Here is a 280,576-nt window from a genome sequence, read left to right as displayed (position 1 = left end):
ACATTTCTTTCTCGAGTTTATGTAGGGGAATAACATTTGAGGATTAGTTTTAATGTTGTTCTGTATATCAAGTAAATATTTGTTATACAATACATTCGACCGCAGTTCTATTCATGCTCTCATTTCTTTAAATGGAACATAGTCTTGTGGATCTCTGGTCTTTTTATAGTTTTTGTGTAATTTTCTTTTATGTTCAATGTCTGCTATTAACGATTTATCAAACCACGGTGGATATTTATGTCTATTATTTTTTTGACTAATGAGTGGTACAGTTTCGTCTAAAATAGTGTATAATTTTTCATAGAATTGCGTACACGCTAAGTTAATGTCGGTACAAGTTCAGGTATGACCAATCTGTTTGTAAGAGATTTTTATATAAAAGAGGGTAGTTTGCTTTTTTAAAGTTATAACGTTTATAATTCGTATATCCGCAATCATTACTATGACGATTTGAAGTAAATGAAAGTTCCATTGATAAAGGTGGATGATACAAATCTTCATTGACAATGGGACACTTCCTTGACACTATATAATTAGTATTAGTGATAATGAGATCTAGAAGTCTACCATAATAGTGTTTGATGTTGTTAACTTGAGTCATATTGAACAGCACTTGATAATTTTTGATTAGTAAAGAGTATTTGTCTTGACGGGAGTTATTTAAGTAGTTCGAAGCCTTGAAGTCACCTATTATTATAACTTGACCATAGTACATTTCTTTCAGTGATGACAGATCATCGAAGAAACATTTAAGGGAATCAATGTTAACGGAAGGAGGAACATATAGACCGAATATGAATAATTTATAATAATTAAAACTTCTACACCTATTAAATCAATAATCGGAACAAGATTCTTAATAAATTCCACATCTACTTTGCGACTGTGAAATCTGTTGCTGATAGTCAACAAAACCCTACCTCCTCTAGAAGCGTGGCAAGCGCCCGCGTTGCCATCGCTTCGATATATATTATAGTTTGAGGGGAAAAAGCTCTGCATCACTGATATCTTCCGTTAATGATGTTTCAGTTAAACCTACAATGTCATAGTTGCTTTGTGAGATATTATTATAGAAATTAATTACTTTAGTGCGTAGTCCTTTTACATTCTGATAATAGAATTCGATGCTAGTATTACTGTATTTGGGCAGGATTAGTTTAACCGTTGAATTTTAGGGACGCCATTGACATATCGCAGTTTAATATTGTTTTCACCTTTATCGATTCTCTCCAATAATTCTTGCCTAACTTGTTTATACTGTGCAAGCTGTCTGGGAGTTCGATCATAAGATACCGAAATATTTTGATATTGTTCAATGGATTTCAGCTTACCAGAATTTCGAATAATGTTAATAACGTCACGTTCTTTCTCCAGTACAACTTTAATAGGTATCGGGCGACTATTGGATGGATTATGACGTCCTAATCTGTGACAAGTAATTTGCATAGGATTTAAATCAGGTTGTAATGCGGTTAAAACGTCCACTAAAATCGAGCGATCAGCTTCCGCACGATCCGAAGAAGGAACTTCTGTATTCTGTTCTGATAAGCCAAAAATAATAATATTAGTTTTCCTTTTCAGACGTGTAGTTACCTCCTGAACAACATCCTCAAAGTCAATAGAAGGCTGAGCCTAAGTTTGCTGTAGTTGTTCAATGGAACCTTTCAAAGAATTAATTTGAGTATCTTCTTTAATATTATTCATATCGGTATTAAATTGCTTCTTCAATGAATCTATCAGTGTTTGAATATTTTTAAACTATGAAATACTGGCGTTCCATGTATTGCAAACCAATTTCAATAACTTTGATTTGGATCTAGTAAGTTTGAACTCATTTTCAGATAGTCCTGCATGAAAAATGTATAAGTCCCTGGCAACAGTAGCAATGAGAATAATTGTTCTTCGGCAGATTACTACAATTTAAACAGTTGTCACTCATGGTAAAAACAAATATGTAAATAAGTGTTATATAATAATAAGACGCCAACCAAAATGGGTGCGACAAAAATAATGAGGGGTGATACAGACAAGGACACTGTTTTCACACCCAGGGGCTTGTCAGGGTGACTAACTTGAAACACACAGGTAAGCCACACAAAAGAAACAAAGGAATCAAAGGTGACTACTCTTATCAGTATGATACAAGAAAAACACTCTAGATTTTTGATACCTAGTATGTTATTCGTGGTTTACTTGGTTATTCAATATATAAGCAAAGTTGCAACATTACCAAAACGCGGGGGCCTTTTAAAGCTCTCCGAAAGTATAAAATTCAACAATTACTTCGAAAAATAAACCACTATAATCTCACTTTTCTACAGAGCACTCAGTTTTATATTATTGTGTGTCGGATTAACACTATGTCTTCTTCAATAAAAATGCATGGCACGTAACTAGCCTTTTATTTTGGAGGGGCCCAGCCCGGGCACTAATTTTAAATAAGGGGACCTTTAAAAAAGTCTTCATTAGTATAAATCAACATTTTACTTGGATCACAGCCAGTATATAAATTGAATGGGGTCCAAATAGTTGAAATTGACTAACACCACGAGAATTCATTTAAAATCTGCGTGCTAATCAGCATAGTGTGTAAAAGGCTAATTGCTTAAAAAAGTTATCGACCAAACTGTTCACAGCAGTATCGCTTTACTCAGAGAGTTACATTACAAGATAAGAACATAAGGTTACTCATAGCTAAAATTTACTGTTGATCTGAAATTTCTAAATTGTTTTACCTTTAAAATATAATATTAATTTAAGGGGGCACCAGGGGTGGCACAGGGTTTTGCTGGGGTGGCCTGTGCCTCCCAGGCCCCCCTTGGGTACGTGCCTGGGTAGAAAAAAAAATAGTATAAATAACTCGTTCATAAGGCCATTGTGGCACTCATTTTTTATATAACTCGCGGCTTCGCCGCTCGTTTTATAATCTTGGATTAGTGCCTCAATATTTGCCTTATAAAACTCGTTCTTTAATATACCATTAAAGGATCTGGGTCAGAGAATTCTCGACCGCTGCGTATGACAAAACCTAGTGTTTTGTAGGCCGAATCTACTATCTGATTTACGTGGTAATTGAAAGAAAGTTTTGAATCAAAGAAAACCCCCAGATCGCAAATAACATCAGGTTTAACAAGAACGATGCCGCGTATGTGGTAGTCACAGGATATAGGTAGTTTTACTTTTGCGGGTGAATGACATCACTTTACATTTTTCAGAATTGAAATAAAAGTTGTTTTTAGAGCACCAGTTATCCACAGCATCTAAGTTTCTTTGTAATTTCAACGAATCAGCATTCGAATGAATTATACTATAGATCTTAAGATCATCTGCAAACAGGAGATAAGAAACGTCCAGAACATCTGAGACATCATCAATAAAGATGTTAAAGAGCAGAGACCCAATATGGATCCCTGAGGGACTACGGTCTCCTTTTTGAAACTTTTGGATTTGAAACCCCTGACATAGACAAATGAGTATCTATCATGTAAACATGACCTAAGTAACTTGCTTATACTGTTTGAAAAACCGAAATGTTCCAGTTTGCTCAACAAGAGGCTATGATCGATACGGTCAAACGGTTTTGAAAAGTCGGTATAGATAACGTCCACCTGCCGACAGTTTATTGCCTCGCAGAGGGTCTGAGTTATTGAAACTAAATTAGTTTCAGTCGATCGTCCTTTCATGAACCCATGCTGATATTGACTCAATGCTTGCATTGTATGGCGGTAAAGAGGAACGTGTAGAAGAATTTCAAAGATCTTAGCAAAGTTGGAAATATGAGCAATGGGACGATAATTTTTCAAATCCGTTTTATTACCTTTTTTATACTCGTATACAAGACAGATCTGAGAATTTTTCCATTGACTGGGAAATACATTAGTTTTTAGGATTAAATTATATATAATGCATAAAGGCTGGCAAAAGATATGTCATAGTCGGTTTTAACTCTTTAATAGCGATTAAAACTTCCGATTCTGACGCAGACTTGATGTAAAGGGTATTCCTGATCAGATCTGGGGTGGAATAGATTCGCTGCCCATTGTTGGGAGTGAAGGATTTTGAAAAGTAGTCAGCGAAACCGTTAACCATAGCCTGTGGTTTATTAAGTTCACAGCCATCGTAAATCATGCCAGAAGGAATCGTACCCGAGTCAGTTTTTGATTTTATTAAAGACCAAAATTTCTTAGGGCCTGATTTTAGATTACTATTGGTGATATTTACCTAGGATTTATAAGCATGATATATTTCTGATTTAGTATGGGCCCGTAAAGATTTAAATAATTCATAATCATCTCTCGATCCAGTCTTAATATAACATTTCCAAGTATTATGTTTCTGCTTTAAATTCTTGATTATACTTCCATTGAACCACGGAGGGTATTGATATTTGGCAGCTTTCTTCTTAGGCACGTACATTTCAAAGGCACGATTCAAGGTTTTATACATAATGGAGACAGCATCATTTATGTCAGAACATTGCGAAAGATAAGCCCAATTAATTTCAGACAGAGCGACATATAAAAGGTGGAAATTACATTTGCGAAAGCTGTATTCTGTATCAATGGCACTTCTAAGAATAAAGAACTCTATGTCGAGGGCAGGATGATAATCATCTTCTGCAACAAGCGGAACTGCAGATCTACTAGTGGAACAATTAAGATTTCTGTTGGTGAAGACAAAATCCAAGAGTCCATTTTTGGAGTTCAATATTTTATTACATTGCTGAAGATTAAACAAGTTCATAAATTGTTTTATTAAAACGCATCGGGAGGAAGATATACTGTTGAAGGAAGAAAGAGCAAATTCTGGGACATTGAAGTCACCCATTACGAGAATATTGGAGTTATATAAAATATCTAATGACAGTAGCCAGTCAAAAAATATGTTAACAGTGTTTAAGTCACAAGATGGTGGTATGTAGTTAATAACAACTATATACGTGGTTCTCAGATTATTGGTAGATATTTTAACAAGCACAACATGGATAAAAGCTTTCCTTATCGCAGTAGTGTCTACAAGTGTCGCATCGACGTTGCTATCAATTGGTAATAAAACTCCACCATCCCTTTTACGTCCAGTAGCCAAATAGTTCCTATTTTTACGGGAAACATTAAACAAAGCTAAATTAAACAATTCGGCGTCATAAATTCCTTTATGTAACATGTAACCATGTTTCAGACAGAGCAATAGAGTAGATATAATTAGAGTCTAAAGCGCATGCCAAGTGAAAATCTTTTAGTTTAATACACAAACCTCGATACCTCGAACATTCTGATAATAGCATAACACTGAAGAATAATTATCTGAAACAGGGCTAGGATCGATAGGCAAAAAATTTGACTGCTATATGGAGATACCAAAAACATCCTGTTTGAGTTGATTGATTATCTGTTGATGAGCTTGACACTTTAGAAAACCCCAAGCAGCATGTTTAACAGCTATAATTGGGTATTTGAATAATGTCTGTACTCCCACAATACCAATAACTTTTTAACAGCTATGTTTTCAAAGTTCTCCTTTGATTTTAAATTCGAACTATTAATACAACAAAGATTTACAGCTTTGCATTCTTTTATAACATGCCTTTCAGCACATCGACGGCACACTAACTCACTCTTACAGGTAGAGGCTGAATGATTAAATCCATTACATTTGAAACATCGTATAATGTCTATGCCGCAATAAATTGAACAAGCATCCAAGCCGACCAAGCAATGCCCAACGTTTACAGCCTTTTTGTATGTCTCTTTAATGTCAACCTCAAGTAACGCAAAGAATAGTTCATCATCTTTCTTCTTTTTCAGGGGAGCAAGTTTTATAAGCTTATACTCGTCCACAGCATTTAAGATATACTCACTGACTAAATAGGTAATAACTAATAACACCGAATAGAACACGTACCGAACTGAAAGTTCAAACAGTTACAAGCCCTCAATGCCAACAAAAATCTTACCAACCCTTCCTGGGGTTAATATTAGGTGACTGGCCAAAATTCAAATATTTTATTTTTTATATGTTTTTATACTAGGAGTACCTATACAGCACAGCACCAGCACCAGATTCCAAATACCGATATATTAGGTCATTATAGTTTTATTTTCATGTATTCAATCAATAAGTGCACTGTTCAGCCGGTTGGTATTAATATTATACTTTCCGAAAGATGCTCTCTGATATTGCCAAGTTGTAGAAACTGCCAAATTCGAAACAATTTACCGGACATTGTTTTAGAACATCATCCGCATCATTATTAGCTGATTCAGGGGCCAATATGACAACCATTAAACGCTACGGCGCGGCGGTTGGAAGTCATCTGCCGTGGCAGAAGACTAGCTCGAAGATTCCGTGGACGGTTAGAATAGAATTGCCTTTCAGATTTTACCATCAAAACTTCGTTAAAATATCTAACAATCGTCTCGGAAATTTCGTTGAGGAAAAGGAAAGGATTATGTCTAAAATTTCGCCTTCATCTTCCGAAGGTTCACTCTTGCCCAATGTGTTAAGCAGTGTCGACTCCGCTGGTTCATCTTTCTTAAATATTTCATGTAATGCCTGGAATAAAGTTTCTGATAACAAGATGTTACGTACACGTTCCCACAACTTTAGTATTAATAACTGCTCAAACTTTATTGTACATGTAAATGCTGGAAAAATATAATTAAGTTATGTTGTATTTTGATAAAAAATAAATATAGTTACAATTGTTGCTGGCCTGTCATTTTTAACACTAGTGTGTAGATTAAATACACTGACCGGCAGAAATAATTAAATAAGAGTTACTATTAGATTTTAACATAAAAGCAAAATATGAAAATGAGGCTGTTTTATTAAATAAAAGCAATTAATCAGTGTTATATTACAGTTCTTCAGTGCACTTTCAAATAGATATGATTTCGAAAACTTGAATATGAAAAGACTATAAAGAAAATAAAAACTACAAATATAACCATTACTAAATTATATCGTTCTAATTAAACGAAAAACAGACACATTATAATGCAACTCACATTTTAAATACAATGTTGGGATTCCTTTATTTTCCTCTAAAAGTTAATTCTTTCAAGAGGGCAATATACGAAAATGCTGTCTTCATGAACTAAAAACGTACATTTTTGTTAACGCGTTAATTCTATCAAAAGTAAAAGAATACCGTTATATAAGTTGGAGCTGAAAGTGAAAAATAAGAACCAGCTTTAGTGCAGATTTCTTGACTAGTTTTCATTTGTACTGTAAGAAAGGTTTTTTTAAATTCCCCATCAGCCAGATACCAAGGGCTTTCATATAAATTCCATAAAATGTCGGTTTTCTATAAAAGCAAACAGAAACAATATTTTACTTTATAAATGTGCCTCGGGAAACCTGTGTCAAAATTTGGCCGCTGTAATTATAAAGTAGCAGCATGTTGCACGCAGCAAAAATGTAAGCACATAAACCCAGAAACATTGCGGGATTTCCAGACTGCAATAAATAAAATTTTACAAATAATTTAAGGTTATTTACTTACAGTTATTAAACTGAATGCGATAAATACAACATTAAACATTTGACCTCCGCACTTTATCAGTAAAAATTTGCTTAATATTTCGTTTACTCTTTCACAGAACTGCAGCAAAATTAGATGATGTTTTACGTTTTTGTGTAGATAAGTGGTATTATTTTCTTGAAATTCTCTTTTACTAATTATCATAAAAATGTCACTAAAGTTTTCACGTAGTGACCAAAAACTGAAAAAAGAACACATTTTAAAGGTTATTATATAGAATATAAGTACAGATTCTTCTCGTACTCTGTGTTTTTCAAGGCTAAGCTGAACTTTATTATTTCCTGCTTAGAAACACCGAGAGACAGAAGGGTATAATAAAAACCATTTTTAAAATTATTTGCTAAAATCTGAAACTGTTCTCCCATTAGAATTACTATACAAGGATAAATTGCATCTGTTGCTCCATAAAAAATTCCTAAACATATTTCACAATAAAACTGCCAGCAAAAAGTAATTTCAAAAACAGGCGACTTTTGGTAATCATATGGAAACCAAGCTAGCAGTGGCAATTTTCTAAAAAAATCTTTGAGTTACTATTTTTGTAAAAAGGGGTTAAATGCCCAACATTTCGCCTGAAAGTAGGGATGTTAATGTAGGTGCTAAGGATGCAAAAATCAGACTAGCTGTCCAAGTAGGTGCCAGTTTATCCGTCATATTTATAGACTGTTCCATTGTAAGTTGCTCAATTCGATTATCAGTTTCAAAAGCAAAATTGTTGTTTATATCTGTCACTAAATTTACGAAATTGGTAGAATTATAGAAAAAGAGGCCAAAATTTATAAATAATGACGCGTGAAATACTGAAAAATGTAACGTCACATTTTACACACACGAGTAAAGTTTTGTGTACATACCAATATTCATGATGATTATAGCTTCTTCAATCAAGTTAAATGGTGTTACATATACGTAAGCAACACACTGAATCATAACCGTAATAAATGACGAGAGATAAAGAAATGCCCAAACAGAGTATAAACATTTTTTTGTGTTTGAATTCTGTGTATCTATTGGATATAAAATGGACATTTTTAACAAAAATATTGCGCTATGAAGATACTTTAGCCTTGTCATTGTACAAGTACACGATAATTAGTTCCAATAACACTAAACGGACCCTTAAATAAGCTCGGTGCCAAAGTTTAAAACGTTATAAAGTAGGTCAGCTATAAGACGTGTAATTAATAACGTTTTAACTTTACAGAAAGTGATTGTATAATTATCTCAAAAATTAATAGGTGGTGTAAAGGATTTTTCAACCAACTTCGAAATTACCGACTCGGTGTAGATTAATAACTAATATCAGGAACTAGCAACTTTAAGTAGCATGTGATAGACACCGTATTTTTAATTGTGAAAGTGAGGAATCCATTAAGAGGTTATCTGTGTAATATTTAGCTCGAACAGTGTAATAACTGTATTTCATGAACTATAGTTCGTTAGTAGTGGAAACATCGTTTTTATTTTTTTCTAGTTGTATTCATGGTATAGCGATTACGATATTTTTTTTATTATTATTTAATTTTAAACAATTGCCGTATGGACCATGGAGGTGACTTGACAAATATCAAGCACATATAGGTACGCATAAAATTAAAACTATAATATAAAATGTGCACATGTGCAATAGTTAAAATATCCATAGTTTATCTATTAAGTTAGGTAATTACCAGTCACATTTGCTTATTATGTAGTAAATTGTTCTGCGATTACATAACCTATGTTACAGCCTTTTGTTGCGATGCAGTTTCTTTTCCATGGAACGACTGTTACCGGTTTTTAGTTTAATTTGGCTAGTAATAATATCGATGATTTAAATCTTTGTTTTAAAACGCAGAATGTTTAACGAATAATAACTTCAGGTAGAATAGGGTTTTTGTTAGATTGGATCCCTGCCTATAGTCTAGGAAATATTTGCATTTCTATTTAGTATGCATAAATAGGTAAAAGTATAGAATCGGTTAAATATATTAACAACTGTTATAGTTTTTTGATACTTTGTTTACTCTTGGCGAATAGTTCTACTCTACCTAGTTTAATATTTCTACCTACATATCTATCATTATTAATAGTTGAATATTATTGTAGCGATAAATCCTAATAAAGTTCAGTTGGCGGGAAGAATATTTATTTTGTTATTACTACTAGTTTTTAAGATACAAAGTTAACTTGACCATTTTCAAAAAACAAAACATAGTTTATATGTCGACAATGCAAGTCGTCATTTTTTTTAAATATTTTATGGTACAATGGTACAATGGTTTGTTGTACATTTGGCAGAAAATCAAATTATATTGATTGATTAGTACAAAACGTTACCCAAATTAAAATATAGTGCATACATATTTTTATTATTCCTTAATTTTTATTTCCCGAACTATGTATTCAGGGGAAGTTTTGTTTGTAACGTGGATAATTCGGATGTTCTGAGTTCATTTGTTCTTGAGTTTTCACACGGTGTGATATATTAACACTTTTTATTGCGTGTGCCGCAATTATTATTTTTTTATTATGAGTACATTTTTTTAAAGTGAGTTCACCGATTTTTTGTATATACCTGGTGTCCCACGTAACACTTTCGGACGCAATTACTCAAGTAAAGATTAGGCTGATAACAAAAATAACTGTTTTATCGTACAAAAAACGAATTTTAACACAGCTTCCTGTTGTTAAAAATTATGCAAAATTACGCTATAACTTTAAGCAACTACAATAACGCCAAAAATTAATTAAATCAGTGTTTTTGTTTAAAAGAATTACGTTAATAAAAACGCAAAAATTAATTAATTTTTTTAAATTGAATAGTGCAAAACAATTGCCTGCGTCGCCGAGTTCAATTTTGTACACCCCTGACATTTTTTTCAAAAACGGACAAGTTATTGAAAATGGTTCGCTTTTCTTTAATTATTAAAACAGAAATCATTTTAGCCTACGGAGAATGCCGTACAGACCTAGATGAAACAATCAGGACTCTTATCGAACGGTATCCCGACGACGAATTTACCAAATTCAAAGTACAGAGAATAATAAACTAATAAACTTATTTGTAGATACGGGAAGTGTACAAGACCTAAAACTAGTGAAAAAAACATGGTGGTAAATACACCTAGCAAAATTATTTCCATTCAAGTTACAATTAATTTTTGAACGTAAACCAATTTTGCACCTTCGAAAAGGTTGTAGTGGAGTAACTGAAAATTAGTATTTTTTTAAAATTAATAAAATAATGCTTGGCAAACAGGTATCACATTCCTGCAGGGCTGTCCAAAATGCGAGGATAGCAGTTTTTTGTTTCATAACTACCGATCCTTTAATACTTTTTGGAATTATTTGCGCAACAATTTATCGTTTTTTGTCTAACCAGACGTATTTTGGAGATGAATTTTTGCATACAGTATATATTTTTCATGTTTAATCAAGTGATGCAAAACATAATTAATTCAAAATTAAATTAAGGCATGGAAAATTTACTTTTTCAAGATAATGATTATTCTCACCAGTTCATATTACCCCTCACCTATCAAAATACCTACATTTCAAATTTCATAACAATTTGTTCAAAAATGCCTGAGTTATTGCGCCCGAAAGTGTTACGTGGGACACCCTATATTTTATCGGTAATGTAATTTTATTATTTATAGGAGTATTATTTTTTCTTTCAATGGAATTCCAACAATTAAAAATTAAGTACGTATTTGATTTATAGATAGCCAATTAATATGGTCACAAAATTCGAAAGCTCTGAGTTGGTTTTTAATAAAAGCATTGCTGAATATCATTAAATTTAATATGAGAAGCAAAATTATTTAGGTCCAATTCATTATGCTTTAACAATAAGTGTTTGATTTGCTTGGTGGTTGGTTTTTAGGTTTTTACAGAAAATCAAAATATGCTAGAGAAATTAGGGCACTTCTAGCAAATTAAAGTTTAGATATACGAGGTGGTTTATTGTGGCAGATTTTAAAGGGTGCAGTATGCTTTTTTTTATTCTAAAAGCTTAATAACATTTTAGTTTAAAACGTATGGTTAAGTCAGAACTTTATGTGCCTCCACCTATGCAATAATAAATTTTACCAAAAAGAGAAAATTAAATACTAGTGTTAGCAATTTTGCCCCATTAATTCTAGCATAAGCATTAATGGCACGACGGATTCATTGCCCCTGCACTCGTTGGAGCATTTCTGGGTCTCCACGAATGATATTAGTGCCTTCATGGATTCCTTATCTAAGGTGATTTTCTATCCTGATCTCTTCTGCACAAATCAACGATTTCATATGGCCTCAAAAGAAAAAATCTAGTGGATTCAAATTTGAGAATCGGGCAGGCAAATGCTGAGCTACACCTCGCCCGAGCCATTTTTCAGGGAATTGAACATTTAAAAATTGCCGTACCATACGGCTAAAATAAGGTGGCGCCCCCCCATGTAGAAACCAAATACTTTCCCGGATATCTAGCGGCAATTCTTCCAACAATTTCTGCAAATTTCTTTTTAAAAGTCATCAATAAACGGCACCCGTTAACCCCGGGGGTAGTTCAAAAGGTCCTATAAGATAATTGTTTACAATACCGGCCCACAGATTAATGAAAACCTCGGCTGAAAACGGGCTTGTCTTATGGCATTTTCATGTGCCCAAACGTGAACGAGTAAATCCTGCCTCGTCTGATGCCAAAATAACACGAGGAAAGTCGGGATTTTGTTTTAGCTGTCGTAGAAACCAACTACAAATGCAAAACGGGGTTGATAATCAGCGGGAGATAAATCTTGTACATGCTGAACGTGGTATGGATGTAATAAGAATAACTGTTCTCGCAATGTTCTCCAAATGGTCCACCGAGACACAATTAAGTCGCTGGGCAAGGCATATCGTATTATTCCAGGAGCATCATGTACAGCATCTACCACTTCTTCTTCAATGTTGACAATTAGTTGAGGACGTTGTAGACCTTGTTCAACTCTTCTAGGTAAGAAGGGACCCGTCTCTTGGAGTCGCTGGTGCAGATCTTGGAACATTCTTCTTGAGGGTAACAGTCTGTGAGGGAAACGTACTGTCACACGGGCTACTCCGCGCGTGTCTCTCTATAAACTAAAATGAATGCTCACTAATTCTCTAATTGAATACCCATTGACATCCATGTTAAATTTCTTGAAACTTGTTGACAGATACTTTGACAAATTGTCAAACAGGAGTATTATTTTTTATTCTTGAATTTATTGTCATGGTTTTTAATATATAATAGTATATTAAGTATTAAGAACGGTAAGGGGTGTTTACTGGTCGAAGACAAAAGTTTGGAGACGGACCGAAGCGACGTCTCCAATTTGTCTGAGACCAGTAAACCCCCTTAACGTTCGTGATGCTTATACTATTTTTTGTACGACCATCAAAAGATTTGCGTCTTTTTATCAAATTCATAAATTGAAAGAATTTATATCAAACATCAACGAGGTCTTTTTTTTTTATTTAAAATTTGTTACTATGGTTTCTTTTAATATAAACAACAATTTTAAAAATCAGTTTCCATTTTGACCGCTGTCGATTTAGATTTGATCTGGCTTGATTTCGAGTTAATTTTCTTTCCGCGACTATTAATGAGTGATTTATTTGCTTAAAATATCAATCATGAGTGATTCTGAAAGTGAAAATATCGAAGTCGAACAAGCATGGAATTTAAAATAAAAAAAATCTTGAATGCCTGATTACTTACCGTTCAGCTGAACAGTAAGTAATTTGCTTACCGTTCTCCTCTTGGTTGTTAGTCGTAGCAACCCGTAAACTGAACTTACTGCTATGGAAACCTGTACGGTAAATGATCGAAAAAGCAATGGTCGTACAAAAAGTTAGTTTATTAGTAGAGCTTTTATAATTACGGCCACCATTGTCAGTTGTCTGGTGAAAATTCAAAAATTTTGTGGTTCTTCTAAATTAACCTTGCATTTTGAAGTAAAAATACACCAGTAAGTTTACAACCATATGCTGTCTGACAAATCGAATAAAATTATACAGTTAAAACAATGCTTACCTAACAAAGATTTATTATTTATTTATGTTAATCTGTAATCGCTTTTCGCCGTACTAAGGGTGGAAATTCTGAAGATGTTTTTCGGAAAATTGCTTCCCAAAAAGTGAATTGCCAGAGTTTTCAAATGGAGCACATTTTAAAATTTAATAAAACAATTCTTTTGCCAAATTTATAAGAAAAAGTAAAATAAAATATTTACTACTTGTACTTATTTTAGCTTAATTTGATGTTTCTACAACAATTTTCTTGAGTCCCATCACTAAGTATACTTGATCTCACTCAGAGGCAGAATGATGATTAGTATCCACTCCTTACACATTGAGCATGTCTGGTTATAAACCTTAAATAATTCTCTAAAATAAATAATAAAAATCGTCGTTTGTTAGAAGGTTTGAGTGTTTTCTCTTTCTTCCGTAACTGTTTTTATATAGTTCTCATATTTTTATTTTTTCTTTTCCAAAACTCTCTAAATATCTCTACACGATGTTGTCTTGTTTAAAATTCCGTTATCCGTTCAACACTTATGCATCATCACATTAAAATTTTTTCTTTGTAAATTGTGTATTTTAAAATTCATGGTGCCCACGATAAACTTACTTCTGATCATATTAAGAAAATATTTATTTACACAACAATATTTTAGTTTTTGTATTTTAATATTTTTACTGACCCATAATATGGTCTATAAGGTTGATACGGATGTACTTATCTTCCTTAAAAAATATATTTCTCTTATTATGTGAAACGTCATTTCAGCTCCCACAGTTTTTAATTATGAATTGTGTCTTGGAAATAATTAACAATAAGCTTTTCAGTTACATTACATGTTTTCTTTGTCAGTAGTTCTTTGTCCTTAAATGAATTATTAATAACACTAAGTTCGTCACTTCAAAGTTAAAAAAAAGAAATAATTTTCATCGTCTATCAATTTTTGGGATAATTATATAATCACTTATTCGAAACATAATAATTACAGGTTGTAGCTGACCTATATAAGAACATTTTAAACTTTGGCAGCGTATCTATTTAAGAGACAGCTTAACATAATTTGAGTTAATTGTCGTTCCATTTTCATAATGGCAAAGCTAAAATTTCTTAATACAGCAGTATTTATGATCAAGTTGTCTATTTTATATCCGATAGATAAAAAAAACTCTTTGTTAAAAAAAGTTTCGTATTATTTCTGGAAACTTATTTACTTTTTAGCTTTTGTCACACCAACGATTCAGTGTGTCGTGTACGTGTACATAACGCCCTTTAATTTAATTGATGAAGCTATGATCATCATGAATATTGGTATGTTGTTATAACGTAAAATAACTATACACATGTTTTTTTAGCCTTTTATTGGTCATTATTTATACACTTCTTTCTTTTCTCGTATAATTCTAACAAATTAGTAAGTTTAGTTGAAGATATTAACAGCAAGTTTGTCTTTAAATCCGACAATAAAACGGAGTTACTAACAATGGAAGATCCTGTGAAATTCACCGATAGAATGGCATTTATTTGGACTATAAATATCATAATTGCAGTACTAACTCCTATACTTAGCACATTGGCCTCAGGACATATGTTCGTACATTTTTATCAAATATATACTATTGTCTGTATACGTTGTTTTCAGACAAATGCCCCTTCCGGCTTGGTTTCCATACGATTATCAAAAATCGCCTATGTTTGAAATTAGTTACATTTGGCAGTTCTATTGTGCAGTATGTTTAGGAATTTGTTATGGAGTGACTGACATGATTTATCCTTGTATTGTGATACTGGTGGGACAACAGTTTCAGATTGTAGGGAGCAACTTGAAAAACGGTTTTTATTATGCGCTCTTAACATGGGGTATTTCCGAAAAAAGAGTAACTCAGTTTCGCCTGACCATGGAGAATGCAGAGTACAATTTCTTTTAAACTGTTCGTATTATTTTTAAAATATGCTTTTAAGTTATTGGTTCCTTCACGAAAGGTTTCATGATATTTTTGTTGCTATAGAAACAGAAGAATTTAGCAGAATCAACACACTGTATTTATCTAAGAATGTTAAGCATCATTTAGATTTACTACAAATTTGCGAAAAGGTGGATGACATATTAAGTGTATTTTTAATGGTGAAATGTGCTGGCCAAATGTTTAACGTGGTATTTATAGCTTTTAGCTTGATAACAGTAAGTTTTTCTTTGAAACTGCAAACATAATGTATATAATTTTACATATTTTAGTCGGGAAATTCATCAGCATTTTTTGGCTTAGGTACTTATATTATTACGGCTAGTATAATGTTGTTACTTTACAATTATAGTGGTGAAATTTTAACCCAGGTTGTTGACGGTATATTTGTCGTTTACTATGAAATTCTTCATTGTGTTACAGAAAGCAGATATTTTGTGGGATTTATATGAAACCCCATGGTACTTGGCAGATATAAAGTTTCAAAAATCTTTCCTTTTGCTTCAGATGAAATTAACCCAAGGTGTCTACACCAAAGCCGGACATTATTTTACTCTCTCTGCTCAAACTTTTATTTCGGTAACTATAATTAATTTATTACAGTTTATAGGTAACAAAAAATGTAATCATTTTTAGTTTATGAGAGCAGCGTTTTCATATATTGCGGTGCTAAAGGAGTTAACATAGTTTCAATGTGCAACGTCTATATTTTGTTACAACTAATCATTAAGTAACTTATGTTTTAGAATTACAGATTGATAGCGTTATGTTTGTTACCGGACACTTAAAATTTATTAATTTCCAAGGAACTTATATGATATGTTTTTATCTGCGCAAGATATACCGATAAAAGTAACAGTGTTGTGGAAAAAAAGTCTAGTATTGGAAGTTTTAGATTCCTGTATTCTTTGCTATGGTAATGAAATGATGATAGAAAACATTACGATGCGGGATTTATAACTATACCAAAACGTTTTTGGCAACATGTTCATGATATGTATATATGTATAAGCTGTCTTCTTTCAACATTTTAAATGTACAGGGTTAGTTTAAAGTCCCGGAACGGTTAAATAACTTTGTTATTTGAAAAGTTTTTTTTTTTTAAATTTACTGTGGAATGTGGATATATTTAATTAAACATGACGACTTGATTAGAATATTTTTCCTTTTTTTATCGCTTTCGGTTTGGCAGATAAGGCCACCTACTTTTTTTTCTAATGGAACACCCAGATTTTTTGACATTTTCTGATGCAGAATAAAAAATGAAGTACTTTAAAAAAATGTTAATATTTTATTTCTATTGATGCAAAAAATACAAAAAATTCACAAAAAAATACCTAATAATGTAAAATCACGAATCATGTATATGTTGTGGAATACGGTTTATTTCTTCAGTTATATTTTCTTTCCGGAGAAGGTTCAGTGTGACCATATTCGCTGTTTCCACTATATCTGGCGGCATAGATGACCAATCTTCTTCGTTAGATTACCCATTCCCAATTACTATTCTATAATGTCACTTGAAAGCCGTTTTTGCAGAATGGCTGCCACTGTTTACATCGTTGCTATCGCAAATTGTTTTATTGATATTACGATTCGTCATAAATAAACTCCAAAACGATTTTTAATTTTTACAATTTTACTGTTCCGTTGGAAAAAGATTTGTATACAGTCTCTGGCGTAAACGGACTTTTCCAGCCCTAGATGATTTGCAGTACGAGCGAATGCGAGAAATTTTATCTGCGGGCTGAAAAATTCTCTTTTGCGCCATTGATATATAAATAGCTTTTTACGGCTTCTTACAGTCGATGTCCAGAAAGAAAAAATGTATGAACCGATTTAAATAAGTCTTCATTTTTTCCAGAAAGTCTATATAAGTATTGCTTCTATTATTGCAAAAATAACCCAGTTAATTTCCTCAAAAATTCGTAGGACAAAGTAAAATCGTAATAAAGTTTGCACGAGTATATAAAGTTATGCTTAATGTACGTACTGAATCTTCGTACAAATACTCTTTAACATTAATGCAGAAAGAATTATGTTTCAGTGACGACGGATGTTCTATCTAAATGATTTTAAACTAATTATGTATTACTTCTGATTTAAACTTGTAATTTTCTATAATTTTTACCGTAAATATTCAGTTTGTGCGAGTACTTAAGTATTTCTTTCTCCTGAACGACGACGTTTACTTAACAAGGGATTTTAGAACAAACATTACCTTCTCACCGAAATTAAATTTCACACAGAACTTCCTTCAGTTTGCTCTTGCTCTAATCCAAAGTTTAAATTGTGCATTTATTAAAGCAACTTAGAGGAATGTAAGTTTATTTTACCACATTAATTCAACTGTCTATAAAACGTGATTCACAATAACAGGGAAAATTCAAGCTTCTAGACACATAACTAAGGGCGGTATTTTACACTCACATTTAACTTTTGTTTTAGTAACTAATGTAACTTTAACTTCTTTTTCAAAACGGTCACCGATTTGTAGAATTTTGTCTCCATATTTACATGTGGCAGAATTAGATTTGTTTCCATCGCTCTTTATAATTTCAGTACCATCATCTGAAGGTATATTTCGTTTTTTTTTTGTTTTTAATTTTTATCATGATACTTACGACAAGTCCACTGTGAAGGACAACATCTTGCTTCTCCTTCGTTGTGTGTCTTAAGGTATACCCCAGCACAAGATTTTTGTATTTGCTCTTGGTGTTTAACTTGCGCATCACAACCACGTCTCTTGCAAAACGGTGCCTCAAATTTACCATTAAATCCTTTTTGACACAAGCATGCGTAGCAGCTGTCTTTGGGGAAGAATTTTTGACCAGCTTTGTATTCAGTTCCATCGATGACACATGTGGTGGTATCGTTGAATGGTGCTGGAAAATGTAAAAATAAATAAAAATACAGGATTTACATTTTATATTTATATATTGCTTGTCAATTTACCGATCTAAAGTACTCTGTGCAATAAATTAATACAAGATAAGCTCAGCAAATAGGTCAAAAAAGACGACATATTTCGGGATATTTAAAAGATATGGGGTGAAAAGAACGATGATAGATTTGGAGACAGATAAATGTTATAAATACTTTGAATATACATTTCAAAATTAATTTTTGAATTTTTATATATTATATAAATATAATATGTATATAACTTTTTGTGAAGCGGAGATGCGTTTTTGCAAAGTTCTATTTTAATTTGCTTTTTTCATTAATAATTTTTCAGAATAATGAGGTTGTTAGTGAAATAAGGAAATAAGTGTTTATAGTTTAGTTTCCCTCTTTTAAAAAATGTGTAAACTGCGGCTTTCATTAACAAAAACTAACAATAACTTTATGACTCTGAGGTTTGACATTGTGTGCGACTTTTGAACATGAGTTTTTCGTGTTCGATTGTCACTGTTAAAACAAAACATCATATAACTCAGAAGTTATTAGCTAAAAAAAGAAGATTATCTCTAGAATGTAGCTCGTACAAAAGCGATCTGTTCGATAAATCGTTTCGTTTTTATTTAAGAATTGATTAAAACCATATTTGTATTATTTTAAAATTTGTGGCTAAAACTTAGGTACATATACAAATAATTTAAAAGTGGTCACTCACATGAAAAGTTCCATATAATTCTTTTTTGGTTAGGTTTAGCGGAACAACTGGTTTGTAAATTCGGTTTTTAAAAACAGACTTAAATGTTAACTGGTGGTAGTTATATTTGTTAAAATTTAGTTACAGTTTACACAGAAGTATGCGTATCTCCTAAATGATTCATTTGTAGATCTGTAGTTTAAAAAAGAAGCCGTGCAGAGAAAAGTGTGTTAAGCAAATTAAGATTTTTTTTTCATGCTATTGTTTACATTTGACAGGACATCTGTACGTATGGATTTCAAAGCTCGTATTTCAAAATAGTATATTATTAGCCAAGGTTGCAGAGCCAAGCATTCTAGACCGAGCGCAAATTAGAACCCGAGACGCGCAGCGTCGAGGGCTCTGAAGCGCGAGGTCTAGAAGTGGCTTTGCAACCGTGGTTAATATACTATTTTTTTCACTAGTAGAAACCATAAGACAATAAACTGAAAAAATAAACGTTAAATTTTTTGACGCAACATGATTTTGTTTTGATTTCTAATCAAACTTAATCTAAATCTTCAACCCAAAGAAAGCCGTTTATACTTGTCGCTGAGTTAATCATTTTATCTTTTACCGTCTACCAACTACCATGCGTATACTCAAGTAATGTTTGTAGCACACATTTGTTCATTTTTTAAGAAATAATCACATCAAACATTGCGTACATAACCTCATTTTTTCTTTTTGAACCGGTGGTCGCAAAAGTTGAATTTCCTACCTCTAAATGAGTCGACATTTGCTTGCGTCATGGCTGCTAGTGAAAAAAGTATTTTTATAATTCAAAATTACTTACGACAACGTATTCCAGTCGAACAGCATTCGTCAAGTTCATATTCTCTATAACAATCTGTAGGTACAGGAGGCACATCTGCCCAGTCCCCACAACCCCATTGTGGACAACCTATTTCTGGGCTAAAAATACATATTTTAATAGTGTAGTTTGATTAGTAAATGTTGTTGAAAATTATGCTAATTACAAATTTATTTTCACAGTTTGTAAGTTAAATTAATTTTTATCTTGTTTAGGATACCGGACCTAAGGAATGTCTAAAAATAATGATGAAACTCACATTGGTTTAAACTAGAACGAAATCAGTGGGTGATATCTATGGCCATGATAGGTCACACAAAACTAAAAAGGAAAAAAAGGACTTGTCTGGATGTGTGTAGTTAAAACTGTTATGCGTACTTATGAATATTTTTATTATTATTTTTAGACCCATCACTGACCTTGAAATGAGCGCCATTCAGGCAAGATTATCATTACGAGTTTTAGGACCAATATGATATTTTTATTGATTAGATTAATAAAGTAACTTTCGAGATCCTAGAATTACAGTATACAAATTCGTCTACTATTATTTTTTAGTCTCATCCTAATCCCAAGAGCCTAGTATAACTACCGATCATTTATCGCGTCACATTTGAAAAGTGACCTACTCTGGCCTACTGGTGCTAATCTATTCTGAGTGACATGATCAGATTGTTTGATAAATTTACGAAGAATATGTAGTCCGAACAAAACGCTTTATATTTTGGCATTTATTGAATCATTTAAGTGTAAAGATTTTAAAACTACTGTCCGATTTCTATTTTTCTTCGAAACGTCTGTCATTTATTCTATTGTTTGTTATTCATATATTTTACGCCCGGTACCTTAAACTTTTGTAGCTTTTCCTTATTCCCAAGTCAGTAAAAGCAAAATGGTGACTTCCATCGGAGGCAAAAAAGGTTTTATGCCTTATTATCTTTCCCAGCGTATAAAAAATACAAACACAAATTATGCTTTTGTCCTTTTTCTTTGGTTTTTGTAGTTCAGCAAATTGTGCACACCACACGTAATTTTAACTGAATTTTTGAATCACTCAACTCGTAAAGATCCCGTAAAATGAGTTTAGTTATCAAGTGATTAAACATACTTACTATACTTGTTAGTGAACCGAACACGACCCGCATTAATCCAGAAAATCAGATTATAGTATGTATACAAAAAATACAGGTACAACTTTGTTTATTTGTTACCTACCGGTTGCAGGAACATCCAAATTCACAAGTATGTCCAGATTTATCTTTTGGGATTGCTTCTCCTGAATTGTAGACTTTTCCGCGGACCATACACTCGTTAGCTGCTGAGGTCAGTTTGCAATTGAAACTAGTAGGGCATGGACCCCCATTATTTTCAGGTGTGCAGGCCATATCCTCATATAATCTGATTCCATATTTGTCGCAGTTTTCGCCTAGAATTAATTATTTGGAAGAACATAATGTGTAAGAAATTAATTATGTAACTCACTGAACGCGAACATAAAACACAGGTGTAGTAAGAAGAAAATGAACTGTTTCATTTTGTCTGCTGAACTGGAAAATGAAGAACCATTGTCCTGCTTATATACGATTTTGTTATTATAATGTAGTTTATCTGTTCAAGGCCAACTGATGAAGTTTACGGTTCTTCTAAAGATACGCTGGGAAAAATTATGTAGGTTTTGCACACATAGCGAGTGCTCGGGTATTTACTTGATAAGTAGGGGCATGGGGATTTACTTGCATTTTATTCTTAATTTATGCGTTTACCAATGAACTGTCTGTATGCAAAACTTTACTGACCCAGGCCAATGCACTCATTAGCATAAGAATGTTAATATGTCAGGTAAAGCTTGAAATGCATTTAGACAGTCCTAATTTTTGTCGCTTTTGCTTTAAAAGGATATTAAAAATATGTGATTCTACAGACTGTGCCTTGAATTTCTTCCGATTTTTCGCTCTTGTCTTTTATTGCTTTAAATTACGTACCTATATACTTACTTATTATTTTAAAATTATTTCACTGACTGCATTTAAAAGCAACAAAACATTTATTTTAAATCGTTATAATTAAAACTAGATTTTAATTGTGCCTTACTGAACTAAGAACGATAAACTTAACCAAAATTTTTAAAAAATTAAATTTCTTTTAATACTTGTAACAAATTTATACATAGTGAAGTTTTTGTTGTGGTGTAGTAAACAGCAACTTTTGTAAACATAATAAATATTTTAAGAACACAAGTAGCCTCGAATATATTATTTAAGTATCAGTGATAATTATTTGTAATCAATTTCTAGCTACTTAATTATAACAAGTGCCAAAAATAGGATATTAACCCCCCCCCCCCCCCAAATTGATAATGTCACCTCAAATTATTGCCTAATAAAAAATCGTACCTAAAATGTGCAAAATATGACGAGTTTTTATTACTTGTTACATTGCATTCACAGTTGTTAGATTTGCTTATACCAGTGGCTCCAAAAATTAATGTGTCAACTTATTTTATTGATTAAATTAGGAACACCTCACTCCATTTTCCCGAAACTTTGCGAATTTTTAGTTATTATTAGTATTACACTACACCAATCTAAGTTGATATACATGCTTTTGCAAAAATGTTGATGAAATCATCACAAAATTTTGTAAAGACAATCCAACTCGAAAATTCTTAACCAATACAATTGCAGAATTGTTTGAAATTTGTCCAATGGCATTCACCGAAAAATTTTTTCAGTGAAAAAACATTTTTCTGTCAGGCAACAACACTGTTTTTCAGCGAAATAAATTATGTCAAATTAATTTGTCAAACTTGTCAAATGAACTTTAATAAAAAAATGATAATACAAATTACTTTTCTGTTGGCGTTAAAGGCATAATCTTCCAAAATACTGGCCACCTCGTTCATTTCGACTGCTTTATTTAGAGAAAACTTGCGTATTTCATAAAATTCTGTACACTGCTTCCAAATTGAATCTTGCGTTCTTGCAGTGTTTCGGTACTGACTTTCTTTCACTGCATTTCGAATTTCAAACAGTCTTGTTACCAAATCTTGCTCCCATAATTAAGAAAATCAACCAGCAGCACACACAAAATTTGATGTTTAGAAATTTATTTACGTTTTGCCTTGTTGTTTTGTTACTATTTAGACTAGGTAGGTATGGTTACTCAACTACTACGCTAACTATAAAATATGTGAATTATTGTCCGTAAAAAAATAAATAAAAATTTTCTCTTTGGATTGTCAAGCCGAATATAACTCGTGATCTGATTTTTTCTTCAAAATTTGTGTGAAAATTAACTCGTATCTGTTGCTTTTGGAAAATCACACTCGTCTCCTTCGTCGACTCGTGTGATTTTCGTTGCAACAGCTACTCGGTAATTTGTGTCACAAATTTTGTCGGAAAAAATCAGACCACTTGTTATATTATATTTGAAAAAACTCAATTCAGGCACACGCGTAGCACGCATCTTTACATTTACTTTAACATTACATACATATCTTTATTTCAACTTAAAAGGGTTCTCTTAAAGAGATAAAATTCGCAAAATCAAGTTTTATAATTTCCAGAAAATACTGAGTATGTTTCATAATACGTCAGGGGCGAGGCAAGTTCTGTCGAAACGACCTTCGACAAATTTTTTTCGGGTAATTTAGAAAATATCGTTGGCTTAATGCAAATTTGTTTCATATAACATTTTTATGGAGATTAAGATCTTTATGCTAGCGAGTTACAATGAAATCATTCCCTTTTTGCTTTTAATACATAAAACTATTTTTTTGATAATATTTAAATGATAGTATTTTTTAGATTGTTCCATATGCAGCATTTATATCATTTTTACTTCCCGAGCGTAAGCAAAGGAAGTATTGTAATCCAGTCCGTCGGCCGACTCTCTACTTTTACGTTTTCTCGATCTTTCATGACCCCTAGAAGACGAAGAAATAGGTCTCCCATTTCCGTCTGTCTGTCCGTCTGTCCGTCTGTCCGTCCGTCTGTCCGTCTGTCCGTCCGTCTGTCCATCTGTCCGTCTGTCCGTCTGTCCGTCTGTTGTCCCGGATTTTTATTAGACAGATAATCTCCGAAAGTACTCGACCGATTGTTGTGAAATTTTGTACTTATATTAAGAATATCATGTAGATGGTAAAACGCTAACCAAAATTTGTCGAATCATCCCCACCACTAAAGCGATGACGTCACTTCAAAATTGTACATAGTAAATGGGTTTTCAATTGTATAAAATAACATAGTCCTACACATGTAGTTTACAACTCTGAATCGACTTTTCACCCGAAACGTCCAGATTTTTGGAAAAAAAATCAAAATTATAAAACAACATTTTGAAATTTAATTTTTAATCTGCTAACCAGAATGCTTTGAAATGTTGCAGATGTTTTAAGGCTATAAAGAGCATCATAAATCTTTAGTCAAAAAATATTTGCTTATCCCCTCCAAAAACTTGATGACGTCAGCTCAAAAGTTTGTGGAATAAATCATATCTAAAATGTACAAAATATGATGAGTCTGTACTTGTGATCTATCACTCCATTCATATTTTTTGGATTTGCATATACAGGGTGACTCAAAAAAATTAATGAATGCGTAAATATATTTTATTGATTTAATCAGGAACTACAAAACCGAATGCTCTGAAATCTTGCAGATGTTTTAAGGTCATAAAGAGCATAATAAATGTTTAGTCAAAATATATTTGCTTATCCCCTCCAAAAACTTGATGACGTCAGCTCGAAAGTTTGCCGAATAAATCATATCTAAAATGTACAAAATATGATGAGCCTGTACTTGTCATTTATCACTCCATTCATATTTTTTGGATTTGCATATACAGAGTGACTCAAAAAAAAAAAATGAATGCGCAAATATATTTTATTGATTTAATCAGGAATTACAAAACGGAATGCTCTGACATCTTGCAGATGTTTTAAGGTTATAAAGAGCATAATAAATGTTTAGTCAAAATATATTTGCTTATCCCCTCCAAAAACTTGACGTCAGCTCGAAAATTTGCCGAATAAATCATATCTAAAATGCACAAAATATGATCAGTCTGTACTTGTGATCTATAACTCCATTCATATTTTTTGGATTTGCATATACAGGGTGATTCAAGAAAATAAATGAAAGCGTAAATTTATTTTACTGATTTACTCAGGAACTACAAAACCGAATGCTTCGAAATCTTGAAGATATTTTAAAATTATCATAAGCATGGTAAATGTTTGATCAAAATGTATTTGGTCGTCCCCCCTAAAAAATTTATGACGTCACCCCAAAATTTTGCTGAAAAAATGCCATCTTCAATGTGTAAAGTATGATGAGTCCATACTTGTGATTTATCACTGCATTAAAATTTTTAATATTTGCTTATACAGGGTGTATGAAAAAAATTAATGACGGAGTGAATTGATTTTGCAAAACTGAATACTTAGAAATCTTGACGTTTTGAAGTTATTGTAAGCGTGGTAACTGTTTAATCAAAATGTATCTCTTTATCAACCCCAAAAAAAATTCATTACGTCTTCTCACAATTTTGCTGAATAAAGTATATGATCTGACTATACTTTTAAAATTTTTAATATTTGCTTATACAGGGTGTCTGAAAAAAATTAATGACGGAGTGAATTGATTTTGCAAAACTGAATACTTAGAAATCTTGACGTTTTGAAGTTATTGTAAGCATGGTAACTGTTTAATCAAAATGTATCTCTTCATCAACCCCAAAAAAAATGCATTACGTCTTCTCAGAATTTTGCTGAATAAAGTATATGATCTGACTATACTTGTAAAATTTTTGATATTTGCTTATACAGGGTGTCTGAAAAAAATTAATGACGGAGTGAATTGATTTTGCAAAACTGAATACTTAGAAATCTTGACGTTTTGAAGTTATTGTAAGCATGGTAACTGTTTAATCAAAATGTATCTCTTTATCAACCCCAAAAAAAATTCATTACGTCTTCTCACAATTTTACTGAATAAAGTATATGACCTGACTACACTTGTAACTAATCATTGCATTGAAATTTTTTAACTTGCTTATACAGGGTGACTCAAAAAAAGAAATGAATCAGTCACTTTATTTTAGTGAATAAATCAAGAATTGCTAAACTGAATATTTTGAAATCTTGCAGATGGTTAAAATTGATTGTGAGCATGGTAAATTGTTAATGAAAATATATCTGTTTATTCCCCCGAAAAAATTCATGACGTCATCTACAATTTTTGCCAAAAAAGTTTAACTCAAAATGTGCAAAATATGATGAGTTTTAACATAAGCAACTGTGGCCTGTGGTTTAGTGGAGGTGGAGTGTGCAGTGCAATTAGAAGTTCCGGTAACAGATCCCGGCACTTCCAACTTTTTTCGCCCATCAAATCAAGAACAGCACTTCCGATTTTCGCAACAATAATGTTATAATATTTATTTATTTGTTATTGTGTGTTCGTGAATAAGCACCATAAATAGCAAATGTTGAAATTTTTTTTTGTGATCGGAAGAATATCTCTTAATCATTTCATATATTGTCAATACATGATTAACTTCGACTGTTAATGTTTATACATCGAGAGAAGCAGAGAAAAAGTACATATGCATTTGCTTCAGTTACGCCACTGACCGTGTCATTTCTTTATCGCACGTTGAGACATAGTTTATATAAACAAACTCCCAGCCATAGCAAAAAGCGGAAGTTGGTAACGACGAGGGGCGCGGGGGGAATCACTTGTTTAGGTGGCGAGACGAAACAGTTGCGATTGCGAAATGCGAAGCCAATTCGAAAAAAACTGTTGAAGAGTGAGTGTCATTGAGGATATATATCTCCAAATTTTAAAAATTGGACCAAGTTACAATAATTGTTGCCAGGTAAGTGCAGATATTTTGGATTTGCATATACGGGGTGATTCAAGAAAATAAATGAAAGCGTAAATTTATTTTACTGATTTACTCAGGAACTACAAAATCGAATGCTTCGAAATCTTGAAGATATTTTAAAATTATCATAAGCATGGTAAATTTTTGATCAAAACGTATTTGGTCGTCCCCCCTAAAAAATTTATGACGTCACCACAAAATTTTGCTGAATAAATCCTATCTAAAATGTACAAAATATGATGAGTCTGTACTTGTGATTTATCATTCCATTCATATTTTTGGATTTGCATATGCAGGGTGACTCAAAAAAATTAATGAAGGCGTGAATTTATTTTATCGATTTAATCAGGAATTACAAAACCGAATACTTTGAAATCTTGGGAATATTCTAAAGTTATTATAAGCATGGTAAACTTTTGTTCAAAATGTATTTGTTCATCCCTCCTAAAAAAATTGATGACGTCACCCTTAAATTTTGCTGAATAAATCCTATCTAAAATGCAAAAAATATGATGAGTTTGTACTTGTGATTTATCATTCCATTCATATTTTTTAGATTTTCTTAAGAGGTGGTTCAAAAAAATTAATGAAGTCAATTTATTTTATTGATTAACTTAAAGGCAACACTTATTATTAGTATTACACCCCAACCAACCCAATTTGGTAGACAAAAAATTTGTTAAAGGAAAAACTCGGTTGAAACATAAGGGTAGCATGCTTATTTACATCGACTTTAACATTACAGACCTGCATTTGTTTTATGCGTTCACTTGGTTCCGCGAATGTGAAATAGACATGTTTATAATCAACCAATTGTGAATTTCACCGTCAAGAATTAAAATAAAACCCAATGTTTTATATAATAAGCGGAAGTCGAAGCAATAAAACCGATGGTCGTTTTGTTTACAGTTTCTCTGTTTGACTCTCAAGTATGCTGTTACGCCTGTCATCTTAAATTAAGAATGTTTATACATACACGATTTTCAGCTGCCTGGGATACGTATACGTGAGTAAATTGTTTCGTTATTTTATTGATTATTACAAATCAATATTCAAAACGACCCAATTCATTTTCCTGAAAATTTGAGAATATAATAATTTTATTCTTAGTATTCCACTACATCTATCCCAAACTGATATACGTGTCGTTGCAAAAATGTTGATGACGTCATCGCAATTTTTTTTTAAATTCCCACTACAAAAATGTAATGAGAAAAAACACAATAGGCATGTTTCGTCAAGTTTCCGACAGCGAGGGAACTACTGTCTAAACTCTTTAGACCAATTTTTGTTCTTATTTTGATCCATATACATTTTCGACTGATTTCTTAAATTTTAAAACAAAAATATTAAGAATAAATACAATTTTAATAAAAATTTGTATGTTTTACTTATCACTTTTTTCTTACAGGGTAGTTCATGCAACTGTTTTACGATACAAAAATTCAACATTATGAACCAGTTTATATGAACAAAAATATAAATATTTCAGAGGTAATTTTTTAGATGAAGTAAAAGTTAGACATCTAAAGTCGATGTTTCCATACATGTCACAAATACATCAGCCCTTTTATAGGACCACAATTGAGTTCACAAAGGAAAGAATTAGATTAAAGGATTACGAGTTAGAATTGAACTATGTGCTGAAAGGGGTGTGGATTAATCGAATAGTAGAAAATGGTTTGAATTAAGGAACATTTTTTTTCCTTTGACACTTTTTTGTAAAATTAAAGTTTCTGAAGTTTTTTAACGATTTTTTTGAATCTACAAACGCTAAAATGTGAAGAATTAACCTAATCGTCTCAATTTGGCAAATTAAGTCGATTCTGCATACCATAAATATGTCGTGTCGATGAGAATAGTCAATAATATGTCGAAATATACCTCAAAACTCATAAAATTCGACCAAAATATGATTTCTAGCTAAAATTTGATGGTTTCCTTGGTAGGGTGTCTGATAGGCTTGAAACCACAAGAAAACGCTTGAAAAGTAAGGTTTCTGAAGCTTTTTGTTACTTTGGGTTTTTTGGATTTGAAGAACACACCGATAATACTAAATTTTTAATTGTAGAGTTCTTTACTTTGAAGTAAGCAAAAAGTATTATTCCATTGTCACCCGAGATTTGTGAAACCGCAAATGAAGTAGTGAATGCTATACTGCCCGAGTAATGAAAAGAACGCTACCAAATGGTATATTTTAAGATTTGGTGCAAAGGCATAAAAGTTCAAAAATCCTCAGAAAATATGCTTTTAGCGTATTTCATGGAAAAATCGAAGGTTAACAAGTTCGCCATCTTGTGGAGTCACATTGAATATAAACGATAATGTCAACACTGACCAAAATTCGAAATTAATTTTCTAAGCATAAAAATGATGGGTTTAGATGTAAAAAATTGGCGAAGGTTATTTTGATAGAACTTCCTTTGTCTTTAAAATATAGTCCAACAAATACTACGCTATTTTAAAAAATTATAAAAATTGATTTGGCCATTTTCGTTTTGTGATAACCTCTATAAAGTAAGAACCAGAAGCTTAATAAGATCCTCGCGGCCCCTGCGTCGCGGAGGTGCAAATTCCAAGGAAGTGCGGTTCGCAGAAGCATGGACAATATGAAATATATTTTAAGTATATAACCAACGGGAAAAAATGTAGACATTTTAAATTTTTCAGTATATACTTGACTTAGACTATGTTTATACCTCGAAAGAATTCGATTATTAACACCTTCAGATTACAAGCATCAGCGGTTAAAAAAATGAAATTTGTTTGAATTTGTCTCCTCATTGCAGAAGAGAAGACTGATCAACACACTTCGGCATCGCGAAAGTGATGTTGATTGCCGTCCGATCGCCAGTGCTATTGCATTCGTGGCCTACAACTTCGGGAATTATTAATAATAGTTACTACTTTTTCTAGATTTTCCTCAGTTCTACGAGTTCTCCTAGATATTAAAATGCTTTTAAAATCAAAAATGACTGTTCAACATCACAATTTTCGTGATGATCTTGATCATATAAACCCTGAATTGCATCAAACGCTACTGAGGCCGTCGTTTTTAATATTTGTCTGAGATTAATTCCTCATCAAATCGGCTTTGCCTAACTCTGGTTATGGCCATCTCTCTCTCCGGACCTTAATCTATGCGAGTTTTTCTTGTGGGAACATTTGAAACAATTGATTTATGAAACTCTCGTAAATAGAGTTTCAGAGCTAATATTGATAGCCCGATTACATCCATCATTAATTCGGCGTGCTGAGGCATGTCTCGCTCGGCTCCCAGCTTGAACAATTGATTTAATTCGTTAATTTTATTTTTATGCTGTTTTCGTGTTGTATTGTATGTATTTTTCAACCGGTCTTTACAAGTTTCCATACTTTTCAACTTTTTTTTTATTCTATATTGCTCTTAATACATATATATATAAAAAAAAAATATTTCTGCCAAAATAAGTTTTGCAATTCATTAGACAAAGCAAATGGGTCTCTTATTTATTATTCCTACGGTTCAATTAACAAAAAAGACTGTTCTTCAGTATTTAACCAGGTAGTACAGTCAAATCAAGAGGGACAATATATTTTAAACACGTAGATTCTGAGTTCATACAGAATTTTCTTTTGATTTCTGAATACATCCTGTTACTTGGATTCTAATGGGTTTCCCAAAAGAATAACCCATTTTCATCTTCTAAATATTGACAAAATTTAAAGCCTAAGCTTTCAGTCACTTAATGGGTTGTTCGTTCTCTCTAAATGATTTCTTAATTTACAGAACCTGAAAAATTTTGCACCTCACCAATTTTCGTTATCCTGAGAATTGGAACATTAGCTTAGTATTCTAGTAATCTGCCCCATTCATTTTTTTGATAATTTGAGATGATTAATAGGCAAGAGGTATTAAAAAAAAAGATCTTTAAATTGTCAACTTTGTTTTCTAGCACCGTGATTGCTGTGATTACTGTTTATGAGTTTTTACTTCTTAGGAAGTAGGTATAGTAATAGAGTCCATCGGTCGAAGTGCCACTTTCATGTTTTCTCGATGTGTTATGACATGACCTCTAGAGTACGAAAAAGTATTTATATTTGTATATTTCACATTACTTATCGCCATTACAATAAATGTAGAGTGAACACGACGAGCCACAACAACTATTAACATATTGCATTGCATTCGAAAATCCATCAAGACTAACCTTGAGACAATACGGTGCACAACAACCCTGCACCACCCACTCAGCTGCTAAAATTAGCTATCTATAGTTCAAGCTTGTAGCGTTACTAAATTTTTAATTTATTTATTCCAGCGTCGACTTAATTTTAATATGTATTTTTGAATATTTTTTGACTTTCACTGATAAATAAAAAATAAAATTTAATACGATAAGAAGGCTGAATTATGTCTCAAAATTTTGGACGAGAAGGACCAGCCTTTATGTTTGATGTATTAAACTGATCATTCAATAGCAAAATTTCTGATTTCTATTTGATATTCTAGGATTCAAGTTTTTATGTTCAAGAAGAGTCATGATGTTAATAGCTATACAGAATTTGTAAGAATGCTAGGTAAATTAAAAAAAAACTTCGTGGTGGGAAACATGTGTCGTTTGTTAAATATGGTTTTCACTATTGATATTTGTAACAAATGCTCCACTCTACTGATACATTTTTGGTTTGGTTTTCTAAAATTTTGGTTGCCCCTGAATTAATTGTGTAACAAATTCATTGTTTAGATTAAGTGTTTATTTACTGTTCGAGTCTGTATTTTTGAACCCTGTAACCCATTGACTAATGTGTCTTAATTGTAGCTGATGGAACTGAAGTTATTCATGGAACACCATTGTCAGGTAAACGTTTCTAACGAATATAGTACACTATCAGTTCTATTTAATCTCATTATTTTATTTTTTATTATAGACAATACTTGCAGATTTGATTTAATGATGTTAAGGGTTGGTCAAAGGTTTGAAAAAATCCGCATTCAAAAATCTCTTTTATTGTGTGAATGTGCAATTCCACCTCTTGTTATGTGCAAAGAAGTAAATTGATTGTTTCTACATGCTATGTTGCACTATAAACTGTAAAAATTGTGTATTATAATTAAGTAAATACTTAGAAAAGTAAATAATGTCTCCAATTTTATATAAGCTTATAATCTGTTTTTAAAAATAAAACGTTTGCTTGATACTAAGGTAAAGGATTGATATTTCCGTGTAAAATGCAAATTGCCCATAACCAAATACGAATTATATAGTGAACAGCAAATTAGGTGATTTATATTCACGATAAAAATTCACACTTGATATATTGTTTCCGGTCCCGACATAACAAAATGCTGCCTATATTATGTGCGAAACGCAAGAGAATAGGTCTTTTTAGTTTATTCAATTTGTACATCTCGGATTAGCATCGTGTCTAAAATATCCAGATTCTAAAACTACTTATTATAGCTTTTCAGAACAAACACATCACCCAAAAGTGTAAAACCTGTGATAAAAGTTAAAACTTTTGTAATGTAGATTGTCAAGCAAATTTAACATAATTTTTGTTGTGTTTTGGAAACTTATTTTGTCAAGTCGCTAGGGAGTTCATGTGATTATTACTTTTCAAAGGCGTTTACATTTTGTTCGATTTTTGTCAGTGCATGAGCTATGTGTTGAATTATTGGAGACTTTTCCAACACAGTGAGAAGAGTGCAATACGCATATATTACATAATTTGTTGTACTTGAACTGACCTGAATTAGAAAGAAAATAAACGCAAAGGAAAAGAAAAAATTCCTGCTGCAAAAGTTTCAAGGCTCCAAAGCTTGGTAGGATTATTATATCAAATAGGAAGAAGAAAAAAAAGAAACAAACGGAAAAAAAATAGAGGTTAAGAAAGAATGCCAAAAAATTGAAAAAGGGAGAAATAAAAGCTAAAAGACGTAAATACAAAATATTGAGCTCTTCTGAAACTGAAGAAGTGTGGGTTGAGAGTGGTCATAGCTTGGACGATAGGTATAGATTTAGAACAAAATTTTAAAACTACGTAAGTAAATTAGTATTTTAAGTAATTCACAATAGAAGATGTTACTGTAGCTGCAAAGACAACTTTTGTCATTACATATTGGTCAAGTTGGAATTTTTTCTTTGATAGCGGTTTAATAGGGTCTGCGGCCTTTACCATAACTGTTTATTTAGAATGAATAATCAATATCGAGTACTTGCTAACGATTACTGTTAGATCCGAAAACAGTCAATAGTAATAAGAGAGTACCAAAAGTTAACAAAACATTATCATGGCACATACTGTCGGTTTACGAGTTTGTAAATAACATGTGGAAATTATTTATTTTATCCAACACATGCATATAAAAATCTATCATAATTGTGTTCATTTTAGACAAGTAAAGTGATAAATAACTCACTAGTAAGTTATAAGTCTATCTCACTAGTCACTAGTGAGTTATTAATATAACTTACGTTCAAATTAATTAATTAATCAAGACTAAACTTGGTTTACGTTGCTAACAAAAAAATTTCGTTGGTTACCAAGCCAATGTTTTTCTTAAATGGAATGTGTTTTTGGAGTTGATTTAGAGATTCAAATTATTATTGTCACTCTTACAATGTACAATCATGTGTTGGATAAAATTTTATGTTGCTCTTGTGTTATGGCTTGAAATCACTTGAGAAAATAAGACACTTGCTCTTTCATTGCTCGGGAGTAAACTTTTTCTAGCGTTATTTATAATACGCTACATAACGCACTTGTATAATAAATAACTATTGATAGATTGTGTATCATAATGTAACGATAATGATAAAGATTTGGTAAGGTTTAAAAATAAGTCATGTAAACTTTACTTGGAAGAATTGTACGTTGGGTTGCCTATATCACTTCATAAATGTGAATATTCTAAAATTAGATGATTGAGGAACCTCTAGTAATTAATAAAAGTAATATTTGACTTGTTAATGTTGAAAACTATAGGAAATAATATTAAGCAACCTATATCATATCTGTGAAGGTATTTGAAAAACAATAATACGAATGCTTATTATTAGCGTAGAAAAAAATCTATTTGTCCAGAATCTAAGTAGTAAAATTCTTTATAAATTATTGTGGTCGTACTCAAGAATGTCACGTGTGGCTTTTTAATTCCTTTTTTCAAAAGTCTACATCGGGTTTCTACAATCGACTCTGACAGCTTGCTAAGTTTGTTATAAAATTTTATTCCGTAGTAGCTAACTCCATCACCTTTAAATTCAGCTTTAATAAATAAGTAAGTAGCTGCTGTTAACGTCAAATGTTTATTTATTTTCATTTCTTACTGTGGTGACGTGATGATCACAGCATTCAAACATGTCTTGATATAGTGTTAAGGGTCCGTCGGAGGGTATCCGAATACGGGCGTAAACGGACATTTTACCGATTCGTTTTTTAAGCTTATTATTAAACTTGAAGACCAGCTTGAGGTGGCAATTAGTAGAAAATATAATATTCTAATGCGCACCGCGAAGAATTTTTTAAAAAAGGCAATAATTTGCCCCAAATTAATTAAAATAATCAAAGCAAAGAAGTCACTTATCTAGGTCCTCAGTTACATTATACGGATCAGCGTTAGCTCATCTTACACAGAGCTGCATGTTAACAGGCGCACCGCGACGTTTTTTTGGGGAAAAATTAATGGTTTATTAATTAACTCAATTAATAAAATCTATCATTTAGGCAACTTGTTATACATTCTTAACACTTTTAAATGCATCGGCCAAACCTTGCAAGTGATTTATGATGGCCCAGCAGGCGGCATAGTGCTTAGTACTATTGCTTGCAAATGGCTTGAAGGAACACAACAGAATGTGTTAATTTTTACTGCGTAGAAAAAATATCTACGTATTTTCATATTTTAATCTGAAAGTGTGATGAACTGAAGATTGATGACTGGTGAAATAGGCATAATAAGTATTAATAGACGCAATGATGTGAAGTGAAAGTCACGTATAAAAAGAGATTGAATAATAGGTACAGTCCATACATCCGGAAAAAACGTTCGGGCAGGTCTAATTTTTTTATCGAAGACATTTCTGACATAATTTCAACATTTTTGAATATATGACGTCAGACTATTGACGTGATATATTTTTTCCTTTTTTCTGACATATTATTGAGGAGAGGGAAAAATTAGACATGAAAAATACCAAATGTTTAGCATTTGTTTATATGCATTGTTACAAATAAAAACTACTACCTAAAATTTGGAACCATTTCGATAAAGATATTAGGAGTAATAAGTGGGAAAAAAAATAAAAGACGAGATTTTGCAGAGCTAGGTCCGACTCTGACAAGCCGACACCACAATAGTAATTTCACTCCAATGAACATACGGCTCCATTATTTCGTACTTCCTTTTTCAATCGTTACCAAGAGTATAGGCGCTATACTTACACCTAATAATGTCTTTCAACGCCTTGATACTGATTGCACAATGGTACACAATACATGTGATTTAGTTCAAACTATTAGATATATGATAAACCCATCAATAAGGTGAAAACCTGAACTCGATTTAACCCACATCTCACTCTGTCTTCGCATACATTTCAAGGGAAAAAAAATGTGTCAGACTAAATCTTTCTGGAAGATAGTTCTTATGGTTCGATTTCTTTTTACTCTAGAATCTATTATTTCCGGTAACAATGCTTTCAAATAAAATTGCGTTAAAACATTGCACATTTTGTATTGCCAAGTATCATCATTTCTTTCGATGATAATGGTGACGAAATTTTTAAATGTATATACGACAAAGTAACAAATGTCTCTTCTTGTAATATGGAGCTGCCCTTGAATTGGTACATATAAATGTGTTCATCTTTCAACTGTACATCTCCATCTGTGTCAAAATAACAATACTGAATTACCTTTTTTTTAATTCCTTCTTCTATTGTCATATCTCTAGCTGAATAAGGACACTTTACCTTAACTAGAGCATGATTACCTACAAATGCATCGGGAGAAGCAGCTAAAAATGTATATTCATTATCAAATTCTTTTATTGCATTACTTTCATGCGTGATACCATGCTGCAAAGGTTTTGGTAATTTTTTTAAAGATACATTACTAATACATTTTGGATATAAAATAGATTTAACGGTGTTTTTCGTGTCAGTTTTTTTTTCTCATATTATAAATCTTTCCAAAATGACTTGCAATCAGTCGAAAAGATTTTTCCTTATACCATTCAGAAGTGGAATGTTGCCCAACTGTTTTTACCTGAATAACATCTATGTCATATGTAGACAGGCTATCCAAACATTTTTTTTCCGCATCGGCAAAATGATCTGCATTCATATCAGGTTTTTCCTCGATTTACTTTCAGGTTATATTAAATTTCTATGTAGGTTTGTATTCTGCATTCAAAAATAAAAATATATACAACCTATTTTGTTTGAAGAAATTAACTTGGGTACATTTACAGCAAAATTGGGAGTCTAAAAAAAATTAAAATGTCATTACTAAATTCCCTAACCTAGAATAACCATATTTAAAAGAATATTAAAAAAAATAAAAAAAAAAAACGCCTTACGAATAACGAAGATACGCTAACGCCGAAAATACACAATATACTTATTTGCCGACGCGTTTCGCTAACCACGTTGGCATTATCTAGATAAAGCTAAAATCGAGTTATCGCATCGGCAACTATTTCTGTGTTTTCGGTGGTGTGGAGATACACGTTATATTATTATAGCCCACCGAGTGATTAAAAATATTCCTGTCCATATGAAACAGAAAAATTTTACAAGTAACATCATATGAAGCTTTCAAATATAGGAAACGTATATACATATAAATACATATCTGTTAAATTTGACCTGGTAGCTGCAGGACTAAAATTTTGAATCTAAATTTAAAATTTTTCAAATATATTTCTTTTAAATATTTATAACATTTGTGCACCGTTATGTAACATTTACTTTTCGTACAAAAACAAATGGAACAGAAAATTTAAAATTTGTTCCCGAGTGTCTTCATGTTCAGTATAGTTTCCATGCACCTATCTTCGTTAACACCTATTAAACCATTGTATTTTATTTAAGAAATGCCCGATATCGGTTTGAAATGACAAATACTGACAAGAATAAATGTAACTATTCAAAACTAGCTCGATTTCAGCAGATTGTTTTTAGCCAAACCGTGTTTAATGAACACAAAAATTGCTCATCGCACTCAAGACGTGATGAATGGGTCCGAACGCATCTTCACTTCGTGTTTAATGATGATTCCAAAGCCACGGATTATGAGAAACTATGATTAAAACATCGTTTAGCGCTGTGCATTTACGTTGTTAATTCAAGTACAGCTGTACATTTTTGTTCCACATTTATTAAAACATGAACTAATGACATAGTTAATATTGAATTTGATTGCAGAAAATAATTTATCAAATGATTAATTAAAAATAATCTCGTATGCCGTCAGTGGCGTTTAGTAAGATCATTCCTCTTGATGAGGTATTTTATTAGATAGTCTCCTAATCCTTTAAATCAATACATGACAGAGTTTAAGTGTTTCACCGCTGCCCGCAAGCCAAAATTTAATTGATCATATTGATTAAATGTCGCAACTATAAAAAATACCTAAATACCTCCACACACGAAATTATAGCACCCTCCTGAGTTGATCGTTACCACAGTCTTGTAGAGACAAAAATAATTTCGCTTATTTCATATTATGCTTGTTGCAAATATTTCTATACAATTTACTCTCCGAGCCAATAGAATGTTATTGTTTGTTTAGTTGGTATGTACTGATTATTATTAAGCAGTTTCTGTTATGATTATAGAGGTTATAAATTACAAAGATTTAATATTTATGAAAATGGGCGGCATATAACTCGGTATCAACATCCGTATTTTAAGCCACACTTTGAGAGTAGCTGATTAATTTCAAAACACTTACAGCATACAGTACGACATTTGTAATAAAAGTGCAACTTGTTTCAAAAACAGGTAATAAGCGACGGATACTCAAGTTTATGAAAAGTTAGGTTTATATCAGATAAATTATTTTTAAAATTCACAATGTGAAAATGTAAAAATAACTTGGATCAGTTGACAAAAAGCCCTAGTTCACTGTTCCTTTTTTCATAGCAAACACATAATCTTGGTGCGTAGTCTTTAAAACGAACATCTTATATATTTGAAAATAATTAAACTGTATACTTAGTGGGTTCCAGTAATTAAACTGATTTAAGATTTTATTAAGCCAGTATTATTTTTCCTTTGAAAAATATAAATGTTGATTAACGCTTGAAGTTTAATTAAATTCTATCAGTTTAACTTTGAAACTGCAAAACCGAACTGTGAAATCTTTTAAACGTTTTAAGGTTATCGCATGCATGGTAAATTGTTGGTTAAAATTTATTTGTTTGTTTCCTTACAAAACATTGATGACGTCATCCCAATATTTTGCCGAACAAATCCTGTCTAAAATATGGAAAATATTATGAGTCTATAGTTCTATACTTGTGGTTCAGCATTACATATTTTTTAGAATTATTGATACAGAGTGAGTAAAAAAATTAATGAATGAGGCAGTTTATTTTGTTGAACAAATCAAGAGCGGCTGACCCAATTTTTTAGAAAATTTGAGTATGCAGAATGTTGTTGCTATATATTATACTACACCTAAATTGATATATGTGTCCTTGCTAACAATATTGATGACGTCATCATAAAATTTTGTTGTGCTACTGTATTTTAGCGATCCACACATATCTTTATTTTACCTAGTGGAGTTATTACAAAAACATAAAATTCGCAAACTTTTTGCTGTCTAAATAACTTTAAACCAATTTTCAAATCTTTAGGTAGACATATTACAGATTGATCCGATAAAATGTATATATCATAAAATGATATGGGGTCTTCCCACAATTTAAGATGTTGTTATATATATACAAACCATAGCTGATGTGTTAATTGATGTAGTTTTTTAGACATTGGCGTCAATTTCTTTTTTCGAATATAGAAATAAATTTTGATATTTTTTTTTGCTTTATCTAATTGTGAATTAAAGGAACTAAAACCGGAATGACAAAAATTACTTTTTTTACCAATAATAGGTAAATAAAATATTGTAATAACTAATTTCAAATAACACTGTTGAATACAAAAACGTAGGTTTATGATTTTCAACAAAACTGAACTGCTTCTTTTAAAAAACGTTGGAAGTAATTTAAGAGTATGACGAAGGTATTCATTAAATTTATCGGAATATGATTGTTTCTCCCAAAAGCTGTTGTTAAAAACTTGACAGTTTTGGTATTTGTATTGTTTTTGCCTTACTCACTACACATTTTGTTACGAATCTTTCAATCTTGTTAAATGGTGTTAAAAATGTAAACCACTAGAGTATTGCAGTGTAATAAAAAAGTTAAATAAGTGCAAGCACATATTTATGTATAATTTTAATTAAATAACCAGCTATGAAGGTCGCAAATTATTTTTTTTATCGAGCTAAGTATTCAGCTGAAGTTATTTTGTCAGCGATATTTTTATAGAATACGAATCGATAAATAAAATCGGTTTATATGATAATGTCTTTCACACATCTTGAAGAAATAACTGCAAAATAATAAGAAAAAGGATTGAAGTACAAGGAATTCAATATATTATAGTAGAGTCTATTTTTCTATGTAGATTTATTTCGTCTTCATATCTACGCTTTTTGAGAAGACGTCATCACTCATCCACTTGTCGGATACCATAAATAGGTAAAAGTAAAGTAACCTCATTTGACATACACCTGTTAAAACTTTTATGACTTAAGCGGCTTAAGCCAAACCACCCTTATAAGTCAAACTGGCTATTGTATTACTTAACTCAGTTCACAGCTACATTATGCCAACAATGGACAGTAATAATTTTGCGGTTCGGGTCCACAAAGTTTACAATAGCCAGTTTGACTTATAAGGGTGCCTGACCTGACCTCGAACAAAAAATATAGCTTTGAAAAATGATAAAATTTAATTTGTTAATTTTATTTTTTCATTCTTTAAAATAAAGATATGAGTGTACTTTAGAAGTACAGTTAAAAACATGCTCTGTTTCAAGTAAGGTTTGTCGTAACAAAATTTTGTGAATTGAATTGGGGCAATACTAATAGAAATAAGAGTACTGGGTACTTAGATTTTGTTTGATTTTTGATTTGAACAATAAAATATATAAACAGATTCTTTCATTAATATTTTTGAGTCACCCTGTATAAAAATTCTAAAAATATGACTTTCTACTATTTTGCATGTTTTAAATAAGATTTATTCGGCAATATTTTGGGACGACGTCTTTAATTTTTTAGGAAGAGATAAAGGGTTAAAGTTTGATTAATAATAACATTTGCAATATTTCAGAGCATTTGTTTTGTAATTTCAAAGTTAAATTGTAAATTTTTGTTACACATTTATGAATTTTTTCAAAAAACCAAGACGTGTAGGTGTATGTTATTTTATACTTACATACGGCTACTACGTACCATTTTGACATGACGTCCTCACAGTGTTGGTCAGCCTAATAAAAACTGGCACAGACGATAGACGGCGACAAACATTGACAGACAGATGGGAAAAGGCGTCGCCTGCGTTGACAGTTGCGCTGATAAAGCCTGCCGAATAGCGAAATTGGACGATATGCAAAATTTGGACACATTTTGCTGAGGGCGCTAGTTATCCTTCGTTGACAGTTGACCAATTTGAATGTACAGAAGAAATTGTTGGTTTATGATGTTCCGTGTAGGTTTAGGATTGTTGGTGAAGTTTTTCATTGATTATTATTGATTGATGAAAATGGTTTCGGTTAATCAGTTACACACCTTCTTACACCTCTCTCTTACACCTTTGTTAAACTGGGGAACTGCATGGCTTTTTAGCCTGCATCTACCCACAGAATCGTAGAAAAAATAACTTTTATTAAAATGAAGAATACAGAATTTTGGCCTCTCCGAAGGAGGTTCAAAGTTTTCTTAAATGAAATTAACGTTCATTATTACGTTATATCAAGAATTTTATTTATTTTTTAATAGTTAAAGAATGCAAACCTTTCAAATTTTCCCCAAGAGTGATACTTTTTATCCACGCAGAAAACCTCTGCTTCTGCGTTGGAAACTCGTGGTAGGTAACATTTGTTTGAACAGGATGGTATACAGCAATGCATTTTTAATCGTATTTTATTAGTTCAAAATTACGAAAATTACATATACAAACTAATGTGTCAAATTCAAATTTGAACTGTCATTCAAGGATAACTAGCGCCCTCAGAAGGAAAATGGCGTCGAAAGTAACTACTGGATTATCTGTCAAAGGTGGCTATTCGGCAGGCTTTATCAGCGCAACTGTCAACGCAGGCAACGGGAAAAGGATACTGAAAAGGAGACCTACGTTTTCGTATTGTAGAGGCCATGAAACGTAGAGTAGCCATTCGCCGGATGGACCCTACTGCTACACTTACGCTTCAGCTCGGGAAGCAAAAATAGAATAAAACAGGTAAAAATATCATGTACCGCCGTGCATTTCTAGTGAATTGATTTAATTATTCTTATTACTAGCTGTTTTACCCCTAGATTACGAAAAGTAGATCTTCCGTTGTCTAGTCATTCCAATCAACAATGTGATGGCATACCCTTAAAATTTTGTGTAATAAACGTAACTTAAATTTCATAAAATAGTATAGTCCTATACTTGTGCTTTATGAATCCTCCCTCTTTTGGTTTATTATTATTATAATTGTTATTGTTTAAATCTTCCTATGGCGAGGATGTCTGGTTTATAGATGAGAAATCTGCGGTTCAATCTTGCAGCGTTTCCATTTTCATTTTCCAAGCGTAAACTAAGGAAGTATTGTAATCGAGTCCATTGGTAGATTGGCCACTTTCACATTTTCTCGATGGGTTATGACCCCTAGAGTACGAAAAAATGTGTCTCCCGTTTCTGTCTGTCTGTCTCTGTCGATTTTTGTTAGACTTTCCGAAACTATCGGACCGAGTGTTCTCAAATTTTATATTTGTATTATGAATATCACGTACCTAGATGGTAAAACGCTAACCAAACTTCGTCTAATTATCTCCACCAACAATGTGATGACGTGACTTCAAAATTGTACATAGGAAATGGGTTTTCAATTGTATAAAATAACATAGTTCTACACGTGTAGTTTATGAATCCGTGTTTAGTTTTACATCTTGCAGATGTTTTAAACTTATCATAAGTGTAGTAAATTTTTAATCAAAATACAGTTGCTTATCCCCTCAAAAATTCATGATGCCATAGTAAAATTTTGCCGAATAAATTCCATCTAAAATGTGGAAAATATGATGAGTCTATACTTGTGATTTCTCACTGCATTCATATTGTTACGATGATCGGTGTTTAAAATCGGCGTGGGTGAAACTCAACAAATTATTTCCCGGTAATACAAATTTACACGACTAACAACATAGGATTACGTACAGAATAATTCCGACTCAACTTACACTCTAATTCTCTCATTGACTGGACTAGACACAGCCGTACGCTTCTTCTGGAAAGATCGCGAACGCCGCCGCCGTACTGTCAGTACATGGTCAGATATATAAGGGCAAATACTCGCTAATACTCACGTAAGTACTTCGTACTTTGAGTATTCTCCAACGCAATGGTGCAGGAATCAATTTTCTTGATGAATTTCAAACTTTTTAAATGTTAATTTTTTTGTCAGGGGTTTTTAAGTACTACTCTTGTTTTATGGATTATATCAGGAATGGCTCACTTCATTTTCCAAAAAATTTAGGAATACAATACTGCTACTATTTACTTTGTATGTACTTATGTACTTCAGGAGCGAGGGAAGTTCTGTCGAAACAATCTTCGACCAATTTTTTTCATCGAATCAATAATAAAATAATAATTATTATAATGATAGCTCCTCACCCAAAATAATATTCGGACTGCTTTGCATCATTGTAGTTTGATTAATTAATCAGTCCTCTTCTCTGTTGTACAGAAAAAAAATCTATCAAATTGCATTCTCCTTTGACACAAATGTATGCGGCCGCTGACGCTTGTAATTCGAATATGCTTATAGTTGAATTTTTTCGAGGTATAAACGTAAACACTTGAAGTTAAGCATGTTACTGTGAGTACATTTTTCCAGTTGGTTAATTGCTTTAAATATGTTATATTGTTCGCACTAGTGCAGACTCCTTTGGAATTTGCGCCCTCGCGGAGCCGTGGCTGCGGAGGTGTTATTTACGCCAGTGGTTTTTACTTTACAGACGTTATCACAAAAGAAAAATTGCAAAATTAATTTTATAATTTATTAAAGCGAGATTTGTTGGACTACTTCAGGGGCGAGGGAAGTTGGGTCGAAATAGAACTTGGTTCAATTGTTTGGAGAGTGTGAACGGACATATTTTGGCGTCAGTAAACTTCACAATAATTTTAAGCTCTATTTCAAACTTCGGGCAATTTCGAAGCTTATCACAGTCACCAACGGACTGACACGTATGTGCTCACAGACGAGCCGATAGACCCTCAGGAACTTTATCGTTCGGAAAATAAAAACCTGAATCTATTTAAAAATCGTTTGTTCAAATTACGATAATAACTTCGTAGTGATGCATAGATGTGATTCTGTCTGAAACTGGTGTGAACAATTGTAATTCATTCTGAAAATAGTACTATATATATGGAATTACAACAGAGTACAGTAGAGTGCGGTTTCTAAAACTTTAAGATATAAAATCACAACACAGGTTAATAAATAAGAGAAAGCGGGATTAAAAAAATTAATTAAGGTGAAGTCTAATGTTTTTAACAGATTTATTTCTTATTACTGATTTTGAATTCGTTCCGCTTGCGAGAAATGGATCCATTAATTTATTACACATTCAACTTTTTTTAATTAGCACCAGCTTTTTAAAAATGAAAGATGATTTTGGTATCTTTTGAGCAACCTGTTACTGCTGTAGATACGTTTGACGGAGTTAATTTACAGGAATTAAAAGAACTTTTAAAAGCGACGGTGAAACTTTAGTTTGCAAACTTTACCTCAAAGAGTTCATCTGGAAAAAATGGACTTCTTATTATTCTTCTCGCAATATCACAATGTCTTTTATTTTATCATCGTGTTATGCTTCCCTTATTTCCCCTTTTATTAACTTTACTGCCAACAGGTATAATTATTAAAATTTATGCAAAGTGTGTCTTTGTTTTTTCCTCATAATAATTTACTTCTTTCTCACGAGGGTAATATCAGATAAACATGAATTATTTTGTGTGTTCTTCGATGTTTGAATGTGAAATAAGTTGCGGAAAACAAACGATAAATTTTAACGGTAAATCGGGCTGCCGACTCGAAGACAAAATATTGCCATTAGGTGTGGGTTTATGATAAATTTTTATTTTGTTAATGCAACATTGTGAAATTTAACTAGATGATGTATGTCATTTTTATACGATAAAGTTTCCACACCCATGCAACACGATAATCCCATAAAAGTACTTGTATAATTTGTCACTTGCAAACATTGCAATATGGTCAATCTAATAAAATATTAATCAATAAGTGGTTAACTGAAACGCAAATGTATAGCAATTGCTGGTAATAAAAATCGAAAGGAACACTACAATGGAAAAGAAATCTCTTTGATAAGATCTATTGGAATTGACAAACATTTTTGTCCAGTAAATTTTTAGTTTATTAATCCACCCCTTATGCATGTTGGTTTATGAAAAAAAAAATTAAAATAAACGTCCAACAGACAGACAGACAGACAGAAATTGGAAAGAAAACTGGTTGTTAGTTATTTTGATTAAACTTCCCTCGTCCCCGAAGCACACTCCACCAAATCCACCTTCTTTGAAAAATTATATAAATTTATTTCCAGACATTCTATTTTTTCTTTTAATAAAGATAATAGTAGTAACACTGTAAGAAAAAAATCTGAATGCGTAGGGTAAAACCTCAACACGGATTCATAAATCACATGCAAGAAAAAATATATTTTTTTTAAATTCAAAAAAAATTTATTTTTGCAAAATTCTAAGATGGCCTCATAATTTTTTGAGAAAACCGTAAACGAATAAATTTTGAATAATGCGAGGGTATAGAGCGAAATTCGACAAGTGACGAAAATTCGAAACCGAGTTACAATTATTTAATCAATTTTTGCGCAATAAGATGTATCCACGAAGTAAAAGACTAATAACAAGGCGATTCAAATCACTAGAAATTTTGGTTGTGGTCTGTAGGTAAGCCCAAATTGATTGTGTTGAGATTTTAAATAATGCTACTGAAAATAAAATTAGTTTTTTTAATTTTCGTGACTTATTATTAGGTTTTCGTTCTATACTCTCCAATGATTTATCATGCTTCTTGTAATCTTCAAACTTTTGCAAGATTTGAGTTTTTTACGTTTTCACCTTATATAGGATGACTCAAAAACAACTCTATGCAAATTAATAAACGGGTCCAAAAATGTTAATGACGTTATCACAAAATTTTGTAATGGGAAAATTCACTTGAAACAAACGCGTAGCACGCTTCTTTGCCTTTATTTTAACATATCTTTATTTTAAGTTACAAGGGTTATCATAAACAAATAAAATTTGTAAAATCAAATTTTGTAGTTTTTCGAAAAAGCTGGATATGATTTCTTGTATCTTATAGGCGAGGAAAGTTCTGTCGAAATAACCTTCGATAAATTTTTGTGTTTATAACAATTTTCCAAAACCCTCATCTTTTTTTCTACAATTAAATATATGTACAATTGCCAAGTTAATTTTTAATTTTTTGTTGTGTTTCTTTGGTTATTTATTTGTAATTTTTTTTTCTCAATTTGTTCTGAATTATTTCTAGTATCGGTTGCCCTTTCTTCTTTTTTTAATTCTTCCTTCTTCAGTTAGTAATAACATAATTTCTAATAAAAGAAACCGAAAATAATTAACAGTTATAAGCATGATATGCTAATGAGTATTTTAGTTTGTTAAAAATTTTTAGAGGTATCCCATAATTTCTAATAAATATTTTTTTCATTAGCAATCAACGAGCAAAATCCATAAATAGTCGTGTATGTTATGTTACCTCAGACTTTACGCAGACAAATTTGTTAATCTCATTACTTAGGTCTGATTAGAGGTAATCTCGCAGGTTCTAAATTACCACACGAAATTGATTTGAGATTAAAATTTTTCAAGTCGCTGCTACCTCTCTTGAGATTGATCCGCTTTAGTTGTAATGAATCGTCTTGAAGGGAGCAATTTGCCTCTAGACATGAACCATGAAGAGAAAAACACATTTAGGATTTCCGTTTAAAATATGTGCCTTTTAAGTTTTAATCTGGATTAACGACTTTCTTATTTTTCATGTAACAAGTCTGCCGCAGTATAATTTCAAAACAAATTCATAGCACGTTACATTCGAGGGTAAGTTTAGTTTCACCTTTTGCAATCTAGACCTGTAAAACTAATTGGAAAATATTATCTTGTGTTTTTTATTCGGTTAAGGAAGTGTTGTAATCGAGTCCATCGGAGGATTGGCTACTTTCGTATTTTTTCGATGTGTCATGATCCCTAGAGTACGAAATAATAATAGGTCTCCAGTTTCCGTCGGTTTGTCTGCCTGTCTGTCTGTCGTCTGTCCATCTTCTTTACTAAAAAAATTGTGTGTGAAACACTTAACCGCTAGAGATAGTTGTTTTAATTGGAAGAAAAAAACTGTTCTAAAGGTATTTCGAAAAACTTTCCTCGCTCCTGAACTACAGTCAGATATTTAAGTCTAGCTCCTTAGATCAATTATAAAAGGTTATTCTGAAATATTATTTTATCGGTGAAAATACACGTACTTTAAAAATAAGAAATTGGTCTAATGCTATTACTTAGAACTTCACTCGCCCTTAAAGTACAATAAAAAAACTCAAATTAAAAAAAATATAGTCACAGTGCAAGAACAAAAAGGCGGCCCATGAGGGGATGGAACTCCAGACCTTCGCGTTATTAACACGCGCTCAACCATCACAGCCATCGACCACTTGCGGAAAATTTCTCTTATATATATAAAATAATCTTTTTTTCGAAAATCTGAATGCCTAAGATAAAATTCCAAGGCGAATTCCTAAACCACAAGTACGTCATTTTATAAAATTTAAATAGGTTTTACTATGAAGTAATTTGAGTTGACAATTTCAGATTGTAAGTGGGGACGACGTCATCTCCAAATTTTACAATAGTAATAATGTTATTTCCATTTTATAAAATACCATACTCCTGCCCTTGTGGGTTCTGTATTGAGTTGTCGCGCCGCAGATATTCAGATTAAAAGAAAATCAACATTATAATAGTAGTTTACGATACAAGTAACGTTATTAGGGTTTTTACAGTACGAGGAATATGTTTGAAGAACGAGGGGCGGTAGCCCCGAGTTCTTTAAAATTTCCGAGTAATGTAAAACCAGATAACGTTACGTGCATCGTAACACGTTTTATTTTATCCTATAATCACAATTTAAAACTATAACAAAAATATTTTTAACGACAAAGTTCAAAGCGCACGAAAAATCAGTCAGCTATGCCTGCGCTGGTAGCCACGGTATTAGTTGTTTACACTGAAAAAACGATTGTTTCTGATTTTGTAAATGCGAGAATGACTTCCAAAATAAAAGGCCGTTGCTGAAAGGCAAAAAACAGCTGGCAGGTATCTCAAAGAGGTAGTAAACTTTAAGACCTGGAGAAAAAAATACACGAAAGATAAATTAATTACTATTAGCAGACGCTTCGGAATTAGTAAGTTTTTAAAATTTTTATGTCAACAGCTCTGAAGGGAAAATGTCAGTGAAGATTATGATTTCACAACAACACTAGTGGTGTTATGAAAATTCATAACAGTACTAGTAATGTAAAGTATGCCTTAACGTAACTCGTTGTCAACGTGTTATCGGTATGGTTACAATATAGGATAAAATAAAATATTTTATCGGTATGGTTACAATATAGGATAAAATAACTGGTTTTACATTACTCGGAAATTTTAAAGAACTCGGGGCTACCGCCCCTCGTTCTTCAAACATATTCCTCGTAATGTAAAAACCCTAATAACGTTACTTGTATCGTAAACTACTATTGTCACGAAACTGCTAGTTGCCCTAGTTATGTAAAGATTGCCTCATGCCATGCTTGTGGGATGTCAGCAAAAACCTCTTTTTGCTGGCATTACGGAAGCTTAGGTGGGGGGAGTGCGGACTGACGAAAGGGGCAGTCGGTACTAACTAGGGACAGGGGGAAGGAGAAAGTGAGAGAAGTGAAGTGACGCATCGTACCCCCTAAGGATGGAATTTGTAATGTAAGTTGAAATATATTTAGTTTATTTAATGTATTTGGGATTTTTATTCTTAACGTCGGATCGGGTAATTATCCTTAGCTCTACCAATCTCTCCCCCGACCCGGTCGTGACATATGGTGGAGGCGCCCAAAATTTCGCGCATATAGTGTTTTTTAAATCTTAAGAAAAAACAAAATCTTATTTTATGAATAATAAAAACCCCGCGGATCCAAAAACCCGTCAGCAATACAAAATCCGTATAGAAAAAGAGTACGGTTCGTTTCAACCAAAAAGCAGAAGTTCTGATATTCACGGAGTCGTTAAATTAGGGGGATGCGGTTGTGACACTACAGAAACAGATCCGGAACCACTTGTACTTAGTCCAATCCCCATCGAATTACCAGAAACCAACCTAAAGCAGTTAACATTGTCCGCACCAACTTCACAAAATTCTGAAACAGTAGACCAAACGTTCGATAAAATACCGGGAACAATCCCCAACAAATCGCCTCACTTCACTGAGCAAAACATCAGAGATACAAACGACCCATCTAACGAAAAAATGGCCAACGTTACAATCACCGAGGCATTCACAAGCCAAAAACATCCATCGATCCCGAGCTTCATTAGTCCAGAAATTTTTGATCCAAAACGTGACGACCCACAGCGGTTTATCCAGAATTATGAGCGGGCAGCAGTGGCCAACGCGTGGAATGACAACTTGAAGATTTCATATTTCGGCTCATTTTTGTCAGGAATAGCGAACAGATGGTACGAAAATTTTGTTACGAATAATGCTACAAAAACCTGGACAGATGTGAAGAAAGAATTCCTAAAAGAATACAGAATGTCGGACTATTCGGAAGACAAGGAAAGAAAATTTGAAAACCGCAGACAGACCCGAGAAGAGTCAGTAAGAGAATACTTTTTTGATTTATCCTTCCTAGCGTATGAACTGGACCCATTAATGGAGGACGAAAAATTTATCAAACAATTCGAGAGAGGCATGCAAGATAAATATTTTAGCAACTACAAGATTCTAAAACCAGATGACGTTACCGTACCAGAACTTAAATCAATTATTGCGAAACTTGACGTTATAGAACAGCGAACAAAAGAAAGCCAAGGGTACTTTCATGACCGACAGGAAGTTGAAGAAGCGAATAAGTATACGAAATTTACCACAAACTCTAGGAAATTTGATAGTAGGCCACCACACTTAAATGGAGGCAATTTCAAGAAAAATGTACCAAACACCCGCAGCTCTAACGGACGACCAAGGTGCTACCATTGCGGAAGAATTGGACATTTTGCAGGCGCATGTTGGCACAATACAAGTGGCAACAATTACAAACAGGATCACCACCCAAACGCCAAGGGACGACGAAACTAAACCTCCCAGTCGTCCTTACGCAAAAAGGGAGAAGCAGCGGCACTTCAACCCTCAACAAACCCCCGCGTCTGCTAACCCTAAATGTACAAGTTAACAAACAACATCTTACCGCAATTGTAGATACAGGCGCCGCAACAAATGTTGTTGTCAGCAAAATAATACCGAAAAACGAAATTCGCAAGCAGCAGCAAATGTCTTTTTTATTAGCGGCGGGCAACGCGAAAGTTCCTATCTTAGGTACAACCTCCCTGACTTTAAGGGTAATGAATCGTACAAAAAACATTTCAGCATACGTCGTGGAGAATTTACCCTATCCAATTATCTTAGGCATGGAATTTTTATGCAACGAAAAATCTATCATTAATTTACAAGATAACACGATTATGCTGACAGGTAAAGTTTTCGAACTGATTAAATCGTTTCATGTTTCACAACATACAAGCTATACGCAACGTAGGTCAGTTAAGGGGTACAACAACACCTTAGTCGACATTCCTAAAATGACTTATTATAAACAATGCGTTGATGACATATCGCAAACATTACGTGCAATCATAAAACGGAATAATAACACGGAAATGACACAAATTCGACAGAAAGAAACTATGACACAAGTCAACACTATACATGATTCACTTCGCGACCACAAATTACTGACACGGCAAGACCTAGACCTTCAAGAACAAGACACATACGAAACCTTCGCAAAAGCGAATTTTGACATTTTTGACACCATCACTAGTTGCAACATCTCCACCATGAAAGTCCAAAGAAACAGTTACCCTTGTGTCACATGGTTGTTCAATGAACAAAATAAATTAAACATACGCAAAATATATTCCACTGATAATAAATTAAATTTTACTCTTAATGTGGCAAGTAACTATCAAATGATATGGCACGTTCTAAAAGAACTAAAACAAATAGTAACGAGGAAGAATATTACACACATGTATTTACAAAAACCAGCTGTGAATAATACCCAAATTAAAGTTGCCGAAATTATCCGTATGATTTATTACATTTTCAAAGACACACCTATTAATATTTATATTTTTGAAAATTCAATTTCCACTTCAGAAATAAATTCACAAGATTACAACACTGTAACTGTACACCAGACATCTCCCCCCTTATGTGATTCAGTTTCTGCCCAAACGAGTGATCAATTGCAGCAAACCGGCGACCGAAACACACACATATTAAAACTATGTCTATCAAAAGATTATAAAATGGACCCACATACGAAAATTACGGTAAAGCTTACCTTAAATGGAGACGTCAGGGACATCACATTACCTCACTTATCAAACAATAACAAATTTTTGGTCAAAAAAGGACTCATTTTAAACGTTGCAGACGACTTTACGTCAGGAACATTAGAATCTCGAGGTCATAATGCATTAAAATTATTTAAGGGTACTGCTGTTGCGTACCTAGAAGAACTTGTGATAGACAAACCCTTATTTTTAATAAATCAACTACAAACGGGCCAAACGAAAAATCGCGAAGTTAAAATTGACTCTAAATTGTCCTCTCAACAAAATGAAGCAATTAAACATTTAATTAACTCATACAGTGATATATTTGCGGACGACCTAACCGAAATAGGCTCTACGCAGCTAGTTGAACATAAAATACAATTAACAGACAGTACTCCCATTAAAAGCAAACCATATAAAGTATCCCCAAAAGAACGCCAAATAATTGAAGAGCAGATCACGGAAATGCTAGAACAAGGTGTAATTAGACCTTCCCAATCTCCGTACTCCTCCCCAATTGTTTTGGTAAAAAAGAAAGGCGAAAAAGAAAAAGTGCGATTTTGCGTGGATTACAGAAAGTTGAATAAGGTGACAAAAAAATCCAATTACCCATTAAGTAATATAGATGAAATTCTTACGTATTTCGGAAAATCTAACTTTTTCAGTACGTTGGATCTTTTTAGCGGTTTTTGGCAAGTTGGAATAGAAGAAAACTCTAAAGAGTACACAGCGTTTGTAACACCAGGTTTCGGACTTTTCGAATTTAACAAATTACCTTTCGGTCTGTGTAACGCCCCGTCGACTTTCCAGGACCTAACGGATAGAGTTTTTCGGGGACTGAAATGGTCGTCCGTTCTAGTGTATCTCGATGACGTGATTGTTTTTTCAGAAACTTTTGAGGAACATTTGGACAAGTTGAAAGAAGTTTTTCAAAGATTAAGAGACGCTAATCTTACATTAAAAACTCAAAAGTGTACGTTTGCAGCTACGCAGGTGAAAGTATTGGGGCACATTGTTAACAACAATAGCATACGACCGGATCCTGAAAAGCTCGGCGCAATTAGAGATTTTCCCAGACCAAAAACTGTTAGGCAATTGCAAAGTTTCTTAGGTTTAGCCAATTATTATTATAGAAAGTTTATCGCAAATTTTTCTAAACTCGCTCATCCCCTGCATAAACTACTATCAAAAAATTTCAAATTCAAATGGGATACGGAACAAGAGGATGCTTTTAATGTTCTAAAAAATAAACTCTGCGAGTCTCCCGTCTTAGTGCATTTCAATCCCCATATCGGTTGCGAACTTCGAGCAGACGCGTGTAAAGATGGTCTAGGGGTGATTATACTTCAGGAATACGAGGGGCAGATGCACCCTATGGCATATGCCAGCAGGTCATTAACAAAAGCCGAGAAAAATTACTCAATCACAGAATTAGAAGCTTTAGCAGTCCTATACGGTTTAGTGCATTTTCGCCACTTTGTTCATGGTCGCCCCGTCACAGTAAAGTCGGATCATCACGCTCTTTGTTATTTGAAAAACGCAGATCAGTCGACAAGCAGGTTAACTCGCTGGGCGATCAAATTACAAGAATTTGATTATCAGGTAATATATAAAAATGGTAAAGCACACACCGATGCCGACTGCCTTTCACGCAATCCAGTACTTCCCGCTCCTGAAGAAGAATCTGACCTTTTCGACGTACCTACCTTCCTGCTGGACAACGTACATATTCGCTTTGAACAACAGAAAGATCCGGGTTTACAACAACTAATACAAATAATTGAGGATCCAGAAAACAACGAATCGACAATAGCTTTGAGGAGAAAATCCAAAAATTTTACACTAATCAACGGCGTCTTATACAAAAAAAATGCAATACCAAGTGGAAATGATAACCTCCTAGTAGTCCCGCATCATCTGAAGCACGAGATCCTTTTTGCACACCATTCCGAACCCTTGGCAGGACATTTAGGGATAGCAAAAACGTTCCATAGAATTAAAGGGCGATTTTACTGGGACGCTATGCAGTCAGATGTGGAAAAGTTTGTAAAAGGGTGTGCAGACTGTCAAGCGCGGAAGGGCGAACAACATAAGAAACCAGCCGGACTACTAAAACCTATTCAAGTGGGGTTGCCATTTGATAGAGTAGCCATAGATATCTTGGGACCATTCCCAAAGAGCAAGAGAGGAAATGTAGTCATAGTTGTAGCCACAGATTATGCAACAAGATGGGCTGAGACTCGGGCGATGGCTAATGCTAAAGCAGAATCAGTGGCCAAGTTTATTTTGGAACAGATACTTACGAGACATGGAAGCCCAAGATACCTTTTGAGTGATAGGGGAACCAACTTTCGGTCGCAAGTGGTACAAGAACTGTTGAAATTGATGGGTGTTTATCACAATTTTACAACAGCTTACCATCCACAGTGTAACGGACTGACAGAGAGGTTCAACAAAACACTCGCCGACATGCTCGCCGTTTTCACAAGCACCAGCCAGAAAGACTGGTGCCAGTATTTAACTCACGTAACGTTCGCCTACAATACAGCTCGTCAAGATACCACTCAGTTTTCTCCATTCATGCTTGTCTATGCAAGAGAAGCAGTCTTACCTACGCAGGCAAATCTTCTGCAGGAACCGCTGTCAAGCTACGTGTTTGATATTAGAGAAAAGGCATTGGCCGTTAGGAACTGGGCTGTCGAAAATATTTATAAAAAACAAAATATTGATAAAGAAAGATTCGACGAAAAACATAGGCACGTTGAGTTCATGCCTGGGGAAAAAATAAAAATATTTACTCCTATTAGAAAAGTGGGAAAGAGTGAAAAATTATTATTAAAATATTTCGGCCCATATACGGTGATAAGAAAAATGGGGGATGTGGATTACGAGATTAGAAAAGGCTCGAAAAAAGAAGTTGTACATGTAAGTCGACTTTTAAAATATAATGATCCATGGAGTCCACAGGTGAGTAGCGACAAATAAACAATGTTTTCATTGATCTACTTTTGCATCCATTATAATGAGATAATTTTGTCGAACTATATAAAAGCGTTGGGTGTTAGTTTTTATTTTAAATGTATGCTTTGTTAACGGGGGTTTACGAGAACTTTTCAAACGTGTGAGCCTGCGTGTCGGAAAAAGACAAACAAATAGTACAATTTTTAAGTTTAAGGTAAAACGAATTCAAAATAAATGTATTAACATGGCTTTCCTACAGGCTGTTCGCTATCTTACTAATCAGTCAAAATTCTTGCGTTGGAGGACAAATAGAAGTGTCGGCAGGAGCATTCTGGAGGCCCCTTGTGGAGACTTTGAATTACGAGGCAACCATACCAATAAAGTATACAATGGCGTGGTTCAAACCACAAACAAACAGTACGGGCACATCAAAACAATGTAGTGGCGATCACAATTGCGAGCTGGCGACCGCTATGCACCAGTTAATGGAAGCGGTTGACGGCGAGCTGGAACCACAAGAGTCGGAAGAAGGATGGCAGCTTTTTGAAGATCAACAGCACAGAGAAAAACGCAGCCTGGATTTTCTAGGAGAGGGACTGGCTTGGTGTTGCGGCGTTGCAACACAACACAAACTAGACTCGCTGCACATGGAAGAAAGGGCTTTACAGAAAAAACTTCGACAATTGGAGGGGGGCCTATCTGAAAATATCAAAACGCTAAGTCAAAATTCTGTGGAATTTAAAAAATATACAGATCAGGTCGGGGAGGCTTTTAAATCCACGGAGAGGAGGATTAAAGAAATGGAAAAAGCCATCACAAATTTTAGGAACAAGACGAATGAATGGGAAGGATTTTTCGGTACTTTAATAGAAAATCAATTTCAGAATACTAGACGTGTCGTAACAATGTGGCGCGCGTTGGAACAAAGGGACGTAAAACTGTCATGTCGACAACACCAAATACCAGAAAAGGTGTTGCGGCCCCAACTTTTTCAAGCGAACTTAATGGAACTTCAAAAGGAATTAATCAAAGCAGGTCACGATTTAGCTATTGCTGTCACGGATATACACAGGTATTATCAGTTACCAATAACAGATTGTGTAATTTCAGGAAATAACATAACACTGGTAGTACGAGTGCCCATCGTACAACAGGGCATTAGGTGGAGTTTGTTTGAGCTCATAACTGCACCCTTCAGTTGGTACAATCAGAGTTGCAGAATAGAGTACAGCACCTTGTTTTTGGCGGTGGCAGAAGCTCCCTACACTAGACACCGGAGGCACAATTTGTACCGACAAATTTCTGGTTTGGGGTTGCATCAGTGCAGGCCGCACTCCGACAAGCTGTGTTTTCTTCCTCGATTCGGAGAGGATAAACTTCATGGGCCTACGTGTGCACGAAAATTATATGAAGGTGCGACAGTGGAGGAATTAAGTTACCACTGCCCCATGAAATGTCACGCATCGACATCGCTTACCATCACAGAAGTCGAGGAGGATTTATTTATAATAACAAATTTAAAGGTAGGCGCTTATATAAGTTGTCCCAGCAGTAATAAAACCCTAACTGAATTCGGAAGCTTATTGGGCGCATTAAAAATAAAACTTCACTGCCAGTGTGCACTTGTTTACCTGCATGATGTAATAATACCTAGACGTTTTCCCTGCTTAGATACTATCCCTCGCATCCACGTAAATCACATAATTCCAGCAGCGTGGTCGAATCTAAAATCTTTCATTCTTAACCCCATTCATACCCACTCGTTACCATCATATAACAACTTTTCGGAATGTATTAATCCAAATTGGTCATTGACTATTCCGCATTTAAATTTAACCTCCCCGAATAAACTTCTCCAAAATTTTGTCGCAAATATTCCAGAATCACCACAAATTTTTTCTTTTGCGGACAGTTATGGTGTACATACATCCGCTACTTTAGTTGTTTGGAATTTAATCTTAACTGTTTTATTAATATATATATTTTGGAAATCCAACCACCCAGCGATAGCCTCCCCCAACCAAACATGTAACCCTACCACCTCCCTTCTACTACAAGGGGGGGAAGCCGTTAGGATAACTGTAGATGACGCGTCGTAAATTATATATATTATCACCCTGTGGATCTTGTCTTAATATTTGGACTCTCGATTAAAAAGATCGTTAGACAAATGCTGAGGCAATATCTGTACAGGTCGATTGAAGCCTGCAGGCATATATGTATTACCCATATATAGGTTATATGTAGATAATAAGTAGTTGTCCACTGTTTTATATTTTAGATCGGAGATTGAACATAGATTTAGAAAGTTATTTAGATATTGTGTACTGGCTTCGCTTTATCTATTTTGTAGGAGTATAAGGTAATTCTAATGAATGAACTTTTTTTTTATGTTCTGGAACCGGGTCTGGCAACGGGAGACACCTACCATACATAAGGCGTTCTTGCTCGAGACAGAACCAGCATGGAAAAAAAAAAGGCCCTGACATCACTCTCGCATACGACGCTCTCGTTCGAGAACCAAGCTTCTACGACGACGAGTTCTCCTTAAAGAAGACTCCAGTTAACAAGACTGGACTCATAGTGGTTGAGTTTTGCCAAAAAGGAAATGGTGGTGAACGGGACTTCGGCCAGTAAGCAGGGACGTTAAAATAGCGCTCATCATCTGCTGCAATTAGTAAGAGAGTGCCGCTTGTCGCGAGAGATTTTAAAACAGTTGCTTCAAAAGATAAATACCTTAAATCAATTTTTGTCTTATTCAAGTGTGTAAAATGTTGGTAGGGTCTTCCTGGGTATGTCGACCAGAAGAATGTAATTTTGTATCGTTGGGTATCTTTGTTATTGTAGTAAAGTAGGAGTGAAGTCTAATATGATTGTATATTTTATAGGGTTGTGTTTGCAAAATGGATAATTTGTGGCTATGTACGTTTTATGCATTGTATTAGTTAAGAGATATCTGTTTGTAAAACACTGGAGGTCCAGTGTTCCTTAAGGAGGGAGATGTGTCACGAAACTGCTAGTTGCCCTAGTTATGTAAAGATTGCCTCATGCCATGCTTGTGGGATGTCAGCAAAAACCTCTTTTTGCTGGCATTACGGAAGCTTAGGTGGGGGGAGTGCGGACTGACGAAAGGGGCAGTCGGTACTAACTAGGGACAGGGGGAAGGAGAAAGTGAGAGAAGTGAAGTGACGCATCGTACCCCCTAAGGATGGAATTTGTAATGTAAGTTGAAATATTTAATTATTATTTAATGTATTTGGGATTTTTATTCTTAACGTCGGATCGGGTAATTATCCTTAGCTCTACCAATCTCTCCCCCGACCCGGTCGTGACACTATTACAATTCAACTTTGAAACTACAAAACCAAATGCTGTCAAATCTCAAACGTTTTAAAGTTCCCCTCAAAAAAAAAATGTCGTTATCTTACAATTTTTTGAATAACAACATTTTACAATTTAACTTCAAAATTGCAAAACCGAATCTTGCAAAAGTCTTAAGGTCATCAGAAATAAGGTAAATTCTTAATCAAAAAATGAAATGTTATCTTAAAATTTTATGGAATAAATTCTATCTAAAATGTTAAAAATATTGTTATTGTAGTTTCTAAATATATTCATAATTTTTAGAATTACCTAAACAGGGTGACTCAACAAAATTTATAAATGTGGAAATTTATTTTACTAATCAAATTAAGAACGGCTCACCCCATTTTCCCTAAAATTTACTAGTACTGTTATATTATTGTACTAAACTGTGTTTAAAGTCTAGAATAATCCCATTACAGAATTGCATTACATAAATTGCTTCTAATTAATCCTATAACGAAATAAAATGCATGGATAAATTTTATTTTTTATTAACTGTTAAAATCAGGAATTACATCGTCTACAAAATCCATGAAATTTTTAACCCTACTAAATACAGTCGTTTTTTTCTTGCCTTTTACTCTAATTCCAAAAGATACCAAACCTATAAGCTTACCATTTACTACAAGAGGACCCCCGGAATCGCCCTGTAATACAAATCAGACAAATAATTAGATTAATTCTAGCAAAAACACAACTTACAACAAGGAAAATTAAATAAAAATTAATAATTATTCAGATAAAAAATTGCTTCTCATGTATTATAAATATAAGAAATAGAACGTATTTGGAGCTTTTAAGACAATGTTTGTTTCTAGAAAAAAAAAAAAGACTGTGCAAGTGGACGAGTAAAGTAATTGAAATTTCTACAACTGTTAAGTGTTGCATTATAAATTCCGTTACACAGCGAAATCGCAATTATTACGAATTAATGTTTTTCAAGACGTTGCGTTGTTCGATTTTAAAAACAGTAAACGCTAAGACCTAAAAAAGAAAATTATGTAATAAGGAAATAATGAGATTCAAATAAATAAAAATAATGTTATGCATCGTCATATTCTCAGAGATGAAAGAAGTTATTACTATTAAATTCAATATTTGCTGATACGGAAAAAGAAATATGTATGTTATTGGTTTTCAAATATTTATTCTGCTTAAGATGTAATAAAGTAGACGCTCAAATACGTTTTCCTCCATTCAATACACTTCTCAGTCGATTTAAAGCTCTGATTTAGTGGCAATGTAAAATTTTTAATAAAATGAATGACATAGATTGAATTTTTCAAGAAATAAAAACATTTTTTTAAATTATGCTTTTATTTATTCTTTTAGTGTTTAAGGTGCATTGCTATTCAACTGCATTATTATTGAAAATATTCAAACCACGAGATTTTGCTTCAATAGTTGGTTTTAGTCTACTTGCATGTATGCGAGTAACCAGCTATATATACACAAATTGACTTTTAGGATTGTTGCATAACATTTTATAGGTCTCTGTCTATTAAAAGAGACATCACTCCTTGGATGTTCTGCCTGATGTAGAATTTTTGTTACGATTCTCATTTTGAATTTGATTGTTACAATTATACAATCTTTTAAATGTAAATATTTGCAACTATAAAAAAATATATACGTGAGAGTTGTGCTGAATTCCCTCAAAATTATGTAATACACATTATTTTTAAACTTAGCTTACTATTACTAGCTCATAAATTTCAGTTTTTAGTTTCGTGCAAAATGAGAATTACTTATCATGTGTAAGACCGAAGACCTATTTCTTTTTTTTATTACCGACAGAGAATAGAAAAACAACTGCAAAAATCTGTAAAGTACATACATTCTGGAATTGAAACGCAAGTAATACACATTCATTTCATGATCTCATTAGTGGAGATAAATAAATTTTGAAAGCTGTAGCTGCTATGTAATACAACATAATAATATGTATGTCACTGACATTTTCGGTGTTTTTTGTAATTTTAGATAAAACGTACGTAATTTTCCCATGTAAAACTTAATCTTGTTAAGCAGAGTAATTATAAATGTTTGCTCATCCAAGTAGTGGGCTGTGTATTTTGCCCCTTGTTCTGATGATGAACTTGATTAGCTACAAATTTGTAAAGTGTCAAATTTGTGCTGGATGACCGGTACAATAAAACATCGAATGCTTTATTTGAGAACTGTAGCAAAGTTCATACATCAAGGCAGCGATATAAAATTAATAATAATGTGAATTACTAATTTCTGTGTAGTATTGTAAATACATTCAGTAAATTCTTGTAAAAGTTCCTAACCGCCAATAAATCATTATAAATAATTAAATTTTTACTTTACTTAAAGTTCCATATACGCATCACAGTGTCTAATTGTCTAATTAGTTTAATTGTAAATGACTCGGTCTTACGTCGTAGAAAGTTCAATAAGTCATAAACGATAAAAGCAAGAAAAACGAGGAAACTCAAATTACCGTCATTTGTAATAATGAAACGGGAATAAAAACTCACAAAATAAGTGGTCGTTCGGCTGGGTTTGACACAGATCATATTCGACGAGATCCTGGGATGAAGAATTCCCGGAAAATAATCCTGACACTTGCCCCACTTTTCCACAGTGAGTTTTGTCGCTCGCAAATACTTGGACGGACGTCCAGACTCCGTCCTACCCCATCCTGAAATTAATGTGGGTAACTTTTAAATTTCGAAAACAAGAACATCGTCTAGTAGCTAGCGATTAAATTTTAAAAGTTTTAATTTACTTTTAACAACCGATATCTTTTTTTTTAATATACGTTTGTAACGAATGAATACTGCTGATTTACCATAAATTCACGTTTATACATTTTACATGCTACAGTCTTTCCAAAAGAAATATTTAGCAACACTCGAATTGTTTCATTATTGGAGAATGCAACTAATTTATTATTGGATATATTGTACTCATGTTTTAAGAAAATATAATAAATGTAAAAGGTCCTCCTAGAAACTAAAGAAATTGCTGTTTTTAGTCTGTCGTAACACTACCAATATGTTTTTGTGTTGTGAAATTTTTTTGCTAGCTTATACTTATATTGAACCGACAGACATTGGTAAAAAAATTTATGAAAAAATCGGATCGGTAATATTTTTATTTCATTGTGTTCCACAAAATATACTTTTGAGGGCGCTGCGTGCTTTTACGTAAACAGTTAAACGTTAAAAAATATAAACACTCATACTACCTATGAGTGCTACATCCACAATGAGTATATTCAGTACAAAATTAAAAATTGAAAAAACATTGTGACCAGCTGAAATTACATTTGAAGAACAAATATGATTTTTTTGCTTAAAGCTGTTGAAATTTAACGTCTTCACCATACTTTCTAAGTAGTAACGAACTTAGAAATATATTTTTTCTAGTTCCGAATTTATTGAATTCATTTTAAGGTGAATTTGGATAGTGTATACGGTGTTATGTCTCAATAACTAACACCCGTACAAGACTCTCTTGCTATTCAACTGTTTACATCTCAAACATCTAATGCGAATAGGTCTACTTACTTATAAATCAAAAATCGGAAAATTGTTAGTGGTATTTATGCTTTCAACACTTAAAAACATAAATATTATATTTTAAAAGATGAGCTGTTGAGGGTAGTTTTAGGAAATAATTTTAAATAGTTAATACCACCTATACCAAAATTTGTAGGGGTAATTATCTCTGGCTAGGGTAAATTTTACAAACTTTTCGTGAAAATTCAATAAGAGAAGCTTCGAGTTATTTAACTTCTTAGATACTAAATGTGTAAAAAAAAGGAACGGATTAGACCAACTGGGGATTTACGTGAATCATTACTTCATTATTGTTAGAGAAAACTAAAATGATGGCATAACCGCCACGTTTTGGTAGAAACAAATTTGTGACCAATCAAGATTGGTATCTGGGTAGCAATTTCCAGAGTTCCTATCTTTTTTTACGAAACAATTAATGCTAATCGCTACCAGCTCATTTACACAATTTTGTCAATCAGTTGGAAAAGAAGAGAGAGAGAGAGAATAGTTTCTTGCAACAAGATTCTGCTACTCCACACGTAGCTGCTGTAATTCTGCAATATTTACAACAAATATTTCGTGGAAGAGTCAGGGACTATGGCCCGCTAGATCACCAGATCTTACGCCCCCAGATTTTTTTTGTTTGCACATTGCTTTCCGTAACAAACTTCACACTTTAAAGGCACTGCAAAATGCCATAATTCAAGAAATTAATAACATCGGTGTTGATGTATTACAGAGAGTTTTTGAAAATTTAGAGTTTATCTGTGTTTAGAAAATAATGAACACCTTTTTCAACATTTGTTGTAACATACCTATTTAAAATAAATAGTTGTAAATATTCCCATAATATAACTGGTTGCACAATTTCAGTGTAGAGCAAGGTATACGACCCTATAAGTACAACTTAAAATTATTTGTCATCAAGCTGATAAATTTGAAAGCAAAAATAGGTGGTACCAACTCTTTCGATCATTCTAGATGGCGCTGTATATATTTTATAAATACTTTTTGTATGTTCACCGATTAATTGGTCAAAGTTCATATTTTCTTAGCAAAATTATTATTATTGTTTAACTATACATTTTACTATTTACTTTGTTGCACATTGATTTGTTAACAAATTTGTTGCTTAACTATCATTTGTATTTTCAAAACACAAAGTGGCATTTAATAAACATTTATCAATTACATTTACAGAAACACTACGTTACCCAGTAATTATAAGGATCTAGCAAATTCTTAAGTTTCTTTTATGCTAACGCCACTTTAATCTATAGATTTTGTTCATTTAAGAAAAAAATCATAAAATGTGAAAATTCGGACCGTATAAACACCATAAAAGTAAAAATATTATTTATCAAGTTTATATAAGCTTTACCTGAACCATTTTGTAAAACTATATTTATACATATTTATTTTATTCATGTTGTTGAATGTTATCCAAATATACAAAAGGAGTACGTACTTATTTTTTTTAGACAACATATGAGTAATCCTACCTGAAATGGTAGCTAACGTTCCACCTTCATGGTCTTCGTCTGAAACTGCAATATCTCTGGCTTTGCTGCTGTACTCCACCGGTTCTTTTAGGACAATCACTGAAAAGTCGTGATCGTAATTGTGAAAACTGAAGTCCGGATGCTTCACTACTCTGTCGATTTCATGAAAACGTCCGTCCGGATCGTCGAGATAATTGGCACCGACTAAGACTGAGAGGGGCTTTCTTTCTTCGTCGAAGTCTTTGGTGTGTGTACAATGAGCTGCTGTAAAAACGACTCTGGGTCTCACCAGGGCGCCTCCGCATATTATACGTTTCCGATTCTTCCGGTGATGAACCAGAGCTACCTGGTAAGGAAAATCCGAGATGTCGACCACCGTGCCGTAGATTATTCGCTCCATTGCCTCATTAAATGGCAGATATTGAGCTTGAAAACGAAGAAAATGAGATAAAGGCGCCGGGGTGTTTTCTAATAAAGTGGTGGAGTGAAACTCGAAATAACACGAAAAGAAGCAAGATAAATCATGCCAGTGGATATAAATTATTACTATTTATGAAATAGGCGTATATTAGCTGTACATGATATTTTGAATAAAGGGTAGCATTCATTCAGTGTTATTCAATTTTATGTTTTCTTGGCATTTTAAGTGCTCCATGCTGTTTCTACTTTCGAATTACTTAACGAACTTAAATAATAAGTTAACAGGTTTATTTCATTGCTTATTTGAGAGTAGGACATTTATAATTACCTGAAATTGAAAAATTCAATAGGATTATGTTTATTTGTTAAAATTAACGTGAACTAAAAATAAAAATCTAAAGGATATTAATTTGAAACATACAGATTTCTTGTTTTAAAAATTGATGTAGGTTACTGCCCTGTACAGTTCTATACACCGTGGCTACACATCGTTTCCTGCATGGAGTATATTGAAAAAATTGAAATAAACCTGTAAACTTTTTTAAATTATTAGCTTCTGACGCTAACCGAGACAAAGTGTATTTTTAAAAGTTAAAATCATTGCGATGAATATACTAATTTGCGTGATGTTACTGCATTCAAAGAATTTCCTAGAAATTAGATGGATGGATAACTTCCGAAATCATTTGTAAAGTGTAACGCTTTATAAAGCCGCGGACAAAACTTGTGATAAACAAATGCCATTGTCAAGATTTTCAAAAGATTTGCAAGTTATAATTTACATTAAGGGATGTGGGTTTAGTCACAATCGGAGCAGAGGGTAGAGCTTTTTAATTAACTTAAATATATCGCCGTATTTGTTATAAATTTATTGAAATTTTACGATAGTGAAACTTGTTTAACAAATATTTAAAGAATCTTTTGATGAAGTTTTTGATCCACTAATCATCTCTCGTTTCTATATCAACATTTAGTCTTGACAAAAGTTTTTTTGTTACAGTTGCTAGGATTTACTAAAATAAATTAATTTTACCTATTTATCTTTCAGTAGCGTCTAAAAAGGTTGGATAAGGGTTAATTTTCCCCTTATAAATTTGATAACACAAAATAAGTTTTTCAGACTTCTTAGACTTCGCGAAGAAGTGTCAATGTTGTTGTACGTACCTTTCAATAACACCCTGTATACATACAAAATTTGGCAACAATTGGTACAGTAATTTAGAAGATTATCTGTCTGGGAAAAAACGACATATACAGACATACAGACAGACGGACAGACGACTGACAGACGAAATGGGAGACAATTTTTTTCGTACTTTAAGAGTCATGAAATGTCGAAAAACATCAAACTGGCAAGTTGCCTGCTGCACTCGATTACTATACTTCATTATCTTACATTCGGGAAATAAAAATAAAGGAGCATTTATAAACCAAAAATACAAGAGTATATTATTTTATAAAATTGAAATGGCATTAACAAAAAAAAAAAGAGGAGAGAGAGAAAGTAGGTCTCGTGTTTCCGTCTGTCTGTCGTCATCTACGTCGATTTTTATTAGACATATAGTCCCCGAAACTACTGGACCGATTGTATATGAAACGCTAACCAAAATTTGTGTGATTATCTCCTCTAGCAATTGTTGCATTGTAATTGTATCGATTTTACAGTTTGTAATTTTTAAATGTACAGTGTGTTTCCGGATTGAGTTTAGAAGAGGAATTTTTCTTTATTCGTTATTTTACTGAAAAAAGTTGAAGGAAAAAGAAATACTTAACTTACGACATATATTTCACCTACAAAAAGTTTTAATGAATCCAGATTTTTTAAAATAAATCAATTTTTATCCATTTTGCATCAATTGCGATAAAAACACAGTTTACAGTTGGCTTTGAAATTCACAAATATTTGATTGCAAACCTCAAAATGGCGAAACGTTAATGTTACAACAAAGTGAATTTGATTGTGAAACAGTGAAACAGTTAACCGGTTTATTTTTTATAAAATAAAAATATATATATATGTATTTATGTCGAAAATAGGGGGTATCAAAACTTGTAAAAAAAAAAGAAAATCATTCAGAACAAGAAAATGCTTTCATCCTATTACGTACAGTCCGCACAAACTGACCTTACGACGCCTTCGCGGAAATCATTTGCGTTAGAAATCAAAAAATCACACATACAACGAATTTGGACAGAACTGAAAATTTATTCTTGTAATAATTTTTTGGAGCCATGAGACGATGTAAAACGTCCTCATTTTGGTTTATGGATGACAAATCAAATTATTATTAGGTATATATTATATTGTCTATTACTCTATATTATACAAGAAACTGCTGTTCAGAGTGTACTGTAAACAATGATGGACTTGAATAACCTACGTTAAGTTGATTTTGTTATTTTAATTAAATTAAATAAAAATTAAACTTAATTTTTGTTGTTTATTTAAACATACGAGTATGTTTATACTTCTGTAGTTTTAATCATTGCAGTATTTATAGTTGTTTTAAGTGAAGCAAAAATGTTAATTCCTTTAATATTTTTTGTAAACTCAATTATACCTACATACCTTGAATTTTGTGTTTAATTAAAAGTGATCATCAGCAAGAACAAATAAAAAATTATTATATGCATTTGTCGACATTTTTGTATAGCGGATTTTTGTGTGTAACATATTTTGCGTTTCAAATATTTGCATTAATAACGTTGTAGTATTTCAGATATCACCATGAATGTTGATAATTTTATTACGTCTCAGTGGATACATTTTAGTCAATTAGAAGTAAGTAAATGTTTCGATTAAGTGTCAACTTATTCTCTTTCTTTTTCAAAATTCAAAATATTTATTGTGCAAATATTAGCGGTATAAATTACATATATATAAAAAAAAACAAATTACTTGCAAGAATAATGCTATATTTTATTTATCCATGTGGTCACATAAGGGACAGTTAAACCTCAATAAAAATTTGTTCTTCTAACCCTCGTTTAAAATTTACGTAACCTATAAAATTTTAGCAGCGTATATGAGGGAGTCATTCCCTTTAAATTGATGTTATACGAGTACCATGCGCACCGTATTATTTGGTATCAACTTCACAGGTAAGAGAAGCCATATGTATTTATTTCCCGTTTTCCATGATAAAATTGCACAACAATCAAACCTATAATGATGATATTAAATTTGTTAATTATAATTAATTATTATTATACCTACTTTGTTAGGTGATCTTTAACTGAAATTAAGTTCTTCACAAATTGTTTTACTACAGATGACACTTAATTCCATTAATTAACTGATAAACAAAATATTTGTTACAGATAATAATTAATTAAATAGAAAATTAAAATAACTTTGAGAAAAATTGAATTACCTAAATTTGTTGACTTAATTTGAGGAAGAGATATTTTTTCTTTATTTGTTGAACTGAAAGACTGTCCTGCAATTTTTGACATTTTATTATGAGTCCGTTCATTTTATTTCTCGAGCGTAAGTTAAGAAAGTATTGCAGTAGGGTCCATCCGACGAATGGCTACTTTTATGTTTTCTCGACGTTTCATAAGCCATAGACTATAAAAAAGAATGCTGCTAAGAATACTAATTTTATATGAATGTTAGGAATATCTCGTAGATGGTAAAACGCTATTTGTCCCCACCAACAATGGTAAAGGGTATTTAAATCTTATGGAGGGTACTCCTGCAACTGTGGTTTAGGGTTTCGTATTAAGTTTTTACCCTAGATGTCTAGAGTTTTGGGGAAAAAAAAATTGAATACGAACGTTTTGCAATTATTTAACTTTGAAACTACAACACCGAATGCTCTGAAATCTGGCAAACGTTTTAAGGTTCTCGTAAGCATGGTAAATCGTTAATTATTTTTTTTTTTGTTTAAACCCCTCTCCTATCATGACGCCATTTTACAATTCTGCCTAATAAAAGCTACTTAAATTTTATAAAATGATATATTTCTGCATGTGTCATTTGTGAATCCTTGTTGAGTTTTTACCGTAGACATGCAGATTTTTTGGAATTGTAAAACTGAAATACTATGAAAGCTTGCAAATGTTTCAAGGTTATAGGAAACATGGTAAATCGTTAACCAAATTTATTCGTTTATGGCCTTCCCAAAAAATGATGAGGTCGTCCTGCAATTTTGACGAATGTTTAATGTTCTTTAAATTTTATAAAATATGTAACATATTCCTGCGTGTGTGATTTATGAATCCGTGTTGAATTGTACCCTAAGGATCCAGATTTTTACGAAGAAAGTCAACATTTTAGAACATTTTACAATTCAACCTTAAAATTACAAAACCTAATTCTAATAATAACAACTACTTATTCAAATTAATATTCCAAAAAGTTTTGCTCCACTGTAGCCTAAGTAAGTAATTAGTCCTGTCCTCCGTTTTGAGGGGACAAAAATCAATCAAATTTTCTTTTCTTTTATACAAATGCATACCGTCGTTGATGCTTGTTATCTGAACGTGCTAATAGTAACTAATAATAGAAGTTAAGCATGTTCTGAAAATATATTTTCTCTATTTGGTTATCTGCTTTAAATATATTTCATGTTGTCTAAATCAGGCCTCTTTGGAATTTGCGCTCCGGCAACACCACTGATTTTTACTTTATAAAGGTAATCACAAACCAAAAATCCCAAAATCAAATTTTATCATTTTTCAAAGAAATGCGATTCGTTGGACTGCATTTCAGAGGCGAGGGGAGTTTCGTCGAAATACTATTCAACCAATTTTTTGTGCTTTTTACTTTGAGCATTCAAAGTCAAGTTAGAGGGTATTATTACGGTACCAATATGTTGAAATACGTCCGAATAAGCTGATAATAATCTGAAGCAGTCTGTAATGAAATGAATGACATTAACTCTGGCAAAAACACCCTTCGGGTTTTTGTTGTTTTTTAACGACATGACAACAAGAATGTGTTATGTCGTTCCTTGGATTGTTGTCCTGAGAGGTTAGAGACAAATCGGATCGTAGCAGTATTTTGGTGTATTTTAAATGAAGATCAAATATCAGTGAAAAAGATACAATTGTAAAATATTTTTGATAAAATTGTTAGGATAATTGCTCAATAACGAAGAATTACGAACACAAGAATGCTGATTTTAAATATTATAATATAAAATGCAATAAAAATATCCAACATGACAACCTGTAATTGTGAAAAATATGACATGTTTTTATCTAACAAAATTAATTACATGTGTTAAAAAGTTTTAAGAATAATGGGTATAGGGTATGATAAATACCGAGTAGGTAGTTGTGTGTGTATGTGTGTTTAAAAAAGTAATGGCAAAAACTGTTTGTTAAGTTGTAAAAGGTGGTAATCTCTTATTTGATGCAATATAGTTTAAGTTGTGCACTACATAATTTTCACGTCACGCTACGCCACTGTCAGAGGAGACGGATTCTTCGTGTTGCCTACTTACGGTTTGCCGATAAAATAACACCGACGAAACACAACAATTGGAACATTGTGAACATTTGAAGAGAATAGAGCTGCTGGCATTTCTTTTATACTTGTTGCGGATGATAAGTTTTCCATTCTTCCTGCATTACACTTGACTGTTTGCTTAGACTCATGCAGGACTGTGCAGAGAGAGAAAGTATGATGTAATCGCTTGTTCAATCGGAGCATAATGTTAATACTGCTCCATTCTTGGAGCAGTATTAACAAATCTGAAGAAAAAATGTGTTACATATTTTAGAATAACGAAGATTTATTGAAATTATGCGGCATTTCAACATGATTGTGGGAACTAAAAAAGAGATTTATAGTAGAAATTAGCCAAAGCACTTCGCAATTGCCGAGAAATAGTTAATTCAAATTTTATTTGTGTTCGCTTTATTTCTTTCTTAATAAACTAACGAAGTATGGAGTGACCAAAATTCACCGTTCCCAGTTTATTTTAGACCAAAAGAAATATCGTACTCGCAAGTACAAAAGATTAGAATGAATTGCGATTTTATTTAAACTCACTCATGCATGATACTACGCGTTATTTCCTGTAAAAGCCAGTAGAAGAAAGCGGAGGTGGTGTAGAGATTTTTTAAAGTCAATATTTTCGTGAATCGAGATGAGGTAAAAATTTGAAACTTTTCATAGTCTTATAAGACATATCATTGCCTTAGTAATTACACACACATTTCAAATTAACACGAAAGTTTTTTTGTTAAAATGAAAGATAAAATAAAACATTACCCTCGTTTCTGGTTATCTCGTGTGACGAGATAAAGTAACTTATTTAAGGATCTGTGACGGTTATCTATTGAAGGTTTAAGTGATTTTACTACGATTCATTTAAAAGAGGCAAATGAATCTTTCTTTGTAAGATGGAAATGTGAATAGGAAAATGTCTTTTATACTTATAAGGGTATTTTGTATTCCTCTAATTTGCTGTTAAATTATTAGATATTTTGACAACTATTAGAGATTAAAAATCTTGTCTAAAATATTCCAGAAAAATCTTAATAAACAGTGTGAAAAACTATGACGGTTGTTATAGTATATTAAGTATTAAGAACGGTAAGAGGGGTTTGCAGGTCGACGACAAAAGTTCGGAGGAGGAGCGAACCGACGAGTCCAATTTGTTGGCGACCTGTAACCCCTCTTACCGTTCGTGATCCTTATACTATTTTTTGCACGTTTAAGATAAATATTAAAAAAAAGAAAAAATTCGGGCAAGCTGCAAAAATGGATGATAATTTCGAGTAGGCAGTCGGTAGTATTGGTGTTAGTAATGCTTTGACAACTTCAAACAAGTAAAATTTATCAAGGCATTTTTGCTGGCGATTTTTCGCACAGGGTTATTCTAGAGAAAACTACACGAAAAGTTTGTTAAGTGTGGAAGTTCGAGGCTAGTAATTTGAACTGCAATATGGATTGTGAGGAATAAGTCGAACATGCGTGTAAAATTGACTGTTCCGCCATAAGTCCTGAGAAGTCCAGACTCATGAACTATTTATTTAAAAAAGGTACTTGCTCTTTTAAATAATATCTAAACCTCAAAAAGAAACTAACTAAACTAAAAATCGTCTAGTTCCTTTTTCATTGCAGTAACTGTAATATTTATCAGAAATAACTTTAATAAAGTGTTATAAAATCGTTGATTTACGGCCGGTTCCTTAAACAGCATCGAAAAGTAGCCTTTACGTAAAGTGTCATTTTCGATAAAGTCGACTTTAAAAGTGGTTCCTGTTCCATAAATAAAGACACGACGTCTTTTAGGTAAAGATCCCTTTAAAGTTCATTTATTAGGTTGGTACTAGACGGCTCCAAGTTCCATGCCGAAATGTGACTTGAGACACCGAGAGCCATCATCGTTTTTAAATCATCCACCAATCAGCGAATCGATATTTGCCGCATTTTGTACGCATCGTCATCTGGTCTGAAATCGCACTTTTAGGTTATGTTATTTTGTAGCGTGACATTAGAGGTTACACTATAAAAATCATAACAGTGCGTTAAAATTGAAATATGAATCATTTAACTGAGAGTTCTACCTCATCGTCTGACGATGAACCATTTCAGATGCCGATCTTAAAATTCGAAACATTGTTGCACGTTGGCCAGGCTCATCCCACGACCAGACCATTTTTAATAATAGTCGTGTAAAAAGAGACTTTGAGGCAGGAAAATACCAACCATATTTTTTAATTGGTGACAGTGGTTATGCCATTGAACCATACCTAATGACAAAACTGCATGACACTGAAACACCTGCAGAAAATTTATATAATGAATCATTGTTGAGAACAAGAAACGTGAAACGACAGTATGGAGTGTGGAAACGACGATTTCCAGTTTTATCAGTCGGTATGAGATTAAAACTTGAAACAATAATGGAAGTTATTGTTGCTACAGCAGTGTTGCACAACATTGCTGTAGAATAGAACGACATTTTTCCAAAAGAATGGTTTGAAAATATCGAACATGAAGACAACATTCAAAATCCCCCTGGACCGGATGAACATATTATTGAGGGTAAAAATCAGAGACGCCTACTGATAGATGAATACTTTGCGAGATTGTAATTTTTTTAATAATAAAAATTTATAAAACAAATATGGAAAAATATATCTCTGTATTGTACTTTTGTTTCATTTCTTGCTCTAATTTTTTGATTTGAAGTTGTAGTGCAAAGAAAATACCACGTGGTTTTAAAACCCGAACGAAATATTCAAAAACAATCGGTTCGAAAAGCGCCTTCTTCCGTTTACACATTTCATTCATTTCAAATACTCCACTACACCATATCCACCCCCACCCCCTTCACACAGTACCTGCTCTGCTATTGGCTGATCGTTAGTTTTAAAGGACCTTTACAGAGTAAAGAGCCGAATTCGGAACTTTCCATTAACAGCGATTTTAAAGTACGCTTTCCTTTTAAATTTGGTTTATGGAACAGGTTTTAGCAGGTAAAGTCTCCTTTTCTATTTAAAGACTACTTTACTTAGTTTATGGAACCGGCCGTTATATTTCTTAACTGCAAAACGTAAGTAAATCACTTAGCATTTTAGAACGGTCAACATAACGTATTGTCGCGGAAAGTCTAATACTAAGTTCATACAAATCACATGATCGTACAAAAAATTATTAAAATGAGACTAACTGTAGGTTATTTAGGGTTATTATACAACTGATTCATTTCAAGCCTACATTTTCAAATAAAAATCTATATCTAAACGTCGTAAAAGCGCAAAAGCGCAAAAGCCAAATCAATTTTTCAAAAGAACACCAGAAAGCGCGTAACATACAAAGAGGTTGACTAATTTAGTGTCATTCTGACTTGTACATAGTCCGTGCGAATACTTGCACTTAAATGCAAAAGTTAAAGATTATTCAGCCGCTCTCTCCGTTATAAAAATTGTAGACCAACAAAGTCGTTGTAAAAAGGGACAAACGTGCATGTCGAGGAGCGATTTTTTTAATGGATATCACAGGATGGTAGGTTGTGAGTGTAAAACATAGTTTTCCGGACTAGAGGTGTTGCCATTCGGCTATCATCTTGAAAAGGAGAAGGGCGCTATTAATTTTTTTATTTATTTCCTTAATCATGAGTCAGACAAAAATCTGTATTCATAATTTTTTGTCTCAACATTAAGAATACAAAAGTTAAGGGCAGAAAAACATGAAAAATTAGAGAATGAAAAACTCTGATGCGATCTTCTCAAATTAACTCTTTGCCTGTGCAAAACCAAATATATGACATGCATACCTGGCCTCTTGAAAAGATAAGTCATGTTATGCATCTAAAACTCTACAATTGAAAATTTTTCATATTTTTCTGTTTGTACGCCGAAAATTTATTAATAAGAGATAATTTGTCAATTTTATAAACATCTTTAAAATAATAAACAGGCAGAAACACAAAATGACACATTTGTAATAAATTCGACAATAGAAAATATAAGGAAATCTTTTTGTCAAATCTACTTGGTGTGGTCGCTGAAAAAGATTGTAGTGAATTTATTATTATTATTATTTTAATACCCACCACTGACTCGGACATGAGCGGCTTTCAGGCAAGACTTATATCATTATGAGTACCAAGACCAAGTAAATAATATACATATTGAACAGATTAAACTTTTGAGATCTTAGAATTACAGCATACAAATTCGTTTGCCATTATTCTCTAATCTCACCCTATTTCAAGAGACTAGCGTAACTACCGATTATTTATCCTCACATCATTTGAAAAGTGATCTACACTATTCTGAGCTGCTAGTGCTAACTTATTTTGACTGACATGATCAGAGTGTTCGAGAAACTTGCGAACAATATGATATGTTCCTAACAAAACAGCTTTTACATTTTGACAAATATTGAATCACATTTACTGGCATCGAAAATATTGGAAAAAACCAATAATGTAACAGTGGCACGATTTATCATTGAGTAATTCTCGTAAGTATTAAAAAAAACATTTTTCGCCGATCGATTTACATTAACTTCGATTTGCATTAGCCTTCAAACTGCATCTAAGTGACGTCAGTCAGATTGGTTATATTTATCAATGCACAATTGCAAAGTTGCATTAACATTGTTGCACAACTAGGCCAAATTTGTAACTTTGTTATGTGGTCCGGTAAGTAATCTGATGTAAGCCGACCTTAAATTTGGTCTGTGATCCCATTTCTGAAATGTTAATTCAAATATAATAATACAGGTATATTATGGCCAACGGGAATCAAAGACGAAATACTAAAACTACTACTACAGGACGGCGCTGCATACAAAATGTGGCAAATATCTGGAAATATTTTATCCCAACTTAATTTATGCAACATGTTTGGCTCACACCCTAAGTTCATTAGCTAAAGTTATCCAGAATCAATATGAAGATGCCAATGGTGTAATTTCTAGCCTAAAGAAAGTATTTCTTAAATCTCATTTGAAGATCTAAGCCTTCCGGGAAGCCTTACTGGATTGTCAATTGCCTCCAGAACTGGTTCGGACAATATGGGGTTCATGGATTGAATCGGCAATATATTGTTGCGATCATTTTGACGATATAAAAAAGGACCGTCATTTTAGGTTATTATGGAATTTGACTCTAAAGTGTCAAAAATGTATCGCCGATACTCAATAATAATATTTATAACAAAAACATCTTAAACATAATTTAGCTTATATAATATTAAGTAGATATACCTAGATTAGGGACTATTGGGCTGACCTTAAGGCAGTCTATAGATATAGTTGAGCAATTGTGTAAACAATTGGACGATACGCCGGGAAGAGTAGGTGAAATGGCATTTAAAAAGCTGTAATAAAGCAATGTATTACAAGGGAAAAATATAGTTAATATTCTCCTTTAACATCGTGATATGTGGAGAGATGCTTCTCTAGATATAGAAATACCCTAACAGAGAAAAGAAAAATATTTAATTTGTTATGCAAGGATCGTTGATTAAGATATGGAAATTAATAAAATAGAAATGTAGATCTCAAATAAAACCACACGTTGCGTACAATTTATTTTTCCTAAAACTCGCCTGCAGCGCCTATTTTGCCATTTTTCGGACCTAAATCCCCCGTTTTTGTCGTCTATTTTAGGGCCTATTTTGGCTTTTTTTTAAGCCTAAAATTCGCTCTTTACATACCATTTATACCGTCCCCCTTCCCTTCCCCAAATAAATGTCATCAGGTTGCAATTTCTTCGTAGAAACGTGCATTCAATTTTATAAAATAACATATTTTTGTACTTGTAGTTTATGAATCCGTGGTGGGTTTTTACCTTAACACTCTGATTTTGCAAAAAAAAAAAAATAAAAATTGTGTGATAACAACATTTTATAATTTAACATTTAAATTGCAAAACTGAATGCTTTGAAATTTTGCGAACGTTTTAACTTTATCGAAAGCGGAACAAATTTTTAATGAAACTTTATCTCCCCCTCCCACAAATTGATGACATCATTGCCAAATTTTGCCTGATACACCCCATCTAAAATGTGCAGAACATCATGAGTCTGTACTTATGGTTTGTGGTTTATCAATGCTTTCATATTTTTTGTACTTTATAGAGGTTATCACACAGCCCCGTAGCTACGGGGGGGGGGGGGGCAAGATGGGGCTGAGCCTCCCCTAGCAGTTGTGGTTGCCCCCCCTGGAAGACTTACACATTAAAAATTTCAATTTAGTAATAAAATTTCAATATAATGCCGATTGCTGAAGCATATTTACTAGCCCCACCCACCCGCCCTTTATTTTTTTACAGAGTATATTATTTGGCAATATTACCCTAACGTTAATGTTGACCGTATAAAAAAAGCAACTGTCATGTCACATTTTATTCCATAGCCTACTACTAACCATGCAAAAAAATAAATATTACGAATAAAGAGGTACGTGCTCGTAGAAGCTTTAATGAACTTTAGGAAATACACCGCAAAAATACAGAATACAAAAAAACGACAGCTCATTACTTTTTTTTACAATCATTCATGTGTTCTTGTTTGTTGTCATGGCAAACCTACAGGGTCGCCCTTTTCTAATATCTAACACTTCCCCTCGACCCGGGGTTGTGCTAGATCTAGCCGCTCCCTGAAGGAACCATGCTTTATACTTGCTAGACCCTTGGTGAAGATGTCACCAACCATATCTTCCGAAGGGACATGTTGTATAGTTAATGAGTCATTCTTCACCACTTCTCTGATGTAGTGATGTCTAAGGTCGATGTGCTTACTCCTCGCATGATAGACCGGATATTGAGCCAGTCTCAATGCGCCTTGGTTGTCACTGAATAGCACCATTTGTGACAACTGTGCGAACCCTACTCCAGCAGGAACTCCTGGATGAAAGTGGTTTCCTTGGCTGCTTCTGTTAATGCCATGTATTCAGCCTCTGTAGATGATAATGCCACAGTTTTTTGTTTCCTGGAGTCCCACGGAATAGGTCCCTCTGCTAACATGAAGACCTATCCAGTATACGATCGTCTGTCAATAGCACAATTTGCCCAGTCGGCATCTGCGTAGCCTCTTACAGGATCGGGGCAGTTTGTATACACAAGACCATAGTTCAGAGTACACCTCAGATATCGAAGCACTCGGTTCGCTGCTGTCCAATGGACCTTGCCATGACAGTTATTGAACTGTCCCAAGGAACTCACTGCGTGACTGATGTCAGGTCTAGTCGTGATGGCCAAATATGTCAAGCCACCTATCAATTCGCGATACGGGAAATTCTTCACTTCTTCAGCAGTCGTTGGTTTGACGAGCTTTGTCTGTGGATCCATGGGAGTTGATATCGGGTTGCAATTCTCCATGCCGAAACGTTTGAGGAGGTCTAAGATGTAGCGTCTTTGGTGCATAGTTATCTTTGACTTCTCAACTTCAAACTCGACTCCCAAACAATAGCCAACATTACCGAGTTTCTTCACTTCGAACTCCTTGCACAATTTTTCTCGAAATTGCTTGATTCTGTTAGAATCTCTTGGCATTATCAGTATGTCATCGACATAAATAACAACCATCGTTGCATCTTCCCCTCGTCCAACACAATATACGCACGGATCGGCGTTGGTTGGAATCGCACCAAGTTTTCGCAATACCTTGTCCAACATCATATGCCAGCTTCTACCGGACTGGCGTAGGTCATACAGGGACTTTTGTAGGTGACAAATTTGCTTGCCATCCCTAAAGTCTTCCAACATTCTTGTGGCTTTCTCGCCGACTACATTTGATAGGCCTCGTTTCTGTATGATAGACTCAAGAATATTAGCTAGATTGGTTGGAGGTCTCATGAAGACCTTCTCCTCGAGGGTACCATTCAAGTAAGCATTCGCTACATCGAGTTGTTCAATCTTCATGTCGTGAATTGCTGCCAAGGATACGAGCAGACGTATAGAGCTCATTCTAGCTGCAGCGGCAAACGTCTCATTAAAATGTACACCTGGCTTCTGGTTAAAAACATTGTGCCACTAATCTGGCTTTTCTTTTATCTAGCATACCATTAGATTTGTATTTATTTCTCAAAATTATGCGACTCCCGATGATCTCTTCTCCATTGGGGTACTGTACCATCTTCCAAGTATCATTTTTAACAATGTTTTCTACTTCTTGGCAGATAGCTTCAAACCATTCGTTCGCATCGGCACCGTCCAACGCTTGATCTAATGGAGTTTCGGAAAGAAAACCAAATACTGGTGCTTCGCTTGCCAACGTGGTTTCTTCGGTTCTGAGGTTGTATCGTTTTCGAGGTCTTCCCTTCAAGCCAATTCTTTCGATTCGCTGACGGCCTGGACCACGTCTAGTTGATGCCGCTTCTTCTTGATCGAAATGTTCATTCTCGGAACTCTCTTCTTCACTTGCTGCTCTCTGGTCGCTATCTTGGATTTCTTGTCGATTGTCTTCGATCATAGGAACTATGGAAACGTCGATCGTGGAAGTTGGAGGTATGACGTCTCCTTCTTCCAGATCTTGAAGAACAAGATCTTCACAGTCATCATTCAACTTTAAATCTATTTTCTCTATAAATTTTACGTCTCGAGCTATGTATACTCTTCTCTCTTCTGGGAACCATACTCTAAATCCCTTGACTTCTTCTGAATATCCGACGAAAACGCCTTCCTTACATCTTGGTCGCAACTTATCTTGATTTGGTTTCTTCTGATGACATAAAACCTTAGATCATATAATAAATAGATACCAATACTCAAACTGAAAGCTGTGACTAGACATGAAGCTATCTGTTGTCGTTTTCTACGTCAAGAGGAGTAGTATAATGCTATCCTTGTGTGATCACCACATCTTCATCTTTGTTATATGCATTTCATCTGTATATGTCTATTCACTTCCATCCTTGTACCGCACCAGCGCAACAAATCGCTTTTGACAGATGTTTCTTCTAACCTCTCTTTCGAGTTGTTGTACAAAAAACAATTTTAGAATTTAGAACAAAGATCCTATTTTAAGTGATGTAATCATAAAGGATCACAATTGCTGCCCAATAATTTACTATTCCTTTCATTATCTACTGTGAATTATTTATAAAATCAAGCTGTCAACATCTTTCGTACGAAGTTAGTTCAGACATACTTCCTAAAATTTAGGCGCGCAAAATTCAAATAGTGATCAGGCAAGGATAGCTTCATTGTAATCCCTCCATGTACGAGAGAGATGCGTGACAGGAGGATGTCGTCACAGGCTCTGCTAGGGAAAGAACACGGCATGGTGGTATCTATTTATTATATGATCTAAGCATAAAACACGACAACCAAAAGTCTTAAAATAGCTAACGTTGGGCTTCTTGCCCGTCCATAACTCAAAAGGAGTCAAGAGGTACGTGCTCGTAGAAGCTTTAATGAACTTTAGGAAATACAACGCAAAAATACAGAATACAAAAAACAACAGCTCATTACTTTTTTTTACAATTATTCATGTGTTCTTGTTTGTTGTCATGACAAACCTACAGGGTCGCCCTTTTCTAATATCTAACAATAAACTCAATCCATGGCCGACTAGTATAAATATTATGGCCTGTCCAAAGGTACCATACGTGCTGCCATCTATTAATAATTCAAAAACGACAAAAGAATTATTAACACTTTTTGAAAGGCACAAAAGCATACATACCGAAACAAACGACCATTACACGTTTTGAAGTCTCATAATGTCAAATCAAATTAAAATTTTGCTAAATTATTAAGTGTAATTATTAATAGATGGCAACACATATGGTACCTCTTGGACAGGCCATAATCTTTATACTAGTCGGCCATGCTCAAACAAATTGGTTGTTACCTAGTGTTTTTGCCCACTGCACGAATTTTTGGATGCAGTACAGCTGCTTGTGAATCTACATTCTCTGTTTTAACCGGAATAAATCGTCCGGCGCGTTCAATGACGCATCAAAGAGTGGCAAACTTGTTTTTTCTGGCTTTTGAAAAGTACCGTACCAATTTTTTGGACTTCGACAGGTTTTTACGAAAATTTAATAGCGTAAAAAATCGACGTTTACAATTACTTTAATGTTCTTTCAAAATGTAAAAACTGAGAAAAAATAAAGTAGTATTATTAAAATATGTATATATATTTACATGAAGCCCCCTCTGTCGACAAACTTGCCCCCGTGAATAAGTTTTCTAGCTACGGGGCTGTTATCACAAAAAAATGCAAAATCACATTTTATAATTTTTCCCAGGAAGTGGGTTTGTTTTACTGTACTCAGAAGTGAGGGAAATATATATATGTATATAGGTATATAATATTGATCCATTGTCTACTATAATCCGACAATGTTTGCAACAACTTGCAACTATACTTTTAGTTGATGAAGATCCTCTTAAATTTCTGGAAAAGGCAAGTAGATAGATTTCGGTTGATTTGTTAATTACCTTACGTACTAAATTATGTTTAATTGTTTAATGTCTTATCAAAATGTCAAAATAGTCCGTTATGTAAGTTTTAGACAAATTGTAGTCTTTTCCTCTAATTCATCCGCGTCTGGTTAAAAAATATATAGTAATTGCGGAGATACCTCTTTAAAATATCTCAACTCCGATCCAGGTCGGGCGTTCATTAATCGAACTCATTAACTCCGGCCCGGCAAATATCTACCTGACTCTAATTACGCTTATTTCGTGCGGGAACATATTTAATTCTTTTTGGATTTGGAAGCGAAGTATCTTCAAAATTATTTTAATAATTGCTTATTTAAACAGTATTAGCATTCATGGAGTTACAAAATTTGTTATAAATAGTATTTGACCTGACTCACAGACTGACTGATTCAATTCACCACAGGATTTGATCATTGTAACTGGTTGAACACTCACAGCATAAATGCTTACAAATTTACTTCATGGGCAATATGTAGGACCAACTTGATCGGCGTCAAACGATCAATAACGCAATGAAAAAAAAAAATTATTCAAGATTTGCAGCAAATACTTCATGAACATCATGCATTGATTCGGTTGTTCAAAACAGCGTTGGATCGTATGCCAAGTGATCTATCTAACTGACTATAAACTCGTGATCAGAGCAGATAAACGACCCGCTGAAACACACGAACGACAATTCAACGCTCCTACAATAGATGAAGTCGCAATTATTGTTCTAAGGTGGTACGAAATTCGCTGGGTCAGCTAGTAATTAATTATTGATAATGTTAACTGAGGAACAATAGTTGCAAATACAGTAATATCTTAGAATGTTCTCGTAATTTCACTTATCCATTTATTATTTTTATTAGTAAACGAAATTCTACATACTAAAATTAGTAATTTCCTTGACTGCAATGGAGACGAAAAAACAAGACATAATAAAGAGAGTTAAACATAACAAGTAAAATTTTCTGTATTTTTTATTAAAGACAAGATCAACAGTCCACCATAACTTGTACATTTCTCTAATCCCAGTTATTCCAGAAAATTAATCTGATTGACCAATTCAAAGAATACAGATTTTTAAATGAAATTATATATAGTAAACTAAGTTGACTTCTACCTAATAAATCTTTTGCAGCCCCATTGACAGACGATAGCAGACAATTGTCTTCTATTGTCTGTTAATGGGGTTGTAAAATTTTACTAGGTACGAGTCAAATGACATACTTTAGTCCTTAGATATCAGTAAAATATTTCCTTCTCTTCCTTTGATTCAGAATTGCCCCTGATAGCCGGACAATTGTCTTCTATTGTCTGTTAATGGGGTAAAGTTTTACTAGGTACGAGTCAACTGATAATAATATACTTAAATGTCAGTAAAATATTTCCTTCCCTTCCCTTGATAAATCAGTGGTCATTAATTAAGTAAATTTATACAAAATTATGCAACAAAAAAAACTACAAAATTACAAACAAATGTGTATGCAAATTGCCGAACGAGTTATTGATGTGTTGCCGAATATTTAATTATTATATGAATTGTAACAAATAATCATTGAATTAATTTATACAAATATGATTGCAATTTTATACCTACCTTTCTAACAAATAAAGTATTTTAGATGTTAGGTCAGTAACAACACTAATACAGACCAAAATAACAGGATTGGTTGACTTCAGGGTAAATGTTTTGATATTCGGCCAATTAGGCATGGAAAACAGACATAATTTAAACGATTGAATTAATGAATTAATAACTAAACATTTCATAACAAAGCACTGTGTAACACGAAATGTGTTCAGCAAATCAGTGCGAAATACCAGTTATATTGTGGGAGTTTCTGAATAACATCTTAACATTAAGGGTGGCAAAATGTCAATTGGGAAATATTGTAAAATTAAAAATTATAATTTTAAATTAACGTTTTACGTTTTTTTTTGGATTTTTAATAAAATAAAATATTATACATACATTTTTTGGAATTTTATAGTTTTCAAATCATTTGAAAGTATGAGACGCTTTTTCACAACAATAATAACTTAATTAACAACAACCGATTCACTATAATTAATAACTATATTAACGACATAAGGCGGATATTAAGCATTTAACGGGCATGGAGAGTAAATAAATAAAACGTCGCTGCGTTCGTTGAATGCAATATTGGCCGTATGTCGTTCAACAGTTTTCATAATACTCTCAAAAGATCCCATTTTAGATTTTTTTTTTATAAATCAAGTAGAGCGCTAGAAACAAACAATTTGTAATTTTTCATAAACAAGTTTGTTTCAGTTTCAAAAGTGTTTTCCAATTCCTTCCAATCATGGAAGGAGAAAGTTGTGCTTGAGTTGTAGTTCCCGACGATATATATGACGAAGCTAAGGTTGGAAGTCAATCTCTATTACCAACAAAGACTGGCCCAAGGTACCAAAAAGAATACAAAGATTTTACTTTATGACGAAAAACAAGAAAGCATACGGTGTAAATGAAAAAATTTTACTAGCATATTGGTCAGATTTGTCCTCTAAATTCGCTCAAATAGTTTGTGGAGCAAACTCTCTATGTTGAAAACATGTCTACAACTAAATGAAAATGTCGATATTTCCGGGTAAGTGTCAAAACGTTACAAATTAACGGTCATGGTTTCAAGTGTTTTTTTTTATATATGGAAAATTATTTACTTTGCTAAGAAGAAAATCTGAAAATTAAAAGGCGAAGAAGGCGGTCGTTTTGACGAAGAACAAGTAACTGGATTTTTTTGGAAGCTTCTGATAATGCGTTCTTATTAGAAAAAGTGATATTACTGTTTGGGATTTATGGAGCATGTCGATGATAAGAGGTCATGCAATCAATGTTTGATGTTTAAAGATTGCCAGTTTAGCTCAAATAACAATATCTAACAAGATTAAAATCAATTTAGAAGACACAGTTAAACGGAAAGAATTTAATAAAAGCAGTAAATACATTCTGTGTTCCACTGCTATATATTCTTTTGGAAAAACTAAATGGTCAAAAACTGTTTTCGAAAATTTAAACATCTCAACAAGATAATCATTCACACAATTTAGAACACATCATCCGAAGTCATCAATTGAGAGATGAGGAAGGTGATTCCAGAATGTAGAAAATTTATACAAAAGACAAGTTTCGGAATTGAAGAAATATTTCCTGAGACGCGTTTGTTGGTTGTGGACCCAATAAACTAGACAACATAATAAGTGGGCTGAAACAAAAAAAACTGCATGGAAATTTCTTCAACAAGCTAGACGAAACTTACATCAACAAGAACATGTTATTGATTTGTCCCAAAAAATCAAATGTATATGCTGAAATAGAAAGTTTTTTGTTAGTTATTCAAGACCATGTAATTAATACCAAAAAATACAGAAAATATATACCTAATCAAAGGTCCAAATGTAAGAAACGATTGTTGTCGACTTTGTAAAGAAAAACCCGAAACCATTCAGCACATAACACGACAACGCAGCCAAAGTCGTTCACAAAGACTAGCAATAAACCTAAATTTAATCCAAGTTACAACATCCTATCACACTTACAATCCATGTCCATTCCTTGAAAACACCAAATACAAGTTATATTGGAATCGCACAATACTTACAGACAGAAAGATTCTCATTGACATTGTTGTTCCTAACACGCACAACATAGTACTAACATACCACATTCAAATTTCAAAATAGCTACAAATATTATCAATAGAAATAAAGGCAATGCTAAGTCTAAGAACATTTCAGTTCTACCTTCGGTTATTTCCAGTGTAGGTGTAGTACCAAATAGTTTTATTGAGAATTTGAAATATTTACACCAGGATCCCAAAAGTTTTTTTTATTAATCTAGTCAATATGCATATTTTTACTTGGTGTTAGTACTCGTAATGACAGAAGTCTTGCCTGAATGCCCGTTATTTCCGGGTCAGTGGTGGGTCCTAATTTTCATTCTTGTTTGTTCCTTTTTTTTTTGATAAAATCATTCATTGCAAATATTATCCAGAATTAACAATAATTAGGTGGTTGTGAGGGAATTAATGGACGTCATTATTGATAGGGCGTGGAAAAACACAATGGTTTGTAAAAATATTTTGCAATTTGACAATATACTTTCAAAAAATATTATCACCTAGTACGTTTGTATATATTTTTTTTATTTGAAAATTTTTCTTATTGTATCATTTTAAAGTTTAACAGTATTATTGAATGCAATTGTTATGATTTTTATGACATTTTTTTGATTATTTTATTCCTTAACTATAAGCACTTGTCAAAAAATGTTTTTTATAGTTGAGTCATTTTTGAATAAAGAGTTTTGTATTATGTGATATAGGCGTGCAGACAATATTTTTTAATCCTTTTAAGTCGAATATAACACTGTTGCGGTGAAAAATGTGTAAATTGCTTATAATAAAACATTTGGAATATACGTATGAGGTCACCACTTTTCTGGTGTATAAAGTTGGAAGATTAAGTACTCACAGACGATCTTTGTTACTCATATAATATTAATTAATTCTGACGAAATTTTTCTCGTTGTTGTACTTGTTTTATGTATTATGTTAATGTCCGTCGTATAATATGGACATCTAATCGATGTGACATGGAGAATTTCAGAACAGATTTCACATATGCTGTAAGCAGTTGTATAGTTGTGGTGGCGGATTTTGAAATGTCCGAAGTGTTAGTGTACCACACAATAATTAGCCGTTCTCACAATAGTGTCCATGTTGTTTTCCCACTTTAACTGATAGGTAATAATTGTTGCTTAGAGATCTCACTGTTTGTCGACAGCAGTTTATACTGCCAAAGAGATAAAGATGCAGGATGGTGTTTACCTCGGTGAAGTATTCTATTTTTTTTTTAAGTAGTTAAGTCAAATATTATTTTGCTAGAAGTTTCGCTATAACATCTTATTCAAGTATATTTAATCAGTTTAGCGTACAATTTTGTGTCATTGTACACATCATTGATATTTTGATCTGAAATTGACGCAGAAGATTTGATATTTTAACGATAAACAGTAGCGGTTCTAGTATCGATTCCTGGGCGGCACTACTTGTTCTTAGTGCTTTATTTTCTTCCCTGGGAGAACAATAACATCACGTGTTCAACAAAAATGCCTAAAATTTTTAATTTCCGTTTTAATGAGTTCTTCATTTAATAATATAATTAACCAGACATGTGTGCAGACATATAAGTATATGCAGTGAAACCGACTACTAAGAAATGTACACAGTCACACCTTTGAGTTTAACAAAATTTTAAGAGGAGACTTTTTAATTATTTGTTTTTCCAAGTTAATCTACTTCTCAGTTGTCGGAAGTTTAGCAAACTAAAAGTCTGTTAGCTTAGCTTATTATAAGCAAAACTTGTTTCTTATTTTTTGGTTTACACGTACCAAACCTTTATAAATTTATTTAAATTTTAATACATGTTTCATATGTAGAATGTGTCAGAGCCTCTGGCGGGGACCTGTTTCACCCCTCCCCACCCGTAAGGGTGGGAGCCAGAGCCACCCCCACCTTGGAACACAGGGTAGCATTCATTCTTAATTCTTAACTCATTCATACACATTCAATTCACAAGTCTCAATTCGTAACTAACATTCAACTATCTCGACCGCACGGTCACATAATATACTATTCTTATTATTCTTATTTATCTAACACTTGTCATTACCAATATACATTTATCTTACTGTTCGCTGGTCTTTATTCATTTATACAAACTTCGACATGGTCCTTCGAGCCGGATTAGCGACAGAATAACAGTGGTAGTGATAAGTGTAATTCTCAACATATCATTCATCGGCTGGAATTCAGCAAAGTAGTTATCAAAACATCACCTAGAAATCATCCGCGCAGTGTTCAACTATCGGTGACGACCGCGAGTGCTGTGCAAACTCCTCAAGTATCATTCAGCGTCAGCCAAGATAATTCTATTCAGGAATCCAGGATTCCAGGTAAGCTTTAATTCTGTTTGGGTTGGTGTAATGCATTATTCTCGTACTCAAGATGGTGGTAATCCAAGACAATACTTTTGTTAAATTTTCAATTCTTCTCAGCGAAATAGATTCACATTCTAATTTTATATCAAATGTTGCAAATCATCAAAAAAGAGGCCACTTAAAGCGTCGATTTGAAGACGTACAGCGAATTTATTCAGAATTACAAATGCTTGTAGTTCAGCAAAAATCCGAAACAATGGTAGTCCCGAATGACACGAGTAACACGGAAACGATCAAACCTATAATTTATAATATCAGAGACGTGCTAAATTATATTCAAAAAATATCCGAATTATCTAATGTTCTCATTGAAAAAACTAATCCATTGTGTACTTTCTCGAATTCATGTAAGATAAACACTAACGTACCAACCACGGATCTGGAAAAAACTTGTCAAAATTTAAAGCCTTTAAAGGTACACAAATTAAGAAATGGAGAACCCATCAAAATTCACAAAACCCATTTCAATGCTCTACGTAAATTGCGGTTCACTATTGGTAAAAAATCCCCTCTTGATTCCGTTATTTCAAAAACTCCTAGTATAATATCAAATCGTTCAAAATTTCCAAATTCAACACCCAATGAAGAGAAAAATCATATTTTTAATGATTGTTACAACTCCGAAGGCGTATCTCAAATTAATTTAGATAAAACTTCTAATGCAGAGTCATCTACCGCAGTAGACAAAGTAAAAAGTCCTCCAGTTAATTCGAAAAACTGTGGCTCATTGTTAGTCTGTAACCAATTTAAAATTAGGTCGCAATATTTATGTGAATCCGTAGACTCAAATATTAAAGACAACACGTCAAACGTAGCAATACTCGACAAGAAAAAACATTCCGAAAATGCTAAACCCAAAATAATAAGTCATTTCAGTAAAAACCCACCGGTGCTTCAAAATACCGCGCTGGGGTTGATTCTTAGCGGCAGTTTTGCATATTTAAAAAATAATACTTCCCATCATCACAAAATTAGTTCAACCCAAATTATTTCTCGGTTCTTGGAAGCTGAAACCGTCAAAACCGGAAGCAGGTCATTAAGCAAAGGGTTTAAAAGCGATCTTTGTGTAACCCCTTTTCAGTATACTACCACAGGCCATTCACCCGATGGCTATTTCATGGTCAAACACCCCTTTTCGGAAAATCAGCCGCGGTTAGAGAATTTTGCACAAATGCACCCAAAGTGGCTATTATCAGTCGACAGGAAGTTGGGGCGTTCCACAGTCCCTTATTTCGAAAATCTACGTAAATTACGAAATTCCCCAGAACTCGCTCTCCAACTATTATTGTTAGCAGAGGGACGTGATCATAAACGTAACGAGGGTTTTATTGTCTCTCAAAGGAAGTACCTAGACCTTGTGCACCTGAAGGTACTTAACGAAAATTCCGCAAATAATTCCGTTTACCTGTCACACAATTGTGTTTTAAATCTTCACATTTCTGCCACTAAACTCTGCGTAGTTGTTGGCCGTTTAAATCTTAGTTCAAAGAGTTTAAATATGAATAGCCGGAAGTATAACGAAATTACTGATAAAAACCATCTTGAGGGCGAGGGCGTGTATGCGCTCATTGTCAGAGTTAAAGCCGTCCTGAATTCGCGCCTTTCGAAGCCTCTGTCCAGCGACCGCAATAATTTGGTCGCATTTATACCTGGCCAGTGCCTCTTTTGGCCAGCCATCAACTGGTCCCTCAGGAAAAGACCACGCCGTCGTTCCCATCAACAGGCCATCCCTTGCCACCTCATCCACGCTTACCGTCAACACTTCTGGAAGTCGTGGTACCTCGAATATTTGACCACACTGAAAGGCAGGTTAGGGTGGCAAAGACCATCTTCTAACGTTCCAGGAATGGCAAGATGGGTCCTCGTGAAAAAGGAGAAATTTCCGCGTCTACAGTGGCGGTTAGGACGCGGCCCTCCAACATCATTTTGGAAAGGAAGTGGTGGTGTGTGTAGTGTCGGTGAAGTGCAAAAGATAATTTCGCAATCGCATGCATTATCATTCTATTTAACCATATTGCATACATCTTGTCAATTTGTTATATACATCTCATTGTTGATTTATTTTACTATGTTCTATATAGTTTATATTTGGTCTTAAAACAATGTAATTGTTTCAAGGCGGGGGGTTATGTTAGAGCCTCTGGCGGGGACCTGTTTCACCCCTCCCCACCCGTAAGGGTGGGAGCCAGAGCCACCCCCACCTTGGAACACAGGGTAGCATTCATTCTTAATTCTTAACTCATTCATACACATTCAATTCACAAGTCTCAATTCGTAACTAACATTCAACTATCTCGACCGCACGGTCACATAATATACTATTCTTATTATTCTTATTTATCTAACACTTGTCATTACCAATATACATTTATCTTACTGTTCGCTGGTCTTATTCATTTATACAAACTTCGACAGAATGTATAACCCTATTTTGTTATAAATGCATCAGTATTATTTAAGTTTTTTATACTTAAACAATAGTATTAAGTAGTTACAGAATTAAAAGTTTACATTTACTTTTAGCAGGTACCTAATTACTAAATTACTACAATAAAATATATTACTCCATTATATTATTTAGTTTTACTATGGAAGGATAGGTAACAAGCTACAAACACCTCATGATTAAATATATGCAAAATAACAGAGTAAAGGATACAAGAACTTATAGAGGGACAAGCATCTCCTACTGTAATAATATTTATATAAATTAAAACAACCACTACCAACAGTATGCTGAAAACCTGTAGCATGTTTGATAGTCTTGACGACTTTAACTCGGACACTTCGCATCAGTTTACAATCCCATCCCTGTTTTAAGAAAGTTTGAGTGCGCAACCACGTGCGAACTTCATATCTTTAGCATTCAAGAAATTGAGAGATATGACTACAATCAGAAGATTTTTGTTTTGATGACTTCTGAGGGAGTATGTCTTCCATATCAAATGTTTGTGTTTTTCTCGCTCACAGCACACATACATTTATACGTGCTGCTACTCTCAATATATCAATAAATGCGACAAATTCTGCCGGTGATATATAAATACATAATATTCACGTTGAGTTACATAAAATTACGCTGAATTTGAATTTTAAATCCTTACTATTTTCTATCAAAATGATAAATTAACGTAGGATTACATTTGCAAGAAAATAGATCCGGATTTGTTCAGCAAAATTTATATATGTACAGGTGAGGTAACTTGACGTAAAATGTTGGGTTGGATTGTTCAGAAAAACTTAGTAAATGAAATAATTTCATGGGCCTCAAAAATGTTTTATTATACGTACATAGAAAGGTGGTGACAAAAAAAGCGCAGAAAATGCTTTAAGAAAATATTATTTTAAGAAAAGCAAATAAAACGTTTCAAAAGTAATAAATATTGAACTTTGCAGAGTTTTTTTTTTCTCAATTTTATAGTAAAATAAAAACTCAGATAAACTATTTTTCTGTTACGATTTTTACTTCCCGAGCGTAAACTATAAGGAAGTATTGTAATCGAGTCCATCATTCGACTGATTACTTTCATATTGTCTCGATGTGTCATGACCCCAACAGAAGGTCTCCTGTTTCCGTCTGTCTGTGTCTGTCTGGCTGCTTGCCCGCCTGCCCATCTGCCCGCCTGCCCGTCTGGCCGCTTGTCCGCATTAAAAAAAACTTCATTGATGAAAAATTTTAAGACACCTATTGTACAGGTAAGAAAGACATTTTTTTAAGCAATTTAAAGACACCACAGAAGATGCTTTGTTAGAATCAGTAGTGTTGGTTAGATTATTGTTAAATAACTAATATAAAATGATGAATAGTTTTTGAAATATGACGTTTTTAAAACCAAAAAATTGGTCGAAGTTTATTTAGACAGAACTTACCTCGTCCTTCAAGTCTAGTCCAACAAATCGCGCTTCTTTGAAATAATATTATGAAATTTGAGAAATAACATAAATTCGATGGGGGTCGGTTCGCACAATTGCGGACAATGTAAAATATATATATTTAACGCAGATAACCAACGAGAAAAAGTATTTTCATATTCTCAGTACATGTTTAACTTCGACTATTTATATTTAGACTTCGAAATTAATGAAGAAAGAATTAGACCATTACCATGTTCAGCTTACAAGAATCAGCGACGACATTCGTGTCAAAAGAAAATGAAATTTGATTTTGTTTCCTCAATTCAGAGAGTAGGATAACTAATTAAGCATTTGCAGATAAGACTTTGTAAAATTTGATTCATATAAATATAACCAATGTTATCTCAACTTACAACAACTTGCCGCTTTTATATTGCACAAGCTGTAATATTTTAATGATTACTAATATTGTTTAAATTATTGAAATCATTTTTACTTCACTTCCTATTCCAAAATGAGTTGAATGTGTTCCCGTACTAAATAAGTATAATTAGAATCAGATACGAGTAGATATTTGTCGGACCGGAGTTAACGTAATCCCTAAATGGCGTTGAGGTTCGTCGGTAACAATATTATTTTGGTCAACGTCTCATGCCATCCTTTCTTCGCTTTGTTTATCGTAGATTAAAATCCGCCCTTACTTTCTGAGCTTAAGTTAAGGAAATATTGTAATAGGGCCGGCGAATGGCTGTTTTCCCTTTTAGTCAGAAAATAGTTCAAATTTCATTCAAACAAATTGGGGACGTATCTGTCGACTTTTCTTTTTTGAAATACATTGACAAACAGAGTTGTATAAATTTTCAAAAATCTGTTAATGCTTTTAAGTGAAAATCAGCCTATATTGACTCAACTTAAAATCTCTTTTATGTGTCCAGCACGTTATGGATTATTGTTAGAACAAATGTAAATTACGTAGCTTGTTCTATAAATCGTTGGACACTGGACAAAAGTTTCAAAATATAATTTTTATTCAGCATTTCTGAAGTTTGCGGAACTAATATTTTGATCTTGTTTGTTTAAATTTGTTTGCCATTCCTATTAATTAAAAAATATACTTAAAAAATAATTAATGATATATCATTTGAATATATTTCAATAAAAACCTTACTCTTACGAAGCACCGACAGAAAATAGGGTGTACAATCTGTTCCATTAATGCAGGACCATTATTTTCTCAAGTGTAACTCATTTCTAGTCCCTTTTTCAGCAAAAATAAAGAACAAGCTAATACAGGCGGTTTGCCACCTACGTATTTTTCATTGATAATACAATGCGTTGCGTCAATGATGACAAAATCCATCCCTGATAGGCCAAAGCAGGAGTCCTGCAAGAAACCCGTCCTGCTATTGGTTAGTTGAACGTGTATTAAGCTCCGCAGCTTTGGCGTGCTTCAGTGCGCCTCAATACCTGTGTATCAGTGCAACGCACTTGTTCCTGCAGCAACACGCGTCCTGCTGGTGCGTTACTTCGCCGGTGCTGCGCTTCTTGTTGGCTCTTGGAAAGTTAGGACTAGGACACGGTAAGTACTTAACAACAATTTCAAATTTTAATTACGAGCGCGGAGTTAATTCATTTTTGTAATTAACTAAACTTCTTGCAAATTGGAAACTTTTCTCTTACCTGGACACGTAGCACGGAGGCCGAAAGTGAAGTTTCAAATTAAAATATTCACTTTGTAAGTGGGAAGACGTTGTTATTATAGTAGTTTCGGATTCTTTCAGATTTGGTTAAATTATTTTCCACCAACATTACTTTTAAAGAACTTTTTATATCCATAACGCATTTTATAAGAGCTGAAAGTTATAATAAAAATTATCGACAAACAAATTTAAAATGTTCAGGTAATAATACAGCGTATGAAGTTTTAACGATTGCTTGTGCGTGTTGTACGTCTATTAAGTGTGAATTTCATAAATAATTTAAATTGCGACAAAGTTATGCATTAACCACGTCTCTTTGAGTGCTTGTGACGTAATAATGTCACACAATTTTATAAAGTTTAAACGTCATTACATTAAATAAATCATAAAGTGTTATTATAACCAAAAAAAGCTAAACAAATTTTGCTATAAATACATATAAAAATTAATGAAGTATTTAACAATTTGTTAGTACGATAGTATCAAATTTTATGGCATCAGTTATTTAACAAAATAGTTAAAATAGTATAAACTAGAGTTAGATTTTGCTTAGTACAATAAATAGCTAATGACCGCGTTTTAGCGGCTGAAATTTACAACAGTGAATAACCCAGTCTAAAGCCAGATTATGCAAAAACTTACAAAGACACGATAACAGAAACGTTGCTCTGAACTTTTTACCGTTACATTTCAAGATATATATTTAATTTATTTATATACACTTTTTAACATTTGATTTATTTTTTAATTTTGCTAAAACTAACAATACTTGACAATTTTTCCGAAAATAATTAATTATTTATTTAGTATACAGTTTATGTACTCTATATTAATATACTGTTAAATTATACTTCTGCGTTTAAATTTAAATATTCTTTTTTCTTCGTGTAGAAAAAAAATGTCTTACCGGAGATCTGTGTTTTTGATTATAGAAATTAAAATACAGCTTTAATAATCGACAACTATCACGGAAGAACATATTATGCCAATATCATTGACATTTTACTTCAAGCTAAGGTAATTTTGGTCAAAATCGCATTCGATATCATGTCACTTCATTATAAAAACTAGCTGTCCATTTATGAGTATATGTACAGCATTGTGAATTTTTATTTATCAGTGGTTTTTTGTATTTACTGTTGGAGTGTTGGAAACAGTAAGAGATTTGAAAAAGTTGCATTACTTTATGGCGCCTATTTTTTTTTTACAAAAATCTGGATAGATGGTATAACAAATTTTCCTATCCCTTGAAGCACAACCATCTATATCATTTCATAGTTCATTTTTAATACAGATTTATTTAGCATTCCTAGTGAGATAATGTTATTGTGTTGCGAGAGTTTCAAGAAAAGTCTATCAGCTTTTTCTGAGACTTTGGATAAAATAAGTCAGTTATTAAGCAAACCTAATTAATAAAAACATATTAGCATATTACTAAAGCATACATATTTTAGAGTGTTTTATCATTTTTGAGATATCTTTAAAATTTAAGAGAAATAGGAAGTGTGCTAAGATAGGCAGATAGATGTGAAGCCTGTATTCGTTTATTTTAGTGACCGTCAAACAAGGTTAAGTGCGGCATTTGTTAAAGTAGCCCTTTTCTATTATCAATTTATCAATTATTATTATTATTATTATTATTATTATGTTAGGCGATCGGGCAGAGGTCTACGCCTGTTATGCCCGCGCCGTCGTGTTAGTGGGAAGTACCCAATATTTCTATTGGGAGCTGTAAATGTCATATTTAATTTTAAAAGCCATTGTTGATTGTGAACTGACTATTTCTTCCGGCAAAGAATTCCATTGCTGAAAAACTCTATTACTCAAGAAGTGCTGCCTTACCGTAGTCTTAAACTTTTCTTTAGCCAATTTAAAAGAATGTCCTCTAGTAAGAGTATGTGCACTAAGTATGAAGAGCTTGTGTATCGGAGACGACTTATTGGACATGGCTTGAAATGTCGTGATAAGATCACCTCTTACGCGTCTATTTGATAAAGTTAGAATTTTCATTATTGCGAGTCTTTCATGGTATTGAGGCCGTACTCTACCAAACGGTATTCTTGTAGCCCTACGTTGGACAGATTCAAGCAAAAGGATGTCTTTCTGTAAAATAGGCGACCATACACTGTTCGCAAATTTTAGTAAGGGTCTTACAAATGTTTTATATAATTTGGCAAAGACAATAGGACTACTTTTTTGGAATGCCCGTCTCAGAAGGAACAGTGTCGAATTGGCTTTTTTACTGACATGTGCGATGTGCTGAGACCAAGACAAGTCACAAGTTACCATTATCATGCGTTTGGAAAAAGCAAAGTTTAAGTATTAGGCATGATAATAAATATCTTTAGTTTTTAAAAACATTCAACCGAAGTGTATGAATTCTCTAATTTCATTCACAACGAATAACTATCTATTAATGGTCGTGATTTTTTTGTCACTGATGTGACACCCGATATTTTATATGTAGTACACCTTTAAAAGATAGTTACTTTACTTGTACATTTTTATGGGCAATATTTTGTTATGTCAATTAAAATAGAACATTAGTTTGTAATGATTATATTTTCACAAGTTATCCATTCGTAATTCTCTGAAACAGAATTAGTTAAGCAAATCCAGTTTCTCAGAAAATTTACAAAATTTTGTTACGGTAAAAATGGGTGGATTATCATCAAACTACAGGCAAAGGAGTAAACTACTCCGCATGTGTCAAGTAAGATTTTTTCTAAAATTTTTAAATAACGTCATCAACTTTTTGGTGGGATAAAATGAGTAAGTAGTTTTGACACGTGCAGTCTATTTCAGGAGATTTAGGTAGGCCTTTTTTGTCTCAATCAATGAAATACATTTTTACAAGAAATAAGCAGATACCATTTTATTCAAAAAATTGCTTGAAGTTTATTTCGACAGAACTTCCCTGGCCCTTGAAACAAATCCCGCTTCTTTGAAAAATTATAAAATTTAATTTAGTGGTTTTTGTTATGTGATAACTTCAATAAAGTTAAAGCCAATGGCATAAATAGCATCCCCCGCCGGGAGGCAGTTACAAGGAACACAAGTGCTTACTATAGAAAATACATTTAAATCAGATAACCAACGGGAAACTGAACTCTTATTAGTAACTTCGAGTATTTATGTTTATACTTCGAACGAATTCACGTACAAGCATCAGCGGCTGCATAAAAGAAAATTAAATTTGATTGATTTTGTCTCTTTAAGACAGAGGAGTGGATTAATTAATGTAGCAAAACGGTCTGAACATTATTTTGGGTGAGTTGTTATTGTAAAAAAAAATATTTGCGGTGTCACATTACCGTAATTTTCGAGTCAACCGTTCTTAAGTAGATTAAAAAAAAGATATAAGAGGATGAGAGTGAGATTCGAACTCGCTACTGCAGACCTTGTGCAAACGCTTAGAAAGCAGAAATTAGTCACCTGCATGCTCAGAAATATCGAAAAATGGTGAAATGTGATATTCAGAAACAAAAAATGAATCATGTTACTTAAAAACGTACATAGTCATTGATGTGTTAGCTCAAAACCTAATCACCAAGAAATGGGTACCCCTTAAAGTGTACAAATAAGCTAATTAGTTTTTCCTTTTTTTTTTTCTTTTTGTTTTTTAGCAGTCCGAGAGGTTTTTAATACGACACTGGTAAGCATCACAGGTATACAAAAGAAAATATATATTTAAAAGTAAGATTTAATGTTTTAGACAAATGAGCATTTAAACGGTATTGGGGTAGGTCAGTAAATAAACAGTTATTTTAAATTGATTTTTAACATGGGTTATTTAGATGTTTATACAACTTTATTTGACAAATTGTTTCAGTTAGCACATATTTAGAGCGTTAAGTATTGATTTTATAAACAGTTTTGTTAATTTAACAGGGGCGAAAATATATTCGTTGTAATAGGTGACCGCAATATTGAAATATGGTGGAATATATGAAATAAAAATAAATAAGTTAATAACATAAATCCCGCTATTAAATAAACTATATGGAAAATGTTAATTAAATATGAAGAAATGGCAAAAGGTAGAGAAAATTAAACGTTTAGACCTTAAGAACAAATTTTTCTTTTCATTTTACTAGTCACAATTTTATTGAAAATAATAATAATGCAGGAACAAAAGTCATATGTAACCAGAAGACTCAATTAAAGATAATAATTTTTAATTTGATAGTCTTTCCAACAGAATAATATCTCATGTGGAACAATTGCAAGAAAATAATCCACTCACCTTCCGTGTATTGCATATTACTGTTTCCACGTTTAATGGAAATTATGATAGTTACTTCATCTTATATTTAGGTCATGTCATGAGTCATCATTAAACAAAAACTAATTAAATGGTAGAACTATAGCTGCTACTCATTAGTTATTAGTTATTACAGAGTATCTATAAATGTTTGTCATAAACAACTATCATCGTAACTTTAATGAAGTATGTCAAAGTATTTATTCGCATTTATAAGACGCGCTTTTGCTGTAATACTGTATATCGATTGTGGAAAAATATTTCATAAAAAAAAAGTATGATTAAAAACATTGTTGTTGACGTTATTTGGTTATTATTTTTAGTAAAATTTTAATGACACATTCAGTGTAGGTATGCTTAATAAATATTTACTGTTTCTTCATAATTAATGTTTCTCTTGTCAGTAGTTAGGATAAATTCAGTGAAATTGAGAATCGATATAAGAATGGTAGATTTGTGTGTTTTTGCTATCTTACTTAGAAGTGTAAGTATTATAATTAATGTAACTGTGACCTGTCGCTTTTTAAACAGAAATACATATCTTAACCTTCGAACACAGAAAATTACGCTTTATAGTAGAAGCTTGTGTAGAGGGCACACAACTACTTTCCTTATTATCAGGAATTACTATTAATCTTTGTCGGATTTGTCTCGTACGTTTACAAACAAGGCTGTATGAACTTACTCCTGAAGTAAATAAACTAGTCCACTTTCTTTGGACATTATAAACGTTGATTCTGTATTTTTTTTAATAATAAAGTCTATATATTAAAAGAAAATATACGGGTGGATTAACAAAACCACACGCATAGGCGCATATTATTTTTCACGATGACAATAGGATTCACTTTTAAATCATTAACTTTAAGAATGACAGACTTAAAGTAGGTACCTCGAAAATTTCACACTAAAAAGTTCAGTTGTATCGGAGGTTACGTGTTTAATTCATTAAATTATAGACAAACCGTAACGGGAGATCGACATTTTCGGATTATACAGCCCGTAAAACGGCGGGCGAAACACATGAATTTAACTATTTTTTACAATACATATTTCATTAGCTTATGGTAGGAGAATTAAAATATTAAAAGGAGAAACCTTATAAACAGACTGAGTCAATTAATCATTATAGATAAAAAAATTCAAAAGACTATGAGTAGCAAAACTAAGATTATTTTGAACTGAAGTGTTTTGTTTTATAAGAATTTATTTTATTTTTTTTTAATAGAGCAGCCTATGTATTTTTACATATTCTGATTGCTGTCTACTTAGGTTTTACAAGCCAATTTTATTTTTGAATTTATATACCAGTTAAAATTCCGCGTCCTTACCTCCTGAAAACGAATAGAACTACAGAATTGAAATTCTGTAAACGCCGTGTTTGTAGTTTAAAGCGGAAAGCTTAATTTAATACATTGCAACGTATATCTGTTACAGCTAATATCCGAAATACGTTATTATGCATAATAACTAGATATTTTAGGAATTATGCGTAATAACTAAACTTGTCAGTTATTATGCATAATAACCGGAAACATTAGGAATTATGCGTAATAACTGAATTTTTCAGTTATTATGCACAATAACGGAAACGTTTAGGTAATATTGATAACAACTAACAGAGGAACAGGAATTATGCATAATACCTGAAACATTAGTCGTCATTAAGCATATTGTCTAATAGGCCAGGGCCGATAATTTTTGAGAACAAAAAAATTTAGAACAGGAGGATACCCATTGGAAAAGGAAGAAAATATAACAAAAATAAAAGGAAAAATAATTTACGGGCGATCTGAGGTCGGGAAGTCGAAGAGGGTGAGCTTTTAAGGGTAGAAAACGGTTTATCACGATTTCCGGCAAAACTACAAGTCCTATCGAAAAAAGCTAAATGGCAAAGTTCTAGGTAATAAAAGGATCTACAACTTTGGTATTTAGACTTTTTTTAAATAACCTCAAAATTTATGCGAAAAATGCAAATAACCGAGTTTTTGGTTTTTTATTTTTATCTCCCACAAAAAAGTTTTTTTTTCACGAAATTTGGTGAAAACTTACCTATTTATGTCCCAAAATCACTGTAATTTTTTTGATTCAAAATATTTATTTTTCTCCCTTATTTTGATTTAATATCGAAAAACCACCCTAATTTTCAATCGAAAATTCTCACGTCAAAATGTTTGTTTTTTAAAAAAAATCGGTGTGCTTTCTATTCGTTGAAATCTATACTTTCTGATGGTGTAAAAAAAGTATGCATTACTATGGCAAATTTTCACAGGAAATCCAAAAAAACGAAAAACTCGAATTTGAATTTTGTTTTAATCATGTAAAATTTGGAGCTATTTATTAAAATTTACACTTTAATTACTCGAAAAAAGTAAGATTCGATGTTACACTGATAAACTCAAAAATTTAAAATCCATGAAACAAACGCCTTCTGTTGGTGGGAGATTTGTCAATATGAAAGATGATTTAATTCTTGCCAATTGATTTTCGAAATCTTAATTGATTCAGTGTTATATTTTCATTTTTACATTTATAAATATATTTGATTAATTGTAATCCATTTTTTGCGATATCTTCTTTGTTTGCATGTTTTTATAAAAAATATTGTCCAAATTTGACAAATTTTTATCATCTGACTAGCAGACCCAGTGAATATGTTAGTAGTTAAATAAAAAATTAAATCAAAATAAATAAATTATAATTAAATTAAATTATAAATTATACATAAAAATTTATCGTACGACAATGATTATTATATTCAACAGCCATCTTGAAACCTGCCTTGCGTATCTGTGGATGAAAGTAAAGATACTAATATCGTTACTACAAAATAGGGGTTGGTGGTAGAAGGGTGAAAATTTAGGGTTAATTGTATTTTTTGAAGCCAAATCTTAAAAAAATAAAAATAACAAATTTTGTCCTACAACTTTAACAAAATATTGTAGATGTCTTATAAAGTATTAAGTGTATTAACTTATTTGGTTGTTAATTATAGTAGTATATTTCGATTTGCAATTTTTTAATTTATCAATGTAACATGAAATATTACGTTTTTCGAGTAACTAACGTGTACATTTTAATAAATAGCTCCAAATTTTACATAATAATTAAAAAACAAATTTTTGAATTCGATTTTTTTCGTTTTTTTTGCATTTCCTGTGAAAATTTGCCATAGTAATGTATAATTTTTTTTACACCTTCAGAAAGTAGAGATTTCAGCGAACAAAAAGCACACCGATTTTTTTAAAAAAGCAAATATTTTGACGTGAGAATTTTCGATTGAAAATTAGGGTAGTTTTTCGATATTAAATCAAAATAAGGGAAAAAAATAAATATTTTGAATCAAAAAAATTACAGTGAGTTATTCATAAATAGGTAAGTTTTCACCAAATTTTGTGAAAAAAAAAAATTTTGTGGGAGATAAAAATAAGAAACCAAAAACTCGGTTATTTGCATTTTTCGCATAGATTTTGAGGAAAGAAAGTGTAAATACAAAAGTTGTAGATCTTTTTATTACTTACAACTTTGCCATTTAACTTTTTGCCGGAAATCGTGATAAACCGTTTTCTACCCTTAAAAGCTCACCCTCTTCCCCTTCCGGACCTCAGATAGCCCGTAAATTATTTTTCCCTTTATTTTTGTTACATTTTCTTCCTTTTCCAGTGGGTATCATCCTGTTTTAATTTTTTTTCCACTTTTTACCATTTTCAAAGGCTTATAACATGTCCAGCTGATTTCAAAAAAACGGGACAAGATGAGCAATTCGGGTTCTCATAGATCAATGAAAAGCAATGGGAATATGGCGTTTATATAACTGTAATTTGTCCATTTTTTTTAAATCAACTGTACATGTGGTATGTAGGAGAAAGCGAGGCAGGGTGGGTAGCTTTTTGGAAAATATGCATAATTCCTGTTTCTGTGTTAGTTATTATCAATATTACCTAAACGTTTCCGTTATTATGCATAATAACTGAAAATTTCAGTTATTACGCATAATTCCTAATGTTTCTGGTTATTATGCATAATAACTGATAAGTTTAGTTATTACGCATAATTCCTAAAATGTCTAGTTATTATGCATAATAACGGATTTCGGATATTAGCTGTAACATATCGACGACCTTCGTATTATTACCACACGCCTAAGTATATGGGCCATTTACCGCCTGCTGATCGTTCCTTCTACATTAGTAAAAAAATGTTGTACAGTTTTGAATTTCTTTTAGAAAATTTGAATGCCTAGGGCAAGGCAAGGAGGATTCATAAACCACAAATATCTATAGAAGTATGTTATTTTATAAAATTATTGGAGACAATGGTTTTCGTTGGCGTGTTATTGTCTGCATGATACACCTAAACTACATCCAAAAGTTAACAACAATCAGTCCGGTAGTTTCAGAAATTATTTATCTAACAAAGATCGACACAGACGATAGACGACAAACGTCAGAGGGCAGACGGCAGATGGCAGACAGATAGACGGAAACGGAAGATCTGTTTTTTCATAATCTAGAGATCATTTGACGTCGAGGAAACATGAAAGTAGCCATTCGACGGATGGACACTACAACAATATTTCCTTAGCTTACGCTCGGGAAGTAAAAAGTCAAAAGAATTTGTATTTTGACAAACAAATATTGTTAAAAAATTACATTTTGTCATAAGAAATTAAGCACTCTAAATAATGGTTTTAAGAAGTTAAGTAGTTATATAACTCCCGTTCAAAATTATCGTATCACTACCAAAATCCATCAGTAACTTGAAGCGTTGTAATTAGTATTCAGCAGTAATTCTCGGACGCAGTGCAAGGCGATTATACTTAGATAATTACAGCAATGTATTCGTTTGTTAAAAAAAAATAACGGAGCCTTGACAATAATGGTAAAACTCAGGAAGATATAAAAAGTATTACGAACAAAAAAAAACTTAAAATTTTCAACAATTTAATGGCGCGTAAGATCACTGTTAAATCTTATTATAGCTTGCAAACTGTATGTTACATCAACAATGCATAATATTAATAACTGCTAAAGTTTATAAACTGTGACAGAAAGCGTCAATAATTTGTAGCACAAATTCGGCATTTTATTAACGATGAAAATATAGCGGGACACCATAAAGTTACGAATTTTTGTATATAATCGTCATTAATATAGGGGTTACAAAATAGCATTAATACTCCTTTTGGGTGTGCTTACTATTATTTTTACAAGTAGTATCTAATTATTACTTTAAGTCTAGCACTTTGTTCAAGCAAAATACTGGCATGAGAGTTACCCCTAACACATATATTCCATTTTTATTAAACAAACATATTATGTTTTTGTTACATCTAACATGGACCGCGCAGACATGACGAAAGCGATCTTTTTTGTTTTTAGTATTCTCAGCTTTATATACAAACGTTTAAAATGCAGTAAATTATAGCAATTTTTTTGAAGGGATTGAAAACAAGCGCAGTTTTGGATTTGGAACATCATGCACTTGTAGAACAGTGTAATTAATGTTTGCTTTAATTATACATGTAGCATTCGGTTAACAGCTGCGATTTTTTGTATGTAGTTACACAGCTTATCTAGAGGTTTCTAACCTGCTTTTCTGTAGTTAAAAACTAGCGGGCACTGGCCTGAAATGAGTTTTTTTTGCAGATAAATTACATTGTGTGGCTTTGTTTCGTAATTGTAATATGTATTTATTTTCTGTTTTTTAGGGATGTAACATAATTCGATTGACCAAGGTGTAACTGAATTCAATTTCACACCGTTGCGTAAAAATAATCAAAAAGTTTTGCTACACAAACGTTTTACTTTTTTACGGAAAAGTTATGCAGTATAATACCTGACAGAAATCATAAAACTGAAACGTAACGTAAGTTTGGCTGCCAATTTAGTTCGGTAATTCTCAGTTTCACAAGGCGATAGAAGTTAACTGCACCTTATTAATGTATAATGTGTGAACATTTATCTTATTGCGTTAGGAAAGAAAATCGCTGTTTAATTACATATTTTTGACTTAATTTTAGTGCACAGATATATGAATGGATAGCTGTGGAAGCGAGTTGAGATACTTTCATCCGCATAACTATTGCGGCAGACTAATTGTACTAAAGTGAACAATAGTTATAGACTTTGTACCACATACAAGTATTTATTGTATGAGGTGTTTTACTTTCCGTGTGTAAACTAAGGAAGTAGTGTAGTGGGGTCCATTCGGCGAATAACTACTTTAATATTTTCTCTCTGTTTCATGGCACCTAGAGTGTTAAGATTATGAAAAAATAGGTTCCCGTTTGCGTTCGTCCATGGTCTGATGGTTTTAAGGTTGTCGTTCGTAACCATGGCAAAGCGCTAATCAAAATTTCTCCCTTTATCGCTTCTTAAAAAATGTGTCAAACGTTACTTCGACAGAAATTCCCTCGCTTCTGAAGTACAATAAATCATATCATTCATACCCAGCTTTTTCGAAAAATTACAAAATTTGATTTTGCAGATTTTATTTTTATGATAAACTTTATTAATTAAACTAAGGATATATGTAGGAAATGTTAAAGTAAAGGCAAAGAAGCGCGCTACGTGGCATCAACATTGTTTTCACGTATATTAATTTGGATAGATGCAGCGTAATACTAATAATAACACATTAGTAATTCTAAAAATTATTAATTCATTCATAACCATACACATCAAACAAAATTAATGTATGAGGCAATTTATTTTATTGCAGATGTTTTAAGATTATCATAATCATGGTAAATTGTAATTCAAAATTTATTTCGTTTATTCCCTTTCAAAAAATTGATGAAGTCATCTTAAAATATTGTGGAATAAATTCTTTCTAAAATATACATAACAGTCTGGAAAGCCGTATTGCGATAATTTTAAAACGTTTGCAAGATTCCAGAGCATTCGGTTTTGCAGTTTCAATGTTAAACTGCAAAATGTTATAAAAGTTATATTTTTTTTTTCAAAAATCTGGATGTCTAAGATGGACACTCAACACGAATTCGTGCACCACAAGAGCAGAAGTATCTTCTTTTATAAAATAATAATAAAAAAATACTATTGTAAACTTTGGACAAGACGTCATCCCATTAGTGGAGGGGATGATTAGCCAAATTTTGGTTAGGATTTTACTATCTACATGATATTTCTAACATACGAACAAAATTTGACAACAACCGGTCTAGTAGTTTCGGATATTATCTGTATAATAAAAATCGACGCAAACAGAGAGACATACAGACAGACAACAGACAGACGGAAACGCGAGACCACTTTTTCGTAGTTCAGGAAGTAAAAGTTTGTAAAATGTAGTATAATGCGTTACTTGGAGAAACTCATATATATAATTAAAAATTCGATGTGAGACGCAATGCGTCTGTGCCACTGCGGTCAAATCTCGTGATAGTTGCGATCGCTGAGGTAGAACAAGAAAAATAATAGTTACGTGTCGAATAAGACCGCTGCAACAGTCAAGTAATTACATATTTAGCTATTGACTTATTATTATTAATAAAATTAAAAGGTCTTCAACAACAACCTTAATTATGTCCAATAAATTTTCGGCCGGTAGATCTTTATAACCCAATTGTTACATTAATGTATTGAGATTTTATCGTTTTGATCGCAGTATTCACATTTGTGTGGGTCTGTAAAGCACTTATTGTACAGTTAGACAAGAAACGCTACAAACAGTGGGCAAAAAGTCAATATTTAGAAAAAATACTTTACGGCACACGTATACAAGGGGCTAAATGTCTGTTAAGTTAATTTGTTGATTATTTCTAACTGCCACAAGTCACACACGCAAACTTGTTTGTTGATTCGTGGCATAACGCAACACCCAATCGATATAAAAAGATTCCCAAATTTGTCACTTAAATCGAGCACATCATTTTGAATAGCACTCGTTTATCATCGACTTGCCATTACAGGGTTTTGGTTGAAAACATATAATAAATACTGTGCTGTAAACACCACTATTTGTGTTTGCTCCGGAAAAATATAGAAAATGTTTTATTCGAATGTTTAGTTACTTGGATGTGTGAATTCATTGGATTTTACAATGTTTTGATAGGAGAGCAAGTTTGAATGTAAAAACTAATATATCCTTTAAAATGTAGTGGGAAAAAGGTTTTTTAAGGAAATTCGCTTAACAAACTATACATGGATTTTACATTACAAATTAAGCTGATTCTCGTTATTATTGTAAATGTTTCATATCGTAGGTTGTGGTTTAAAAAAAGTTTATGATATATTTACGAGTTTTTTAGACATTATTATTTCATTTTTATTTCCCGAGCGTAGTAAGCTAAGGAAGTACTGTAACGACGCCATCGGGTGACTGGCTGCTTTCACTTGTTTATAGCCACTAGATTACATATAGTAGCGACATCGGGTCACTAACTGGTCCCACTAGTGCTGCCAACTTAAAATCCAGGCGAAAAATGGCGCCTCCTTTAAATTAAAAATTGTGTAAAATTAAAATTTGATACACAAAACAGGAAAAATTGTTATTATTAATATATTTATATATATTAATTATTGATTTTAAGGCAAATCTCCACACGAATAACAGAACATACTTACTTGCAATAAACAACAAAATGATGTTTTGAGTTTTGACAACAAAACAGGCTTTGACTCTGTGCTACGTTGTAGTATATGAATCTCTCCAAGAAAATGGGGCAAAAAAAAGCATATGTATCTCCTATTATTTTTATTCATAGACTTTGAACTGTACACTATTGTTCTGTTATTTTGGTTACGTTTTTTTACATAAAAATACACCCTACTTCTTATATATAATTTAACAATACTTTCAATTATGTTATTGCCGCAGGTACAAAACATTGTTTTTTACTTCCCGAGCGTAAGCAAAGGAAGTATTGTAATCGAGTCCGTCGGCCGACTCTCTACTTTTACGTTTTCTCGATCTTTCATGACCCCTAGAAGACGAAGAAATAGGTCTCCCATTTCCGTCTGTCTGTCCGTCTGTCCGTCCGTCTGTCCGTCTGTCCGTCCGTCTGTCCGTCTGTCCGTCCGTCTGTCCGTCTGTCCGTCTGTCCGTCTGTTGTCCCGGATTTTTATTAGACAGATAATCTCCGAAAGTACTCGACCGATTGTTGTGAAATTTTGTACTTATATTAAGAATATCATGTAGATGGTAAAACGCTAACCAAAATTTGTCGAATCATCCCCACCACTAAAGCGATGACGTCACTTCAAAATTGTACATAGTAAATGGGTTTTCAATTGTATAAAATAACATAGTCCTACACATGTAGTTTACAACTCTGAATCGACTTTTCACCCGAAACGTCCAGATTTTTGGAAAAAAAATCAAAATTATAAAACAACATTTTGAAATTTAATTTTTAATCTGCTAACCAGAATGCTTTGAAATGTTGCAGATGTTTTAAGGCTATAAAGAGCATAATAAATTTTTAGTCAAAAAATATTTGCTTATCCCCTCCAAAAACTTGATGACGTCAGCTCAAAAGTTTGTGGAATAAATCATATCTAAAATGTACAAAATATGATGAGTCTGTACTTGTGATCTATCACTCCATTCATATTTTTTGGATTTGCATATACAGGGTGACTCAAAAAAATTAATGAATGCGTAAATATATTTTATTGATTTAATCAGGAACTACAAAACCGAATGCTCTGAAATCTTGCAGATGTTTTAAGGTCATAAAGAGCATAATAAATGTTTAGTCAAAATATATTTGCTTATCCCCTCCAAAAACTTGATGACGTCAGCTCGAAAGTTTGCCGAATAAATCATATCTAAAATGTACAAAATATGATGAGCCTGTACTTGTCATTTATCACTCCATTCATATTTTTTGGATTTGCATATACAGAGTGACTCAAAAAAATTAATGAATGCGTAAATTTATTTTATTGATTTAATCAGGAACTACAAAACCGAATGCTTTGAAATCTTGCAGATGTTTTAAGGTTATAAAGAGCATAATAAATTTTTAGTCAAAATATATTTGGTTATCTTCTACAAAAAACTGATGACGTCAACTCAAAAGTTTTCCGAATAAATCGTATCTAAAATGTACAAAATATGATGAGTCTGTACTTGTGATTTATCATTCCATTCATATTTTTGGATTTGCATATGCAGGGTGACTCAAAAAAATTAATGAAGGCGTGAATTTATTTTATCGATTTAATCAGGAATTACAAAACCGAATGCTTTGAAATCTTGGGAATATTTTAAAGTTATTATAAGCATGGTAAACTTTTGTTCAAAATGTATTTGTTCATCCCTCCTAAAAAAATTGATGACGTCACCCTTAAATTTTGCTGAATAAATCCTATCTAAAATGCAAAAAATATGATCAGTTTGTACTTGTGATTTATCATTCCATTCATATTTTTTAGATTTTCTTAAGAGGTGGTTCAAAAAAATTAATGAAGTCAGTTTATTTTATTGATTAAATTAAAGGCAACACTTATTGTTAGTATTACACCCCAACCAACCCAATTTGGTAGACACAAAATTTGTTAAAGGAAAAACTCGGTTGAAACATAAGGGTAGCACGCTTATTTACATCGACTTTAACATTACAGACCTGCATTTGTTTTATTCGTTCACTTGGTTCCGCGAATGTGAAATAGACATGTTTATAATCAACCAATTGTGAATTTCACCGTCAAGAATTAAAATAAAACCCAATGTTTTATATAATAAGCGGAAGTCGAAGCAATAAAACCGATGGTCGTTTTGTCTACAGTTTCTCTGTTTGACTCTCATGCACGTATGCTGTTACGCTTGTCATCTTAAATTAAGAATGTTTATACATAAACGATTTTCAGTTGCCGTATACGTGAGTAAATTGTTTCGTTATTTTATTGATTATAAAAAATCAATATTCAAAACGACCCAATTCATTTTCCCGAAAATTTGGGAATACAATAATTTTATTCTTAGTATTACACTACATCTATCCCAACTGATATACGTGTCCTTGCAAAAATGTTGATGACGTCACCGCAATTTTTTTTAAATTCCCACTGCAAAAATGTAATGAGAAAAAAACACAATAGGCATGCAGTCGTCAAGTTTCCGACAGCGAGGGAAGTACTGTCTAAACTCTTTAGACCAATTTTTCCAAACTGTTGAGTACCATATTGCATATTTGATCATTTTTAATGTTATTGTTATTTAGAAGATGTAAAGTGTTTCGAAATATTTTTTCCATCTTCACAAATCGGCATTTTTATTGAATTTAACGCAAATCTCCACACGAACAACAAACACACGCACTTGCAATTAACAACAAAATGGTCTTTAGAGTTTTGACAACAAAACATGTTTTGACTTTTTGTGCTACGTTGTTTACACCAGGGTAGACAACACAAAACACAACCAAAACATCTGACATTTAGTTACTTCAGTGCAACCAACACAATTTGGGACCAGCCAGGAGACCCAGGTGACGCTACTATATGTAATCTAGTGGCTATACACTTGTTGATGTGTCACGACCCCTAAAGTATAAAAACGTAGGTCTCCCGTTTCCGTCTGTCTGCCTGTCTGTCTGTCTGTGTCAATTTTTGCTAAGCAGATAATCTCCGAAACTACCTGACCGACTGTTGTCAAATTTCGTATGTGTATTATGTTTATGTATATCACGTAGATAGTAAAACGCTAACCAAACTTTGTCTAATTATCCCCACCTACAACGTGAGGACGTCACATCGAAACTGTACATAGTAAATGGGTTTTAAACTGTAGGAAATAACAGCCCTACACCTGTAGTTTATGAATCCGTGTTGAGTTTTATCCGAGATATCCACCACGGCTGTTGCAAAGTAAAAACTGCTAAATGCGCACGTTAACAATTGGAATATCTAAAGAATAAATTACTATTCATAAAAAAATGTGTAAAAAATACGTCTAAATGATTAAATTTTATTTTATTTTTTCTTTTAATGATATGAATTTTATCAGAAACCTAACCATTATTATTAAACTAATTATTATTTAAATATTCAGAACTTCATAACTTTTACTGAATACTTATACTAAACTTAAACATTATTTTTTTCACTGTGGAGTGAATACTTATATAACCAATCATTTATGGAAGACATACTGCTGGACAATGGATGCTAGGTACATTTCAGTACAAAAAAAAATTGTTGATTGCCGCAGCAGGACAACACAATTTAATTTTTATAATAATAAATTGTTCCATAATTTTCTACTCCTAATATATTTTCACAAGAATCATGATTTTTCCATGGGTGTTCTGCAAGCTTAAGATCTTTTCCGGGTGGTAATTACCTAAAAGTAAATCATATCTATTTTACTTTAATTTTGAAAAAATTGGTCCAAGGTTACTTCGACAGAACTTTCCTGGCCCTTGAAGTGTTTTTGATAACCTGTATATGGTAAAAACCAGTGGTGTGAATGACACCTCGAACCCGCTGCGCCGCGGGGGTGCAAATTCCAAGGAGATGCCGTCCGCAGTCATACAGACAATATGAAATGTCTTCAAAGCAAATAACCAATGGAAAACAGTGTATCATTACACGCTTAACTTCGATTGTTTACATACATACATCGAAAGAATGTCACGTAGAAACTTGTTTAATTTAAATGAGTTGTCTCCTCAAAACAAAAAATTAAAATTATTAATTAAGCCACAATGAAACAAAATGTTTTAAATATGATTATTATTATTATTCTTCTTATTCTAATAAAGACGTGGGTATTCTCACATTTTCTAGAAAAATGAGATTCTTAATTTGATCAATAAAAAAGTGGTCGAAGGCTATAAGTATAATCCGAAAATCCAGCTCTTTCAAAAAATTATAAAATTTGATTTTACGATTTTCATTTTATGAGAACCGCCGTTAAGTAAAAACCAGAGACATAAATTAGTCCTAGTCCTTTAGCACTAGGTAATAGCAATCTCAAGCTCAAGTGTTTATATATCGAGAAAATGTCACGTAGAAATTAATTTGATTTGAATGAGTTTGTCTTCTCAAAATAGGACTAAGATTATTAATTAAACCACAATTGAACAAAATGTTCTGCATATTATAATTCTTATTTTATCATTATTATATAAAGACGTGTGATTCTTCACATTCTCGAGAAAATTCTCTCGTTCGTAATTTGAGCAATAAAAAATTTGTGACGACGTCATCAACATGAATAATTCTAGTCACAGCACAGAAAAGTAGTCATACACCAATCGCAGTACCGCAGGTCACTGTTCTCTCCGATACACCCACTGCGCTACGTAGACGTACAAACCGTCTTGGGAATAAAACGTTATTATACCTTGCAAATGTTTTTGCGAATCCACTTTCAGAAAAACTGAAATTTTTGATTCTAAATCGGATTTTTCAAATGAAATAATGAATTCTCAAACGACCAATTTCCCATGTGTTTCTTCCAATCAGTCGAAATAAGTTTTGTGCAACTTATACTAAAATTTTGCCACATCTCTGAAGTATATTTGAAGAGAGCTTCAACCCATAAATTCTCAAGCTTATTTTTGGACAAAGGCCGAAAATTGATGTGCTTTTATTCAAGGATTTAAAAAATTGGTCTAAAGAGTTTAGATAGTACTTCCCTCGCTGTCGGAAACTTGACGACTGCATGCCTATTGTGTTTTTTTTCTCATTACATTTTTGTAGTGGGAATTTAAAAAAAAATTGCGATGACGTCATCAACATTTTTGCAAGGACACGTATATCAGTTGGGATAGATGTAGTGTAATACTAAGAATAAAATTATTATATTCTCAAATTTTCGGGAAAATGAATTGGGTCGTTTGAATATTGATTTGTAATAATCAATAAAATAACGAAACAATTTACTCACGTATACGTATCAGAGGCAACTGAAAATCGTGTATGTATAAACATTCTTAATTTAAGATGACAGGCGTAACAGCATACGCGAGAGCCAAACAGAGAAACTGTAAACAAAACGACCGTCGGTTTTATTGCTTCGACTTCCGCTTATTATATAAAACATTGGGTTTTATTTTAATTCTTGGCGGTGAAATTCACAATTGGTTGATTATAAACATGTCTATTTCACATTCGCGGAATCAAGTGAACGCATAAAACAAATGCAGGTCTGTAATGTTAAACTCGATGTAAATAAGCGTGCTACCCTTATGTTTCAACCGAGTTTTTCCTTTAACAAATTTTGTGTCTACCAAATTGGGTTGGTTCGGGTGTAATACTAATAATAAGTGTTGCCTTTAATTTAATCAATAAAATAAATTGACTTCATTAATTTTTTTGAACCACCTCTTAAGAAAATCTAAAAAATATGAATGGAATGATAAATCACAAGTACAAACTCATCATATTTTTTGCATTTTAGATAGGATTTATTCAGCAAAATTTAAGGGTGACGTCATCAATTTTTTTAGGAGGGATGAACAAATACATTTTGAACAAAAGTTTACCATGCTTATAATAACTTTAAAATATTCCCAAGATTTCAAAGCATTCGGTTTTGTAATTCCTGATTAAATCGATAAAATAAATTCACGCCTTCATTAATTTTTTTGAGTCACCCTGCATATGCAAATCCAAAAATATGAATGGAATGATAAATCACAAGTACAGACTCATCATATTTTGTACATTTTAGATACGATTTATTCGGCAAACTTTTGAGCTGACGTCATCAGTTTTTTGTAGAAGATAACCAAATATATTTTGACTAAAAATTTATTATGCTCTTTATAACCTTAAAACATCTGCAAGATTTCAAAGCATTCGGTTTTGTAGTTCCTGATTAAATCAATAAAATAAATTTACGCATTCATTAATTTTTTTGAGTCACCCTGTATATGCAAATCGAAAAAAATTTGAATGGAATGATAAATCACAAGAAGAGACTCACCATATTTTGTACATTTTAGATAGGATTTATTCAGCAAAATTTTGTGGTGACGTCATAAATTTTTTAGGGGGGACGACCAAATACGTTTTGATCAAAAATTTACCATGCTTATGATAATTTTAAAATATCTTCAAGATTTCGAAGCATTCGGTTTTGTAGTTCCTGAGTAAATCAGTAAAATAAATTTACGCTTTCATTTATTTTCTTGAATCACCCTGTATATACAAATCCAAAAAATATGAATGGAGTGATAGATCACAAGTACAGACTGATCATATTTTGTACATTTTAGATATGATTTATTCGGCAAATTTTCGAGCTGACGTCATCAAGTTTTTGGAGGGGATAAGCAAATATATTTTGACTAAACATTTATTATGCTCTTTATAACCTTAAAACATGTGCAAGATGTCAGAGCATTCCGTTTTGTAGTTCCTGATTAAATCAATTAAATATATTTACGCATTCATTAATTTTTTTGAGTCACTCTGTATATGCAAATCCAAAAAATATGAATGGAGTGATAAATGACAAGTACAGGCTCATCATATTTTGTACATTTTAGATATGATTTATTCGGCAAACTTTCGAGCTGACGTCATCAAGTTTTTGGAGGGGATAAGCAAATATATTTTGACTAAACATTTATTATGCTCTTTATGACCTTAAAACATCTGCAAGATTTCAGAGCATTCGGTTTTGTAGTTCCTGATTAAATCAATAAAATATATTTACGCATTCATTAATTTTTTTGAGTCACCCTGTATATGCAAATCCAAAAAATATGAATGGAGTGATAGATCACAAGTACAGACTCATCATATTTTGTACATTTTAGATATGATTTATTCCACAAACTTTTGAGCTGACGTCATCAAGTTTTTGGAGGGGATAAGCAAATATTTTTTGACTAAAGATTTATGATGCTCTTTATAGCCTTAAAACATCTGCAACATTTCAAAGCATTCTGGTTAGCAGATTAAAAATTAAATTTCAAAATGTTGTTTTATAATTTTGATTTTTTTTCCAAAAATCTGGACGTTTCGGGTGAAAAGTCGATTCATGTGTAGGACTATGTTATTTTATACAATTGAAAACCCATTTACTATGTACAATTTTGAAGTGACGTCATCGCATTAGTGGTGGGGATGATTAGACAAATTTTGGTTAGCGTTTTACCATCTACATGATATTCTTAATATAAGTACAAAATTTCACAACAATCGGTCGAGTACTTTCGGAGATTATCTGTCTAATAAAAATCCGGGGGCAGACGGACAGACGGACAGACGGACGGACAGACGGACGGACAGACGGACAGACGGACAGACAGACGGAAATGGGAGACCTATTTCTTCGTCTTCTAGGGGTCATGAAAGATCGAGAAAACGTAAAAGTAGAGAGTCGGCCGACGGACTCGATTACAATACTTCCTTTGCTTACGCTCGGGAAGTAAAAATCATTTCATGATATAATTTTGTATCATTTTGACATAAGCAAATGTATTGTAATTGTTACTACAACAGAAATGATTCGTTTACTTGTGTCTTCGAAGCAGAAGAATAATACGATTGTCCAAAATTTGAAAACGTGCTATCAGAATCAGTAATATATAGATATAGTCAGACGGAATTTCCAAATTCAGAGGCATCTTGTCACTGATGTGGTAAATTGACAGTACGTTTAAAGTTTTCGCGTTGTCACAAATTACTCGTTTAAACTATCTTACAACAGACAGGTCACAGACCAGAGACGTCAGAAAAAAATTTTCGTATTCTACCTACTCTGAAATAACCACTTGTACCCACGTAGTACTATTTTGTATAGGTAACGCAGGAGAAACATAACCAATGTGAAATTCCTTGGACACTTTGTAAACAGAAAAGAAAGAATGATTTATGGTTTGAAAATTATTTTGGGATAATATTAAATAAGTCGGGGCGTTTCCATTTTCAGTATAAACTAAGACATTCTTTCTTTTAGGATTAATTATTTTAAACCATTAAAAGTTATTGTTTCTTAAATAACTACATGCCAATAAAAGCAGGGTTATAAAATTCCGTTTCAACAATGCTGAAAAGTATGTTACTTAATGAACTAAGTAAAATATCAAAAACAGTTTAAATAAGTAGCAATCTTATTTAAGAAACTGGAGTGTTTTCATATCTGGCGAATTAATTTTAGGGTGTCTTTAAAAATATGTTTTATTTTGGAATAGTTTTACGACGATATTTATTGTGTAATTGTTATAAATGTTTGCAGTAAAACACTTTGTGTGCATGGGGTGGTGTTTAATTGAAAAAATCATCGAGTTGACAATGATTTTACTTTCTGAGCGTAATTGAAGGAAGTATTGCAACTGGATCCATCCTACGAATCGCTACTTTTAGGTTTTCTCGACGTTTGTCTGTTTATCGTCTGTCCTCTGCGTTGATTTTTATGAAACAGATAATCTCCGAAACTACTTGACCGATTGTTGTCAAATTTTATATATTAGTATGCTAGGTATATCGTGTATATGGTTAAACGCTAACCAAAATTGTCTAATCGTCACCACCAATAATGATAACTTACAATAGTAAATATTATTTAGATTTTATAATACTCCTGCACTTGTGGTTTATGATGCGTGTCGAGTTTTTACCCTAGACATCCAATTATTATTACACTACACTTATTCAAATTCATATACGTGTCCTTAATAAAATGTTAATGACGTCATCACAGAATTTTGTTACGCAGAAACGCACTTGAAACATGTGCATAGCATGCTTCATTACCTACCTATAACAGGCCACACATATCTTTATTTTAACTTCAAAATTTATAAATACTTATGACTTTTTACGTGTATATATTTCATAATTATACAATTAGAAAATAAAATATACTAAATTAAATTTTATAATTTTTCGAAAGAGCCATATTTCTCTATCTGTACTTTAGAAATCAGGGAAGTTCTGTAGAAACAATCTTTGACCATTTTTTTGTAAATATTAAGTATGTAAGTCTAAAATTTAATCGATGGTGATCCAGATTTGTAACAGACGTTTGAAAGGTACTGTTTTTAAGATGAGGCCACAAGAAGAAATCACATGGCGTGCAATCATAAGAGCGAGTAGGCTGAGCAATATTTGTATTTTGACTAACATACAGTTCTAAAAAAAACTGTTTTAAACAATTTAATATTTCTATGCACAAAGAATGGGAGCTCCATCTTGTTGGAAACATCCATTTTGTAGTTCCTTGTCATCTAGCTGATGATCAAATGGCTCTAAAAATACAGTTCTTAGTCTTAAAGTGTAAAAGTCGTTGTAAATATTATTTTAACAAATTATGGTTTACTTTCAAAAAATATCAGTAACACCAACGTTGTAAGGCTTCTTCAATAAATTATGCTTCATGCTTCATCATTAAAAATTACCTTTTACAACGATCCTCTGTTTTGATTCATATTCACAGAGTAGTTGCAAAATTCGTCATGAAAAATCGACTGCTAGGTAACTATCCTGGTACTGCTGTGACACGGTATAGATAAAATTCCAAACCTTTATGTAAGAGTATGGGGTATGGGTTGTTCCAATAGAAAGATTATGTTGCTGGTGTAATGGTGAGTAAAAATAAAGGAGATTTCATAAACTATATATAAGGATAACAATAGTATTTACTATGCAAAATTTCGACGTGACGTCACCAAAGTTTTGGTGGGGATGATTAGACAAATTTTAATTGGCGTTTTACAATCTAGATGATATTCCTAACTTACAACAATCGTTTCGGTAATTTCGGAAATTATCTGTCTGATAAAAATCGATACAAACGGCTGACGATAGTGGATGGAAGGCTGACGACAGCCAAGCAGACAAAAATGGGCCATTCGTCGAATGCACTTTACTACAAATAAATCAAATTTTAATATACAGGCTATACACAATTTTCAAGTATTGATATTTCAGTTTTTACTGTATCTTACTTTGTTTTTCGTCCCCTTCCTCCAATATGTCAATGTGTTTCTTAAAAAGTAAACAATTTCAATGGTTATCAACTTTTAACATGAGAAACTTTAACAAAAAGAAAGATCACAAAAAGTAGTATAAGATATAGTAATAAAATACAGGATATTCTATTTGAAAAAACTGAATATCGATATTTGTAAATTGCGAAAATTAAAAATATTTTAATAAACACTCCGTTCATGAAGATTTAATTTTATTTGTACCACAATAAAGCGCGGACCTTTATTTATCTCGCCACAAAAATTGTAACATTGCATTTAAAAGTAACCCTAATGCGATTTTTTTAAGTCGTTCCGTTGGCATTGCTAACAAATTTCAAGAAAATTGGAGTAAGATGGCAATGTCGCATTGGAATTTCAAAAACGAACTGTGGTTGTAAACCTTAAGAAGAGGTCAAACAAAATATGTAAAAATATATAGGGTGTTTCATTATAAAAACTAAGTTGTGTGTTGTGTCCTAAAAACAGAACACCATGTATAGTTCAAAATTATATTAAACTATAGTTTTCAAAGAACAGTATAATTTTGGTCTTTGAGTTTTTTGTTCTATTTCTAATAAATTAATAGTTAACGAATAATGAGATATCGAGAAAAATACTTGTACATCAAATATAAAACTGTACTTATACCTGTCCGTGATATACATTTTCCGTAACAAAATTTCTTGATGTCATCAACTTTTTACCAAAAGTATATATATATATATCAATCTGACTACGTACAGTGTAATAATAATAACAACAGTATTATACTCCGAAATTTGGTGGAAATCAAGGATGAACCGCGTTTGGCTTGATCAATAAAATAAATTTCTTCTTTCATTAACTTTCTGAGTCGCCCTGTATAAGCAATTTAAATAAATATATAAATACACTAACAGACCACAAGTAGTATACATTCATAGTCATAACATTTTCCACATCTTAAATGGGATTTTAATTAACAAAATTTTGAGATGGCACACACACATGTTTTTATGGAGAAATAAACACATACATTTTCATTAGCGATTTACTATGTTTATAACAATCCCAACACGTTTGTAAGATTAAAAAATCTGGATATCTGAGGTAAAAAATCGATTCGGATTCCAAAAACCACAAGTAGAGGAGCAATTAAAAATTAAAAATAAAAATAATGATAAAAATCAACACTAACAACAGGTAGGAAGACAGACAGAGAAACCGAGTGACAGACAGACTGTAGACAGCTAGAACGGAGAGACCTATTTTTTCGTATTTTAGGGATCATGAAATATATTTCTCTAGCTTACGCTCGAGAAGTAAAAAGAAATTCACGAGACAAATTTTGTCTAGCGTTTTTGTGTTTACACGATGGCCTTAGAGTTTAGGTACAAAAACCACTTCACTAGGTTCGATGAATATTATGATGAAATTTACAGTAGGCAGAGGATAGACGACAGAGAAATGAAAGAGGAGACCAACACTTTTATATTCTGGGAACTATGGAACGTGGAGAAAACATGAAAACCGATATTTGTTACAATGATTTTGTGATAATACTTTCCTAGGTTACTGTAATTTAAATGCTATCGGTTATTAATAATGAAATCTAATTTGGTAGTAGAAATACCGAAAACTTTCTTCATCAGCATTAGCATTAATGCTTAAGCTACAGAAAATTAAATACAACCAGAGATATTCGTTCTCAACTGTCCATCGTTTAATTTTACCGTAGTATACCATATGTAATATACCTAGTAGTTCTCTGCATGTTTTATTTATTACAGAAACCTTGTCGAAAAATGTTAAATTTTTGATAGAATTTTGTTTAGTTATTTGTAAACCCTTCAGCTGTATGTAAGGAAAGGACCCAATTATGAGATCCGTGAAACTTTCCACATTATAAGAAAGTTAAATAAACCCATTGTCGTAAAAATAAAACAAAAAGTTAGGATATCAAACAGACTACCTTTTCTGTTTTAACAAAATGGAAGGCAGTAAAAGTACTATAATCGCTTCTTATACGCTGCACTTGATACTTATATTATTTTACGATACTTGATAAGACTTGATGAAATAAGTGACATCGACACCACTACCGTAAATTGCTATAACATTGAAATGGGGCTAAACCCATACCCTCGAGTGTTGAATATAATACACAAATCCCCTGGTACCTTTGACATAAACTGCCTTTTTTAAATGTACATCTGCGATTTCCCACTACAAGTGTTTTTATATGTTGCAAAATATTTAACCAAGATTCTTGTTAATAAAGAAGTCATGGAAATTTTGTAATGTGTGAAGTTGAAAAATCATATCGTGAACAAAGACTTTTTTGCGCTGAATGCATAGCGTAATCTCGCTGAATTTTTCTGTATTAATCCTACATCAGTACGTAGCATTCATTTTCATTATCGATTCAGTTTGGAATAAAGTGCTGTCAAATTAAAGTTACCATGTTTTATTCATAAGTATGAAATATGAGTTGGTACATTTTATTGCTCCTGAAATTTTCTAAAATATTGTATTTTGTTTTTGATAAATAATAGGTTTGTCGTAACTTAGTTTTTTGATTTGCTGAACATTAATTAATTTTTCCGGTTCTCGCAAATTAAAAATCAATACACTACTTTTAAAGCGCTACAATTCTTATTTCAATTATAATACTCAAAATGTGAATTGAAATGTTCATGTTAGTCGTACAGGTTGCTATAATCTAATGCGGACGCAAAATGTTAGGTGTTCAAAAAAGTCTCATTTTTCCCACGAAAATAAGTACGTAACATGTCATTTTTCGTAGAAGGTGACGGAAAATGATATAAGCATCTGGGGAAAAATTCTTTAACAAGGTTGTGAAGACATTCTAGACCAAGCGCAAATTAGAACACGAAACGCGCAGCGTCGAGGGCTCTAAAGCGCGAGGTCTAGAATTGGCTTCACAAACGTGGTTAATATACAATTTTTTTTCTCTAGTAGACACCGTAAGACAATAAACGGAAAAAATTAACCTTCAATTTTTTGACGCAAAATGATTTTGTTTTGATTTTTAATCAAACCTAACCTAAATTTTCAACACAAAGAAAATTATTTACACTTGTCGCTGAACTAATTTTATCTTCAACCGTCTACCAACTACCATGCGGATACTCAAGCAATGTTAGCTGATATATTTGTTCATTTAAAAAAAAAATATGCAATTTCTGAGGCATAATTTACATCAAGTATTTCATAGATAACCTATATCTTCTTTTCTGACCTTGGTAGTAAAGTTGAACTTCACTACCTCGAAACAAGTCAGTTGCATACTTCAGGGGTACTAGTGAAAAAACTATCTATTTTGCCTCGCCTGGCTAATAGGCACTTTTTCGTCCATGGTACATAAATAACTATTTAGTTGGTAGGACTAAGTTAAAATAAACTGGGAAGCAAGTTTATCTCAGGATAAAACTGACGGTATATGAAATCAGTCCAATTACATTTTAAAGGAAAATATAAAAAGTCTACTTTGCCAAAACAAAAGTACTTTCACTAAATTAATTGTTTCCTAAAATGTTGGTTTCCATTTAAATGAAAATCCGCCTAATTTGGGGAAAAATCTTTGTGTGTATATTAAGCTTCGGATGTTCTTAAAATCGACTAAAGTTTGCTTTCATTTAAGAGTTAATGTCAGTTTCCAGCTTAAAATCTTTAAAGTTATGATAATATAGAGTAGCTTGTTTAACATTTAGAACAAAACGGTTTAACATGTTTTATTGTACTTTTAAGATTTAACTTGCTTTCGCCTTATCTTCGGTAAACTCTGTAGTTTTGGCTTGGAACATGAATCTAAAACAAATTTTGCGGCGAAAATAACTCCCTCCTTTCGGTTGAAAACGCTTATTAAGTTAGAATGTTATTTCAAGTCACTGTTTTAGCTCGTTTTAATTAAAATTTAATCTTTGCATTTAGTTTCTATTGATTGACTGTTAAAGTCTGCCGACAAGTGTTCAAGTTCAACGCGAAAATTTACTTTACGTTTCGAAGAAGTGAATCAAGATCCTTTTTAATTATAAAAAATAGTATCTCATAGATTTTATGATGTTATAAAAAATCGGTGGCTTTGTATAGAGAATTTTTTTTCAAATCCAATTAAAATTAAGTGTTTTGTAGTTTTAAAAATTAAACATAGTAGTGTTACTCCTATTATATTAAACGATTTAATTTTAATTTTTAAAACAAATCTTATATTTTCGTGAAAGTTTGTTGCTTCGATTACGAAGTTTTATGCTTATAATGCTAAAATAAATGTAGTACTGTATACATATTTTAGTAAAAGTTTATCGTCAACAAAAAACATGCACCAACAATGGTGAAACAATAACTTCAACACGCGGACAGCGCGCTAGTTCGCCACAAAGCTGACTCGAATATTTAACATAATTTTAATATAAATATTTAAAAATAAACAAAAAATAATGCTTTTAATTAAGCCTAACGCAATAAATCAAGTAAACACCCACATTTCTATAAGCGATAAAGATAATAATTGAAAAGTGTTTTTACGAAATGCTTGTGCTTAATATAAGATTGCATAGTTTGTGTTTTATATTTATGTCAAAAAAATGTGTGTGCTCGATTTCATCATATTATTACCAGGAAGTAATACCACTAGCCGTTCAATACATAGAGAACTTATTAATGTAGCAGGTCATATTTAAAAAAATCAATCTTACATGAGCAGCTCCGAGCACGAGGTAATTTTTCAATAATTGATAAAGTATTTAGATATATTGCGGTTTACATTAAGAGTCTCTTATCTGGGTTTGTATGTTTTTAAATAAATAGTGTAATGGAGCAAAAGCCATTAAAATCTAATGTATAAATTAAGCAAATAAAGGAAACTCCAACAGGTTGTCCATAACACTCTGTGACCTTATTATCATTGATTTTCAGGATTAGTAAAGGCGATTACAATGAACAAAAGCTACTTACTCAAATTGTCACATATCTGAAGTTTCTCTACCCAGTACCCACACATTTAACTTTAATAATGGATTAGTTACAGTTATGGTTATGCATACATCGTTCGTAAAATAATTACACGTTATTTGTTAATGTAGTTGCACACGAGGGAAACTTGGTTGAGTAACTTTGCGTTTAGTTGCTTGAGGGTTGATAAAATTGAGGATAGGGATCTCGAGTATGTATTTTATGAATGTAGACTATTATTAGGTACTTTTTTCTATTATTATTTATAATAAAAATTATTCTGCTGTAATTTGTATTTAACTTTGTAGATTAATTTCGGAAAACAGACATATAAATATGTCTTATATTAAAACACAGTTAGGGTCAAATTTATTAGTAATTCACAAACTTGATATAACCTGTTCTAAGTATTTTGGATTATTTAAGGTAATTAATGTCCACATACTCAAAAGGGCAAGGGAAATGTAAGCACGCGTTAGTTTCTTACGCTAATTTATTAGTGATCTAAAAATAAATACTAAAGGTAACACTTATAAATATGAGCACAAACGAAAATTTTACAAGTATCAGAAAATTTGCAGTTTAACATCTATAACAATTAAATACTTCAGGATATATTGTTTAAACTGTGTGACGTTATTAATATTCTAAAATTATTTCGCTACTTTTTTCTTTCTAAAGTTTATTTTTATTTCCCGAACATCAGCTAAGGAAGTATCGTAATAGGGTCCATCGAACGAATGGGTACTTTAATGTTTTCTCCACGTTTCATGACCCCTAGAGTGCGAAAAAGTAGGTCTCTCGTTCCCGGCTGTTTGTCGTCTGACGTCTGTCTGTCATGTGTGTCGATTTTTATTAGACAGATAATTTCGGAAACTACTGGATCGATTGTTGTCAAATTTTGTACTTATGTTAGGAATATAGATGGTAAAACGCTAACAAAAATTTGTTCAATTATTCCTACCAACAATGGACTGAATTAACAATTTCATTATTAATTAAATAAGATACTTTTGCATATGTGGTTTATAAATCCGTGTTGAGTTTTTACCCTTGGCATCCAGATTTTTGGGAAAAAATCAAAATTTTATAACGATATGTACACCTTAACTTTGAAATTGCAATAACTCTTACAAGTATTTTAAAATTATTGGAAGCTTGGTACATCGTGAATCAAAATTTGTCCGACCTCTTATAATTTTGTCGAATATACAAAATTCGCTTGACATACACCTTGTAAAACGTTTATGACTTAAGCGGCTTAAGCCAAACCACCCTTATAATATACCCGAACCGCAAGGATTATTACTGTCCATTGTTGCCATGGAGCTGTAAAGTTTTATTAGGTATATGTGAACTGTGTTAAGTTATACAGTAGCCAGTTTGACTTATAAGGGTGTTTTAGCTTAAGCAGCTTAAGCGATAAAAGTTTTTCCAGGTGTATGTCAAGTGAGCGGGATTTTTCGGACTGCACTTCAAGGTTGAGGGAAGTGGTGTCTAAGTAACGTTCAACCAATTGTTTTATTTTTGTGTTATTCTATTATACTCGTACCATATACCATTTAAAACAGATACTAATGCGAAATTATTTTTTATAAGACTGAGAAAGTCGTACGAGAAGCAAAATTTCATTTGATAAATATCTAATTATAGATGTTTACTCGTTTTTTACATATTTATATTTTTGTGTAGCTTAATAACCAGTTTAACCAACGATAAAAAATGAAACACAATTTTTGAGTAGAAAAATTTATTAAAAATTTAAACGTAAGCATATTGTATACATATAGTGTAAATAATAATGGTTATAATTTGTCGAAAATTGCAGCCTGAATTGTATAAATGCACAGTTTGATAATGAAGATGAAGAACAGCGGAAACGTGAGAAACGCTTTTATACATAGTAATGGTATCTGTTTATTTCAAACATTTAGTAAAGGATGAGGATGAGGAATTAACTAGTGTTTAATTAGTTTCACGCTTGGAATTACCTATGCGGTGGCGAATGTATATCACAGTGGACACTCTCTATCAGGTCCACGTGACATTTAAATTGACTTTAAAGTGAGGATGTGCTGTAACACGATATACATTTAAGATTATAGTGTCAAGCCCAAGCATGCTATTTTATGGAATGCGACTATTGTTACAATTTATAACAGTGTGTTGGAAATATTTATGATTTGTTTTTTCCAACAATGCTAATAAAAATTCGACTTACGTATTAAGTAAGAATAGCTAGTGCTAGTTTAACACGCATTTTGAATCAAATACACTACACAGTAAAACAGAAACCGAATTTGGCAACTGCGCTTCTTCACTATCCTTCATTTTACTTGGATCAGGTGTCACTCATTTTAGGAAAAAGCCCCTAAAAATTTCATAGAATAGCCACATCCGTACTCACCGACTACGTATAATTTAATCGTTTATAACTTTTAAACAAAACTTTCCTCGGTGGCTTAATAGACCTCGTTGCCGCGTTCGTATGGATTCTGTGTAGTTATAACATCAATTCCTTTTAACGTTTTTGGATTAGAATGACAGATAACATAAGTTATTCATATATAATAATATTTTTCACACAATGGTATGAAACACACCTTTAATGCTGTTAAAATTTGTAAACTGAATGTACAAAAGTATCGTTAGTTTTAAAAGAGAACAGGATTAGTGAGGGATATTAATTACAATAATACCGATATTAATAACAATTATTATAACACATATACGCGTTCTTTGGTATTACATAATAATATAGTATCTAAAGAATAAATACAAAAATACAAATCGTCAACTACATACTAATAACGTACGAAAGACAATTATACAAAGTATAAGACATTTACAGGTAGAAATAAATATCTCTTACACAGTTTACCGAAAGATCTAAAATTATTTACATAAAAATATCAACTTCATGTTGAATTTGATTTTAAGTAGAACATATATACTGTGATATTCGTCTTCGCACATTATATGCATACACTGCGTTTAAAAAAAGGTACCACCCTAAGGGTGCAGACTAATTAACTTTTGAAAGTGATCTAGCACTTAAAAAAAAATTATATCTCTTTCACTATCTAGTGGCGGTGTTCATTATATTTACCTTGTTTATCGCATCAGCTTGGTATTTTTTTTATTCGAATTGCTAGTACCATAAAGAATGTCACGAATTTCGATGAGTGCGATTTATCACCGAATGTGATCATTTGAATTACGCTCGTATTGTCCTTATTTTCGTCTTCCTCTGACACGACAACATAAAGCTACTAGCTTACAATAGAGTCAATGTAGACAACACTGAGTGGCAAAAAATCGTCTTCAGCGACGAATCCAGATGTTGTTTATGGTATTTTGATGGACGTGTAAGGATTAAACGACCTAGAGGTCAAAGGCAAAATTTACAATTTATGGTTTTAAGCCATTTAGTGTTTACTCCTTTCACATTAAATGATCGTCGTTACGTCGGTGAAGTGCTAGAGACCATTCTCGTTCTGCTACTATAAGACCTCTCAGAAGTAATTTTCCAACAAAATAATGCACTTCTGATCGAAATTAACGTCAATATTTTGCCCTGCTACGGTTACCTGTTTTAAATCCATTCCAACATGATTAGAATACCTCATCCCCTCAACATCTTGGACGAATTACGTCCACAGTAGTTGCAGATAAGCTAGAACATGTTGCCTCAAGATGCAATCGGTAATTTCCAGCATGCTTAGGAGGGTTGCTGAGTGCATTACAGTGCGCGGCGATGCGACATATTATTAGCGGAAAAGTGGTGATTGTGGAATACCCTTTTTGTTCTTGCTTGCAGAAAAAAAATCATGTAATTATGTTAGATGATAAGCACATTATTATTCTATAAACCTCTCAGAAAATTGTTTTCATTTATGGGTTTTTGTTCGGTATATAACAAATTTTGTACTTTTATGTAAATTTCGGGGGTCGAGAAAATGGGTGGCTGTTGTGGAATACCGCAAAAAATCTTACATTACCATACAAAGGTACATCGAAATGATAAAATATTTGGATTGTTTTATTAAAAAATAATAGAAAATTCTAAAATATAATAAAAATAAAATAAACATTATTTTTCTAATTAATAAACATAATTTTTCCAACAGTGTCAGAAATCAGTTTCCAAAAATCACAAAAATAAACGTATTTTTCTACGCCACCACACTCTTCATGAGCCCACATATCCTACATCACGACGCACTGGACCCACATTTCAACTTTCTGGCCATCAAAAAACTTTTGACCGCAAAAAATGCGTTCTACATATTCGTCTGGATCTTCACGGATAGACATTTCTTCATCTGAAGAATCATTGCTGCTGTTGCTATTACTAATTCTGTTGCTGTTGCTGTTATTACTTCTGCTGGGTGAAGGTGCTCGTGGTTTACTTTTACTTTTTCTTCCCTTCTTCGTTGATGTTTTTAAAGAAATTTTGCTCGGTCCAGGTTCTTTAAAAATTCTCTTTTTAACGCTATCCCTTTTTTCCTTTTGGTTCATCGATTTTTCGAGCTCCTCCTTGTTCGGTGTTGAAGTAATTAATTTTTCTTTTCCACTCTTTCGCCTACGAATACCTTGTGTTTTCTTTAACAGGTAAGTTTTTCCAGATATATAGAAATGTATGACTGCACGTTGATGTAAACCTATAAAACATCTTATTTCTTTTTAAAGCTCCCATGACCGTTTTGTCTAGAGGTTGCATTTTGTGGGATGTGTGAGGTGGTAGACATAAAATCGAGACAAAGTTGTGTCTTGCTTCTACAATCACATCAAGGTTTCTTGTGTGAGTGTTATGTCCATTCAGTATCAGAAGTACAGGATTTTCTTTAGTGGGTTTGTCTTTTTTTTCACAAAATGACGGAACCATTCCGTAAAAAGATGAGTTTGGATCCATTCTGATGGATGAAAAGCGAAAGGGTTTCTGGTGGAGCGCCTTTTTTGAGAATTTTACTTGAATTTTTCCTTGGAAATATTAACATTTGTGGGATAAACATGTCACCTGCACTCATGCATAAAACTGCGATTACCAAAGAGCCTCTTTGCGTAGACGTTATTGCTCCTATCTGACGTTTTCCTTTCAATGCAATAATCTCAGCAGTTTTGGACTGCACTATGGAAAGTCCAGTCTCATCCATGTTGAATACTCTATTTGGTGATAAATTAAACTGTTCTATTAACTTTTCTAATTTGTTAAAAAATATATCCACTTGTTCTCTATTATATCCAAGTGACCTGGACATAGAAGTACCCGTAGGTTTTCTTATACTTAAATTCTGATGTCTTTTTAAGAATCGTCGTAACCAATCTTTCCCGGCAGTTGCAGAAAATGCGTTAAATGGATTCTCAATTTTATTTATTTTGGCCAACTGGTGGGCTATTGAACTGGCTGTCCTCGTAAGGCCAAAAAATTTCGACTCCATAGTTAACAGATATTGAACAAGTTCTTCTTCTAATTCAGGAGGTAAGGCAGCTTTATTGCGTAATTTTATTTCTTAATTTCCTTGTTCTTTTTTACATATCTATATGAAGTCGTTCTAGGCACATTGAAATGTTTGGCAGCCTGCAAATAGCCCATTTTTTACTTTTTACAGCTATAGCAGCTTTTTCCATATCGCTTTTGGATGTTCTTTTTTGGCTGACAGTCCTTAAAATACAGGTAATATTACAATTAACTTAAAACTGGTTAACGTGGAATGGTCCACATTAGCGTACTAGTCAGTATTCCACATTAACGCAACGAGTCTACGGACGATTTTTATTAAAAAATAATGACAATACCGCATAAATAACAGTCAAACGAAATGACATTTAATTGTTGATTAGAGACGTATTCTGTATGACAATATCTAGGACTTTTATAACACTTATATGTAAAATATAAAGTAAAATTGAAACTTAGCAAAATTTTTCTGGCGGGCAGAATATACAAATAATTTAATTTTTAGGTTATGTTTACAGTTAAAGCAGGTAACTGTAGCTATGCATTATTGTGCACCAAAGGGTGTCTAAGTTATGCCAGCAGAACACAGATAGTGCTGTCAGTTTCTTCAAAATAGTGATATTCCACATTATCGCCCTATTCCACAGTTACCGCCTTTCCTCTAATATTTTATAAATAAATATAGTCAGTTGTTATTGAAAATTTAATCCACTGTTTGACTTTATGCCTTATTTATTTCCACAAAATTCCAGCGTTCTAAGTCTGGTCCTTCAGGGTGGTACTTTTTTTAACAAATCAGCGTCTATGTATTATATCTATATGTCAGTGTGCGTTTCTAGACGCTCTGTAGTAGGAAATACGAAAGATCTACAAACAAACTTAACATGTGTGAACAAATACTAAAATAATATCGAATGAGGTTAAATGTGGATAATACAAGCGTGATGGAAATAAAAACTGTAATAAATCAAGTATTCGGACAAATTTAATTAGGTACCTAGAAGTTCGAGACAAATGAACCAAAGAAGGAGGATAAAAAATACATAGAACGACTAAATTAGAAACAATTAATTAGTCACTGTACTTATTAAATACAATATTTATTACTTTATTCGGAAAAAAATCAAAAGCGAACTCTTACAAAAAATTGCTGTACAAATTTGTGCTCTATACTTGAAAGTTGTATCTAAAGACAACAATCCTATGCCATCAGAGGTATTACGTGCAAAAATAATAATATCCAAAATAAATTTATAATTATTTTACATACTCAAAATAAAAGCATTTAACTGCAAAAGGGCCATGTCTAATTCTTCCGACCTTTAGGGATCTTTCTGTGAACTGAAAATAAGTATTTGCTTCCAGTACAATGCGTTTTTTTTCTAAATTCCCTTTGATGTCTTCTTAAAATAATTTATTATGTTCTTCTTTGAACTACTTAATAAGTTTTAAAATTGAGGGTGATGATAGTCAATTAGGTTTTGAAATACACTGTGTCGTGCATTTTCGGTCGATCGCTTTTAACTGTTTTAAGTATGTTCTATATTATACAGAAAAACGAGCAATAGTGTTGCACATGTCTTTCGCCATCTAACATCAATATTTCTATAATTCCTTGTGAATACCTGGAATAACTGTTTCGTCTATTCGTTGTATTTTCCGCTCTAAAATCAAACTGAAAACGTAGCATTCTAGAATTGTCCAATATTGTGACTCATGTTATGCGAGGATTTTAAGCTGAAAGTTATCGCGTGAATCTTGTGTTAAGTGAAATACATCCAGCTATTATCATAATATTCATAACGTAACATTGACTGAAGCTTTTTCAAAATCTGCTTAGTTTTAGAAATCAGAATCATATTGGGTTACAGTTTTTTGAGTTACTCTTCAGCAAGTGTTGTATGTTTCTATTTGTTTGTTGCGTAATAAATATATTGTTAATATTGTTTTTATATCTACAAAAATATATATGTCATATATACCTTGTGAAAAAAATTTGAGACAACTTTAAAGGAATTATCCAAGTATACTATTTCCAGCGATAGATTGGAAAATTTTGAATTCACAATAGCCAATCGGAGAATCCAAAATATACTAACATTATACGGTTAAAGCAGTTAAAGAGTTGTAGTTTAATAAGTTGGCAACCAACGTTCCTTTTCCCGCGCAACGAATTTCCTACGCCTCTATGCCTGCGCCAGTCGGCCGGTTTCGTTTAACCTGTGTTTTGGACGCTCAGCTGATTGACGTTAATTTAAAATTTTGGTTGAAAAAGTTAAAAAGTGTGTTTTTTGCGTTTAGTGTTTGTGGTTTTTTACTTACTTTGATTTGTTAGGTATGATATTATAGACCTTTGTGCTGTTTTTTGTATAGTGGCTGAAGTTTGGACATTTTAGGTTAAGTTGTTTGTGTCAAAAAACGTTTCATACGAACCCCATGGAAAACATTACGAATAAAATTCATAATTACGCAAGAGTGAATTGTTGATTTATTCTGTGCAATAATTATATACCATTACATTTTAGCCCTCTTCAACCCGGTGCAATATGACTGTTGTTGACAACATCGCGGCACAGAAAATGATTGCCAATGCGTATTCACTTTTCAAGAAGGAAAATTTTAATTTAAGTTGCCCTACAGAGGTTGTTACTTCAATCTAAAGTACGTAATGTTATTCGAAGTGTATGTTCCAGTGTAGATACTATTGTCTGTTGGAAATAAATTGTGTTATTATTAAAAGTAATTTTACGTAGTTCAACCTTATTTTCAAATCTACTTATATTTCAAATAAAGCGCCTTTGGCACTACTTTTTATAGCGGTCTATTTGGTGACTTTTCTGTCAGCTAATCTATCGGTGGAAATACTATACCAATTTTTAAATATGTTTTTAAATGTAAATTTTGTCTCTTCGTTTGTTTAATTTCAGATGTACTTGAAGCTTCTCGAGTAGATCTAAAATTCTAACCAAAATTTGTTTATGCATTTCTACGAAAAATTTGAAATATCAATACGAATTTGTAAAATATAGAAGTTAATTCATGTTGTTCAATTAATATTGGGCTTAATTTCGTGGTACTGTATTTGGTGTGTAAGATCTTCATCTTGTAAAATGGAATTATAATAATTTTTACTTATTTTTTAATGGATTTAAAGAATTTATTGTTAGTTCTGATAATAACAGTATATGTCATCGTGTAATATAAGTAGTATTACATCTCAATCAGAAAAACTAAAAATGTGAACAGTTGTTGATAGTGTTGTAGATCAGCAAGAGAGTTTTGGTGATTCTGATTTTTTTAAATTGGTGTGACTTTTATTTATTCGCTAAGTTTTTCGTATGTAAACTTGTTCCTACTATTTATTTAGTACTTTTTTAGGAAGTAATCATTAACGTTGATTTCAAATTAATTTTTTAGTCCAACCGTTAAAACAGAAAATCAGTACTAAATTTCCAATTTATGCAACATGTCTTTGGTATTAGAGGAAAAATGTAAGCTGCATGTAACAATTTGTCAACGGAATAACATAAAATAAAGTCGAAAATGAGCTAGTATGGAATGTAATTCTTGCATCCTTAACATAAAACGTGCTATCATTTTGCCATAATTGTATTTTAAATTTTTACATTATTTTAGAAAAGTTTTTTCAAATCTTTATTTTACTGTATGACGTTATTTTCAACTTACTTTTATAATTTTACTAGTCTATCAGAACTTTCAACTTCAAATTAATTATCAGCATAGGCTAAATATTGATTGCTACGAGAAAACTCCTTTCACATACCCACCCAATTAAAATCCTTTATGTATTACAACGTAATCATTATCCAAATAATGTTTTGGGTCTCAGCGTTGAAGCTGGCCATCGATTACGTCACAAATTAGTCTCATCTAGAAGGCTTGTGAAGAAAATTTATTAGGTTAAAACACGTTAATGGATGTAGAGAAATTCAACGCCACATGTCCCTTAAACAATATTTTGTGTGCTGTGTACTTATTTAATAATGAAATTTGAGGTAGTTTTAATTTATTTGGAAAAACAAAATAACACCGCAAAGTCAGGAAACATATTCTATGTTAGGTACATTTCACGTTAAAAGTGTTTCGTATATTATTATTTTATCACAAATAATTGTATAATGTGTATATTATACCATAAATGCCATAAATCAAGACATTTTCTAACAGGGTCACGTCATCTCAAGATACTGTTACTTAAAATGCTCCATTTAAGTATACAACATAAGTGCGTAAATAAAATTCACCTTTTTATGACCACGGTTTATTCATTCACACACAAAATACAAAGTCTCTCGGGTAAGTAGGTGTTCTCCTTCGTGCTGTTTCTCGACGACGACGACGACGACTCATTTTCTCTGTACCCTCTAAAAATTCAAAACAACCCTAAAATAGGAGAGAGACAAGCCGTCCCAGACGGTTTCAGGTAAAATTGAACATTGTCCCCACGTTGAAGTAGGTATTAAGTTCAAGGAAGACTTACTTATTGTTATAATAATATGGTGAACGTACATATTTAACAGACAAAAAGTAATCAAGTTTGATTACGTGTTAATTATGATGGCGATACTGTAAAATAATATTTTGTTTACGATGAACGACAGTAATGGTTGGGTTTTGCAAAACATAGATATCGTATGATTCTTTAAATTTCTGCTCTAATTGCCCAAGACGTGTGCGTTGGAATTGCATTTGAAACGGCTGCCGTAAGCGTCTCTCTTGGCTAACTAGGGCAGAAATTTAAAAAATCTCCCCATATATGCACATACACGTAGTTAGGGTAAATGTGTACAAGAGTACGCACTTAGTGTAAAACTGTCAACAACTTTTTAATTTTTTTGGATAGACAAATTTTATGATATAGGTTCGTTATATACATGTTTAGAGATCAGATATATTTAATTGTACGCCCCAACACCACTATATTTTAAGAGTAATTTCAATTTTTGTCAAGATGTGTAAATGCGCACTCCTAGACAGTTTATTGTACAAGAGTGCGCATTTGAACGCTTATGAGTACGCATTACATTTGATGAAAAAATATTTGTTTCTAAGGTGAAAATAAATGGGAATAAGTGACTACAGACTACACATAAAACGGGAGACCTATTTCTTCGTACTCTAGGGGTCTTGAAAAGACGAGAAAACGTAAAAATAGAGAGTCGGTCGACGGACTCGATTACAACACGCTTAGGAAGTAAAAATAAAAAAAAATTCACCATAACCATCACCACACAACCTGAGAAGCAGTACAAAGTAGTAGAGTTAAATAATTCATTATCGTATGATATGTATCTCCAAGACTATTAGACTACGTATTGCACGCAATGCGCACTCTTATAGAATACCTCGCTGCGCACTCTTGTACATTTGTACATAACCTAATGTTTTCAAAGTTAAAAGCTTTTGATGGACAGAAAGTGTAAAACTGTTAGTGTATAACGACACCTTAAAAGTTACAACTAATGAAAATTATTACTGTAAAATAAAAGAACTGGTACGTACCTTACAAAAAACTAAAACTATGAGCGGTAAAAATTACATCCACACAACGTGTGAACATAAAATCGTCAGTACGACCAAACTATAAACTATATTCAGGTCACTTTTGCACCTTTATCTCAGGTTTAACGTTAAATTCTGAATGGTATAACTTCATTTTACCCAGATGGCACTAATAAGCAGAAATCATCAGTGCGTACTCTTATACATATGCGCACTCTTGTACACATTTACCCTATAGTTATTTTGTATTTTACACAATGTGGATTAAATTGAAATTAATAAGATTACAATTATTCCAATAAGAAATCTTACGGAATATATAGCTACATGTATGTAAGCATGTACATTCAAACTGCGCACTGCACTAGTAACAGGGTACAATTTGCGCACTGATCTTTGCGTTATTCCGTTTCTGGTTTGCACTGACACAGTCCGCACTTTAAAAACGCGACCTGGATGCACCATTTCAGCCCGACCGGAACACCAAACACACGGTGGGAACGTTATCCTCGTGCACGATGACGGTGTCACACACAGTGGCCCCATCGGAAGGAAGTTGCCTACTTCGATCGTTGTTGCAGATACTCCCTGGGCTACCCTCGCCAGAAGTGTAGACATAACTGTTAAGATCTTTTGTCCTTAATCTAGTCGGTGAATTCCTTTGCAATTTGTCAGAAGAATTTGTTTAGGGATTGCAACATGGACTAACATTTAAAAAGTAAAAATTTAAAAGGTTGTCACCAGCTTCCTTGTAGCCAGAATATTTGATGTTACAAGCAGCTCAGAGGGTCAAACAAAATATAAATATTGAAAAGTTTGGTTGTCATTCCTTATTTAAAGAAATTAAATGTTGGTCATCGTTGTAAAAAAGCGAAGGTCCTGTCACGAGAAAAAATAACAACCCTTTTAGAGCAAAGAGATGATGGAGAATGTTTATTTATAAACGTATGTAATAAATAAAAGTAATAAGTATAGAATTGTTTAGGTAGCTTTAATCTTCGGAATTGCTGGGGCTGCAGAAAGGCCGAATTGTGCGCTCTGGAATTCAATAAGATACAGGACTTTGGCAGTGTGCTGAGTGTTATTATTCTTCATAGTAAGACTTATAAGAAAAGAAGATTCAGTATAATATCAATAATAAATGTAGGAATTAACTCCTTCGGAACAATTCCTAGAAAAACTGCAACTTTTCTTAAACTGGACAATCCATCAAGTTACACCGGGCATTCTTTTGTTGCAGTTCGGCAACGTAATACACAATACCTGCAATACAATTTTTTATAAATTATGTTGAACATGCTTTATTGTACAGTGTATTTTTCACTTCTCGCGTTCATGTATTGGTTTTTTTGTAGTGTGTAAGATTAATAATATAATTTTTGATTACATAATAAATAAAATATACTTACATTGTAATCAATGAGTAATATATATATATTCGATTATCATGTTATCATGCCACAGAAAAAAAATGCAAGTCTGTAACAAGAAAGAAGTGTTAACTAATAGAAAACATTTATTTTGCCACGATCACGATCCCAAAGATATTGGCCAGTCCAAAACTCTACGAGTTTATATAAAAGTTCAGGAGAGTGTAGCAGAGCACAAATTGATTCAACAAGCTTTTTTGAATTCTAGTGAAACACATGTAGGATTTTAAAACAAAACTTCAACATATGTGTGCTTTAAAGTTTAACTCTGCTCAAGTGAAAAAGTTTCTTGCGTTTCAGTTGGTTTTCCAGCTAGCTTCGTGCTTTTAAGTACATGTTCTATCCTTGAATATAACTCGGTATGTACATATTTTCGTGACATGCTGAAAGCAAATTCAACTTTACTCAAATTTCTAACTATATTTAATCCAAATGATGTTAGAGCAATCACTGCCGTCCGTTCTATGTGCTTAGTAGCGTAAACTAGTAAGAAGAGAAAATAGAAACTGCAACTGAGTTACTTACACTTGAGGAAATTACTGTTCACGTGGTAGTTTTAGTTCGGACCTAGTGTAAACTACGTAAAATGTATTTTCTTTTGGGAGACTAAATCCATTGCAAATTTCGCGGCAGCATACAAACGAGGTGACAAATCAATTCAATACTTTGCATGTGTTATCCGGAAATCCGAACTGTAAATAACAGCAAACTGACACCTGGAACTTTTATCTTGAAACGTCCGCAAAAATTTGCAACTAAAAATAGGCGATTTATTTCTTTTATTTCACATTCACACTGAATTTACTCGCCGAGAGCTGCTTAATGCTTAGTACAGGCAGCTTTTTAGTGATTTTCGATTTGGGAAATGTTTATATAGCGACTTAAGCAGAGTCGAACAAACACAAACTAATTAATCTCCTTCAAGACGTCAGGATTATGGGAGGGTGCCTAAGACAAATCGCTTAACAATAATTATCAGAATTACTGTTTACATCAAGTTATTACCCTAAACTACACCTTCATAAATTCCAGCTGGCTTGGAAGTAAACACAACAGTTAAAGAAAATTATTTATGGGATCACTTGACTCATTTTTTTAATCAGATTTTAAAAATGATGCACAACGCAGAATTAATAAATGAGGGGGTCAGAGCTAAAGTGGACCAAGTCCCAAAAATAATAATTTTTGAGTTAAACTTATCATTCTCATTATTAAGTACTGGTCGAAAATTTATACTTTTCAATTTTTGTAATTAATCATATCTACATTTAAAATATTAACCCATTTTATGAGAACATTGTCTTTATGCTGTGAAATATTTTTTAGAACCTTCAGTGCAAAAATGAATGAAGATCAAATTGTGATAATTTTTTGTATTTTTGTCGTGGTTCATATTTAGTGATTTTGTTTTTTTAACTTGTTTTTTTTTATTCTTGGTCCTGTAACCCCAGACACGGAAAATAATGTGCAGAACTTACATTCCTCCACCACAATTATTTTAAAAACTTAGTGCAAGCAACTTCCAACAGAAAATCTTTTGGAACTGGCAGACGACGAAATAGTTTATAACGAAACAATACACCAGTAACTGAGGGTACGAGTATATCATAGAACTGATATAAAATTGTGTTGATATTTAAAAATAAAAGGGTTTAATTTTAATTTCTTGGATGTTGCATTAAAATTTGTTCAAAATATCCACTGCAAAAATGTACCAAATCCAATATTGAAACAACACAGACGCGAAAAAAATATGTTGGAGGCAAAGTCAAAAAAATTCTTTTAAAAATGTATAATGATTGAGTAACCCCGTTATGAAAATTATATTTTTGTTACCATAGTTCAATAATTATCATCAATATGTGACTTATTAAGTTATTATATCTGGTTTATGTCTTCGGCTGTTCGTAACAACGTTGGAGTAATTTTGCGGTTTAGTGTTTGCTGTCGGAATATGCGAAATTAAAACAATTACAAAAGCAAAATTTAAAAAAATCTAAAAAAAAATAAAATCGTTTCGAAAACTGAAGACAAACAACGGAAACAATATAAAGAAATTGTGACACATAACGGGCAGTGTAAAACTAATAAAAACGATAATTATGGACTTGAAATATTAGTGACAAAAATTATTTAAGTTACTAATAAATAAGTCTGGTATAAATATGTATGTGATGAGTCGAATTATTTTATTAACTGAATCAGAAACGGCTCACTCCATTTTCCAGAAAATTTAGTAATACAATACTGTCGTTACGAGTATTGCACTGCACCAATCCAAATTGTCCTTACAAAAATGTTGATGGTGTCATTACAAAATCTTGTAATGGAACAACTCTCCTGAAACAAACGCGTAGTACGTTTCTTTACTTTTACTTGAGTATTATACACATATCTTTATTTTAGATTTTGTAAGGGTTATCATATAAAAATAAAATTCGCAAAATCAAATGTCTAAACTTTTTGAAACAGCTGGATTTGATGTACTCTATTTTATTGGCGAGGGAACTACATTCGAAATAATCTTGGACCAATTTTTTTTTTAATTGATCCATCCAGTGCCACCATTAAAGAAAAAAAGAGGCTACTTTTTTTAGTTAAAATTTTTTTTTAATATCTGCAGAGTGGTTCTAGCTATGAGATTAATGGTGCTGGCTGGTGGAAGATTTAAATTATCTGTAACTAATATCTCGCGTGCAATAAATAATGTTGGGGGGCTACTGTTAACTTGTCCCTCCCCCGAAAACAAAAGACTTTAATATTAGTAATTAGATGGTGCTAGCTTTTTGATTGATAGTACTAGCTGGTGCTAGGTTAGAACAACGACGTGCGACTTTTTGAGTAAAATTCATTAACTTGGTGTTGCAAAGTTGACAGATCCTCTCAGATGTGTAGCTGATGTCGTATATCAGATCTATGTATCTTGCTAAGAAGTTTCAAAATACGTAAGAGGTGTGCTGTAGTTCTGTTTCATTATTTACCGTAATACTTAATGAAAACAAATAATTTCTTGGAAACTTTCTCTACATTAATAAGTTCACATATCGAAACGCAATATACGAATTAATTGCCGGTCTATTACAACCACTTCTGGATATAGATAATGTCAAATGAAAATTCTTTACCGGATACATGAAGTAATGAGTTACCGAGGTATTATTTCGTTAAATGCTAGAAACTGTACCGGACCTCAAGTAAGTCGATAAAATTTAAGAGAATGTCTAACAGAATTGCCGCCAGTGGTGAACACAAGTGGTGAAAAACAGATTTTCAAATATACCTTCTAATCTTTATTTTGCTTAGGACATATAAGCATTAAAGTGTTACTGTAATTTGTTTTCACACTTGAAACTTCACGTTATTTTCATTAGTTTATCTTCAAAGAGGAAAGAAACCCCTATGTTATTTTAAAATAGATAGACCTTTTCCCGTGTACAGAAAAGAATTCTCTGGTAACAGAAAAGAAATGTCTTTATACACAACGTGATTGATCTTTAAGGAAATATGCTTAACAAATTGATAACATGATAACTTATTATGCCACTGTTTTGCTAAATACATTGTAAGTGTACATTTAATTTTTTAGCACCCTATTTATTCATTTACTGTTTAAATGTGTGTAGGTAAATGTATAAATAATCGTTGTAGTGAAAACTGTTTTTTTAATGACGATTTTGCCAATGAAAACATTTGCTTTTAAAATTGCGTGTATTACAAAAAAACATTTTTTCGTGTTAATTATTTACTTCCAAAATAAAGAGGAGTAATAATAATAATACGGTTATTCTATGTTTTTTTAACTTTCCAAATAATTCCTGTCAATAAGAATATGTTTATTGTTGCATGTGTATTTTTGATAACTGTAATAAATTGTTGAATAATAATTAATTAAATGTAAATTACACAGTAAGAAAAGTTAAATGTATTGGTTTCGGATGAAACAAAAAAAATGTCCAGGAAAATCGATTACTCGCTGGTTACTGACACGATTTACTAGCAAGGCCATACTGCTGTTAATAAAACCCATTATTATTATACGATGTAACAGAAAGTGAAAAATTCTAAATTTCAATGTTTTAGCCTTGTCACTTATCAAAATTAAAGTGAGTGAATACTTGTGTGTACAAGGAACATTTTACTACATTCATAAAATTAATTTAAAAGTTAATTTCGCATTCTCTTTCTACTGTATTTTGGCACAAAACAATTATAAGGAAACTATAAAGACCACATCAGGACTTTATTAATTAGTCTCTAGCATTGATAAAAAAAATGTTTCTTACCTTTTGTAGAAAATGTTTAGTCTATTGCTGATTGTGTTGGATCGAAGACTAGTGTTTTCTAAACATTTAAATATCCATTATTAAAAACATAATTATAATAAAAAGAACTAAATATTTTTTCATCATTATCCTATTCCTATAGTATGATTAGATTATCTCTGGTCCAGGCTGAGACAAAATGTCTTTCGCTCCTGAAACACAATAACACAAGTTCATTTTCTTTGATAAATTATAATAACATTTGATTTTATTTGTGCATTACTGGACTAATGTTAAAGAAGCATTCTATATATGTCTCAAGTGAGTTCTTTATAAATATTAAGAATTAAGAACCTGCGACAGCCCATCAATTCATTTTTGTAAGATGTGCTGTATATTCTGAAAAATTTGGGTGAATTAATCATTGATCAATCACAGGTATAGACCAATAATACACTCCCCACAAAAATTATTGCACCACCTCCAGTTCTAGTGAACCGGACTACATGTAGCTACCATATACATATATTAGGGTTAATTAATGCAAAACAGTGCCAAATAATGACAATATTCAATGTGATTTGGACTGATATATTTGTTCTACATATATTCAAATTGGAAATATACAAAATTTTTACGGTGGTGCGATAATTTTTGTGTTGACTATATTTTCCGCATTTTAAACATTATTTTTATTAAGTAAAATTATGAGATTTCGAGATTTATCATGTTTGCGGTAAACGTAAAACGTTTGCAAGATTGTAAGCAGTCGGTTTTGTTCGAAAAATTTATATGTGTAAAGTAAAAAATAAGGGCAGATTAATAAACCACAAGTCTAGCAACATGACACGACGGAAATCATCAATAACATGACATTGCTAAAAGAAAAAAACTTTGTGGCATATATGCCTAAAAGTTATTCTGTTTGCCAAAATTGGTATTAGACAAACTTCCCTCGCTTCTAAAGTACAATCAAACAAATCAAACTTTTTACAAAAAAAAAATAACAAAAGGTAATACCAGCCACAGTATAAGAAAAGAAATGTCGCCCACGAGGGATCGAATCTGCGACCTTCACGTTATTAACACGACGCGCTAAGCAGCTGAGCTAATTGACTATGGCAGAGCGTTCTCGTACAAGAGTACCTATTGTATTTTATAAAATTTAAATAGCCGTTGTTATGCAAAATTTTGAGATGATGTCATCAGTTTGTTTGTGAGTATGATCAGAAAAATGGTGGTATTTTTAAAATATCTATAAAATTTGACAAGAATTTTTATTTAATAAAAAATATTGATACACATGACAGAGAATAGGTAGACCGATGACAGACAGACCGAAACGGGAGATCTACTTTTTCATTCGCTAGGGGTAATGAAAAAAACATGAAGGTAGCCGTTCGGGGGAGGAAGTATTACAATACTTTCTTACCTAACGTACCTTACTCACTTTCGGAAGTAGTTGATAAGTATCATTATATTATTTGCAAAAAAGTAAACGTATATTTCAAAATTATCCAATTCGGTGTAAAACAAATTATATTTATACTGGCAATTACACAGATAAATAGGTACGAATATCACTCGACATAAGTTGTGTTTAGTAGTACAAACAATAAAAATGGAACCATCAACTTTAGTTCAGTGTTTACAAACCAAAAAAGTGTTATAATTACCGATAATATCTAACTGCACTCCAAAATTATTTCCGGCTTAAGCTTAAGCTTAAATCCTTCATATGAGAAAATAAGTAAAAATATTTTTTTTGAACTCATTAGAAGTGTTCACGTGTTCTGCGTATACCTAAGGTATATTGTAGTCACACTTGTGTATTTCTTGTGGTATAACATATCTCAATTTGTATATATGTTATTTGTTTTTAAAGTTGATTCATTTAAGGGTTTTTTTAGTTGCTTAATTAAAAATTCAAAAGACTCGGTAATGCACAGGTTTTCTGCGAACAACCACAAAATAAAGTTGTATTTTGGCGATGATGGAAGCTAATAGGTATAGCTAAATGCAAAAAATTTAACATATTTTCTCTCGATTGCTGACTGTGCGTATATTGTGATACTCGTGCGTATATTGGCTCGTTTATTAATTTGCTAACAGGAAGTAATGGGATTGAAACGACAAAATTAGCTGTCATAATTTGTGAAATTAATGCTTATTCATTCATGTGAGTTACAATTAAAGCGGATCCCCATCACCGCTGGCGACTTATTGGCCTTTGTGCTATACAAATATGTAAACAATATTGGTCTGTATTAGATTGATTGGCACTTATATATGCAGAGTAAAAGCAAAATTATGTTGAATGCGACAAGGTAAATAATACAGTATGGATACATATGATAAGCCAATAATTATCAGTTACTTGTTCATACATACGATTATTCACCCGGTGACGTATTAGCCGATTTATTCGCATTTATGAATGACAAGCTGTCCAGGTGTAAACAACTCCAGAGACTCGCGCTCCTAAATGATGAAAATACACCTGAGAATCGCGACATTTTTCATATTTTTCCAAACCTAACAACTTTCAACTCTAACGAGATTACATCAGAATAATTCGTCATGAAAAATAATAATTGTTCAGGGAGGACTTGGAGAAGACGCTGTGACGAAGTCTATTAATTACATTGAAATATTCTGCGGATATGAGGGTAGACTGTGGTGCAAAATAACATAATTACACAAATTTTACGTAAAATGCACAGTAGTTGACTAATAATGTTTACTGTAAATTTTCCTGAAGTTTATAAAATCATAAAAACACTTCAACTAAGTATATTCTTGGCACTGCAAGACATTAGGTGTCCCAAGAAAAAAAGAAATAATTAGCGTATCTTTATCGTGTTCGTATATTTCAGTAATAATATGCATGATTAAAAATTATACCTGGTTAATTAACTGTAGGATTATATCAATGTTATATCTCCGTTTTAAAATCAAACAATTTACATCCATGATGAATAAAATATATCTGCTTTTCTGTTCTGTTAATGACTTACGAGTTGCGCAAACAATTACTACATAAATTAAGTAATAACCAGTATTATCATATGTAAACTAAGCATAAATTTAGTTAATGGTTTAAGCGTCATCATTTATTCAACTATGTGCAACAATTAATTAAAGTGTTCAATTTAAAATGCATGACAAACCCGTTGCCGAATCACTGCGCATCTTTGACAATTAATTAAATTCGCTTTGAATAGTGGACCTCTCATACTGTACCAATTTATATGTGATTTTATCTCCTTTGATGTCTAGATCATGAATAACTATAAGCTCCGTATTAATTACAACATTAAGCCGTCATATGAGTTCTGTACGTGACAGTAAACTCCAAGACGCCGCTGTTAACACGTTTACATCAAAACATTTCTAGCAACGTTTGAGGTTCCCGATTTGCTGAATTTTTAATCAAATCACGAAATGTAAATTGTATCATTTATTTTTAATTAAATACAGACATGCAATAACAACAGTATTTTTCTGTATTTTCTAATGGTTGTTAGGTCGTACATGATTAAAATTCATAAAGTGCGAGAAAAACAGTATAGATTAATCACTAAACGAAATATGTTGTAGCTCCATCTTCGATTTTGAAGTAGTTTTTATTGTTCCAATGTAAACTAAGAAAGTGTTGTAGTTGGGTTAATGCGGCGAATGTCCTAGTCCATGTTTCATAGTTTGTACAACACGAAAATGGCAGGCTCCCGTTCGGTCTAACTGTCATGTATTTAGTTATTTATTTGTCTGTCTGTTTACTTGTAATTTGTCTATTTTCACTTTTAATACTTAATTGCCTGGCAAATATGTTCATTTTAATAATTGAAAGACACTATAGGCTTGTAGAAATTCATTCGGCTATTCAAAGTTATTTTTATTTGGAAGGATTAGGAGTATAATACATAGAGGCATGAAATAGTGAGCTTCAAAGAAAGTGTGATAAAATGAGTGTGAAACATTAAAACTTAAAAATTCAGTACCTACATATTTTATTTTGAAAAATAATCTTTTTACTTCCTGAGCGTAAGCTAGAGACGAAAAAATGGATCTCCCGTTTCCGTCTGTCTGTCCGTCCGCCGGCTGTGTCAATTTTTGTTAGACAAATAAGATTATCTATCTAACTACAGGACCGATTTTTGTCAAAATATGTGTATTACGAATTCATGTAGATGGTAAAACACTAACCAAACTTTGCCAAATCATTCCCGCCAACAATGTGATGACGTCACTTCAAAATTGGACATAGTAAATGTGTTTTAAATTGTATCAAATAACATAGTCCTACGTGTAGTTTATGATTACGTGTTGAGTTTTTATCCGAAACATCCATATTTTTGAAAAAAAAAAACAAAATTATTGAAACATTTTGCAATTTAATTTTGAATCTGCAAAATTGAATGCTTTCAAATTTTGCAAATATTTTAAGTTGTAAATTTTTAATCAAAATATATTTGCTTATCCTCCCTAAAATTTTGCCGAATAAATCCTATTTAAATGTACAAAATATGGTGAGTTTTTACTTGTGATTTATCATTGCATTCATAATTTGCTTATACAGGCGGCTCAAAAAAATTAATTAATAAATCAGTTTATTTTCAAACGTCATATAACTGACCGGGGTTTAAGTGTCATTTCTACGGCACCGTGTTTGAGCGGCGTATAAGTACTACTTATACTCCGCCGGCGTATAAATAAAACATGTATACTCCGCCGGAGTATAAATATGTGAAAATCATAGTGGTTGTCAACCATAGTAATCATGGTAAGTAAAATCAAGGCAATTCCTTAATGAGGCAAGAAGATAGAAAATAATCATTTCAAAAGAAGATTAATCGTTTGAAAATAAAATATTGTATTTCATTCGGAGTTTAAGTGACTTCATGTGACTCGTATGGACTTAATTCGCCTCGCTAGCGCTCGGCGTTTAATCGTCCATACTCGACACATAAAGTATCACTTAAACTCCTAATAAAATAAATATCTATTATTTTATTGATTAAATCAGGAACGGCTCACTCCGTTTTCCCAAAAATTTGGGAATATAATATTGTTATTATTACTATTACACTGCACCGATCCAAGTTGACATGCGTGTCCTTGCAAAAATGTTGATGACATCTTCACAAAATTTTCTAAATTAAAAACTCATTTGAAACATACGTCAAATTTTATTATTTTTGGAAAATGCTGGATATGGTTCACTGTACTTCAGGGGCGAAGGAAGTTCTGTCGAAACAATCTTCTACCAATTTTTATCAATACATTTGGGGACTGAGTTTTTATTCGTCTAGGTGAAATGAGTATACCATTGTAATTGAGGGTAACCAACGGGAATATAGTATTTTTCTAAAGAAGTAATATTTTTACAAAAGTCATTAGTCATTACATTTAGGAATAACTAAAGTGACAATAAAACTCACTCAAGTTAATGCAAATAATAGATTCTGACGTCTGACCTAAAAAAGTTTCTTCCAGTAAAATATTAAATAATACTTTTGTTTTCAAATCTCATATGTTCTTCGGTCTATAATTTAATCTGCTTTACTGTCTGATTTCATTGGATTTTCGTGTTCGTATATTAAATGAAAAAAATGTTCACGCTATTAGGATGTAATTATGTCCGAACTTCTTTCTAATCTGCGTAATGTTTTAATTTAGTGCGCATACAGTATAAACTGTTGAAAATTACAAACAGATATGACCATGCAAGGTGAAAATGATCGTTAATTTCTTGTTTACGAGAAGAGTTGTTTGTGTAGTAACGACATGAAAAATATGTTTGATTGCGTGTAGTATTTGACACGGTATCATTCGTAAAAACACTTATTACATTATGTGTGAGTATCATCATAAAATTTGAATAGAATAACATTTGCCGCATTATTTCTATCAAAAGCGCCTCAACTTTCTCCAAATTCACAGTGATCACTTGTAAATGTCAACAAAGGTTCAATTTTTTTAACCTTCGCAGTATAATTTTAATAATGCGCTGATACGTAAGATATTAAAAAATGTGATGGTTTTAATTTTCTTGCGTTATTAAATGAAATATGCTATGACAATTTTTTAGTGAAATCTCGTCAGAAACGGAGACGAATTTTATTGTGATTTAATATGGTTGTTTTCATTAAAAATAAAACATATAATAATATATTAAAGCAGCTTTTGTAAATAAATAAACTAACGAGTTTTAATACTTCAAAATGAGTAGGCACTCAAGTAGAAGAAAGACATTAGATTCTTTTCAGCTGCCCCGTGTAACAGTCTTCATGTAAAGAAACTCGTTCTACTTTTAATTAATACTTAAGTTTAAGAATAAATACTAGCTCTAGCAAAGCTAGTAAAGCCTGCATACGATCACGATCAGCGATGCAGGCTGCTGCATAAAAATTAAATTACATTAAGTAAATCATTTGTTTAAATTTGGGGATTCTTTTTGTTTTTACGATTGTATTTTTTCTTCAAGTATGAAGAGGACAAACCTATTATTACAATACGATGAAATAATTATGTGATCAAATTCAATCAATGAGATTCTGAAGTTGTTCAGAATTTAGGACGTTCAAATACAGAACAGTAATCCTCACTGATGCAAGCTAAATTTAAATCTATTTTCAACGATTAGTAGATAACAATTTTTTTGTTTGATAAAAAATTCTGAATTTATGCATTCTTCAGTATGCTGACAATTATGAAATAGTTTCTTTATTACTCCGTGAATGCGTGTTGATCTTAAATTTTTTCTTGCGAATACCATTGTATGAATTAAATTGATTTAAACTTTAGAAAAAAAATATATCAGCTTGTTGAATAATAAGCAAATTTGCATTAACTTGAAACTTGCTTGCTAGATGAAAATACCTACATGAAGACAAAAATAAAAATATATAAGCGTGTTAACTCAAAAACTAGTCGAGATGCGAACTTGAAAAAGATGGGTATCTTTAAAGATAAATTGTGTTAATAAAATTTAGTAATGACGTTATTTTTTCTTCTTCGTTTTTCTACAGACTTTGATGCGTACACTGTAAGACTAGTAAATTACTCCATTAAAATTATTCCGTTTCATCTAAGTAAATATATGATATGATTAATAAGTAATAACGCAAAGAAAATTTAGGGATTCTAAAAAAGATCACCACTGTCATGCTGACTACACAAATTTTAGCCTGTTCTTATCGTGATTTACTGTAACAAAGAAACTGATTTTAGTAATAGCAGATGTTGTTATTTCTTAATTGTGGACATTGTAATGAGGAATTATTTTTTTAATAAATGAAATTTGAAAGTTTTCATTCCAATGACAGATATGAGAAAGTTTAAATGAAGTTGTTTTTTTTTTCTGCATACCATGTTGTTAAATAACACAGACACAAAAAATTTCAACATATCTCCGTTGGGAATCGCTAAATATGTATAATTACTAATTAGTTCTTCCTAAATGGATTAATGCCATCGTTATAATTACTTCGATATGTATAGAGATCAAATCTGCGGTAACAAAAAATCCAGATATTAAAAAATATATTTTTTTTTACAATCGGCAATAAAACGTTGAACGCCGGGTAACAGCTAGTTATTAATAGATAATACATTTTCTTACAGTAATGAATAAAGATCGGATTCTAGGGCAAATGCCTTTTCATTTTGGTTGTAGGCAGATGCATGTAAGTTGTATATAAATGTGTATGTGAGAAAATCCTTTTATTTGAGCCCTACTTATTTTTGCCTACTTGCCTCTTTTTGATCATGAGTTTCTTTTTTGCATTTTTTCGACTTATTTTAATTTTTGTCGGCCCTTTTTATATTTTTCAGCCTTTTTTTTTAAATCTGAGTTTTCTATACCCCTAAGCACACGTTTCTTGCTAAGGTCACATTTAATATTTCCGGTACTTTAAAGAAAGACAATCGAACCGGACTTTTGGGTAGAAGAATCGGGGGAATTCCGTTATCAAAATGCCGACAATTCAATAACCCAAATCTAGTTTTCTGCGTAAACCATCAAAGAATAAATTTTATTAGCATTACACAGCTAAGTAAGTTTACAATAATTAAAACACCCATTTACAGATCCCAACGCAAGTTGTCTCTTGCTTTTCTAGGAAGTGCTGTGATGTGTTAAATACACCAAGCCCTCCTACAACTTTCTTTTCGACTTCTCTTCCTGTATCAATTAGTTCTTATTGGAATTTCGTAAAGTGAAGTTCAAAAGTGTAAAAGTGTTTTAAAAATTAATTATCATCTAGTATTTTGTGACATTTTTAAAAATGCTCAAATTCATCTCGTCTTTAAAGCACAAGTTAAGGGAATGGTCAAAAAATAAAGACGTTTTTCAAATAGAAAACGGCGAATTATTCTGTAAACACTGTGGGAAAATTGTAAGTATAAATAATTAATGTTGCACAATTCAAATGGGAATACTAGTTGCGAAATTAATTCCATAAATTCGCATAATATGTTATATATCAATTTCTGAAAAATATATAAATAAAATGTGTTGTTGTAGATTTCACGTCAAAAGAAGTGCCACGTCCTTCAACATGAAAATACTGACATGCAAAAACAAATTTACTAAAGATACCAGGCAAACTTTAATTTCCTCATTTCATAGTGAAGACCATAAAAAAAATTACTATGAATTATGCAGTGCATTTGTTGCGGCAAATATACCATTGAAGAAACTAAACAACAAAACACTGCACTTATGTTTGGCGAGAAACACCAACAATAATATTCCTGAGGAATCACTTTAAGAAAGAATTACTTGTGGCAAGTTTACGATGACGTAAGTTTTGTGTGATTGTATAAAAACTTAAGATTGGGAACATTCTAATTTTTGCTAATTTATTTATTTAGTTAGTTTACATTGTACTTTTGTAGGTGGTTAACAAAGTTAGAACAGTTATTGGGGTTCACGATATTTGGATAGTGCAGTAGATGAAGCTACAAATTCTAATGGGCAATACGTTGCAACCATTATAGTGGGAAAATAATCTGCATTTACTAGTATAGGAAACAATTCTGTGACCCAATTTCTGAAATGATAATGATAATAATTCAAATATAATAATACGGGTATATTATGGCATGGCCAACGGGAATCACATACGAAAAACTAAAAGTGCTACTAACGGACAGCGCTGCATACACGGTTAAATGTGGAAAACATCTGGAAATATCCCAACTTAATTCATGTAACATGTTTGGCTCACACCTTAAGTTTAGTAGCTGAAGTTATCCGGAATCAATGATTTCATTTCCAAAGCAAAAAAAGTATTTCTTAAAGCTCATTTGAGGATCCAAGCCTTCCGGGAAGCCTTAGCGGATTGTCCATTGCCCCCAGAACCTGTTCTGACAAAATAGAGTTCATGGATTGAAGCGGCAATGGATTATTGTAATTATTTTGAATATATAAAAAAGGTTCGTTTACTGCTATTCATAATTTTGTTGGGTAATTCTAAATTAAATGAGGTTATTATCGAATTTGAGTCCACAGTGTCAAAATGGATCGCCGATGCTCAGTACTATATCCAACAAAAACATCTCAAACATAATTTAGCTTATATAAAAACCCATTTTACTATTTTGAAAACAAGTATAACTTGGCAAACCAATGGGCTGACTATAAGTCAGTCTGTGGATATATTACCTCGCGAAGAGAAGGTGAAATGGAATTTAAAACGTTGCAAAATACTTTACAAAAAAATATCGGGTCTTGTCAGGAAAGTACTTATTAAAAGGTAAAGATGTAGAAAAAGATTTAAAAATGAAACCTATTGAAATTTCTAATTTTAAATATTCTCCTTTAATATCGTGTGATGAGAGATCCTTCTGTAGGTATACAAACAGATAAGACTAAAAAATTTTCTGCCAATAATTTAGAAAAATATCTAATTTGTTATGCACATTTTAACGAAGTTCAGTATCGCTGATTATGTAAAATAAAAAAAAATAAAAAATCTCAAAGAAAACCAGACGTTGTGTAAAATTTATTTTTCCTAAAACTTGCCTATTTGTCGTTTTTCGCGCCTAAATCCAACGTTTTTATCACATATTTTTTGCCCTTTTTTCGCTTTAAGTCCGCTCGTTAGTAATGAATTAATATTAAGATGTATTACATCTTACTTCTTACACTTTCCAAGGGCGGGTAGAATAAACGTGACTCTCGCAAGTTGTTACTGGTTACTTTCTTTTCTTCTCGGATAACTGTGATATACACAGTCAAAAAACTTCGCCTAATGAGTAAACGACTTTTCATTACTGGAAACTGGTGTTACTTATTTTTAAAAGTTATCGACACTTGGCGTAAGATTTACGATTATCTACAAAATAATCCACCGAACCAAAGCTTACGATTGTACTATTGTAACATTTATTTAAATTCTGGTTTTAACGAAACCTAATATATCTAATTAAGTATGCATAATCTGTTATTATCGTGTGTGGTCGATACATTTTGATACATGTACCTCAAGAAGACAGGATCCGGCATTCACCCTTCCGTTTATTTTATTGAGTGAAATAATAAAAGTCCTTGTATTTACATTAGACGAGGCATTTGTATCATATGCAGTCGCGATCAGAAAATTTTGGACGTCAATGTCATTTCGTTGTCGCAAAGTGTGAAACACCTTTAAGTATTGTAACCTTATTTTTTTTTGTTTTGTCATTTTTGACAACGCGGATCTGCTGACACTGGTTGCGATGTGACAATCGTTTAGACATCAAACTTCAAAGTGACATCAAGGCGTGGACTACATAAAAATTTTCAAAATGACAGAAAAATGACGTCCAAGAATTTCTGGCCACGATTGTAAATGATAAAAATATTTTTTTACAAGAAAGTTACAATTTATTTAGTCTTCGTATTTGTTAAAAAATAGTAATACTGAATTTTTTTTAACTCTTTTGACTATATAAATGTTATGCAAATTATAGAATTAATTTTACCTTATGAGGTATATACTTTAAGTAACTAATTTGTCAGATTAAAAAAATTGTTTTGCCCATCACGAAGGGAAAATTGAGACTGAGAATAAAGTATACCCAATCTAGTGTTGTAGTCCTATCTAATTGTAAAACAGTAACTCCAAACTGATTTATATGCCACACTGAATAAGCGTTATTTTAATGGAATTATGTCAAAAAGTTGAGGATAGATTCACTACATTCGCCATAATGAACACAATTTAATAAAGCAATGATCAAAATTATGTAAATAAAAGGGAATACTTCGTGTTTGACATGAAAAACAATACAGATCCTCTACGTTACAGCATTAATTCTTCTCATTTCAACGTAAAAGCAACTGTTATTCTTTCCTTACAGCTAGCATTTAATATGTTCATGCTATTATTCACTGTTATTTATTAATTAACAGATTATTTGCGAAAATTAGATTTGTTTAGTCTGGAACAATTTCTTAAATCAGTTTTGTATGTTTAATGCCGAATGCTAACATTTGTTAAGTGAATAACGGAAACGCTTCGATTGTGATGCTTCAAGATACATTTATATTCCAGACCAGACCATAAATTTGAAATGAATAATGCGTTGTAGTGGCTTCCACTAAATCAAATCTGTTTCGACAAGATGTAATAGAGTGAAAAGGAATGTATTAAAAATGTTTGGGGGCAACATGGTCCTCTTTATCCAATAAAACTAATTTTCAATTCACGTCAACTGGCGGGTTTGTTTCGAAAAGCAAATATTGTCACAAATGATTTTGTGTGAACGCAGGAGTTCGAGTTTAGGTATTCTAGACACATTTGCATAGGTTAGCTAAAAAAAACCTCGAAGCTATTAATGGTGTAAACCAACACTAAAAGAAAGGCACAACCGACCCCCGGGTTTGTGAATTGAAATAATAAAACACTGCTTGAGCTGACTGAATAGCGCTTTATATTTACAATATAAATTTATCAAAGAAATTATTTTTATGTTCTGTTTTTAGTTAGTTGCGTGTGTTGGACATGCTAATACAGCAAGAAAAATAACACACTCTTTCTGTATTTTTGGAAGCTCTTTAAATATGTGACATAAAACCTACGTGTTTGAGCAAAGAAGTTTTTGTTCAGGTGTAGTATAATACAGATATAGGTAATTGAGAAGTTGATGATTTTAATATCAAAAATAAACATACAAAGGTTTCTTCAACAAAAGTTATCCATGGTGAGTCATTTTATCGTAACTGTCTACAGCCTTTCACTAAAGTTTAACTTCAGAGACCATCAGCACCAACAAAACGCTGTAAATATGGCAAAGCAAAATTAATGCGGTTGTAAACATTAATTTGTATTATTTCTACGCATTTAATGTTGATTGACAAGAGTTGTTACATTTTTAGAAAAAAATCATGTTACTTTGCTCTATGCTCTGTTTGTTGGCTTATTCTGTCATTGTTGTTATTTCAATAAAATAAAGGTGCGTGCTTTTAGTTCATGCTTTATGTTGATTCTGCAATGTCTTATAAATTATTGTACTATGCTATGACGTGTTTTTTTGTTGTGTAGTTTGGTTCGTTTCTATCAACGTTTACACCTAGCGTTTGTTATGAAAAATTAATACATCCCAGCTTAACTTTATGAACTTTTTTTAGTTTCTAAAGTAGAGCATCGGTGTAAAATTTATATAAATAAAATTTATGTAGTATCCGCAAGAACTCTCTTTAATTCTAAATTTTTTTTTATATAAAAAATAACTAATGACGGCACAAAATTATTAATTTTAGAGTTACGAATTTGCTTCAGAACGTAAAAGATTAGTAAAATTACATATTAGCAAATTTTTACGATAAACTATTTTTTTAATTTTGACATGAAAGGTAACATTTTTCACTACTGATTGACATTTTGAATTTATTAATTTTTCACAATTAGTTATAATAATATATATATATGTATACAGAATATATAGTTTAATAAAGATTAATTTTCCATTTATAGGACAACAATAATAACGAAATTAACGTTGGGTCTTGTAGGTAAGCAGAGAAAAATGTTGTGCCTCGGTGGGATTCGAACCCCACGCCTCTCGCTCTCCGGGCAAGCATCCTAACCACTAGACCACAAGGCCACTTATCTTTCTCTAAACATCACAGTAAATGTTGAAAATCTTCATCATTTGTTCAAGAGACATGTTCACTCTCTTTTTAATTTCAAAAATATTCTGTAACATCCTCATAACTTATACGTCAGATGATGACAGCAAAAATGTGCTGATTTAATTTTTATGGTGTGATATGCCAGACATTGATGGCTTCCTGGGTGTGGTGTTCCTTGTCTGTTAATTTTACTATTTCTTATGACTTCCTCTTATTCTACCTTGAACAACAATGTTCGTAGTGGGTCTTATTATTGCCATAACAATGGGTATTTGATTTTACGATTTTATAAAATTTAAATTAACCTGTCAATACCAACATTATAAAAAATTTTGTACGTAAATGTGAAGGCCTTCTTTGTGTAATTCGTATACATTTACAAAACTAGCTTCGCTCGTTTCGTAACATTTATTAGACATACTCATTACATAAAATGGCACTTCTCAAACATAGTTACGTAAATAGCCATTTTTGTCCAGATTTAATTGGACAAAACAATTTTCGAACTTTGTTTTATATAAAAATATTTTTATAATTGTTTAACTCATTTTACTTTTTTGGCGGATTATTGAATAGCACAAAGTAATGCAACCTTTCTTTTTGTGAGGAGAAAATAACAACACCCTGCACCACAACACATTGCAATTTTCTTTTCTCAATGAAAACACAAACAGCAAATTTTGAAATGTGAGGCTCGTTTAGTGCCACATCAATTGTAATAAACTAGTTATTTCTGTAAACTGCTGTATAGTTGAAAGCTGCCATTTGAGGATGTAATACTGTCTCATTTTAGCAGATACGACAGTGTAATTAATGGGAGATGAAACTTTTATTTTGACCTTTTATACTTTAATTGAAACTTAAAAGATACATTCGCAAATATTTACAACACTTTTAGCTCCCTGCAACTAGTTTTTCATTATTATTCATCCTTTAATTTAAAAGCTTCTTCATCTATACCTATATAATACAACTATATAGGATAGATAATTCAACGTCGTCAATCGATGCAGTACGTAGTACGAAGCTTCAAGTAAAACTAAAGCGATGCATTTGTTTCGTAATTCCTGTGGAATAAATTAGTGCAGCATAAGGGATTTCTTGAGAAACTGCGTTAGGTAACTTTCTTACAAGTTCCAATTAAACCATGTTTGTCTTTCTAAAAGCAGCAAATTAATAAAACATTACAAAGTAGGTACAGAACAAAATAAAACTCACACTAAACATGTAACTTCAGGCACAATGAAGTTCTTTTCTTAAGATTTCTATCGAGAATAAAATTCTATGCACTAATTAATTATAACGTTCCATAATATTCCAGTTACGTAAATTTAAACTTTAAAATTGCGCGTTTTCCTTTGTGTAAAAGTCCAATAAAAGTTTATTGAGCAAGAAACCGTTGACAGTGCAACTGAAATCGCGCAGTAAACAAGATAACTACTGGTAAAGTTTCAATTTACAAAGTTTGTATAAAATTTTAGGAAATGCTGTTTTCCAGCGGTAGGAAATAAAGTAAAAAAATGAGAAACAACATCACTAAGTAATTAAGTTGCGAAATTAGAACAGAGCGTGATAGCATTGCCAATTTCTTAACTTGATCAACTCCAACAAGTCAGAGGATTGCAAATTACTGACTCAAACTGCCATTTCCGCGAATATCCTCAAGCTGTCTAATCGTTTCAGGTTGAAGTTCATTCATAAACATCTTAAATTTAAACCAGTAATAATAACGTGGTGCTCTAAATGTGGAGGGTAACAAGATTACAGATGGAAGTCAATCAAAACAGATTTTCATTTCATCAAAATTTTAATAAAGGTCTGACTGTTTCATTTATTTTCATACTATCTCATAAATTAAATTAAGTCTAATATTATTTTCGCGTCTATTTAATTAAGTTTAACTGAGTTAAAAGAATTTACTTTCGATTCGATAACAAAATGTAATTTTCAGTTTTACCGGAGTATATATATAACCTATGAGTTATTTTTTCTTAAACATCGATTCGGACGAAAATGAAAATCTAAGTTTTTAAAAAGATGAATACATTATATTTGATCTTTTTTTGCAGCCAACCGGAAGTAAAATATCAAAAATTAACCCATACCATAAAGAAAGAAATTTGATCTTCCATGAACAGTATTTTACCAAGTAAAATGTATTTGTTTTTAAGCGGTCTCATTTTTTATTTTATTTTATTGAATAACGTTACCCAAATATTGATTGGAATAATCATTAGGCTTGTTTTTATATTATACACTTTTTTACAACAACAAGAAGTGAGATTTTAATTATTAAAACATTTGTAAATACATTCTAATAAATTATATTTAACCTAAATCTTTTAACACTAATCTGTTACAATATATTTTGATGTACAGTATGGAAATAATTCTATAACCTCTCTGTAGGCCTACTCTTACAAAAAAACAAAACCGCTAGACATTAAGTATGTTTCTTGATTCTGTTTTATATTTTATTTGTTAACGTCATGAGATGCTTTATTATTTTTACCTTAAAGGGGGATGCTTAATTTAGTACAATGCCGTTTGAATACACTCTGTATCAATTCTGACGAAACGTTATTTTTAACATAATACTATCTGACACTACGTCAAAGTTATTACAAAAAGCAGATAATTATGTTTTAGTTTTTTTTAAATGGTATAAAATATCAAGCATGCTTTTGAAATTATATTTCTGGTTGCGTCCTGAAATTGTTACGCGTGAAGCTTCTCCTGAATAATATCTATATTTTGTATATATGTTATTCAAAGCGAAACATCAGTTTTTATCATTTTCCAAAAGATTTTTAAAAAATGTTTGAAAAAATATGACAATCAACAAATTCGGTCCAAAAATTTTCATATGTTGCTAAAATGTGCCATGAGTGCAGAAGTATCGAATTTTGTTCCTAAATTTTGTACTTATTTATTTAATGTCTTTTTGATAAAAATACTACGGGGGAGATCCTCGAAACTCGATAAGGCCTTGCAAGGATCTGCAAATTCAAAACCATAGCAACATGTATTGTTGTTGCATTGTATTTGCAGTTTCGATAGCGATTTGCAACTTATCGGAGTTTCCAGAATCTCCCCTACGTATTTTTGAAAAAACAAACTCTATTATTATTTATGCATAGTATAGAGCACAACTAAGGTATCATCTAAAACAAGATATAGATATTTACCAATAAAATCTGTGAGTTTGCATTAATTCGAATTTAACTTCACACGTAAGGTAAGTATTTTGGCTTTCATCAATAATTCCGAAGTTACAATCTGGCAATCTGGATCCAATAGTTCCGGAATACGTTGCAACTTTTTTTCTTCATCGTATACTGAATTAACTACATCCAATGTCCTTGAAAATGTCTGTTCTGAAGGATCAGTCGCTGTCCTTTCATTCAATATTCTATTAACAACTCAAGCGACTCACCATTTATGTATAAACTTTCACGCACCTTCGACCTTTCGTCTATGTCTTTTTTAATAAGACATTTTGAGATAAAAACCTGAACAATGCACGCACATAATTAGGTTTTGTGAATTTTGCTGGGCTGGCGTGTAAAGTCGCAATTTTAATTATAAAAAGATCAGCTGTTTTGTCGACAGATGTTACGAGTAAGCAGTATTGTTACGTTAGGAAATTTTCCCCGTCTTTATGAAAATAATATAAATCGTAATATAATATTTTATTAGCATCTTTCACTTTAGAAATATGGTGTCCCTTGTAGGTACACAAATCGTAAAAACAAATGTTTCAGAAAGGTTCTCGTACGAGAACGCTAAAAACTTTTGTTTACATTTCTATACGTAAGTAAGAAAAATAACATCCAAAGTGATTAAAAGTTCTATATTTTCAGGAACGCAATAGAGGTCTCTGCGGAATTAAAACATTTTTGTGGCTCTTGACACAAAGTGTTTTCTTTGCGGATATAAATCAAAACTCTGTATTTTCAGCGGCTCCTATAACTTCACTAACAAGCAAAAACGAATCTATGGCAATGTTAACAATGTACTAATGGAAACATTATAATTATGATATTAAATGAAGTTGGGAAATAAACAAAACAAAAATGTGATGGTTAGCAATACATGGCATACTATCTGATTTGTACAGATCAATAAACGTATATATTTTAAAGAAAATTTTATTTTATCAAGGCAAGTACTAATGTCCCTTCTTAAAGAAGGTATTACGTTCAAATCAGTTTTAATTAAAATAAACAAGCAAGAGTATTTTATTTCTATCATAATTTACAAGGATCTCTCACAAATTTTTGAAAATTAAATAAATAGTTCCATACATACATACATACATAGGACTTTATTCATGATAAAATGATACATGATTAGGCGGAGTCTAGCCATAGGCTATTCCACTCAACCTTACAAAATAAATATTAAATGCAAAAACAATAAAATAATAAAATTAACTTAGAGATGCAATATCTAGGAAGAAAATAATAATATAAATATGTAATAACCACAACAAAAATATATAATTCACACAATAATTTAACAGTAAATATTAAAAATATAGTTTACAATTATCCGTATTGACCACCGATGAAGGTATATAATCAGAAATCCAAGTCTCCATCACCGCTACCACATCAAAGTCATTGGAATATATTAAATTCTGAAATTCAGTAAATCCTGTAAACAGGGAACTTGCATTCAAATGCGCTATACTCATTAGCTTAGAATTATTTTTATTTGAGCTACTGGCCATAATCAATTTTAGATATTAATATATTAAGCTGCTTCTTGTACATAGCGCACTGCTGCTTGTCCCCGCATACATGTTGTGTCGAAATTAATGAATTTTTGTTTTTTAAATTATACTCAGCGCAGTTGATACATTTATAAGACTCACTAGTACACTGTTTAGCTTCATGACTTAGAGAGCACTTGTAACATACTGACTCCTCATTTTTACAATCACGACTCATATGTCCATATCTTAGGCATTTAAAACATTTTAGTATCCTAAAGTTATCATTACATTTACATGAACGCCAACCTACAAAAACTTTACCCTTACTCACTAAGATATTACGAACTTGATAGCTTACTTGTATTACAACATTAAAACTTTTTTTAAATTTTATCCTAGTTATAATTTTAACATCACTGGTAATAAGGGTTTCATCAAGCTCATTAGATGTTACTATTTTTCTGATCAATCTTGCATCATCATATTCAAAGAAATCTAAATCAATACCTTTAATTATAACTTTAATTATTATAGTTTCATTACGAATTAATTTCAAACCATAAAGGACACCACAATAGTATATTTTAATTCATTGACACAAAATGAAACACTTTTCACGAAGGACTGTGGTTACTGTAGAACATGATATTACGCCAGTTTTGTTTGCCTAAAACTACATAACACACTACTAACTATTATTTTAACAAAAAATTGAGACGTTATCACATTACAAAATTACTTAAACCCCACGCACACATGTTTCTTTGTCAGTAGTTTACTCATATACACATTTATGATTATAGAGGTTTTGTTAAAAAATAAAAATTCACAAAATCATACTGTATAATTTATCTAAGACGCCGAATTTGGTTTATTGTAATTCAGGGAGATAGGAAATTTTGTCAAAGTAGTTTTGGACCAATTTTTGCTTTTCGTACATAAGCTAGGAATGTATTGTAATTTTAATTGTGATCTTCAACACTGTGCATGAACCACAATAATAGAATAGGTGGGTCGAAACGCTAGCAAACATCCGTGCCGTATGCGTCGTCTTGTTTTGGGAACGCCGATCTGAACACATCCGTTCGTAAGTGATATAATAAACTGCAGTTATTGACTCAAATCAAATGTCATCCAAAAATTTTGTATTGTACATCGTCACTTACAACGCACTTGTAAACGAAAATCCCTAAATTAATTACAGTGATTTTCGTAGTAGCGTAGAAGCGCTAGTTGTAAGAACACTTTTTAACCATATAAGCATCGGTAAAAGGCATCGCTTTTCCAAGCCGCTAGCGTATGTACCAATCTTTTCATTATACAACCATGGTATGAACAAAATTTGTTCAGATGGACATAGCACATATTTCATCTGTTAGCAGCAACACGTACTTTGAGTTCTTATGACGTCGTATTTAAAGCCGTATCTCCATAAGGGTTAGTTACAACAACACCATTTTACTTCCTGAGCGTAAGTTAAGGAAGTACCTATTGTAATCGAGTCGATCTGGCAACTGGTTGCTTTCATATTTTCTCAATGGGTAATGGTCCCTAGAGTACGAAAAAATGGTTCTCTGGTTTCTGTATGTCTGCCTGCCTGTCCGTCGTCCGTGACGATTTTTGTTAGACAGAAAACTCCGAAATTATTGGATCGATTGTTGCCAACTTTTATATGTGTGCTATGGATATTATGGAGATGGTAAAATCCTAAACAAACTTTGTCTAATCGTCCCCACCAATAATGTAATGACGTCCCCTCAAAATTGTACATAGTAAATGGGTTTTAAATTGTATAAAATAACGTAGCCCTACAGGTATAGTTTATGAATGTGTGTCGAGTTTTTACCCGAAACGTTCAGATTTTTGGAAAAAAAATTAAAATTACTCAACAAAAATTTGCAACTTAATTTTTTTTCTGCAAAACCGAATATTTTGAAATCTTGAGTATGTTTTAAAGTTATCATGGACATGGTACATTTTTAATCAAAATATATTTGCTTATCCCCCAAAAAATTGATAACGTCACCTCATAATCTGACTATACATTGCATTAAGATTTTTTAGATTTGCTTATACAGGATGACTCAAAAAAATGATTTGTAAGTCAATTTATTTTGTGGAATAGATCAGTGCAAAACTACTCGTAGATGCTTTGTAATCTTGCAGATATTTTAAAGTTATTGTAAGCATGGTAAAAGCTATCTGAAAATATTACCAAATAAATTCTACCTAAAAGGTGGAAAATATCATGAGTTTTTAGTTTTGATTTATCATTGGATTCATATTTTTTAGATTAAAAAATTTGCCACACATTTTAAGTTCCAGTTACTAGTCTCTCACTATCTTTATCTAGCACATAGGTTACTATCGAACTCCGGGCACTAGCAATTTGCCGTACTTTTTAAAAGTAATAATAGATCTAGTGACTTTATCTCATCCAATCCTTGCCTGCCATCTGTGTGGTAGCACTGAATCTATTAGCACAATTATTTGTAACAGCTAACTGATAAACTAGTCGCCGCATATCAATCATAGTAAAGTAAGTCTCAATAATCTAGATCCTATATTAAGTACCTATATAATCTACTAGTTCGTGCATGAAAACTGAATGAAATTTTCCAGTTTTGTCAATTTGAAAATTGTCATTCGCTTGTTTTTTTTCTTAACATTCCGTTTCTGCGTGTTTCTGGAACACTAAATTGAGTCGCAGCTCTTTTCTAACCCATTTATTCACTGAACACTGTCAAAACCGTCTGATTCATCGATTGAACTGACTGGTTTTGCCTCTATGTTTTCCACACATAATCACGAACCATCTAAAATGATAAGTTGGGAAAATTAAAGTAAAGCATAAAAGATAAAATACTGCGAATGGTCGAGCTCTCAACATTGACGTACAATGGAGTACGCCAATCGGCCCCATATACTGATCGTCTATGTCAGGCAATAAATTTTGTAAACAAAAACCATGTAGGTAAAAACTGTATGAAAAATAAGCTGATTGAATGTAGAATCCCCAGAATGCATATCTACAGCTAATAAGAAATGAAAACAATACTTATCATGGCTGTGAAAGCACAGTATATAAAAGAGACATTAGCGGGGAAGGAAAAATAGCGTCTGGTGATGTGTTCTAAGAAAATTCAAACAGATATATCGACACCTCTTGATTTTAAAACGTGCACCCTGTTCCACCCACCTTTACCCATAACACTTATTTTTAGAATAAAATACTCAATACACATTTTAAAACGCAAACAAAAAAACCATGACACTATGACCAGTAAAAACCACATTAATGTTGTCAATAGTATAAGCTGAATCATAATAATATCATTACGTATTTATTAATCAGTACAGCCTTCCCTAGATTCAGTACCTAACATCCCTTTGATATACCACCTACGTACACAAATTCCCTTGATTTACAAGTTTAACACGAAGTGGGAGAGTAATCCTAATCAGCAATTGAACTCCAACATATAGAAATCATTTTTGAACGGTTGTTGGTATGTTGGTAACAAATTAACTGGGATATTGCATCCTGACAAGCTCGATATGGAAAATTTTTGTAGAAATATTAAAAAACATAACTTTTTGATTTACATACCGATTCTTTGTTTAACTAAAGAGGACTAAGATTATACATGAGCATCAACAAATTTGCTTTTGATTTTAAATTTGATTTATCAGATAATAACTTTCTATATTAACTTACTCTTATGTATTATGTATAAACTATAAGAAATAACCTATCATAAATACCAGTGAACCTGCTAAAAGACTAAGATTTATACTATTACGATCCTGTATACAAATATGCAGTATATGTGGCATCACTTGAGATTATTGACCCAGTGGTATTCTACATACATAATATTAGTACAAAATTTCGTTTTAGTTATGTTCAGATCAGATGTAGTTGCGAAAATATAAAATTCATATATTATGATGAATTTCATAGAGGTGTTTGTCAATGAGACCTGAATATTAGCATATTATCCACATCTGTTGCTACTAAAATCCGAGTTTTATTTATTAAGATTTCCTTCCTTTATGGATTATTGATTATGGCGGACAAGAAAATTATACTGTTGTTGTCAATGTTTTCCTGCGTTTATTCTATTTTCTTGGAGACGGAACAATACGTTGACAACAACAATGCAATTCTCGTGTGCAACATATCCTATAACCCCCACTTTTTATCGCCAATGTAATTAACTAATTACTTATTATTGTATTAATGGCTTTGAATTTTTTAAATTTTTAGACAGGGAGGGTTTTTTGTTATTAAAATTGGATCTAATAATTTCATATGCAAATAAATATGTTATTGTATCAATAATTAAAGTAACTGATGTATCTATATTTAATTTTAGTTGTAATATGAAACTTTTTAAATCAGTACAGTATTATTTTATACCAAATACTTGGAAAGATTAAACGTCACAAGTAATAACTGCCCATTATTTGCAAACTAAATTATGATAAATGTTTGTTCATCCTAGTCAACTGTGTAATTTGCGCTTTAATTCTGATAATGGATTTAATTAATTACAAATTTGTGAATTGTCAAATTTATGCGGCCCATCTCGTTCAAATTGTTTACAATCTCGAATCCCCTATTTGGAAAATGTGGGAAAAAGAGTAAATATACACTTTTCAGACTAGTAATTGATCACAGCAACATTATAAAGAACTATTTGTATTCACTTTGCAGATGTATTAGATGGGATGATACCTAAATATAATAATACCAACTCTGTTGCTAGCAGCTCTGCTTGCGAAATTTCATCTCGTAATTTACCCCCTTAAGGGTGAAATTTCCCACTCCTTTCTTAGTGGGCGCTTACATTACAAAAGGAACCTCCTGTCCAAATTTCATGTTTCTAGCTTCAGTATTTTAGGCTATGGGTTGACGAATCTGTCAGTTTGTCAGTCAGTTAGTCAAGACAAACATTTTTATATATGTATAGATATAAGAAAATACTTGGTAAAAGTCACAATATTAAATCTTGTAGCATACTCTTTGTAAAAATTTCTGAGTTTGAATTAAATTCGATTGATTTATGCTAAAGTACCTAATATTCAGCTACAAGAATTACTGAATTCTAAACTACATTATTTATTAAAAATTTAATACATATTTACTGGTGTCGCAAAATTTTGTAATTAACTGATTATACTGAATAAGAGAAGGAACAGCTGACTGCACCAACCAACCTTTGTGCAATTTAACTATTTAACTGTACAATCGTTTTCTCCTAAAGGTGAAACTTTCCCGATTGTTCTTCATTTTTAATTCAACTTTAGTTCTCAATCCATTTTTGGCTATTTATTAAAAACGAGCGGCAATTCATGTGTATGTTAAAACTGAAGTTCCATAATAACAATGGGAATTTTAATCGGATTGTGCTTTGCTTTTATTAAAAAATAGCGTAGTTGTGTTAAAAGAAAGCAACATGATTATCAATGTTTTTGAATTTGTGCCTGTGTTGAATGCTAAAGCCACATTTTTGCAACTCTCGTGCAACGCGTCACTAACGTATTGATAAATTGTTATAATTATCCTGTAATTGAGCTTATTTGTTGGCCCATAAATTATTATTATTGTTATTATTATTAAAACACACATATACACACACGCGCGCGCGCGCGCGCGCTACATGACACGAGTTTTTCGTTTTTCAGTTTATTAACAAAAATATTAATTTATCCCAGGTTTAGTTTGTCAGATCTAAAAATAGTTATATTTAAAATTTAGTTTCTAACAACCTTTTTTTGGTGTACCAGAAAATACGTTATGTGAAAATCTATGCACGAAAATAACGATAAAATCTAACGGCGTTGTACTAAATATGTACAAATCAAATCTAGATCCGCAATGATTAACTAATTCCACTTCCATGTAACACAGCACTAAACATATATGCATTTAAGTAGGAATAAATTAAAGCATTTCGAGAATGATTATCGATTTACACGTTGATAATCGCCACGAGCGAAACCATTAATAAATCATGCAAGCACACAACAAGCTAAACGTTCACTCAAAGACATAAGAGGTTATCCTCAAATTTATGCCCCGTAAATACTTGGTACACTATATTATGAAAGTAGATGATATAGCACACCAAAAATTTTGTTTATTTAAAGTTATGACAAGTACGCTTACAATTTGACGTTAAGGGCTTTGATACAGCTCCGAAGCACTCGATCTTTGAATGTCAAGCACACAATACTACGTTTGAAACGACAAAGACGTCTCAAATATGTCCCGTTCAGAGCACAATAATATTTGCAATCGTGCGAATAAGGAGAATATATTAATCATTTTTAAATCCTGATTGGCAATTATGAATAGTGTTTCTATGTGGTGTAAGTTGTCAAGAAAATGTAAGTTTTGTTATTCGTTTCCATAGAAAATGTAAAACTGCATAGGTATATATTATATGTATACGAAATGATAAATGTTTTACCCTGGAAGGTGAGTTTACTAGAGAGAAGCAGCACATGATGGTCTTTTATATGCAAAACTTAGGTGTTTAGTTCGAGTTATAAATGCGTAAGTTTGCTTTCCCGTTTATTGTCATTTTACACCAACCCTTGAATTTTACATGAACGCAAGTGTAAGCTTTCCGGATGTAATGCTATATCTAGTCATCACTTCATCAGTTTCGTCGGGTTTAATTCAGCTTTTAAGGTAATTTTTAGGGTATTTTGTATTACATTGTTTCATTAAGAAATTTCAACGTCTAATATAAATATAAAAGTTATTATCAAACTTTTTGCATAAAAGTTAATTACATTTAAATTTAAAATGTTGTTTTATCACTAAAAAAATGCCGAAGTTAGCACTTTTACAAATGTTTTTTTTTTTTAAATAAATAGAGATTTGGTGTACCTGATACCAGATGATGTGTAAATAGTAAACTATTATTCAAGTTTAAAAAACCATTCTACTGTCGTTTGGGGTACAACAACAAGTGAAGCGAGGAGTGCTCCAAAGGAATGAGGGCGAGAATATGCCTTATTAAACGAGTATAATATAGTACTTTTTTTACTTTGCGTAAGATTTTATAAAAACTTTTGAGAATTCGATAACGATTCTTATTTATGGACGTTTTTGTGCGAGATGTGTATGAGTATGTACCTCTGTCAAACAAGTTTTGCTATTATATAAAATCCAAATCAATTCATGAGGATATTGGCGTACCAAAAAACACGGAACAAATAAAAGTAATAATTTTTAAAAACAATTTAATAATGTATTCTATTCGTATTGGGTTTAAAAGTCTACCAATGTTCACCCAGAGTTGTCATCCGCGATGTTTAGAAGGCACTAAAATACTATTTAGTAAATTTTCATTAGTGCCGTGCCTTGTCAGTGTATACAGGGCCTTTTAGCACTTTACGTGTTAAAAACTTTTGGTCGTGTTAATGAGTTTTCTAGGAGGGATTTTCAAGTAAAGTTTGGAGAATATTATATTAGTATTTTATAAATTAGTTTCAGTTTATTTTATTGCACAGAACAAAATAATTACTGAATTGTAATTAAAATTAGCTTACGCTCGTCAAGTAAAAAATCGGTAAATTCGTTACGTATTACTAGATCATTGCTGGCCATGACCAAGCATCCTAACGTGGCAACTGCGAATGTATGGTGAATTTAATAAATTTATTTTTATTGTAAGTATTTCCATAGTTATTTTTTTCTGTGCGATAAAATGAACTCAAACTGATTTATAAAATCTTACTCTAATATTTTGCTAAATTCCTGTTGAAAATCCCTATTTGAAAACTCACGTTAAAAAAAGCATATGCATCTAACTATGGAAAAAATATAAGCTAAGAATTTACTTTTCGTAAGTTACGTTATTTTACAATAGATCGTACTATATTTTGAGCTATCATATGGTTGAAAAAACGTCGTCTAGTAAGTAGTCCATGAAATTTATTTTTAAACAAATGATGTTAGCATTGTAGCTATTTGACAGTTATTTGACGTATCTATTTGACCATATCTGTCAGACTGAAGAAGGAAAGCGTTGGTGTTGCCGATATAATTTTTTTAACATTAAATTTTATTGTTTGCTAGACGACCTTTTTCCTCGATTATATGGTATTTGGCTTCGATTCAACATTTTTTGACTTTCAAATCACATTTCATGGTGTTAAAAAAATATAGTAGGCAGCATATACAAACTTTTCATAGAAGTTTGCTTTTTCAGTAAATTTATGACACTTACAACAATATTTGAAACATAAGTGTATATCGCGGCAATTTTTCTTTAATTTAATATTTTTCAAAATTTACGTTTTTCTGTTTTTTAGATTATTGAAGAATCTGTAAAGTATCTATAAATGATTCATACGTCGCAATGCCTCTGGAGAAGGGTTAGGTTGTCAACATCCTTGGGGAAATTCGATTTTCAAGCACTTCAAGTGTGATAAAAGGAAGAGCAAGACAGAGGCCATTTCAACATTTTTTTGTGACTTATTTAAATTTTGATTGTAGAAATTAAAATGTGTGTAAGAAATGATGTTCTTAGAAGCGACAAAATTGTTTTATTTAAGAAACTCTTTCTTGTCTACCGAGTGCTCGTTTATAGATACATCTGTACATTTTCGTCTTTCAAAGTTTTCCAAAAAAATACTTGTCTCTGAATTAATAAATTTAATTATATATTTCAACAATATCTCAAACAATGCACAAATAGGTACTGTGTAAGGAAATATGTAAAATTGTACGTGTATCGTTATTCAACTCTTTTAAAGCGTCTGTTATGTCATATATATGTTATATTCCGGCCTACCTTGCTGCAAAATATAACAAACGATATTATTGATAAAATCTAAAAATTCTTAGAAAGAAAACGAAATTTAATTTCCAATGGATTGGTAAATAAGAATAAATACTGTTTTGTGAAGTTTTAAATTTTAAGCTTAATCCGACTGACCAGACATGCTATTTTTGAGTTACTGCATTCATTTGTAATGTAGATATAACAGTTCTATTAATTAACGTGAACAGCAGCGAAATGATCATTAGCTAACACTTAGTTACTTTTTGTATCGACAACGAGCCTCAATATAAATTTTATGTTTTTTTAAATTTAAATGTATCTATTACGTTTTAGTTAAAGTTATTAAACTTAAAATTCTGAATATTACAAATGTTCTTCCATCACGTTTTATATTTTATTTTATTGAGCTTAGTTTGTCTCACGATATTTGCACGTATGAAAAAAGTTGAAAAGTACCCTAGTGGATTATCTAATATCCAAAACCGAATCTAATCTACTTCGTTGCTAGCAACACAGAATCTAATCCTAATTTCATTTTTAGCAGCTTTCAGATCTTCACGAAATGTACACATAAATATTAGCACAATAGTAATGATAATAAGAAAGAACTATATTATAATTTTAACGCAAAACATTTTTAATCTTTGATGTGTCTAAAATTTCTCGCGAAAGCATCAGCATCCTTGGGGAAATTCAATTTTCAAACATTTCAAGTGTGATAAAAAAAACTAGATAAAAATAACCATCTGAGAAATTTTTAAAATCCTTGTGGAAGTAAATAATATCAATGTGAAACTTGCACAAAAATTGGTCTACATTTATTTCTTTACACAGAATTTCCCTAGCACGTCAATTATACAAGTTCAGTATCTTATAAGTTGATTCTGCAAATTTTATTTTCTTTATGCGAAAACCTGTATTTTAACACGAACATAGAACTGTGTTTTCACAATTTTGGTAAAATTAGGCCGTTTTTGATTTAACTACTGACATTGATTAGTTTCTTATATTTTTAGCAACCTATATAAACTACTGTGAAAATAAAAATATGTTACTAAATCATAAACATCCCCAAGCACAATTTTTAACAAATAATATTTATAAAAAAATGTGGTGGCGTTAACTTTCTGGAGGGGATGAACAAATAAATTGTTATACCGTAATCATTAAATAAATTTTTTAAAGTGATGAACAAACGAATTTTGATTAATGTTTAGAATAACTTAAAACGTATGCAAGATTTCAGTGTAACAAAATTTCACAACACTCCGTCTGGTAGACGGAAACCGAACACCTACTTTCTCGTATACTAGGGGCTGTGAAATGACGAGAAAACATGAAATTATCCATACGTCACATATACCTTATTGTACCGCCGTTCATTAGAAAAACATAATTTAGTAATGTCTGGAGCAAGATTGTTTAAATATAATTCTGATGAATGTATTTGAATTATTAGTTGTTGCTTTGCAACCATTTTAACACATAAAAAACGTTGAAATTTTGACAAGAATAAATCTCCTCATACTTTGATATCTAAATTACTCATGTAAATATTAATTATGCTATTCCGTTGCGATAAAACCAGAAACCATTGATTAAATTAATTCAGAATTAATTTTTAGAATAATATTTACTTAAACAAAGAAGTTCAATGTTTACCCACTGGAGTAAGTATTTTTATCCAAAGTATTTTTATTTCAAGGGACATTCAGATTCATGGCGCAGTCGTATATTATTGGATTAAATATCGTATTCAGACTTCATTTACACACGCTGTGTGTTCTTAGTTGCTTTGTTTATACCGCTTCCTTTATAATAAATTTAATTCTTTCAGATAAAGAGATTTAAGCTTTTTGTAATTAGGATTCAGTTATAATGAATGCGGGTTTCATTAAATATCTCTTGTTATACAAAATACTTCTAAACAAAAAAAAATCACAATTTGTACACGTATTTTTTATTTCACCGTCTTTATAATTTAATTATTTCCTATTTGTTTTGTAGTCGTTTTATATGTCTGTTTGCAAATAATTATTAACTATTAAATTAATATGTACATGGTGAGTCACTACGCGCGTGGTCCTTGATGTCTCTTTAATTATTATTAGAATATAGAGATGGAATAGATTAGAATTATCTTCAACTATATGTATAGTGTTTTGTTTTCGAGGTTTCGCGCACAACTTAGTTTTTTCAATAGAATACACAATTTATTTTTATATATTTTTATTAGTCTCTTCTTATTAAGCTTTGTAACTATAACTTATTTTTGAAATTCAGTTGCAACGTTGCCACGCTATTCCCATTTTTTTAAATCTTTTTAGCATGGCAAGCCGTCACAAAAAAAATCGCAGTAACGTTATTTTGAAGATATATGCTGCAATATTTTATGGAGAGAAAAACAGAGGTACACGCTTTGTTATATAATCAATTGAATAAAATGTTAACATACATTATAAAAAAAATAAACTTTAAAATTTCCAGACATAGACATTTCATTTTTTTTTAGACAAAACAACTTGTATTTTATTACTGCATCTTGCCCTATTTTTTGTTGTTAATCTTTCAATATGTCGATGTGTCACTTAAAAAACTAAACCATCTGAATAACCATCAACTTTAAAGACAGAAAATACTTAACAGCAGAAAAATCAGAATAAAACGCAATAACAAAACAGAGGGTATGCTGTCTGAAAAAACTGAAATATCGATATTTGAAAATTGTCAATTAATTTTTTCTTAAACACTCCGTATTTTAAAACCCAATTTTATGTTCACCACAAGCACGTATCTGTATTTATGTTTTCAAAAAATATTGTAACCCAAATTTTCAAAACAACCCTACTGTGATGTCTTTTGTGAACCCTTCTATTGCGAAAAAATTTCAAGAAAACTGGAATAACTTGGCAATGTCGCATCAGTATTTCCAAGGTAAACTAGAGTTATAAAGGCCAAGAAAAAAATTATTTGATTAAAAACTAAGATGTGTCCTACGCCTTAAAAACAGAATACTGCATAGTTGAGAACAATTTTAGTATATGGCTTTTGAAAAACTGTATAACTCTATTCTTAGATTTTTTTTTCTATTTTTAATAATGAATATCGAGGAGCGCACATTTAATGACTCACCCTGTAGATCTGAAAAAATACAATAAAATGTACTTAGGTGTTACGATAAAACATAATTAATACACATATAAATTTTAAGTAAAATTAGAACTTCTTGCTAAAGAAAACTATTAACATTACATCACCGTGGACATAATTCTAGTAATCAGATATTTAAAATGAATCACTAAAAGGTGCATTTAATATCTAAATTGACCTACAATACCGTCATCAAATGCATAAATCACTCTGCTCATGAAAAACCCTGATTAAAATTATTTTACATAATCGCATTAACTACATGTACATGTTAGAAGTCAGCCCACCGCAACAAAAAGCGTTTAATATAAAATTCATGATTTTGGTGAACAATAACTTTTGTAAAATTTACAAGAGGAAAATGTAATAAATGAATCATTGTTAAACATTCTGTTATTATTTTTCGCTATAATCCAACTTGTGATTAATTTAATAATACCAAATTTCAATAACTGTAAATGAAAATATTCAATACCATTATATCATCATATCAAGTCTACAAGATCTATAATTTTTATCGGTCTACATTATGTACTGCTATTCACAGAAAATATATCGATTTTGATCCTAAAAGTTTGCCTTTTCAGTATCAACGTTTGTTTGTTGTGCCTATTGAAACTAACCACAAAGTGGTCATAGGGTTTAAAGCTTGAAATTTCCAGCACGTCCGATGTGTACCAGTTACAATGCATTTGTCTCAGCTTTACATTTTCATGTCTTTCATATCTAAAAATTTATTTTGGAAGATTTTGAATCAACATTATTTAACACCAAGTCAAGCGTGATTAATGTTTAGCTTTACAAGAAACTGTAACAATAGTGTATATTACATGTGTACTTTTCCGTCACGGAGATCTTTTGAAAATGCTCCTGATGTTCAATATCTAATTAAAGTAAATAAACCAGAAATTAGTTAAAAACTGAGGCAACGTTATTAAAATTATTTATTAAGACATTTCTGTATATACGTGGTGGAGGAAGGCTAATGCAATTTAAAATTATTTTATTTTCAAACGTCATATAACTGACACTTATATGACGGTCTTACCGGGGTTTAAGTGTCATTTCTATGACACCGTGTTTGAGCGGCGCATAAGTACTACTTATACTCCACCGGCGTATAAATAAAACATTTATACTCCGCCGGAGTATAAATATGTGAAAATCATAGTGGTTGTCAACCATAGTAACCATGGTAAGTTTTAATCAAGGCAATTCCTTAATGAAGCAAGAAGATGGGAAATAATCATTTCAAAAGAAGATTAATCATTTGAAAATAAAATATTGTATTTCTTTCGGAGTTTAAGTGACTTTATGTGACTCGTATGGACTTAATTCGCCTCGCTATTGCTCGGCGTTTAATCGTCCATACTCCGTCACATAAAGTATCACTTAAACTCCTAATAAAATAAATATCTATTATTTTCAAACGTCATATAATTGACACTTATATGATGTTGTTACCGGAGTTTAAGTGTCAATTCTATGACAATGTATTTGAGCGGCGCATAAGTACTACTTATACTCCGCCGGAGTATGAATAAAACATTTATACTTTGGCGGAGTATAAATAGAATACTTTATGTGAAAATCATCGTGGTTGTCAACCATAGTTATATGGCAAATGCGCAATTTTTTAATGCAAGAAGATAGGAAATAAAATCATTTCAAAAGCATATTAATCGTTTGAAAATAAAATATTGTATTTCATTCCGAGTTTAAGTAACTTTATGTGACTCATATGGACTTAATTCACCTCGCTATCGTTGGGCGTTTAATCGTCCATAGTCCGTCACATAAAGTATTACTTAAACTCCTAATAAAACAATAGATATCTTAAGCTGACGTTACTAAAAAAGCACTAATCTATTGAAGAAGATTACCCCATATACCAGAGTGTTGAAGTTTATGTGGGCAACGTTTTGGAAGTTTATCTAACACCCTACAGGAATCAAGATAGATAAATTAAATGAATGATGAGAATCAAATTCTTCATTCCAGTCTTATAACAATACAAAAAATTCGACTGAACTCATTTTCCATGCAAAAACCGATGCTGCTCCGGGGAAGTTGCTTTGTTAGGAACTTACATATATGGTCGTAAATTATATACTCCATAACTTTTACAATGGGATATTAAACTAACCGACCTGTGGTTCAACCCTTCACATTTGTCACCTTTTTTAAAAATTGGACGAACAATGTCCGTTCTTCAATTATATGACAAGGTTCCTGAAGTAATTGATCCCTGCAATAAAGTACTAATAAAGGTACTAACTGATTTTGCACACACAAAACTGTGCGACGAAATTCAGGGATGGCGGTGACCGTGATGGTGACGGTAGCGGCAGGGGATCGTAGTATCAATCAGTGCCTATACTTTGGATTGTTTAGTTCTGCTTTAGAACCGCCTGCCCGGTGTTGACATTCTACAGGAGTTGGTGCCTTCTATGGGGGCGGAGCCTGCCAGATAACATCTTTCTTATGGCTGAAGATGAGGACTGAAGCCTCGAAACATGTCCTAAATAAAACTGAATTTAAGTAACGTGGAGACAGACCTCGAATCCTATGCTAAATTTATACAACCTCCACTTCATGTAACTGGATCCACATACATATTTTATTAATTGTTGTAATTTTAAATTTTAACTTCGAAATGTCGCAAACAAATACTTGTTTATCTCTCTTCTTAATTGTTGCCAAACCTGTGCAATGATTTACAAGCTTCGCCCTACTTTACTTTCAGTTATGAAAATATCTAGTTAACAAACTAAGGCAAGCCCTCAAAATATGATACAATATCGAAAAAATGTCATTTTAAAAAATATATAAATTGAGACTTACAATTAAATTTTAATAAAAGGAAATACAACCTTTAATAGTAGTGGATGAGTAACGACTACGACTTCATGGTAAATTAAATAAATGTCACGAACCGATTTCTGAAAACCGAAACTTTTTTATAATTGACAACAACGTTGCGTAATATCTCATCTAAAATGCATTGCCAACAGGTTTTATACGCTGCCAAATCCAGCTGAATAATCTATAGACCAACTGAATATTAGATGTCAGAATAGATCGCAGTTTTGTTACCTACAGTAAAGTAACTTTTAAACTGAAAATTTTCTGCATTTGTGGGACTAAAAATACCACTTCGATACTTCAGTTTGTGTTTGATAAAACTAAAATGTCACATTTAATCCCCAAGGTTTTAAAAATAAATTTAATCCCTCCAGGTCTAGACCAAAAATAAATAAACGTCATCACAGGCTTTTATTAATATATTATGAAACATGAATGTCATTTCACATTCCATAAGATATGACATGACTATGCAAAATAATTAACTAAAGTTGTTAATTCTGAAATTAGTGTTCTTTGTGTTGAACAAATAAACCTAAGTCTGTTATATCATTGCTGGCGAAATTCATTAATTCATCTCTTTGCATGTTTTGGGAATCAATATAATAATTTTTTTCTATAGGAGATGTTAGAGAGTGCTTTGTTCTATTCAAAATAAAAAGCTAAGTAACATTTTAACCGCAAGGGTAAATAAAGTGTGTATTTTGTTCAGCCGAAGGAGTTTTAAACTCAAACTTTAAAATTAATGGTAATACAACAAGACGAAAGTTGTATCAAAAACAATTTTTGTTTGTTATTGATCCCTCGGTAGTTACACTTTTTGCTTTAAAACTGTGAAGAAAAATACAATTGGTTGTCCATAGCCAAATATTTTATTTTATAATAATTCATTCAGTTTGAGTGGTTTGAATTTACAATATTTCATTAAAGCGGGATAGATACAGCATGAATTGTTTGTTCATCTGCTTTGAGATCTGGAGTAGACAAAAGTACAAGTGTAGCTAAGGGCTGAAAAAGAAGAATATCATGAGGATCAGAGTAACTATCTTAAGACTTAAGTTTCTTATATCACTCAGCACTACTTAGCGGAGAACAATAAGTTGCGAATTAAATAATTATTACTATTCTGCTAGCAAGTTAGTCTTTACCAGCTTCCAAAAGGAACAAAGAATAGGATCTGCAGTAGAACATTTACATTGTATTTTTTTTTTTTAGAATAAAAGACCTTCGAATTTTGTAATGACGGAATGATACAAGATTTAAGGAACAATATACGAGTCAGTGGAACAACACACCTGCCTGATTCTCTGTAAACGTATGGACGTCGAGAGGTCCGGGTGTGTCGAGTATCATTAAAGAAAGACTGAATGCCTCAGGATATTGAAAGATATCAAATTACCATCGGTCACCCCACTATTGCCCGCAAATGCTTTTATATTCACACTACAAGACTTGTGTAAGATTGCCTGTAGACAAATAACTCGGTAGTACTCCCAAAGGTTGAACATTAATTGTTTTCGTTGTTTTCTAGTTTATTACTTTTTGTTAAGCCAAATAACAATGTATTAAACTTAACTTTTTTTAAACTAAGTTTAGTTATATCTTACTAGTAAGATCTGGGTATTTAAAATCCATAACAAAGTATGAAATACTTTAAGAAAATAATTGTACTTCTAATAAATAAATATATAGGAACACGCTCTGGACCTATACCTTTTATAAATTAAAAATAGTGATTAAAAAATGCTGTGTTATTTATAATATAAATTACAGCAGTCTTAATTAATTTGCACTTCAAACATAGCCCGCTTTACCCACTCGTTACAGGGAGTGCTGGAAATGCAGTGAATGCTAACAGTCATGCTTCGATAATATGAATAACTCTGACTGGGAAATGTTAAAGTTCCCTAGGAAATGCAAACATTTACTGATTTTATCTAGGGAAAGTTGACTGGAATCTAGAGATAAATTAGATGGAGATCCATGACATTTAGATCTGCATAAAATTTTTCGCTTTTTGCAGCAGTAATTGTTGGACTGACATATGCTTTTGCACTGACATTTCGAAAATCCTTGTTTCACCCTAATTTTGATAGGATTTATTAGTCTTCTCATTAAAATTTTCTGGGCCTTCTTCGTCTTCTATATTTTCCACGACTTCCTGAGGTAGGGGGGATGTTGCTATCCCAGTTTCAGAGATTGATTAAATAAAGCCTTATATGGCACAATTAAAATAGTAAAACTCGTAAAATAAACAATAGGTAGCTAGGTAAACAACAGAATAGTACACATTTAAACACGTTTTTAGGTTATTTTCACTGAACAATCGCGTGACAACTGTCTGTCTGTGAAAGAGAAGAGAGGTACACATTTACTAATGTTCGATAGAAATTGTTAGCATTAACTACTAGGAAAAGTAAATTTACATTCTCATTTCCCTACTTTTACGGCAAGTTTTAGTAAAAGCTAACTTTGACTAGTGAAAGCTAACAATCACTGATCTCCGGATTTCCCTGTAATATATACTATATGTAATACTATGCTTCACAATATAGGTAATATACAGATAATTTGATTTTGTTTACCCGAATGAGATAAGATAAAGAACTCTTCATCAAGTTGTATTTCAGCATGCTTTTAGTTCCCAAACAATAACTGAAGAACAATCATGTTGTTATAGCTTTTTTTGAATTTTACAATAATGTAAAAATGTAAGCCCCCATTTTTACCCATCCATGTGACGGTGATTGTGTATGTGTCTACATAATTAGTAAATTTCACATGAAATATACAGCGTAATATTCTTCTTTATCTGTGGTTTAGTTATCCCCTATTTGAAACATTTAAATTTAACATTAAATTTTACCTGTTGATCCGTCTCAAAAAGTTAATGATACTGCATAAAAAAAATTGCTTATACAGGGTGTCTGAAAAAAATTAATGATTGGGTCAAAGTATTTTATTCATTAAATCAAGAATTGCAAAACTAAATACTTTTAAATCTTGCAGACGTTTTGAAGCTGTTGTAAGCATGGTAAATTTTTAAGTAAAATGTATCCGTCTTTCAACTCCAAAAAATTGATGACGTCATCTGAAAATTTTGCCGAACAAATCCTATCTAAAATGTGCAAAATATGATCATTCTATACCTGTAATTTATCATTGCATTCACATTTTTTAAATTTGCTTATACAGAGACTCACAAAAATTAATGAATGACGCAATTTATTGTATCGATTAAATCAGAACGGCTCACTCCATTTTCTCAGAAAACTTAGGAATACAATACTAATATTGATATGTTTAGTGTTACACTGCACCAATCCAAGATGATACGTATGCTTGTAAAAATGTTGATGGCGTCATCACAAAATTGTGTAAAGAAAAAACTCAACTCGAAAATGTTGGATGTTTTCATTGTACTTTAGGGGCAATTTTTTACTATTATTATATATTGTAATCGAGTCTGTCGGCTAACTCTCTACTTTTACGTTTTCTCGACCTTTTATGACCCCTAGAGTACAAAGAAATAGGTCTTCCGTTTCCGTCTCTCTGTCTGTCTGTCTCCCCGTCTGCCATCTGTCTGTATTAGACAGATAATCTCCAGAACTACTGGACCGATTGTTGTCAAATTTTATATGTGTACTAGAAGTATCATGTAGATGGTAAATCGCTAACCAAAATTTGGATAATGATCTCCAGCAACAATCTGATAACGTCCGTTCATTATTTTGCATAATTACCGTTACCGCTTTCATATGAATTAATCTTGTATTTGCAGTTTACAAACATATCTTGATTTTTTTGTTATTACTATATATTTTTTTTGTTTAAACCACCTTGTGCTTTACCAAGATAAAACCGACACTGTATAGCGGGTTTGGTTCAGTAGTAGAGTATCTGCCTCACAGACCCAGGGTCCGTGGTTTGAAACTACCGCGTGGCGTATATTGTTTTTCATTAGTTAATATAGATTTACTAAAATTAATCACTCTCTAATTTTTTATTAATCAAATTAAGAACGAGTCGTCTCATTTTATGGAAAATGTAAAAACCCGAACGTCTTTATTTAATAAGGGTAATAATAATATTCAGAACATTTTGTTGGGTTGTAGGTTAATTAATAATTGTAATCCTCTGGTTTGAGGCGACAATCTCATTTAAACCAAACTAATTTCTACGGGACACTCTTTCGATGTATAAACATAAACACTTTCAAGTTGTTTTATTTATCGAGTGTAAACTAAGGAAGTATAGTAACGGAGTCCATCGGGTGACTTGTTGGTACTTTCTCACCCTTCGACAGGGTCGTAGTTGGGGGTGGGTCAGTGGATGCTGAGTCTCCCCTAAAGAAATTTTTGCCTCTCCAAGAGGAGGAGTAAACAAATACTCTTATATTTTAATTAAAAATTTATCATGCTCACAATAAATTTAAAACGTACCCAAGATTTCAGAGCATTTGGCTGTGCAAATTCAAAATTAATCTGCAAGAAGGTGCTGTAAAATTTAGATTTTTTTTCCAAAAAACTGGATGTCTGAGCTAAAAATTAAAAATGGAGTTTTATAAGCTCAGGAGTATGTTATTTTATATAATTTAAAATCCATTGATTATGTTCAATTTTGAGATGACGCTATTACATTGTTGGTGAGGATGATTAGATAAATTTTGGTTACACCCTAACAAAAAACGACACAGACGGCGGACAGATAGACAGGCAACAGACAGATCGACAGACTTTAGGGGCCATGACACTTCGAGAAAATTTGAAAGTAGCCAATCGGCTTACGTTTGGCATCAATAATAATACTACACTTTTTCCTTTTAAAAATTCTTTCACAGTGTACCTCGTAAAATAAATATAGGGACAGCTTTATTTTTTTTTTTGTCAATTGTCGCCTAATTCTGCCACTATGATTAGAGTGTTACACCGTATATATTAAAATTAATATATTTATTGCTAACGAAAAAGAATCATTTAATAGATTGCTGTACTGAAAATGGTTCTTAATTAGTTCAAAAAATCTGAAAACAATCGGCCCAGTACTTTCGGAGATTATCTGTCTAATAAAAATCCGTGACGGCAGACAGACGGACAGACAGACAGATGGACAGACAGACGGATAGATAGACAGATGGACAGACAGACGGATAGACAGACGGATAAACAGACAGACAGACGGAAAAAGGAGACCTATTTCTTCGTACTCTGGGGATCCTGAAAGTTCGAGAAAACGTAAAAGTAGAGAGTCGGCCGACGGACTCGATTGCAATACTTTTCTTGCTTACGCTCGGGAAGTAAAAATGAAAATAAAAGCATGTTTCACGAAGGCTAAAACCATTTTTTAAGAAAACTAAGAACATAGGAACAAAATTAGTGTTATTTCTAACATTCATATTCGTTTTATGTAATTGTTTGAGTTTTTTTTTTGTTTTGTTAATTTGTTACTGAATTGATTCATTCCTTTATATACACATGACACAAAGAGAGCAATAAAAACACAATCAAGGGTAGACATGAAATTTGAAAATTGTGTTTGTCAGATTACCGTCAATTTGTAAGTCTGACTTGAACATGCAACAGTCAAAGACAAATCTTTAAAAACCCATGGCCGTCTTTGATCGAAATTTGTATTGCTCTCACGGCATTTATCTATACATTTAACTAAATATATTTCAGAACTTAGGATATTATTATATTATAGTTAAAAGTATAAAAATTCTTGTTAATATAATGAATAATTTTGTAGTACATTTCTTTATGAAAAATATATTCAAAGAGTTGTAAAGGTTCTATATAAATTATGAAATTGAATGTATTACAACATTCAAACGGCGGAAAATAAATCTGTCAGAATATTATACTTAATAGGCACAACTCGCTAATGAGTTTCCCCACTGATTGAAATATACTTAACTGCAAAAAAGACAGTAATCAAATCCAGTAGTTACTCATGTTTCAAATTGTGGAAGTTTTGCGATATTGGAATGCAGGTCAGCCAAGTTGGTTATTCCAGCGGGACTTACAATTGTTCCCTTTTCACCGTACTCAATCTTCTCAACAACAAAATGCTACTTTACTTCGCTCAAACATCTCAATTTTTAAAAAGTATCAGTGTATCCGTTTGTAACATTCTGTCATTGTGTATGATAAATTAATTGTGTTGTAAGTGGGCTGTTTTAAATGAGGCATTTATTGGTCTAATTGTAATTCATGCCATATACCGGACGAAAATACATTCTGTGGTTAAGGAAAGCCTCCGGGGATTGCTTGGAAGCTGTACATCACATGCAATAAACCATTTGTTCTGGAATGTTAAGAATGATCACGCCTCATATATTTTAGGGAGTTTCAAGAGTTTTTGTACTTTAAAGTTTGTTTCAAGCGTCTTAATGTACACACATTAGCATAGATAATAACATTTATTTTTGGTGGGTGAAATACACCTAATAACATTTAAAATATTTCATAAAATTTTGTCCAGATTTAATTATGCATTTACGAGTATATGGTGAATTTTTTGTTCTCCTAATAAAACACGGCCAGTTTAAGGCTTCTGGATAGTAAGCCGTCGTTGCCAGGGTTACTTATACCAAACTGAAACGGAATCAAACTAATTTAATAATAAAATTTATGATAAAGGGTAACGAACATACCGCAGGAGTCTGTATTATTATCTACTTTTATAAAACACGCCAATTCCACATTCATTCATTATTATTATTATTATTATTATTACATTTTTTAGTTAAAAGCAACATTCGATTAAGACACAAAATTTCCTAAATTGTAGCCATAATTAATTACATAACAAAACAAAACAAAAAGTAAAACATTAATTTGTTTTTAGAATAAACTACAAAGATATTTGAATAAATTACGGCATCACTGACGTAGAAAATAAATACATGTATTGATAATGTACTTGCCTTCAGACTTGAATCAATTGATCAAGTTAATAAGTAGTTTGACTACTTGCCTTCTGATGGAATAATGAACATGTATGGCATATTCATTTTAAAGTTCAAGATTTAGACTAGAACTAAACCAACACCCATGAAATAATTATCACCAATTTTAGAATTTGAAGTGTGACTAACTTAACTTTCCACAGTTTTTGTGTTTGTGTCTAGAATAAAAGTTGAAACAAATTTTAATTTTCGAAATTACTACAACAGCTGTTATTTTTTTAACATGCTTGGTCATTATATTCACCACATCAGTTTACCGATTCCAGCACTGTAAAAGTTACTGTTACTTATACTTCTAGAAAAAAAGCAATGTACGTATATACAAGAAATACATACGTATATAAAGTGAACATGGAATAAAATCTCGGGAGAGTAAAATTTTTACGTGAGTGTAATTTCATGACAGTGACATAAGCATTTTATATTACTCTGTATTCTGCCTAAAGCTATGAATGAGAACAAAATAACTACTGTTGCAACTATTTTATCCGTTTACAGATCAAAAGTTGAGCTTTTTCTTTCTAAAAATTGTAATCGTTAGCAGGATATTCTTAGCCAGTGATAAATTATGGATAAAGCAACGACCTTTATGATTTGAATAAAAGAGCGTTTATGGATCTAGTTAACGACTCTGCAATTAAATATTAATTCTATTACAGAAATAAGAGTTAATTCTTCCGAATGGCACTTACGTGGTGTTTGCCCAAGAGAAAACAGAACAAAGAGATAACAGTGCATTGTCCTAAAGAAACGAAACAGGTGTAAATGGATTTGTAAGGAATTGTAGTTCCTTGCCTGTTATCGTGCCATTTGTTCAATTCACGTGGCTAAAGTAAATGTCTGGCGAGTCGAGATAGCCAAGAGGATTGTCATTTTTTGTCCGGCGTGAGTCTTAGTATTAAGAAATCTGGTCTAGATTTTTTTTAAATTTGTATACAGAACTTGTAATAGTAGGACACACTGTAATAGTTTTCAATTATTATAAAAATTGAATTTTACATAAACTGTAGAGGTATTTTTTGGCTATGAATAGTAAAAAATATTCTAAAATAATCTGGTTCTGTACACTTTTAATAAATCTCTGTATTTTATACTTCATGATGTAGTAGAATTAAATAGTTTAGAAAGTCGCTTTAGTAATTTATAATTAAAGGTGTTCCTTGCTTGAAATATTTAATTTTACCCATTTATTTAGTAAAAAAAAACTTTTCTTCGATACTTTATACACGTGGCGCTTAAAATTTAATAACAGCTGCGTTTACGTAATCAACGTGGTCAAGTAGAATTCTAATTTCTGTTAATAAGCAGATGTATAAATAATTTAAATAATAACATTAATAACTTAATCACGCAGTAGAGTAATACGTATTTACGTTATAAGTGAGTTAAAAGCATCATTTCGGAAACGTGTGAAGTTTACTCAAGACGAGGCATCAGTAGGTTGTAAATGTAATTTACGAAACTTCATCTACGTCTTCTGAATTTGTTTAAAATTGTAAAGATCATTTTGCATTTGGCTCTGAATTAAACAAAATAATAATATACGTATACTAAATAATTTTAATTTTGCAGTTAATTAGAATGATTAAGCAATTAGCTAAGTACGTTATTAATATCAATATAAGCTACAAATCATACGGAGTGAAGGAATCATTTCAAAGCATGTAGGCTGCATCAACTTATTTTGCCTGAAGTGTTTACTTTCAAATCGGCGATAGAATCATTACTAAGGAGATTAATTTCCCGGCGCATCCACCAAATTTCACAAGCTGCAGTGATGAATTAATGTTGAATATTGCCTCAATATACGATCTTAATTTTTTAAGTTTAATGCTGTGTGATGTCAGTTTTGATGGAAGCACTTGGGTTATATTAATAGTAATCCCTGGTTTAGTAAAATCCGTGGGATAGCATCATTGTGGAAAGGCTTTTGTCAAGTTTTGCGGAAAATTGTGCATATATTAGGCTAATGGTTGGATAATAAAACTTAAAGGAGACATATAATGTTATATTTAATGAAACATTAATCTTAGGAATAATTATGCTTCGTGAGGAGTAGAGAGAACATGGATTCATTAAAAGTACGTGCATTGCGTAACTTTCAATTTAAATGAAAAAAAGTGTTAATGTCAATAAAAGTGCTTTATTTGTATGGAGATAATTTCTTCTAATATTATGAAGCAGATTTCCAATTTAAGAAAATTCCCCAAATTTTACCCTCATTTCCTCAGTTTAAAAAATGTTTGATTATTTTCAAGAAAGTGTTTTAAGGCATTAGCTGAAAGATGTCGTTACAAAAATGACACTATAATAATTGTTGTTTAGATATTAAGTCTTTGAAATTACTAAAAATAAAGACAAAATGGGATTTTATTTTGTCCAATGTAGCATACGTAATTATTTTTATTTCCTGAACGTAAGCTAAGGAAGTATACTAATCGGGCGAATTGCTGCTTTTATATTTTCTCGACGTTTTATGACCCCTAGAGTCCAAAAAGTGGTCTCCCGTTTGTTTGTCTGTCTGTCTGTCGCGTGTTAATTTTTATTAGACAGATACCGATACTGGACCGATTATTGTCATTTTATTTTAATATTTATATCTCCTTTGCATCGAATCCTTAAATGTTGATTGACTTTTTGTTTAAATTAAGAACATAATTAATATTTGGGGACAGGGTGCTAGCTTTAAGATAATATTTCTAACGTCATATATTATTCAAGATGTTATTAAATCCAGGTGTATTAAAAATTACTTCAAAACAACTGCATGCATAGTAAACCTATGGTGTGGTTAATCTACAAGTAAATAAGTTTAACGATATCGTAAAACTGATTTTAGGACTATACAAATAAAGATAACTTTCATTTTCTAAATTGTAAAGTTTGTTCATCCACAGCAAAAATTTGATCTCAAAATTTTCCTAAGCAAATTTTGTTTGAAATTTGTATTGTGGATAACGCACTACTTTATCTGTGGTTTAATGATGAATTGGTATTTTTAACTTTGCGCATTTCACAATTTATTTTATAATTTTGGTCATGCACTAGTATTGATTTCATGATCGCAAACACAGATTAAAATTTATTGTTCTAAGAGCAAAGCTCCGATTAAAATACTATACTATAAACGTCTTTGTAATTCGAACGTATAGTGCAGTGATGGAGCACTCCGCTTTGAATATAAAAGGTCCCGGTTTAGATTCCAACAACTCCATTTTTTTTTAATATCACATATTTCACACACGGTTCCTTTCATTGCACCAAAATTATTAGAAAAGTATAATGTTGATGGTGTTATTATACACATATTAAAATTAACATATTTGTTCCTAGTAAAAAATATTATTAAATAAATCTCCATTCAAAAATACCCTCTAGCATGCATCGGCATTGGAATTCTGTTTAAACAACTTGGAAAAAGTCACCAAAATATTGGTCTCAAGTCATCAAACAGAACTTCATTCGCCGCTGAAGTAAAGTCAAACAAATCCAGCAACTTTAAAGGAGATTCGTAAACCACAAGTACAAAATTTTGAAGTGTTTTCATCAAATTTTTGGTGGGATGACATGTTTTGCTTTGTGCATTACGATATACACGATATTCCTAAAATATATACACACTTTTGACAAGAATCGGTGCAATAGTTTCGGAGGTTACATGTTTAATAAAATCGACACAGACGACAGACGGTGGGGAGACCTATTTTTTCATATTATTTCATGAAACGCCGAGAAAGCTTGAAAGTAACCGTTGGCCGAATGGACCGTTCTTTAGCTTCTGCTCGGCAAGAAAAAACCTGATCCAATTTAATAAACAAAAACTATTTTCTTTTAAGTATAAAGCTGCAATTAACTATGAAGTCCTTAAACAGGATCATTCTTAAAAAATCATGTACTTTTTTGTGGGAATAAGGTATTCCATTTAACCTACACATGAAACTTACTTTCATAGGCCAAGTCAGTGTTGGATAAAAAATGATGTCGTAGATACAAATATGTATGTATGTAGTGTTTATTTTGTCTTAAACAACAAAACTATAAATCACAGTTAAATTTTCTTCCTAAAGTAGCCGTTGTTGGCAAAAATTATATTTGTAGTCGTTAGATTTCACCTAATTATTATCACGTACTGTTTAAACACAGATTTTAAGAAATATCCTACATATTTTTTAAGTCATATAACGGAATGTTGTGGCTACTGTTTATGATATCCTACGTGATGTGAATAAAGCTAAATAATTATTCACACAAAACACACAAGATAAATCACATGTGTCTAAAACCAGAAAAACTGTAAATATTCTACCGCTCTTTACACAAACCATTACGTAAATCCTCGGGGATTTGTATACTAAGGGAGAGAACTCTCTACATTAACTGCAGACAAAAGATACAATATTGACACATAGTAATTATTGTGTGTTAAAATACAATGATAATATATTTTATAACATTGCTAAAATAAGCTTCTTTGAAAATCACTAAGAAAAGAAGTACTCCTAATTTTTTTAATTGTTATTATTATCTAAATTGACTATAATTGGCATGAAAAGAAACTGGAACTTTTTCATTTTTTAGTAAAGTTTAATAAAAAATCAATCACATGAGGAAAGTGAAGATGGGATACCTAAGATTTATTAATTTTTTTTACATTCTTAATTTTTTTTATAAAAAGTTAAATGTTAGTAGCTTTGTTTTTTACTTGCGCCGAAGAAAAGTTATTTTCGTTTATATGGCTCTAGTTCTAAATAATCAATGAAAGAAAAAAGTAGAAGTGTAAAAGTATTCCACCATGACACGTGTTTATTGATTATTATATATGTATGATTCGTAGAAACTTAACTGAGAGAAGTATACTTCGTTATTCTCGAAATAAGCGTCACGCCTAATAATAAATAATTTGGGAAATGGCGAATATTTTTTTGTAAGAGTCACAACACATTTTGATTAATTTTATCTGCTATATTTTTATGTAATAACTATTAAACTGACTTTATGTAGTTGAAACATTAAACAGATTTCCAAATTCTTATTTCAGTTGTAATAGCATAACTGCAAGCGTTTTCACTTTTTTTTTTAAATAAATTTTCAACAGAATTAAAAGTTAAAAGATCAGTTTTAATACTTTTCTTTATAACATGCTATTCTACGTTATACTGGGATATCATTATATAAAGCAAGCGGATGTTACAGATAGATACATGACAATTTAATTGCAGTTAGTTTTTAATACAAATTCTCAGAATCAAATAAATATGATGCATGTAAAGTTCGTTACCCTTAACGCTAATCAAGTCTTTCCATTACAATACATTCTTCCTAACAAAAAGTTCAATTACAAACAAAAGAACCTCGCACTGTCGAAATAACGAAATAATTTCGTGACTGTAATTTCACTAGCAGCACGCAATATAAATCAACCTGAGAAGTGATGAAAACACGGTATTTTAATATAGACTTCGACTTAACGGAGTGAGAACTATTAAATAAACATAAGTCAAAAATTACTCTTTTTTCCCCATCTCTACATCGCATAAAAATTGTCGTAAAGAACATCTACATGCAAAACTATCAGAGGAGGTATTGCATATTTCATGAGACGTGTGCGCACTTTTTGCGAAACCCCAAGCGAGAAGTATCCTCTCATTTACGGCTATTTAATGAAGCTTTTAACAGTTAACGAGTCAAGCAAACTCCTTTATTATGTTTTTAGATGTGAGCTTAATTCATAAAGTCAAACATACCAGAACTCTACTACTGTAGGGTTCGTATAATTATGAATTTAAACTAACCACCATAAAAGTAAAATTCGATTTTGTATAAAATTAAATTCTCGGTGTTCCGTACTATTTCTCCTAAGTAATTAATACGGAGAAATGTGACCACGTCACCCAGTTACTTTTACGCTATCTCAATCTCTCTGAATTTCTTTAAGGTGGAATTGAAAAATTATTTATTTAACACACGCCATACTTTATTTAGAAACACGCATAACTTGGAACAATAAAATAAGTCCTTTAGAATGAACTTTCTAAAATGCCAGTCGAAGTTGATGCTCAATCAAAATTTCAGGACGTTGTCAAACTTGTTATTAAAGTTTGCTGTTAATTTATTTACGATAAAGTTGGCTGTTCCAGATATTTTGCGATTATCCCTAACGATGATGTAATTTAAAATGGTGTGTTTAATTTTTAAGAGAAAAGTTAATGGTCCTGTTTTAGATGTTCTAGATGTTTGGTGGCTATTAAAGTTTTCAATTACATCCAGGACCGTTTCATTTTTATTTAGTTTCTAATTAAATGTGGACACAAAGTTGCATTTACGTGATTATGAACAGACTGAAAATTTTAATGCAGTATAAAATAATATTTGTAATAACTACGAAAGTGGAACAGCTTGACAACTTTAAATTTTTTTTTGTTCTGATAACTGGTATTTAAAAACCAAGAAGACAAGGAATTTTTCTAGTTTAATCGATATAAATTCAGATTGTACCAATTTATCAAACAAAGAGCATTTTTAAATAAAAATACGCCAAACTGACAATTCAATAGAACTTAATTGTACTTAGAGTAGTTATCTGTTCGCGTATCTTTTGCTTTGTGTCCTATCAGTTTAATAATGTGCGATTTCTGATATTACACTGTGTTTGATATTTCGAACTGAGGAAAAACAAATTCGTGGGGACACAATTGCCGTCAACGCGGCTGTAAAGCGACCCGTCCAAAATATTGTAGCTTTTATGAACCCACAGGAATTTTATCTTTTTGAAATCTATAACTAAACCAAAATACTGAACGCTTTTAATGAGCAATGTTATTGATCTAACAGAGTCCAGTTTGAAGTTGAGTTTTACAGAAATAACTCCTGCATATGGAGTGATTTTTTCATAAGTTATACGTTTGTGTACGAGTTTGTTGACGATTTTTGAATAATAGATTTACCAACACAAATATAAATAAAAAAAATGCTTTTGCGTTTTTAACGACTGAATGGGTAAGATTTAAAATTACTTTAAAGAACAAGTTTGTATTTTACATACGCATGTAATATGAAGGTTTTTAAGTTTTTCTTTGTTGAGAAGTTCTCAAATTCTTACGTTGGTTTTTCATCTGCACACTTCGCTACTTTAAGTGAAAGCGAAGGTTATTATCGATTTTTCACATCAGTAGGTAAACTAAAAAGTACTAAAACTACTGAAAAAATTAATTACGTTGCTAAAAAAATGTTAATTCGTGGGAGTTAACAATGTGACTAACAAATTTTGTATTCATAACGTGTAAAAATAATTCAATATACTCGTAACTATATAGACTGCTAGTCTAGCTGAGCTACCAGAAAGCAATTCACATGCAAATTTATACAAAAGGGCTTTGTTATGTGTAAAACACAAAAGCGATTAAAAAATGTCGTTCTGATGCAGTGGCGCAGATACGTGTGTCACTTATAAGTCTGCTTTTTTATCCATTTATTTTTGTTTTTATTTTTGTATCTCAAACACAAATAACTTTATATCTTTACATCAAATAAACATTTTATAGTAAGAAGAATATAACGAAAAACAAATTAAACTTATTTTAGATTTTAAAAAACCTTTAAATTTAAAAGTATAAAAGGTGGCACCATAGATTCGGCATTCGGTAAAGAACGAGCAAGTGCTCGCCGACCCTCGAATAACCAACGTTGAACTAGATAATGCGGAACACTCATCATCAAATGCCGAGTACACTCATGCCACAGCAAAAAAAAAATGCTACTTAAATTTAATATTATTCCAGGAAAACAAGGAGTCATAATTTTCTAACAGTAAGAAATTTCAGAAATTAGACCACTGTTCACATCTCACTAACACTGTTCGCATAATTTTAAAATAAATGTTTATCAATGTACCTACACGAATCTTTGCTGAAATACAGTGAAAAACTTTTCGGACAACAAAGACTACTTTTTTCTTATATTATTTTTATGAAACGAGTGTAACAAATCAAAATTTAAATAGATGGCTTTCGACATAAAATGTTAAGTTTGTTACATTACATATATTTTTTCACTTAATGTGTGATTTGGCTAACTCCGTACAGGATGAAGTTGATATTTTCAGATCCACAATTGGCGAGTTGAAAAAACTTCGGTTAAATTAGAATTAGGATATACATTAGATTTTAAAGTTTTATATATATTTAAGTGGTTGATCAAGAGCCGGTCGTGTGTTCGGTAATTGGAGTTTACTCTGTAGAACACACTTAACTACAATAATAATAATAATATATGATTATAACGTATTCAATGAAGTTGGACAGATAGGTGTGTAATTTTCGACTATACGCTTAATTTCAAAGAATAGATAGATACTATGGGGGAGAGTTAACTGTTAGGTCTTTTAGCCATAATTGCCGTGAGTTTAAAATTCTCTTACTTTAAAAACGGTATATTTATCTTTTGTTAGGTCTAAACTAGAGTATGGTTTTGTATCGTATCAATTTAAGAAAAACAGCATTGACAAAGACCATGCGATATGTACCAAACAAGAGGTGTAAATAACGAAATTTTGTTATATGAATACGAAATGGACGTATCTGGTATCAGCAAACGTACATGAGTCGCTAAATTTTTGGTTAAATGCTATGGTTAAAGTTTTTACACGTTATATTTGCTGCAATTTGCAGAACCTCGTCTTAGAATTGACAAAAATGATTTTTTACTTTCCGAGCGTAAGTTAAGGAAGTATTGTGATGGAGTCCATCGGGCGACTGGTTGCTTTCGTATTTTCTCGATTGGTCATGACCCCTAGAGTACGAAAAATGGGTCACCTTTTTACCGTTTCTCTGTCTGTCTGTCTGTCTGTCTGTCTGTCTGTCTGTCTGTCTGTCTGCCCGCCCAACGTTCGTGACGATTTTCGTTAGGCAGATAATTTTCAAAACTACGTACTGGACCGATTGTTGTCAAATTCTGTACGTGTATTATGAATAGTATGTAGATGATAAAACGCTAACCAAACTTTGTCTAATCATCTCCACCAATAATATGATGACGTTACCTCAAAATCGTACATAGTACATGAGTTTTAAATTGTATAAACTAGCATAAGCTAAGGAAGTATTGTAATCGAGTTCACCTAAAGTCACTAGATCTACTATTACTTTTAGAAAGTACGGCAAACTGCCTGTGGTCGGAATTCGACAGAGAGGAACCTAACCTATGTGTTAAACAAAGATAGCGCGAGGCTAGTAATTTTCGCTATCTGTCAACGAAAGTTTGATGTGTTTACGATTTGAGGTTACGACAGACTGTACTAGAATTATTGAGTTAACGGACCGGAAAGAACACTATTCCAGTCCCAAAGTAACTCCAGCCCTATTCAACGAGAAAGTGTCACCGGTAACCAGCAAACAGTCGTGGAAGACGTGTTACCACCAAGGCAATTGACGGCCAAATGACAGTAACAGGATCGCCATACTGGAAGCAAAAAATACCTGCTGTCGAAAAGACGGAGCATAACAAGGACACAGATATATTTCTATTTCATAAAAGTTACTAATTGCCACACATTTCAAGATCGAGTCACATTAAGTTCACCGGGCGCCTGGTTGTTTTCATATTTTCTCTATGAGTCATGACTCCTAGAGGATTTATAATACGTCTATTATGACATTTTTTGTTGAGGTATGACTCCATAACATTGGAAATATGCCACATAACGTTAGAGTCTGTGAACGACTATACTTACTTCTTTCGTCATCTACAACGTGGCTAGTGAGCCGTGCACAATTTTTTCGTCGCTTTTCCTTTTACAGTTTAGTTTAAAGTTTTAATCTAAAATTCATTTTGGTCTCTATAAAAACTAATATATTGAGGCCCAGAATTAAAACTTATTTATTTGATCGTTCATAATTCCCACCTAGTATATGACGAGTTATTCGAGCATCTTTTGTAAAATAAAAGTGGTTCTGTATTTTAATGTTTGTTTGCTTACTTTACTTTACTTTATTAAAAGCACTGTGAACTCGTGTACTTATTCCCAGCCTAACGAACAACAAAGCTATCTGACCTGACTGAAATTGGGCTCTTAGTTAACAAAGACACATTTTTTATTTGACAAAAATATACATGGGACAAAAAAATCTTAAAGCAAACGAAGGAATAATAATATTTGCTGCTTGTTTAGAAAACAGCTGCGTATCATCAGTGAAGTTAGGAAAAAATACTCTTCGGTAAATTTACATGATATTCTTGTTTAAATGTGCTACTGTCGTTGAATTTCAGAAACTAGTTAGGGTAAGAGATAGAGTAAAAGTTTAAAAAACAGACTTACTATGTAGTAGAAATATTACAAAGCCTGCTAAATTCAGTTAACTGTAATAGTTTGCGTGATATTTAACTGATTTCAATTTATATTTCTGTCGTTTTTAGATTAGAATAGAATCGTTTGTAGTACATTTTTAAATATTTTTACAAAAACTTACATGTATAAAGATGAAAATAAGGGACGACTACAAAATTCCAGATAATGTAACATGCCATTATAAGCACACATGTTAAGTAAAATTTTGAGATGCGTCAACAGTTATTATCGTTCTAATAATGTCATTATATAGTTTCTTTGAGAAATTGTACGTTTTGATTCTGTTTGCTGTATTTATTTGAAAATAAAATAAAGCTAAAACAAAAAAGCAGTAGAAGTCATTTTCAAGGAACAAAATTGTCGAGTTTGGGGGGGGGGGGGCGCAATTGACAAATTTCACACCAAATAATAGGGATCATTGCCGGTTTAATGAGATCGCAGTAGACAGAAGGCGATGATAAAGAAATAGGCGAAAATAGGAAATTAGGCGTTTTTAGACATTTATCAAATTGACTATTAGAGCATCTACACTGACCGGCAAAAAAACCGGCCGCCTTGAAATATTTCGCAAAATCATACTTTAAAAATTATTAATTTAACTAGTGATCGTTATTTTATTAAAGAACCATTCACTATCGGACACATGATGTACAAATTAGCAAAAAAAATAGGACAAATAAACGCAGAATTAAATTAAATTTAACAAAATAACAGAAACAAAGCGACAGAGTTAATGAAATTGTTTTTGCGTGAAAACGTTTATTAATTGCCAAACTTATAATCAAATGATAAAAAACACTGTTTGCAAACAACCGCCTCTTTTATTGTTTTTATCGTACTTGGTCTATTTCTGTTATTTTGTTAAATTAAATTTAATTCTGCGTTTATTTGTTTTCTTTTTTTTTCAATTTGTACATCATGCGTCAATAGTGAATGGTTGTTTAATAAAATAATGATCACTAGTAAATTAATAATTTTTAAAGTGGTTTTGCGAAAAAATTTAGGGTGGCTGGTTTTTTTTTGCTGGTCAGTGTAGTTACTTCCCTTAGCTTGGGACAGGAAAGTAAAAATTATTACCTACGTATGACCAAAGTAAAATGGATATTGTACTTCACTAATTTGGTAACTTTTTAGTTTTCACATTTTACTTTTCACAAGCAGTGTTCGTCGGATAAATAATTTTGCTTCTATGTAGCATTAAAAGATAATGTTATATCGCTGTGTTAAAAGTGTTCTTTCTTGAATAAAATAATTTGAAAGATAAAATGATTTCACGTAGAAATTTCAGGACTGAAATGGGTGTAACACCATTTTACACCTTGATTCTAGTACTTTGTACCGTGACTATCCCTTTCTCTACTCTCCTTTTTAAGTTCGCAACTTGGTAAAGTAGGTAATCCCAAGTGGTCTGCTCATTACAGAGCTTGCTTCCATTATCTTTTAATTACTTGCGTATTTTAGCCGTCTTTCAAGTATTACGAGGTCTTGTCAAGAAGTTCACTTTTAACTCCATAAAATTAAAGGATTGTGTGGTTTCAAACGCGACCGACGATTTCGTTGTTACATTAAAATAAAGTACTTTGCTTTCACCGGTCAAAGTTTATCTTTTACGCCCGTTGCCGCCTATCTTTTCAACGTTGATCATAAATTAGTCCAAGAACCGCCCGCTTCTGTTCCAGAGCACTGATATTTAGCCTATTCGAGCGCATTTTTCATTAGTTCGTCTGAAAAATTCATCTTTCGATCTCACACACTGCGAGCAAATCAAACTCGGGAGTAAAGGGTAGCTGTTTAGCATTCAAGTTTAAAACTTTCAACAGTTAATTGAAGCCAACTGTTCAGTCTCTTGCGAAACCGAGACAATTTCAATAGCATTTGCGCACTTTTCCTTTTCAGGTTTTATTTTGTACGATACATATATTATGTAAACTGTATGACATTTCTTATTATTTTACATCTAGAAGAACAGCAGCAGAAATTCTGCAATTTCATATACGATTAGTTTTCTGGGGTAACGTATTCAACATTTCAACAGAAAAAAGGGACTAGTGTTATTAATCATCTGCATATATACTCGTACTTTAACAGGATAAAAATAAATCTGTTCATAATCCAGAAAAAACAAAAATAAATTTTTAAGAGGAGTGATCCGTGAATTTTAAATGAGGTAAACAGTAAGGTAATTCGTTTGGTGCAATAAATAAATTCTGATTTAAATCAATATTTGAGGCATAATTGATAAGTTTCACAAGGTATAAAAATGTTTGTTTCACCAGAAATGCCTAATTGGCTGGGATCCCTTGCTCGCCAAAAATTATTTTTCACATTCATAGTGAGTTATATTATGACTGCACGATCCTGCAGAAAAAAACCTGATATATTTGAACTTTAACTTTAAAAGCAACGATGAGTTTAATGTAAGCGCTGAGCTGGCCACAAACTAATCGGGCAAATAATTTCTTTAAAAGCATGGCAAGTTAACTAAGTGTTTGTCTATGAGATGATTGATCAAACTGATCCAAAATACGACTCCATATCCTAGTTGAAAAACTAGCGACTCAAATGTAAATTCATATTTAAGTGACAAAAAACAAAACTGATACTACTCTACTAATATGGTCATCGACATATTATTATTACTATTACTATTAATAGTAATAATAATATTTTTTTATTGTCCTTGCTTTTAGTCGTTAGAAGAAATAGATTTCACTCTGAAATGAAAATAAAGAATGGGCTAGAACTTGATGCACTTTTTTTCAAAATGTATCTAATAATAAATCTGCGATATCCGTATGTCAGCATGATAGGTCATAATTGGAAACATTTCGACCAACAATTCCTATCTTTTGAATAAAATTTGTCCTAAAATGTTTCGACTTTTTCTTTCTCCACAGAGAAGTACGTCAATTTTTGGATAAAGGATTTTCAGTGGACTTTTACGTTTGATGAGTTATGTAGGTATGTTAGTACTAAAAAATTTATAAGTTTAGAACTATTGTTGCAGACTTATCCAAAATAGAATTCTGTTAAAATTACAGTGCAATTAGGGCCCACACTGATGATTAACTTTCCAAATTTTAACAATACTTAACCATTGTAAAAGTGATTCCCTACCAGACTCTTGTCAAGAGCATGACAGAAATGTTGAACTTATATTAATCTCATTGTGTTATATCTATTTGTACTATTCATTATTGTGTTACTGAAATAAATAACGTAAATTAAAAATTAAAAAAAAAACAAGAGGTGTCATTCTCGACTAGGACATTTAAATCTAAAGATTTAATGAAGGGAGTATGTAAGTTATACTAACTAAATAAATTTGTATTGTGAAATACGACCGACGCATTTATTTTGTAGTTGAAATACTTTGACAATTTTAGGATATTAAGGCCAAGCTTGAGAACAAACCTCGAGTTTGAAGAGTTTTTACATAAAAATTCCATTTAGTTAGAGAATGATCACTGTAAGTCATATATATAATCCTCCCCAGAATGAAATTATAATTACTGTAAAATATCTACCCCGACAATAATTGGTCATAGATGTGAGTACAACAAATAACAGTTGGAATTGTTGCTCGATAAGTACACACTTCAAATAAAATGACTCTCTACGAACAATATTAGCTATTTGTTTTAAATTCCGAAAATGTATAAATGCCTTTTTGTTTATTTACATCTTTGCTGCTACACATGCTGCGAACGTGGTTAAATCGTTTCATTATTTTATTGAATAAATCAAGAAAGAACTCACTCCATTTTCATAAAAATTCGGGAATACAATACCGTTATTATTAGTATTACACTGCATCTATGCAAATTGATGTACGTGTCCTTGCAAGAATGTTGATGACGTCATCAAAGAATGTGTATAGGGAAAAACTCATTTGCGCGTAGCACCTTTCTTTAGCTTTAAGCTTTTTTAAACATTACATACATATCTTTATTTAGCTTATAATATAAGGGTTATCATAGAAAAATAAAATTTGCGGAATAAAAACTTATAATTTATGGAAACAGCTGGATTTCATGTACGGTACTTTATGAACGAGGGAAGTTCTGTAGTAATAGTCTTCGTTCAATTTTTTATTAGCAACTTGATGTTTAAATGTAAGTACGGTTGCACAACTTCTAAGTGCATGAGAAACTATTATGTAAATTTTATTCACTCTTGAGATTTAAATATTTAATTAGGCATTTGCTATGATCGATTTTCTCGTTAAACGGAAGGGAAATGCGTTTGATGTGGTAAAATTCGATTACATCGAAATGACTCCTGCGTACATCTTTATCTTTGATCTGTAAATCTTCGTGGTTGAATCTTATGGTTATTACATGTTAAATTATGTCCGTTTGATAGTATTCATTCAACGTAAACGATAAAATAGTAAAAACAAGCAAAGCTGAATATAAACTATAATCGTAACATGCTGTTATAATGTAAAAAAAATGTAAAATCGATATTCTTTTTATATAGCGAGCTTAAAATGTTAATAACCTTATATTATGATGTAAAGAGTTAAACTCTTACTTTTGATTACATTTTCCTAATTCATTTCGTTGTAAAAATGACCTCAAATAACATTGATATAGGGTGGACCTTGATTTAAATAATACTAAACGTAAAAATTTACTGCCGGGTATATGATTTATTTTATGATATCGTTTAAAATGTAGGATAAGTCCCGACTGTATATTTTTATACTGTTGAGTATTTGTAGCACACGATTGCATTAAAACGAGCCTATTTTGATTTTAAGTTAAGATATTTTATTTAGTTTAGTTAGTTATTTTTGTTAGTGGTAGCAAAACTGTTAAAACTGAAAAGTCATTGTGCTTGAATGAAAAGTAGGTACTTTTTAACGCTTTTTAACTCTTCTTTATGAACGAACAAATCTAGTATCAGCTTCTTGTTGATATAAAGTACCGGTTAGCGAGCCACTTCCAGATCTTAAAACACGAAGTTAGTTAATACAAAAGGTTCGTAAGTCGGAAAAAAAATCGGAGATGTGTTTTCAAAATAAATAATAAACCCTTCTAGGTATATTTATATTCATATGTATATAAATTTCCAAAAAATTATGTTAATATTTTACATCTGTGAAATATGTCTGTTAGAGACCCTAGATATACTTTGGAAAAGAGTTGTGACACGAAACGTCAAAATTAATGGTAAATTTTATTTTACTATGCTGGCTACGGATGCCTTTTTTGAGTCATGTTTTGACAGTTTGTAATTGCCATTTAGTACATAGACGTGGAAGAGAATAGTCGTCGTCTGTTGTGTACGAAACTGTAGAAATACAGAAGCAAATGGTTTCTCATTGTTTAAAGGCCCCGAAAACAAGATATTACTTAACAAATGGAAAGAAGAGATGCAATATCCATCTTGAAAAATTGGCAAAAGGGCTTACATTTGCTAGGTTGTTGTCCGAAATTGTATTTTCCATCTAATCCTTGGTCAACAGGTTCACTTCAAAAAAGAGAATTTTATATTTCAAGTGAATGCAAAATATGTGAGAACGCAATTCCAACAATTCATAATGTGGCTGAATTTACGTAAAATGACCGGTTCTTGGCAAAAAAAAATGTTATTGATGAAGTTCACCAGACTATTTTCGAAAAAGACAACTTCATCAAAAAACTGCAAATGAAAAAAGTTACAAGAAAAAATAACGCGGGGTGCTGAAAAAGAAATTAATGTTTTGAAAGCAAAAATTTCAAGTTTAGAAGGGCAAGTAATAAATTACAAAAATAAGGACGATGCATAAAACAGAACTATAAAAGGGATTCTCAACGAAAAGCAAATTCAAAATTGAAGTGTGAAATGTAAACTACCAAAACGCTGAAACAATAAAACAATAGAAGAAGCCATTAAAACAAAAATTTGTCTGTGGAACATCAGGACATAACTATATCTTTTGAATATAAATTTTCCGTTACCTTCAAAGTGGAACCCTATGCCGTAAAATTCAGCACATACCGTTTTTACCAGGAATTTTACATTAAATTTTTACCTATTTAACATCAAAATTCAAAATTTTAACGATTAGGAAAGAGATTATTGTTTATTTTTAGGCGAAGCAGCAATCAATCCAGGTAAAGAATACCGTCGACGTTCCTCATTACTTTTGGGAAACAACATTAACAAATTTAAATGAAGTCGCTACCTATGTTTTGTTTTTTATGTTAGGAGGTGTAAGCTTACGATGGAAGCAAATCGTATGTTATCATTTTACTGGGAATTCCACACACGGAGACACATTATCTAGAATTGCAAAAGAAATTAAAATCAAAAGTACAAAAACGCAGTTCCAAAATTCAATAGTTAACCCAAATAACAAAAGTAGGAATGTTGATTTTGCTGCTAACGCTCCACCTTTATCTAAAAATGTTCAATCCAACCTCATGTATTCTGCGGCAATTTAATTAATTGTTTGTGGAACATTTCTTAATTATTTCGAGTTACAGAAATTCGATGACCATGCTTGTTTTTGTTTTTTTTTTTTCATTGTTATTTTAATTAAAAGATGTAACAAATTTTAACTTGTAAGTTTTATTTAATATAGAGGTACATGAATCTATATATTTCTACTGAGATTATTCTACATATCAGAGCAAATATTCATGATGGAAATGTGAGGACGTTGTAAAAACACTGTTTATCATAGAGTAGTAGATAGAGAACCTACTAAACATGCTTCAAATTTCTTACCACGGTGCCGTTCGTTAAATAACAAAATGTTGTTTTGACCAGAAGCAAAACGATTAGATACTGACAATGTGATACACTCTCCAGATCTTAGCTGGGAACAACGATAGTACCTAAGTACAGAATGGTGTTTAAACTTAACTGCAAATTGTGATATAGGTAATCTTATAAAGTGTAAATTAGTATGATTAGGTATTCCGTATTTTTCTGTTTTACCAGCGATGCCAGTTGCAAATTGTAAGAAGTACTTAACCGCATAACACTTCTTCTTAAATATAAGGTACTGTCAGTGTCAGTACTGTTAACAAAATTTCAAAGAAACTATTTGGAGCACTACGCCACTGCTTGAAAATGTAACTTAACCTATAAATTTCTTTTGAAGTTTTTGAAACTAAATCACTAAATTAGATAAAGACGGCAATCACTATAGCTATTTCATAACTGACCTGACCGTCATGTAATAAAGATAGAGACAGAAAATGTCCGTGTCACAACTCTTTTCCAAAGTATATCTAGGGTCTCTAATGTCTGTCTTTCGTCTGTGTCGAGACGGATAGTCTCCAAATTACGAATATCATGGAGAAGGTCATCCCCACCAACAATGTAATGACGTCACATTAAATTTGTACATAGTAAATGTATTTTAAATTATGTAAAATAACTTACTTCTACACCTGTAGTTTATAAATTCGTGAAATTCGTAAATTTTTGTAAAAAAAAAATCAAAATTGTATAACAATATTTTTCAATATATGTAATTTAGAATCTGCAAAACCGAATTGTTTGAAATCTTTTTGAAATTTTTAATCAAAACCAATTTTATAATTTTTCGAAAAAGCTGGATATATGTATGTAACTGTTTATTTCTTTCCCATTCGGGACTTGAAAGAAGTCCGGTTTACATTTTTCCCTTAATATATCTATATATGTACAAATATATATCAATTAAACATATTTTAACTTAAACTAATATTCTTTCTCGAAATGCTTCCTTATTTTCGTTTCTTTTCTAATATCATTTTCATCCATTCCAGACCATCACCTGTTTCGTTCAATAGCTCATTCCTATCTTTTTCGACTTCCCGTAACTCTTCACAATCCTTTAGCCAGTGTTCAATCGTCTCCGGAAATTCCCTACATAATCCGCATCTTCTATCCTCTTCCTCTTTCCAGTAACAGTTTTCTCCTTCTTCATTTCCCACCCTAAATCTGGCTATTGTCTTTCTGTCTTCATTCTTTCTCCCTCTTATTAGATACTCCGGTAATTTTAGACCTCCTATTATTTCTCCATATTTTGGATTATATCTGGACTCTGCTATTTTTTTCCTTTGCTCTTTTCTTTGTAACTCTTCATCTAGATTTAAAATTTCCTTCCTGGGCTCTGCTCCCTCTATCCTTTTTCTCTCTACTTCTTCTGCCGTTAGACCTCTTACTTCGTAAAATTCTCTTCTTTCTTCCGCTGTCTTCTTATAATTTACCCTTATCTCTTCCCACATTTCTTTCATTATTTTGCATTCAACGTTCTGCCTGATCTTCTCTTCAAATTTCATTGCCCTTCGTGCTGCTTCTATTCTTAGTTTTTCTCTCTTCGTTTCCTCTAATACAATGTACTCTGGTGTCTCTTTTTCCAACCCTAACGTCCATTTCAAATACTTTGCCTGTACTCGTTCTAGACTCTCCCTTTCCTTCCATCCCCAGATTTCAGCACCGTACATAATAACACTTTTTATTAAGCTGTCGAAGAGCCATATTCTTCTAACGAAATCGTTCTTCAATCTTCTCTCTGCCAGTCCCCATACCGCCTTCAACAATCTATTTGCCTTCTTTATTGTATTTTCCAAATGTTGGGTTCTTCTTCCATTTCTTTGAAATGTATACCCTAAATATTTAAACGTCGCTACTTCTTCTATCGTCTTTTCTTCCCATTGCCAAACCTCTTTCTTACTTCTCCCTACCGCCTTTCTGAAAACCATCATTTTCGTTTTTTCTACATTCATTTGCAGTTCTCTCCTTCTTACAAATGTTTGTAGGGTTTTCATCATCTCTCTTATTTCTTTACCCGTTTTTGCCAGTAGGACGATATCGTCTGCATACTGTAGTGACCAGATTTTTGTTTTCCCTAAAGTGACCCCTCCCATCTGTGCCTTCCTAAGATTTTCTTCTAATTTTGCTATATACAAGGAAAAGAGCGTTGGACTTAATGGACATCCTTGCCTAACTCCTTTCTTCGTCCAGAAATTCATCGACGTTTCTCCATTAACTCTGATTCTATTTTCTGTCTCTCTGTAGATTTCTCTAATTCTCTCTATTAGTGTTTTACTGATGCCCATGTCTTTCATTATCTGCCATAGTCTTTCCCTATTAACCATATCAAAAGCCGCTTTCAAATCTACAAAGAGCGCGTATACCTTTCCTCCTTTTTCGTTTAATTCCCTCCTTACTATGTGATCCAGGGTCGCTATGCATTCGATTGTTCCTCTTCCCTTTCTAAATCCCATTTGCACCTCTGGTAGCAGTTGTTTTTCCTCTATATCCCTTTCCAACTTATGTTGTAAAATGGAACTGTAGATCTTGTAAGTTGTATTCAACAACGTAATTCCTCTATAGTTTTCTACTTTTTCTCTGTTTCCTTTCTTGTGCAGGGGACTGATTAACCCCACTCTCCATTCTTCTGGTAACCCTTCTCCTTTCCAGATCTTATCTAACATTTTCGTGAGTCCCTCAACTATATTCTCTGTTGCGTAAATCCAGTGTTCGTTCTGAATGCCGTCTATTCCTGCAGCTTTTCCTTTCTTCATTTTCCCTATTACTCTTATCACCTCTTCCTTCCCTATTTCTTCCCTTTCTTCTATTGTGCCTGTTTCCTGTCTATTTACTTCTGTCTTCTGTTCTTCGTTAGTTTCTGCGCCTTCTAAAAATCTTATAAAATATTCCCGCCATTCTTCTATCTTGATGTTCTTACTTGGTCCCGTTTTTATCTTCCTTTCTTGGTTTATATATTTCCATGCTTCCGCTTCCGTTCTTATATCCTTTAATTTCTGGTCTTCTTCATCCTGTTTCTTTGCTTTCTTCTCTTTTATTAATTTCTTATAGTCCTTAATTTCTTTTCTATATTCCTTTTCATTACCTCTGTTCTTTAGCCATCGTCTCAATTTCCTTCTTACTTCTATTTTCTTCTGCCAGCATTCTTCGTCCCACCATGAAATTCCCTTCTTTTCTATTCCTCCCATTTTGATAACCTTCTTACGAGATGCCTTCCCCATCTCTACTTTTAGTTTTCTGGCCATCTCTTCCACTGTTCCTCCTCCTGTATTGTACTCTCTCAGTTTTCTTCTATATTCTTCAATCGACTTCTCATTCCATTCGTATATCTCTTTTTCTCTTCTGTTCTCTAACTCTTCCTTCTTAGTCTTTTCCACCTGTGTAATTGTTGGTAGGTGATCTGAGTCACTCCTTATTCCAACCTCCATATCTCTGATGCCATGGTCCGCTATTTCATTACAGATAACATAATCTATAACTGATCTCCCTTGCCCCCCTATATATGTGTATTCACCCTCTTTGTCACCTTCTGTATTCCCATTCAGTATTTTCCATCCCTTTTCCTCTACCAACTCCAACAGTTTCTTTCCTTCTTTGTTCTCTGTTCGGTCTTTTGATTTCCTTTTTCCCTCATCCTTTTCCTTGTTCCACTCCCATTCAGCTCCCTTGTTTCCAATTCTAGCATTGAAATCCCCGCCTACCACCAAGCAATATTTTTCATCTATTTCATAATTTATTTCATCTAAATCTCTACTGGTCTTTTTTACGTTCTGACTGTATACTGTCATTATCCTCCAACTATTGTCCCCTATTTTAATTCTTCTCTCTTGTATTCCTTCAACTGATTTAATTCTCTCTTCCTCTATTTCTTCTACATCTTCCTTAATGCCTGTTATTATTCCACCCTTTGCTCTTCCCCTCTTCTTGCTTCTTTTCGCATGTTCGGATTTCCATCTATATTCTTTTGGCAATTTATTTCTAGTATTTTCCCAGTTTTTTTCTTCTACCCAAGTCTCAACCAAGCCCACCACCTCGAATTTCCTTATATAATCCCAAAAGTCTTTATCTTTATTCTTCAACCCACATATGTTCCAAAAAATAATACTTATTCTATCCTTTTCTTCGTCCAAGGTTTCTTTTGTATTTTCAGTTTCTCCTGATTTCTTTCTTTGTTCGATTTTCTTTTTTCTTCCCTTTTCTTTTTCTTGTTCATATTCCTTTTCCGTAGCAAATGTCATCATCGTTCCTTCCTTTTCAATTTCTGCTAGTTTTTTGAGTCTTCTCTTATCTTATCTTCTATAAGTTTATCTTCTTTTTTGCTCCACTTCCATAATTTCCCTTCTACTTCAACTTTTTGAAATTTAACTTTCACAGAGATTCCGTGTTCTCTCTCCTTCTTTGCAAACTCTCGTATTTTCTTTTGAATTATCCTTTCTTTCACAGTGTAATCTGGGTTAATATATATTTCCTGTCCTTTTGGTCTGTTCTTTAACACACTTTTCTTTTTTAGAATTTCCATTTTGTCATTCCAGTTTTTTGTTTCAATAATGCATATCTTTTCGCCTACTTTATATGCCTTTGTCACCTCTATTTGTAGTCCGATTTCCTTTTCAATCATATTTTGTATTGCTTCTTTTAATATTTCTTCATTATCTGTATTTATTTTTATTCCAGTTATTACTAGATTATTCCTTCTTTTGTCTCTTTCTAAGGTTTCTAGTCTTTCTTCCATTTCAGCTAGTTTGTCCCTTAATTCGTTTTTCTCCTTTATCCAACTTTCTTCCTTCTTCTCTATTTCTTGTCTCAGGTTTTGTATTTCTTCCTTGTTTTCTCGGGTTTCTGTTCTTAGATCTGTTAAGTCTTTCTTTAAATCATAAATACCATCCCTTATTTCTTTCTTATTTTCTTCCATCTCCTTTTTTAGGTCTCTCTTCATTTCCGCTAACAACTTTTTTATGTCTTCCATTTCTTGCTTTTTGAGTGGGGTGATTTTTGTTGGTGACCTGCTTGTTACCTTACTTTTTTGGAAAGCTTTATCTTCCAGTGACGTATCGTGGTCTGGTTGGCTCCTTTTACGGCTTCTACTTTCTTTCCTGTACTTTCCTTCCTCTGTCATTTGATAATAATTTACTGTATATGGACATTTACTTGTGCCTATCTGAATTTCCTTAAGCCGTCCCTGTCGTAACAGTGTATCTTATCTTCAGTGCCGGCGATAAGGTCGTCCTCCCAATCGACTTGTCGGAGAGGATGACCTTCTCCGGCGACAACACAACGTCTCTTGTTTCTTTTCGTGCACTTCTTACCTCGTTTTTGCTTCAAACTCTGCAACTGCCCGGGTGTGCCACACTATTATCACACCTCGGCTCAACTATTGTTCATACACCAAACCGACAATATTCTTGTTGTCAACAAACGTGCAATTCTGCTTTTCCAAGCGGAGCTCCTCTCACACGCACGTTTCTGTTGCTATGCCAGGACCGGACTCCTGGATATATTTTATTGAACTTCAGGGACGAAGGAAGTATGTACAATCGAAATAACCTTCGACGAATTTTTTTGTTAACAAGAAATAATTATCTTATTGCTAAAATTTTCTAATGGAAATATGACATCTTTTTAATTTTTCAACGAGATCGTGTTCCAACATAATTAATGGTAAGCTTTTTTGACTACAACACTATGTAGAAACTGTTTATTAAATAAAAGATATTAACTTTAATTTTAATTAATACTTAAAATTAAGACAGAGATTAAAGAATGTCAAAATGAAAATATCCTGCCAAAGATTTGAAGCTCGAAAAAATTAACAGAATCTGGAGTCTAATACCTATTTGTTAACAATGCAACAAAAAAAATAAAATTCGGACAATGCATTTTAAAACATATTTGAAAATTTTTAATACGTTGTCGATGTCGAAACGTAATCGATATTTTTTAATCGAAGTTACTAATTTTCATACATATATTAAAAGAATGTCACTTGCATGCAGAAAGTTAACACCGTTATTTGCTAGATGAGTAACTTTGACAACAAACATAAAAAAATATTTTTTTTCTGAAACCGAAGCGAAAATTGCACCAATAGATATTTATAGAGAAACAGATTTAAGTATTAAATTTAAAATTAATTTTTATTGTAATTAACGGTTTCAGAAAAAATGTAATACATGACTCGTCAGTAAAATGTCCGTACTTGACTCGGAGCCTTAAAATACTCGGAACGAAGTGATGATCCATTTTCCTGACTTTTATGTAAATAACTATTATCTGTACCTAAAATGCTGACCTAACAATTAAACTGTTTACCTCATATTATGTTTCTGATTTTTAAGAAAATATTGCGTACAATGTATATTCTCGCATATATACATACTAATGGACTTATGCATTCTTCTTTGCAGTTTCTGAAAATTCAGTTTGTACTGAAAACATTTATATTTTCTTGTGTTTATAAACTTTAAATGTAATCTAAATATTGTGTTTCAGTTTAATAGTTCTGGTTGTGTTCAAACAAGTGTGGCCAACTTTTCTTACTCGAGGTATTTTGCACACCCACGGTTGCTCAAAGGTTTGTGTTGGGAGCAGCTGACAGGTCTTTGTAAACTAAAAAGAAATATGAGAGTCAAACAACTAGATTTTTTTACGGTAAACATAATTTCCAATTACAAAATATAACAACAAGACTACAGAGATTTAAGTTAACTTATAATTTAACAAATGCAAACTTTTTGATTTTTCAGTATTAACTGAATGACCCAACTTATAATTATAACTAATTAATTCTATGAAAACGGTGTGGTTTCCAAAGAAGAAATAGTAAAAGAAACTATTTGCTCTAACAATAATATAGTGGTTGTAAACAATTAATAAACACATATATGTAATAATTCTGAAGTTGCGATTTCAAAGAATTTTCTTATCGAATATGATCTTAGTAATGTTAATAACGTAAGTGTATATGTATGCGAGACAAAAACAAACCAGAATGTAAAACACTAAACTCCAAATAAAATTTTAGTTCGGGATTGTCAAATTGAATATAAAGCGAGACCTAATTTGTTCTTTGCTGTAGAGAATATAAAAATTGGGGTAGGGTTATTAGGACACAACTTTCCTTGCCCCGGAAGTACAGTACAACATAATGCAACATTTTCAAAAAATTATAAAACTTAATTTTGAGAATTTTATTTTTTACATAGGTTCAAGTAAAGACAGATAGTAATCAAGTGAAGTACTAAAATAAAGGTGAAGGAGCATGTTATTCGTAAGTTTCAAGTGAAATTTTCCTCTTTGTCTTAAACACTTTAACAACTGGATAATTTGCGTAGTGCAGAGTACTTAATGCTAATAACAACAATTCTGTATTGCCAATTTTTTGAGAAAATAAAGTTAGCTCTTATTGATTTGACCAATAAAATACATTTCCTTTACATAATTATTATTACATTTAGCAAAATTTTGAGATGACATCATCAAGTTTTTGGGAGTTGATAATCGGACAAGTTTTTAATAATTTTAAAACGGTGGCAAGATTCACAGCATTGGGTTTCGCAGTTTCAAAGTTAAATTACAAAACATCGTTAGACACAGGCGAAAAATACAAATATTCCTGGAAAAATTATGAAATTTCAATTTCCGAATTATATTTTCTTTTTATGGTAACTCCTATTAATAAAATAAAGATATGTCTAGATTGTTAAAATCAAGTAAAGAAGCATGTTGTACGTGAGTTTTCCAATACAAAATTTTGTGGCATCGTCATCAACATTCGTGCAAGGACACGTATATCAATTTGATAGACGCAGTGTAATACTAATAATATCAGTACTGTATTCCTAAATTGTGGAAATGTGTGTGGAGTGAGCCGTTCCTGGTTCAACGGATAAAGCAACCCGACTCATTCAATTTTACAATTCTTGATTTATTCAAAAAAAATAAATTGACTGATTCATTAATTTTTTTGAGTCACCCTGTATAAGCAATTCTGAAAAATAGGAATCAGTGATAAATCACAAGTATAGACTCATCATATTTTGCACATTTAAAAAAGGATTTATTAGGCAAAATTTTGAGATGACAATTTTTTTGGGGATAAACAGATATATTTTGATTAGAAATTTACCATACATACTATTTTTTCGTACTCTAGCTTTCATATGGCCCATCGAAAAAATATTAAACTACTCAGTAGCTCGATGGACTCGATTGTAATATTTGTAATACTTCCTTAGCTTAGGCTCTGAAAGTAAAAACATACACAAGTTCATAAACTACAAGTGCAGGAATATGTTATTTTAAAGTGTTTCAGTAATATTTACTACTTATATAAAGTTTTGAGGCGACAACACTGTTCGTGTGGATGATCAGACAAATTTTGGTAAGCGTCCTACATATGAAATTTGATAACAATCGGCTCTAGAAGTCTGACGCACCGAGAAAATATGAAAGTGGCCAGTCACCCGAGGGACTCGAGTACAATACTTCGTTAGCTTATGCTCGGATAGTAAAAATTGGTCTAAAATTATTCAGATTCTTGTTGTTCTTGTAAAGTTGTAAATTTTAATTTTGTCAATTTAATTTTAAGAAAAATGGGGTGAACAGTCGTCGATTTTATCAATAAAATACATTTTCTCATTTATTAATTTTTGGAGTCACCCTGTATAAGTAGTTCTACAAGATATGAATGCACTAAACTTGTAAAGCACAAGTATAAGTTCATTATATTTTGCATATTTTAAATAGGATTTACAGATGACGTCATCAACTTTTTGGGAGGGACTAAATGAATAAATTTTGATTAAGAATTTACCATGATTACAATAACCTTAACGCGTTTACTAGATTTCGGGGTTGTCTTGCAGTTTCGAAGTGAAATTGCTAAATGTTGTTAGCGTTTTACAATCTCATGATATTGCTGATATGCATACAAAATTTGACAACAATTGGTTCAGTAGATTCGGAGATAGACAGACAGACATACAGGCAGCCAGACAACATACAGACAGGTTTTTCGTACTCTAAGTGTCATGAAACGTCCAGAAAACATAAAACTGGCCGTTCGTTCGAGAAATCCTAGGACAATACTTCCTTAGCTTACACTCAGGAACTAAAAACGATTATGCCAAAAATAATTTCTTATAACAAAGCTTCGTAAGTTTCCCCAGCACTATACTGTATGCTTTGCTTTGTTTCAGACCGACGATGCATTCAACGACGATAACCACCGCCGTGGTTTTAGCAACGATATACGCAGCCTGTGCAGCGGAAGAGCACCACAAAAGAGCTCCTTCAGGCTTCACCGGCGTCCGAGGTAAAAAGTCGATCCCGGATTCAGCGTACTCAACCGGTAATTCTGAAAGCGACTCGACGTCCGAACTCAAGGCTGTAGACCTCGTTTCCGACGTCGGAGCCGTCGACAAGAGAGCACCCTCCGGTTTTATGGGCATGAGAGGCAAGAAACCCTATCCAGTATGGGAAGGAACTTACCCGGATGGAGTTTACAAGAGAGCACCCTCAGGATTTATGGGAATGAGAGGCAAAAAAGACATGGAATTTACAAATTACGGTAATTATTAAAAGTATTCTTCCGGACAATGTATTTTACAAAAAGACATTTTGCATACAGCTGAAGACTGCGTCAATCTAACGCCTATTCATAGTCAGTGTTTTCAATGCATTTCCAGTTTCGAAATATTCGTAACCAATTCCATGTGAAACTTGCGAAAGTATTTATGTTCTCATTAGATATATATTTGGATACACTAGTGTCTTAATTTTAAAATCTGCTTCCAGAAAGCAAAAAAACCATTAAATAATTTACAGTTCAAAAAATGTTGATTTATTTAACAAAGTTTTCGAAAGTTTTTTCTTTTTACTTACTGTAACAATAATAATAATCAGAACATCCTTTGATGTGAAGCACCACATACTAAACTCTTTTCTTGTTGTTTAAACGAGAATGAGTGTCTTCCTTACGCTGAATCAAGTAAGGAATCATTACTTCAAATTAGAAAAGTTTATAAATACTTGTTTAGTATGTAAGTATCATAACGTATCATATTACGATACGGGATGGAAAAACTGTCAAATTAGCCAAAGTTTGATAACCTATCAAATATTGTACTATGAAGTTACGACACGAATGTCGTACAACATTTGTTTGTCTTCATTAAAGCTGGGAAAGGTATTTAAAAAATAACCTTTACCATTTAATTTTACATGTATCAGCTGATGACAGAAAAAAATGTTGAAGATTTGGGTTGTTTAGGTTTCATTGTTTGTTTTGTGTTAGTTAATATCTGATGACAATAATTATTTTCACCTGTACAGAAAAACCTTGCTGAAACAGTAGACTGGGCAGTTGAGAAAAGACTACCTTTAAACGTTAAACTAGCAGTTAGTAACTCTACTTCAATGTTAATTCCTCCGAAGTCGAAATCAGACAAAAGGTGAAACTTGCTGTGCTGAAAGAACATTAATCTTAAATCATTCAAGTTATGGCTTGCGAATATTGACATTAAGTATTTGTACATAAAACAGTGAATGATTCCGTTGAGAAAAATAAATTCCGAGCAGTATACGGGTCTTCGTCTATTGTATACCTTGAGGTTCGCTGAAGGATATGCTGAAAGTTTCGGGGGAAAGAATAATATAATGTAATAAAAATAATAGTACATTATGGAACTAGTGGATGAAGTTGAATTTCAACGGCGAGAGTGATTTTTTCACACGAGCGAGTGCAACGAGCGAGTGCGAAAAAGAAACTCGAGCCGTTGAAATTTCTTCATCCGCGAGTTGCATATACTATTTTTTCTAAGAAATTAGGAAATAAATGTTTGTTTATGGTAGGTATTTTATTTTTGAAATACATTAACTGTAATAGAACAATTTGTGCAATTATCACCAATAATATTTACACTTTTATCGTAAGTATTATTTGAACTTGTATCTTTGTTTAAACTTAGTTGGCTGCTTCCTGTATCAATAACTGCACTTGTATCAGATTCGAAAATGCCGCATTGGCAGCATTCAAAATTTCTTCAGAAACTTCGTCAGTCTCACTCATGTTCATTGTTTTCACTTGTGTAAACTAGCAGTATTAAACGTCAAACACTAACGGGTCGTCCAGCCTAGGCGTCATGATTTTCGAAGCGCGCGAAGCGGACGGTGCGGTCGGTGCAGGCGATACGCAGAGACTTTAAATATGTATAGACCGGCTATCACCCTAAATTCTAGTGTATTTTGTTGAAGCAGTTGCGTGCACATGAAACGCCGCCATTGCTGGTCCCTTTCTGTCAATCCTGACCCAACTTAACCTTTAAACGGAACTATCGTTCTCAGTTTTCGAGTTTTCGTTAACAGAAGTAGGAAAGTCTGTTTGTTGGGTGCTGAGTGTGGCTGTTATTTGTTGGTTTTTTCGTTTATTGGACCTAGCTCCTGGTCAATGGTGTTGCGTTTGTTACGACAGTATTTAATAAATTAAGTGAACTTTGAACAATAATGCCAGTAAGCTGCGGTGTACGGTGGTATCGTAATTCGAAACAAAAAAGTAGTGGTCAAAAAGGTATTTTATTTCATCGGCAACACCTTACTATTCCAAATAAACTTGTTAAGATCGTGTTTTAATAACTTTGAAATTGTTGACATTTTAAATTTGGCGCGATTTTGGGACTAAGCAATATGGCGACTGCCGGCTTCAAGTTTTAGGCCACATAGCCGGTCTATACATATTTAAAGTCTCTGGCGATACGCGACACGTTTCGCTAGCTGCGAAACGCTCAGGCTGGACGACCCGTTAAAATCGTAGACGGCCGAGTATTTTTCCACTAGAGGGTGAAATGAAATTTCATCCACTGCCAGCGATGGGAAAATGACAAACTTCAACCTTAATGAGTAGAAAAAATTAATTATTTCCTTCAAAAAACAAATGTCGAAAGTCATTTCGACAGAACTCTCGTCCTCCTCGTCCCTGAACTACACAACATATCCAGTATTTTCGAAAAATTGTAAAATTTGATTTTGCGAATTTTATTTTTGATGAAAACCCCTATAAGTTGAAATAAACATATGTAAATGTGTAATGTTAAAGTAAATGTAAAGGCGCGTGTTACGCGTATGCTTTACAAAATTTGGCATCCATAACATCATCAACATTTTTGCAAGGACAGATACCTATATCAATTGGATTGGTGCATTGTACTTAATACTTACAATAATAACAGTATTGCATGGGAGTTTTCGGGAAAACATAGTGAATCGTTCTTGATTTCATCAATAAAATGAACTGATTGATTCATTAATGTTTGATTAAAAATTTACCATACTAATTTCAACTTTTTATTTACAAAATGTAGGTTTCATTTTTATAAGGTACATTTATTACATGTACATTATAGAAACTTTTTCCTTTTAACTCACGTGTGTTGTACACACGAAGACGACGACCCCTGCATTTTTTCTACTACACTGCACACCTTTTGCGACAGTGTTTCCAAGAACCTTGATTAATGTTCTTTACTCTTTTTCACTTTCCTTATGTTCTGTACCATCACATCATCTGATATTGAAAACGAAATCTTTTAATGTCAAAGCAAGTTCCGATTCAATCCTATTTCTTTCAAAAACATACCCTCTTGCTGTACAAAATTCAAATTGCTTCTAACTAGAATTAAACTATTTATTTTCACATCGACTTTGCTCGAGCAGCATTCGCCAGACCGGCCGGAATGCATTTTTGCTTTTCACTGTTTACATTATGCAAACATTTGCATAGGTACAGATCCAGAAAATATTTGAATTTTCATCATTTTTGCGTAAATTACTTTAGTTTTTTAATTTTAGTGGAATAGAACGATAAATATACATTTTTTTTTAGGAAATAGTCTACAAATCAAATTCTCTCCTAATTTTCTGTCGTGCACATTCGCGCACCAGAGAAATTTAAAATTGTTAACAATTTAAATTGTACTCGGGATATTGCTATCGAAAATTCGAACATAAGTTATGATACGTTTGTAATGATATTCATACGATCTGTCACCTTTAAAAAGTTGGAAAATAAGGAATTGCTCACGGAAGTTGAAAAGTGTCCACTTTCTAACCTATAAATTCCAGGCAATTCAAGACAACTGAATTTTAAATGGGATTTAATTATCATATTTCCAATGATTGCGAATAAATGTGAATTTTTGCATATTTCAACGCCTGCTGACTTACGCGTATTACGTTTTAAATTGGGACATTTTTGTTTTATTTTCAAACTATTTAAAACGATTGTAACTAAAGTAGTGGTACGAAATAAACCCATACGTCGCCCCGGTGCAACACCCACGGGTTTTCTCGAGGGCTTTCTAGTATGCGCGGCCATAATCGGTGACTCATCGTCGGTGACTCATCGTCGGTGACGGCGGCCGGGTACCATTCGCCTGGAAGCGGAAGTCGTGATGGTACTCCAGAAAAACCTCGGAATATCTAAAAAGAAAGTATGAATTTAAAATAGCGGCCACCTGAATAAAGTAATGTGTCGTTTTAAGATTTAGCAACAATTTACTCATTAGCGACCCTTTATTTATTAGCAACCATTTTACTCGTTAGCAACAAGATTCTCGAATGATAGACATTCCATATAATTATTCAATTGATCTAGTTTGCTAAATATTAATTTTGTTAAATTATGAAAATTCAATCCATGTGGAGCATAGCGTAGAGAGACAGTGATTCTGCGATGTGTTGACACTCATACTTGATGAAATCAGTTTAGTGAAAATTTTCTTTGACAAAATCTATCTTAAAAATGTAGGCATTTCTACTTTTTCTAAAAAGAATACCAGCCAGATATTCTCACTAATTTTCTTCGCGCTTTTTTTTGGGCTCTTCACTGGTTAAATTAATAGTTCATAACTTTTATACACTTTTCTCTTGATTTACTAAGACCTTGAAGGTTTCATTTTTTTTTATCCATTTCAATTTAAGCTTTTCCATCACGTATACAAAAAAAGTGTACCCGTAAGAAAAGTACATTTTCTAACTCGTGAAAATTTAATCCACTCGCTACGCTCGTGGATCAATATATTCTCACTCGTTAGAAAACCACCACTTTTCTTTACTTGTAGAACAATATACTATTACTTAGTTATGTTTGTTACATATTAATAAAAAGTAACGAAAATTTGTTAAAGATAGGTATAAACTATTAAAAAACTAAGAAAGATTAAGTTAATAATATGGTAGAAGAAATAAAATAATATAAAGGCATTTTTAATAAATTAGAAAAATTTTGTTCATCAAAAATGATATTTCCGAAGTAAGTAATTATTATCATAAGTCATACGTTGAAATTATTTAGTGATTAGCTTCTGGATTACGGTAGACAAATTAGTTTCGATCTAGTCAGTGACGTTAACTGAAAAACTGAACTAAGAATGTTTCGTTTTGTCTTTTCAAAAATTAATAAGCATGTAGTAAGGACGTAGTAGGCTCGAGGGATACTAAAACCCACAAGCATAATGTAAGAATATATTTCAAACAGAAATGACATTAAACACGCACCCGTTAGACAACGTCTCGTATGCACATTTACATAGAGAATTTGATTTCTGAAATATTAATAAGGGGTACCAGTCGGACAATTCCATGTAATGCATATTTAGTGATCCGTCTTAGCACCATTATACCCACTAATTTACTAATAAGAGACTAACAAATATTGACAGGGAGAGTGTTTCAGAAGAATAATAAAAATGTCCAGAAAAATTTTAACCAAAAATCTTTTGGCAAAACTTTTATTCCAAGGTAAATTTTCACATAAAATAAAATCGGCTAAGACGAATGAATGCATCTGACTGATGGGCTAAAGTTTTTTTATCTGTGACTTTACATATAGTAAAATATTTTTATTTTAATACATTTTATTGAGTTATGTTATTCCTAATACATTTTGATATATGGAAGTACTTTCATAATATAATCACATTTTACCATAATACGTTTTAATAAAATTTTATTTAGACAAATATTTTTGTCTCAGCACGGTCTAACCCTACTATATTGTTGAAATTTGGAATACCTATACTTGAAAGAATGTTACAGTCATTAAAATAACTTAGTAGATACTTGTGCAAAAAGTCATACTTAGAGACAAAGCATTTAGGGTTCCAAGGAAGAAATAAAAATGTTACAATACTGCATTAAAATTCAAAGCAAAATAATAACGACATTTGTATTTAGACATTCTGATTATATGAAATGAAAGATAGGTAACATAGGAATAGGATGATGACTAAATTTACAAATTGGGGGTAACTTTGCTTCATTTGAGAACCTACATAGAAATAAATGTATCGGTATATTATTATTTCTAAAACATGGTTGAGCTATCTGACAATTACAAGATATTACCTTCACAGCAGAAATGTGGGAGATAAATCCCAATATAAGCGAAAACTCTGGTTGGAACATATGTACGACATTAATAAATTTGGCTTTTTTGTGGGTGGATTAATGTATTTGTTTATCTCCGTGGCTGAAGCACAAAATACACTGATATATCGTTTTAAGAGTGGTGATTAGAATTTAATTCTGTTTCTTTTTTTTTTGTATTTTATTTAAATGTTATTACAGTAATAGTCATAATATAATATCATACAAGATACAATCTAAAAACAAGTTAGATTACAACACTAAAAAAGAAAGTAATTACGAATTACTGTCGTCATAACACAAAATAAAGAATCAAATTTATCTGACTACATCACAAACTAAAAACTATCCAAATTACAAAAATGGAAAGAGAAAAGCAAAAAAAAAGGAATTTGTAATTTCTACAAGCACACTGCACAATCACTGCCCAAAGAACTCCTCACCTAAGTAATAATATTTTATTCTTTAGTAGTCTTTGTATTTACGTAGAGAGAGATTCCTAACGATAGACGGCAATTTGTTATATAATTTTATATGTAACTTATTGTTAGCTGAGCATGTCAAACGGTATCTAGGTATGCTTACGTGAGGATGTTATAGTGTTATAGTTATGTCTATGAATGTCACTGTGTTTCTGTAGCACGATTTATTTGCAGTGTGATAAGTGTGACAAATGCCTAGGCACGAAAGAGTCATGATTTCCAATTTCTGAAAAATTGCTCTACAATGCTCCCTATATAAAACCCCAGTCATCACTCGCAACACCCTCTTCTGCATCCTAAAAACCTTGATCGCAGTCACTGGATTCCACAGAGTCACGCCGTATGTAATAATTGAATGGAATAAACTAAAATAAACCACTATTATACATCTTTTTCGGTTAGTTTTCTCTTTAAATTTTTAATAAAAAAGTTGATTCCTGTGAGCTTACTACATTCTGTTACGACCATTTCTGACCGTTATCCATGTCCTAATAACGCGAGATCAAAAAAAAAAAATTAGTCAAAGTTGACCATGGACGAAAGTGCGTTTGCCTTAGATTAAAATAATTATTTATTATATGTCAAGTTGACAGGATAAAATAAAATTAAATATGCAAATTCTTTTTAGAACGTAAAACAAATTGAATCGAAACTAACAGTAAACGAAACCTCTATTTCTAATAGGCTTTTCTTTTTTTTGGTTTTCTCTAAATGATTCTACAACTTTTTTGACAACCTGATAAACATCGCCTATATTCTCGAGTCAGATATTGATAAGCCGTCCAAGAAATAATTTGTGTAGATTGTGAATAAGAGGGGTTTCAGCACAGATCCCTGGCGAACCCCATGCCTTACCACCCTTATAGACGATCTTTCGTTTGAGAAATCGACGCACTGTAACCTATCGAAAAAAAAAAATAATAAAAAAGTCCCAAGTCACTCCCTTAATTTCATCATGGTAAGGTTTATCGAGTAACGTGAAAGACACAGTCGAAGACCTTGCTCAAGTCGCAAAGTGTAACTGCTGTTTGCACACCATTCTCAAGGCTCTCGATGACCTTACCAATCTTGGAAACAGGGCCCCCGATAGATAGATTTTTGCTAAACCCAGATTAATTAATATTCAACAAGAAATATATGTCGAGATAGTCGCCTATGTGAACCGGTGAAATGGATCAGAAATTTTCGTCTTTTTCACTATCGCCTTTCTTGTGGATGCGTATAAAATCCTTGTTGACTTAAATGAGTTAAGAAATCTACCTTCCTCCAGATATTTATTAAAAAGATTGTTAAAGGATCTACAAGATAAACTAAAATCTTTTTGACTATTTTGGCGTTTATGCCGTAGATATCATTACTCATTATATTTTTAGAGCTCTGATGAAGACTTGCATTACGTAACACTTTTACTTTGGCAAATAGTTATTTAGCGTGATGTCTGTGAGTTGTAATGTAGCAATTACAGGCTCTACTACTAAGGAAAAGTAATTAACCAAAAAATTCTACAATTAGATTAGTCGTGAGTTATAACCTGATAACACTGATAGATAACTGCGGAGCCGAGAGGCTTGTCGAAACGAAGCAACAGGAGTACTTACTTGCAAAAACATTTTATAGACGTATGTCTCACAACATTTTATAGCCGATATGTATTTGTTTAAAATATAAAATTCAAGTTATTTTCTTCGAAATGTCCGTAGTTTTCTTTAAAATATCAAAAATTTTACATAATTTTAACAAAAATAACTGTAGATATTTAATTTGTTTTTACTGCGTATTACATAAATATTACATCTAAGTACTTACTGTTAGTTAGTAGACATCGGGATTTAACCCTGCCGGGGATGTTATAAACCCACATCTATTATAATAACCAGCAAAAAGTAAGTAACAACCCATGAGAATAATTTGCTTGTTTTGACAAGAACTAATTATATAAATATCAAATTCATAAAAGAAGCTGTACATGACGACTACATGGAGGTGGGCGATGAGAGACCAGGCCATACAAACATTACCCAGTTAAGTTGAATTTGTACAGTACGAGAGGTCCGACAATTATTAGAAATTTCAAAGACAGACGTAAAAAAATAAACATAATTGTTAGAAACTTTTAGCTTATGTATGACGTCTAAAGTATATATTGCATTTCATTTAGTGTTCTAGACAAACATACTAAACCAGATAGATAATACGATATTTTGGTGTTTTGTCGCGAGAGAAATGAAAATAATCAAGCTTTACTACAATTGGTTACTGATCGATTTTCATTAAAATAACCCAACAATTTGTCACGTACTACGCTAGTGTGTTACACTATAAACTATTTATTTTCATACACAATCAGCAGTTGCATTGATGAAAGCTAACAAGTATGTGGATCCCACATTTATTCATTGCAGAACAAAACAAGCAGAGTAGACTGCTTCAAAAACTATAATTTTTTTATACAAATCTGAGGTGTAAAACTGGTAACAAATCCTCAATACAATCCAAATCCTGTCTTTAGTAATTACTCTTTGTTTTCCGCTATTAAAAGACTGTATGGAAATGCTACAGTTGCTGAATTTTAACGGTAATTTGAGTAACTACAAAAAACAGAATTTTTTAACTGTTTTGATAAATGTTTCAGAGAATTAATTAATACATTAAAGTTAATCAGGATTATTAAAAAAAAATTCAAGTTGTTTTCTTCGAAATGTCCGTAGTTTTCTTGAAACTAAAAATTTACAGCCTTGATTTCTTCTAGATCTAGATTTCCGAAAAAAAAATGTATACTAATAACAACACCTACAAGCGGCGCAGTGGTTGGAGCGTCCTAGAGCAACTGAAAGTTTCCCGCGCTGACTAGTATTAATCTACATATTTTATTTCAGGAACGAGGGAACTTCTGTCTAAATAAACTTAAATCAATCAACAAGAGGTGTCTCAAAAAAGTAAATGAAACAGAATCAAATTTTCTTTTTTATCTAGGAAACTGGATTTGTTTACATATGGGAATTTTTTTGTACACATGTGTGAAAAGTGTATTAAGTATTTATGAGTATATAGTTTGCCGAACTGGCTCAATTTGGTACAATTAATTGTACACAAGTAAATCAGACGTATACAATATCTAAACAAAGTTGTTAAAAGTGTGTTACACAATGTATGTATTTTTCTAATTTATTTACGTATGTTTTTAACTATGTATCTTATGTATTTTAATTGTCAAACCTATGAAGTAATCGATATGCGAGATCCAATTTTCAATATAATATGCTTTGAACAATTTTTACTCAAACAGTAACCCGAATAGAATCAAATATTTGATCTTCTTTTCTCCTTGACTTTGATTTGAAAATATTTACTTACACTGATTGTTTTTAACAGCAGATGAATACATTAAGCGAGCCCCGTCGGGTTTCATGGGAATGCGAGGCAAGAAAGATTACGAAAGTTTGTCGAACCAATATGAAGGCTATTTCGACAAAAGAGCCCCCATGGGTTTCGTTGGAATGAGAGGCAAGAAGGACTACGATGAACTTGTAGAAGACAAAAGAGCTCCGTCTGGTTTTCTAGGAATGAGAGGGAAGAAAATGCCTCGGCAGTCTGGATTTTTCGGTATGAGAGGGAAAAAATACCCATACGAATTCAGAGGCAAATTCGTTGGAGTAAGGGGTAAAAAAGCTAACGATGTCAGTGGAAGTGAATACTACAACAACATCGACTTGAACTCTTTAGGACAAGATCTGGATATAAATCAGCTGATGTTACTTCTAACTGAAAGTGATGGAGAGAGTGATGTTTGGAATGGAAACAATGAAATCGGCCAATATAGCCAAAAATAAATACTTTTAAGTGAGTATTGGTTTGGCTTTTTACTTCTGTGTAAACATAAAATTGTGTTAATGTTTCAGGTTCACACAAGCAACTTCTATTCGTCAAATTCTAGTCAATATAACTAGTGTAAAATAGAAATATTATTATTTGTCAATAATTACTTAATTCAAACTGTTCCACAAACATTGTTAAAAATTTCCACTATAATGTATATTTGATTAATTCAGCTGTACAACAATATGACGGGTGAGTTTCATATAGAATATCAAATGGCTGAGGCCAAATCTGAACATGATTTATTGATGGTTTTCTTAAACTTGGCTTTACCAGTTGATATATAGATTTGATTTTTCCTTATAGGCTGGATTTGGAAAAATCAATAAGTTATTTTTTCAATAAAAGACTTTATTTTTGGGAAATGACTTTGGACTTCATTGCAATAATTATTACTTAGTTTTAATAAATTATATGTACGAGTGTAAAACTGTTACATAAGAACACATATCAATGTACTTTTGTTTTAATTCTAAACTTGTGTAAAGACTTTTTTGGGGAATCATGACGGATTACTTAAGTGTATATTCAACTTCTAATTGATTCTATTCTAATTTATTGTAGGTAGTAACAAAATTATATTGAATAAGTATTAATACAATAGAGTATATTCTGTTATGTATATTTACTGTGACTTAAATAAAATTATTAGAGTTTGAGAATGCAATTATGTATCTTTTACAACCTATCCCAGCGGTGTAGGAATTAATTATTATCAATAATTTTACAATCCCTTTCGTCCTGTTCAATCCTATTGTTAACGTAAATAATGTTTATTCACGATCACCTTTTAAAAGTTTGAAAGGTACCTGCCTGTTACACACCTACTGAATGTGGATAAAAGTGTACAAGCATCTGGGAAACTTTAATTTGAACTTTTGTTCCTAATCATATTGCCAATTTGACGCAGTTAACCATTATTTTTTGTGTTTTTAATATCTACATGTGTGACAACATAATACAATAAAAAACTCAATTCAGAGTAGAACACTAGATGGGTTATTAGTACATTTTATGACGTGCTGACAGTTGGGTCAGTATACATATATAGGCAAAATATAAGTCTAACTCGCCGCTAATTTCTGGACCAAGTAGATAAATATTATTGGCGAAAAGAACCTTTAGATCAGATGTTGATTTCGTCCATTTTCGGATAGATATTATCTTTTTCACTTCATCTGTTTAAATAAGGTCTGGAAATTTCAACATTGTTAAAATGATTATTACCTATTTGTGTGTATCAAATGTAATGTTAATATTGTAAGTCTTAAAGTTTAAATAATTTTTTATACAGAATAATAAAAGTATCAATATTATTGATTCGTTGTAATCGCATTAAATATGTTTGGTGAATCAGGAATGCAACAATGTGCTATATTTGGCTTGAATATTATGTAGTACAGTTTTATTCAAAAAATATTGGTCACTGTCATTCACTATATCTATTGGATAAAAAAATGACTTTTGAACAACATATTGTTAAGTTAAGCAAATCAGTATCAAAAAGAATCTACACACTTCGCAGGCTACGACTAGTTGTGTCTGAAAAAACATTAAGAGCAGCTTATTTTGGATATATTCATAACTGTTTATCATATGCAATTTTAGTATGGGGTCATTCTCATCATTTGTTAAAATTATTTGCTATCCAAAGAAAATGTATTCGCATTATAGCCGGGTTAAATTATAGAGATGACTGTAGGGTATCATTTAAAAATTTATGTATTATGACACTACCATCAGTTTATATTTATGCTTCTCTTAGATATGTGAAAGCTAATCCAAATCAGTTTAGATCCCTGGACCATGAGCATCAAACAAGATATAAAGAATGGCTACAAACAGATTTTCAAAGATTAACGAGAACAAGAACAGCTCTACGGTATTATTGTATTACACTATTTAATGTACTTCCAGTGTCATTAAAAGAGTTACCTGAGAATGTATTTTGTAAAGTTGTCAAAGAATTATTAATTAATAACGTTTTCTATTCTACATCTGAGTTTATTAAATATAAGTTTACGGACATGTGAAACATTTTTTGTAATGATTTTGACAAAATTATTAACACTTTTCAAAAATCTATTTTGTCAAACGATGACTTTGATATTGTTAATATCAAAATATCCGACAGATATGACACTACTGTCAGTAAATTAAGGTTATCTAAATAACGCACATTTTACAAGTTATGACATTAGTAAATGACAACTGCCCAATATTTTTTTGATAAAACTGTAAAACTGTAACAGAAACAAAGAACTTAGATTTAATTTCCATACTATTATTATCCTACATTTGAATAAGCAAAGAATAAAGAAATAAGAAATGGACAACTTTAATCTGAATTTTGAACACCGATAGACGTTTTGAATTATTAAATATTTTGCTTGTGTTCGACCTAGATCGTCCATCAGAAACTGTTATAGCAATGTTGTAAAAACATTTATCTTTACCTTCATGTAATAGATTTCAAAGTAGTTTCCTTTACATACGAGTATAAAGAAAACGTCAAGACAAATAAAATCACACACGAAGAGAATATGTTAAAAGACAACAAACGTCTTTGATGCGAACATGGTTTTAAATTAAATTTTACAAAGCTGTTTGATTTTTAAAGCAAATACGTATTAAGAAATAAATTGAACAAAAAAAGTAACGTTAATACTACATGCTACTTTACAAGATATATTAATATTACAACATACACGAATAAGTATGAAAAACTTAATTATAATAAATGTGTCAGATGAGACAAAAAAATGCGTAACTTTTGTAGACTTAATGTAACACTCAATAAGCTTACAACAAAATAGGTATAAGAAATACCATCATAACAATACAAAACATTTCATACCAAAGAAGTTAAAAAAATATGCATGAAAATTACACCACAAGGCAAACGCAAATTGCAAAATGTCGTTCCACAAAATACGCTAACGTAATGTTTTCATTAGCACCAATTTTTAAATAAATTGTAAATCAGTTCATATCTATTTTTTGACATCTCGTGTAATTGACAAAGAAGCAATATTTGAGGCTTCTTTAGCCTAAATAGAAGTAGGTGAATTACTAGATACGTCAATTTTCAAAGTTTTCTTTAGTCAAATCACAATCAAGTAGTTAACTTGTTTGTATCACTTTTCGTTATGTGTTAATTGTTGGTATACATCAAGTTTACACCAACGAACCATACACAGCTATTATAATAAAATAAATAATAAATACCTCTTCTAGTGGTTTTAATTACCATTTATTCTGATTGTACTAGCATACACTTTTTTTGTTTCATGTGGAGCAAAACCAAGTTGCTTATTTCATTTTCTGCCTCTGAGTTCATATCTGTAGTCAAAAAATAGAACGTCAAGTTTTCGAAATATGTCAAGTATCTTGACATTTCAGAAAGTAATGAACACTATAATAGTTTCCACCAGCATTTAACTATAGAACAGCGATGTCAAGGCTGGTGAGATTAAAGCATATTGGAAAATCACAACTGGACTCTAATTGAGAACTCAATTTAAATTTGAAATAAAGTAAAATTTGGCGACTTTTGTTAACTAAAAGTTGCAAGACCTTTTCCATAATTTTCTAATGTATTTTCACAACAGTTTGCACTTTTTCTTCTTTACAAGCCTAATTTTTTCCAGATGGTAAATCTATTATCTAAAAATCAATCTTACCTGTTGTACTTTAATTTGGTAAAAATTATTATCCTCTGGTAAGATGCGTTTAAGTATTAAGAGTTATTTTCATTTACTAATAATTTATTTCTATCGACTATACAAATACAAATAATGGATGATGAGCATCCATTATTTCGTTCTGCAAATGTGACCCGTCACTATCATCAATTTCTAATTCTCAATCAGATTCCTCCAATGAAATAATGAATGGAGATATGTTCTCAAGCGAAAAATTTCCCATGTGTTTTTTTCAGTGAGCCGAAAGAAGTTCTGTACAATGTCTACTGAAATCTCTGGAGTACATTTGGAAAGAGCTCAAGACATAAATTAGTTGTGTGTTTGTTATAGTGGAATTTACAAAACCTTCACGCCATTTCAATAGGGTTATATTGACAATGGTATGAGTGTATTCTAAGTAGGTGCCTCATGACCACTTTCCTGTAATTTCTTGTCTGTCAAAAATCGTTTTTCCCATAAGTTGTAAAAGGTTGAATCCCATAGTTGTTTTTTAGAAAAAATTTTGAACAATTCAATACCGTGATTACTTAACTTACTGTTGAAGCCGATTGGCTCGGAGCCGGCCAATCAGCTTCAACCACGACGGTTTTCCCCACCACGTGTATAAATAGGCCGTAACCAAATTCTTCCCGTCAAAAGACATACTGAGTTACTGTGCTCTTTTGCCGTATTCTTAACCTTGCTCCTGAAGATGCCACTTACGAAAGTGTGCGAAACGTTGAGCCCAAAAACTCAATTTACACGGTTTCAACCCGGAAAACGATCATGCATTTGACTTTCTTATAGACAATGTGTGTGGTTAGGACAGGTCGGCAAAATTATTAAATTAATAAAAATAAAAATTGTGGAAAGAATTTGATATCATTCTTTATTAGCTAATTGATTACATTTGATGGCTATCTTAGAGCGCTGGTAATTAGGACAGGGCAAGTATATCAAAATCATATTCAAAATTATAAATTATATGATGATATAATATGTTTGTGTGCAATCCGCATTACACGAATTTATTATTACCATACCCAACATACAAGAGGAAAAGAGATAGCTTTATTTTTGAGAAGTTACACCCTTCTGCAATATTTTGTTAAGAAACTATGCGCATAAACATAAAGTCCTAAGGAATGCAAAAATGGAAAGTTTACGTACCGTACAATTGTACGAATGTCATTTTTAAAAATATATTTCAATAATTTTTAGAAGACAAGTGACATTTACGCAAAATTTAAGGAATGCAAAAATTGATTTCATTAATTTTTAGAAGAATTTGATATATGTCTTGATTAGTAATTAATTGTATTTGGCGGCCATCTTAGAGCGCGGGAAATTATACCCAAATATATAAGAGGAAAAGAGATAGCTTTACTTTGATAAAGTATAAGTAAGGAGATATATATTTCAATAATTTTATTTACTTCATTAATTCATCTAAAATAAATTTAAAAAATCATAATGATAATTAAAAGAATATAAGAATTTGATATCATTCTTGATTCGTAATTAATTGCATTGGGCGGTCATCTTAGAGCGCCGGAAATTATACCTAGATATACATATAAGACGAAAAGGGATAGCTTTACCTTGATAAATTATAAGTGAGGAGATATATATTTCTATTCCTAAAATAAATTTAAAAATCTTAATGATAATTCAAATAACATAAGAATTTAATTTCACTCTTGATTAGTCATTAATTACATTTGGCGGCAAAATTATAATGATAATTAAAATAATATAAGAATTTAATATCACTCTTGATTAGTCATTAATTACATCTGGGGGCGAGTAATTAGGCCACTTTCGCTAATGAGCAATTAATTGAAGTCATTACCTTATTGGATCTTAATGAGCAATTAATGAGCAATTAATTGATGTCATTAGCTTAATGGATGACGTCACTCACTAATGACCCAAAGTGCCCGCACTTCTACTTCAGTTTCACTGTTACAAGCGTTACATAGATAAACAAAAGACGTTTTAAATCAATGGTTATTATTTTCCAATAACAAGTGTAATACTTAAAAAGCCCCGACAAAAAAATTACCCTTAAAAAGTCTGACATTCATTGGTTAAGAGAGCTCTCCACCATTGCGTTGGGGATTAATAAAATGAACTCTCTCAATTGAGATACTTCCAGCTTCGCCCGACTCACGCAACTTCGTTCACCTATCGCTCAAAACCCTATTATGAACTTTGTCAATGATTTCTAGTATGACGGCAGTTTTTGGTCCTCCAGAACGTGATGTGTCTTCAAAGGATGTTCTCCCGCGCTTGAACTAATTAACTCAAACGCGAATGGCTTCTTAAGAATATGAATCAGCCAACGTACAAAAAATTCTTGTATTTTTTTGCAGTTCTTTCTTCCAAAAGAAGAACTGAATCCATCACGAATTGCAATCTTCTCCTTTTTAACTAAAAATCACTCAACACACGAGGATTAAATTAAGTCTTAGACAAAGAATTACTAACAGAATTACTTAACCTTATAGAAAGTCATCTATAGAAAGCCCACTTGAGGTCTACATGTGTAGTTACTATTTTTTTTCTTTTTCCGCCCTCCAAGACGATGCGAACTGAGTTATTCATAAAACCACCCTCATAGGAACCCTCCCAATTGAACTGGATTTCAAATTCAAACAAAAGAAACCGCGTTGAAATCGTTTCATCTGTTTGGGAGCTACGGTACAACAGAGAGACACAAAGACGTCAACTGATGATCTTGAAATAACTGAAGTGATTATCACCAAACATGGCTAATAACTAACCCTATTAAACCAGCTTTCAACTAAACAACACCACATCGAATTGGGTTCATCCGATAAGGAGCTACGGTGCCACAGATAAATCCACAGAAAGATAAAGGCTTCAAAGTTAAAAGTAGCTTAAGCGATTACCACCAAACATAGCTAAGAATCATCCCGATCTAACCAGCTTTCAAACGAAAGCTGCCATAGACAGACACAGAGAGAGGCAAACAGCGAGACAGAGGGGGTTAAAAAACAAGATGTTCTGTAATACAAAATTCTTTATGCTCACAAACTTCAATTCTGTTCATAAAAAATATCTCACGCGTTCTAACATTTCGAGATTATTGGTTCTTGCAACTCAACTATATTTTCAAACAAAACAGTGGTGCTAGAACGGGACTACGCAGTTTGTACACTGCTACGTTTATTTGCAGGATAATTTGCCCTCAAACACCTTTCAACTCGTTTAAAGATTTTGTGAGTAGGATGTCTTCGTCCTGAATATGGCTGTTTGTATGAGTTTGCAGTTAATCTAACGTTTTTATCTATCATGAAGTAATAGTCGATTCAAGATATTATTGAAATTACATTTTGAATCAAGAACTAAGCGGATAATGTATTTTGAGTTGCCTATTAGAAAGAAGCAGATGGGTCATTTAGGCTGAATCAGCCTGTATACTTAATTCATATATATTCATTGGTCCAAGGGAAATTGTAAGTACGAGACTACGGATGAAAGGGTGGGCCACCTTCTCAGCACGGCAAACATAGAGTATCCTCCACCCTTTTAATATAATGTTACACTGATCGGTACTTAATTAAAAATCGGTGTGGATAAAACTCAATAATTTATTTCACGTAATACAAAAGCACACGACTAACTATACAGCGATTATGTACACAATAATTCCGACTGGAATGGATTTGCCTAGATTCAACTTCCGTCATTAGTGGACTCCACGCATTGACCGAATGAATCGTTCCCGAAGGTGGTCTCTATTTAAACCCATACGTTCCATCCTAGAAATCGCAATCGAAGTTTCTCTGGAGTGCCCATCGCGAATTCCGCTTCTAGGCGTTTCTATAGTACAACGCCGCCCGGCCGCCGTCACCGATGATGAGTCATCGATCATCGCCGTGCATACTAGAAAGCCCTCGAGAAACCCATAGGCGTCGTAACGGGGCGGCATATGGGTTTATTTCGTAACAATAACCTCTTTCTTTCTTGGGGGCTTATTTCACGGTTTTTTTCGCTCCTCAAGAAGGAAGTAAACTATTTCCCTTCCAACTTTCTCTTTAATTTCTTATTCTTTTCCTCATACAATGCACTGATTTCTAAATGTCCGAACGTATCCCGCCGTTTTTCATTTTATTAACGATTAAAACCACGGATTAAAACTCACGAACAATTTTAGGTGGGTTTTATATTTTTGTGCACATGCATTTTAACGGGAGGTTTGAGTTATGATGACACTACTTTACGTCGAAAAGATAATGAATGAATAATACAACAGCTCCAGCTGTACAGGATAATTATTTTATCTGTTCAATTGTTCACGCCTGAATACTTTCATGCAGGCCACACATTATACATAACATAAACAACGTTGATGAATCTATTAATGTTTTTAAATTAACAATCATAGTAAATACAACAACACAAAAATCACACTATGTCGAAAATGATAACAAAGACGTCAAACAACTGATAATGGGAAAATTCAAACAAAATATGACGTAATTTATTCAAACCTGTGATAACCCAAACTTCCCGCCTTAAATTGACCTTGAAAAAGTTTGAAAGCCCGCGAAAAATTCAAAAATTCAAAATTTGGTCTTGGCTGTGATCGTCTAACGAATGGAAACCTACGTTGTGTTTTTTTTTTTTAAAGTGGCGGGAAGGCGTTCTTTCATAGAAGTGAGCATACATTGCGTGCGAGTAGAGAGCGCAAGAAATAATAGACATTTTTGGGAGGGGGAAAATCGCACCCCTCTCTAGGAGGAAAAGGAGGTGCGAGCGAGGGCGAAACAGGCTTGCCATCTCGCATTCACTCCTCAGCCCCAAAAGCCCCCTATGGTTTATTCACCCACATATAATACATCGCAAATGAAACACGTAAAAATATGAAAGAAAGAGACGACCGCGAGTTGACAGACATACACATATGGGAAACCAAACAAGTGTAAAAGCCATACGTTTATGTTTTGAATCAATGCAAATATTTGAATAACACAAATTTAATAGAAACAAAACAAATCTAAATTAAAGTAACTGGATGCAAATACACAAGTTATTACGGGCGTGTGGCGTCAAATTTAAAGTTACGGCAGTTAACAGGAGCACAACAAAAATACCCTTGGGGCGTTCTAGCACAAGCGGAGTTTGGGGCTACCGGTCGGGGGTGTTCTCCCCCCACGACGGTGATTATATCTATCACAAAGCACTGCCGCAAAGCATCTCTCTATTACGGACGTGCCGTACGAGCAGGTCGTTACATCTCGCCAGCTCGACTAGGAATCGCACTTCGCTTCTGCCACGTTTTCTGTCGTTACATCTCGCCAGCTCGACTAGGAATCGCACTTCGCTTCTGCCACGTTTTCTGTGTTACTTAACCTCAATTCCATTTTAAATGTTCAATTTCTATGACTCTGATATTAACAACAACTCAACAAGTGTTAAAGTTTCAAAAGAGCAATAAACAGATTTAAATTCGCCATACAGTCTTGTGAAATTTTAAACAACAAATAATTCTTACGTGACATTAAAATTGGACATCAAATAATTTATATGATAGAAACATTCATCAACAAAGTATTTACAACACAAAACTAGTAAAGATTTATAGGTAAAAACAAAAGATCGGGTGTGAAATAAACTTCTGCAAATAAAAATATTACGTATGTGAGGTTAAATAAAACTGCAGAGCATGAAATTTACGATCAATGAAAATTATACAACAAAGAAGATTACTGAAGTTAAAATTGTGAGATATAGAAATATTGTATGAGGTGAAAAATTGCAGATTTAACAAAATATACATGAGGTTAATATTTGCCACACTTTATCAACGATTCAAACAAAGAGTTTACATTATGTTAAATTATGGCATGGTCCTAAAGATTGGTTACTTAAAAAGACAACTTACTTTGGGAATTTAAAATACCGTGAACTGCTTACCCCAAACAAAACACATAATAAATAAACACAAAAATATCCAGTCATCGTTGCGAGGAAAAAGCGTCTCGGTGATGTAAATTTTATCGTTGCGAGGAAATGCCTCGATAATGTAAATTTTAACGTTGGCAGGAAATAGCTCGATTATGTAAATCGTAGCGTTGCGAGGAAATACCTCGTTGATGTTATCAATCTCTAGCGTTGCGAGGGCATGCTTCAGTGATGTAATCAATCTACAGCGTTGTGAGGACATACCTCAGTGATGTAATCAATTTTTAGCGTTGCGAGGACATGCCCCGGTGATTTCGCGCCGCTGTTAATTTATAATTTCAGCGGGAAAATTTGATTCAAATTTCGTCACCACAAACCTTAAACGAAAATAAATAAAATAAAATAAATAAATAGGTAGGTATCTTAAGCCGGAATTCCACTGAGGCAACATTGCCTTAGTGGAATTATAATTATAACAATAAAAATCAAAAATATTAGCGATTCTTCGTGCTTCTATCTTGAAATTCCAATAGTTCTACTCACCGAGTGATGTCACTGCGCAAACTAGCGCGAACTGGTTTCATTTTGAGCCTCACGAGTATCATACCCAGAGAATTATTATATCATAGGTATCTTATAATAAGTGCTGAAACTGCCCGCCTTATCTTTGTTCACACAGTGCTACCCTGCGTTCAAAATTTCTGTGTTAGTCTAATTAAAATTTCGGGTGTTACAATGAAGATCTGTGTAACACCATGATTCTTTCGCGCAAATGATCTTCATTTTGGATTGAAACGGCTGAAATGATATGGATGAAATCGGTTTGCTCTCAGTATAATAAAAACCGAACTATGACTAATCTGCGTCACCTGAGGACTGGTTTGCCGCATATCCAGATCGCGTCCGAGGGATTTTCGCCTCTACTGTTTGGTGCAGATTTGCCGCATGTCGCACTTGGGCGAAGCGAAACATAGTTTAGATTCAGTGCTGATTTGCCCCATGTCCAAGCAGAAATCGATACAGTACCGTTATCCGTTTTTACATAGTTCCTTGCTGTTTTGCTTTTCAGCGTTAGGTTTGGGGTTGGGAAAGAAATCATATGCAACTTCACGCGCAGAACAATAAGAATAATGTGAAATAAATAAAAAAGAGACTTAACAATTTTGATGAATCTGAAATTAAAAAAAAGCAACTGTAATTTGTGTAACTTTTTTTCTGTTGTTATAGATGTTACAAAATATTTTCGATTTTTTTTTTAAGAAAGATTGAGTTTCAAATTATTAGATTCGAAATTTTACAAATTTAAATTTCAAATAGATTTGTTGTTCGATAAACAAATAATTTAATTTTTTACCAAACAGTAACATTTTTCTTTAATTTTTTCTCGGGAATGATTGAACTTATTTTCTCTAAAGTTTTTGTGAACAAGATTTATAACGCTGCATACCAGTAAAAGAGTTCACAATTTTTTGTAGTACTCTTATTTGTAGAAACGATATTTCTACATCGATAATCACAAATAATAGATACATTTTTAATTTTTTAAATTAAAATGTTGTAAAAGTAATATGAAAATTAAAATTTCGAAGCAAAATCTGTTTAGGTGGATTTTGCTTCGAAATTTATTACTGGAACGTTTACAAAAATCAGCTTTTGACATAAAATGCTTGCAAATTTGAAACAGAATTGGAACGTTTCTTGACAATGATGCCTAATACATTTTTGACTTGTATCTTTTAAAAAGAATTATTTCCGAATTTATAGCTATTTACAATTTACGACTTAGTTCAAGAATAAATTCCGTATTAGAATTTTACCTATAACTAAATAGATGTATGTTGTTAACTTATATAAGGTACCTTACATCGAAACGAGTAATTTGTTTTTTAATATGACATTGCCTTTCTTTATCATTCTATTTGTCTAACGATTATTGTTGTGCAATTATACGCGTGTAAATAAAAATAAATTTACAATAACTTATTTATGGGTAAATTTTTTTACCAATTAATTTAAGTGGATGGTTATATGTATGTAATGGTAATAATAGCCGCATAAAATTCACTCACTGTTTAGGTATACCAGATATCAAAAGCTATTAAATTCAAATGTTATTGTTCATTTTTTTTATGTCTCGAGCGTAAGCTAAGGAAGTATTGTAATCAAGTTCATCGGGCGACTGGCTACTTTTATGGCTTCTCAACGTTTCCTGACTCCTATAATACGAAAACATAGGTCTCTCGTTTCCGGTTGATAAAACGCTGACCAACATTTGTAATCATCCTCCCCATCATATAACGGCATCTCCAACTTTTACAGCAATAAATGTTATATAAATTTAAAAAAATAACATACTTTTTCATTTGTTGTTTATTGAGTTTTTACCCTAAGCATCCAGATTGAATTGAATTACCATAACCCTAATTTCTTGAGATTTTGGAAACAGGATATACTAGATAAAGAAAGTTAAAAGAATTTGAAGTAATGTAATGATACTCTTTTTACATCAACATACTATTATTTATCAATTAATTGGGCATCGTCCAAAATACTGTTCATTAATTATTTATAAGTGCAAATACATTTTTTGCGTATAATAATATGTATTGCTTTATTATTAAATATCTACTCATTTACAAGAATTATTAAAACTAGTAAAAAAAATTGGTCTAAAGAGTTTAGACAGTACTTGCCTCGCTGTCGGAAACTTGACGACTGCATGCCTATTGTGGTTTTTTTTCTCATTACATTTTTGTAGTGGGAATTTAAAAAAAAATTGTGATGACGTCATCAACATTTTTTCAAGGACACGTATATCAGTTGGGATAGATGTAGTGTAATACTAAGAATAAAATTATTGAATTCCCAAATTTTCGGGAAAATGAATTGGGTCGTTTTGAATATTGATTTCTTATAATCAATAAAATAACGAAACAATTTACTCACGTATACGGCGCCGGTGTGTAATATCTAGAGAGCGGATTTCTATCGGGCTAGGCAAGGCCAAACTCGGTACGGCTCGTACGGGATGCGAATTCATTGAGGTTGCGGACTGCACTTCGTTTATTTGAGATTAGAATAACGCTGTTTCGTTGCACTCTGCTGTTAATTCCCGTTCTCATTTACTTAGCCATTTGATTAATAAATCGTTAATTATATTTATGGAATTAGTACTGATTAAATTCAGTGATTATCTATCACCCGGCGATCCAGCACGTCCCCCCCTATAATCGTGACTTAGCCCGACAGAAATCCGCTGTCTAGTAATATGAGGGGCAACTGAAAATCGTTTATGTATAAACATTCTTAATTTAAGATGACAAGCGTAACAGCATACGTGAGAGTCAAACAGAGAAACTGTAAACAAAACGACCATCGGTTTTATTGCTTCGACTTCCGCTTATTATATAAAACATTGGGTTTTATTTTAATTCTTGACGGTGAAATTCACAATTGGTTGATTATAAACATGTTTATTCCACATTCGCGGAACCAAGTGAGCACATAAAACAAAGGCAGGTCTGTAATGTTAAAGTCGATGTAAATAAGCGTGCTACCCTTATGTTTCAACCGAGTTTTTCCTTTAACAAATTTTGTGTCTGCCAAATTGGGTTGGTTGGGGTGTAATACTAATAATAAGTGTTGCCTTTAATTTAATCAATAAAATAAATTGACTTCATTAATTTTTTTGAACCACCTCTTAAGAAAATCTAAAAAATATGAATGGAATGATAAATCACAAGTACAAACTCATCATATTTTTTGCATTTTAGATAGGATTTATTCAGCAAAAGTTAAGGGTGACGTCATCAATTTTTTTAGGAGGGATGAACAAATACATTTTGAACAAAAGTTTACCATGCTTATAATAACTTTAAAATATTCCCAAGATTTCAAAGCATTCGGTTTTGTAATTCCTGATTAAATCGATAAAATAAATTCACCCATTCATTAATTTTTTTGAGTCACCCTGCATATGCAAATCCAAAAATATGAATGGAATGATAAATCACAAGTACAGACTCATCATATTTTGTATATTTTAGATACGATTTATTCGGCAAACTTTTGAGCTGACGTCATCAGTTTTTTGTAGAAGATAACCAAATATATTTTGACTAAAAATTGATTATGCTCTTTATAACCTTAAAACATCTGCAAGATTTCAAAGCATTGGGTTTTGTAGTTCCTGATTAAATCAATAAAATAAATTTACGCATTCATTAATTTTTTTGAGTCACCCTGTATATGCAAATCGAAAAAATTTGAATGGAATGATAAATCACAAGAAGAGACTCACCATATTTTGTACATTTTAGATAGGATTTATTCAGCAAAATTTTGTGGTGACGTCATAAATTTTTTAGGGGGGACGACCAAATACATTTTGATCAAAAATTTACCATGCTTATGATAATTTTAAAATATCTTCAAGATTTCGAAGCATTCGGTTTTGTAGTTCCTGAGTAAATCAGTAAAATAAATTTACGCTTTCATTAATTTTTTTGAATCACCCTGTATATGCAAATCCAAAAAATATGAATGGAGTGATAGATCACAAGTACAGACTGATCATATTTTGTACATTTTAGATATGATTTATTCGGCAAATTTTCGAGCTGACGTCATCAAGTTTTTGGAGGGGATAAGCAAATATATTTTGACTAAACATTTATTATGCCCTTTATAACCTTAAAACATCTGCAAGATGTCAGAGCATTCCGTTTTGTAGTTCCTGATTAAATCAATAAGATATATTTACGCATTCATTAATTTTTTTGAGTCACCCTGTATATGCAAATCCAAAAAATATGAATGGAGTGATAAATTACAAGTACAGACTCATCATATTTTTACAGTTTAGATAGGATTTATTCAGCAAACTTTCGAGATGACGTCATCAATTTTTTGGAGGGGATAAGCAACTATATTTTGACTAAACATTTATTATGCCCTTTATAACCTTAAAACATCTGCAAGATTTCAAAGCATTCGGTTTTGTAGTTTCTGAGTAAATTAGTAAAATAAATTTACGCATTCATTAATTTTTTTGAGTCACCCTGTATATGCAAATCCAAAAAATATGAATGGAGTGATAGAGCACAAGTACAGACTCATCATATTTTGCACATTTTAGATATGATTTATTCCACAAACTTTTGAGCTGACGTCATCAAGTTTTTGGAGGGGATAAGCAAATATTTTTTGACTAAAGATTTATGATGCTCTTTATAGCCTTAAAACATCTGCAACATTTCAAAGCATTCTGGTTAGCAGATTAAAAATTAAATTTCAAAATGTTGTTTTATAATTTTGATTTTTTTTCCAAAAATCTGGACGTTTCGGGTGAAAAGTCGATTCGGAGTTGTAAACTACATGTGTAGGACTATGTTATTTTATACAATTGAAAACCCATTTACTATGTACAATTTTGAAGTGACGTCATCGCATTAGTGGTGGGGATGATTAGACAAATTTTGGTTAACGTTTTACCATCTACATGATATTCTTAATATAAGTACAAAATTTCACAACAATCGGTCGAGTACTTTCGGAGATTATCTGTCTAATAAAAATCCGGGACGGCAGACGGACAGACGGACGGACAGACGGACAGACAGGCGGACAGACAGACGGACGGACAGACGGACAGACAGACGGAAATGGGAGACCTATTTCTTCGTCTTCTAGGGGTCATGAAAGATCGAGAAAACGTAAAAGTAGAGAGTCGGCCGACGGACTCGATTACAATACTTCCTTTGCTTACGCTCGGGAAGTAAAAAGTATTCGAGTCTCTGTCTAGTTTAATACCTTACCTTATTAAAATAATAAGTTTAATAAATTATGTAGTTAGCAAACAATGACATTTAATTTATACTTAGTAGGGTTCACGGCATTAACTTTTCACATTGCAGTGGCGGCTCGTGACTTTTTCTGTTGGGGGGGGGGGGACAAAATTAATACACAGTATTATGCTAAATTTAAAATTTATGCTAGGTAAAAATTATTGTTTTTACTTCCCGAGCGTAAGCAAAGGAAGTATTGTAATCGAGTCCGTCGGCCGACTCTCTACTTTTACGTTTTCTCGATCTTTCATGACCCCTAGAAGACGAAGAAATAGGTCTCCCATTTCCGTCTGTCTGTCCGTCTGTCCGTCTGTCCGTCCGTCTGTCCGTCCGTCTGTCCGTCCGTCTGTCCATCCGTCTGTCCGTCCGTCTGTCCTTCTGTCCGTCTGCCGTCCCGGATTTTTATTAGACAGATAATCTCCGAAAGTACTCGACCGATTGTTGTGAAATTTTGTACTTATATTAAGAATATCATGTAGATGGTAAAACGCTAACCAAAATTTGTCTAATCATCCCCACCACTAATGCGATGACGTCACTTCAAAATTGTACATAGTAAATGGGTTTTCAATTGTATAAAATAACATAGTCCTACACATGTAGTTTACAACTCTGAATCGACTTTTCACCCGAAACGTCCAGATTTTTGGAAAAAAAATCAAAATTATAAAACAACATTTTGAAATTTAATTTTTAATCTGCTAACCAGAATGCTTTGAAATGTTGCAGATGTTTTAAGGCTATAAAGAGCATTATAAATCTTTAGTCAAAAAATATTTGCTTATCCCCTCCAAAAACTTGATGACGTCAGCTCAAAAGTTTGTGGAATAAATCATATCTAAAATGTACAAAATATGATGAGTCTGTACTTGTGATCTATCACTCCATTCATATTTTTTGGATTTGCATATACAGGATGACTCAAAAAAATTAATGAATGCGTAAATATGTTTTATTGATTTAATCAGGAACTACAAAACCGAATGCTCTGAAATCTTGCAGATGTTTTAAGGTCATAAAGAGCATAATAAATGTTTAGTCAAAATATATTTGCTTATCCCCTCCAAAAACTTGATGACGTCAGCTCGAAAGTTTGCCGAAAAAATCATATCTAAAATGTACAAAATATGATGAGCCTGTACTTGTCATTTATCACTCCATTCATATTTTTTGGATTTGCATATACAGAGTGACTCAAAAAAATTAATGAATGCGTAAATATATTTTATTGATTTACTCAGGAACTACAAAACCGAATGCTTCGAAATCTTGAAGATATTTTAAAATTATCATAAGCATGGTAAATTTTTGATCAAAACGTATTTGTTCATCCCTCCTAAAAAAATTGATGACGTCACCCTTAAATTTTGCTGAATAAATCCTATCTAAAATGCAAAAAATATGATGAGTTTGTGCTTGTGATTTATCATTCCATTCATATTTTTTAGATTTTCTTAAGAGGTGGTTCAAAAAAATTAATGAAGTCAATTTATTTTATTGATTAAATTAAAGGCAACAGTTATTATTAGTATTACACCCCAACCAACCCAATTTGGTAGACACAAAATTTGTTAAAGGAAAAACTCGGTTGAAACATAAGGGTAGCACGCTTATTTACATCGACTTTAACATTACAGACCTGCATTTGTTTTATGCGCTCACTTGGTTCCGCGAATGTGAAATAGACATGTTTATAATCAACCAATTGTGAATTTCACCGTCAAGAATTAAAATAAAACCCAATGTTTTATATAATAAGCGGAAGTCGAAGCAATAAAACCGATGGTCGTTTTGTTTACAGTTTCTCTGTTTGACTCTCACGTATGCTGTTACGCCTGTCATCTTAAATTATATAAACGATTTTCAGTTGCCTCTGATACGTATACGTGAGTAAATTGTTTCGTTATTTTATTGATTATTACAAATCAATATTCAAAACGACCCAATTCATTTTCCCGAAAATTTGAGAATATAATAATTTTATTCTTAGTATTACACTACATCTATCCCAACTGATATACGTGTCCTTGCAAAAATGTTGATGACGTCATCGCAATTTTTTTTTAAATTCCCACTACAAAAATGTAATGAGAAAAAAAAACACAATAGGCATGCAGTCGTCAAGTTTCCGACAGCGAGGGAAGTACTGTCTAAACTCTTTAGACCAATTTTTTATTAAAAATTTAGAAAAATCTCAAGTTAGAGGTCCGTTAGCCAGAAATTATCGATTGAAAATTGATAATTGAAAATCGATAATTTCTGTTTACATCTGGAACCACGAGGAGGTGGACCTAATTCCAGACTTCCCCACCGGTGATGGGGCGAACTCAAAGTTCCTTTTAAATTTGTTGACATAAGAAATATAAATAAAATTTTGTTAATCGCGTGTCCAGTAGATGCAATAGTTATCCCCCACTTTAAATTCTTTTCAATTTTTTTAATTAATATTTCTATACATAAAATCCATACGTCTTTCTTTGTTACGAACAAAATGTTCTATAACTAGTTCATTGAAATTCGTGGTTTCTTGCACTAGTTTTTTTTTCTATTGAACACATTGCCAAGGCACACAATCTTTCTTGACACATTGTATTTCGTAAAAATGTCTTTATACGTTTTAACGTCGGAAAACATCGTTCGTTTCAATAATTTTTTTGTTTCTGAAAATACGTCTAATAAATTGTTTTCATACATAAACTTCAAGAATGTTAAGGCACCATTTGCTGTTGAAAAATCGGGATGATTATAAATAACGGTTAACTCATTTTTTAACACATTAAAATTTAAATCATATTTTGTAGCACATAATTCAACTTTTTTTGATGGAAAATTCAGTTGAAAATATGAAAATAAGCTAGTCTGAAACAAATTTGCTGCTGTAATATAATCTGCTTCTAAAAATCGATCATTTATACTAAATTTAATATTATCACAAATTTCTTTAGCAATTGCAATTTTATTATCATTAAAACGAGACCGCTTTTTTGAAGATTCACCCTCTTCGCTTTCTTCTCGGTAATAATCGTAGTCGATAGAATATGTTACATGTTGTATGGCAAGTTTAAAAGAAGTAATGTTTTTCTGAAGTTTAATTAAGTCCATTTCGCGAATTTGAAGTTGGTTGAAAAGTATCTCGGTACTAGGCATGATTCTGTGAAAGAAGTATAACCAAAAATTAAAATCGTAATCTTCTAATGTTTTCCGTAAAGTACTTGCCTTGGCAATTGTTAATTTATCACTATTTTTATCTTCCATTATAATTTGAAAGCAGTTAATCAAATCATTTTTAAAACTAGGTACAGTATTAACTATTCGTGACTTAAAGTTCCATCTAGTCGGACAATTTCTTGGTAACCTTTTGGAAACGATATCATCAAGTATTTTTATACGTTTAGATCTTGAAAAAAACGAGGAAAATGATTCTAAATTTGAAAAAAAATTCTTACTTGGCTGTGTGCTGATGCCGCCTTTTCTATAATTAAATTCAACTGGTGAGCATAGCAGTGAATAAACTGAGCTTTAGGGTAATGTTCCTTGATTTTTGCTTGTACCCCATTTTGTCTTCCACTCATAACCGAAGCACCATCATAAGACTGAGATAAAATTTTTTTTGGATTTTGATTGATTTCAAGTTTTTCGAGCTCATTTATAATAATACTAGAAATACAATCAGCTGTGTGATCTGTTGGATTAATGAATCCTAAAAATCTTTCAAATATTTTACCTTTCAATTCATATCTAACGACAAAAACCAGCTGCGACTGTGAAGCTACATCTGTAGTTTCATCAGCTAAAATAGATATATAGTCCGCTTCCAAAATTTCATCTTTGATTAAATTAATACAAACAGCATAAATTGAATCAAGTAGTTCGTTTTGTATGGTTTTTGAAAGACCTATAAAAACGCGATTGTTCGTTTTTTCTATATGAGATTTTAATGTAGTGTCAAGCTCTGCCATTAAATTAACTAAACCTCTGAAAATTCCCGGATTTGTAGAATCATGCGTTTCATCACGCCCCCTTAAAGCCAACTCAAAGATTCCACAAAATTTTATACCGTCAATCAGTTTACTTAAAATGTATCTATTCTGTTTTATCTGGTCATTATGTTTCTCGACGCTCTCTCTATAAGCACTATTTAACTGATTTCTTATGTCTAGTTTACCTAAGACTGCGAACGATACGTTGAGATTTAATTGTTTTTTACTCGAGCGATGCTTTTTTACTTTTTCCCCCAAATGTTTTAAATCCGTGATTCCGGTTTCAGTCCAAGCTTTATCAACTTCTCCGTTATTCATAAGGGTACATACAAAACAGAAAAGGGCGTTTTTCGCGTTGCAACCACATAACCACCACTCACTTTGATACATAGTCTTATTAAATTTTCGATGCACGATTTTGTCTTTAACTTTAGATGACAGCAATGTCCAAATCGGGTCTTTGCGGTTCAACGTTTTTTATTAATATTTTTTCATCATGGCTTAATTTATTTTCAGATTGTAGCCGCAAAATTCTCTCAATTGAATTCATATTGATATTATTGACAACTCTACAACACAGTTTTTTAAGTTTCTTAAAATCACTGCAAACGCACAGAAAACTAAAACTGACAAAGTTAGCAAATTTCACTCGACCGTTTTGTTTCAAAATCGATGACTAAATCGATAAAAATGTATGCAATCGTATATGCACTTAAGTACTTAAGTTGCAGTACATAATTAAAACGAAGCGATTACTATGCCCTGCGGAGATGTTGCAATATCGTGCATTTGTGCATATAATCGCGAAGATTGCAAAGTACGGGTCAATGAAAATATTCACAATTTGGCAACATGCAGGAAGGGCAAAGGTGTATGATACCCTGCCGAGATGATGTCAGATTGTGTTCTGAACATAGGCAACTTGTAGGTTTCGTAATTAAATGCATTTTGATAATTTGTAGCGCGAATTTCTCAGATTTAAAAATGTGCTTTCATTTTGGTGGGGCATTGCCCGTTTGCCTTTCCTGCACCAGCCGCCACTCCTAATATATAGAGCTAATGTATTGGAAAGAAATAGGACAAGTTTACGTGCGCACACCACAGCCTCCCTTTCTTCTCTGAACAGTTTGGGATCATACCATCTATATTAATAAAAATGAATCGCCGAAATGTATGTACGCCCATAACTTCAGAACGACCGCACCGAATTGGACGATTCTTTTTTTTACGTGTTCCTCATTGTCAGGACAAGGTTTATATGTAAGAAAATTTATAAAAAAATAAGACGGCTAAAAGATAAAAAAAAATTTAAAATTTTGCATGGGAATCGCCACTTCGAATGAATTTGAATAGTTGGCGTTCCTGACGGACCTGTCGCCTAACTGACGTGTCATACAAAACTATTTCTTCCGTGCGATTGTGAAAAGTATTATTGCATTTCAAGTCGTTGTTTGTTTTTTCGTAACAAAAAACGTCGTTTATTTTAAGAAAAGTGTTCGTTAAAGTGAATTTAGTTACGCATTGCGAAAGTTTCTTATTAATTTTGATCTGCCATTCTATTTACCTATATTCACTTTCTTGGTTTCGACAAAACCTCAAACTTTACCGTTATTCGAAGATTTAATTCGAAGTTTTCAGTATTTTAAAATTCTCAAGACAAAATTTACAGATTTGATTGACTGTGAAAATAATTCTGTGTCATTTTATGAAGTTCATTTTGTAGAAGACGACAAGCTGACATAGGTCCACGAAGTCAATCAAATGTGCGACGAACTACCTCAGGTGCAAATCGCAATGATTTATTTCATGGGTAATTCGGATACGGAAGTTGATCAGCGTTGTGCTCATAATCAACATCATCAAACATTGAAGCGAGACATTGGGTGGTATGAATAAAAGTGAGTAGATACTAATATTCGAAGTACGAAATACCTAGAAAGAGTAATAATCTTATATACCTGAGCATCTACCCGATATACTGTGTATCTACTTGCAAACATTGTATCTCCCCGGACACAAATTGAACATTTACGCGTTTTGTGAGCATTTAATCTAAAAATGAGCATCGCCGTGGCAAATGACTATTTGTCCTTATAAATAATAAATTAAATGTAATATTTTTTTTTCCTTAAGAATATAGAGTTAACAAAGTTAGTTGAGTTACAAAAGTCTCTTTTGCTCCACGTTAGCCACCAACGAGCGATTTTCATGATTTTTGTGAAACTTTGCTGGTTTTGAATTTGAATTTTCTGTCCTCGATAGTTGATGCTCAGCAAGAACCACGAGAAGGTCTGGAGCAGATCTCGCTAGGAAAGGAGAGGGCTAGGAATTGTTAATGAGGGATAGAACGTTATACAGTAAAATACAACGGAAATACAATACAGGTACCTACAATCTAGCTACAATACAGAATACACTACAGATACAGATACAATTCAGATACAATGCAAATGCAAAGTTAGTACCCAATACACCACCGGAAGAAATTGCACCAAAAATTGAGAATGTTGCAAAATGAAAACCCAAGCAAGCACACCGATGGAACTCGGGACGAAATCTATTGGTCGCAGCGCTCACACGCCCAAGGGAGAACGCAGCCGCATAGATACAGGGCCGACTGACCTCATCCGTTTAGGATGATGAACCTCATCCGTTTAGGATGATGACCCAGCGTCTAAGGGCCAGCAGAACCCCCCAGGCCAGAGCGTCTGACGACATGGAGAATTCAGTCTCGGAACCAAAGAATGCACTGTTGCAAAATTAAAACCCAAGCAAATGCACCGTGAAAACAAAGCATTTGCACCACTGGAGCTAAATTGGCAAGACCCAAGTTAAGTTAGTAACACATACAATTTACAGTAGAAAATGCTTCAATTACAAAAGTTACAATATACAAATTTCTCCACGTTTGCCGCCAAAGAGCGATGACTGTGCTCGCTCGTTGCTGTTGCCCAGCAAGAACCAAACAATACGAGGAGGTCTGGAGTGCGTCTTGCCATTAAAAGAGAGGACTAGGGTTTGATAACATGGGTGAAGGACACCGTATTTTGTAAATTTGGACGCCGTAGTTTAAAAATGATGCATACGGTATTTTGTGAATTATGAACGCTGCACTTTGTATATTCCAAAGCCGTACTTTATCAGTCCTGAATGCATGTTATTAACAACATATTTCAAAAAAAATCAGGCATTTTTGGAAAAATGTCCACTTTCCTTCGTGTTCACAACACGTAACACAAAACATTTTCTCTAATATTTATTAACAATAAATTAGAAATTCGCGAACACGTGCTACTTTTAAGCCAAAACGAAGCTCCAGTGGTGCTGCTACCAGACCGGAATCAAAACTAAACACAGAGGATGGAAAAATTGACCTTTTATCAGGCAGCTCACGTGACAGTGACGTCATCGTACGTCACGATGAGATTGCAAAAATTATTTTTCATATTTTAGATCAGAAATTGTACATTTTCGGGGTTAATTTAACAATGTTTAAACAAACTAATTTGTTTTTGCTAACCTCGTGTTCTTGGGAAGATGGATTTCGGTTTAATTATCATATATTGATAGTTATCATATTTGAACATTATGAATTCTATTAATTATGTTTAAATTTTATTTCATTATATTGCGAAAATGTATAGCTTTGGCCCACCAACTTCAATCGTTTCGAAAATTTATCCAAAATGTAAACATTGTCGACCAAACGAATCACGGAATCCGATAAATTAAAACTGAAGTCGTACTTACCCTGTTTTCGGTCTTTTTCGGAAAAATATTCATTTTCGTCCGTGTTCACAGCACTAATACAACAAATTTTCCTTAATATGTATTAATAATAAAATTGAAATTTGCTAAAACGCTCCACTTTTACGCCAAAATGAAGCGACGATCTTGCCGCCATCAAACAGAAATTAATACTGAACACAAAGGACCGTAAAACGTGACCTTTGTACAGGTAGCTCACGTGACATTGACGTCATCGTACGTCACCGTGAGACTGCAAAAATTATTTTTCATATTTTGGCCGGGAAAATGCACATTTTCGGGGATAATTTAACATTGTTTAAACAAATTGATTTGTTTTTAATAATTTCGGGGCTGTAGGAAAACGAGTTTCGGTTTAATTATCGTATATTGATGCTTATCATATTTAAACATTATAAATGATATTAATTATGTTTAAAATTTATTTATTTATATCGTGAAAATGTATAGCTTTGATCAACCGATTTCAATCGTTTCGAAAATGTCCCCAAAATTTAAACAAAGTCGAGTGAACGAATCACGGAATCCGATAAATTAAAACTGAAGTCGTACTTACCCTGTTTTCGGTCCTTTTCAGAAAAATATCCATTTTTGTTCGTGTTCACAGTACTAATACAACACATTTTCACTATTATTTGTTAATAATAAATTAGAAATTCGTGAAAAGAGTCCTACTTTTAAGCCAAAACGGACTCTGATGTTGCTACCACTAAACCAAAATCAAAAGTAAACGCAGAGGACCGAAAAATGTGACCTTTTATCAGGTAGCTCACGTGACAGTGACGTCAGCGTACGTCACGATGAGATTGCAAAAATTATTTCTCATATTTTAGATCAGAAATTGTACATTTTCGGGGCTAATTTAACAATGTTTAAACAAACTAATTTGTTTTTGCTAACCTCGTGTTCTTAGGAAGATGGATTTCGGTTTAATTATCATATATTGATAGTTATCATATTTGAACATTATGAATTCTATTAATTATGTTTAAATTTTATTTAATTATATCGCGAAAATGTATAGCTTTGACCCACCAACTTCAATCGTTTCGAAAATTTTTCCAAAATTTAAACATTGTCGAATAAACGAATCACGGAATCCGATAAATTAAAACTGAAGTCGTACTTACCTCGTTTTCGGTCCTTTTCGGAAAAATATCCATTTTCGTTCGCGTTCACAGCACTAACACAACATATTTTCCGTAATATTTATTAATAATAAAGTAGAAATTCGCTAAAACGCTCCCCTTTTACGCCAAAATGAAGCGACGATCTTGCCGCCATCAAACAGAAATTAATACTGAACACAAAGGACCGCAAAAGGTGACCTTTATACAGGTAGCTCACGTGACGTTGACGTCATCGTACGTCACCATGACACTGCAAAAGTAATTTTTCATATTTTGGCCGAGAAAATGCACATTTTCGGGGACAATTTAACACTGTTTAAACAAATTGATTTGTTTTTAATAAATTCGGGTTTGTAGGTAAACGAGTTTCGGTTTAATTATCGTATATTGATCCTCATCATATTTAAACATTATAAATGATTTTAATTATGTTTAAAATTTATTTATTTATATCGTGAAAATGTATAGCTTTGATCAACCAGTTTCAATCGTTTCGAAAATATTCCCACAATCTAAACATTGTCGAGTAAACGAATCACCGAACCCAATAAATTAAAACTGAACTCGTACTTACCCTGTTTTCGGTCCTTTTCGGAAAAATATCCATTTTCGTTCGTGTTCACAACACTAACACAACATACTTTCCGCAATATTTATTAATAATAAAGTAGAAATTCGCTAAAACGCCCCACTTTTACGCCAAAACGACACGACGATCTTGCCGCCATCAAACAGAAATTAATACTGAACACAAAGGACCGCGAAACGTGACCTTCGGACAGGTAGCTCAGGTGACAGTGACGTCATCGTACGTCACGATGAGATTGCAAAAATTATTTTTATATTTTGGCCGGGAAAATGCACATTTTCGGGGATAATTTAATAATGTTTAAACAAATTGATTTGTTTTTAATAATTTCGGGCTTTTAGGACAACGAGTTTCGGTTTAATTATCATATATATTTATGCTTATCGTATTTAAACATTATAAGTGATATTGTCACATTAGATTTTTTGAGTTTTAAAGTTTCGACATTCCTCTCTTCGGGAAATGGCCCAGCCGCGAGTTACGGCGGGAGACCGGGGAGACCATAATGCTGAGCTTGCCATAGATTGATGAACCGTGATTTTGCAAGCTCAGCACGAAGGAGTCTTCCTGGGCTCGTGCCGGAGCTCCGGAAGGCAGAGTGTGTGTGGTGGCCCACGGCGACAACACGAGTAGTAGGTGAGTAGTTCCTTTTTTTTTTTGTAAATTTATTTCGGTTATTTCAAATAAATAGATCTTAAGTTTTTTCCTAAAATTTTTGAAGTTTTATTTTTTTCGGAGTGTGGGTTCTTTTTTTGAAGATTTTTGGGGGCACGTGACATATTAATTATGTTTAAAATTTATTAATTTATATCATGCAAATGTATAGCTTTGATCAACCGACTTCAATCGTTTCGAAAATTTTCCCAAAATTTAAACATTGTCGAGTGAAGGAATCACGGAATCTGATAAATTAAAACTGAAGTCGTAAGATAATTAGCTTTTATTTATGCATAAATTGTGCAGTGCGTTCTTTCTAACACTGACCATAGAGATTCCCAACTCAAGGTGTCTACCCCATACTAACTGATATTTTGGTGACTCGATTTTTGCCTTGATGGTTGAACACTGTCACTGTTTTCCGTTTTTGTTGTATCAAGATACTACTTGAGCATCAACTGTTACCTACTGAAGTATTAGCATCATCTAGAAAAACTAGAAATATTTTGATTTGATATTCGAGTAGATACTTCGTATTTCGAGTATGAGCATCTACTGAGTTTTATTTATATCAACCATTCTCAAAAATTTGATCGAACGTTGTTTCGACAGAACTTCCTTCGCACCAAAAGTATAATGAAACATATTCAGCATTTTCGAGTTGAGTCTTTTCTTCACACAATTTTGTGATGACCTAATCAACATTTACGATCAACACGTATACCACCTTGGATTGGTGCAGTGTAATACTAAAAATAACTGTATTGTATTCCCAAAATTATCTGCGAAAATCGAGTGGGCCGTTCCATCAATTTTTTGGGGGGAATAAGTAAATATTCTTAACAATTTACCATGCTTACAATAACTTTAAAACGTCTGCAAGATCTCAAAGTAGTCATTTCTTCAACGCTTGAGTTATTCTCTAAAATAAATTGACTGATCCATACATTTTTTGGAATCACTGTAAAAGCAAATCTAAAAAATATGAATGCAATGATAAATTACGAAAATATACTGATGATGTTTTGCACATTTTAGATAGGATTTGTTCGGCAAAATCTTGAGATGACGTCATCAAGTTTTTGGGCTTGATAAACAGATATATTTTAATTAAAAACCTACCATGTCAAACAGTAACTTCAAAACGTCTGCAATATTTCAAAATTCAGTTTTGAAATTCTTGATTCAATCAATAAAATAAATTGACTCAGTGATTAATTTTTTTGAGACACCCCCTATAAGCAAAACTAAAAAATATGAATGGAATGATAAATCACAAGTATAGTCTCATCCTATCTTGGACATTTTAGAGAGGATTCATTTGGCAAAATTTTGGGCTGACGTCATCAATTTTTTGGAGGGGATAAGTAAATATATTTTGAATAAAAATTTATTATGCTTATCATATGTTTAAAACATCTGCAAGATTTCAAAGCATTCGGTTTTGCAGATTCAAAATTAAATCGTAGGTGAAACGAAGTTCACGGGGTCAGCTAGTAGTATCATAAATAATAATTGACAAAGAGTTCGCAAAGGAATCCAACGGAAACATTTATACAATTGTTTACAACTACCAGTACATATAATTCTTTCATTTTCAACTGAAAAGCGTAGAACTATATTAAGATTATTAAGTACTTGATATTATGGAGTTAGGGGTAATCAAATAGATTTGGGTTGCAGTCAACATAATTGTCACCGATACATAAGACATGGAAACGAATAATTTATTTCCAAATCCAAATATACTGCATTTACAGTTTTAAACAGTATCACTGCTAATTTTCTCTGGTTGCCCGACAATAGCTACTTGTAGTCAATATCCACGTAATGTAATAAAATACTGGAATTTAATTGTTTGAGACAACAACCTATTTTTACCCGAGTGTTCTTTATCAGTTTGAATATTTTATATAAAAAAATTACATATAAAGCTGCAATTTTAGTAGGATTGCAGCGAGTCAACGAGCCGCCATTACTCCGTCAATGCAAAGAAAATATCATTTTATTATCCTTTATAAAAATAATTCCTTTCTGTAAAACACATTTAAATTTGGTACTCCGTATTTCGTTCACAATTCACCAATTAACAACGGAAATTAACAATGCAATATTTGGATTCTACAATTTTTAGGTAAAATGAATGACTGCAATGGGTTTTATCAAATGTAGATTTTATATAAAAATAAAGAAAAATAAGTCTCTTTATTTTAAAAATATTTAGAAAAAATCGAATCAAAACATCAATAACTTAACATTCATTGTTCGTTATACTTAGTTAACTACTTCACCACGCGATTTCTAATATCGTTTCAATTTTTCCTTTATTTCACATTATTAGTCCTTGCCGTATTAGGTACTTGTTCTGCGCGTGAAGTTGATTAAGAAATCTTAATCTTAATTATCTTTTAAAAATGTATCTATTATTATCTGTAATTATTGTAATAAGAATACAGGTATGCAGCATTATGAATTTTGTTCACTAAAATTTTAGAGAAAATAAGTTCAATCATTTCCGAGAAATCATTAAATAAAAATGTTACTGTTAAGTAAAAAATTAAATTATTTGCTCAACGAGCAACAAATCTATTTGAAATTTAAATTTGTAAAATTTCGAATCTAATAATTTGAAACTCAATCTTTCTTAAAAAAAAATCGAAAGTATTTGTAACATCTATAACAAAAAAAAAGGGTTGCACAAATTACAGTTGCTTTTTTTTAATTTCAGATTCATCGAAATTGTTAAGTCTCTTTTTTATTTATTTCACATTATTCTTATTGTTCTGCGCGTGAAGTTGCATATGATTTCTTTCCCAACCCCAAACCTAACGCTGAAAAGCAAAACAGCAAGGAACTATGTAAAAACGGATAACGGTACTGTATCGATTTCTGCTTGGACATGGGGCAAATCAGCACTGAATCTAAACTATGTTTCGCTTCGCCCAAGTGCGACATGCGGCAAATCTGCACCAAACAGTAGAGGCGAAAATCCCTCGGACGCGATCTGGATATGCGGCAAACCAGTTCTCAGGTGACGACTGCATTAATCTTAAGGTAAGTGTCCACTTGCGAGAAGTCGCCTCAAAATCAGCCCTGGAGAGCTCCGAGTCCAGTCGAGTAAAGACGAAACACTGATCGGCTGATCTCGCCGCGAACGATATTCTCTCCAGTGGACAAGCCAAACTGCGTTTACTTGCGAGAGATACTGTCCGTGTGAAGAAGCTTCGAATTGGGGAAGTATTCCCCGAGAGTAAGCAGTTCATCATAAATTATTTCTCGAGTAAAGCCGACTTATTTTACACGTTTATGATTCTATGCAAACAGTCGTGAAAAGGACTACGCAATTCGGCCAAATCTGATCGTTTACCTGACTTCAACATTTATACAGCGTTTTGAGATAGGTAACACATTTTTATGAAATTATTAAATACTAAAAAAAATGTAAAACGAAAATAAATGACTAAATTATGTTCATTTGTCGTAAATCTGAAGCAAGTAATGTGAAAAGTAGACTAGATTAACTTTTTTAATTTATAATTAAACATCATAGTTTGTATAAGTGATTCTGATTATACTTCATTATTATTATTATTATTTTGTTGTAGTACGAGATTAAACTATGCACAACGAAGTAAATTCATTTTTTATTATTCAAATAACGTTTTTAAATGAATTTTTAATAATAATTTACATATTAGGTACTACAAGTGTGTTGTTAAGTAGCATGAGTATTCAAAAATTAATATTTATATTTATTTTCGGTGTTTCTCCACAAGTGCTTTTATAAATTGATACCTGCCTCGCCTGAAAATATAATTATTAGGGACAATAATTTTATAGACACACTACAACATTGCATGTAATTGTCCTTTGATGAATCATAACCTGCCGGGATGATAATCTTCAGGTGCCGGTCGTATTAAGCGCTCTTACCAGTCTAACCCGGGAGACAATTAACCTATACCCTTTTTGCTACCTGTTTTCCCAGCATTTACATTTCAGTTGAATTTCTTGAAAGAGGATTAACAAAAAGCTCATAAAATCATAAATTATTTGTCGGTCGAGTACAAATCGCTCGTTTCTTTCGCTAGTGCAGCCGAGCAGTGGACAGGGTAGCAAATTTGCTAGAACTTGGGCTCCAGTTGGAAACCAAAGCTGTGCCTCTCTGGAGGTACTTTCACAATACGAACACGTTTCGAATTCCTACAGTTCTGTCCGCGAGTGGTGAGCTTTGCCATGGCCAAATTTGGATGGTCAAAAGACCAAACTGCAGAACTAATTGCACGATATGGAAAAAAAGGACTATAGAAATCGCGTAGCATACACTAAAATTATTTTCAACTATACAGAGTGTTCTGTTTTTGAGGCGTAATATTCAACGTACTTTTTTAAATAGAATGCCTAATTCTAATTTTCTAAAAATTTTTGTAATGAAGCGGTTCACAAAAAAATCGCAATCGTATTAATTTTAAGATCTGTGTTATAATATTTTATGGGGAGGTAAACAAAAGTACGTGCTTTGCTATGGTATCAATTAAATTAATTTCTAATATGCTGAGTGTTTATAAAAACAAAACTAAAATATTAACAATTTTCAAACATCGTTATTTCCGTCAGCCCATTCTCTACTTTTACGTTTTCTCGACTTTTCATGATCCCTAGAGTACGAAAAAATAAGTCTCTAGTTTCCGTCTGTCTGTCTGTCCGTCTGTCTGCCGTCCCGATTTTTATTAGACAGATAATCTCCAAAAGTACTGGGTCGATTCCAGATTTTTGGAAAAGAAAACATAAAACAACATTTTACAATTTAATTTTGATTCTTACAGCTGTTTTAAACTTATGATAAGCATAATAAACTTTTAATCAAAATATATTTGCTTATCCCCTCCAAAAAATTGATAACGTCAGTTCAAAATTTTGCCGAATAATTTCCACCCGAAATATGCAAAATATATATGATCAGTATAATACTTGTAATTTATTATTGTGTTCATATTTTTTAGATTTGCTTATACAGGGCGACTCAAAAAAAAATGAATGCGTGATTTTAGTTTCCTGAATAACACAAGAATTGCAAAACTGAATAGGTACTTTGAAATCTTCCAGACGTTTTAAGGTTATTGTAAGCGTGGTAAATTGTTAATCGAAACATATATGTTTATTCCCAACAAAAACTTGATGAGGTCATCTCAAAATTTTTCAGAATAAATTCTATCCAAAGTGTGCAAAATATGTTGAGTTTTTAATTGTGATTTATCACTGCATTCATATTCATCTACTGTTATTTTTAGTATTATACTGCACCAATCCAAGTTGATATACGTGACCTTGCAAAAATGTTGATGACGTCATCACAAAATTGTGTAAAGAAAAAACTCAACTCGAAAATGTTAGATATGTTTCATAGTTCTTTCGGTGCGAGGGAAGTTCTGTCGAAACAACTTTCGACCAATTTTTTACATTTTTAAGAGATATGTGGAAAGAAGATTTTACATAATATTAAATAAGAGTAATAATTGCAATGTTGATTTAATCAAAATCAACTCTACATTAAAATTATATGACATTATAATAGAGGGTGGGATCATATGAATGTGACAACCTGTGACACAGAAAAGAAAGGTCCAAAAACCCCAAAATGTACGTGACATAACCTATGGAGAACACCTTATTTTGTTCAATGATTTACATAATACTTTTACATATGTACCTGATACAAAAAAATCGTAATGTTACTATTACTCTTTCATGAATAGAAATAGCATCGTGCATTTGCGTATTTCTTAGCACAATTTTAGGTCCAGATAATAATTTATGTCCTCTTACTACCTGTTTTCACAGCTGCAATATTTTACCGTATTTCGTGAAAAATAAATTAACAAAAGGCTCGTAAAATCATAAATTCTTTGTCGGTTCGAGTAAAGAGGGTCCATTTTCCTCGCAAGTGCAACTGTGTGGTGGACAGGGTTTTGAGAGCTTTGTCTGATCGACATCTATCGGCGAACAAAATTTGCCAAAATATCCTCTCAAATCGACAAGCCCTTGAAAGTAACTCTCGCGAATTCTCGCCAAGTCACTCTCCAGTGGACACGTACCTTTACGATTAGTCAGGGCAGCTTCATTTTCTGGCGTTGTTATTGTACCAGGCCTAACTTTAGTTTTATTAAATTGATCATCTTTTCTTAACTTTTTTTCAAATTTTCTAAATGCTTGGTTGTATTGCCTGGCATATAGACAAGCATAGGAATTTCTATCACACTTTCCCAAAGTTAAAAGCATATCGTTTTTTTTTTGGAATTCGAAAACATTGTTAGCAGAAGTTGGAAGTGATTTGTCGTAATTTTGAGACAGTCATTGGCATCTACACGTTATTTGTGATTTATAAAAAATTTAAGACGAAGTCGTTTATGAAAAGTAAAATCTGTTGCCTATTCATATTTATATAGAACAGATAAAATAATCACCCCATAGGTTTAAGTTAATTACTAGATTTTGTATTTTATTTAGACTCTTCTGTTTACTACAGATTTGGTCGTCGTAAAAAAACACTTGTGCGAAGAAGTGAGAATTGGACTTTAGCCCAGTGGCTTAAAAATCAGGAGTACCAATTCAAAGGTCACGAAAACCCTGTTGACGTCAGAAACGTCAAAAATGTCCATAATTTAACATTATTAGATAGGGCTGTTTACTAATAAATAACAAGGGTAGATCAATGTCACGTATTTATTGTAACAGTATCTTCTAAAAATGGTTAGTATTGCATAAAAACTTGTTTATTTGTTGAGACAAAAGCAGGTTAAGTGGACCTAACCTCAAAGTTCACAGAAATTTTTCTTAAATTTTCGTATTTATTTATGATTTCAATAATAAATGTTTTAAGGATCGTAACGAAAGTGACTCTTTAGTTGCTCTGGAATACTTGATGGATGAATTTTTTAACCCAGGCACCAGCAATTCAAGAAAACATGAAATCGAACAACAACTCAGTTCATTTAAATACTTGCCACAATTTTGGAAGTTGTGTTTGTATTTTATTACAAATACGTCTAGTCAGTACGTGACTATGTTTGCCTTATCAACATTGGAGGTACATGTGTCTTATCTTTGGTTCTTTCTATTTATTAAGGTTTTTGTAGTCTGTGATTAATCAACAATGGGCAAATACTGATTGGCCTTTTCGTGAAGAACTTAAAAACACCTTATACAATTATTTGATTGAGAAAGGAAATAGCGCACCACATTTTGTACGAGGAAAATATGCAAAATTGTTGGTTGCGATAGCAAAGCAAGACTGGCCATCTCATTATCCAAATTTTTTTAATAACCTGCTAGAGGTTGTTAAATACTTAAATTGGCGTTGACTAGAATTTATTGTTTACATTTTAGTTATTGAAAACTGAACCAAACCAACTTATTGGTCTAATATTGTTGCGAACCACAAGTGAGGAGTTAATGGGCCTTCATACTTCTTTTGAAAATGGTAGAAAAGACGAAGTAACAAGACTGCTACATGAGTACATTCCTATAGTTTTTGATTCCTTAAACATGATTCTTGAAAATTTAGGTACAGTTTGTCGCACTTTTATTCAACTTTCAAAACTGTGTATTTATAGGCTCTAAACCAAGACATACAGCAACTGCAACACCTCCACCTTCTCCCACACATCCTTCATGTGCTCCAAGTCTTCCTCAACAGTTGGTTACAACAGCAACGTTTAAACCTGATAGTAAGGTATTGAATAAAGAGGCTTTGGAAACAGTACAACACCTATTTACATGGGTGCAAATTAACCAAATACCCCCTTCTATTATTAAAGCAATTTTTAATTTTACCAACATATCCAGCTATGCTCAGGTGAGTCAATCTTTTAATATAAATGCTTTTAACTTGTATTTATGCCTTAATTTGGTAATATTTATTGCAAAAACAAATCAAACAATTAGAAAAATGTATAGTACACACACTTTTAAAACAAAGAACTACGTTTTCCTACAAGTTTTTCTGGATCAACTAAAATGAGTTCGAAACTCTCAAATGTTTGAAATCTCTTAATGTCGGCATCACCTCTCACTCTTGTAGATGGTAGTTTTCGGATTTTGTCAACGTAACTGATAGATGGAATATGGAATTGAAAACAACAAAATCGTAAAAAGTCATCATATGTTGATATCTCTTCTCCTGACACTTCAACTTCGATGAAATCCTTGTCTGGAAGATCAGCAACTCGAAGTTTAAAAACATGATAACCTACAAATGAGATTGTCTATGTACTATCATGAAATCTATCTATATAAACTTACCTGGTGCTGGTTGATAAGACGTATTAGTCCCCTGTGTATTTACTGCACGTGACATTTTTTTCTTTCAAACTAGTAATTGCCTTAAAAATATAAGTAGTAAATTAACACACGACTAAAGATGCCCTACAAATTTTACGGCTTACCAACGTTCAGCGATAATTTTTCTTGCTTAGCTGATAAGTTTTTTTTATTGAGGTAAAACTAAAAAGAGCGTTACTTTGTAAAAGGAAATTTTCAGATATACTCATTGCCGAAAAATAGATATATTCAATGTAAAAATTACGAATGAAATAAATTAGTATTAACTAATTTTTTTAAATCAGGTTTTATAATTGTGCACAAATGAACGTGATGTTAATAATATTTCACCCATTACCTACGTTCTGTGCATTTTTTTCTAAATGGATAATGGACTGATGTACACATAGGAATGTGCTTTTGAATATTTATAGTAAACTCCTTTAATAGCCTTTCCTCGGCAGTTCTCTAGATATATTTCATCTAAAAAATTCAACGGCAAATTCAATCGATTATTGTTAAACAAGTCCTAAAAATTTTTCTGTTCTATTATTGGAGCAAAGTCCTCTCTCTCATAACCAGCCGTAAATGTTGATAGAACACCTTAAGATCTGTAACCGTTTTAAGAAATGTATTTTGCGTAGGTGTGATATAGATATATGTTGACATATTTTGTAAATCCAGAAATGACAATATTTTAAATAACTAGTATTAAATAATTGAGTAATAAAGCCATTAGAAGAAGTTACACTTGTGGCGTAGGTTTAATGACATTTTCGGCCCCTAAATCCTCGTAAAGCACTATATCACATTTGCAATAACCATTGTTTTTATTATGGAATAACCATTTTCAGGACGATCACGATATGTGCGTGCTAGCAATGTCGACAATCAACGAACTTCTCTATAGGAAGTGCACTCCTCCAGGAAGTCAAGAGTTTTTTACACAACTTTACTATTACACGATAGAATTATTGCGAGACATTACTAATAGTCGAATCGACACGCTTGATCCTATGTAGATGCTCTATATGGTATATTATATGTTTTTTTTTAATTATATAATTTTTAGTTTTGTTGAGAAACTGTCAGAATTATTGATTTTGTTGGTTGAACAACATTTATGGCGTTTAGAAATGGAACCCAGATTTTCCGCCTTGGAATTTTTATCTTTGCTTTATCAACTTACCGTGCAATTGCCTTCAGTGCAATGCTATTTAAGATGTCTTAATGTGTGGGCTGTTTTTTTTAAACAGACAAAGCCCCAAAAAAGTCAGAAGTAACCTTTTCGCCATTGCAATATTGCACTGTGTCTATAATCGTAATTTGTTTTAGATATTTGGAGGCATTTTTAGGTTTATTGACAGCGCTTTTAAAAAAAATCCAATTTTCGTCTAATGGTAACCAATTGAGGCTAATCGATAATGTAGAGACGAACGACGATGTAAGGATAACTTATTGTAACTTACGGCGAATTTATTAAATGTTACGTTTTCTTTCTTTTTAAGAATGAAACAGAGTGGCAGATATTTTTAAAGACCTCACTAGAAATAATCTCAATGGTAGCAGAATATGCTCCTCTTGAAACACTTAACGTTATAGTGAGTGGTCATCTTTGTTTTCTCAATGATATGACTTTTTTTTTAGTTAATTCCATGGAAAACATGTTATGACATTTATCAACGGATAGAAACTATTGTAGACCACCAGAATTGTTCTTTAAACTGTGAATTAGCAGAGAGTGAAAGACTGTCATACATTATTACTGATTTTTCATCTCTAACACAAACTTTAGCTAGACTGTCACCAATATTCTTTGATCAAGAAGCTGAAGAAGTAACTAACGTATCAACTCCCATGGTTAACAATCTGATTGAAAAGTTACTGGAAAGTGCCTCATTAGCAACTTCCATCAGGTTTTATAGTTTAAAAACGAATAATCCCAGACTGACAGATTGTTTTATAGATAAGTATGAATTTAAATTATTCTTTACTATTATCGTTAATTGCATTTTTTTAGTCACAGTCAACTGCTAGCTGCCTTAAAAACGTACTTAATTTGGATAACTCGTAACGATAAAGTAGCAGTTGAAAATTTGAAGTTGATAGTGGACATAACGTTACCCGTGATTCATAGTGCAGTTCCTGTGAAAGTTAGCAATTCAGCAGCGCATTTATTATTGGCACTATCAAACCTAACCTGTGCACCAAATCTAATGTTATTAGCAGATGTAGCACAGTTTATAAATGTAGCACCGAATTTAAAGTTCAGGGATAACCAAACGACTTTCGTTACTTACAGTGCCATTACGAATTTGTTGTTAAAACCATGGCCTGACTGTTCACTTGATAGTGCAAATCATCGAAATTATTTGACTGGAGTTTTCTTTGATGGCTTAACTTGGACCTTTAGAGATCTTTCTTCTTCCGATAATGAAAATCGGGTGCGACAAGTAGTCGAGGGGGTTTTACCTGCACTATCGCACATCGTGGACTTTTCCAAAGATTTACCAATGGCCTCGAAAAAGAAATTATTTTTGGCCATTAAATCTACAATAGAACATGCTGTAATTTTATTCCCGGCATATGCAAAAAATTCCGAAATAAGTACTTTCGTTTTGATTTTTTTCTTGAATGTATTAAGAGTACTACAGCAACAGCTAGGAGTGGACGGAACAAAGAATGCTGTACAAGTTTTTCTAGATGTTGCAGTCAAGTAAGTTGAGTGGTAAATGTTGATGTTGTATTAATTTTGTTGTACAGGGAACAAGAAGCTGGGAATTTCCTTGATAAACTTCTTCAAATATTTCAGCTTGTAATAGAAGCTCCCGGTTCGAGCTACAAAAATTTTTTAGCCGGGATTTTGCAATTGTGTATGGATAATGTTTATCCATTTCTTTTATCTCACGGTACAGAGAAAACAGACGCTTTTATGGCTTTGTTAACTCTGCTACATAGGTACATGATGTCTATGGTAGTTGTAGTAATTGTTTTCAAAGAACAATTTTCTTTTTTAGCATTTTACTTCATAGATGGCAATATTTTTACAGTTCCCAAGTGAGGTTGGGGTATTCACCAGTGTACAGTGAAACAGAAGGTGATGCCCCTGAACCAATACAACTAATGGCTGTGTTGCAAGTATTTGGACAAGCTTTACTACAACAAGATATCAATATATTTAAATTGAGTTTAGCTTCTTTGGAAGATCTTAATGCAAAGTGGAAGTTATATCACAACGTATGTATGGCTTTATTGTCATACTTCAAAATAAAATATTTTTGTTTAGGTTTTATTTAGATATAATGGCCTATCTAAGTACTTGACTGTGCTGGTACAAACTTTAATTGATAAATCTCAAAGCTTATTGTCAGAAGACATACAAGTTGCTATATACAATATGGCTACTGTTAATTTTGATTATTTTTTCGCTACATTCCTTCCTGGGTTTTTAAGAGGTATTGACGCTATTACAGATCAACAAAGGGAGGTCTTATTAACGAATTTTATGCAGAATCATGACAAGGTAAAATTTTCGTGTCTTAGTAACGGTATACCTGATTTTTATTTATTTTATAGGATATGCCTACGTTTGTACAGCATTTACGGATATTCGTAAATGATATCCATCATTTTAGACTGTGCAGTATGCCATCAGGATTTGTGTAAAGTTGTTTATAAATGTCCTTGTAAATGCTCAAATATTGTAATTAAATAAGGGAAAATAAATTTGTTAAGATTTTTAATAAATCGTACTTTGTATGTATTTAATTTATTTATTTTCGTTAACCTTACACGTTTCTACAAGTCTTAATTTAACATTAGCACCACATTAATAGTTTCTAGACATTTGTACATGTTAAAGTAGTGAATATGTAAATCGTCCTGTAGATGGAGCTTATGACTTGAAATGAAATAAAATATTCAACATTATGAGTACAGCTCGGAGGCGGCAGCAGATTAGACTTATTTAGTTAATATACTTCTTGACATTCTCCTTCAAAATACAATTCAGTTAGCTTCTGCTAAGCAGTTTTAAAGTCTTAAGTATATGATAAATCCATGGATAAATGTATAATTTTAACACGTTAATCTCCATGTTAGGCTTATTACGTGTTCGATACTGGAAAGTTCTTCCAGTGCCACGTTGATTACATATATATAGCTAATATCTGTAGTTTTAATCACAGCTGTGTCGACCGTGATATAAAACTGTGCTACCATTTAAAAGAATGCCCTCCGAAATATATATGATGAAGATTATGGCGTTATGAAAAAAAAATGAGTAACTATCAATAGAAAAAATATTTAAGTATAAATGCAAAGTGCCTTTGAGACAATTTCAATTATAAAATTATAATTATTTGTGGTGTGGTTCAAAACATTCCAGACACAAAAAATTGTTACTTGAAATTCACATAGTAATTTAACATTCTTATTTTTTACTCGCTACATTTCGTTTTTCCTTTCCTCCAACTTCGTGAAACATAAAACGCACATTATTGTAACTAGGTATATACTTATAATATTATTATTAATCATTCATCCATATAAGATCATATCAAATCAATTGAAAAATGAAAAAAACGAGATAAAAAAAGATTATTAAAAAACCAGTTGATAACGCAGCAGTCAGTGCAAATTCTGATAAGCTATAATTATATTTTATTACATCATTATAAAACTGGATGAAGAAATGACCACTATAAGATATTGGATCATGCAGGAACGTGTAAAAATCTAAGAATTTATAGTTTATCCAAACGTGTTGACAAGAAAGAAAATGATCTTACTAAGTAACGTTGTTAAAATTGTAGGAATTAATGAAAAGTCAACAATCAAGCGTGTAGAAAAAAAAAAACAATGGTAACAGTAACAAATAACAAAGTAAGACTGAGCTCTTCAGATGATGTTCTTAAGGTTCTCAGATCATATCGAACTCGAAACAGTAATATTTACGTAAACAGAGAGCTTACAGGACCGGCAAAGAAATATAGCACATATGATAACAAAGAAATTTAGAAGTAAGAAGGAAGGAGGAGAGGTGGATATCAAATTAAAATGCATAAACGATATGCCGAAAATTGTTAAAACTATCTTAGGCAAAGAAGATTAACAAAATTTGAAAAAAAAAAATGTTAATCTTATTTGGCTTAGGCAATAATAGTGGAAAAAACTAAGTTTAGTCCAACGGTCTGGAGATTTATACGAATTTAAGGAAACCTATCAAAATGTCCGTGGATTAAATACTAAAACAAACGAATTTTATTTAAACATTTTTTTATATAAATAGCTACGATCTTGTATTACTTACCAGAACATGACTAGAAGAGTGTTATTAAATCTAGTGAATATTTTGGCGATAGTTATGAAGTTTTTAGGTCTTTGAATGAAATAAAAGGACGGGGTGTACTATTGCAGCACATCACAGATTTCTTGCAGATGTGTAAAGTGAAATGCCGTATTATGAAACAGACCTATTAGTGGTGAGGAGTAATAACAGAGGAGTTCAAATCATTGTCATCAATCTTTACTTCCCATCGTCTACGATTCCAAAAATGTATGAAGCAGTATTTGCTCATTATGAACTTTCATATGATTTGTCACATAACTGCATTATTATAGGAGATTGTAACATTCCAGAATTAGAGATCTGTTCATATGGAATTCATCACCAAACAATAATTTAAAATATATTAAAAATAAATATTAAATAAATATTGAATGCTTTCTTAAACTTTTTCCAACTTACTCAGAGCATTGGAATAGTTAACAGTAAGTCTAGAATTATTCTTGATTTAATAATTTTTTCCGAAACACTGCCAACACTATTTCACATAATAAGTTGGTACCATGGAGGTAATATACTGTGCTTATTTTTTTACTGGGGGCATAAACACACCATGTTGTACCACTTCTCTTAAGAGAATTCAAAGAAGATTTTTACAAACGATGGTTTATATTTTAGATGGTGCTTATCCACCCAGAAGTTTTTCTCAGCAATTGCTGTTTGCTAGATTTCAAATGTCTTCCTTGCTGAACAGAAGTATTGAACACTCGTTGAAACTTCTTTCTAAAATTTTCAGAGGTGTACATGAATGTCCGGTTATACTCTTCAATTTAACTTTTAAGATCAACAGAACAAATTCTCAGGATAAAAACACTTTTTATCTTCCTGCAGTTCGTACTCTCAGTGCTGTTGCTTCTTCTTTAATGCAAATGCTATCTAACTGTACAACTGTATGCAAGGCCTGAGCAACTAAATTGTTCAAGTAGATCATTAATAAACAGAATGAATAAAGGAGGAACAAGATTAGAGCCTTGCGGAACCCCGGAATTAACTGATAATTTATAAGACACATAACCATTATAAGCAACGTAAGATGTCCTGTCTTTTAAATAAGAACGCATTAACAGCAGTGAGTCCTTCGACAATCCATACAAATCGAGTTTTTGCGAAAGAATACTATACATATCGTTTTCCGGGTTGGAACCGTGTTAATTGAGTTTTTGGGCTCACGGTTTGGCACACTTTCGTAAGTGGCATCTGCAGGAGCAGGGTTAAGAATAAGGCAAAAGAGCACGGTAACCCAGTATGTCAACCATACCAGAGGCGAAACTCTTTTGACGGGAAAAGAATACTACGTTGAATTGAATCAAAAGCTCGAGTGAAATCAGTGTAGACTACGTCAGCTTGACCTCGAATATCAATGATTTCACTGAAATATTTCGTGATAGCGGCTAAATTATTAACTGTAGACCGACCACTAACAAAGCCATGCTGATAGGTAGAGATATATTTTTTCATATTACTGTAGATTGCTAAATATAGTGATTATTATTGTGGCAATATAGAAATCTGTCTGCAATTTAACACATCTGAACTATCACCTTTCTTCAAAATTGGGCAGATCCTGACACATTATTTCCACTTTGATGGTACGGTTGAAGTTTTAATGGCAAGGTTGAAAATAATTGACAATGGTTCTACAAATGCATATCTACAATCCCGAATAATGAAACTCGGGATTAGATCATCTCCTGCTGTGAATTTATCATGAAATTTGGACATTATATTAATAAGTTCAAGTGGGCTGACGTAAGGAAATTGAAATGGTAAAGCGTAACTTGAAGATTGAGATGGAATGTGTACAGAATCATTTGAGTATGATTTCGAAAAATGTTCTACAAAAGCATTGACTATGCTTTGTGGATCAGTGCATTCGGTTAAACCATTGTGAACTCGACCAGGAATTCTTGTAGAACTACGTCGATGGTTTAAATAGTTCCATAAATTAGAAGGATTTGACTTAAGATTTCTTTGAACTAAATCGAGGTAAGAATTATGAGCTTCAAAGGTGTTTAAATTCAAGGTGATATGTTTCATTGTGAGTTGTTATCCATTTACTATGCTTGCGATCAGTGGTTGGAAGTAATTCAATTACAAGTAATTCATTACTGTAATTCAATTCCTTTTCAAGTGATGAGCAATTGTAACGAATTACTTTTTTGAGTAATTCAGTCATTTTACAATCACTTTTAACCCAAATACTCAAAATTATTGTTTTGTTTTTCTCTATGAATCGTTTACCTGACCTGCTGGATTAGATTAACCCAGTAGGGAGTTAAAATCTACAACGAGTTTAGCACAGAATTTTTTAAGAAACCAGGTAACTATAATATACATAAGCTCTTCATCATTTTAAGGGTGAGCTAAAGCATATTCCAGCATAGGGAAATACATATAAACTTCTGCCCAAGTTTTTGCTAAAAGTATACGTCCGATTGTAATAAACTTCACACCGCGTACTGTTGAAATGAGCGTAAAAAACCCTACCTAGACTGTTTTTCCGTTTTTTAAATTTTGTTGTCAAAATAAAAAATTCAACGCGTTAAAATTGTGATGAATATGAGATTATCTGGTTTTCGTTATTTATGGATCAATTTTAAATTTTCAAAAGGTAGAATAGTATAAATTGTATTAAAAAATCCATTGCGCTTTACAGAAATAAAATATCTTAACAAATAACTGAGTAAACAGGAGCAGAATAATTAAAATTTGTGGCCAAACAAATTAGTGCATTACTTTTAAAAGTAGTTTAAAATTACCTTTAAAAGTAGTTTAAAATAACATTTAAAAGTAGTTAGTTTTAAACGTTATGCTTCTGCTGCGTTTTAAAACAAAAATTACATGCAAAATTGTTTACATTTTACTTTCCTCGGTTCTAGATACATTCGCTTGCACATCTGGTTTTAAATTAAAATATATTTTGTGAAATGACGTACCTTTAAAGTAAGGATTACAATTATCTTAGAAACATGGTTGCCGATTTTTTCTTTTTCATTTTAAATGAGATTTTAGATCACAGGTTATTAACTCGCTATTAAAAAACGAACATCGTGCTCCGTGCGTGACTTTTGAGATTACCATTTAAGCGGTTTCATATGCTATTTGAATGAATATTTACTAGTGATTTTAATTAAATTACAATATTTAACACCTTGCAAGCACTGTGTGTCGTAGTTCACATTATATTATTCCACCAACAACAAAAAAATCGTTACTTTTTGTTTTGTGACGCCAGTGATAAGCGTGATAAATTGTTTCTGCTTTATCTCATGACGTTTTTATGCGATAGGGTCATACCCTGTTGTTCTAAAAGGAAAAGTTCTATTTTTACATATCGCAACAATTGTGTGAGTGTATGAACTGCAGGTAATCGAAGATGATTATCTGCATATTTTATATTTTATTAACCGTTATACTCGTATGTAGGCAGTTATTCTAGAATATTTACTAGCAAATTTTGACTTAATGATAGTAAGAAGGAATTCCATTATATTAAAATGAACATTAAACTAATGCCGATTTTTAAAGAATATAATTTATAATTGCTCCATACAGCATATCCTAAGCATCTGGTGTGTTATTTAATCAGTAAGTCATAAAAAATGTATAATTTTTTAACGTATTTGGTTTAAAACTTCATTACTCTGAATCGATTCTCATAATGAGCGTTTCGTAAACGAACAGTGCTGTTCCTATCCCTAGATACTTTGTGGTCCGATTGTAATTTGTGCCCTTAATTTGTTAATTAGAATTCTTTGTAGAAGAATTTGTAATCATTATCATCATCGTTAAATCAACTGTACAGAAGAATGTCTTCGTTACCGTATTGATTCAAGCCACTTTCTAGCGATGATTTGAAAGAAATAAGAAAACAATGTTGCAAATATATCTAGTACATAAGTTTATATCTAGTATCTAAGTTTAGAAACTTCCCCGAAAAATTACATCTACATTTATTTTTTGTCCTTTTCCAACTATTCTAAATACGTGAATAATATAGTTAAAAATGATTCTAAATAATTGTGATATAAACCATTGTTTAATAATTTCTGTCAGAAAAATAAAAAAATTGATATTGTAAATTGAATGTTTACAATGTCATGTATTTGTGCTAATTCAGAGATTTTTGTTATACAGGTGATAATAAATGATTTACATCTAGAGGGCCGTGAACACGACTTGATAGAAACAATGTTTTTTGACGGCAGAACTTGAGTATTGTTTGCCATGTTCCATCAATCTCTTGGCCTGACCGAAAATAGGGTTCGATAATATCGTCTTCTAGAGTCCACATTTTTTCGTATCCTCCGTGATTTAAAGAAATAAACGTTAAAATTTGATTCAAAGTTTCATAACTAATTGACAGATCAATACATATAATTAATTTAGCAAAAAGTCAAATGAAGCGACACATTACTAAATGCATTTCATAGCCGACTATTATGTAAATCATTTATTAGCAACATGTATTTGTCAACTGACATCGTTCTTTTATTAAAAAAATGGTCTAAGATTATTTGGACAGAACTTCCCTCGTGCCAAATCCAGTTTTTTTTTTTAATATAAAATTTTAATTTTGTAAAATTTTATTTATTTTATGATAAGCCCTATAAGTAAAAAAAAAATGTGCAGTCGCGGCCAGGAAATCTTGAACATCATTTTTCTGTTATCCTGAAAATGTTGATGTAGTCTTGCCTAATTGTCACTTTGACGTTCGAAGTTGAAATGAATTGTCACGTTTCAATGTCAGCATGCTCGCAATGTCAAAAATGGCAAAACCTAAGGGTAGATACAATATTTAAATAGTGTTTTACACTTTGTGGCAGTGGAAAGACATTGATGTGCAAGATTTTCTGGCCGCTACTGTAGATAATAACAATCATACATTATTTTTCGGAAAAGCTAAATATGTTGTAATGTATATTATGGACGAGGGAAGTTCTGTCTAAATAACTTTAGAAATTTTGTTTGTACATTGTATTATTATCATTAATAAACACAATTTGGTAAGTATACTATCGCATTACTCATGTATCATGTTAGTATATTCCATTATGAAATTTAACATAACAAACTTTGTTAAACCTATAAACGAAATCTGCCTGGTTTAGAAACAAAAAATAAGATGAAAAGAACCTAAAAAATTGCCATTTTTGCAATTCACGTCTATTGGTGCCGGCAGTAACTGGCTTTTGAATTGACAATATTAGAGAAAAAAAAAAAGATATGTTATTTGTTTTGGTGTATAACAAACTTTAATAAGGTAGTAATCTTAGTAATAACCGCGTAAAACTCAGTTCTTCCACACATAATGTCAATAACCTCATGAAGTCCACTGATTCTGCTACATATTCGGACGGTATAAAATTCCATTTTCACCTTCAAATTTAAAGATATGAATTAGATTTTATACTTTGGTTGAATAATTAGTTAAATTATGCAGTTAATTTGGAATTTACAGTACTACTTATTTGGTATTTTGAATTTTCAGATTAATTTTAAATGTATTTAAGACTGAAGTTGAGTGCGTAGGTTTTTCTCGAAACATGTTGTTGTGAATTTTGTGAAAGCAAAGTTGAGGGACAATATTCTGATTTTCTTTTTTGAAATTTAGTCATGAGAATGGTACCTATATTTGTGATATGTAATTACATATTTCGTACTTACATTATAAATCGCTTAGATGTAATACTGACTCACCACCAGCATCACTTAAATAAAATTTCTTTCAAATTATAATGAAATTCACTTTACACAGTGCATGAGGCACCTGTCAGCATGTCACCATTGCTAACCAGTTTATTGGTGGAATTGATATGTTTAATGTAAACACCCTGTATATGTATAAATATATATATATACGTATCCAACCGTCGTTACCAAACCCAACATATTAAACAGACGTTACCAAGCCCGGCTGTTTTTCCGAGTATAATATAATAAATTTAATGGTTTTTGCAATAACAAACTTAAAAAAAAGTAGAGGGGTAAAATTATTCCTTGAAAAAAGTTAACACCATATTCATCCAACGTTACCAGACCCACTATGTCCAACAGCTTTCTCAGTCCCATTTCAGTATAAATAACACAGTAAACCGACGTTATCAATCCCGACATTGTTGCCACATTAAATTTATGGAAAATCGCTTCACATTGGACTGATTTGTAAAATTTCTTGTGTATCTTGAAAGTTGGATTTACAACCAGTGGATATGCAAAAGTGTCACAAAAGAAAATAAGGAAAACCAAAAATATATCTTATCTGTCTGTCTTTTTGACGCCATGAGTGCCATGACAAACGGATAACTCATTAATAAAATTAACGCCAAGGCGATTTTTTTATTAACAGATATGCAAATTTAATAGATATTAGTAACATTTTCTTTTTACTAGTTGTACATGTGTATCGAGTTAGTTCAACCAAAATTTGGATACCTATTCCCACTTAAAATTTTAAGAAAATTTATAAAATAACATAATTTTACACTCGCGATTAATTAATGCAATTTTTATTTGACCTTAGACTTACAGATTTGTAAAAAAAAATGTTAGCACAAAAATTTTCTAGTTTATTTCATAAAGTTTTTAAATGATATCTAAGCTTTTCTTACACATAACATAAATCACAAATTAAGATTTTTTAATATTAAAATCCTAAAAAAATCGAAATTTTAACCACAAAATGGTACAATATGTGTTAGACACTTTAAGATTGATTTAGAGATCTAAAATTGCATATTCTTTAAGAGTAACTTTAATATTTCAAATTATTAATTAAAAAATTTAAGCACGCTAAACTAGTAATAAAAAGACCCTCTTCAAAACAGTTACAATGCTCCATAGCAATTATTTAATCAATACTTGTTAATAAGGGCGATTAATAATCGCCTATTAACAAACGAGTTGGTTGCAATACTTCTCCGGTGATTGCAATTTCATACACGAAGCTGCTAAAAATCAGTTCCAAATTTCCTGATATTTATAACATTTAAATAAAAAATTTCACTTCAAGTGCGCGGGGGTATATCTGATTGCTGTATTAACCCATTAATATATAAGTCGTTTATTAATAGCCGTAATTAATGAATGATTTCGAGACAGAATCACCAAAAAATGTTTTTAAGCCTAGCTGGCAGTTTTAGAAGCACAACAAAATGCTCTATAATTTTCTGCAATTTTAAGCTTGTCTCTGTCTATATTGTTAAATAGAAAAAATAATTTCATGAATTATCGGTAATCTTAGTGTCAAAACTCAGTGTATAAAACGTTTGCAAATTTACAGGCCCTCGAAGGATCTCGATCCCTTAATAATACTTAGCGTGGCAAACGCTACAATGAAATTAGTGCATGTGAAGTCCATGTGTCATTTTAGTTTTCGTGTACATATTTTGTCTGAACTATATGAATTCTGCAAATTAATCCTTATGCTTGCTGAGACACATTTTAAGACTTTCATCTTTCTCTAGATTGTCTGTTTCCCATCTAAGTATACCGGGTGTCCCACGTAACATTTTCGGGCGCAATAACTCAGGTATTTTTGAAAGGATTGTTATGAAATTTGAAATGTAAGTATTTTGATAGGTGAAGATTAATATGAACCGGTGAAAATAATCATTATCTTGAAAAAGTAAATTTTTCATGCCTTAATTTAATTTTGAAATAATTAAGTTTAATTAATTTGCATCACTTGATTAAACATGAAAAATAAATACTGTATGCAAAAATTCATCTCCGAAATACGTCTGGTTAGCCAAACCGAAAAATGATTGCGAAAATAATTCAAAAATTATTAAAGGATAGGTAGCTATGGAACAAAAAATTCCTATCCTCGCATTTTGGATACCCTTGCGGGAATTTGATGCCTGTTTGCCAAGCGTAATTTTTTGAATTTTAAGAAAATACTAATTTTCAGTCAGTAATTTTTTTGAGACAGCTGTATACCCAAATCTAAAAAATATGAATGCAGTGATAAATCACAAGTATAAAGTCATCATATTTTGCATATTTAAGATAGGATTTATTTAGCAAAATTTTGAGGTGATGTCATCAATTGTTTTTTAGGGTGGATGAGCAAATACATTCTGATCAAAGATTTACCATGTTTATGATAATCTTAAACATCTCCATGATTTTAAAACATTCGGTTTGGCAGTTCCTGATTAAATTAATAAAATAAATCACGCATTCAATAATTTGTTTGTGTCATCCTGTTTATGCAAATTCAAAAAATATGAATAAAATGCGGATTTATACCGCAAAATTTTGATGTTTCATAATTTTGATTTTTTTCCAAAATTCTGCACTTTTCGGGTAAAACTCAATACGAAGTCATAAACTACATGTGTAGGACTATGTTATTTCATACAATTTAAAACCCATTTACTATGTGCAATTTTAAAGTGACGTCATCACATTGTTGGTGAGGACGATTAGACAAATTTTGGTTAGCGTTTTACCATCTACATGATATTCCTAATATACTCGTAAATACAAAATTTGACAACAATTGCCCCGTACTTTCCGAGATTATCTGCCTAATAAAAATCCGGGGCTGCAGACAGACGGACAGACGGAAATGGGAAACCTATTTCTTCGTCCTGTAGGGGTAATGAAAGGTCGAGAAAACTTAGAAGTAGAGAGTCGGCCGATGGACTTGATTACAATACTTCCTTTACTTACGCTCAGTAAGTAAAAAATCAACTAAATGCGAAATTCTAACTAATAGAAATAAATGAAACATTTGCCGACAAATATATTCATTAAAAAAAATTGAATAAAAACTAAATGTTGCTTTAAAAAGATTGTTGTCGAAATTTACCAATAGATGTACAAATTAGATGTAGCTAAAAGAATGATCTCTGTCAATTAATATTAAGCAAGGATTAATTAATTTAGAATATAATCAAGTTCCTATCTTCAAATAAAAATTAAGTAAAATATGGATACGTACATCATTATAGCGAATTTGAAAATAAGAGAGGATAAAAAAAAACTACACTTACAGAAGTATACAATTTTGCACTTTTCAAATTACATTCAGTTAAACGCTTTGGTGACTTGACCTGACCACGTTCATTATAACTGTAAGTGCTCATTCACAATGGGCATAAAGCATAAGGATGTCATAAGCATTAATGCATAAGAATTTATGTTTAGTGCTCTATGCTTCTATTCGTTTACAATGAGCATAATGCTTAGGACATCCTTATGCTTTATGCCTATTGTGAATGAGCACTTATGCTCATTGTGAACGAATACAACCATAGAGCACTAAACATAAATTCATATGCATTCATGCTTATGACATCCTTATGCTTTATGCCCATTGTGAATGAGCACTAAGGCATAATTATGCAAAATTTTGAGGAGTCGTTTTCTAATTTCTGAAATTAATTGTCAAATTTGTATAATTTTTATATATTTTTCAAAAAATTTACATATGTCGTCTACTAAATATAAATACGACGATCTGATTTAAAAAAACTAATTTTTAACTTTCATTTGTTTTTATCTACGACATACAACTTTTGTTCTTTAAATTACACCAGACACCCTGAATATTTTTTTAAGATTCATGTAGAGATTTTTTCTAAATTTATTGATGTATTATAGTGTACATAATACGTTAATATTTTCAAACATTAATAATTTAATACATCATATTTGCAATAAAGTGTCTTGAGTTAATAATGTTTTCGTATAGAAGTTTAATTTTCAAATTTAAAACTCCTATACATTAATAAGTGTTATAAACCGTGTTAAACTTGCTATGTAACAAAAATTTTGGTACATTTTTCTATTACAATTACCTTGCTATAAAAATTAAATTAATTTTTACCACAGCTTTTTAACAAAATGCGAAACATGGTACATCAATGTATTCAGAAAAAAAAATCACAAGAATTAGAAAAATATCTAGGATGTCATTTAAAAAACAAAAGTTGAATGTCATAGGCAAAAAAAGAAAATTAAAAATCAGTTTTACAATTAAGATCGCAATACATTTAAAATGATTTAATTTGATCTATTCAAAAAAATAAGATAGCTACGGTCCCGGGCTATTTTTTTTTTCGAACATATGGTATATTTAAACTAAAAAACCTTATCTTTATTATTTTTATTAAACATAAGGCTGAATTATGTATTTAGTTAATAAGCATTTTACCCCCGTCTCCACGATAATCCTAAACTGTATCTAGAATTTCAAAATAATCTGTATAGTATATAATTTTGGAAATTGTCTCTAACAAGAACGGCGGACAAATGGCAATGAAAGACATAATTTTTCATATTCTAGGTCTAATAAGAGTTATGTAACATCGAGAAAACATGAAACTAGCCGTTCCTCAAACGATTCATTGTAACAATGCTTTATTAATTCAAATAACATATTTTTACTTAATGCAAGCAGTCAGATACAAGTAGAATAAGAAAAGTATTCATGATTTTCTTAAATACTGAACTGATCTGCTAGAATGCAGTGTTGCAGATTTACGGATCTGGTAACGTTGGTCCGATGTGGACGATTTTATGCAGGCAGATATTATATACAGCTAAGCGACACGACGCCCTCTGCAGAAAAGGGGAATGAACTATTTCTGTATAAAATTTGACGTTCAACAGTTTTACCAGACCCACTTTTTTATTTCAATTTTTAATTGTACTGGGTCCAAGAAGGCGATATACATGGTTAAACGTTGTCAGACCCGAACCCGGGTCTGGTAACGTCTCAAAAGGTCTGGTAACGTTTACTGGATGTATCGAGTCGGGACTGTATAGGCGGTATAACAACTATATTTATATTTGTGTGCGTAGGGTTAATGAAAATGTTTAGGATCTTAATAAAGCTCAAATGGATACTTTTTGACTGGTACGAGTAAGAATGGAACAAAACATAAACATTTTACAGCTACTGTGTAAGATTTATGCTTTCGTTACCTAATGTCTCTTCTAGAGAGAAACATTTCTTAGTAGGCTCTTTACGTTATGTGAAGTTCGGAGTGTTTACTACACTTATTATTGTTTGAACAGAGAAAAATTTGATGTTATTTCATATTTAATGAAACAAGTCCTGAGAACGTTTTCTTAAAATATTTATTAATAATAGTAAAGCTCTCACTAATTCCGAAGACGTCTGAGAGCATTTGTCCATTATTGGTTTGAAAGAAAATATTACAGATATAAAGTCATGGCCGTTACCTTTTCTCCTCCTTTATTTCCGCAAGTTAAAGCTGCTGAAATACCACGAAGTTTAAAGGACAGGCTCTCCCTTCATTTTGTTGTGGTTTCAAATAAACAAGGATATGGGTACACACACTATCAAAAATTTAATCAAAAGTAAATTCCGGGCTAAATTCTTCGAAAACCGTTGTGTTTATATAAGTTAAAAAAAGTAGAATCTCTCACAATCAAAGCTTTTAAACCTCGCCTATATGCCAGGATGCTGAAACGAGCCTCTGTGATGTGCAATTAAATCTTGTGTGGCTTGTGTATAAACCTTTTTGTTAGCTTAGTTTCTGGGGCTTCACCTACCTACTCAATTTGTTGCGGAATTTCTTTCTGTGTGGAACACTAAACTTGTATCTAACTCATTTCTTACCATCCATATACAGGGCGGATCACTTTGTCTTTGTGACCCAATTATAAAAATATTACAGGATCAATACAAGAAAAATAAAACCTATTTTTCTTATGTGACTTATGTAAACACAGCTTCCAGTTAATGGATAAAACATCTTTAGGATTGTAATACAAGATGTCCATTCATTAACTGATAATGTTGCGTCTTTAAATGGAAGAATTGAAATTTTTTGCGAAAATCATACGCAGAATCTGAGTGGTGAAATGAATAAGCTCAAGAATAATTTGTGTTTGTATTTTGATGTCAACATGTACTAGGTGTGCTGAACATCATGTTATAAAATATTGTAAAAGTGAAATTCTAAAATGTACTAAATGTGTTATACATTCGACGTTAAAGGACAAAGTCGATAGCAATCGTGCTACCTGGGATATCAATATTGTTGTTCATCTAAAAAAGCACTCGCAGACTTTAATTGTAAAACGAATATCCTAAGTGTACAATAGCAATGTATAAGTAAATCTAACTAACGGTAATCTTAATCTACTAAATTTTTCTAAATTTTATATTTTTTATCAAAATATACGACGTATAAGTATCAAGTTGACTGAAGTGTAGGTAACTAATGTGTCCTAGTTGTTCATTCATCACTGTGTTCTGTTCTTAGACTGCGATGGCGATGTGTTGTCGTTACGTGTGGAAAATAATTGTTTTGACCGAATTCAATGCACTAAAATTTCTTTCCTTTGTTGAGAATAATAATATTACCACGAACAACAAACTGGAGCTGATTTACACCTTCCTTAATTTCTCCGTGTTTCCTTAATATAATACCATCCTAAATAAAAATAATCTTATTCTGGGTCTTAATTTATTTGAACATTTTGATCTTACTGTGTGTACAGCTGTTGAATCTGTTTCAGAATAATAACATAAAAAGTCCGGTAATTTGGCTTCGTTGAAAATATTGTCAATTGCTACGTTTATTTAGAAACTGGAAAAACTTTGCGCTAAATGGCTACCATTAAACGAGAAGCTTCTTGTTAATTTTACACTGTGGTACAATAAGGAAATCATCTACTTGTTAAAAGAAAAATATGGCCGCTGGAAAAAATTTAAACGGACTGATTGTATCAAAATATACGAGAACGTCGAAATATTATGTACAACTAACCGTAAAAAGAAAATAAGTGAGGACAGAGTAACCCTTCAATATAAATAAAATAAACGCCAACAAAAAAATGGAAAATGGTCGAAGGTTATTTCGACAGAACTTCCCTAGGCCCTAAAGTAACGAGTGTTTAATTGAAAAGTCATACATTTCTTTACAAAATTTTGTGATGACGTCATCAACATTTTTGCAAGGACACGTATGTCAGTTTGGATAGGTGGAGTGAGCCGTTGCTGATTTAATCAATAAAATAAATTGATTCCTTCATTGTTTTTAGCCACTCTGTATAAGCAATTCTAAAAAATATAAATGTAATGACAAATCACAAGTATAGACTCAGCATTTTTTCCACATTTTAGACAAAGCATTCTGTTTTGTCGTTTCAAAGTTAAATTGCAAGATGTTGTTTTACAATTTTATTTATTTTTTTGAAAAATCTGGATGTTTAGGCTAAAAACTCAACACGGATTTATAAACTACACGTGTAGGAGTATGTTATTTTATAGAATTTAATATATAGTTACTGTGTACAATGTTGAGATGACATAACATTGTTGGTGCGAATGACTGGTTTGGTTGACGTTTTACCATCTACTTACATGAAATTTCTTAATACACATACAAAATTTGAATACGAACAGACAGCAGAAGGACAAGCGAAAACGGGAGACCTATGTTCTCATTCTCTAGGGGTCATGAAACATCCCGAAAATATAAAAGTAGCCACTCGCTCAATGGACTCGATTACAATACTTCCTTAGCTTGTAAAAAGAGCCAAAGCAATTTTGGAAGTTTTTTTTAAGAACAAGAACAATATCTCGTCAATTCCATCAGTCATGGTTTATGAAGGAAATAGAATTGATAACTCCCAGATCATTGTGGATTTATTTGCCGATTTTTACTTATCGAGCGTAAGCTAAGGAAATATTGTATGAGGGTCCGTCCGACGAATCGCTACTTTTAGGTTTTCTCTACGTTTCTTGGCCCCTAGAGTACGAAAAAGTCTGTTATCTGTTGGTTACCGTCTGTATCAAATTATTAGATAGTATACTATATAATCTCCGAAACTGTTTTTTAAGTATATATTAGTATGGAAAAACGCTAACCAAAATTTCGATAATCATCCTCACCACAAATGGGATGACGTCATCTCCAAAATTTACAATAGTAAATTTGTTTTTAATTGTATAAAAGATACTCTTGCACTTGAGGTGTATGAATCTGTGTTGAGTTTTCACCCTAGATATCCAGATTTTTGAAAAAAAAATCAAGATTGTAAAAATGTTTCGAAAATGTTGGATGTGTTCATTGATCAGAGTTAGGCAAAGTCGAAGTGATGGGGAATCAATCAGACAAATATTAAATACGACGGCGCGACGTCAGGCGATAAATTTGGCTGGCGGACTGTGCAGTCTCAACCTCAGTGTTTGATTCACTTCAAGGTTTATCGGATCAAGATTATCACGAAAATTGTGACGTTGAGCAGTCATTTTCAATTTTTAAAGTAATTTTAACATCTAGGAGAACTCGTGTAAATTTAGAACATGTTTTTGAGGTTGGCTCTTAAGACATTGTTGCAGCACTGTCTTCAGAGCCAAAATCAGATATTACTCAATTATCCACTTACTTTTGGAATGTTGTAGCTGTAGTAACTAGTAGTTAGTAATAGTAACTATATAAATTCAAAGTACGGTTTAATATCTGCTCTATATTTTTATTCTTCTTTAATGACGTTAGCTACTTTACTGCATTCAAATATCAAACCTGCATCTTTTAGTTCTGTTTTAAAATATACCCACAAAAATATTTGCAAAAAATATTATTAACAGATTTGTTTATGTAAGTAATTAAGATAATTATGTAGTCGATGTGAAAAAGAAACTGTCTGTTTATTAAATATTGTGTCGGGTAGAATCTCTTCTATACTGCTGTCTGACCATACATTATTCTGCACTCAGTTAATTTAATTCTCAATAGCAAATTTCATAGGCCGCAGGATACATTCATAATTAGTGCCTTGTTGTGAGTTCATACATTTGTATTGCTATGAAAAACAGCCTTACCGAGTCGGTAAATGTTCTATTTCACAATTTGTTTTTCCTTAACAGAAAATATGAATTTAATTCATTTTTATACCTGTATAAAAAAGACTAATTTTTAATTACTCTGAGAAGCACATAAAATAATAATATCTTAACGTCTGATGGAATCCGGATGCCACTTCCAGAAGAAATACGTAATAAAATGACTTGAGGAATGGCCAATACAATTTTACTATTTGCGATAAAACCGCAAATAAAAAGGAAAAGCTCCTAAAAGTCAATCATAAACTCCTGTAATAAAATTTGTTTATTCCTTGTCCAGCTTGGTTTACATAAAACAATGGATTCACACTCAAAGAAAAAAAATGCGCAAAATTATTTACAAGCAAATTTCCCTTCCCGACGAATATTGGTATTGGTTGTGTTTCAAAAGAGCTTTAAACTCCTTTATTTCCAGTAATTCTATCAGTTCGTCTTGAAAATTCAAAAAACCTAAGCTGTTTGTATCATATTCGTACGACTGGCTTAAAAAAAAACGAGAAATTAAATTTGACCTAATGTGAATAGAAAATTTAATTTGTCAATTTATGTCAATTCTTTTCTATTTGACAATAGTATCTGTTATTTATAACTGACAGTTTTTTAACCTAAATTCTGAAAAGCCTTTTCAAAGTATGAAAAATTTATAAAATCTGACACAACTTTTTCTGACATTGCTGAAGATATGACAGTTTTTCGTGAAAATAAATAAATAAATTTCAGAGAACTCTGAGACAACTTTTGTAATCAGATTAAAAAAATATCGGATGTTCAATTGAAAAAGTCATCAAGCTGGTCCTTAATTTTTTGTAAACATTGTGAAGTGTGTGCACAATAAACATAAAATTTGATCTACGGCGGCTGACAACATGGAAATGTCAATTATACACAACATCATGGATTAATAAAACACATGCGCTTTCGCTACCTTTTCTTCTATCCAAAAAGCAAGGCCAGCCTGACGATATTTTCTGTTGAACAACCGTTATAGATATGTATTCAAAAATTTAAAGGAAGAAGGTACTGCACCGGAAAAAAATTTCACACGATTTCAAATTATATTGACCTTAATGTATATAATTTGGCTTCATGAACAACTTCAGATTTTTTTTACAACTCAGTATCTGGTATCCTTTAAAACACTCAACTGTGCTGAAACTTGTCCATACGACATAGCACTTTGGCAAAGGGTTATTCATTTTCAAGAGCACGTCATCCCATTGTTGGTAGGGATGATTAAACACATTTTGGTTACCGTTTTACGATCTACACGAAACTTTTAACATAGATCTAAAATTTGACGAAAATCGATCCATTAGTTCGGAGATTATCTGTCTACTAAAGATCGACACAGACAACAAACAACAAACGATAGACGACAGGACCACAAACGATAGACGATAGACGATAAACGACAGTAATGACAAATAAATAAATGGAAACGGGAGATCACTTTTTTCGTACTCTTTAGAGTAATGGAACGTCGATAAAAAATGAAAATCGCCAGTCGCCCGATCCTATTATGCCCTATTAGAATACGTCCTTGGCTTACGCTCGGGAAGTAAAAAATTAAAGTAGTAATAATATATGTATTATTATCACAGCCATGTTAGATTTTATGGTTAAAACAATAATTGTATTTACCACAAGGAATAAGGATTAGAGAAAAATAGAACGTAATAAACTGCTTGCAGATATATTAAAAATTTGTGAAGGGGACACAATATTTTGAATATTTCATTACATTCTAATCATAATGATTGCCTTATTGGAGTTTATTTGACATCTGGAGTGGATGCGAAATTTCTTTATATGAAAATAAGCACGGATTTCTTTCATCTAAATTACTTCCACATCCTTTGTTAAAGGAAACAATATTTCTTATAGTATAAGATACAAGATTTTCCTTTTTGCTGTATATTTACGGCAAATATTACCGATTTATAAAGAAATGAGCCGCGTTTAAACTGACGTTTTAGCTTAAAACGCGAACAATTATGAGGAAATAACGACGAAGGATTTTTTCCTGGAATAAGGGAAAGTATCTCTTAAGGAAACGTAAACTGTGTAACTGAAATTTGCTTTAATTTCCGGAAAGAGCGCAGCCTCGGTTACATTTGTAAAAGATATATTTCAGGAAATAATGGCGAATTAAATCTTAGCGTAATGAGCGTTTGAGACATTGTGAATTTTAATTAATGATGATAAATAGGGCTGCACAGAAATACTACGGGCTACAGACTTAGACATATTAACATTTTTAATCGTGTACATCTTAAAACCATTAATAATAAATAACAATAAATACATTTCTTAGCGTTTCGAAAATGGACCTTATTTATGAGTTTATTATGTGTCATGTCGTCTTTTTTTGACGATTTTGTTGGACTGATAGTGATAATATTCGAAATCAACCATTGTAGTTTTAAATCAACTTTAAGATTATAATGATGATTTCAGAAGAGTCACCAAAATTCATTCACTATTTTTAATCACTTTTCAAAACAACATTAAGTAAATCCTATTCGAAATCTAGAGTATGATGAACTACCTTATCTTTGGTTTAACAATAATTCTCCTCTACTTCTAATTTTGCTTGTATGGGTTATAAAAAAATAATAATTGAATTTACAAATTGCTTAAGAAACTACATACCAAAATTCTTCGAATGCAAATGAGAATAATTACAGATGTGGAGTTTTAGTTCATGCGACTCCCACCACTTCCCTTCAGTAGCGCGCCCTATTATTGTTTCGTGTCGTCCATCGCTGCATGTTCGGTCGCGCGACACTGGACTGGCTGATAATGAGTAGTGGGAGAACTTTTAGAGCGCGCCAACTAATTTGGCCCGTCTTTAGTAATAATGTTAATGAACAGTGGTTAAGTGCTAAGATACCAATTAAAATTTGCTTATTTCGGCGAATGTAAACTGCAACGGAGGGAGGAACCATTTTAATCCCTACATGTAAACTGCAGCGGACCTTTCACAGAGTCCGAGGTAGGTCTATGTAAACTGCAGCATCATGCAGGTAGTACCGTACACAGATGGTGTATAGTTTCCCCAGTTCTAATTCGGTTTTATGATGTGATTTTTTATTTAACTAGTTACAAACACGCTGCGTTATATTTGGCAAACTTGTAAATAAATTTCAAAGTATATAATAATCTGCTTTGTATTTTTTAACATTAAGAAGTTGAGTTGGAATGTACGATGTAGCTGATTTGATTTAGATTAATGGACCACAAGATCACAATTAAAATGAACGAATTTATGAAAAAAAAAAACGTGCATTAACGGTCTATGTACACATGTACTATGAACATGAACATGTGTGTGACTAACAAGCTGGCTTTTTAGTTTATTAAAATTAAGCACGGTTCGTGAGTACAAAGTAGCGGTAATCTTAATAGACTTAGTCGACTTTTTAAAATGATTATAGTTTTACAAAGTTCATTAGATTGCAAACAAAAAAGGCGTTTGTAAAGAACTGAAATATGCACGCATATTTTACAAAGTTTCATAACAAAATGAATATCTGATAAACTTGTCTAACTTCAGACGATGTTGTGTGGCCATCCTATAAGTAAAAGTTCAAAGGAACGAAATTAATTTCTTCTCAACTGCTTAGTGAAGAGTGGCTGTAGAATAATTTGAGTAAACTTCTTTAATATAAATTCGGTTTCAAGCTAAGGAATATCACGCAAAGGGTTTCGTAACTTCTTATCCCTTGGGGATTACTACATGATTGGATGGACATGTAACTCACTTTAATGTGTCCTCCCTCATTTTCCAATTACGCCAGAGTAAATGACTGACATGCACATCGTTCTTGACTTTTCCGGCCGACAAGTCTTAAATTAGAAGTTCACTAGTAAGCAAAACACCTTAGTAATGTCTTTTTAATAAACTTTATTCTTAACGACTCGTTCGTGTCTGACTTTGCACAAAAATCAATTATGATGATTTTTTAGCTAGATATGGAGGTAATAATGTCTGACAATTGTTTAAGACACGAAAATAAACAATTATGGTTGACCGAGGTCTCTGGGTATTAATTAAGGTTTTAATTACGATAGAACTTGAAGTCTGTCGCTGTAGGTGCAAGGATTACCATTATGAAATTTTGTAATAGGAAAAATGCAACGACAGAGTTATTTGCATATCTGTTATGAGGTGTTCAGCCTACGCTAAATTAGGTTTTTTATTTTTACCACGTTCAGTGCACATTCACGTACCTATAATAAAGTTTTAATCTTTTTAACCCCTTCGTGACATATAAACCGTTTCTATTTTAATAAAACAAACGAATGTGTTTGTTTCTTTTTTATCAACCCTGTAGTGTATGAAGTGTGAAATTTATTTTTTGTACAACCGTCACTTGTTAATCATTTCTTATCAAGTTAAATAGGGAGCCTTTTTGGAACGCATATCAATGGTATAATTTTCCAACACTACTAAAAGTACTTTGGTGTCGCTGTGCTATGTACATATGATTACAGTGTATTTTTTTATATCGCAAATGATTTGAGCAATGTTGCAAGAATAGTGAAATTAATATCTTTGGTGTTTTTGCGAAATGACGAATTTCAAACTTCATTAAACTTGTTGTACATATACAATGTAGTTACGTCACATAACCGTCTCGTGTCAAGAACAAAATATGGAATTATTATTAAAATTTTTATACACCTACCATAATTACTAATTAACAAACAAATCTTGTAATTGTTGATTTATCACCAACAATGTTATTAATTTACCACTGTTGTTATTATTCATGATTAACTCTGGATTTTTTCGTTCCTATAAAAATAGCTTACTAAAATTGCTCTAAGTTCGTGGTAGTGCTCTTCTATTTGGACCAGATTATTATCAATATTTGTCACTATAAAATAAAGGGCGTTTTCAATAAGTGCTAATAAAGAACTGTTTTTAGAATGTTAAATAATTAATGGAACCAGAATTAATAGACATTTTATTGATTTTTATAACTTATCTTATAAAGTAGTTTAAGTTCCTAGAGATGTCTAATAATTTTATCAATGATTTTACTCGAAATGAGATATAAGTTCTATGAAATCATATCGACCCGATAAAAATGATAATAAAGAGATTTGCATTTTTCGTTCATTTCAGACGTCTCCTGAAAGTAATTTTAATAACCGCTTCCAATAATATGACAGCGCTTGATATAATCAAGTCCAATTTATTTGTGGAAACCCAATTACAGTTCCGGAACAAAGAATAACGAGATATAAGATTTAACGATTTCTTTAATACAATAAACGAATTTATTATTCATTTTCTTTTCGAGATCAACGTTTATTAACCTCTCAACTTTTTTTGAAATTACGGAAGACGAGATTTAACTTTTTTCATTAGACGGCAGCATGACAAAGGCAATAGAAATTTTAAATTGTTTTTAATCTACGAAAAAGAAATTTTCAATTTTTTTCCCCTTGTAGTATCAGTGTTGAGTACGCTGTTGATGTAATACTGTACAAATAAAAAGTTCAGGAAGTATATATATCTTGTTTACACATTTGACCCGTATTCGTGACCAGAAGTCTGGATTTTTTAACTAATGAAAGTTAACGGCAGTCTTACTGTTTTTAAATGCTTATTTAGTAATCTCACACATAATAACTAATAAATTACTACGGATATTAAAAGGATCATTAGTTGAAAACTAAATATATATATAAAAGACAATGTGCCGATTGATTGGTATCAACACCCAGCCCAAACCGCGAATGATAGAAATTTGAAATTTGAAGAGGGTCTTCATTTTAGACTGGAGGCATCGTTAGGGGTTTCTGAAAATTCATTCCCTAAGGGGGTGGAAAGGGGTGATAAAATTTGTATAGGAAAAATATTTTTTTCACTAGCAGCCTGGACGCATGCAAATGTCGACTCATTTAGTGGTAGCAAATTCAACTTTTGCTACCACGGGTTCAAAAAGAAAAATTGAGGTTATGTACGCAATGTTTGATGTGATTATTTCTTAAAAAATGAACAAATGTGTGCTACAAACATTACTTGAGTATACGCATGGTAGTTGGTAGACGGTAGAAGATAAAATGATTAACTCAGCGACAAGTATAAACGGTTTTCTTTGTGTTGAAGATTTAGACTAAGTTTGATTAGAAATCAAAACAAAATCATGTTGCGTCAAAAAATTGAACGTTTATTTTTCAGTTTATTGTCTTATGGTTTCTACTAGTGAAAAAAATAGTATATTAACCACGGTTGCAAAGCCACTTCTAGACCTTGCACTTAGAGCCCTCGACGCTGCGCGTCTCGGGTTCTAATTTGCGCTCGGTCTAGAATGCTTGGCTCTGCAACCTTGGCTAATAATATACTATTTCTACTCATTAAGGTTGAAGTTTGTCATTTTCCCATCGCTGGCAGTGGATGAAATTTCATTTCACCCTCTAGTGGAAAAATACTCGGCCGTCTACGATTTTAACGGGTCGTCCAGCCTGAGCGTTTCGCAGCTAGCGAAACGTGTCGCGTATCGCCTGCACCGACCGCACCGTCCGCTTCGCGCGCTTCGAAAATCATGACGCCTAGGCTGGACGACCCGTTAGTGTTTGACGTTTAATACTGCTAGTTTACACAAGTGAAAACAATGAACATGAGTGAGACTGACGAAGTTTCTGAAGAAATTTTGAATGCTGCCAATGCGGCATTTTCGAATCTGATACAAGTGCAGTTATTGATACAGGAAGCAGCCAACTAAGTTTAAACAAAGATACAAGTTCAAATAATACTTACGATAAAAGTGTAAATATTATTGGTGATTATTGCACTCACATGTCACATGATGTCAACTGACCAATCAAACGCGTCAATATTTGTAAATTCAACCAATCAGCATACAATTACGTGATAATTGCACACTGTGCAATTACCACTACCGATAATTATCACTAGCCAGATGTGCCAACTATAAGATAAGCAAGTACCAGTTAATTGCAAAAAAAAACAAGAGGTTACTAACCAAATATTTAATTATGAAACTAAGAATTGTAATTAATTATGGTACAGTTGTAGTAATTTACAGGGGTTTGTGTGCTTGGTGAAGTAGTAACTATATTTTTAGACATTTGTACCAAAGCAGACGGTGCGCAATTTGTGGATTTGTTATTAGACTCTTCCATAGCCGTTGAGTTGGCGCGTAATTTGTCAATCATTTGATAATGATGATCTCCATCGAGCTGAAGGTATGGTTTGATGGAGAAAGTATTGGCATGACCGGTAATCTTTATAAGCTGTTCTTCACCGACTCCCGCTTTTGCAAGTTGCGACACTGCAGTTGACCGTAATGAATGATTACTAATCTTCTTTTTCTTTATGTCGATGCCTATTTCTTCTGCGGCGGTTCTTGTCCATTTCCCCATTTCATTCCTTCCAACGGGTGAATTTTTGAACCATCCTACAGAACTAGGTTCTCTCCATGCAGGATTTGGCGTTAAAAATAAACGATCGGTGGTTATATGTTTACCTCTCTTGCTCAGCATTTTTTTGTAGAGCCTTAAATAATAAAATAATTATTATTTTGTATTTGAAACAGTATTTAATTACCTAACAGGGCAAATTCTAGGATCTGTGGTGTTTGTTGCAAGCCATTTGCTGTCTGTTAATTTATGGCTACCTCCTTGAGCTGTTTTGGAAAAAATACAATTGTATTCTATTCGCCCCGTAGGCAAACCACAATTATCACTTTCTTCCTTAAAATGTTTGATAGTAACGTTAACACCTTCACATCCCCTCCAAGCTAATTCTAATCCAGCCACATAAAAAAACATTTTCTGTAAACCATCTGGCGTGTCTTCGTTATAAATCTTTAGAATCTTGTTGTATTCTTCTAGAGTCAAAATTGAGGAACTAGTTTTGCGTTTTTCCGGTTGTATTTGTAGGTTCCGGCGTTTTGCGTCGCGTGCATTTCTACTACCCTTGAATTCCAGGTCAACAAAAGGATCAAACTTTATACCAAATTTATTGAAATACAGTTCTTGCAACTGCTTTGCCGTTACATTCCACATCGTTTTTATTACTGCTTCTTTGTAGTCATTACCATCGACTTTTTTCATATTGTACCCCCAATCTTTGAGGATGAATGCTAGTTTTTCCGTGGAAGTGTTTCCATCAAAAACATATTTGCGTTCACCGCAAAACTTCTCAAATTGCCTCCAGATTGAATTTCGTGAGTTCTTCGTATTTAGCGGCGTAATGTTTGTAATAGAATCATCAATTTCTTTTGGCGTGTTACGACCAAAACGAAAATTGGACATGGTTTTTTAAACCCACACAAATTTTGCAAAATGGCTGTTCTTATTTACTTGCGTCGCCATAGTATCGCACACCAAACTACTTCGTAAATCATTATAAAATTATTTTTAAAATGTTTGTTCTTGCAATAATCTGTTGAATATATTGCGTGCATCACAATGAAATCGATAATTTTGAACAACAATAATCTCTCATGCTTGTTGCCTAAGAAAAATGCACTCGTGCTAAAGCACTCGTGCGTTTTCAATGCAACAAGCATTCGAGTTATTGTTGCTCAAAATTATCGATAACATTGCGATGCACTTAATATATTATAACTGATAATTGCACAAATTGTTCTATTACAGTTAATGTATTTCAAAAATAAAATACCTACCATAAACAAACATTTATTTCCTAATTTCTTAGAAAAAATAGTATATGCAACTCGCGGATGAAGAAATTTCAACGGCTCGAGTTTCTTTTTCGCACTCGCTCGTTGCACTCGCTCGTGTGAAAAAATCACTCTCGCCGTTGAAATTCAACTTCATCCACTAGTTCCATAATGTACTAAATTCTATTGTAAATTTTTACCTGAAACTTGGTGTTAATCCTTTTCAACATGACCCTAAGGGGGTGAAAAGGGGTGACTAAGTTTGTATGGGAAAAATATTTTTATGGTAATGTTTACTTAAAACTTGGTGTTAATGTTCTCCAACACAAATAAAGAAACCCGTATTTAAGCATTTTCTAAGATTCATAAGGGGATCAAAAGTGGTGGCTAAGTTTGTATGGGAAAATATTTCTATTGTAAATTTTTATGTGGAACTTGGTATTAATACTCTTTAACACTTAGAAGATGGAAGAGGGTGACAAAGTTTGTATGAGGAAAAATATTTTTATGGCGATTTTTACTTGAAACTTTGTATACGTACTAGGGATGTACCGACTAGTGGCCCACCGGTCGGATAAGCCGACTATTCGGCCGTTTTTCATCGTCGGCTGCAGTCGGCGACTGGTCGACTAAACAGCCGATCGGTCGGCTTTTGTTATTAAAATTAAAATACTATATAAAACAATTAAACCCGGTTTACAGAACCTCAATTAAAAATTTAATTGCGATTTAATTTTTAACCCCGCGCTAAAGTACCATATGACCGACTCTACGCCAATCAGACGCCTTGTTAAATGCGCGATCAACTTAATCTCAGTTAAAATATTGTATAAACTGGCCCTAAATTGTGTTAATCATTATTTTTGTAGTGAGTTACTAAATTAAATCTTAAAATTATCCAAACAAATTTAACACATTTTTTGGAAAACAAAGGAACTTTAGTTATTCCTTTTATTAAAATAAAACAAATTTTTAAGGTAGTCAGAGAAATAGAAAAAGAAAACACACTGTCTGTCGCATTTATAAACCGGTTTTAGCAAAGCCGAACAGTCGGTTTTTACTGGCCGAACAATCGGCTAGTCGGTTAGTCGGCCAGACCTACAGTCGGTACATCTCTAATACCTACTAATGTTCTTTAACACATTGTTACGTAACAATGTAACCATTGGAAAATCTATTCAGTTTTGTATGTATTGTCATAATTTTCTTTATCATATTTAAATACCATTACTGTTCATTCAGAATCATGACAATGTACTTATATTCATCTAATTCAACACAAACATAAATAATTGTATCCTCCATGAGAGTTGTAAACATTTTCATCGTTATTAGCAGCCACACACTACATTTAAGAGATTTCATTTCATCATGAACAGAGTCCAGTTTTGTAAATCAGGCTGGTAACATTAAACCCAGCATTTTAAAGAAAAATAGTTTTGTTTCCGCTCCAGTCCACAACATTTTTTACTTGAAACTTGGTAATAATGCTTATCAACTCAACGAATCGTCTACGCGAGCGTAAAGTTACTTACACCTATATAATAGTTGTTATTAAGTTAAGAGAAAACTTATGTGGTTTTTTAAACATCGGCTTATTAATCAAATTAAAATTAGTGACATTGAAAATTTACAACCCAAAAAATTGTGCAAATTTATTTCAACAGAAATTCCCTCGCTCCTGAAGTAGAGTACAGCAAATCCACCTTTTTTCGAAAAATTATAAGATTTGATTTTGCGAATTAATGTTTCTTGAGATAATCTGTACAATTCTCTGAAATATTTGCACACTGATGAACGCAAAGAATTTTATAACAAAAATATTAAAGAAATTTTAAACAAATACAACATTAATCTTTATAGTACTGCAAGAAAAAATTTACCGAATGTTGATGCGACACAACTTCCCTCTCATCTGAAGTACATACAACGAAACATCTCCATCATTTTCGAAAAATTATAAAATTTGATGTTGGAATTTTTTATGAGAAGTCCTGTAAATTAAAATAAAATAAATAAAATAAGGATTATGTTATTTTATTGAATTTAGATACCATGTACTTTGCACAACTTTGAGATGACGTCATCACATTATTGGTGGGGATGATTAGGCAATGTTTGGTTAGCGTTTTTTAATTAGACAGATAATCTCAGAAAATACTGGACCGACTGTTGTCAAATTTTGTGTGCATTTTAGGAATCATGTGGATGGTAAAACGTTAATCAAAATTTGGCTAATCATCCCCACCAACCGCTGATGACGTCCTCACATTAAACTGCATAATTAACGTTACCGATTTAATATGAAACAATATACTCCTGTATAAGTGGTTTACGAATCTCATCTTGATTTTGTTTATTATTGCTATATTTATTTATTGTTTAACCAGCCTTTTTCTTTACCGACGTAATATGCAACGTCGTTACAACTGGTGTAGCTCAGCGGTAAAATGTCTGCTTGACAGGCCCAGGATGAACCTAGTTTGACGGCATACCTATTTTTTTAATAAAATAAAATGAAATAAAATCAATAAAATTAATCACTCTCTCATTTTTAATAGATCAAATTAAGAACGAGTCACCTCATTTTCTCGAAAATGTGCGAATAGTCACTCTTTATAATAATAAAATAATGATACAATATGAATTATAATAATAATATACAGAACAATTCAACTGAGGTTTATTAATAATGTTAGTCCTTTGTTTTGAGGCGATAATCTCATTTAAATCTAACCATTTTCCACGTGACATTCTGCCGACATATAAAGTTGTAGCATTACGCATATTTTATATTGTTCGTATTTCTGCGCTGTCCGGCCAGAGGTAGATTTATAGGGATACTTGTGATACTTCGTGTGCCCGAAGTTAAGGGGTCCCTCCTGGCCTAAGTGTAAAGGAAAGAAAAATGTATTTGATTTTAATTTTGTAACGAAGCGAAGTTTCGCGCGCTGGAAACTGGCACGCCTACCTAGAGAGCTGGGAGGCGAATCCTCGATCGCCGCGCCGACGCGGCGGTAAAACAAGAGAAATTCCAGCCTTCGTTGTGGACGGAAATGTTCCACGCCCCCGTGCGGTAGCTGTGGAGGAGGTTCAAAGTTCATTTTTGGAAAAGTGTGATAAGGTTGAGCAGTCCGACCCTTCGACCTCCGTAAGTACCGTTTTGGGTCGTCTGCCCGTTTTCGAATCGCCGCCCCCGAGCGTTGTTAACGTAAGAACCCGAAACCTTTGAGCACGCGTCGTGTTCCACACCCGCTCTCTCCTCCCGTGTCGCCGTACCGTCTTCGCTCGATTTCCCGTTCCAGGGTCGCCGCCCTCAAGACCAGGAGGAGCCCGTCCAGAAGGAAGCCGCCTTGTAGGAGCCCGGAACCATCGTGTCGAATATTTTGTCCTTTTTTTGTTAACCGAATTGTAATTTTATTTTAAGATTAGCCGTAGGATTATTTTAGCGGTGTAGCTGCTCCCTCCCCGGAAAGGAAGCTGTCGCCCGAGCACCGCCGCTCCCGACCTAAGGCGCCACCCCCGGTGGCGTGAAGGTGATCTTATCGCCTGGGTCGACCACATGTGTTTGTTCTCTGCGACACTAGTCGGCCCAGGGCTTGGCACTGAGGTATGCCATCCCACGCGATATTGGCGCAACTCCGGACCGTCATCGTTTATCCCAGGAGGTTCCTCGCAATTTGGTTATTACAAAAATACAATTCTGTCTTCGCCTGAGAGTTTGTTGACACATATGATCTCGATTGTGCAAAATGCAAAACTGGCCAATTCCGACCGTTCCTGTATTTTATGATTGGCAGGCAGTCAGCTACCTACGTAAAGAGCAAAACTATCTTTTGTTTTCAGCATCGTTTCTCATTCTTATTTTGTTTTTCTGTTCATTCAGTAATTTCATAAATATGGGACCTTCTTTCCTCTTAAGTAAATTTTCTCACCAACTCCTATTTATAATAGGAAAAAATAGGTCCGAAATAAATAATAATAGCATTAGGTCCCTGAGAATCTACATCTGCTCCTGGGCGGCCCTTTGGAGCTGCTGGGGTGTTAGTTACGCCGCTACTTTTTATTTTATAGAGGTTATTACAAAACAACTGAAAATAAAATAAATATGTAAATATCGTATATCAGTGTAATAGCAATTTAACGGTCTATCAAAATCCGTAAAAAATACATTACAATTGAAAAAAATATAGGTAAACGTCACGACGGCGACGGCATAAAATATAGGTATGTATGCATCATATTTGCAATATATTGCATTCATCTTTTTCTTTCAAGCTAAAGACAATGGCGTTTACGGTATTTCAGTATCTCCATCCGTTCTGCCGCGGAATTTTATCTGGGACACTAGGTATGAATTTTTGCAGTTTGTATGTTTATGGAAATCAAAATTGTCAATTGTGTTGCTCCGTGTGAACTATTAGAAACCATAACAACTTCATTGTAAGTTTTATGGTGTCCATGGAAGTTTTCCTAACTTTGTAGTAAGTAATAATCTACGTTCAAAATGCACCTACACCAAAAAAATTAAAACATAGCAGTGTTTATTCGTTGCAATACCAGTGAAATTGAAATGACAATGCGTTGGTAACTTTACTGTAAACAACCAAATGATATTACATTTTTTAAGTGCCCACCACAAGAAGAAATCCAAAGGGGTTAGGTCGGAACACTGTACAGGCCATAACCATACCACAGGGCCTCCTCTTCCAATCCAATGATTTTCGTGGTTGACATCAACCCATTCCCTAAGTTCAGCAGAAAAATGGACTGAAGCTGCATCCAGTTGAAACCATTTGCTGCCAAGGCCCAGTCGGAAAATTAAAAAAAATGTATGGACCTAAAATTGAGCTGTTTATTGTGCCTACCCAGATGTTCGCGGAAAACCGTTGTTGGTGTTCGGTCACAGTCACATGAGCTACATGGGGGTTTTCACTGACCCAGTAATAATTATTATAAGCATTATATATGCCATTTCTTTGGCTAAGGATCCAGCTGCATAAGTTTCTTCTCCGAGGGAAGTCATCTTCTTGTAAGGCTTGCTCTTTTGTAAAATGGAAGGCATATAGCTTTTCCACTTACAGTATTTCATGGAATGTACTTTTCGGAATTCTCTTTTTCCTACTAATTTGTCTAATGCTTGCCCGAGGTTTTCCTTCGACGTGTGCGAGACCAGTTTCTTCGACCTCCGGGGTTTTCGTTGTTCTTGGCCTAGCTAATCCAGGAAAGTCCAGATGACCAGTGTTTCTCATACTACGGTCAAGTCTTACAAATCGCTTATTTTATTGATTAAATCATCGGTCACTGCATTTTCCCGAAAATTTAGGAATACGATACTGTTATTATTAGTGGTATTACACTGCACCAATCCAAGTTGATATGCGTGTCCTTGCAAAAATGTTGATGACGTCATCACACAATTTTGTGAAGTAAAAAGTAAAAACCCATTTGAAACATCGCGTAGCACGCTTTTTACATTTAGTTTAACATTTTACATACATAATTATGTTTATTTCAGTTTATAGGAGTTATCATTAAAAAAATAAAATTCGCAAAATCAAATTTTATAATTTTTCGAAAATGCTGGATTTGTTTCATTGTGCTTCAGGGGAGAGAAATTTGGTCGAAACAACCTTCAACCATTTTTTTTATTTAGCTTGGATTAAACATATAACCGGTACTAAATGTGATCCTATATATTTATTTTCAGAATGAATTATTTTATTAGGATTCTTGTGTTTATCTGATAAAATTCTGAAATAACGTAAAATAGTAAATATTAGGAAATGCAGAATTGACGGAGTTGAGGTCTACCATTTAACTGGTGGGAGTTTTCTATACTCGTTTAGCATAACAGTCGATTTTGTTAGAAACATTTATTAAGCAGTAGGCGTTTGCTGATGTGCGGAGTTAAAATTCCGCTTTCGTTAGGCATTAGCATGCATTAGAAGCATAATGGTTTAATGTACGTCAGCTAATTTTGCTATATGCATCTAAAATTGTAAACATCCTTAGCTTTCTTTTTACGTTGCTTTGATTTTAATTGTTACCTATAGTAAATTCAAATGGATTGAACAGCTGTTACCGTGCGCTACACAGCGTATTTATGAATGATCATCGCATAGAATTCTGCGTTTTTTCCGGCTTGGATAAACAAGAATTATAACCACTGGCAATATTGTGACTATCAAACTTTTGTGTGACGTAAAATCAAAGTAGGACTACTGAAAACACACATTACATCAGTTCATGCGAACAGTGAATATTATTTTAAAGATAAATAGTAAATTTGAATGAATATAAAATTCTAGAGCCAGTTGATGTGGCAATCTTCTACAAGTACTTAGATATTGGGGATCAAATAACATTCATTAGCGTATTCCTACCTTTAGCTATTTTTTGTTGTGTGGTTATAATGTACGGATATTTAGTTTTTTTGGCATCAAGTGGCTTATTTTATTATCTCAACATAC

General features: G+C 32.3%; 8 protein-coding genes, 1 long non-coding RNA gene and 1 other non-coding gene across 10 annotated transcripts; 4 read left to right on the top strand and 6 right to left on the bottom strand.

The window, feature by feature from the left end:
• Positions 1-5,319: 5,319 nt before the first annotated feature.
• Positions 5,320-7,452, bottom strand: LOC135132972 (uncharacterized). The gene is made up of 4 exons (XR_010281124.1): positions 7,360-7,452; positions 7,151-7,306; positions 7,008-7,096; positions 5,320-6,552 (listed from the first exon to the last, which is right to left on the bottom strand). It is a non-coding gene; the product is annotated as an uncharacterized LOC135132972 (long non-coding RNA).
• Positions 7,453-14,242: 6,790 nt separating this feature from the next.
• On the top strand, positions 14,243-16,302 carry LOC135133211 (odorant receptor 83a-like). The gene is made up of 8 exons (XM_064061518.1): positions 14,243-14,266; positions 14,795-14,861; positions 14,906-15,140; positions 15,193-15,410; positions 15,560-15,732; positions 15,787-15,885; positions 15,938-16,093; positions 16,261-16,302. The coding sequence occupies exons 1-8, from the start codon at positions 14,243-14,245 to the stop codon at positions 16,300-16,302; spliced, it is 1,014 nt and encodes a 337-aa protein (XP_063917588.1).
• Positions 16,303-17,825: 1,523 nt separating this feature from the next.
• On the bottom strand, positions 17,826-21,552 carry LOC135132598 (uncharacterized). The gene is made up of 5 exons (XM_064060728.1): positions 21,445-21,552; positions 21,178-21,388; positions 19,945-20,063; positions 18,139-18,399; positions 17,826-18,085 (listed from the first exon to the last, which is right to left on the bottom strand). Exons 1-5 carry the CDS (start codon positions 21,494-21,496, stop codon positions 17,901-17,903), a joined length of 828 nt encoding a protein of 275 aa, XP_063916798.1. The 5' UTR covers positions 21,497-21,552; the 3' UTR covers positions 17,826-17,900.
• Positions 21,553-48,028: 26,476 nt separating this feature from the next.
• On the top strand, positions 48,029-57,000 carry LOC135132434 (uncharacterized). The gene is made up of 2 exons (XM_064060524.1): positions 48,029-48,193; positions 54,048-57,000. Exons 1-2 carry the CDS (start codon positions 48,180-48,182, stop codon positions 55,885-55,887), a joined length of 1,854 nt encoding a protein of 617 aa, XP_063916594.1. The 5' UTR covers positions 48,029-48,179; the 3' UTR covers positions 55,888-57,000.
• A 629-nt stretch (positions 57,001-57,629) lies between these two features.
• LOC135132844 (trypsin-like) lies at positions 57,630-68,167 on the bottom strand. Its single transcript, XM_064061055.1, has 4 exons — positions 68,060-68,167; positions 62,187-62,612; positions 59,659-59,822; positions 57,630-57,801 (listed from the first exon to the last, which is right to left on the bottom strand). Exons 1-4 carry the CDS (start codon positions 68,112-68,114, stop codon positions 57,646-57,648), a joined length of 801 nt encoding a protein of 266 aa, XP_063917125.1. The 5' UTR covers positions 68,115-68,167; the 3' UTR covers positions 57,630-57,645.
• A 21,638-nt stretch (positions 68,168-89,805) lies between these two features.
• Positions 89,806-211,996, top strand: LOC135132584 (tachykinins). Its single transcript, XM_064060710.1, has 4 exons — positions 89,806-89,919; positions 200,768-201,138; positions 210,845-211,312; positions 211,372-211,996. The coding sequence occupies exons 2-3, from the start codon at positions 200,775-200,777 to the stop codon at positions 211,300-211,302; spliced, it is 822 nt and encodes a 273-aa protein (XP_063916780.1). The 5' UTR covers positions 89,806-89,919; positions 200,768-200,774; the 3' UTR covers positions 211,303-211,312; positions 211,372-211,996.
• Trnas-gga (transfer RNA serine (anticodon GGA)) lies at positions 147,856-147,929 on the bottom strand. Its single transcript has one exon. It is a non-coding gene; the product is annotated as a tRNA-Ser (tRNA).
• A 7,851-nt stretch (positions 211,997-219,847) lies between the features above and the next one.
• On the bottom strand, positions 219,848-231,181 carry LOC135133202 (zinc finger MYM-type protein 1-like). The gene is made up of 3 exons (XM_064061508.1): positions 230,536-231,181; positions 230,258-230,493; positions 219,848-219,871 (listed from the first exon to the last, which is right to left on the bottom strand). Exons 1-3 carry the CDS (start codon positions 231,179-231,181, stop codon positions 219,848-219,850), a joined length of 906 nt encoding a protein of 301 aa, XP_063917578.1.
• Positions 231,182-243,560: 12,379 nt separating this feature from the next.
• Ebo (ellipsoid body open) lies at positions 243,561-249,017 on the top strand. Its single transcript, XM_064060291.1, has 15 exons — positions 243,561-243,685; positions 243,816-244,022; positions 244,072-244,269; positions 244,322-244,499; positions 244,549-244,790; positions 246,109-246,272; positions 246,327-246,533; positions 246,590-246,698; positions 246,763-246,855; positions 246,902-247,224; positions 247,275-247,970; positions 248,018-248,212; positions 248,272-248,491; positions 248,541-248,777; positions 248,831-249,017. Exons 1-15 carry the CDS (start codon positions 243,683-243,685, stop codon positions 248,918-248,920), a joined length of 3,162 nt encoding a protein of 1,053 aa, XP_063916361.1. The 5' UTR covers positions 243,561-243,682; the 3' UTR covers positions 248,921-249,017.
• Positions 249,018-272,430: 23,413 nt separating this feature from the next.
• Positions 272,431-273,380, bottom strand: LOC135133076 (uncharacterized). The gene is made up of 2 exons (XM_064061329.1): positions 273,023-273,380; positions 272,431-272,971 (listed from the first exon to the last, which is right to left on the bottom strand). The coding sequence occupies exons 1-2, from the start codon at positions 273,244-273,246 to the stop codon at positions 272,458-272,460; spliced, it is 738 nt and encodes a 245-aa protein (XP_063917399.1). The 5' UTR covers positions 273,247-273,380; the 3' UTR covers positions 272,431-272,457.
• Positions 273,381-280,576: the final 7,196 nt, after the last annotated feature.

This window comes from Zophobas morio, unplaced genomic scaffold (genome assembly GCF_036711695.1).
Source record: "Zophobas morio isolate AGI-343-1 ecotype UQ-CSIRO unplaced genomic scaffold, CSIRO_AGI_Zmor_V1 ptg000021l, whole genome shotgun sequence".
NCBI lineage: Eukaryota > Metazoa > Arthropoda > Insecta > Coleoptera > Tenebrionidae > Zophobas > Zophobas morio.
The sequence above is the reverse complement of the archived record's forward strand: the minus strand, read 5'-3'. Positions and strand labels throughout refer to the sequence as shown.

What these genes read in the sequence shown, in the direction of transcription:
- LOC135133211 (XM_064061518.1), top strand. Translation starts at nt 14,243, where the DNA reads ATGGTCTATAAGGTTGATACGGAT. An exon ending in TTATGCGCTCTTAACATGGG is followed by an intron (nt 15,411 to 15,559) that starts GTATTTCCGAAA and finishes TTGTTGCTATAG; the next exon opens with AAACAGAAGAATTTAGCAGA. An exon ending in GTGGTGAAATTTTAACCCAG is followed by an intron (nt 15,886 to 15,937) that starts GTTGTTGACGGT and finishes ATTGTGTTACAG; the next exon opens with AAAGCAGATATTTTGTGGGA.
- LOC135132598 (XM_064060728.1), bottom strand. Translation starts at nt 21,496, where the DNA reads ATGAAACAGTTCATTTTCTTCTTACTACACCTGTGTTTTATGTTCGCG. An exon ending in GTGTTTTATGTTCGCGTTCA is followed by an intron (nt 21,389 to 21,444) that starts GTGAGTTACATA and finishes AATTAATTCTAG; the next exon opens with GCGAAAACTGCGACAAATAT. An exon ending in TTTGGATGTTCCTGCAACCG is followed by an intron (nt 20,064 to 21,177) that starts GTAGGTAACAAA and finishes ATGTATTTTTAG; the next exon opens with CCCAGAAATAGGTTGTCCAC.
- LOC135132844 (XM_064061055.1), bottom strand. Translation starts at nt 68,114, where the DNA reads ATGTTCACAATGTTCCAATTGTTGTGTTTCGTCGGTGTTATTTTATCG. An exon ending in TGTTATTTTATCGGCAAACC is followed by an intron (nt 62,613 to 68,059) that starts GTAAGTAGGCAA and finishes TTCGTTTTCAAG; the next exon opens with CTCAATATCTGCCATTTAAT. An exon ending in GCCGAACGACCACTTATTTT is followed by an intron (nt 57,802 to 59,658) that starts GTGAGTTTTTAT and finishes TTTGTATTACAG; the next exon opens with GGCGATTCCGGGGGTCCTCT.
- LOC135132584 (XM_064060710.1), top strand. Translation starts at nt 200,775, where the DNA reads ATGCATTCAACGACGATAACCACCGCCGTGGTTTTAGCAACGATATAC. An exon ending in CATGGAATTTACAAATTACG is followed by an intron (nt 201,139 to 210,844) that starts GTAATTATTAAA and finishes TGTTTTTAACAG; the next exon opens with CAGATGAATACATTAAGCGA.
- LOC135133202 (XM_064061508.1), bottom strand. Translation starts at nt 231,181, where the DNA reads ATGTATCAAAGTGAGTGGTGGTTATGTGGTTGCAACGCGAAAAACGCC. An exon ending in CGTTAGATATGAATTGAAAG is followed by an intron (nt 230,494 to 230,535) that starts GTAAAATATTTG and finishes TTAATCCAACAG; the next exon opens with ATCACACAGCTGATTGTATT. An exon ending in CGGCATCAGCACACAGCCAA is followed by an intron (nt 219,872 to 230,257) that starts GTAAGAATTTTT and finishes AATAAACCATAG; the next exon opens with GGGGCTTTTGGGGCTGAGGA.
- Ebo (XM_064060291.1), top strand. An exon ending in TTGAAACACTTAACGTTATA is followed by an intron (nt 246,856 to 246,901) that starts GTGAGTGGTCAT and finishes CTTTTTTTTTAG; the next exon opens with TTAATTCCATGGAAAACATG. An exon ending in TTTCTAGATGTTGCAGTCAA is followed by an intron (nt 247,971 to 248,017) that starts GTAAGTTGAGTG and finishes TTTGTTGTACAG; the next exon opens with GGAACAAGAAGCTGGGAATT.
- LOC135133076 (XM_064061329.1), bottom strand. Translation starts at nt 273,246, where the DNA reads ATGTTTTTTTATGTGGCTGGATTAGAATTAGCTTGGAGGGGATGTGAA. An exon ending in CCTAGAATTTGCCCTGTTAG is followed by an intron (nt 272,972 to 273,022) that starts GTAATTAAATAC and finishes TTATTATTTAAG; the next exon opens with GCTCTACAAAAAAATGCTGA.